Genomic DNA, 288,358 nt, shown 5'->3' on the forward strand with positions numbered 1-288,358 from the left:
TACTGTTAAATGGACATTTGGGTTGTGAAATTAAAATATCTCCTGTCATATTAATAAACAAGAAATGTCACAGCCATCAGCAATTTCTGGCCTCCAGATGTGAATGATGGCTCCCAAAACTGTGATCCAGCAGATGCTGCCACCCCCAACGGTGATTGCTGAGGGGCTGCAAGAATGCAAGAAGCAAAGTGAACAAGAAAACAGGGTTGGTCCCAGATGGCTAAGGTGCATATGAAAGGAATGAATTCTGTGAGACCAGAGGCTTGCATCTTCCCATACATAGAATGCTAAATTCCTTAGCTTGATATCTGATTTTTGATGTTCTGACTGCCTACTTCCTTTGTTGCAAACTTACATATAGCCTGACTTCCCCTCCTGTGTCCTTGGAGCAGTTTTCTCACAGCTACTGAGATGCTGTCTCCCAGGCTCCGAGTCCTGAATGTTCCCACCAAATAAAATAACTCTACTTTTAAGTTGTGACTATATTTTTAGTTGACAGTGTTTTCTCCAGGTTGTGATATTATATAAGATGCTGCTATATACATCCTTGTACATGTCTCTGGTAGAGGTGAGCAAAAATTCTTTACAGAAAGTTATCTAAGATTGAATGTCCGAGATGCAAGTAGGAATAATTAGCATGTGTATGTGTGTGCTCAGTCACGTCCAAATCTTTGTGACTGCATGAGCATAGAAGTCGATAATTATATAACTAAAAAATTTTAACTACATAAAACAATATATATCACTTCTCGGCCTTTTGGCTAAGATCAGGTATAAAACAATATAATTGTGTCTTATCAGTTATAAAAAAATGATAAATATGCCAAAACCATAAAAATTGTCTGGCAAGGATTGATTGAAGGCAAAATATTCTGATGTCCTTGTAAAGCTCAGTATCTCACCTGCTCAGTTGTGTCCAGCACTTCACAGCCCCATGGACTGTAGCCCGCCAGGCTTCTCTGCCCATGGAAGTTTCCAAGCAAGAATACTGGAGTGGGTGGCCATTTCCAACTCCAAGGGATCTTCCTGACCCAGGAAAATACTGGAGCGGGTGCCCACTTCCAATTCCAGGGGATCTTCCTGACCCAGGAATTGAACCCGCATATCCTGTGGCTCCTGCATTGCGGGCAGATTCTTTACTGCTGAGCCACCGGGGAAGCCCTTGGGAGGGTAATAAAATATTGTTTAAATTTTTGTTGTTTTGACAAGTTAACCATGCATGATACATTTCCAGGGTAACTACTAAAAGAAGAGAAATTAAGTGAAGGTGAAATACATGAGGGAAAAAATATCCAGTTCAAAATCAGCAAGAAGAAAAAGAAAAGAAAGAAAAGGTAAGACACATTTGTTTTCATTCGGTTGCTCAGTCATGTCCAACTCTTTGCAACCGCATGAACTGCAGCACGCCAGGCTTCTCTGTCTTTCACCATCTCCTGGAGTTTGCACCAACTCATGTCCATTGAGTCAGTGATGCCAACCAAACGTCTTGTCCTCTGCTATTCCCTTCTCCTCCTGCCTTCAATCTTTCCCGGCATCTGGTCTTTTCCAATGAATCAGCTCTTCACACCAGGTAGCCAAAGTGTTGGAGGTTCAGCTTCAGCATCAGTCCTTCCTATGAATACTCAGGATTGAATTCTTTTAGGATTGACTGATTTGATCTCCTTGCAGTCCAAGGGACTCTCAAGAGTTTTCTCCAACACCACAGTTCAAAAGCATCAATTCTTCAGTGCTCAGTCTTCTTTATAGTCCAAATCTCACATCCATACATGACTTCTGGAAAAACCATAGATTTAACTACACAGGCTTTGTTGGCAAAGTAATGTCTCTGCTTTTCAATATGCTGTCTAGGTTGGTCATAGCTTTTTTTCCAAGGATCAAGCGTCTTTGAATTTCATGGCTATAGTCACCATCTGCAGTGATTTTGGAGCCCAAGTAAATAAACTCTTTCATTGTTTCCATTGTTTCCCCATCTATTTGCCATGAAGTGATGGGACCAGATACCATGATCTTAGTTTTCTGAATGTTGTATTTTAAGCCAGCTTTTTCACTCTCTTTCACTTTCCTCAAGAGGCTTTTTAGTTCCTTTTCACTTTCTGCCATAACGGTGGTGTCATCTACACATCTAATGTTACTGACAATTCTCCCAGCAATCTTGATTCCAGTTTGTGCTTCATCCAGCCCAACATTTTACATAATGTACTCTGCATATAAGTTAACTAAGAAGAGTGACAATATACAGCCTTGACATACTCCTTTCCCAATTTAGAACCAGTTTGTCGTTCCATGTCCTGTTCTATCTATTGCTTCTTGACCGCCATACAGGTTTCTCAGGAAACAGGTAAGGTGGTCTGGTATTCCCATCTCTTTCAGAATTTTCAACAGTTTGTTGTGATCTACACAGTTAATGAAGAAGAAGTAGATGTTTTTCTCTGGAATTCTCTTGCTATTTCTATGATCCAACAGATGTTGGCAATTTGATCTCTGGTTCCTCTGCTTTTTCCAGATCTAGCTTGAACATCTGGAAGTTCTCAGTTTATGTACTGTTGAAGCCTAGCTTGACAAATTTTGAGCATTACTTTGCTAGCGTGTGAGATGAGTGCAATTGTGTGGTAGTTTGAACATTCTTTGGCATTGCCTTTCTTTGGGATTGAAATGAAAACTGACCTTTTCCAGTCCTGTGGCCACTGCTGAGTTTTCCAAATTTGCTGGCATATTGACTGCAGCACTTTAATAGCATCATCTTTTAGGATTTGAAATAGATCAGCTGGAATTTTATCACCTGCACTAGCTTTGTTTATAGTAACGCTTCCTAAGGCCTACTTGACCTCGAACTCCAGGATGTCTGGCTCTAAGTGAATGATCACACCATTGTGGTTATCTAGGTCATTAACATCTTTTTCTGTATAGTTCTTCTTTGTATTCTTGTCACCTTTTCTTGATATCTTCTGCTTCTGTTAGGTCCATACCGTTTCTGTTCTTTATTGTGCCCTCTTTGCATGAAATTTTCCTTTGGTATCTCTAATTTTCTTGAAGAGATCTCTAGTCCTTCCCATTCTGTTGTTTTCCTTTTTTTTTTTTTTTTTTTGTTTGGTACTGATCACTTAGGAAGGCTTTCTTATCTCTGCAAGCTATTCTTTGGACTCTGCATTCAGATGGGTATATCTTTCCTTTTCTCCTTTGCCTTTCACTTCTCTTCTTTTCACAGCTGTTTGTAAGGCCTTCTCAGGCAACCATTTTGCCTTTTTGAATTTCTTCTTCTTGGGAATGGTTTTGATCACCGCCTCATGTACAATGCTACAATCCTCCATCCATAATTCTTCAGGAACTCTGTCTAACTCAGATCTAATCCCTTGAATCTATTTGTCACTTCCACTATATAATCATAAGGGATTTGATTTAGTTCATACCGGAAAAATTAAGTCTGAATTTGGCAATAAAGAGTTCATGATCTGAGCCACAGTCAGCTCCTGGTCTTGTTTCTGCTGACTGTAGAGAGCTTCTCCATCTTCAGCTGCAAAGAATATAATCAACCTGATTTTGGTATTGACCATCTGCTAATGTACATGTGTAGAGTCTTCTCTTGTGTTGTTGGAAGAGGGTGTTTGCTATGTCAAGTGTGTTCGCTTGGCAAAACTCTGTTAGCCATTGCCCTGCTTCATTTTGTACTCCAAGGCCAAACTTACCTGTTACTCCAGGTATCTCTTGACTTCCTACTTTTGCATTCCAGTCCCCTATGACGAAAAGGGCATCTTGTTTTGGTGTTAGTTCTAGAAGGTCTTATAGGTCTTCATAGAACCATTCAGCTTCAGCTTCTTCAGCATTAGTGGTTGGGGCATAGACTTGGATTACTGTGATATTGAATGGTTTCCCTTGGAAACAAACAGAGATCACTCTGTCATTTTTGACACATAAGAGACACAAAATAAGGTGGTAGAAACAAATAATTACAATAAACATAACTTTTTAAAGACAAGAACTGTTTAAAGACAAACATTGTCAGACTGATTTTTAAAAATTAAACAGCAGTCTCTGACCAGGAGGTATGTCCAAGAGTAGAATGGGTCCACACACAGGGCTTTCCAGATCTGAGGTGTGACCCCACATGGGACATTTACCCTCAGGCTGTGGGTTCAAGGCTTCCAGGACAAAATTTGTCCTCAAGCTATACTAATTTCTTCAAATAAGTGGAAAGACTTCCATGTGTGTCTGAGCACTGGAATGGCTTTAGCACTATTGTCTCGTGTTTTTCTTTAAATGTTAGCTCTGACTCAGCTCTCAAACCATCTAATTTAGATGAAATTTTAAAAGTTTTCTCATGGTTGTAGTAAAGGAAAAACATGCCCAAAAGAACTAATACAGATATTTACGTGGAAGTTGGAGATAAGCTGATATGGTATTGAACTCAATATCGGTTGTAAGAGAAATGCAGGATCAGGTACCCATCAAAGCCTTTTAGCATGAGCACCTGAGGAGCACAGGAAAATACCCTCGTGGATACAGTAAAGCATCCAGGCCACCTGATATAGAGATTTCTGTCTCCTGAAGTGCATTTACATAAAAATATTTAGTGGAATATTGTTCAGAATACTGTAAAAACATTGTGAGGATCCAAAAGATTATCCCTCTTTAAGAAGATTCAATTTGGTTAATTATACCAAAAACCCATGGTGATTTGCATACAGATCATGCATACAGATAGTCAACAATTTGGCCCTAGGGAATCCGAGGAGAAACTGGTCCAAGGATACAGTGTTGGGTAACACCCCAGAGGCATCATTTAACTCTGCTACAGTATGCCCCTGGGAAGTGTGCAGTGCAGTTGCCCTGGCTTGATTCTACAGGGAAGAGTTGTGGAGAGAAAGGAGAGGGAACCTCTACAAGAGGTACCTATAATGAAAAGCTTCCTTGAACTTTATGGCTTCCTTGAACTTTTGTCAAACGTGAACTGCCATGGACTGAAACTTGCCATGGAATGAAGTCTGGGGTCAGCTTAAAAACCAATCTAATCCATCAACAATGTAGACAAATTGCTTTCTATTTCCTGAAAAACTACCAATCTCAGCTACACGGGCAAAACTTTGATTCCCGTGGAGCTAAAGAGTGAAAACTGTTTTGGGGGGATCATTTTGGAGGACGCTCTGAGTGCAGGAGAGAACTGTGGCTATGCTTTGCAGATTCTGCAAAGCTCAGTTCTCAGACTGATGGGTCTTGTAAGATCCTGAGGCTTTGTTCACCATTCTGTGCACAGCGGCATGATGTGCCTGGGCTTGTGCCATATCCACACTGATGGAATTATTGTCATTAGTGTTATTAACATGCATGCATTCTCCTTATTGATCTCTGAATCTGCTTGGAATTTTTAAAGGAGCAGACTACTGCTAAGGCCTCAAATTGATGACTATGTCCATTTGTTTTTAAAACAAAAGCATTTTATTAGTAACAATGCTTGGGACCAAATAAGAGGGGGGGAAAAGACATATTAAAATGATGTGGTTTAGAACAAAAGGAATTTGGGTTTTGTGTGTGCAATTTGGGTTTGTGATATTCTTTATCTCATTTGTTACAGTCTCCTCATTTTAGTATTGTGATAAAGCTGATTATAATGACATGTCTGAACAATGAAGACTTAAACAAAAGAAACAAGATGTCATGTGAGTTGTTGTTCAAAAGATGACCTATTTTAAACCATGGCAAACCATCTTATTTTCACAGTAAGTTCTTCTTTACCAACTGCTATTAAAGAAATTTCCATGAGAGTCTTTGGGGAAAAACAGAAACAAAATCTAAGACACCAAGAATTCCAATTGGCTATGAGTAGAGAAAAGGACTTTATCACAGCTGAGGAAGAAATACAGGCCGCCAGAGTATGGAGATGCTGGAAACATTACACTGTAAGTGCCTTAAAGATAGTTGAGAGACCTTGGCCATTTGATTACAGATTAAAAAATAGGCATCAGTGCCTCGAATGAAGGCTAAGAACATGTAGAAAAAGCGGTGAAGTCTTATAATTGTGGCTTACTGAACATTTAATAGGTTATTTTAATATGTAATAGGCAAAGATTTAATCAAAATACCCATTCCAAAAGGATAACTGAGTATTCTGAATGGGCACCTGGAAAGGGAAAAGTATTGCAGTATTGATAGAATAATAACTGCTAATGAAATATCTATACCTTTGAAGACAAAATTGTTGACATACCGAGTAGAGTATCATTGTTTCACAAGCATTGACTACTAGTTAATTAGGATATTTTATCATAAGGAATTCAGATTCAAATGAATGCAAAAATGTAAAAATTGTAGATTACCCTGTATTTCTCGATGAATAACAGATGTTACAGTTTCTGTATCAATTTGAATTTAGTAATGCAGGTATTTAGAGTAATTCTTACTTTCAAACATCATTTTTTCTCCAGGAAATGAAAACTATAAGAAAAACTGCCACAGTATATAAGCTGTTCATATAATCATATACATTTTGGCTTCCACGACAGCCATTCAGAGGGTTAGACTGAGGTTGTAGGACTGTTCTTAAAATGCTGTAACAACAGGGGAAGGGGAGGATGGAACAAATTGAGGAAGTAGCATTGATATATGTACACTACCATGTATAAAATAGATAGCTAGTGGGGAGCTGCTGTATAATGCAGGGAGCTCAGCCTGGTGCGCCATGATGACCTAGATGGGTGGGATGGAGAGGTGGGAGGGAGGCTCAAGAGGGAGGGGATATATGTACACTGATAGCTAGTTCACATTTTTGTACAGCAGAAACTAACACAACATTGTAAAGCAATTATACTCCAATTAAATTTTTTTTAATTTTCAAAAATGCTGTGACAGAGTGACTGACGTATGACATAGATAGAGCCTGAACAATCAGGTTACTAGTCAATCATGAAACCTTACTTGAAAAATTATATGAGGTAGTTGGGAAAGTAGGTTGGATGTTACAAGTGGGACCTCTGGAATATATGGAGAAAAACATACCTTTTTTTCTGAGACTTTTCCACTCCATGTTGAACAGGATTCAAACTGACCATTTGCTGTGTGAGCTGGGATATCCCACTGCTCAGTAATCTTAGATAAAACTGTGAAAGTGTACTCATGCCAATAGGATATGCACATTGAGATAGCTTATAATCAAATGTGGGATTTTATAGAGTCTAAAATCACAACCAAGGTATATGCGAGAAATACTGGCCTTTTTCTGGTCCCTGGTTCCACTCATTTAACAGAAGCTCTTACTTGTCCTTCTTTAATTCACTCCCTGTTAAACTTAGTGTTCATTTCTCATAGATGAGGGACATCACCAGGATGTCTCTGTTTAATTCAATTAATTAAATACATTGTCACCCTGCTTATTTAATTTATATGCAGAGTACATCATGAGAAACGCTGGGCTGGAAGAAGCACAAGCTGGAATCAAGATTGCCAGGAGAAATATCAATAACCTCAGATATGCAGATGACACCACCCTTATGGCAGAAAGCGAAGAACTAAAGAGCCTCTTGATGAAAGTGAAAGAGGAGAGTGAAAAAGTTGGCTTAAAGCTCAACATTCAGAAAACGAAGATCATGGCATCCGGTCCCATCACTTCATGGGAAATAGATGGGAAAACAGTGGAAACAGTGACGGACTCTATTTTGGAGGGCTCCAAAATCACTGCAGATGGTGACTGCAGCCGTGAAATTAAAAGACACTTGCTCCTTGGAAGAAAAGTTATGACCAACCTAGAAAGCATATTAAAAAGCAGAGACATTACTTTGCCAACAAAGGTCCATCTAGTCAAAGCTATGGTTATTCCAGTAGTCATGTATGGATGTAAGAGTTGGACTATAAAGAAAGCTGAGTGCCAAAGAATTGATGGTTTTGAACTGTGGTGTTGGAGAAGACTCTTGAGAATCCCTTGGACTGCAAGGAAACCCAACCAGTCCATCCTAAAGGAGATCAGTCCTGGGTGTTCATTGGAAGGCCTGATATTGAAGCTGAAACTCTGATACTTTGGCCACCTGATGCAAAGAGCTGACTCATTTGAAAAGACCCTGATGCTGGGAAACATTGAAGGCAGGAGGAGAAGGGGATGACAGAGGATGAGATGGTTGGATGGCATCACTGACTCAATGGATATGAGTTTTGTAAACTCCAGGAGTTAGTGATGGACAGGGAGGCCTGGTGTGTTGAAGTCCATGGGGTTACAAAGAGTCGGACTTGACTGAGCAACTGAACTGAACTGGACTGATGTCACAATATTGACCTGTAAATTTCTGATGGACTCCTATGAAGTCCAGTGCAATTCCAAGCCATCTGGGAAAGTTTCTGTTCTGATGTGTCCCTGACATTCAAATCTTGGTTAATGTGCAAAATGGGTCTTTGAGATCACACCATGTCATCCATCTACTGAATTCCATCTCTGACCAAATATGAGCACAAGGGTGACATGTTTCTTCAACTTATAACTTAGAATGCAGCTCAAGAGCTTACCTAAAGAATGTGGAAGGCCTCTACTACTTCCCAAGGAACATTTGGAGTTTATGAATCCACAGCTGTCTTTGTCTATTTCAGGGCTTCCTGAATGACCGTTATCCACCTTCCTTCTTTAGTATGCTCCCTGTGAATGACTGTGGTATCTGTCACTGAAGGTGGATCTAACTCTGAACATTCTCTCTAAAATAAGTGTGTCCCAGATTAAAGGTTGGACAAGAGCTTCCCTTTATTCCAATGGGGCCTTAGGAAAAAAAAATTTCCTCTTTTCTATGTCCTATCTAATCTGGGTGTAGTCCTCATTAACAAGGAATGGTCAATATTCCTTTCTATGGCACTTACACTGCATGCTAAGTTGCTTCGGTCATGTCTAACTCTTTGCTATCCTAAAGACTGTCCCACCAGGCTTATCTGTCCATGGAATTCTCCAGGCAAGAATACTGGAGTGGGTTGTCATGCCCTTCTCCAGGGGAATCTTCCCAACCCAGAGATCAAACTCCTGCACTGGTAGACAGGTTCTTTACCACTAGCACCAGCTGAGAAGTCCATAGTATATTCAAATCCCCTATCACTGATTTAAAAAAAAGAAAGAAAAGCAACATCTCACTCTTCTACTCTGAATTGGAAAAAACATTCCAAAGAGATGATCTAGGTTCATTATGTGGATCTTCTTCTGGTGCTGAGATATCCAAACTACCTCATAAAACATCTTACTTTCATGTGAGCCCTGATAATACTTCTTTGATGAACAGTTGATAAGATGCTGCTTTAGCATTTGGCTCAGTGTGATATATGATAAAACTGTGATGTTCCCTCTTCTAATCTCAATAGTATAAATATTCCTGGAAATGCTTGTATATAGCCTTGAAAATATCAGAGTGGGCCTTGAAGAACATCAGATGATGTTTCATCAAAGAACAGAGGTCCCAATATCTCTTTTATCTCTTCGTTTGTTGGTATTAGAGTATCTCATCTCTTCACACATTATGTACAGACATGTGACTCAAAAGAGCATATCTTATATTCACCATGATACTATAGGTTGGTTAGACTCCGCCGTTTTTATAGACTGATAACTTTAGAACCTACACAACAAATTTCTCTGCTGTTGGTGCCATTCTAGAAAGATCTTTATCTTAACCTATTTTATTCCCTTCTCCAAAAATAAAAAAAATCTGCCTCTGAGGATAAAATTAACTCTTGGGTGGATTCTCACTTTTTCTCCACATCTAAGAAGCATTTTGAGACCTTATCCTCATACTCTGGTGAACACCTCCGATTTACTGGAAATCATGTTAGAACTTGAACAAGTATGTGTTCAGACCTAATGGACTTTGTTCCTGAGTCCCTGCAGATACTTCTAGACTGAGAAAATCATGAGTCTCTTGGAACATTTCATTTAGCAAAGGATTTCTTGCCTGGAGAATCCCAGGGACGGGGGGCCCTGGTGGGTTACCGTCTATGGGGTCGCACAGAGTCGGACACGACTGAAGTGACTTAGCAGCAGCAGCAGCATCTACTTCTAAATTTCAGATCAATTTTACTATGGTAACTGAAAGAAAAAAAAAATTGTTATAATAATAGAAATAGATTAAAGTTTAAGGGAAAAAAGAAAGAAGAAAAAATGTATCTTACAAATACCATACTAAAGGAATAATATTTTTTCAATGAAATACAAAATAAACATGAAATTAAGGGAATACATAAAATCAAAAATTAGTTATTTGAACATGCTAATAAAGTTTATAAACTTCTGCAAACTTGATTGATATAAAAAATAAAAGCTCAGATATACTAGAAGCAAGGAATAGGATATAATTTGAATTTGGTAAAATTTGAATGATAATAAGATTTTATGAAATTTTTATGCCAATAAATAATTGAAATATGAATTAGAAAACTCTTAAAAAATGCAATTTACCAAACTTGACTCTAGAAAAATTTTTTAAGATGAATGATCCAATAATTTTTAAACAAAGTGAATGATGATTCGAAAACAACCTCACAAATGTCTGATTGATTAGTTTTACTGACTAGTCAAAATATTTTTAAAAATTTCAGAAAGAAATTTATATAACTTTCGTTGATATAACATGACCTCGATTTCAAAATGTTATGTGGAGGGACCTCCTGAGCAGTCCAGTTGTTAAGATTTTGCCTTCCAGTGCAGGGGTTTGTGTTCAATCCCTGGTCAGGGAGCTAAAATCCCACATGCCTCATGGCCAAAAAACTGAAACATAAAACAAAAGCAACATTGTAACCAATTCAATAAAGACTTTGTAAATGGTCCACGTCAAAAAAAAAAAAAAAACCTAAGGAAAAAAAAATAACCTTATATGGATAAAACAAGAAAGAAATTTGGTGGGAAAGAGACTACACAAAGTCTATTTGAATTCAAAGAACACAAAGATTTAATAATACACTCATTCCACCCAACTTATTCATTATTGTTGACAGATATTTTAACTGTAGTGTTCATAATCCACAAAAGTTTCTTACTATCATTTTATACAATGTTCGGTAAGATGTACCCACATATTTGCCAGTTTCTTTACCTTTTATCCTTCATCCCTCAGACCTTCCTTCTAGGATCACATTTCTTCTGCTTAAAACACATTCTTTAGAATTTCCTTTAGTGACAGCTGTTTGATGACAAATTCTCATAGATATTGTTTATCTAAAAGTGTTATTCTGCCTTTATTCTTTTTTTCTGCTAGCTCTCCTTTTATTCTTGAAAAATATTTTCAGGTAGCTATTTTCTTGTAGTGCACAGAAGGCAGAATAATGCCTCTTCTCCAAAGAGGCTGACATCCTAATGCCTAGAAACTGTGACTAGTTTGCATCACATGGCAAAAGGGAGTCTGAAGATTCAATTAAGGTTATTGATCCTAAAAATGGGGAGAAGTGTGTGTGTGTGGAGGTGGGGAGGATCCAGTGGTATCCAGGTGAGGTCAGTCTAATCACATGAGCCTTTAAAAGCAGAAGACTTACTGGCTAGAAGTCAGAGATATGCAAGAGAAGAAGGAAAAGAGATGTGTCAAAGAAGACAAGAGATACTAAGCTTTAGAAGAATTTGAAACTGTTGCTGGCTCTGAGATAGAGGAAGGCATACACAAGGACCAGAGAGAGCCTCTAGGATCTGAGAGCAGCCCCCAGCTAACAGCCAGCAAGGAAAACAGGAACTTTGTTTACAGGTGCCGGGAACTAGCTTATATAATCAACAACCTCAACCTCCCAGTAAGAGGCCAGCTTGCTGACAGGATGATTTCAGCCTTATAGAACTCAGAGTAGAGAAACTGGCATAGTCAACTTGAACTATGGACCACAGAACCGTGAGATGATACATTTGTGTTTTTTTAAGCTGCTATATTTGTGGTCATTTGTTATGACAGCTGTAGGAATCTAATACTCAGTACACTGACAATATCATTTCACATGTGGCTTTCACTTTCGCTGTTGAAAAACCATCTGTTGTTCTAACTACCATTCTTTTTAAAGTATTTTTTCTTTGCCTACCTGTAAGATCTTTGTCTTGATTGGATTTTTATATACCTGCATGTGGACTTTATTTTTCCTGCCAGGAAGTTATGATGAAATGGGGTTGGAAAATTTTGTGCCCTGACATCTTCAAATATTTACTCTCCTCCTCTTCTGGAATTCCAGTCTGATATATATTGAACCAATTGACTCGGTATTTAGTTTTTTTTAACTTCACTTCCATATTGTCCATCAAAGACCTCCAAAGTACACTTTTTTTCACATATATCTTTCAGTTTATCCATTCACGCTTTAATGGATTCTACTCTGCTTTTTTTTTTCTTTCAGTTTTCTCGAGATACAATGGATTGAAAGCACTGTGTAAGTTTAAGGTATACAGCAAAATGATTGGATTTACATACATTATGAAGCTATCAGTGAACATCCATCATCTCATATAGATCAAAAATTAAAGAAAGAGAAAAAAATTTTCTTATGATGAGAACTCTTAGGATTTACTCGTTTACTGACTTTTACAGCACACAGCAGTGTTAATTATATTTATCATGTTATACATTACATCCTAGTATTTATTTATCTTATAACTGGAATTTTGTATCTTTTGACTGCCTTCACCCAATAACCCCTCCCCACCACCACCATGGTAACAAATCTGATCTTTTTCAATTGAGAAATTCAATTCTTAGGCAGGTTGATAAGTCCGGGGTCCCTGAGGAGAAAAGGGTCTGGGGCTCTCGAGGAGATAGGGGTCTGGAATTCTCAAGGAGGAGGAAAGGAAAAACGTTTTTTCCTACATTCCTTAGTAAGGATTATATAACAATAATGTATCCTGTTTGAGGATAGGTTTCTCCTTCCTGAAAACCTGCTGACTAATCCTGTTAATCTTAAAATGTATATTATGGGAGTGGGTCTAGTAAGATCTTTAAAACCTTGAGACACTTGTAATAACCAATTTAAAAGTGTATAATTCCCTTGCTAAGACTAGGGATTGGGGCACTCTCTGTCCCCCTTCTGATGTCTATGTCAGAAGCTTTCTTTTTACCTTTTTCACTTTAATAAAACTCTGCTACACAAAAGCTTTGGAGTGATCAAGTCTGGTCCCTGGTCCCAGAGCTAAATCTTCTTCTTTGGAGGTCAAGAATCTAACACTGTTCACCGTAAGCTATCTCTATGAATTTGTTTGTTTGTTTGTTTGTTGACACATAATTGCCCTATAACACTGTTAATTTCTGTTACAAAACATAGCAATTTGGGATTTCTATACATTTCAAAGTGTTAGTCTCTCAGTCATGTCTGACTCTTTGTGACTCCATTGACTGTAGCCCATCAGCCTCCTCTGTCCATGGAATTCTCCAGGCAAGAATACTGGAGTGGGTAACCATTCCCTTCTCTAGGGGATCTTCTTGGCCCAGGGATTAGACCCAGGTCTCCTGCATTGCAGGCTGATTCTTTACTGTCTAAGCCAGCAGGAAAGACTTTTGAAAGTCCCTTGAACTACAAGAAGATCAAACCAGTCAATACTAAGGGAAATAAACCCAAAATATTCATTGGAAGGAATGATGCTAAAACTGAAGCTCTAATACTTTGGCCACCTGATGTAAAGAATTGACTCACTGGAAAAGACCCTGATGCTGGGAAAGACTGAGGTTCGGAGGAGAAGGGGATGATAGAGGATTAGATGGTTTGATGGCATCATCAACTCAATGGACATGAGTTTGAGCCAACTCCAGGAGCAAACTCAGGGAAGCCAGGAGTGCTGCAGTTCTTGAGGTTGCAAAGAGTTGGACAAAACTTAGCAACTAAACAATAACAACAACACATCATACATTTCAAAATGATCACTTTTTGAAAGCCACCTATTGAATTCTTATTTCAATTTCATTTTTTATTTTTAGAAGCTTTATTGTATCTGTTTTAAGCCCATTTCATCATTTGTCTTGCTCTTTTCAAAAATTGTGAACCCTCTTTTTATTTCTCTAAAAATTAAATATTCTCATTTATAATCTATATTTGATGATTCAAATATCTGCATTCAGGGTAGGTCTGTTTCTTCTATTGTTTTCTTCTGGCCCTTTTAGAGTGCTTAATTTCCTTTTGTTTTGTTGGGCTTATGGATTTTTTTTTTAAAACTATGTTTATATATCTTGGAACCTTGTCTATGGAGAGGCTTTGAGGTCTTTGAAATTGTTTCATTCAGAGAAAACTGTATTTTCATCTCATTAAAGGAGCACTTTAAATCCTCGGATTGGATTTTTTTTTTCTTTTTGACTCATCCAAATAACATAAGTTCAGGCGGCAAATTCATGTGAGAACCACGTGTGGCATAAACTTCCATAGTTATTGGTGCCAAGAATCAAAATAGGCAATTTCATTTCAGTCTTGTAGGTCAGAAGTTTAGGCTTATTTCTAGCTCACACTTATATTGAAGATGCAATACTTGAGAGCCCCAACTTTTCATTGGCAGCTTCTCTCTGGTCTCTGTACTTGAGGCAGTCTCTGGACATGGTTTTAATTCAGCAGTACCAGGCAAGGCTCTGAAAACCATAGCTCGTTTTCATCTGGTTTGGCAAATACCTTCCTGGTAAAAGCCTGCCAGTTGGGTTTCTAATTTCACTTAGTTCATAGCTTCTTATTCCCCCGCCAGCTCATTAGAGCCATTAATAAGGTGTTGTCTATAGTGTATTTACTGTTTTCAGTGAGTAGCCTGTGTCTGGCACATTGCTATTAATAGAAATGGAAGTTCCGGGTGCTCTTACTCTTCTGCAAGGTGAATTTTCCAAGGGGAGCGCAAACTGCCACCTGTCTCTTTCCTCTCTCCTGTACCTTCTGAGGCTCTAGGACCCAGTAGGATGGGAACCGCATCCTACCCTCCAGTAATCAGGATAGGTTTGTTCGATTCAGTCCCACTGTTCCTGCCGTATCTGATGCTCTTGCCATGCCTGATCTGGAGCTCTGGATCTTCCTTACCTTCTCCTTTCTGCTGACCCAAATCAGTCCAGCCTGATACCCACACCAGGCACAGAAGTGGGTTACACCTGAGTGCACTCCATCTCTAGTTGTTTGTTTCTTTTCTGGGAGGTCTACCCTGTTTTCCATCTCTCCCAGTATTCACTGGAACAAACACTGCGGAACCCTCCATATCCTAACTTGTACTAGAACCAAGTGCTGACAGCTGTAGGTTACAGAATGCAGCATGCTATAAGAAAGAATAAGCAGGGTGACAATATACAGTCTTGACGTACTCCTTTTCCTATTTGGAACCAGTCTGTTGTTTCATGTCCAGTTCTAACTGTTGCTATCTGGCCTGCATATAGGTTTCTCAAGAGGCAGGTCAGGTGGTCTGGTATTCCCATCTCTCTCAGAATTTTCCACAGTTTATTGTGATCCTCACAGTCAAAGGCTTTGGCATAGTCAATAAAGAAGAAATAGATGTTTTTCTGGAACTCTGTTGCTTTTTCGATGATCCAGCAGATGTTGACAATTTGATCTCTGGTTCCTCTGCCTTTTGTAAAACAAGCTTGACGTCTGGAAGTTCACGGTTCATGTACTGCTGAAGCCTGGTTTGGAGAATTTTGAGCATTACTTTACTAGCATGTGAGATGAGTGCAATTGCGCGGTAGTTTGAGCATTCTTTGGCATTGCCTTTCTTTGGGATTTTGAAAACTGACCTTTTCCAGTCCTGCAGCCACTGCTGAGTTTTCCAAATTTGCTGACATATTGAGTACAGCCCTTTCACAGCATCATCTTTCAGGATTTGAAAGAGCTCAACTGGAATTCCATCACCTCCACTAGCTTTGTTCACAGTGATGCTTTCTAAGGCCCACTTGACTTCACATTCCAGGATGTCTGGTTCTAGGTGACTGATCACACCATCATGATTATCTTGGTCGTGAAGATCTTTGTTGTACAGTTTTCTGTGTATTCCTGCCACCTCTTCTAAATATCTTCTGCTTCTATTAGGTCCATACCATTTCTGTCCTTTATTGAGCCCATCTTTGCATGAAATATTCCCTTGGTATCTCTAATTTTCTTGAAGAGATCTCTAGTCTTTCCCATTCTGTTCTTTTCCTCTATTTCTTTGCATTGATCACTGAGGAAGGCTTTCTTATCTCTTCTGGCTCTTCTTTGGAACTCTGCATTCAGAGGCTTATATCTTCCCTTTTCTCTTTTTCTTTTCACTTCTCTTCTTTTCAGAACTGTTTGTAAGGCCTCCCCAGAGAGCCACTTGGCTTTTTTGCATTTCTTTTCCAAAGGGATGGTCTTGATCCCTGTCTCCTGTACAATGTCATGAACCTCTGTCCATAGTTCATCGGCACTCTATCTATCAGATCTAGTCCCTTAAATCTATTTCTCACTTCCACTGTATAACCATAAGGGATTTGATTTAGGTCATACCTGAATGGTCTAGCCATTTTCCTTACTTTCCTCAATTTGAGTCTGAATTTGGCAATAAGGAGTTCATGCTCTGAGCCACAGTCAGCTCCTGGTCTTGTTTTTGTTGACTCTATAGAGCTTCTCCATCTTTGGCTGCAAAGAATATAATCAATCTTATTTCAGTGTTGACCATCTGGTGATGTCCATGTGTAGAGTCTTCTCCTGTGTTGTTGGAAGAAGGTGTTTGCTATGACCTGTGCATTTTCTTGGCAAAACTCTATTAGTCTTTGCCCTGCTTCATTCCGTATTCCAAGGCAAAATTTTCCTGTTACTCCAGGTGTTTCTTGACTTCCTACTTTTGCATTCCAGTCCCCTATAATGAAAAGGACATCTTTTTCGGATGTTAGTTCTAAAAGGTCTTGTAGGTCTTCATAGAACCATTCAACTTCAGCTTCTTCAGCATTAGTGGTTGGGGCATAGACTTGGATCACTGTGATATTGAATGGTTTGCCTTGGAAACGAACAGAGATCATTCTGTCATTTCTGAGATTGCACCCAAGTATATTTATTTAACTTATATGCAGAGTACATCATGAGAAATGCTGGGCTGAAAGAAGCACAAGCTGGAATCAAGATTGCTGGGAGAAATATCAATAACCTCAGATATGCAGATGACACCACCCTTATGGCAGAAAGTGAAGAGGAACTAAAAAGCCTCTTGATGAAAGTGAAAGAGGAGAGTGAAAAAGTTGGCTTAAAGCTCAACATTCAGAAAATGAAGATCATGGCATCTGGTCCCATCACTTCATGGGAAATAGATGGGGAAACAGTGGAAACAGTGTCAGACTTTATTTTTGGGGGCTCCAGAATCACTGCAGATGGTGATTGCAGCCATGAAATTAAAAGACGCTTACTCCTTGGAAGAAAAGTTATGACCAACCTAGACAGCATATTCAAAAGCAGAGACATTTCTTTGCCAACAAAGGTCTGTCTAGTCAAGGCTATGGTTTTTCCTATGGTCATGTATGGATGTGAGAGTTGGACTGTGAAGAAAGCTGAGCGCTGAAGAATTGATGCTTTTGAACTGTGGTGTTGGAGAAGACTCTTGAGAGTCCCATGGACTGCAAGGAGATCCAACCAGTCCATTCTGAACGAGATTAGCCCTGGGATTTCTTTGGAAGGAATGATGCTAAAGCTGAAACTCCAGTACTTTGGCTACCTCATGCAAAGAGTTGCCTCACTGGAAAAGACTCTGATGCTGGGAGGGATTGGGGGCAGGAGGAGAAGGGGATGACAGAGGATGAGATGGCTGGATGGCATCACTGACTGGATGGACGTGAGTCGGAGTAAACTCCGGGAGTTGGTGATGGACAGGGAGGCCTGGTGTGCTGCAATTCATGGGGTCACAAAGAGTCAGACACGACTGAGCAACTCAAATGAACTGATAAGAAAGAAAGAAGCACAATCTTCATGGATCAAAAATATCAACATTTACAACTCAGATCTTTCTCTTGTAGGTGAACTGCCACTTAAACTCTTAAACTTCAGTTTCCTCATTTGTAAATAAACTTCGTCAGATCACTGCAAATATATACAGTATCTAATGTAAAACAGGCATTTAGTTAGGTACCAAATGGCAGGTGACTACAAAAGATATAAAGTTTATGGGGTTTCTTTGCTTGAGTCTGTGTTGCTGTGTATTGTGAAGATTTGACTTTGAGTAATTACAGAAAGAACAAGAAGTCTGCTGTTAGACTTCAGTTCTGGTATCAGTCAGTTCAGTCACTCAGTCGTGTCCGACTCTTTGTGACCCCATGAATCACAGCACACCAGGCCTCCCTGTCCATCACCAACTCCTGGAGTTTACTCCGACTCACGTCCATCCAGTCAGTGATGCCATCCAGCCATCTCATCCTCTGTCGTCCCCTTCTCCTCCTGCCCCCAATCCCTCCCAGCATCAGAGTCTTTTCCAATGAGTTAACTCTTTGCATGAGGTAGCCAAAGTACTGGAGTTTCAGCTTTAGCATTATTCCTTCCAAAGAAATCCCAGGGTTGATCTCCTTCAGAATGGACTGGTTGGATCTCCTTGCAGTTCAAGGGACTCTCAAGAGTCTTCTTCAACACCACAGTTCAAAAGCATCAATTCTTTGGCACTCAGCATTCTTCACAGTCCAACTCTCACATCCATACATGACCAAATAGGAAAAACCATAGCCTTGACTAGACAGACCTTAGTCAGCAAAGAAATGTCTCTGCTTTTGAATATGCTGTCTAGGTTGGTCATAACTTTTCTTCCAAGGAGTAAGCGTCTTTTAATTTCATGGCTGCAGTCACCATCTGCAGTGATTCTAGAGCCCCCAAAAATAAAGTCTGACACTGTTTCCACTGTTTCCCCATCTATTTCCCATGAAGTGATGGGACCAGATGCCATGATCTTCATTTTCTGAATGTTGAGCTTTAAGCCAACTTTTTCACTCTCCACTTTCACTTTCATCAAGAGGCTTTTTAGTTCCTCTTCACTTTCTGCCATAAGGGTGGTGTCATCTGCATATCTGAGGTTATTGATATTTCTCCCAGCAATCTTGATTCCAGCTTGTGTTTCTTCCAGTCCAGCGTTTCTCATGATGTTACTCTGCATAGAAGTTAAATAAGCAGGGTGACAATATATAGCCTTGATGTACGCCTTTTCCTATTTGGAACCAGTCTGTTGTTCCATGTCCAGTTCTAACTGTTGCTTCCTGACCTGCATACAGATTTCTCAAGAGGCAGGTAAGGTGGTCTGGTATTCCCATCTCTTTCAGAATTTTCCACAGTTTATTGTGATCCACACAGTCAAAGGCTTTGGCACAGTCAATAAAACAGAAATAGATGTTTTTCTGGAGCTCTCTTGCTTTTATGATGATCCAAAGGATGTTGGCAATTTGATCTCTGGTTCCTCTGCCTACGACGGTAAAGTGTCTGCCTACAATGCGGGAGACCCGGGTTCAATCCCTGGGTTGGGAAGATCTCCTGGAGAAGGAAATAGCAACCCACTCCAGTATCCTTGCCTGGAAAATCCAATGGACAGAGAAGCCTGGTAGGCTACAGTCCATGGGGTCGCAAAGAGTTGGACACGACCGAGTGACTTCACTTTCACTTTCCTCGGCCTTTTCTAAAACCAGCTTGAACATCAGGAAGTTCACGGTTCATGTATTGCTGGAGCCTGGCTTGGAGAATTTTGAGCATTACTTTACTAGCGTGTGAGATGAGTGCAATTGTGTGGTAGTTTGAGCATTCTTTGGCATTGCCTTTCTTTGGGATTGGAATGAAAACTGACCTTTTCCAGTCCTGTGGCCACTGCTGAGTTTTCCAAATTTGCTGGCATATTGAGTGCAGCACTTTCACAGTTCTGGTATAGGAAAGTAGAGTCGACTATCTGAGGCAAAGTGGAAGTTGGCCTAGTGTGGGGGTGTAGAAAGACAGAATGAAAAAATGAAAATGTGAGAATGTGGCAGAATGAAAACAGATCAACAGGAGAAGCAAATATTGTCCTTTAGGATCAAATGGTAAAATCCTTGTCATTTCTTGCACTACTCTTGCCACCCTCATCACTGGCAGGCATTACTAATTAATGATGATGAAAATAGTAATAATAGCTAAATATGTTACTTTTCTAAAGCTCTCTACCAAATTCATTCATTTACTCCTAACAATAATCCCATGATAAAAGTGTTGTTTAGCATTTTACAGCTAATGACACTAAAACATGAAGAGAAAACTTGTCCAAGATTAATCAAGCAACAGAACAGCCTGGCTCCAGAAGCAAGACTTCAGCTACTCTGAGATGTTGCCTCTACGAGAAGAGTATACCATCCTGCCCTTCTCAGAATTCCCACCAATACAGCCATACAGGAAGCTACGATCAATTATCTCCTAAACAGAAAAGGTCTGAGAACTGACTTTTATCCAACAATAGGAAAAATATGGCTGAAGTCTGCTTAGAAATCTCATTTCAACTCAAGTAATACAACTCTTCTTTACACTGAGAGAATACGAGGTAAAAGAGGTAAACTTTTAGTTATTTATGGCATGATCAATTCCTTTTCAGAGGAAAAAGAAACAATTTCATGATTAGCTACAGAAGTAGCTTTCAACATTTATACCACAGTGGAATTCTCCTCATTCATTTGTAAAAATAACCTCACTTTTAGATAAAATTATCCTATCAAAGTGCAATTATTAAGTAATAAGTCACTTTCTTGTCTTTATTAATAACAAAGTCTAATGACTATTAGTGCTTTCAATCTGTATCCAGCAAGCCCCAAATAAAGGAACTTTGTGTCAGTTCTCTGAACTGCCTCTCCTTGGGTTCATGATCTCTATTTACATCTTTACTGATTCACCAACTGACCCATAGAACTCGACTGAATCAGTATCTGATACTGGAGAGCTGTTCAGAAAGTGATCTAGAGCCCAGTGGACCAGTATCTGACACGTTTTCCTTTCCTGCTACACAAGGACAAAGCAATTGCTGAGTTGGGCCCAGACAACAAGGACTTTGTATCATATGCTTACCACATGGCCCCTTCCTCTCTCTTTGGAATTTGACAAGCAAATTGGCATTTGTGTTGCTGAGGCTGCCACGGAATAGTGATTGTTAATTATACCCTAGATGTCCTGCCTTATTCTGCCATGGATGTGTTATGTTAAATGTGGGCAGTGAGCAAAAGTTCTTAAATTTGATTTCAAGTTGCATATCTCAGCTTGCTGCCAGACCCGCCCCAGGCCAGACAGCACCTGAAGCATACTGTTGGGAGTTCTGCTTCAGAATTCTAGTTCTAACTTAGTCTGGGACGTATTCAAAGGGTTCAGCAGATGTCAATATGAATTCTTGAGTCTGTCCAGGCCGAGTATTAACACATCAAATTACATCAGCTACTGCCCTGGAGAGCTCTCTCTAGGATGGGTATTGTATGACTATTAGCATCAGCAATGATATTTTCCAGAAGGACCTGCTCCTTTAATTGGCGACATTCTGATCTTACATCTTGACTCCAGAGCAAGACGAATAATGCATTTTCAATTATAAAAAACTTCAAAAGATGAACCGGTGAATAAGGTGGCTATTTCTAAAAATAAATAATAGTCTGAGCCAGCTATTGGCTTTCTTCTGGATGGAAGCCCATTTGGATGGATCCTCAGCGTCTTTAGTCACCAGCAACCTCTCCCTTTATCACCAAAGATGGGGCAGGGCTTTGGGTTTATCACAGCTTTAAAATCAGTAACCAGACAACAGGCCATGCTTGTCCTAGGTGTGCTGATACACTCCTCTTAACATCTTATTGATTCGTTTTGGACTGTTCTACACATTAAGAAAAGTACAGAGAACAATGTCATCTGAACAGTAAATAACAACAAGTACATGAGTCTTGGGGCTTCCCAGGTGGCGCTAGTGGTGAAGAACCTGCCTGTGAATGCAGGAGACATGAGAGACGTGGGTTCGATCCCTGGGTCAGGAGGATCCCCTGGAGGAGGAAATGCAACCCACTCTAGAATTCTTGCCTGGAGAACCCCATGGACAGAGGAACCTGGGCAGGCTACAGTCCATAGGGTCTCCCAGAGTCAGGCATGACTGAAGCAACTTAGCACACACATATGCGAGTATTGGGCTTGCACTACATGAGCTCCCTGGTTCCCGTCTTTGCAAAGATTATGTAGATCATCAATTGTATTTTGTGATTCTGCAATTTTATGATTTCAGGGTTTAGCAGGTTCCATTGCTAAGGAAGTTACAGGCAGTAGAAGGAGAGCCATTTCAACTATTAAGGAATATCACTAAACAACAAAGATGGCAAGGGAAGATATTTTAATTGATGAATAAGTATAAAAATTCAAGTTGGCCTGAGAGAGCCCTATGGGATGTGCCTGTAGGAGGAAGGCAGAGGCTGGAGATGAGGTATGTGCCCCACTCCCTGACTCTCCTGGACAGGTCTTTGGGGCAGGAAATTGACACCACTGTCCTTTGGTCAGAAGTCACAGTGAGTAGCCAACCCTACAAAAGTGAGTTAAGTAGTAACTTGTAAACTACAGAAAGGCTCCCAGATATTCTTGCAAGTGAACAGCCTAGAATATCGTCAGCTCCGTGGTCTCCTTTGTCCATGGCTTATGCCATGGCTGATATGAGATTCAGCAAAGTGAAGGAAATCTTGATCTTAAAGGCAAAAGATATAGTGGAGCTGAAGCGAGCTCATCTGGCCAACTGCAGGGAGGAGAAGAAAGCCCGCCAGTACATGCAAGTGCTCCACAAGGCCATCAAACTCAGGTGCCATGAGATAAAACAAATGGCTAACATCGGCAAGTTCTTAGAGAAACTGAAAACGTCCACTGGTCATTTGACTCAGAGCTGCCAGCATAGATGGAGTGATGGGAGCCTTCCTGAGGTGGAATGGCAGAGAGATTGATTGCCTTTACCAAAGGTCACTTTCTTCCTTTTTGGTGGTGTGACATCTGGTATACAAATGTGCCTTCTGCTTTTGCAGTCCTCTGTGTTTATTACTCTCTGAAGAACAGCTGTGGAAGAGATCCAAATACTAGGCTCTTGAGGAAAATGCTGGAAAATCAGAATTTTCTTTCTGGAGGTGGAAAGTGAAGTTGGATGTGAATTTTAAAGAAAGACTTCTACTTTCCTCGTCTGCTATGTGGGCCTTTGAAATGTCTTATTCAAAATTTGGAAACTGTTCTACAAGGACATCCATAAGGAAAGTGTCAACCTGGTATGAGACAGTGAATTTCCTCAGAAGGGTCAGTTCAATTCAGTTCAGTCACTCAGTCGTGTCCGACTCTTTGCGACCCCATGAATTGCAGCATGCCAGGCCTCCTTATCCATCACCAACTCCCGGAGTTCACTCAAACTCACGTCCATCAAGTCGGTGATGCCATCCAGCCATCCGATGGGTCACATGGTGCTTTTCTCAAGACGAACCATCGAAATGGAACTTCCCAAATGAACTTTTAACTTGAGAAGCACTGTAGAAGTATAGGGAAGCTCATTATTAAATTTTAATATGTTTGAAATGTAAAGAATAACTTTTTCAAAGACCTCAAAACTTAGCATGCCCCTCCCCCACCTTGAACTTCAAGGCACCTGCGGGTCCAGGGGACTGACTGCACCGCATGCCTGGAGCAGTGGCAGAAACCTGACCTGAAAAATGGAGCTGAGAGCTCCTAACCCGGAGAGCTTCTCTTTCTCTTTCCTAACCTTCCCTGAGGGCAGAAACCCAGGGAGCCTCACTCGGAGTGTTACCCGCCTATCCTGAATGTCATTCAAGGTCATCACAGCCCCCACCAAAGTGAGAAATGACTCCGTTTCAAAGGTTTATACACCTGCAGTGCAACCAGTTTAGTCCCAGGATGGAAAGAGACCATGGACTTTAAAGAAAATACCATGTAAATGATGTGAGTAAATTGACAATCTCATTTTTATGTGTTGTTGAAAGTGAAAATATGCAAATAGCCATTCATGGATTTCTATCTGGACTCCTTGGCTTTCTTCAAGGCCTCAGGTAGGAGACTCATGAATACACACATGTAAATAACCTCTAACTTCTGTTTTTATCAGTCATGGGTAGCCCCAAACAGTATAAAGAATCACAGATAAAAATCACAGTGAAGGAGACAGGGAATGTGGACATAAACAGAATCTCTATAAAGGGACCATCAGAAATCTCTAACAAAAAGGAATTTTAAAACAATTGTTCCCAAAAGCTGTCACTGCTTTAAAATTGGAAATGAAAACATACAGCACCTGCTTTGACTTATCTTTGATGCTTTACTCTGAAACTAGGCTAAGGAGAAGCTATTTTAGAGATTTTCCTGGTATTGATCAGAAATGGCACAGAATTTCTGCTTTGATTAAGTTATATTTCATTGTCTCATTCCTATTCACTCGCTCTCTGAAATAATCTTCACATCTATTATTATAATTTTAACAAATGAATAACTAAAGTTTATCAGAGATTAAAATTATGTAATTAAAAATGCAAACTAACAAGGTCTTACTGTATAGCACAGGGAACTATTGATATATTCAATATCATGGGATAAAACATAATAGCATACAATATGAAAAATAATATATATATGTATAACTGAGTCACTTTGCTGTATAGCAGAAATTAAACACATTGTAAATCAACCATACTTCAATTAAATTTTTTAAATGCAAAATATTAATATATATTTTTCAAATAAAATGAAAGTTCAGAATTTGCCAAAGTGTTATACTTCTGTTTTTAAGATAGAGCATGATGTTTGGGTTTATGCATAAAACATCTGTGCACTAAAGAGGAACAATCATGGGGTTAGTGTCAGACAGTCTTTGCTCAGTCCTATCTCCCATTACCAGTTGTGTGATATTGGGCAGGACACAGAGTCTCTCTGTATATCAGTTTCCTTATTTGTGAGAAGAAGTTAATAATAATTACTAAGAGTCATTTTAGAAATTTAATGAAGTTGTGAATGTTACAGTGCCTAGCACAGAGCAGGTGCTCAAAATAGGCAGCTGTGGTGATAGCTGTTATAATTTGCTGGGACTTTCCCAGCTCTTCTATTAATTTGCTGTGTCGTTTTAGGCAAGTGTCTTTACTCCTAAGTGAAGGATGTAGAGATGGGACTAGATGGTCCCTACGTCCTTTGCAGGATAAATTCTGTTTCTAACAAGTCCCATATCTGAGACACTGTAAAACAGCTCAGAGAACTGGCATAAATGCAAACATGGGATTTAGTTGACTTTAACTGTAGCCACATTTACTGTGCACTTGTCATTAGGCACTAATCTAAGCCTTTTCCAAGTATGACCACATTTAATTCTCACAGCAGCTCTAGGATTAAGGCAAGATCATTACCTCATCTTACAGGTGAGAAACCAGAGGCACAGAGAGGATATGAGCCCTACCTAACAGTTAGCAAGTGGCAGAGCCAGGATTCAAACCAAGGTGGGCTGCTGAGCTCATACTTTTTTTTTTAACCAGTATACTTTACAGGTTTTCAAGTGACTGGTTTACTGACAACTAACCAACCACCTTCCAGTTCAAATTCACAGGTGATACCAACATTTACTCATTTCTACTTTCCTTCCCTGGGCCCAGAACAGACCCTCACAGTATGTTTGCTAGAGGATGATGGGTCAGCACAGGTCCAGATCCATATTTACCTTATAGTAAGGACCTGGTGCTAACTTCCTGCTTTCTTCCCAGTTAGCCTCTGAAATCAGAGAGATGTGATTTCAGTTCCCACATTAGTAATAACTATTTAATTTTGGCAATATACCTAACCTCTTCAAGCCTCAGTTTCCCCATCTATAATGGAGGATATAAATGGAATCATTTTTAAAATTTTTTATTCCTTTTTATTCTATATTAATTTATTTTATTAAAATAGTATTATTTACAATAGTATTGATTTACAATTACAGCTATCACCACAGCTGCATTGTAAATCATTGTGTCAGCTTCAGCTATACATCAAAGTGATTCAGTAATACCCATTTACATTCTTTTCCAGATTCTCTGCCTTTATAGGTGATTACAGAATACTGAGTTTAATTTTCTGTGCTGTACAGTCGTAGGTCCTTGTTGATTGTCTGTTTTATATATAGTAGTGGTAAGATCCCCTGGAGAAGGAAATGCAACCCACTCCAGTATTATTCCTAGGAAATCCCATGGACAGAGGAGCCTGGCAGGCTGTAGTCCATGAAGTTGCAGAGCCAGACACAACTTAGCGACTAAACAACAGCAAAGTGTATGTGTGTATAATTAATATATCCCAAATTTAGATAAACCCCAAATCCTAATTTATCCCTCCTCCTCCCTTTCCTCTTTGGTAACCGTAACTTTGTTTCTGAAGTCTATGAGTCTCTTTCTGTTTTATAAATTAGTTCAATTTTTTTTAGATGCCACATATAAGCAACTCCATATGGTATATGTCTTGCTCTTTTGACATAATACTGCAAATGGCATTAGCTCATTACTTTTTATGGAGAAGTAATATTCCATTGTACATATATACCAGATCTTTATCGGTTCATCTGCCAATAGACATTTAGGTTGCTTCCATGCCTTGGCTATTGTGAATAGTGTTGAAATGTACATCAGGGTGCACGTATCTTTTCAAATTAGAGTTTCATCTGGATATGCCCAGGAGTGGGACTGCTGGATCATTTAGTAACTCGAATTTTAGTTTTTTAAGGACTGGCCATACTGCTCTCCACAGTGGCTGCACCAGTTTACACTCCGACCAACAATGTAAGAAGGTTCCCTTTTCTCCACACCCTCTCCAGCATTCATATATTTGTAGACTTTTTGATGATGGCCATTTTACCCAGTGTGAGATGATACTTCATTGGAGTTTTGATTTGCATTTCTCTAATAATTAGCAATGTTGAGCACCTTTTCATGTGCCAACTGACCGTCTATATGTCTTCTTTGAAGAAATATCTATTTAGATCTTCTACCTATTTTTTGGTTGGGTTGGTTGTATTTTTTGATATTGAGCTTTATGAGTTGTTTGTATATTTTAGAAATTAATCTCTTGTTGATCATATTGTTTGCAAATATTTTCTCCCATTCTGTAGATTGTCTTTTCATCTTGCTTATGGTTTCATTAGCTTTACAAATGCTTTTAAATTTAATTAGGTCTCATTTGTTTAGTTTTGTTTTAATTTCCATTACTCTAGGAGACAGATCCAAAAAAGTATCGCTTCAATTTACATCAAAGAGTTTTCTGCCTGTATTTTCCTCTAGGAATTTTATAGTATTCAGTCTTACATTTAGGTCTTTAATCCATTTGGGGTTTATTTTTGTGTTTTATTTTATTTCTGTGTTGTTTATATGGTATTCGGGAATGTTCTAATTTTATTCTTTTACATGTGGCTATCCAGTTTTTCCCAGCACCACTTATTAAAGAAACTGTCTTTGCTCCACTGTATATTTTTGCCTCCTTTGTCAAAGATTGACTGTAGGTATGTGAGTTTATTTCTGGGCTCTCTCTTCTGTTCCACTGATCTGCCCATATGTCTGTGTTGGTGTCAATGAGTTAAGTTTTGATTACTTAATACCTCATCTGAGGATACTATTTACCATGAGGTTAAAAAAAGCAAGCCAAAGGAAACTGAGTTCCTGGGGCTTTGGAAATCTTTTGCTTTCTCACTAAATCACTCAGAACTTAACCCATTTACACAACTATGAAGACAATATAAGCTTCTATGCAGTTTTAGTAGTTGAGAAAGTTTTTGTGGCATGAAACTTTGGGGAGCAAGAACTTAGTCTAAGACATAATACAATCAGAAAATTCAAGAAACATTTTATATGATTACATTTATTAAGAATAAAACTAGAATTTCCTTCCAGTATAGTCTGTGCAACTATGAAATTCATTTACAATATTTTAGAAAGAACAAATCTAACTTTTAAAAAAACTGCTGGGAAGCTAAAATACTCTGGTTCTCAAAAATTTTTTTAAAGGATGCAAGATTACATACTGAGAGTAGAGAAAGCAAGAGGAAGTGAAATCACCCATGACAATCTGTCATATTAGCCATTATGCATTTCAACATCTGCAACTAAAAGGTCACAGAAGTCAAAAAATTAAAAAAAAAAAAAGACTCCCAAAGACCACAGACTGCCTGATGATGTTGCCAGAACATTTAGCCCTCTGTTCATTTCACATAAAAAATAAATTAAGTATAAATAAGGAGCTGAAGGGCTGGCATATAATCAGGTACGTTCACAAGAATGTACTCAGATAGGGTTTCGAGAATGATGCCGGATGTCTTTTGTCTCCCACACTTGCTACACAAAACTCTCCTCCATATTGCTGCACAGTAAGAAAGAGTCCACAAGCCGGGGCTGGACCAGCTGCTGGAAGTCAGAGTCCTGGAGGCCTTCAGGACAGACACCGGCCAGTCTACGCAGAGCAGCCTAGTGAGAAAACAGAAGAGGTCACACTGGGTCTGCTCAGGTTCATGTAGGCCTGCAACTTCCCTGAGAGATGCATTTCAGTATGTGGCTCATTTATCAGCCAATTTGAGCTCATCATCACCTTGATACCTTAGTGGGCTGGTCCTTCTGGTCACTTAGTCACCATAGCAACCTTATGACACAGTCACCTTGCTTCACTGGTACCTTGATCTCTAGGGTGGATGTCTTCTGAAAGTTTTCATGGTCTTAATGATCTTGCCATCTTGGTTTTTCAATCATCTTAGGAAACTGATTGTTTTGAAGATTTGTCATTTTAAGGATTTGGTCAATTTAGCGACATATTTAAGTTCAAGATTTGTTTCTCTTAGAGACTAGAACTGCCAGAAGCATTCGTGGAATTATATTCTCACTTCCAGGTCCCTAGAGGGACATTAGAACAACAAGGACTAATCATTCATCCGTGAATTCAGCAAGATTCTAAAGTATTAGGAAGGGAGAGGAGGGAAGAGAGAGAAGAAACAATGTCATAAAGTTGAAGGAGATGGAAATTCTGCCACCAAGATGGGGATGAACAGGAAAAAGAGGTGCAAGCAGAGTGAAATCAGGTCCCCATATACTGAGTGTCACGCTCTTCCCTGAGTATACCATCCTATTCTATGTCCATGTGCCCTTACTCCGATTTTCCTCTTGACACAAAACCCCTACCCACTCTTTTCTGCCCAGCCGGTGTCCTCATCCTGCAAGGCCTGGCCCACTGTTGCCTTCCCTGATTCCTGGAAGCAGAGAAAATCCCTCTCTCCTGTCTACCTCGACCTTCTCACACTCGACTGCAATTGTTATTTAGGTGTTTATCTCCCACACCAAGACTCCAAGCTCCTCAAAAACAGAGACTGTTGTACTTTTTGCTCCATCTACAGCAGGTAGAACAAGGCTTGCCACAGGACTCAAATAAATAATAAATGCTTGCTGGGGAAAAAAAGAAAAAAGAACAAATATTAAACTGAGTTTTACTGCTAGAGCAACCTTTAAACTATAAATGTATGCTGTGTACCTACCCAGACCTCTTTGCTGGTTAGCTGAAGCCATGCACACTAAGTGTTCAGAGAATATTAATTCTTTCCCTCTTCTCAAACCTAAATACAGCAGGGAACAAGATGGGAGTTTAAGGATGCCCTTCCCTTGGAAAGCAGAGAGGAGACTATCTGGAATGGCAGAGAAGCAAAGGAGGAGGAATGCAAACTCTTACTGAGTATCTACATAGTATTGCATTTAATCCCCATAGGATACAGCAAGGTAAGGATCATGATCTCTAATTTAGAAATGAGACTGAGACTCAGAGAGGGAAACTGGCCTTCCCAAGACCACACAGCAGTCCAATTCCAGGGCCCTCAGCCCTAAACACAGGCAGGATGCTGCAAGACCAAAACACTAGCTTATACTGAGTACAGAGCAAACATGTAGCTCATTATCTAGACGTAAGAGGTAACCTAGTGCTGAGAAATTGCCAAGTTGCTGTAAAGAGAGGATGGCTTGTCTATTGGACTAACAGGCATTGCCATATTCAAGCTGGATCAAGGATAAGGGCCATGCATCTCTGCTCATGAGCAGAGTCTTAGCCACTGGTGCCAGGAGGGAGATCCCAGGATACTGTCTCTAACTAGTGTGTCCTGCCTCTCCTGGGTATGATGTCCCCAAGGGCTAAAGGCTGAACTCCATTACCCTTTCTGATTCCTCTTGGCTCTAACTGGGAGAAATAACCCCACTGCCTTCAAGGTGTCACTGTAAAAAATGGAATCAGGGATCTTCCACAGATGCAAGAATATGAGGCCATCAATGTATTTTACATTATCAAGGGTAAAAATAAAGCAAAAGGAAGACAAAGAAATAGAAAATAGACCTACGAAAAGAAAAAATGAGGTAGAAGGAGGAAATTACACACAGAGAAAAAGAACATCAGAAAAACAGAACAAGAAGGAACTATAAAAAGAGGGACATAGATGAACTTGGATAGAAAAGAGAGTAAGCATGAAAGGGAGACGGAGAGAGGAAGAGATGGTGTCAGAGAAAAAAGAGCACACCCGGGGAACAGGAGGATAATAGGTGGGAGGAGGTGAGGAGGGAGTCAAGACAGGGGAGAGCACTCGGGGTAATAAGAATGGGGGGAGCAGAGAAAGAGAGAGCAACATCCCTAAGGGAGGAGGCAACCTTTAGGAGAGAAAAGCAAAAACAAAATACAAGAGAGAATTAGAAACAGACCCAAAAAACCACAAGGGCAAATAGACATCCTCCAGTTCCAGGGTCCTCAGAAGGACATGAACCCAAATGAGCCCAGAGCATCCCCTCCTCAGGGTCCAGGAGGTCAAAGGACCCCTCCCCATCTGAAGCCTTTTCCTTGGCCTCTCCTTTCCTCAGAGGGTTGTTAATAGCCAATATTCCCAGGACCTCATTCCCAGACAGTCTGAAAACAGCCAAGTCTTAAACAAGCCCTGCAGCCCTCTGACAGCCGCTTCATTAAGGAAAAATCAATTCTGTTTGCAAGACGCAGTCTGTGTGGCTGCTTTTCCAGACGTGGGAGATAAGTGAGGTGTCCTTCCTTCACCTGAAGAGCGCTGGAAGAAGGCTTAGGGAGGGCCAAGAGAGGTACCCCCAACTCCACCCATCAGGCCAGGCTCCAAGTGGGCCCCAGCTCACAAGCCAGGCAGCATAGAGCCCTGTCTGGGGGTCAAATCATGAACACCCTCCAACACTGGGGATGGGGGGTGGGCAGAGAAATCCATTGGTTCCTCAGCCAGGCAAGAAACAGTCACCAAACCTAAGGTCCTATGGAAACACAAGAGCTGGGAAAGAACCCCAGCCCTGAGAAGCTTCTAGGGTAGAGGGTGAGAAGTACAACCCCTTCCCATGAGCCAAGGTAGCATGACTGGGCCATTAGGCATAAGGGGAGAAAGCGTGGCTGAAAACAAGAAGGTCTGGGCAAAAAGTCAAGACCTTCAGCATCAGGCAGGCCTTTGGAATTCCAAGGGCCTCCCCTCATAACACGAAGAACACAGGATAACACAGCCTGCTTTCTACGGGGGAAAACAAAATCCAAGCAGGAAGGCCCAGGTATACACTGTGTACTCCCTGTATTTGAGCCTCATGAAGGCTTTGATCCGAGCCTTGAAGGGACTATAGGCAGAGCTGTAGAGAGGGCATCTGCCTGAGACAAGCAACAAAGCTCAGTGTCAGGCTGGTTCAGGGCACTCAGACCTGAGCTGGAAAGGGCCTGTAGGCAGTGGGAGGTCTTCAGAGGTCAGAGCCAGGCTACAAAGGGGTGAGCACATAGACAGTAGGCCACAGGGAAGGGGGCCCCAGGGAAGGGCTGCTCGTGGAAAGGTCCTGATTGTAAACTGTCATGAGGAAAATCAGGCCAGCAGCCACATTAAGGATGGATTCTGGAGGAAGGGCCTCTATTCAGCATCCAAAAACCTGTCCACAAGGGAGAAATTTAATCCCTTTTCCACCGGAAAGTCCTTCAAGTGATGGAAAATAGAGGCCAAGCCCGTCTGTGTGCTCTTTTTCAACCTAATGATAAAGATGGAAAATGAGTCATAATAAGCCCCCATGTCTGAATGAAGCTTTATAACTGCTCAACATTTCTTTAGGGCTTATTCAGTGTCGGGCGGCTACTGGCCACCCAAGTTGTGAAGATGCAGTCGTTGCGACCAGTGACTATGTATTTGCAGGTATTAACTCTCTCCATGTACTCAGCAGACCAGACAGAATTACGGTCTGTGGGGGAAAAAAGCAATGAAAAATATTATATCTTTACATTCACTGCCCTCCAATTGAATGAAATAGCCTTTCCTTCAGCTGTGAATGCAATGACAAATCAAGAGGTCTCACCAATAACTGTTACTTGTTCACCAACAGGAATCATAGGGACTTTTGTAACTGAGCAGGACCCTGGGTTGGGAAGATCCAGAAGCAGAAGGAATGGCAACCCACTCCAGTATGCCTGAAGAATTCCACGGACAGAGGAGCCTGGCGGGCCAGAGTCCATGAGATCGCAGAGTCGGACATGACTGAGCAACTAACACTTTCACTTTCAGGACCCTATGGAGCCTTTGCGGAACAGCACACCCCTCCCCGCGTATCCTCTACCTGCCTCTTGTCTGTAGAAAAACTTCAGTCTCCTAGACTTCCCTGAGTTCCAAAGAGTACATTTAATCAGAGAAGAGAAATGCAGACAGAAAAGGAAAATAGTCAAGCAAGACAAAATGATGATAGTTAAGCCATTAAACAAAGTCAGAGGCCTTTAGTTTCTCCTCAGTGGATGTGTGTAATATTCTGAGCCATGTCCTTCGAATTGTTTTACAGATACTGAAACCCCCACCAGGTGGAAGAAGTTAACTCTATGTTGCCCACGTAGACTCTCGAACAGTTGAAATAAGAAGGGTGATGATGCCAACTCCAGATCACCTAACCACCAACCAATCAGGAGAATGTCCATGAGTTGATCACACACCCTACAAACCCTCCTCCCTTATTCTGTCTTGAAAAAACTTTCCCTGAAAGCCTTTAGGGAGTTTGGGCCTTTTAAGCACTGGTTACCTGACCTCCTTACTTGGTACCTGCAAAAACACTGCACTTTCTCCACAACCCAGTGTCAGTGAATGGCTTTACTGCCCATGGGCATATGGACCCAAGTTTGGTTCAGTAACAATTTCACATCCCATTACAGTTTTTGGAAGTACTTTCAATATTATTTATGCTCATTGGTAGTCAAGATTCCATGAGTCCAACTCCAACATCCATGATTTGGTTGGATGGTATCACCAACTTGATGGACATGAGTTTGAGCAAGTTCCAGGAGTTGGTGATGGACAGGGAAGCCTGGCATGCTGCAGTCTATGGGGACGCAAAGAGTTGTACACGACTGAGTGACTGAACTGAACTGCTATTACTATGTCACCTGTTTAAATAGCCTAATAATTATTTTAATATGATTGCCTTCCTTTTAATTCTATATATTTTACTTTACGCCTGATTAAAACTAATACTGAGAAGGGTTTCATAAGCTTCACCAGCTTGCCCAAGGCACAGAAGAGATGAAGGTTGTTCTGCATGTACCAAATAAAAGCCCCATCAGAGCTGAGATTTTTTCTTTTTTTCCCCACATCTGTCATCCCCAAAGCCTAGAAGAGTACATGGCCCATATAATCACTCAGCAAATATTTATTGAATAAAGTTTACAGCACTTAGTGGCCTACCCAGTGTTACACAGCTCACTAATGGCAAAACCAAGACAGGTGTGTCTGACTAAAATGCCTGCTATTCCTACCACCACACTCTGCCTGTTAGGAGCTCCCAGAAATGGGATAGGATCAGTTTGAAAGAAAAGGATAGAGTGAGGACAGGCTTTATTGTGAAACAGCCTGAAGAACCTCGAGGTCCGTCCCTTCTCCTACACAGTCTTTGAAGGCCAATCAAAGATCTTGCACCCTCTTCTAGAAGTTAAAGGGTTTTCACAATGGGCTTCCCTGCTCCTGGATGCTTCTAGCTGCTCTGCTTTAGGATTTGATGCAGCCTAACAGGGAGGATTATAGAGACAAGGCACCTATTCCCCATCTGGTGCTGTTGGTACTTTCATGGTGGACCCAAGCATCAAGAAGTTGGGTAGGGACTGCTCAGGATGTGCTAGCTTGGTTGGGTGAAGATCCTGGGGACAGGCCAAATAATACTTTGTCCTACCCTGTCCTGCTCCACAAATAAGAAGGGAGCTACAAGCTGGAAGAGCACCAGTAGAGGGGCTCTACCTGAGGAGGAAAGGAGGCTTTCTTACAGTGTCCTCTTTGGAACAGGCAGAAGACATCAGACCCTAGCAACCAACACCACCCAGCACCCTGCCAGCCAGCCCCTCTGGTCTTGACCTGCTATTAGATCCCCCAGAACCTCAAAGGTTCGTAGCTACTAAACATGTGTAATGGAGGTTCTCCAGGCCTCTTCCTTTTACCTATACGACCTTGCATAATTTTCATCACAATCTTATGAACTTAGTGAAACAAGTATTCTTGCTACGATTTTAAAGAGAAAAGTGGAAACCCAGAATAAGTTGCCTGTACCCAAGTCAACCGTGGCATAGCCTGATCCCCTGGCCCCTGGTCTGCAACCCCAAAGCCCAGGAAGGAAGAGGTGGGGAAACTGGGAACTCACCAGGCAGGCCACCAGCACGGCGTCGCTGCTGTTCCTCTCTGAGGGCGAGCGGCAGAGTTCAATGAGGCGGGACATACCTGCAAGAGACATGGGGAGACCCTCACACCTGGGTCAGGATGGGTGTGGCCAGGCCTGACCCAAAGGTGTTCCAGTGTCTTACCACAGCCCTCTGCATGGAGCCGGGTAGAGGCAGGTGGCCGCCAATTGATAGGGAAGGGGGATAAACCCCTCTGAGGAGTCTGTGGGGGAGATTTTCTGCTCCCTTAGGTGTAAATGAACCTTGGTCAGGCCCAGAATTAGCTGCAGCATCAAAACCTTTTCCCTGAGCATCAGAACACTGGCCAGGATGGAGCTCACCCACAGTGGAGAGGGACGAGCCACAGGAGTTACTGCAGGTCCTTCTAAGAAAGAACTTCCCATGCAGGTACTTTATCAGAGCTAAACTCAATGTTTACATCTTAGTAATTTTTCTTCCCCAATTGCCCATTTGAGTCAGAAAATATATTGTGGCTAAAATTAAAGAAGACTACAGATTGAGTAGGCTAATATTTCCTAAGCCTTTACAGAGAAAAGTAAAATAAATGACCTTGTTTTTCAATACAAAATGACTTCTCTCAAACTCTAAAAACAACGGGGAAAAACTCATAAGATAGTAATAAAAAGTGCGCAGACAGATTCTTGACGTTTATTCTCCATAAAGTCACTATGGAGCCAGGACTCTATGCTGCCCCAGGGCCACCTCTTGCTGTCCTCCAGGGCCTGGATGGTCAGGAACACTGCCATCTCCTGCCTCTACCTGGGGCACTCCTTCTTAGCCTTCACACCAGAATAACTCTTCAAACTACAGCTAAGGATTCATTTCTGTGTTAAAACATTATTTGCCCCACCCAGGTAAATGCAGACCACTTCCTCTGTGTGCCAATCATGCCATCAACATCCTTTGAGCCTTACTTGATGCTATTCAAGTGCAAACTTTTCTTTCTGTATCTGTTACCTGCATTAGACTGTAAACCATCGTCATCAGGTTGTGGTTATAACCAGTGTTTTATGCCCAGCACTCAGAACAGAGCCTAGCATAGTGGGTGCTATGGAAACATTTGTTGGGTAAATAAATGACGGACTGACTGAATGAAGGAATGAGTGAGGGATTTAATGAGTGAGTTATGAATGAAATAGTGGTGGATAAATGAAGTAATGAATGAATGACCAAAAGGATGAATTCATGAGTAAATGAATGAGTGGCTAAGTAAATAAGAGTAGGTGAATAACTGAGTGAATAAATGAGGAGATGAATGAGAGTATGAAAGAATGAGGTCCTCATTAACAGGAAGCCCCTAAGTCAGTCACTCTCTGGCCAGCTTAAACCTCTCTAGACTCTCCTCTCTCTAGCTTCAGCCCCAGGGGAAAGGAAGGTCACCTGGGGCACATCCTGGGGCCCCACACCAGCGTTTCCCAGCACAGCCAGCCCTGCTCTGAGTCATCCATCGCCACCACCACTGTGAAATCAGGACTGCTCCCAGCCCGGACCACCCCTCCACCAGCCCTGCCCCGGCCAGCACCACTCACAGCTCAGCCGCACGGCCTCCCGTGCCACAGCTGGGTCTCGGCTAAGACGGGCCAGGGTCACTGCAGCCTTCTGCTGAACTCTCTCGCAGGCCGCCACCTCGGCAGGCGTCCCAGACCTTGGCTTCTCAGACAGCATCCCCATGATAAGTTGGACCCCTGAGTGGAAAGCGAGGAACAGTTGGTAGCTGCCTGAGCAGGGCCAGCTGGATGGAGTTGCAGGCTCAAGCCAAGGCTGTTGGGGTGACTCAGGGGTCTCAACCACAACCACAGGAGGAACCTGGACAAGGCCATTCCAGCTCCATCTGCCCTGAGGGTGTCTCTGCTTCCACATACCAAGACACTATACCTGGGAGGGACCTTTGGAGGACATCCTTTTAAATTTTTTTTAATGCTATCACTGAGCTTTTACTACATCCCTGATGCTGTTAAATACACAGTAAATGCATGATCCCTAAAATCTCCTAACAGCCTCAGAGAGTAAGTACTATTTATTATAATTCCCTTCAAGGCCCAAAGAGAGGCGAAGTATGTTGCCCAGGGTCACGCAGTAAGTAGCTAGGGATGAAAACTCAGGTAACTGGTTACCCTCCATCACTGCTTCACTTCTGATGCTGGTTGCATCTGAGACAGGTCCAGGGGTAATGGGTCTCCCTGGTGGGAGGTGACCTACCCCTAGGCTGGATAATCACTAGATCAGATGTCTTAGAGGGGTTTCATGACTAGAAGAGGATAGAATATTTGGACTGAGATGTTTAGGCTTCAGTTTGGTCAGCTGAGAACCTCTCCACTTTCCCCTGAAACCAGAGCTGTGGTCTGATTGTCCTGGGTATATACTGTGACCTGCGGTGACATAAACAGGGGGCACCAAGATGACAACTTCAGGAAGGGCCACACAATTAAGAAATTTTACAGACACCTCATGGTCATGGTTCCCATAAAGAAGTCATTTTCCAAACCCTAACCCTAACCCAGTTTTGCACCTGGAACCTGACAAAAAAAAAAAAAACCAGTTTCTCTTATACTAGTGGGTGAGCACTGTGGGGACAAGGATGTTTGTCCATTTCCTGAATGGGTGTCTCCTAAGTGTCAGAATAGTGCTCAGCTCAAAGGTTTGTGAATGAATATCAAATGAATGAATGTGGATATATTCATGTGAGAAGTCTTACAATTGTACAAAACACAAAGTCTCCTTTAAATATATGTAAATCTTATCTAGAGAAAGATAAGATGCAATGAAATTGGGGCTACCAACAAAAATCCAGAATGTATTTTCTAAGTTCTAGCCAGGCTCAGGGCCACAGAGTCACCCAAGAGTTGAGAGGTTTTTACAGCTTAGAGAGCAGGTCCCAAAGCCATGTTCCCTCCCCAGTATTCTCTCCAGTTCAGCCCCGGCCCCTGAGGAAGAAGCAAAACTAACTGGACTGATAAAAATGAGCTTGGACTGCCCTGGCCCACCTCCCAGTGTAAGGGTGACCAGTGATCACAGTTTCTGACCTTCCAGCAGGGCCCATGCATCCACCAACATTCACACACAATTCAGGGCAGGACAGGGACAAAATCACCAGGCTTCAGGGCAAGGCATGTCAGAGTCTCAAGTGGAGGATTGCCTTTCACAGCACAAAGCTTGCTCTCTCCAGACCAAGGAGTTTTACAGTCTTCCAGTGGCCCCTGGCTGAATTACCACCACTGCTGAACCCTCAAATTCTGCCCCACTTTTGTAAATAGTTGTTCATCAAACTCTCTTCACTTAAACCCTATGAGACGACCACTGTTTCCTGAAAGAGCAGATACACATAGCACAGAGCTTATTCTGTGCGTGACCCTCTTCTAACAAGCTTTATATTAATCCTCACATCATCCCAGTGAGGTGGATATTATTGTTTCATTTTGCAGATGGAAGAATGGAGATCACAAAACTAGTAAGTAACAGAGCCATGAAGTGCGGCCAAAAAAAGTTCCTCACTATTAGCCCAATCCATAAAATTAACACAAAAAGATATTTTTTCAATAGAGTAAGGGGGATGGGGGATGTATACATGTATTAAAACAGCAAGGCAACCTGGGAGAAGCGGGCTTAATAGGAGCAGAGGCAGCTGTCCAGGCTCCCAGCTCACTCCTCAGTAGCATCTCTTGGTTTCCAACCGGTTGCTAATTGCTCCTTTATTTCTCAGTCACAGGAAGCCCTCTCCCCTCCTTTCCCAGCTGCAAGGCCGCCAGCTGATCTGCTTTCCAGTAGAGACCACTTAGATCAGCTCCTGGGCACCTCACCTGGACACGGTGACACTCTTAGCACAAGGTGGGAGCAAAGGAACAAGAGGAAACAGATGCCCTCAGGTGAGGCATCCAGGGATCCATCTGCCGTGACCCCCACCCCCCACCTGTCAGCTTTCTCCTGTGGCCAAACCCAGTATGATGAGAATAATTTAAAGTTGGAATGCATCCTTTATGGGCATAAGTTTTTACTTTGGGATCCTAATGAAGTCTCTGTCTTCTCCTCACCACACTAATTAAAATAGCAGCTGCCATGCTTCTACCTTGGATTTACCTTATCTTCTTCCCGGCTTTGCTTTCTGCACCTGACATTCCCTATCTTTTGTTCCGTGTCTGCCTCCCACTAGATCAAAGTGCTATGGAAGCAAGCAAACATTTACCTATTGGCCCATTGCCCACATAAGCACACATTCATGTGCCCTTGCAAATGTGGAGACCCACGTGTACACATTTACATACCTACACAGAGGCCTTCACACAAACACAAAGGCGCAAGGTCCCACAGAGCCACATAACCCATACAGCGCGCACGCCGCTGAAAAGACATACCGTTCTCCTGAATAATGTCAGAGGCACACTGCTCTAGGACAGACATGTTTGCCAAGATGGTCACAATCTGGAAAAGAGAATTGAGAAGCTAAGAAAATGGGAACTCCTGAGCCAAAGGTACTCTGTACAGGTAGGTGAGTCAGGGGCTACAAAGCTTTCCTTTAGCCCATGACTCCTTTCAGTCTACCTGGCCCAGCCTTCCATGGTATTTTCTTCCATCTTCACAGGCTTCTGGCACTCAGATATATTTCCCTAGTGACTGATGCCCATTCATCAGCATGTGGCCCTGGGACGGCCCTCAGGGGCCCCAGGACACCAATGAACAAAATCACCTGGATGAAGATGGAGCCTCAATCACCTTTCAGCAGGGTCCCTTTGAACCCAGCCCCTGGAATACAGACAGAATTGGCAGGTTCCTGGCCAGCCCCTGTCTTGGATTGGGTTCCCTCCACCCCAGCTTCTTGCCCTGATACTAAGCCCCACCTATTTTCAACCTGAAATGAATGGAGACCAAGGTTAAGATAGAGATCATGACAAGGAAACTAAAGGCAGCATTGCACCATAAACTTGAGGTATCGTATGGAATCTGATGAGGATTCATGCTCCACTACACTTTACAAGCCTGCGGACTGCAGAGCCTTGCTTGTCAGTCATGGCTGAAGGACTCTGCCTGTAGGAAAGGAATGCTGATGCCAGGTAAACACTGAGCCTTGGTTACAACTTCTGGGCTGAGCAGCCAACAGCCCACCCCAGCCCTACCCCCTGGCATAGTCAAGGTTGCACAGAGAACTCAAAACTGGATTAAGGGACAGGCCAGGAAGGGACTTCCTACAGACCCCAAACTGTAGAGGGTGCCAAACACGACTGGAATATGTTGGAAACGGGGCACCTGTTAACCCAGATGCCACTCATGACACTGAGCCTAACATTAAATTTAGCAAAATGAAAATCCACCCACTTCCATGGAAGTGGACAGCACTCTCAAGTAGTAATTAAATCATAAAATAACACTTTTCCTTGGTGGAGGCCTATTTCTCTGCAAAGCCTGTCACACGGGATAACTGGAGGCCGTGCCCCACATCGGAGGCAGCAGCTGACAGTCTCCTGACACAGTTCCAGCAGCTTAAGTTCTGAAACGGGATGATGCATAGTAACAAGGTGTTGACTAACAAAGAATATTATCTAGATTTTAACTGGTTCAATATTGGCATATTACTCTGGATAATAAATTCAGATAACAAACCTCTTAAACAGGAAGGGAAAAGTATGCCACATTGATAGAGTATCTATCTTCTCCATTCCCCACTAAACACATTTTAGAAAGGGACATGTCTTCTTAGGCTGTCGTATCAGCCATCCCAGCTTGGACCTGGCCAGGGGCCTGGATGTAAGCATGATGGGGAGGGTAGCCAGGGGAGGGACAGGACAGGCGCCATAACCTGTCCTGAAAGTCACTCTGCACCACAAGGTACTTCATGAGGGGAGTGACAAACTCCTACTTGCATTTTCGAAAGATAATAGGACTAAAGAAGTGTTTGTCTTTGGACGTTCTTTTTCCTCACCCTTTCAGGATTATGAGTGTTTGTGGGCTAAGGGAAAGAGGTAGAAGAAAAATATAGGTAGAAGACACAGCCAAAAGCAGAAGGCTCCCAAGAGGCCTAAAGCACACCATCTGTGAGGAAGGAGACACAAGGCCAAGCCCGTGCCAGACTGCAGTTCCCCTGGCCTTCTCTAGGATGTGAGTAGGAGTAGGGTGCACGGCCTCGGTTCCTACAGCACAGGGACAGCGATCCTCCAACCATGACCAGCCTAGCGGCTGAATACAGGTGGTTGCTTGACATACAGAACCAAAAAAGAAGGGAGGAAGGAAGCCAGGAAGGACGGGAAGAAGGGAAAGAAAGGCAAAATAAAAAAGGAAACCTCTGTCTGCAGCATCAGGTTCATTACACAGCAATTATTAGCTGTGTCACAGCACAGGCAGGTCTTTGTGTCAGACTAATTTAGATCCTGTTAATGAAAATTACTTCCTCTTTACAGAACCTGTACCCCATGTGGTTTTCTGAGGTGCAGATGAAGTATTCAATTAAGCACAATTTGAATAAATGCCAATTAGGCCCTGCCTTGAGCCCCCACCTTTGAAACATCCTTGTCTGTACGTCCTGTAATAGAGAGGAGAAGGCAGATCAAGGAAGAACAATGTTCCTCCTTACAGTCAAGTCCAGAGTTGGGATTTTAGGGACAACTGGTTTACCTTGTTAGCTATACGGTAGCAATGCTATCAGGGGACAGAAGACAAGAGCCAGATGACAGTTTTCCCCCTGGCCCAAGCCAATTCGTTCCTGTCTGATGATTTTTTAATTAAGTCTTATTCCTCCTAAGTGAGAGGGTACTGATCCCTCTACAGTTATTTGTGAATACAGAGGGTATCTCCCTGAAGAGAGGCCCTAGGTAAGAGACAGTATAGTGTAATGGCTAAATGCATGGACCAACCTATTCCAAATCTTGGTTCTATCATCATTTTCCATCTGATCTTGACCATGTTATTCAACCTTTCTCTGCCTTGGTGAGTAAGGTGTATTCGTTTTCTATTGCTGCTAAAACAAGTAACCACACACCAACATAATTTTATCTTGCAATTCTGGGGGTCAGAAGCCTTTAGTGTGTCTGACGGAGCTAAAGTCAAGGTGTTGACAGAGCTTCATTCCTCCTTCATGGAGGCTCTCGGGGAGAATCCATGTCCTGTTCTTTTCCAGTTTCTAAAAGCTGCTCAGACTCCTTAGCCCCTGCTGGCCCATCACTCTGACCTCTGCTTCCTCAGTCACATCTCAGCCTCTGACTCTTCCCTTCTGCCTCCTTCTTACAAGAATCCCTGTGGTACATTGGGCCCACATAGATAATCCAGAATATTATTACTATACCAAGATCCTTAACTTAGTCATATCTGAAGATATCCCTTTTGCCATGTAAGGGAGCCTACCCAGGTTTTGGGGATTAGGATGTAGACATTCTTGGAGGGGGCAATTTTTGGCCTACTGCAGAAGAGAAAAAAAAGAGAACTCATAAGACTGTGATGAGTATTTAGTGAATTAATGTTTTGTCGAGCACTCAGAGCAGCTGTTGGGACTTCCCAATGGCTCAGCAGGTAAAGAATCTGCCTGCCAATGCAGGAGATGCAAGTTCTATCCATTGGCAGATAGGTTCTTTACATTAGCGCCCCCTGGGAAGCCCAGGTCACTGAGTTTAGTTAACTGTGAAGACACAGCCGTTGAAACTATCCAAAATAAAACACAGGGGGGGAAAGAAAGAAGAAAGAGCATTAGTGACTTGTAGAACAACCTCAAGAGGCCTTTGATACATAAGATTCTTATCCTTGAAGCAAAAGACAAAATGGAAGGGAGTTGGAATTTATCCAATTTTGATGAAAACTCTAAATACACAGATATAACAAGTGTTCAGTTCAGTTCAGTTCAGTTGCTCAGTCGTGTCCGACTCTTTGTGACCCCATGAATTGCAGCACACCAGGCCTCCCTGTCCATCACCAACTCCCAGAGTTTACCCAAACTCATGTGCGTCAAGTCAGTGATGCCATACAGCCATCTCATCCTCAGTCGTCCGTTTTTCTTCCTGCCCCCAATTCCCCCCAGCATCAGGGTCTTTTCCAATGAGTCAACTCTTTGCATGAGGTGGCCAAAGTATTGGAGTTTCAGCTTCAGCATCAGTCCTTCCAAAGAACACCCAGGTCTGATGTCCTTTAGAATGCACTGGTTGGATTTCCTTGCAGTCCAAGGGACTCTCAAGAGTCTTCTCCAACACCACAGTTCAAAAGCATCAGTTCTTCGGCACTCAGCATTCTTCACAGTCCAACTCTCACATCCATACATGACCACTGGAAAAACCATAGCCTTGACTAGACCTTTGTTGGCAAAGTAATGTCTCTGCTTTTGAATATGCTATCTAGGTTGGTCATAACTTTCCTTCCAAGGAGTAAGCATCTTTTAATTTCATGGCTGCAGTCACCATCTGCAGTGATTTTGGAGCCCCCCCAAAATAAAGTCTGACACTGTTTCCACTGTTTCCCCATCTATTTGCCATGAAGTGGTGGGACCATATGCCATGATCTTCATTTTCGGAATGTCAAGCTTTAAGCCAACTTTTTCACTCTCCTTTTTCACGTTCATCAAGAGGCTTTTTAGTTCCTCTTCACTTTCTGCCATAAGGGTGGTGTCATCTGCATATCTGAGGTTATTGATATTTCTCCCAGCTATCTTGATTCCAGCTTGTGCTTCTTCCAGCCCAGCGTTTCTCATGATGTACTCTGCACATAAGTTTAAAAAGCAGGGTGACAATATACAGCTTTGACGTACTCCTTTTCCTATTTGGAACCAGTCTGTTGTTCCATGTCCAGTTCTAACTGTTGCTTCCTGACCTGCATATATGTTTCTCAAGAGGCAGGTCAGGTGGTCTGGTATTCCCATCTCTTCCAGAATTTTCCACAGTTTATTGTGATCCACACAGTCAAAGGCATAATGACACAAGGAGGGAGGAAATATTAGTATCCCTATTTCACAGAGGGAATTGTGGCTCAGAGAAGCTAAGCAATTTGTCTAAGGTCATACAGCTAGGAAATGGAATCAGGATTTGAATTTAGGTCTGCCTGAACCCAAAACCTGTTACTATTTCTACCATGTCATATATGTATGTGATAGGGCTGTATAAACTACAGAGAGCTTCTGCAATGTAAGTCAAAATTGTAATCCTCAGTAACTGGCATTTCTGATAAATGGACTCCTGATAATTATATTGAAGGAAGAAGTGGCAGCCCACTCCAGTATTCTTGCCTGGAAAATCCCATGGAGAGACGAGCCTGGTGGGCTACAGTCCACAGGGTCACAACGCAACTGAGAGAGTCAGACACAACTGAGCAACTGAGCATGCAGGCATCATAATGATACTCACAGCGAGGGCTCAGAAATGCTACAAAATCCGGCCATTCTAAAATGTCAAACAGATAGTGTATCTTCATGGAAAGTAGATATACCAGCACCCTTTACCTCGGTGAAAGCAATTCATCTCTAAAGGTTGCAAAGTCATGTTCAGTGAAAATCTGTGCTGTGAGTTAGACAAGATAACCACATCCCTTTCACCCTAGATTGTCACATCTTGACAGGCAGGCAGAGGTGAGCCAGCCCTGTACCCACCCTATTGTCATGCCTGTAGCTGGATGCCCTGGGCAGCGTGACCCCTAGAAAATACTTCCAGGAATGAAAACACAGTCCACACAGATGGCTTGTTAGACAGGGAGTGCTTCTGAATGTTAACTGCATCCAACTCCCTTCCATTAGCAGGGGTTGTGGGGGTGCGGATGGTGGTAGTGGAAGAGCCCAGGCCCCAGGTGGCCCTCAGCCCCATCCACACTCCAAGAGTGGGTAGAGGACAGGCAAACTGAGGCTATCATGGCTTCTGTGGGGCAAGTTAAGTAGACTCAGTTTGCTGGGATGATGGAGGGGTTCTCGCTGAGGTGTTCAGAGGAAGATGGACAAATACAGTTGCAAGACCCAGAGGCTCTGCACAGCACTGGCGTCACTGGCAGACGCGTTACCGGAAGCCTCACGGGCATTTAATCTCCTAAGTGTTTCAGGAGGCGGTGAGCACTTCAGAGTCTAATTCATCTTCTTTGTCTTCATTACTGGGAGCCCTCAGATCACCTTAATCCTCCCTCTGCCACAGGAAAAAGCCATTTGTTTCTTTAATGGGTCCACTCTCACTAGCTAAGTGGCTGCTCTGAGTCAGGGCAGAAGGTGAGGCCGTCCTGAGGACAATGGAGAAGAGCCTGGCTCAGCTGTGGGGAGTTTAGAAGGGGTTGGGGGTAGGGGATGGGGGAGACAGGGGATGGGGAAACACAGCCAGGAAACGTCAGAGTCCAGATTCAGAAAGAAATGTCATCATCATAGAACTTGACCACATTCTCCATTCTCACCCCACTTGGAGCAGTGAAGTTCCAAGAAATCAGTGAGGTTCCAAGGAAGAGACTGTCCCTCCTCATGATGAAAAAGGGTCTGTGCACATAGAGCCACAGGATGTCTATGCTGGAAGAGACCATCCCCCTTTACAGATAAGGATGCTCCCCTCTGAAGGTGCCCCATTCAGGGCTGAGTACCACACACTCAAAGGCCAGTCATAACAATCACATAGACAGAGGCTTTCATTTATGTGATACTTCCTATGTGCCAGGAATGATATTAAAAGTTTGTGTTAGTTTATTCATTTCTTATTTTATCTCTAGGAAATATGTATTATTCAACCTCATCCACAGATGAGAAAAATTAGGCTCCAAGTGAATTGCCCAGTTACATGATTATACAGCAGAGAAGCTTTGAAGCCATGTCATCTGAACCCCCCACTCCTGTTCTTTCTGCCTTACTATTGGATCTTGCACGAGATGGCTAGAGTTGGCTACAGAAGAGGCACTTGAAAGTGTTAGGTAGGTAGAACAGGGAAAAGGAGTCCAAAATGGCGGTGGCTACAAGGCAAGGAAGGCAAAAGCCCGCGAAAATGAAACAAAAGAAGGTCCGAGGACCGGAGTGAGGACCTCAGGTAAAACAAACAACACTCCTGGCTGGCCCAATTTACATAGGACAGGCCCAGGGAGAGAGAAACATATAAATAGAATAGCCAAAGCTACCTAGCTCTCTCTCTCCCGCGCGCTGGGGCACTCTCCTCCTCGTGTCTTTAGATAGACATGCCCTCACGCCTCGAAGATAGATTTTCCTGCTATCTTCTAAATAAAATAGAGCTGTCACACTGAGCTGTAACACTGATTTGTCTAAGAGCTATAACACGGTCCTTTCGAGACCTGAGAGCTATAACACGGTCTATCCAAGACCTGAGAGCTGTGACTCGCCGAGGGGGCTTTAATGTCCGTCCCTCCAGATCTTTGCTGTGACGAGACAAAGAACCGAGGAACAGACACTCGCGTGACAGAAGGAAAGGGGCCTAAAACCATGTCAGGAAGATGAGAGGCCCAGCGACTGGAGGCATCCAGCTGAAGAAGAAAAGAGGGGGAACAAGGCAGATGACACAGAGTTAGCCCTCCAGTTGCCTCCGCCCCCCACATAGCCAAGCACAGTGACTGCAAATGGCCAGCCCTGACTCATCAGCCAAACAGCCAAAAGCCGGCCCAATGAGCCATCACTCGATCTATTTACACTGTCTTACCTGGTCTCTATGGGGCTTGTCCAACTAAGAAGTGAGAGATTAAACCAGAAAGGAAGTCGAGAACTACATCATGCAAGGTTCGGAAGGACAAAGTGAGGATTTTGGACAACTCGCTGTCTATGCTCTTCCTTATAACATCAAGTTTGAAAAATAACGATACTCATCACTTGTTAAGGACTTAGTGAGGACAAAGCATCATATCAGGTCCTTTACATGTATTTTATCTCACAATGATTGTGCAAGGTAGGCCAATACCCAAGAGGCTGTGACTTACCCAAAGTCACCCAGTTAATAAATGGTCCCAGACAAGATCAACATTCAGTCTGACCCCACAGTCCCACTATTTCCTCTTCATTTTCAGAGACAGCAGCAGATAAGAGTCAAAGACCAAGGTCTATGTCAGGCCAGGATTTAGTGCTGGCTATTGTCAGCCCTATGATATGGGATATACTCTCTCAAGCCTCAATACTCTTATCTGTAAAATGGGGCAGATACTGCCAGCCTCACGGCATTAGTAGAACCCTCATATGCAAATGCTTATATACTAGAGTTCTCTCTGAATGGGGATTTCTGTGGCTGCCCTTCCACAGGGGATTCTCAAGACAAGAAAGAATTGATGAAGTACCATCCTGCTTCTTCCCTTTCATGTCCTAGACAAGCATTTACAGAATGCATCAAGGGTGCCCACTCTGGGCTAGGAGCCTGAGAAATCCTGGGGAAGTACAGAACATGGACCATGCCCTCAGGGGGATAAACTGACATGAACTAACTAGAAAAGAATAAATATCACTGAAACAGTCAACACTACATTGTGAGGTGTGGCCTTCAAGGAAAGGAGGATCCCAGACAGCCAGGGCTGTCTGGGAAGGCTTTCCCAGAGTTGCTGGGGTGGGAGCTGGCATGTGAAGTTGTGGCAGCTTTGACCAGGCAGCAAGACTGGAAGAAATAGGTAGGACTGGGGATCTGGGACACAGACAAGGATGAGGTTAGAGGATCATCTGACACAGAGCTCAGACACCTGGTGGGATTTACAGAGAACAAAAACGCAGCAGATCCACCACCTCCACCTCTGATAGGGAAATCAGAGGCTGAATACAGCAGAGGTTGGACAAGATAGACTCCCATAACCTCAGAGCGCAAAGGCCCTTGAAAACCCCCTTATTCAATATTTTCAAACATATATAGTAGTAAGATCATTTTTCCCCAAACAAAACTTTTTATGGAACTCAAATATAGAAAAAAAAAAAAAAAAAGAGAGAGAGAGAGAGACTGATACAGGGGCTGAGGTCCAGAATCTAGGGTCTGCTCCAAGACCCTGTTTCATGGAGGCCAAGAAAGGAAGAAACTCACAGCAGGTATAAGATCAGACAGGCAGGAGCCCACAAATCTGGACACAGACCTTTGGCGGAGGTCCAGGGACCTTCCCATGGTGCCTCTCTGCCTCCTAGGATGGACAGATGGAGACGATGGAAGGCCCTCTAGAGGTTGGGATGGGAAAGAGGGTGAGCAGTGGACTTGTGGAGATGCTCCAAGGGCACGAGGCATGTGGAGAACACATTCCTTCACCTTCCCCAGGAACACCACTAACAGCGCTGACTCTGTGCTGCAGGCCATGCTGACTCCAGAACCTAAGCCCTGGCCTCCTGCCCTCTGCCTTCACACTTACAGGTTCCGGGCATGGCTCCCCCTGAGCAGCTCACCTGGTCCCGGGTGTAAGGCGTGTCTACTCTCTGCTTGTCGCTGCAGGCCTCCAGGAGGATGCGGATGGCATTCAGCTGCAGGAGCATCTCACAGGCCATCGTGTCAAAGAAGGTGATGTTGGCAAGGGCCGCCGAGGCCAGCAGGAAGACTTCCCCAGACGAGGCCTCTTGGCACAGTTCTAGATGGTGAAGAGGAAGAAAACAGCTTCACTGCCAAGTGCTTTCATATCAGTTACCTCATCTGGTTCCCACAATAGCTTTGGGAGAAATTTTGGAAAGCTGTTTTAATTTCCATTTTACAGATGAAAAAAAAGTAGTTACTGGAGAGGGAAATGTATCTTTCTATATTAGTTGCAGAGCTAATATGTGCATTTTAATTATTCGTTCATCCAACAAGTATCTACTGAGTGGACACTGGGTACTGGGCACTCTAGTGTCTTCATATGGACTGGTGAACACAGCAGATCAGATATTTGCCCCTGTTACGCTTACATCCTAAAAGAATTGATGATTTCAAACTGTGGTGCTGGAGAAGACTTAAGAGTCCCTTGGACAGCAGGGAGATCAAACCAGTCAATCCTAAAGGAAATCAACCCTGAATATTCATTGGAAAGACTGATGCTAAAGCTGAAGTTCCAATACTTTGGCCACCTGATGCAAAAAGCTGACTCACTGGAAAAGAGCCTGATACTGGGAAAGATTGAGGGCAGGAGGAGAAGTGAGTGACAGAGAATAAGGTGGTTGGATGGCATGACTGACTCAATGGACATGAGTTTGAGCAAACTCCAGGAGATAGTGAAGGACAGGGGAGCCTGGTATGCTGCAGTTCACAGGGTTGCAAAGAGTTAGATACAACTTAGTGACTAAAAAACTGGGCAAGAGAAAACAAACTTTTAAAAAGTTGATATATATATAACTGCAAAGTCTAATAAAAATGAGGGAGGAAATAAAACAAGTGCTAAGATGATAGAGGCCCATTGGGTGAGTAAGAAAGGTCTCCCTAAGAAAGTGACTTTCCTACTGAGACCTTGGGGGAAAATGAATGAGTCATGAGAATATGTGGGGGGAAAGAGCATGTTCCAAGCCAAAGGAACAGCATGTGCAAAGGCCCTGGGGCAGAAAAGAGCTCTAGTGCATGTGTGTCTCTAGTAACGTGCACTTGACTGCTGCTAAGTTAGCCTTGAGGGAGAAGCTGAAGTTAAAATGTAAAAACACTGCTTTTCCAACTGTCATCAGCACAGTTTTGGGATTTCCTCTGGGTCCCAGCATAAGGATCACCTGGCTGCATAAGAGTCCTACATCATGTCCCTGACTGTCAGGCTCTTTTTCACTGATTCTAGGAGCCATAACCCAGTCCTAATCATATCCCCCCAACTACCATCTGTAATTGTACTAAAGGTTCTTTGGGGCTTCCCTGATGGCTCAGTTGGTAAAGAATCCGCCTGCAGTGCAGGAGACCCCGGTTCGATTCCTGTGTCAGGAGGATCCGTGGAGAAGGGATAGGCTACCTCTCCAGTATTCTTGGGTTTCCCTTGTAGCTCAGCTGGTAAAGAATCTACCTGCAATGTGGGAGACCTGGGTTCAATCCCTGGGTTGGGAAGATCCCCTGGAGAAGGGAAAAGCTACCCACTTGAGTATTCTGGCAGGTTCTTTGCCACCCCAACCTGCACCCCTCCACTACCTAACACATTCCCCCATGGGCTCCTGCCTTGGAGAAGGCATAAAGGGGTCCACGGTGCTGCCCACCCCCTGAATGGATCTGACTTCCGACCCTCAGATACAACATGACCACTAATCAAGGGGCTTCCTGGGTCCACATCCCCTCCTACTGATAGTGCCTCTATGAAAGTACAGGAAAAGAGGCCATACCGGGAAGAGTTGAGCTGCTCTCTAGTTCTTGCTTCCAAAAGAATCTACTTTTAGGTTCTGATATTAGAACTGGCACCTCGTGGCACCTTCTAGTGAAAGCAATTTCTGGCCCCTGCCTATAAAGGGACAGAAAATAGCATTAGTTGAACCCCCTGCAGTGTGGTTTACACAATGCCATTAATTTCTGAGCACCTTTAGGGCAGAGAGTAGTTGCCTGCATTTACAATGTAGAAGCTGAGACTCAGAGAAGCTAGTAGCAATAGCCACCTCGGATCAAGTGTTTATTCTGTGCCAGGCCCTGCTGTGCACTCTTTATCTCACTAATTCATTCCATCCTCACAACAACCCAACTTTTTGTGACAATTTTATAGATGAAGGAGCAGATGAAGGAAATCAAATGTTCAATGATTTTCCCAAAACTGTGGAATTGAGGGTTGATGGTAATTTGGGGGTTCGAGAGTTGGACTGTGAAGAAAGCTGAGCACTGAAGAATTGATGGTTTTGAACTGTGGTGTTGGAGAAGACTCTTGAGAGTCCCTTGGACTGCAAGGAGATCTAACCAGCCCATCCTAAAGGAGATCAGTCCTGGGTGTTCATTGGTGCTGAAGCTGAAACTCCAGTACTTTGGCCACCTCATGCAAAGAGCTAACTCATTGGAAAAGACTCTGATGCTGGGAGGGATTGGGGGCAGGAGGAGAAGGGGACGACAGAGGATGAGATGGCTGGATGGCATCACCGACTCGATGGACGTGAGTTTGGGTAAACTCTGGGAGTTGGTGATGGACAGGGAGGCCTGGCGTGCTGCAATTCATGGGGTCGCAGAGTCGGACACAACTGAGTGACTGAACTGAAATGAACCGAGAATCAAATCCAAGTCTGCCTGACCCCAAACTTCCCACTCTTTCTATATTCTAGGCTGCCTCTTGTGTCCAGGCTTCTTTGCTTCATTTCCAGTGATGCTCCTGCAGATCTTATTTCCTCTTTATCGAGAAGGCAATGCCTACCCTCCGGGCAGCACTGCTCCCCACAGCCCAGGTGTGACCACAACAAGACCTAGCATCTTGATCTAACCTCCCTGGGCTGCACATTAGCCAAGGAATTAAGAACTCTGTCTTTGGAGGGACTGATGCTGAAGCTGAAGCTCCAATACTTTGGCCACCTGATGCGAAGAGCTAACTCATTGGAAAAGACTCTGATGCTAAGAAAGATTGAAGGAAGGAGGAGAAGGGGATGACAGAGGATGAGATGGTTGGATGGCATCACCGATTCAATAGACATGAGTTTGAGCAAACTCCAGAAGATGGTAAAGGACAGAGAAGCCTGGTGAACTGCAGTCCATGGGGTCACAAAGAGTTGGACATGACTGAGCGACTGAACAACAGCAACAAATAAGAACTCTATGACCACCCCTTTACAACGATGGCTTTATCTTCTGATTTGAGGGGAACCACTAGGGTCAGCCCTTCCAGGCCACCTGCCTATGTCCAGGGTTTCAGGTGCGATCACACAACCCATAGCCCACTTTGCTACAATTTCTTCTAGTTCAAATACCTACCCTCATTCTTAATACCATCACCATTGCTGCAGACATAGCAATTATTAACACAACTGTCTAAGTGCCTTTTAATTTTGATGCACATTTATTTGAGCTACAGGCTGAGTCACCTGGGATGTGTTAGAAAGATTAAATTGAGGATCCCAGTGACTCATTTATAAATGTTTCCAGGGAATGGCAAGAAACTGGAGGACTATTTTCCACCAAAGAACAGAGCTCTGGCTACCTGCCCAGAAGATACATCCCATATGCTGACTCTCAGAGCCGAGTCCACAGTGTATCTTCATCAGGGCAAAATAAATAAGGAAACTCTTCTCTGGGGAGAAATCCAGACCAGGCAAAGAAGCTGGCATAGACATATGGCAATAGTGAAAGGTCACTTGGCATATACATTTTTTGATTTATTATTTGCTATCATTTATAGACTGGGAGATTTTCTATAAAACTTAGAATTTTTGTCTTTTTAAAAATTGTTCTTTCCTATATGGCAACAATCAACCGGAGTTTATCAGTGATTGCCCCTCTTTATTCACTGCAGATGCTTTTAAATTCAGTACAGGACTCACATCTCCTTATTTTCTCCTTCCATCTGGCCTCTTCACCTCATTTATGTTTCCTGCCAAGCTCTGGTGCATGATTGAGCATGACACCCCTGGCAGAAGTGAATCCGGAGATCAAACCAGTCAATCCTAAAGGAAATCAACCCTGAATATTCATTGGAAGGAAGGACTGATGCTGAAGCTGAAGCTCTAATACTTTGACTACCTGATGGGAGCAGCCAATTCATTGGAAAAGACCCTGATGCTGGGAAAGATTGAGGGCAGGAGGAGAAGGGCTTGACAGAGGATAAGATGGTTGGATGACATCACTGATTCAGTGGACATGAATTTGAGCAAACTCCGGCAGATAGTGAAGGACAGGGAAGCCTGGTGTGCTGCAGTCCATGGGGTCGAAAAGAATCAGACCCGACTGAGAGAATGAACAACAACATCCTTTTAAACTCAGTACAGGACTCACATCTCCTTATTTCCTTCTTCCACCTGGCCTCTTCCCCTCATTTATGTTTCCTGCCAAGCTCTGGTGCATGCCTGAATATAACACCCCTGGCAGAAGGGAATTCTAACCCTGCTACGTGACCTTGGGAAAGTTTCCCACCCGCTTTGAGCCTAGGTTTCTTCCCTTATAGGGTGGGCGTGATCTCTTGAGTTCCCTCCAGCCAAGGCTTTTCAACAGTTGGCTTCTGTATTTTCTCAGCTTTGAATCAATGCGAATATTTAACAAGTTGATTTCTCCCACCCTGGCCTGGAGCTGCTGTGACCAGAGAAACTAGAATCAGCCATTAAGTCAACTCTAACTAAGACCTCCTGAGTGCAAAGTACTTAGAGCTCTGAAAATTCTAAAGCTAGGAGAACCCTTGGGAGAAACGGGTCCTTACCCCTCGTTTCCTACAGTAGGAACACCATAAAGGGAGCTTTGCAATGCAATACGGCAAGTGAGGGGCGGAATCCCACACAGGCTGCCCAGGGCTACCGATCAAGAGCTCTTTGTCAGATGGATGAATCAAAGACAAAAACCCAAGCCCAAGTGCCCTGACACCAACCCTACATTATCTGACGAAATCAATTTTCATTGTTTCAATAAGATACAGATATAGAGACAGTGACAGAGAGAGGGATTGAAATAGAAATACACAACAGCACCAGCACCTAAAGGGTGTGGTTTGCAAAACAAACTTTCTGAGGACTGCTCTCCAGGTGAGTTCTTCCAGTTTCCGCAGTTTTGCAGAAAGAGTATATTCTGGATATCAGGCTCTGATTCTCCTGCCAGGAACACACACATCTGAATAGAGGACTCTAGAAGAGTCAAAGCTCTCAGGGCCCCAGGGAGCGAGGCCATGCTGGGGTTGCAGGCAGCAGGTGGGGGGAATGGCTGCTCTCTGAGAAGCCACTAGTCCCCAGACAATGCTGCCACATCCCCTGGGTACCACAGATGGGAGATTTCGGGAACAAAGCCCATCAGAGTCTCTCTGGCCAAGGATCTGAACCTCAAAGTTGGAGTCCCCATGCTTCCCTGGAGCGTGTCTGGGTCTCCACTCAGAAAGGCCAATTAATCCTAGCCTGAACTCAAGTCAATGCTTGTAGTTTCTCAGAGGGCTGCAAGCATTCTAACAAAAGACTTGACAACAAAGCTCTTTCAATTCTGACTCTGATCCTTAACCGCTGGGATTTGGCACATGTCACCTCTGTGGGAGTGTGTGGGGTGTAGCGAGGGGGCCCAGGGAGCCTTTTCTGAAGACAACCATGACAAGGCCCCCCTCACCCAACAGCACCCCCTCGCCCCGATGACTCACTAACGAGAGCTGTCACGATCTCCTCCATGCTCTCCAGAAAGCTGCTGAGGTGCTGGGTGAAGGGCAGGTGTGGGGAGGTGACCTGGGCCACCACGGCCGCAGCCTCGGCCCGCGTGGCTTCTGAGTGGCTGTCATCGGTCAAAATGTCAGCCAAGCACAGAACGCCATCCACCTGCAAGTAGAAAGACAGCAGATGCTCACGACAATAATGAGACAGACTCACATCCCAGACTGGGTCCCCAGGGGCTCTGGGGGCTTATCCTTTGGCTCCAGAGAGATCAGTGACTGCCCATGGGCTTCTTAGATAGCAGACATCAGCAGGTGTCCAGGGGCTAGACCAGGGCGCCCACCACAGCGAACTCTAGTAGAAAGAACAGTCCCTTAGGAATCTCACACCCCTAAGCGCCCCTCCTCGCTCCCTCCTGCTCGGTCACTCAGCCTCTCTGACAATCTGTTTCCTCATCCAGCAACAAGGTGTGAGGAGTTAAAGAGATGAAGCAGGAGATGCTGGAGCCAGAAAAGATGCTTGACAAATGTTGGCTCCCTCCTCCCCTCCTTAGGTCAGCAGCAGGCTGAGCTCAGCATTCTTTTTCCCCATCTTGTCCTTCACCACCTTCACCTACAGATGCCTTCTTCTCTCTGCCCCACCAGAGAGAAGCAAACCTGGGCACAGGGGACCTGAATGCCAGAGAAAGACGTCAACCCCCCGAGTTCTGCTCCAGACAGACCTGCTCTTGGCACTGTAACTTCTTGAGAGCTTAATATATGCCCACTACCACTGTGCAAGTGTTATTACACCATTAATCCTCATAACCGCCTTCCGAGGTCAGCGCTATGATACACAGTGCATGTGTTATTATATCATTCATCCTTTTAATAACCTTCTGAGGTCAGTGTTATCATTATCTTCGATTTAAAGATGAAGAAACTGAGACACACAAAGGTTCGTTGACTTACCCCAGATCACAGACTTTAAAACCAGTTGCTTTGGGATTTGAACCAAAATGGCTTGGTCTCAAAGCCCACGGTTTTGAAGAGGCGTCATGCTGTGCTGCCTTCTGAGAAGTGACCCCTGAGCTCAGCCTCCAGCAAGGGTGAGCAAGTGAGACTTGTTCAGAGAAAAAGAGGCAGTAACTTGCCAAGGTCAGCTCAGCAGTACTCCTCAGATGACCCAGGACACCCACCTGCCTGGGGACCCTGCCATCAAGGGCCAGGGAGACCTCCCCTTGTTCAGGCTCAGGGTGGGGAGGGGCAAGGCAGGGACAGAGGCAGGGTGAGGTGAGATGAGGTGAGGTGAGGTGAGGTGAGGTGAGGTGAGGAGAAGCCCGTGCAGCTGCCCTGGGCCTGGGCTCCTGTCCCCACACCATTACTTCCTGCCACTCAGCTTCAGCCACACTCCAGGGGCTGCATTTAGTCTGACTAATTACCCAATCATGTTCTAGGCCTCCCTTAAATGCTCTTGGGAGCCCTAAGGGCCATTAGCAGTGAAAGCCTTTGGCAATCTCAGACTCAAAAGAGACAAATGTGGAAACAGGAGCCTGGGGAACAGTCCACAATAAAACTCACCTGGATGCGCTCAATAAAAGAGAGCAAACAGCAGCCAGCAGTCCCCGCAGGACTGGGCTCCTGCCAGGTGTTTGGCTAACAGGCCCTCAGGAAGGGACCTCACCAGGGCCCAGGGAAGAAACAGGGGCCGCTCTGGGCCTAGAAACGGGAAGCCACCCTCTTCCTGCAACCTAAGACACCTCTTCAGCTTATCTGGTTCGTTGCCTCCCCTCTTCCAGCACCATCCAAGGCTCGAGAGCAACAGGGTCTCTAGTGGGGGACTCTCTCAGCCAGTCCAACTCCCAAATCTCATCTTGGAAGCACATGGAGTTGCATCCCAGCCCCAGCTGGGAATGTGGACAGGCCCAAACTAGATTCAGACCTAATCCCCAGTAGGTTCAGGGAGATGGGCCAATCTGAATACACTAGAGAGGTCAGGGAACGGACAGTCCCCAAGGGCCCACTCACCAGCCCAGACTCCCACTTGGCAAACCCACTAAACACAGCCTCCCTGAGCGCATGCTGAGTGTCAGGCTGTGTACTGGAACAGAGGGGCAGAGGCAAGTGACTCACCCACAAATGACCATTGTACAACCTGACTTCCGGGAAGGCCTCCCGGAAGCCGCTCTGACTTAAGGCCCGCACCCCAGATCCCCCAGAGCGGGGAGGGAGACCCTCTTCAGAGCTCACATCTAGGTACATCTACTGTCATGACAGCATGTATAACTGGATCCCACAGATTCCTGACCCCTGGACAGTGACCCTGAATTGTTGACTGGGTCAATTTCCCGGGCTTCTGGCTCTGATGCCAGTGACTGGCCACGTGGCCTCCTGCTAGCAAGCAGCCACCAAACGAAATTGATATCCATATCCATCACCATCTCAGCAACTTCAGTCCAGCCCAGCTCACCATCAGGAGGCCCTGAAGGGCCCCCACCACTGGGCTGTGGGCTTCTCAGTGTCTGAACCAATTCCTATAGTCTCAGAAAATGCACAGCCTCTGGAGTCATACCTAGCTGTTCTGAATCCTGCCTCCATATTTACTAGCTGGACGATTTTGGTACCTACTTTGAGCCTTTAATTTGTGTCTGTGTGTGTGTATATATACACACACATATATATGAAAATGAAAGTCTCTCAGTCATGCCCGACTCTTTGTGACTCCGTGGACTGCATCCCACTAGGCTCCTCTGTCCATGGAATTCTCCAGGCGAGAATACTGGAGTGGGTAGCCATTTCCTTCTCCAAGAGGATCGAACCCAGGCCTCCTGCATTGCAGGCAGATTCTTTACCATCTGAGCCACCAGGGAAGTGCTCTCCCTCTCTCTCTCTCTCTCTCTCTATATATATAATGGATAAACCCCAAAGGGTGCTGAACTCTGGGATTAACTAAGAGCTGCATATGCAGTGCCCGCCACACGGTGGCACCGTCATTCCACCTTAGCCCCTTCTAGCAGGTACAGTCATCTCTCCTAGACTTGGGGCCCTGAGTCCTTTCACTTTCCCTACCCTGGCTTAGGTCTCCCACCTGGACTTCTCTCCAGGGCTCCTTTCTGCAGGCTTCTCTGAGGTTGTGACCCTGTGGGGAAGCTCAGCTCTCTGGATTGGGGCCTGCAAGTTTTCTCATTGGCTTGACAACCTTGAATCATGCAGGCCAGAACTAAAATTTTGCGAAGGTCAGTGCTTCCTGTATTAACGCCCAACCAGGAACAGTAAGATGAACGATTACATTTCTCAGAAGGGAACTGAGAGAAAAAGTACTGCCCGTGCATCTCTAATGTTCAGCAAACAGCAACTGAGCTGCTGCGTCGTGACCGATGCTGAACTAGGCAGACGGACACAGAGATCAATCGGAACAAAGAAAGAGACGGAGAAACAGAGAGATACAGAAACCAAAGAGAAACGGGTGGGAGAGGGAGAAGCGAAAGAGAGAGGTCATACGTGTAAAAGGATTTGGGAACTTCACTGGCGCAAAGCCCAGCCTCTCCATTCCTCTCTTTTTTGGCCTTTTTAATTACCTCCCCTTGCTGAGAACTCTCTCCATCTGGGCCTCTCCTCTTCCTGGGCCTCCACGATACCCACTGTGGGGCCCATCTCCTCCTAGCTAACTGCTTCTTAACCCCAGATTTTGCCGTCAGCCCACTCTGGACCACGTCAGCAACACCTCTCAAACCCAAGTGACCTTAATGACCCACTATAGGGACCGTCAAACCTAGCCCTCCTGCTTGGACCTGATCTTGGGAAAGGTCCCCGTGATCCACGTACACATTTCCAACCTGCTACTGGGTCTCTTTGTGTTCAATTCCAAACCTGATTTTCCCAGATATTTCATAGACAGTTCAAACCCAATTCACTTAGAGCTGAAGTGTTCCTCTTCCCTGCCTTCCCTCCTCACTCCCTCTCAGACCCAGGTAAGAAATCACCTCCTCCGTGAGCATGCACCTTCCTCCCCCCGTCAGAAGATCTCTGTCCTCCACACACTCTGATCTGCCCACAACTAGAGTGCTTACCGTGTTGGCTCGTGTGTGCTAAGTTGCTTCAGTCATGTCTAACTCTTTGCGACCCTATGGAGTATAGCCCGCCAAGCTCCTCTGTCCATGGGATGCTCCAAGCAAGAATACTGGAGTGGGTTGCCATTTCCTTCTCCAACGGATCTTTTTGACCCAGAGATCAAACCTGCATCTCCCGTGCCTCCTGCATTGGCAGGTGGATTCTTTACCACTGAGCCACCTGGGAAGTCCCACCGTGTTGGTACATGCCTAGTTTACATGCCCATCCCTGCACTCGGAGCAGCTCCTGGTGTCTAGTAGGCAGCTGAGGCCTGACAGACAACCTCAGCTGCGTGAAGTGTGGGCTGAATGATCAGGAAACAGAGACCCAGGGAAGGGAAGACTGCTCAGACCACGAAGCAAGGTGATGCCACGGCCGAGACTCCCATCCTGGTTCCCCCTCTCCTGGCCCTGTGGCCCATCTGTGGGGCCTTTGACATGGGCAGCAGAGGAAGAGGCTGGCAAGAGGGCCAGGTCAGCAGGGGCTGCTCAGCTCAGCTCCTATGGTGGGCCCAGGAGTAGCCCAGCCTGAGACCAGCTCCTCCAACACTGGTCCCATTTCTGGAGAGCCTCCATCCCCAAAGACCCACTTCCCATCCTCAGTCATGAATTAAATGATGCCAAGAGAACAATCTAATCAAAGCACTTTCACATCCCTAAAGAGATTGCTGCTGGAAGCACTGAGAGGTAATTAGCTTTTACGTAGAGTGGGATGGGCTGGGCCTGGTGACAAGCTTTCCTCATGGGATGGCATTCAGGTGATGCTGAGGATGGTCTGGCCTGGTCACTACTTGGGTTGTAGGACTGATGCACCCTGAACCTGGACAAAGAGGGAACAGGCAGACTGTGAAAGTCTCCCTGGGAGGTGGGAGAAGGAGTGTGGAAACCATGCCCTTGAGGAATCCCAAGTGTGCTGTACACCTCACATCCGATTTATGAGCAATGTCCTCCCACTGACCTTCAGAAAAGCAGCAGCGGTGGCTTCTCGGTGAACCTCTAAGGGACACGGGCCAGTATACAAAGGCCCGTCATGTGTCACCGGCGCTCGTCTGCTACTTTCTAATTCCTCTTTGCATGTTTCATTTTTAGGGAAAGCCAGGAGTTGCTTATTGTAACAGATCAACAGAATCACGTGAAAGCAGCTATAACAGCTGTGGGTTGGAAGGGGAGCATGACCTAAAGAACCCCCAAATTTCCTCCCTCACCTTTCTGTCCACTTGGATGCAAGAAGCCTGCAGAAAAAACACAAAAGACAAGTGGGAACCACAAAAAACTTGGAATCCTGCTTATTGGTGGATCTGCATATCCAAGGTACAGCTAAAGGGAAAATCCAGTCACAGTCAGAGAGGGAAGCAGGGTCACATCCGAAGAAGCAAGGTCAAGTGCAGGCCAAGGGACAGGGCAAAGTGTTTGGTGGAATAATTGAGCCCATGGGCCAGAAGCAATATCTGAATGTGGGATATAAACCAAATGAGGGCAAAGTTCAGGACAAAGTCTATGAACAAAGTAAGGGGTTAAAGGCTTACTTTATAAAATAACATGTTTAAGTAGTGGTGGGAGAGCTGGGAGCCCAATAGAAAGTTACAGAAAGTAAAACACATCTTCAGGAGGATAATATAATCTTCCTCCCAAATGAACATACCCAGACCCCACTCAACCTCTTTTACTCTTTCAAACAAGAATCTTCGATTACAAGTCAAGTGCCAAATCAGACAAAAACAAATATGAGTATGAAATAGGGAATGGAACAGTGGATGAGAAGGATTAAATAACCAGTTTGGCAGCCAAGTCAGTGATGAAGAAAGAGGTGAATTATTGAGGTGGAAAGAAATCAAGAATTAAATCACTTAAGAATATAAATAGAAAATAATTTCCCCATAAGCAAGTGATTTTCCTTAAAGCAGATTGTTGAAAAGATGCTCTGGAGGCATTTGGTGGTGGAAGGAGTAGAGTTTATGAGAAAGTTTCAAAGGTCACTAAGAAAAAGTGCATTTCCCTTTGGGTGAAGGTTGCTAGGCATGTGCTGATATGAAAACACCAAGTTTTCCACAAAGCACTCCTGGCACAGCTGGAATCTGAACTGTACCAAAGTACTTCTAGATCAGTGGTTATCTGTCTGGTTCTCAGATGATTAGAATCATATGTGGAATTGTTATAACAGTAATGCCTCCACTTCACCACCAGAAATTCTGATTTAGCTGGTCTGGGATGGAGTCTTGTCCTCAATATATTCAAGCTTCCCCAAGTGACTCTAGCAGAGATCCCGGGTTCAGCCCACTCTTCTAGAGGCAGCGATGGTACAGTGGGAGCTGCAGAAACCTAGGAGCAGGAAAAGCCTGGGTTCCCAGCTCAACTGTGTTAACTGCTGACCTGGTGAGATGAGGAAGCTATTCATCTTCTCTAAGCCTCAGTAGTCTAGTCCTTAAAGTGATAATGCCACACTTACGGAAAAAGTGAGTGAATATCAAAAGCATTCCCCCTGAAATCTTATCAAGACACAGATAGCTATTATCACCACTGCTACTTAATACTTTACAGTGGCCCTAGGTAATACAAGAGCAAGAAATAAAAAGGTATAATGACTCCAAACGAGGAAGGGAAACTGTCATAATTTACAGATGACATGATTGTACCCCTGTGGCACAGTTGGTAAAGACTCTGCCTGCCAGTGCAAGAGATGCAAGAGACACGGGTTCAATCCCTGGAGAAGGGAATGGCAACCCACCCCAATATTCTTGCCAGGGAAATTCCATGGACAGAGGAGCCTGGCAGGCTACAGTCCATGGGATCACAAAAGAGTCAGACATGACTGAGCACTCACTTCTTCAATGTACATAATCCAAATCTGTATAAAATCCCAAAGCATCTACATACCACTAAAATTAATAAGTGAATTCAGCAAGATCATTAGATACAATATTCAAAATTGTATTTTCTATATATCATCAATAATTAGAAAATAAAAATTCAAATAACACACATTAGCATGAAAACATATCTAGAAATAAATCTAAAAAATGTGTAAGATGTCAATACTGAAAACTCAAAACATTGCTGAGAGGGAGTAGGAAGGTGTACATTTATTGACTGGAATACCCTATACTGTCTAAGATGTCAACTTTCCCTGAATTTATTTACAAATTTAAAGAAATTTCAATCAAAGTCTCTGCAGGTGTCTTTCTTTGGCGAAAGTAACAAGCTAATTCTAAATTATATATAGAAAAGCATAAAACTTAGAATTACCAAGAAAGTCTTAAATAACAATATTAGAGGATCTATACTACCAAATATGAAAAATCATTTAGATTTTAGGGACTCAGCCAAGGCCATATTGGTACAAGGATGGACAAAAAGACTAACTGAACAGAAAAATAGTCCAAAAACAGACATACTCGTGTCATTACTTTACCTACAACAAAGATAACATTTTATCTTTTTGATAAATGGCGCTGGCTCCATTGGATATCATATGGAAAAACACTGAATCTTGAACATCACAAAAATATAATTTAAAATAGACCATTGAACTAAATGTGAAAGGGTAAATAATAAAGCTCCTAGAAGAAAATATAGGAGACTCTTTTCAAGATTTGGGGGAACATAAACCTTTTTTAAATGAAGACAAGAAACACTAACTATAAAAGAAAAGATCAATAAATTGGGCTTTATCAAAATTAATTTCTATCCATCTGAAGACACCATTAAGAAAATGAAAAGGCAAACCATGGACTGAGAATATGTATTCTCAAAACACATATCTGACAAAGGAGTTTACGTAGAATACATATTTTTAAGCTTATAAATCAATAAGAAAAAGGCAATTCATTTTTTTTAAAGGGCAAAAGTATCAAACAGACATTTCACAGAATATAACCAAATGGTCAGTGAGCGTTCAGTTAGTTCAGTCATGTCCAACAATCTGCAACCCCATGAACCATAGCCTGCCAAGCTCCTCTGTCCATGGAATTCTGCAGGTGAGAGTACTGGAGCGGGTTGCCATTTCCTTCTCCAAGGGATCCTCCCAACCCAGGGATCGAACCCGCGTCTCCTGCAGCTCCCGCACTGCAGGTGGATTCTTTAGCATTACGCCACCATGGAAGCCCTTGGTTTTGCATGTGTGTATATATATGTGCATATATATATATGTTATTATATATATTAATGTGTATAACATATAATAGACACAAGTTACAATTTTTTGCAGTAATCACAAATACTGAAACCCATGGTTTGTTCTGCTTATATAGTGCTCTACTTCCATTGAAACAAAACTGTTAATCACACTTCAAAGGAAAATTTAACCCACAGAGGTGCATGTCATGGCACAAACCAATTAAATGAAGCATTTATTCATATTCCTTCCCATCCAAAGGGCAGGAAACAACTTAAGATAATTTAGTAAAAACCAAAAGTTGGGGGATTCCCTGGCCGTCCAGTGGTTAGGACTCCAGGCTTTTACCACCTGGAGAGAGGGTTCAAACCCTTGTCAGGGAACTAAGATGCCACAAAATCACAAACCACACGAAGCAGCCAAAGAAACAACAACAAAAATCTCCTGCTCCCTCAGCCCCTAAAATAATTCTGTTTTTCCAATGAAAGGTCAATGACCTAAATAATAATGGTATAGAATGGAGTAATGAAAATGATCTCCTCTTAGTATGCTAGATATGCAAAGTAGCAAATATAATTGGCCCAACAAAAGTTCGAAGCTTGCATTAAAAATGGACAGAAGAAAAAAAAAATGGACAGAAGGCACTGTCAACGAATTTTATGAACATGTAAGTTGAAACATAGGACCGGTGGGCCTTTTAAGAGTTGCCATCTGAAGACACTACCCTTTTGGGGTTGAAAAGCTACATTAAATGCTTGAAATGATATGGAAAAATAGCTCAAAAGTATTAGTTGTCAGTGAGATGAAAATTAAAATCACCATGAGAGATCACTGTATGCCCAAGCAGGCCAGGAGCAGGGCCCCGCATGTCCAGTTACCACAAGGCTTCAGGTTAATTATTTGTTTTTTTGTGTGTTTCTTTGTTTGTTTGTTTTTGTTTTGGCTGCACCACACAGTACATGGGATCTTAGTACCCAGCCAGGATCAAGCCTACACCCCCTGCAGTGGAAGTGCAGAATCTTAACCACTGGAATTCCCAAACTAATGATTTGTACTTTTAAAGTACCCCAAGGGAGAATGAAACACTCCTTTGGAAACTGTGTGTTCACTATCTGTGTGGGTCCTCCCATTGCCCCTTCCTCTCTTATCCTGTGTCTCCTCCTCTTTCTCATTACTCCTCCCTCTCCTTGTCTCTGTCTCTGAGTGTGACCAGAGTACCTACCACCTGCCACCAGGTGGATCCTGGTTCCCCTCCACCTCTGTGCTGTTGGTGCCAGGCTGTTCCCAGGAAATGGATCCTCCCATGTCAAATTCTGTCCCCAAACCTCCACACTCTATCTTCCCTGTCTCCTCACTGTCCCTGCTGCAGCAGCTTCCTTCCCCTGCTGGCCTCTGAACTGGCACTGGCCCCGCTCCAGAAGCCCAGGGGAAGCCGTGATGGTACAGGCCCCACCTCTGCACCCCATCCAGGGTCCTAAGCAGCCCTCGCTTCCATGTGGCACAGCTTCCCTTCTCCCCGACACAAGCATCATGTTTACATCTGAATTCTTACAGACAGATTCCCTGCTCTCACTAGACCACTTGGGAGTACAGCCAGGAAATGCACTTTACTGATGTTTTACCCTGCCGAGCTTACTGCCCCTCACCCACCATACACACACACGCACATGCACACACACACACACACACACACACACACACACACACGGTTCCCAAGCACAGGCCTCCGTCTATGAACTCACAGGGAGAGGTGCCCAGTTCTCTTCTGACAACACACACTGACCGCAGGGAAGAGGTCCCAGAACCCCAGCCCAGCCAGCTCAACACCTTCTAAGTTGTGTTCACACATTCATCTTCCAAGATCACTTCATCAGACACAGGATACCAGCAGAACAGATTCTTCACTCAGCAAATGAGAACCCCAAGGCTTACAGAGATGAGGAAAGTTCCCTGTGGTTCCCCAGCAAACCAGTAGCTAAGGAGGAGCTGGCCCCAGGCTCTCTGCACTCTTGCCAGTCTGGAGACAAGGTCTGTTTGCGGACTCCAGAGCTTGGGCACAGAGTGACAGGAGGGAGAGAAAGGGAGGGGAGAGGAAGCTGGAACCAACTACTCGGGCCAGATGGTACAAAAAGGGGCTCAGGGCAAATCCCATAGAAAGATTTTCAGCCAGTGCATCCTTGCCGAGGGATCTACAACGTCTTCACTCCCACACCCCACTCCACGCAGGGGCCCGGAACTGCTCACAGGCTGTATCTGCAAGTGGTCAGCAGCCAGCCTGCTGGGCGCCGTCCTGCTGCTAACAGTGCGAGCCTGGGATGCAGGAACTTTGCCTCTCTGAGTCTCTATCTTGCCATTAGCAATGGAAGGATGCACCAGAACTCTTCCAACTGTATTTATTCATCCATGCAGCAAAAATTATTCATCTGTGTGTGCAAGCCACTTCCCTGATGGGCCAAGGAGTGGGCAAGACAGCATCTGCTTGTGGGGAAGCTTAGACAGTGCTCTGAGGTCAGGGGTATAGGTCATGCTCTCAGGGATGCACCAAGTACAATGTGAGCTCCAAGAGAGGGCCACCAGGAAGGCCGTTCAAAGATGGGCATCGATCGACATCAGCAAGTACCGCTGAGCCACTCCACTGGGACAGCCTTGCCTAGGCAGGTGCTGCAGGCAAGCAAGCCCTGAGAATGGTCAGTGGAAGAATTTGATAAGAAGGGGAAAACAGCTTGCACTTATGGTACGTTGACTCACTGGGCTCTCACTGTCTGCAAGGCAGGGATTATCTCTGCGCTTTATGCATGGTGGCACAGGGCTGGAGCGGGGCAAAGTCAACTCATAGTGAGTGGGCGGAAAGCCAGACGTCAACCCGGGTCTGTGTGTCGGAGGGGCAGTGTGCTGCAAGTGGCTTGCTCAGAGGGTAGCTTTAGTGCTGGGCTTGGGGTGGGGTGGCGGGGGCAGGGGTGGATTTTGTGCAGTGAGAACTACAGGGTTTAGGAATGCTTCTGCTCCAGGAAGGCATAGGACAAGCACTGTGGGAGACTGCAGGTTGGAGACATGGTAGATCACAATAGGGCATCCCTGGTGGTTCAGACTGTAAAGAATCTGCCCGCAATTCAGAAGACCTGGGTTTCATCCCTGGACCAGGAAGATCTCCTGGAGAAGGGAATGGCTTCCCACTCTAGTATTGTTGCCTGGAGAATACCATGGACAGAGGAGCCTAGCAGTCCACAGCGTTGCAAAGAGTCAGATACAACTGAGCAACTAACACTAGATTACAAGATGTATCTCCAAACTCCCCCGGGAGGAAGCTGCTTTAGTAAAAAGAAAACTCTGTTGCCTTGAATTTGCAAATCAGGCCACATTCAGGACACATTGTGGCCCTGACCACTGGCTCAGAGCAGTTTTGCCAAGTAGAGAAGACAGCACAAGGCCGCATGTCAGAGGCGTCCACCAGGTGGCGCTGTTGCACAGCGCATGGGAACCAGCCGAGGCCCGGCTGAGCTGAGCCTTTCCCCGCTGCCACATGCAGGACTGAGGCTGCCTTCTTCAAACTCAGGTTTGGAGTGCGGTGCAGACCCGGGGCCAGCAGGGCCTTCTTCTGTCTGTACAGTACTGGCCCCTACATAATCTCTGAGTGAATCTCAAAGACAGGGGGAGCAGGGCAGAGTGCCTAATTCTATCCCATCTCCACATCCTGGGGGCTTCCCTGATGGCTGCCTGCAGTGCAGGAGACTCTGGTTCAGTCTCTGGGTTGGGAAAATTCCCTGGAGAAAGAAATGGCAACCCACTCCAGTATTCTTGCCTGTAAAATTCCATGGACAGAGGAGCCTGCAGGCTACAGTCCATGGGGTTGCAAAGAGTCAGACATGACACTGCCTCTGCCAGTGTCTTTATGCCTTGTAGCCTCAACTTTCCCTTCTGTAAAATGGGCATAACCATCTCTGTGTGCCTTCCCTGTAAAATGACTGTGTGGATCAAATGAGCAAAAGGATGAGAAAAACTGGTTGATTTTTTTTGCAGATGTGACTTATTTCTGACTATCTGCAGCCCTACAAGAAGCAGGCAGTGGAAAGAAACTCCTGTAAGACAGCAGCTGGAGAGACAGAGCCTCCCCACCCAGTTCCCTCCTGCCCAGGGTTTCTGGGTCCAGGCCTCCCTGTTTCCAGCCTGGCCCTTCAGATGTCAGGGCAACTCAATCCCAAGAAGCTGCCCCAGGAAACAGGGTAAGGAAGCTGCGTGGAGACAGGCAGCCATGTCCCCATCCTTCATCACTGATGGTTCTCTTCTTAGACTTGAAGTTGAGCCCTCCTTCCCTCCCCGCTGTTCATCTTTAATTTCTCCATCGATTTTCATTAAACTCTCTTCTTGGCTCCAACACAGGATGAACTCCTTATTTGAAAAAAAATGAAATAAGAGGGAGGGGGGAATAAAAGACAATCTTTCGAAAGTAAGATTGTCTCTGGTATCACGGCTGGAAGAGGCAATTCCCAGAACTCTCTTGGAGGTTGTCTCAGGCCATTTGAGCACTAGGCTTGGAGAGACCCCTATGGCTCTGGGCTCCAGGTTCCTGCCCCACAGCCCCAACCCCTCACCTGGACCCCAGGCCCCAGTCTGGCTCTAGTCCCCAGCCACCTACAGCCCCACCCTGGCCCCTAGCCCTGTCCGACCCCGGCCTCTGCACCAGCAGTGCCCCGGCCATCTCATGAGCCAATCAGAACACTGGAAGTCTGCCAGGGTCACTGTCAACCCCAGGACTCAGGATTTCTGGGGGTGTTGCAGGGTTTCCCCAGACTAACCCAAAAAGGTGAAGACAAACAGGCCAGGAAAGAAGGAAGGGACACAGACAAAGGCGAGTTCTGCCTCCACGCAGGCCCCACCCACACTGCTACATCACCTCACCATGGCAACCCCGTAAAGAGGAAAGGGAGGTTCAGAGAGGAACCACTTGCTCTCTAGCCCCTTGCAGCCTCCCCACAGACTGGCAGTCCTCCCTGCAGACTGGCAGTCCTCCCCTCGGTGATGCCAGTCCACCGTCCCAGCTCTAGTCCTCCCCAGGGCTGCCCTGACCAGTCCAGGTGGGTTTGGTCACCTGATGACCAGACGGAGTTGGGTCCATCTGTTCTCACCAGGCTGTGTGGCTCTGGCCTCCTCACTCTCTCTTTGGCCCTCATTTTCTTCACCTCATCTTCTCCAAAGTGAGTCCAGAGAACCCTGCCTTCTCTTCTGGGCTTCCCCAATTCACTGAGCTCCTAAAAGACTCAGAGCCCCACTGACTTAGCTGCGGACTCCCTATGCTGAGGCCACTTTCCCCTGGCCTGCCTGGGGGCTCCGCCTCGGTCCTCTGGCCAGCTCTACTGCCTTCTGCCGCTGCTATCACCAGCTCTCCAGGCACAGGTGAGGCCACTGGCCTGCGGCTTCCAATGCCCATGGGGCCACCCCGTGGCCACCCCAGGTGGGAGGCAGGGAACACAGTTACTTGTCTCTTCCTCCCAGAGCCCAGCACAGGGACTGGGGAGTGAGGGGTGACTGTCTGCTGAGGGCACACGGAGGGGAGGAGAGACTTCCTGAAACCCACTGCCCCAGGGAGAACAGGAGGGACCGGACCTCTGGAAAGAAAGAATGGAGGCTTGGAAGACCCTTCAGACACCTCTGGAGAGGCCTTTGCTCTGTCTTGACATCTTGCAGCTCCACAACTGCTCAGGAGTTTCCATGTCTGCCCCCTTTTCCAGACCAATACCCAGAGCCTGGTTCCCTGAGAGCCACTGCCCTGAGGTACCAACCTCCAAAGGGCCAGCTCTTCCTGGGGTCACAGAGTGTAAAGAACTGGGCTTTGGAAACCAGCCAGGCTTTGAATCCAAACTCCACCTTCACAAGTTGAGTCTCAGTTTCCTCCCCTGTAAAGTGGAAAGGTTGTGGGGACTCGTGTTCCACACTTTTGCTCACTGTGCACGGGCAGCATCTTTGGCCATGCTAGCCCTTCCTGCTGACAGGCCAGCCTTCCCTTCTCCACCAGACAATCATTTCCCTGAGGCCACTGATGTCCAAAACCCCCGCAACTGGAATTACCTGCACTATAATCGTAACAGCCACCATTTATTCAGTGCCTAGTGGGAGCCAGGAACCACACTGCTGTGCATCTATTCATCTCTGACAGCCCTGGGAGGTAGATTTCATCGTGCTCATTGATGGATGAAGAAACTGCACCTCTGAGAAGTTAAGTAACTTGCCCAGGGAAATGTGTCCAAGTTCGTAGGTAGACAAGCCTGGATTCGCATCCAGAAGAGCCTGACTCTCAGAGGCCACAGTTTCCTCAGCACGCTGGACAGTTCACAACAAACGCGTGATGACAGAATGAATTAGTAGCAGGATGAGATGGTGATGGACTGAGTGGGCGAGCAAGGAAGCAAGCAACTTGAAAGTAAGTGAACGGCTGGATGACAGAGAAAGAAGCAGCAGGTGACTAAGTGAATCCATGGCCATGTAAATGCCTCAAGCCCGACAGAGCTCTAGCATCACATAGCAGGGCTGAGGATGGATGGGGCGTCTGGTGACCTGATAGACTCACACTCTGCCGGGGTCTGTGCGTGACTTAATGAACCGCTCCAAGGTTGGCGGGAAGCGGAGGGGGTGGGTAGCTGCAGACAAAGATGGATTTCACCAAATTTAGCGCCTTTCTTGTGGCAATTAATTACAGGAGCCTCGGGGAGGAGGCAAGGCCAGTAAATCAGGGGAGACTGAGGCTGTGACATTGTCTAAGAAAGGCATGAGCTGTGTCTGGTGAGTGGGCAGTGGGCAAGAACCCCGGGCACCTGCTCTCCACTTATGCCTCCACCCAGCCTGTCATGCTGTGGCTTCTGTGATCCGGCCCATCCCCAGACTTCTTCACCTTCCACCCTAAACACAGACAGTGGCGACCTCACCGGAGTGTCTGAGGCCAGCACTCGGCACTCAGATCACAGAGTGTGAGCGGGACCTGGGGGAGGGGCAGGTGACCCAGGACCCCCTGGGCGTCTCTAGAACTTCTCACAACTTTGGAAACAGTGTGATGTGGAGGAAAAGAGCATGGACTTTGACCTCACACACTGGAGCAGAATCCTGGGTGGGCATGATGGTTTGCAACCCAGGCTGGCTCCAGCTCATCAGAGCATGTTCAGTCGCTCAGTAATGTCTGACTCTTTGTGATCCTGGATCAAATGACCACCAGGCCATCTATTAGCTGTGTGCCCTTGAGCAAGTTGCTTCACTTCTCTGAGTCTTCCTTCCTTCTATCGATGACATGGATGATATCAGCACTGATGGGTTAATGATTAAGTGACACTATGAAAGGAGCGGTCTAGCCAAGTGCACAAACCAAGTACTCAATAAATGTTAATTGTTGTCTTTTTCTGGAGAAGGAAATGGCACCCCACTCCAGTAGCCTTGCCTGGAAAATCCCATGGACGAAGGAGCCTGGTAGGCTGCAGTCCATGGGGTCGCAAAGAGCTGGACATGACTGAGCAAATTCATTTTCACTTTCATTGTATTTTTAGCCATGGCCATGATGTCCTTATTACCTGATAGATTAGGGGTGGATAAACATTTTCTGTAGAGGGCCAGCTGGTAAATATTTTTGACTGCATGTTCTCTTGCAATTATCCAATTATACTGTTGTAGAGAAACCAGACATTTAAAACACCTAAACGAAGGAGCCTGGCAGTGTTCCATTAAAACTTTGTGGATCAAAAATTTGAACTTCACATAATTTTCATGTGACATAAAATGTTATTCCTCTCATATTTTTATAATCATTTAAAAAATGACTTAACTCATGGGCTGTACATGCCAAAAACAACAGGCTGACTTCGGCCCACAGGTTGTAACCTGCCACCCCATGAACTAGAATGTAAGCTCTGAGAGGACCAGGGTGGTCGTCTGTTTCATTCACTGCCATAGCTATACTCCCAACATATAAAACAGTGCCTGGCAAACAGCAGACAGTTGATCAATGTTTGCTGAATGAATGAATTATGAGCTGTGTGAGTCTGTGCAGATGTCACTTCATATCTCTGGGCCTCGGTTTCTTTATCTGTGTAATGGGTATGCTTGCACGTTCAAGGTAAGCATCAAATGACATTAAGCTGTCCATGGAGACACTTGGCAAGCTCCGTGACTGCACAGCTGTAGTTGCTGTTTCTGACCACAAGGGGGCTCCTTTCTGACAAGTCTCCGTCCCGCCCACTACCTGGCACAGCATTGTTTCACGAGTATCTGTGTATGGAAACGAATCTGACCTGGAGGAGGAGAGAGCCCAGAGAGGGTGACTTTCTCCTGTGCCAGTTAGGGGAGGGGGAAGATTAGGACACTGGCCGGAAACAGCAAGGCGGTCTGGGTTTAGCTAAAGGAATTTTTTTGGGGGGGGAAGGGGGGTGTGCTGAGAGTATCTATTAAACCAGTGAGTCAATGATATTGACTGAGCATTAGGCAAGTAGACAGGATCCAAATCCTAGCTCCAAAACTTACTACGTGATTTTAGGTGAGTCACTTACACTGGCTGAGACAGCTCCTTTGTTTAAGATGAAGATAGGAAGAGCGCTCACCTTGGGAGGTCCTGGAGCCTTAATGAAGGGCTGCATGTAAGGGGCTAGGTCAGCACTGGCTGCTTAGTAATCCCTCAGGCACTGGGCACTCCCCTCATCCTTTTGCTCGGTGGGTTGGGGTCTGACTCCCAGGCCAGTGGCCCATCTGGCCTGGGAAAGACACATTTTCGCCTTCTGGCTTGGGAACCGCATAGGAAGGTGGAAGGAAAAACTGCCCCCAGCCTTCCTGGCTGCACACATTTTCACTCTAAACCAAAAAAGTTCTGCTGTTTTTCTTTCCTGGATTGAAGTTTTCCTGCTGCTCTGCAAACTCATAAGCCAAGAAATCCACTGCTTTTGGAGGACTGCTGAGTCCAGTCCCTTCTGCTTTCTTCCCTTCTTTCTGCCAACCAGCAGGAAAGAAGACAAGAAACAAACCCATTTGGCCATTTTCCACTCTCTAAGAAGGAAGATTTTATGGGAGAAGAGAGGATTATTCCGCGCATGAAGCTGGACGTGCTCAAGGCGTTTACTTCATGGAGTCTGCCTGTCTAGCCACTGCCTTCTTTTTGCCACCTAAGCAAGCGCACACACAAAGGCTTCTGAACCCGTGGGAAGGAAACACTCTGTCCAGAGGGCTGGCCTTCGCTCCTTCACCACTTTGCTGTGTGACCCCAGGCAAATGACTTGCCCATTCTGAGTCACAGCCTTCTCATCTGTAAAATGAGTAGATTGCCCATGAACACTCCATCTTCAGCTAAAAGCACCTCAGAGCCCATGACCCTGTGACTCTGTCCCATAACCTGAGCAGATTTGGAAAGAGGCAGGGTAGAATGCAAAACAGCTATCCATCTAAGAGTCCGCACTAAAGTGAAAAGGCTGAGGGGAGGGTGGAGTTTTCCTGGGTAGCCGGGACCAGACTGTGGGACAGGGATGCAGCGGAAAGGAAGCAGTTTGCTTGCTCCCTCCCCATTTAGACCAAACTATGAGAACAGACTCAAGGTACCTACCCCCAATCCTGCAGACATGGCAACTGTCACCAAGATATACCATGACTTTCTCCCTCTCTTCCATAAAAATAATTTCAGCATCTTTTCTTGAAACATGATTGAAAAATCCCCAAGTGTCAGCCGTAGCCTCCAACCCTCCTGCTGGAATCCCTGAGGAGCCATCTGCAGGCTTGGGCCCACTCAGGCCAAGTGGGAGAAGCAGGCTCAGTCTTCCCACCTGGGGGGCATGGGGGTGGGGAGGGGGGCTGGAACCCGCCATGCCGCCCTAAGTTGGCCTGGAGCCAGGTACCTGGGACTGCCAGGTCACCCCACCCCTCCAACCCCAGACACCCCAGCGGTGGTGACCCACCATGCCCCTGGACTCAAGCGCCCCTTTCCCTTACCCCAAGCCCTCTTGGAGGGAAGCCCACCCGCCTACCCAGGCATCCACGCACACCCTGCTCCTGCCTCTCCTGTCCCCCGAGAAACTGGATCCTCTTCTCTACATGCTAGGGACCTGCCACGAGAGAAGAACCAACTGCCCTCAACCTCGACGCCCCCTCCCCATCCGATTCGTCTGCCTCCTGCCGTGGTCCAGCCCTGGGCTCTCCACCCGGGAAGTGCTGAGTGTCCCTCTGGGCCCTGCCTTCTCCAGCCAAGCTCCTCAGTCTCTGCCCCCTTCACGTCTTCATCAGCCACAGTCAAGGTCACAGCAGCCCCACCTGAATGACACTGGGGAAAGGAGGGACTCAGGGGACTTGCTCCAGGAAGAGGTTCAGATGTCCACCAAGAGGTCACTTTCCCCAGCCACCCACCCCCTCCAGGACCTCAGTCCCCATGCAGCCGGCCAGCTGCACTCTTACCTTCTCCAGCTGGTGGACACCCTCCTCCACACAGCAGATGGAGGCCAGCGTGCGGAGCGCCTGCGGGTAGAGGCACCGGAAAGTGTCCTGCCGGCAGACCTTGAACAGCGCGACGACCCCACCCTCCTGGCAAGGAGAAGAGAATGTCACATGACCTCACCATGTCACCTCTCTTGGGGCTGACTCGAGAATAACTGATACCCTCTCACTCGGCTGGTGCATTCTGGGGTCTGCAGGGCTGCAGAATAGCCATCCCCAAATATGCCACTTTAGTCTAAGCACTGTCTTGAGCTGAAGGCAATTAAGAAGAAGCAGATACAAAAAAAAAAAAAAAAAAAAAAGATATCCGTTCTCCCCCTATTTGACTAAAAGCAGGACATAAATTTAAAAAGATCATTGTCCCTTTCCTCTCTACTAAGAAGGACAAGAGTTAATCACTGGAGACAACTTTAGACCCTTATCAGCCTGGATTCAGCACCAGAAGAAACTCATATAGCAAACTTCAGTCTTTAGCAACTATTAGTTTGCCATATACGTGTCTTCCCACAGTGTGCCACCCCTAAAGACTCAAGGGGGCTTCCTCTGTGGCTCAGATGGTAAAGAATCTGCCTGTAGTACAGGAGACCTGGGTTTGATCCCTGAGTCGGGAAGATCCCCTGGAGAAGGAAATGGCATCCCACTCCAGTATTCTTGCCTGGAGAATTTCATGGACAGAGGAGCCTGGTGGGCTACAGTCCTTAGGGTCTCAAAGAGTCAGACAGGACTGAGCAACTAACACTTTCGCTTTCAGAGACTCAAGGTTCTCTTCCTTTGTCTTATGACATCTCTAAAAATGTATTGTTCCTTTGCTAAGATGCTACAGAAGCCCAAGTTGTAACCAACCCTTTGAGCTACTCATCTGACAGTTCCCATGGGTAAGTGCAGTGCACATGCTAATAAACTTTTTTTTATAATGTCACCCTTGGTAATCTAAACTGGAGGTGAGGGACCAGGGGAGGCACCTGTGCTGGGACCAGGCTCAACCCCAGTTAACACTGCTCCAGACGCCTGGCAACCCCCTCCCAGTAGCCGCCTGGGAACAAGCCTGGAGCTGTCAGAAATAAGTTCTAGAAACAAGCTCAAGGCAGATGGAGAGAGCTGAAACCGAGATGCCTCGTGCTGGTTCTCAGTACGCCAGCGACCACCTGTTAATTCTCAGATCCTCCCCACCACCTTGGCAGGAACACAAAAAGGGGCTTTATTTACACCAATACTGTAATTTCTTTCCATTTTGGGGATGGGAAAAATGGAAGTCCAGATGGGTGAAATAGTCACACCTCCCCCCCTAATCCACATTGGTCCTGTTTCCACTCCTTCACTCCAGTTTGTAAAAGGGAAAAAAATAAAACCCTGTAGAACTGCTCAGCCCAGCTCTTGAGTGTGAACCTATATTTTCCTCTTTGTGAGAGGAGTTCATGGAAACTCCCTTACCTTGTGGCGACTTCCCAGGAGTCTGGGAGGATTTCTGAGACTTCTGAGAAGAGGCTGGGAGTGAGGCGTTCATCCTAACTGGACAGATTAATTCTACAGAAATCACTGAAGCCACCTTGGCAACAGATCACAACGGTGACTCACCACGTGCCCAGCAAACTGATGGCAACCCCACCCTGGACGTCCACGTCCACAGCAGAGGAAGCTGGCCGCCCCACATCTGGCTTTACCCTGCTTCCCCCTCTTCCTTTCCCTGAAGGCTGCAGAGGGGCCAGTAGCAGGAAAGAATACGTGAACAAGTGGTCTGCACCTGGTCCTGAGGGGCACTTGCCTTTACCTGCACCACTCCTGGCTCTAACTGAGCCCATCACCCTGTTTCCTAAACTGAGAAAGACGTTACAGGAAGAAGGAGCTGGGTTCAGCAAAACTGCCATCCCATCAGATTTTTGAGAATTCTCTCAACAAAAACTAGACTATGCACCAAGCACTGTCGAGGGTCCCAGGAATGCAGTAGGGGGTAACTGAAAGCACAGTGTGTGAGCACCCAGAAGCAGCAACGACCGCTGCAGCCCAGCACAGCCTCATTGAAATCAGTCACCCCAGACCTCTCCTTCCCAGTACCCCACAAAGATAAGCTCCGAGCCCTTTGCAGTCTAAGAGTTTGGCAGCTTATCACATCAGGGACCAAGACCAAAGTGTCCAATTCTGGAGGAGTTCAGGATTTCTGACATTTTATAATTAGCTAAGAGTGATCTTCAACTTCTATATTCCTACTTCCTTTTAGGATAGTTTATTTGGCGGGAAAAGATCGTATCTTAGGACGGGTAACTTTGTTCATGCTGCACAAAAATATCAATGGTTTATTATATGCCAGACCCTGTGCTGGGCACTGCCTCAGTCTCCATCCAAAACGAGCTCTTGGTCTGGCAGACAATGTTAAAACCAGGAAGAAATCTGGGTAGGGGTATGCTGAAATGAGGATAGGTTAAAAAAGCATGGAGCAGGAACTCCTGACACAATCTGGGGCGGGGTGGCTGTAGAAGGGTCAAAGAAAAGCACTCTGATTTTACAGCCACATCATCATTTCACTAAATGTATGCTCTAGTATGGGACAAGACACTCACCCCTCTGATTTCTTGCTCCACAATCCTTTATCCCAGCCTTCCTTCCTACCTTCCCACAGCTCCTGGGACATCTAATAAAGGTTCCACACAAAGACCTTACTCGGAGAGTCACTGACATAAAATCAAATTACTCTTTAAAGTGAAAAGAAAAAACAAGAATCCTAAGGTCTCCCCAGCCTGCCTTGCTAGCTATTAATGACCTTCCACCAGATGTAAATATCTGTATACATATGTTTACATGAGTATGCATATTTGTATATGTATATATTTATATTTAATCATAGGTAGTATGAATATTATTTATATATGTACAAAGATAGATAAAGTGATAGATATTTACTTCTGGAACAGACCATGAAGAAATGATGCCAAAGCATGAGAGGCTGAGAGCCAGGATCAACGTGGCAGCCTTCCTTTGGCTTGGGAGATGCCAGATCCAGCATAACTATATTTAAGCCTCTGCACCAATTTGCCTTGGATTCTCATTACATCCTTTCCCAAGCCTGTGAAAAATGGTCTTCTTAGCATTTTTTGCTACTAGGAGAGGAAGAGGGAAATCCCGAACCCAGATTGAAGGGATTCTGGTTCAAATCCTACTTCTGCTGCCAGGTATCTTTGGTTTAAAATGGGGTGGGGACAGCCGCATGACTCAGCTGTCAGAGGTGAAGCAGGGTGAGGTTGCAAAAGCTGAGCACACAGTGAGGGTGGGCCTGGACCGCCACGTGGGGGTCGGGCCGCGGAAAGCACCCTGGTTGGAAGCGTGACTGACATCCTCATGAAAGGTGTCCCAAAGGCTGGCCTGCGTGGCAGGGAGAAGAGGTAGGAAGTGAGATGGAGTCGTTGCGGGGAGCACTGTGGAGCCCCCACCCACGAAGGACTGAAAAGCAGCATTCGGCTTCGAGTGGGACTTGGAGTCGCCTGAGCTTGCAGAATTGCACTGTTGGCTGGAGCTTGTTTAATTTTATAGAAAGCTCTGGGCTCAGAGCCCAGCTGTATAATGGCATGCATTATTCAGACAGGCTCAGGATAAGCTGTCATAAAGCTGGAGGAGGCCACTTGTAGGGTGTGTAGACTAGTGGAGGGGGAATAATAGAGGAGTTGGGCTGGGCGGGGGTAGTAATTTGACAACACACAGGGGAGTCTTCTGGGCTTTGCATTCAGGAAGGGATAGGACTTGCCACCAGCTTCATAAGGAGGACTTGGTTTATTTCCTGGTTGTCAGAGGAACCCTAAGGGATGAGAGGATAGACCCCAGAGAGGTTGCCCAAACCATCTCATGGGCACAGCTCAGAGGGATGAAGGACCTGAATGAAGACAGACACCCTGGCTCCCCAAGGAGGTGAGTGAGGAAGGCCACTTGAGGGAGCTGCCCCACATCTGTCACCAGATTGGGCACATTTCTTGAGCATCGAAGGTGAGGATGCTCTGCAGGGCATACCAGGGACTCCCAGCCCCCATGTCACTGTCAGGACTGGAAACCTAAGGGTGATTCTGCCGGAGGTGGAAGATGAGACTCACCACTGAGTCTTCTCTCTGCTTCAAACCTCTGTCTACTCACCACCACCGCCCCCCACCCCCAACCAAGGACTGGAGACAGAGGAAGGCTGAGATTAAGTCTCTGGAGTCAGCAGATCTAGTTAAAATCTCATCTGCATTCAGGGCACATAGCCCTCTCTCTGAGTCTCTGTCCCCTTATCTTAAAAATGGGAATTATGATTATAACACATCATTAGATTATCAGGAGGGTCAGATGAGACGATGAAGGGAAAGCTAGCACTGTGTTTGACATATGGTAAGGATGCAGGAGATAATGAAGGTTGTAGAGAGGGGAGGAGGGCATGGGAGGACAGGGTTGAGAAGGAGGAGGCAGGCAGGAGAAAAAAGAGAGAGCCTGGCTACTGAGAGCAAGTTCAGAACAGCAAACAAGAGCATAGCGTCACTGCCAAACAGCCAGGTTCAAATTCAGCTTGGTCACTTACTAGTGGAAGTTTTTAAAGCTTCCTAGTGATGCTAATATGCATACGGGGTTGAGAACTTCTGAGTCACACTTTGGCCCAAGAAGCTGAAGGGCCGAAGACTGAACCAGAAGTCACCACTGTGGGCTTTAGGATCATGAATTCCAAGTTAGAGAGACTTGGGTTTTAATTCTGACTCCACTGTTTATCAGTTGTATGACCCTGAGTAAGCCTCTCAAGTCATTTCCTCAACCATAGATGAGGGAAAACAAGGCAACTACTTATTAGGATGGTCTTATAAGTTAAAAGAAATAATGTTTGCAAGGCATTAAGCTCAGTGGAGAGCACACTCAAACGTTTGCTATTGAGGTACCATACAACCCACTTCTCCCCTGAGCAAAGTTGACATGTACCCTGATCTTCCAGATTTCTTTAAAGGCTTAGAGCAGTGATTTCTGAGAGTAGCCATGCCTCAGAAACACCTGAAGAGCTTTTAAATTGTTTATTAATTTATTTAATTGGAGGATAATTACTTTACAATATTGTGATGGTTTTTGCCATATATCAGCATGAATCAGCCATGGGTATACATGTGTCCCACCCATCCTGAGCCTCCCTCCCACTTCTCTCCCGACCCTAGCCTTCTGGGTTGTCCTAGAGAGATTCCTTAAAAACTGGGGATAGAATTGTAGAGTTTTTTAAAATGTGGATTCCCAGGTCTTACCCCAGGACCTTGATAAACCTTGGGTGGGGCAAACTGGCTGTTTTCCAAAAACTCCCTGAGGGGTTGTGATGCCTAGTGAGGACTGAGAACCACCAAACTCGAGCATCTTCTTGTGACTGGCATCTGAAGTTTATCAGAGGACATAACTCTGCTTCCAGTTGGATCACCATTCTATCCCCAGGGGTGATACCATTTCTCAAGGGAAAGAACGAAAGAATGGAGGGAGAGAGGAAAAGAGGGAGGGAGAAAAAAGGAAAGAAGGAAGGGGGAGGGAACAAGGAGGTGGAGAAGGAAGGAAAGAAGGAGGGTCGAAAGGAGGAAAGGAAGAAAGAAAAGGCAAAGATAAAACAAAGACCTTAGTGAGGTCCTAGGAATACTGATTGCCTACCATTGCTCTAAGCATTTGGGCCTCAAATTCAGGGGCAAATTGACCGTGGGTCTAATGAATTGCAGTGCCCATGGTAACTGAAAAAAAAAAAACACAGTCTTTCTCAACTTTGTCTTTTCCTCAAGCAGTATTTCAGTGACAGTGGGCATTTTTAAGATCCAGCCAAGAACCTAAGTTGGAAGATACGATTGGTTTGGAATTGTTAAGATATGTGAAGATGGGGGAGAAGAGTCGATACTTAGAGCGGAAAAAAGCTGTCCCCACCAAACTAGCTTCCTCACACTCTCCCGAGGCCTGTCACCTTGGCCCCCAACCATGAAACTCACCTTAGCTATGATGCGGCACAAGGGAGCCCCCTCCTGGGTCAGGCTGAACAGATTCCCCGTGGTGGACTCTGTGGTGTAGATATTGTCCGAGGCATCGATCTTTCTCACCAGTGCCTACAAAAAGAGAGCGAAGTCTGATGGTTGCTCTGCGCATTGTCCTTAATGGAATACCGGTAGGTCCACACTCCTAAGAGCCCCCTGAAATTTGTAATCCCGCCCCCCATCTCTACTACCCCATGGCAGGGGTGATGAGGTTCTAACTTTTGAAAAGACATGAATAAGGATGAGGTCTGAGCTATGTTTGAGAAACAGCCCCATTGGGGCAGAGACAACCAATGCACCCTTCCTCAGTCGATGAGGAAATCAGCTTTCACCACTGACAGTCTCAGCAAGTACCTTTTTGCTATTCTACTGGCTTCTAATGAGAACAGAAACCATTGGTTAAATAAACCATCAAGTTGCAAATCAATGGGTTGCTACACAGATGACCAAAGAAGCTGCTCAGTTTGGATGCTGGATGTCCGTAAGCTCATGCAAAGTCCAGCTGGATGATGGGTTCAGGGGATGAGTCCAAAGAAGCATTCTTCTCTGCAGTAGCTTCCTGCTACTTCCTGCTACAAGGGGACACTTGCCTTAGGTGGACAGTCAGGCCAACATAGCAACCTGGGGTCCTGTCAAAGAGTCGGTCACTCAGTGAGGACTGCAGGCTGAAAGGTCTAGGGCTGGTGGTGAGAGGGCTGGGAAGGATCAAGCATAGGACCCCAGGAGACTCAGGAAGAGGAGCAAATGGAAAATTCATCAACAAATGAGATATGGAGATTATTCCTAGCAGAGTTTAGCTTATTTCTGGGAAAAAGCTTTTCATGTAACCTGAAACCACTTCATAATCAGTCAATTGTTTTGAAGCATGTGGTTCATCAATTATAAATGACTCCTACCTGCTAATTAATGTTCATTGCTTGAGTTTCTCCTGGGAGGTGTGGAGGCAGAGACTGGGGAGACTTGCCTTTGGGGTCCTCATGCGAGAAAGTAGGACTTCTGGGAAGCCACTTGTACAGTTTCAGTTGCTGTGTTAATTTTAAAATATTAAAATAGACTTGTTTCTAATTAACCCTGGTGTTACGGAAAAGACTCATAGGAAATCAGGAGATCTAATTTCCAGTGCCAGCTTGCCTCTTTTAAGCACACTATGCTGATGAGGAAGTATGTAAAGTATGTATAGGGTTAAAAGCATGGACTCTGGAGCCAAACTGCCTGGGTTCAAATCCTGGCTTTGCCACTTCTAAGTGCCCTACAGATAATTCAACCCTTTCATACCACAGCTTCCTCATGTGTAAGATGATAGAAATAACAGTGTCTATCTCTTCTGGTGGTTCTACCCATCTCTTAAAGTTGCTCATATATATAAAGAACTTATAAAGCTATCTGGCATACAGAAGCAAAATAAAATTCTTAGCAGTTATTATCTTGTGATATTGGGCAGTTGAGACAAACTACCTAGGCCTCAATTTCCCTATTTGTAAAATTATTTAAATTAAAGGGGTTTGAAGCTCAAGGTAAATAGCTCTTCCCTTTTTCTTCTTTATTCAAACTCAGAATTCTTCACACATAGCAATATGCTAATCTTCTACATACATCAGTCTAAGAGTAAGTGTGTAATTAATCTACCGATATATTAAACATAAAAATTATTTCCTAAGATTGGATAGATGCCTCTTGTAAGATATCTAACAAAAGGTAAAATTAATAACCAGGATTTGCACTGCAAATCTCTGTAGCAAATGTACTTCTTAGACTCATTCCCCGTCGTTACCACAAGCAGTTATGTAAGTGCTATTGGTGCTAACATGAAAATGCAGATTTCATATATTGGGGTCCTGTACCTAAATCAGAATTACCTAATGTTCCTGATTAGTGTTTGCACTCGAAGTAGATAGCATTATGTTAAATTATTCAAAACCAATGTCTTTTGCAATCATCTGCTGCTGTTAGACCATTTATGTCTGAGGATAATTTCTTATCAACATCTATAGTCACATATACCGTAATTACACCTCAGCTCTGTCTCAGTGAGTCAGCTCTCTGACAATGAAAAGTTGTAAGCATCCTTTTCACAAGGATAAATTTGGAAAGATAGGAGATCAAAGGCTCCACTGAATCATCAGGGCTCTGAGTATCGAATGTGTCAGAGCTGGAAGGCGTCAGAGCCAGAAGGGCTCTTGAAAGTTTAGTGCAAGATTTCCTTCCGCACTGAGAAAAACTGAGACACAGAAATCTGACCAAGGTTAATTACACATGTGGTACATGATAGAGGTAGACCTTGCCCCCTGTGAATGTGATGTCTTACTTGCCAAAGTCAGTGAATCCATGTCCCCAGTCCCAGCAGGATCTCCCGGGGACTAGAGGAGATGGAGGTCTCAAGATAAGGAGAAAATCCAGCCTCATGAGCAGCTCTCACCAAACTGCAGCACTATTCTCCACCCTGGCTTCCGTTAGCACCTACAATGCTCTACCCTGTGACGGCCAGAGCTTCTCCGTGCAGCGGGCAGAGCTGACTGAAAGCCCCACCAGCGGCCCTGTTAGACCCACCACTGTGTTCCTGCAGGGGGCACACAGCTCGATGAGCTACTCCCAGCTGTGACTCAGCACAGCAGGGGCTCCACTGCAGACCCAAGACTGCCAGCAGGGAACTCACTAACAGGTGACTTTAGCTTGAAAATTCCAGCTCTTCCTACTCAATTCATCCATCTCCATTTTCTTTCTCAGCTGTCAGACTTGCAGTTTTCCCACTGCCTCCTCCTGCTCCCTTCCCTTTATCTCTCATAGACGTTTCTTATCAAATCCTATCTTGGTGTCAGTTTCAAACCAACACAGTCTATAAAATCAAGTTTTTCAAGTAATGGAGGAGGAAAGAGAAGTTTCAAAAATATGCTTTACCCTCTCATGAGAAGAGTGGTGAAACAATGAAAACAAGATAAAGGCAGATAGACAGATTAAACTGAATGATAGAATTTTTTAAGACAGATTAGGCAGATATGAAACAAAAAGGAAGATCTTGAAGAACAAGAGAGAGATTTTTTTAAAAGGGTTTATAAGATGCATACAATATAACTACCCTAAATAAAAAATGTAAAAAGAGGGGTATGTTTTTAATTGTTTGTCCATCAGAAAGAGTGACTGCAGTCCAGTGAAATTTATTAGGAGGAGTAAACTATCAAAAATCAGCCTGGAATAAGTTTCTCAGATGAAGAAAGGAAATATCGTGAAGCTTCTTTCAAAGGTTCAGAGAGAGACCCCATAGGTATAGTCAGGGCAGCCAAGCCATGTAAAGGGATGGCATAAACACAAGTAGATTAAAGATGGCCACAAATTCTTTTCTACTCCTCCTAGCAAGAGGTGGGTTCTAATGTCCCTGCCTCTGGAATCTGGGCTGGTCTTGGTAACTTGCTTGGCCAGCAGAAGGCAGCACTCGGCAGAAGTAACATTTCAGGATTTCCAATGCTAGGTCATCAGAAACGCTGATGCTGCCCCTCAGGCTTCTGGGAACATTCTTTTCAGAGTCCTAAGCTACCAGGTAAGAAGTTTAACGGGGCTTCCCAGGGGGCACAGTGGTAAAGAATCTGCCTGCCAATGCGGGAGACGTGGTTCTGATCCCTGGCTACAGTCCATGGCGTCGCAAAGAGTCAGACTTGACTGAGCAACTGAGCACACAAGTTTGATAACTCTGAGACTGTTGTGCTAGAGATGCTGTGTGCCGTGTATTCGATCCCTGATCAATACTTTCAACTGAGACCAGCTTTTCAACCATCTCCTCCAAAGCACCATATGCATGAGGAACCTAAGATTCGCTAAACCATTAGCCAGCTGAATATTCCCAAGTGACCTCTATCTATGGCATAAGGAGCAGAAAAATTACTCAGCCAAGCTCAAAATTCTTGACCCTTAAAATTGTGAGATGTAAAGAAAATTGTTGTTGGGGTTGTTTGTTATGTGTCAATAGAGTTCTGGAACACAAGAGAAAAGTACAGACATCAGCACAAAATAGTCAAAGGATTATGAGATAAATTACAAGGGAAAACGTTTTAAAATAAATAAATAGTACTACTGCCTGTGCCCAAGAGAACACTTTGGAGAAATGCATGAATTAGGGCTTGAAGAAAGACACAGAAAGACTGGACATGTTAAACAGGAGACAGGCAAAATAATAACTGAATTCAGGCTTGGATTAGCTAGTGGTCTATTGGGAAGATATCTCCTGGGTGTAAATATCCAGTTTAGAAAGACAAAAATGTATAAGATCACTTAAAACCAGAGGTCTGGGGCAGATCCAGACCTTAACTGATTTTATTTTTCACAATAAGGGAACTCCTAAAATCTAAAAGAGTATCTTTAGAAACAAAAGAATGTGCCAGAACGGAAAGAGAAGTGAAAGCGGAAACACTGCTCAGATCCAACAAATAGTGTTCATTTTATGAATTAAGTAAGGAAAGAGACCCACATGAGAAGCAGGGCAAATGGTAAGAAAATCACTGAGTCTTCCTGAAATGAGTGGGGGATTAACAGAGGAGAGAGAAAACTGCAGACATAATTCATTATTGGGGAAAAAATAAAATAGAAATGTAGAAAAACGTTATTTAAGACTAAACTATTCAAAAGTTTTGGGAAGACAATGTTCTGAGAAGCACATGGCAGAAGGAAGGTTCTTACTAGGCCCATAGGCACCAGGCTTCAGGAGCATCACAAGAAAACCCCAAGATGACAGGGTCTTAAGGCTGAAGCGATTCTTAGCAAGAGGCAGAGACAATGGCCATCATATTATAGAACTATAATCCTATAGTATATCCTATGTCAATTTTTTTTTTCTCATTTAGCCCTAAAATAATTTTTAAAAATATATGTCCCCCTATAAAGTTTTAATTTGACAGGTAAGTTTTTCATCATAACTTTAAAGAACAGATTTGGAAATGATGTGATTTCCAGCAGACTATAAATAGTGACATAAAATACAATGACTGCATTACTCTTTTAGACGTATTCCATGAAATCTACATACCAAAACTTGATACCATCATCACGCTTAAAAATATACAAGTAATCTCTTTAACATGTGACCATTTTGCATCTTTTCATTTTAAATTTACATCCCCATTCCATTTCTCCCTCAGAATTTTATCTTAATGTAATACATTTAAGTTTCAAAGAATTTTACTAATCACCCTTATCAGGCTTATCATTGAAATTTGAAATCTTCTTTTATTTCTTTGACTATAAGGCTCTAAGTGTTTAAAAATAATCTCTTTTTAGTTGAATTAGTGTTACAGTTATCATCAGTACAATTGGTCAATACAACATAGATGATAAATTTTGATAAATAATTATAAATAAAAAAAAATTAAAGTAGTATCATAACTATATCTCCTAATGAGATAAATAAGGCTTTGCAAACTTTTTAGGCTTTCTAACTTATTTATCTATGACTAAATATTGACTTAATGATATAAATCCTGAAAAATCTTGTTTCTATAAATCAAATGAAAAGAAGAATGGGAAGAGTTTGTATAGACAAGTTGTTCACGCTTTGAGCACATTCCGAGCTATGTAGTCACTCAAACACGATTTTTAATGATCTGCCAGCTGATAATGCCTACAAATTTGTAGAAGCAAAAATTGGAAACCATTTGACTTGCAAAAGTATTTCTTACCCCATCATTAGATTCATTCATTCACTTATCTCAATTTCTGGGAAGAAATCCAGAAGTACTTTACCAAGACATATGAGATAACTCTTAATTATACCCACTACTCCTTCACTAAGAGCACCTTGGATTATCCAAATTACTCAGAGAGGATTAAGAAAATCAAAATATTATTAATTTCACCACCAATACCATTTTAATCAAATATTCTTGTGTGTTTCAAATATGTTTTATAAAAAGCTTGAATCTGCAGCTTTTGTTTATTTAATTTATGGAAAATACCCACCCTATGACTTAATTGGCAAAGACTGTTCTTAAGCCAACCCAATCAGCCAAGTCAACTTAGCTTTTTCTCAATATAGACCTGACTTCATTTTTAATTAAAAAATTTTAATATGTGTTCCAAGAAATGCTAAAAATGCTGACAAATAATTATGGAAATCATTTTATAAGGGAAAATGCTAAAAACTGTCAGTATTAAAATAATATAGACTTAAAATAAAATTTGATTTAGTTGTATACGTTCTAAAGCCAAGATGAAACAATCTATTAAACTTTTAAAAATGCAAAGTAATACATAGCTTACACTGTAAATTAATTATAACTTTGGAAATGTAAAAGGCACTGTATTCCTTCAGTAAATAGATGTGTTTATGTATTGAACTTTTTGTGTTTATTTCAAGGAATAATTAAATAAGATCTGAGAATAAAAATATCTGAAATCATTTGACTGTTTTTAGTAGCTCTTAAGAGCAATTTTCCCTATGTGTTTAAAGAAGAAGAAAAGTATTTATACTTAAATCTAATTAGTCCAGCTGCCAGAAATTAATTATATCTCTTGCTAACAGGAAGTAGAAATTAGTGTAAATATCTCACAAAGTGTTTAGACAAACTCGTCTAACTGCTGCCTTAAATAATATGCATCAAATCTGAATAGAAAAACCATGCAAAACTTGTATCTGTGAATTTTATCCAGTATATCTCGAAAAATGTGGTCTTTCTCAAAAATATTTCAATTACATTTAAAAGAATCATTATTATTAACCTTTAAAGTCTTTGGTTCTTTAAAGATACTTTTCTTTCCAGCTAATAACATCTCTCAGAGCTGAGCATAAGACAGAGCTGAAAAGAATTGCTTGCATTTGAAAAGTACCCCTAAAGCCATTTTCAGTGTTTGATTTGCCCTACCTGTGCTGTCTTTGCTTTGTCTAAGGAGAATATCCCTCAAGAGCTCTGCACAATTTGAGAATAAATGGAAACAGGATAAGATGGGCTTCCCTGGTGGCTCAGACTGTAAAGAATCTGCCTGCAATGCAGGAGACCAGGGTTCGATCCCTGGATCAGGAAGATCCAGGAAGATTCCCTGGAGAAGGAAATAGCAACCAACTCCAGTGTTCACGCCTGGAGAACTCTATGGACAGAGAAGCCTAGCGGGCTACAGTTTGTGGAGATGCAACAAGTCGGACATGACTCAGTGACTCACACACACACACACACACACACACACACACACACACACACAGAGTACCATTCTACCACATTTCTAGATTCAGAAAATTCCCACACCGGGAAAAAGACACAATTTATAATGCTTTTCTCAACAGAAATATTTAAAACATGGAAATGCATGGAAGCCTGAAGATCTATGGTTCATGAATACAGATTTCTTCTTCATTTGTTCTCCTCACTCCCACTCCAAGGTTTTTGCTAAAAATTGAGGGGGTGGCGGGGGCAATGCACTATAGTTTTGGGATGAGTGAGGAGTATGCCTTCCTTTCAGAAAATAACAGAAGGGCTACTAAAAACTACATATTATTGGGTTGTTTTTAAGAAAGAAAACAAATGAAAATTGAAGATCTAGAAATTGATGTCCTTAAAAATATGTGTGCTCGCACTTCTCCTAGGAAATCTTTGGGAACGCAGAGGATACAATGCATCTGAAGTGGTAGATCCCAGGCTCAATCACTTCAAGCAGCCCAGATCAGTGCAGCCTGGAGCGGCAGAAACACAATGCTTACAGGAGAGTCTGAAATTAACAAATGTTGAAAACACTGGATGGGGAAGAATACAAATTGAGCAAGTCCTTGAGGAGGAATTCCAAATACCTGGCTTTGCACGAAGAAGAAATATATCACATACCCTTCCATGAAAAAGGAGACATTTTTCTCCCAAATATGGTAACCATCATATCACGATTAACCTGCGGTTAATCATTTCCTCCAGTGAATGTATGTTCAGGAATCCTTGTGGACTGTGGACGACTGAAATAGCCGTCCTGTTGCATATGCAACCAAGACAGTACCTGTCATCCACCCTCTTTCTCTCAGCCACAGATGAATGCCTATTAAGGTCTCCAGCAACCCTAAGGACAGTCTTGGGACTACATGTTGACTGGAATTCCCACCCTAAGGATTGAGGATTGGCCTGTGTTAACTTTCTGTGAGTACAGCAGCAATGCTATGATAATACAGTGTATGCAAGGTACCAACTCTTTGGGTCCTTTCAAGTATCATGGGGAAAGACCAGTACCAATCAAAAAGCCCTGCAGAAATCCTTCTTATTTCTGGGGAAACAGCCTGGGCTGTAGTTACCCAGGGAAACATGATTTCACACATACACACACACACTGGGATGAGACCTTCCTGACTAGGATGAGCTGAATAAGAAAATTAAGGAGAATCCTATTAATCTAAGAACTGGGGGCTCTGAATTATTGCTAAGAGTAAAAGGATTCAGCTTTCAGGTTTGTTTGTTTTTTTTTTTTTTTCTTTCACTTTATTCTTTCCCAGGGAACTTTAAAATGAGATAGAAGACCACTTAAAAATTTTGAACATCCTGCGAGTTCTCCTGGCAATTATGTTTGGATTACTTTTACCTTGCTGTTGAATTGCACTGAATCCTTTGATTACCTGTATTAGGTACCATAGCTGAGCAAAATCTGAGAGTGGGAAAAAGAACAAGAAAGCAAATTATGACCTTTAGTTACAAAATCTCCTTAGAGTCAATTTAAGGAATGTAGTATTTTGAGTCATTTCCAAGTTTAAATTGCCCACTGGGATTCCAGAAGGATCTACAAAGGAGTAGAGTTTGTTATCTGGGGGGGATAGCTTCCTGAAGGTGGGAAAAGATGGCTTAATAGGGAGCTGACCTCTTCTTCCAAAGGGACCAGCCATACCCTTGCCTGACCACAGGTGGATGAACGAGTTCAATAAGGTTACAGGACAAGAACTGTGAACACTCAGGAGTGATGCTTGGTCACCAGTCCTCCTGCTCTGCTAGGGAGGGATTTCAGCAACACCACCTCTGCTGGCCTCACTCCCCACACCTCTATGTCACTTGTCAAGAGGGTAGGGATACGTTCGTGAGTTTGGAAGAAGGAACCGGGTATACTCAGCTTAGCGCCTGCCTCTCTTCTCTTAGGAAGCATCCCTCTGACCTGATCTTTGCCACAAGATAGGTACTTGTGCCTCAGGTGAGGTCTGAAGTTGCCCAGGTCTGCCTGGCACTGGGAGGGGAAACTTAGGGGTGAGATGAAGTTTTAAGTTCACGCAGCCACAGAGTCAGAGATAAACTCATGAACCAGTTCTATTAGAAGAAAGGTGATATTTTAAACTAAAATAAATATTGATTGATGGGATGAATATAAAACATCTATCCACATGAAGCTGAGTCAAGAAATTTAAAGGTGCAGGTGAGAGGTGATTTATTCCATAGAGGCCCCTAGAAGTCGTCTCCAAGTAAATCAACTTCTGTTAAGTCTCTTCCTCTTACCTCCCACACAGCTAATCCTTTAAGCCAAGAAAGTCTAATCCTTAATACTCACTAATTTTCCATTGGTGACTCCTAACAGGTAAGCCTTAAATTTCTATGCCCACCAAGTAGTTAAATTATCTCAATAAATAATTAGTAATTAGGTGATTAGGAGGCTCTTTTTAGCAAAGCCTGTTGTTAGCTTCTCTCAAGGTAGCTAGGTGTCTAATGAGTAAAGCTACTAACACAATCAGAAGCGTGCCACCAATTGGTCCTGTGTTGTCTTATTTAATGCTGACAACAACCCACTGTCGAGATGAGGAACTGAGCAAAGTAAGTAACTGGCTCCAAGTTTGCAGATCCAGTAAGCAGCACAGTCAGGATTTGAACCCTGATGCCTCCAAATGCCATGCTCAATTCACCACTCCACAAGGCTCACATTCATAGATGTATACATTATCAAGATTGGAAGAAACCTTGCAAGTCATTAAATCCAACCTCCATCTACTGCCAATGCCCTTCCTGGCATGACTCAGGGATGGGAAGTTTCTAAGGCAGACCTTTTACTATGGGGCAGCTCTATTGCTTTGCCAACTCCTTTCTTTCATGGAATGTCCTATAAATTCGTTTCCTCTCTTTGGAGGTAACACAGTGTCCATTCTTAGACTAAGCATCCCAGCGCCTCCACCTAATCCCCACATATCTTAATCTTTGCCCATACTCATCCTTCTAGGGACCTCCCTGAGCACAATCATTGGCAATAACACATCTAGGATCTGGAGCTTGACATAACATTCCAGGATGGAGCAGACCAGTGCAAAGTAGTGCTGGGTTATCACTGCCCTCTTTACAAGCACCATTCTACCATGTACTGTGATTTGTGGTGGAAAGAGCACTGTTTCTCTGCTTAAGAGCCTACGTGGCTCCCTTGTACACAAAAGGAATTTTCCCAAATCGCATTTCCTAAAACACCAGTATCCCAGAATAAGTGAATGGGTGTTTTAAGAATAAAAAAAGATCTGTAACTATGTAAGTTTGGAACACACTGCTTAACATTCATGCATTAATAAATCTTTATTGGATGCCTACTGTGATATATATTAGTGAACAAAACAAACCAAAATCCCTGTTTATGGAAACTGCAGGTCAGACAAGAAATACTATGAATATGTGAGGACCTTTAAGAAGACTCACAATAGCATGTCATAAGAGAAATCCTAATACAAAGAAATAAACTTAATTTTAATTATGTCAAGATGATAAAGAATAAAGAATCTGCCTGCAGTGCCAGAGACATGAGTGTGATCCCTGGTTGGTAAGATCCCCTGAAGGAGAAAGTGGCAACCCATTCCAGTATTCTTTCTTGGGAAATCCCATGGATGGAGGAGCCTGGCAGGGGCCCTCTGGGGGCCCATGGGGTGGCAAGAGTCAGACATAACTTAGTGACTAATAACAACAACTGCAAACATAGGATCCTGGTATAATTACTAACTTCTAGAGAACAGTATTTTAGTCACCTGTTTAGGAAACACATGCTCACAACACTGAACACAGATTACCCTGCCTTCAGGTGGTGTATCTCTGTCACCACTGTCCCGTTTGGAAACTTTCTAATGTAAAAAGAAGCTAAAGATCAGCCAAGAAATATTATGAGCACAGCAAGCTCAGCCCATAGGAGGGATTAGAGGACACCATGGGACATGTGGGAAGGAAGGGAGGAGGTGTCATGAAACTAACAAATACACAGAGGAATGGAGGACAGACACTGCCCCCTCCACCAGGGGAGGCGGATCAGTGAGGGACTCAGTTCTAATACAGGAGCAGTTGATACCACAGCTCTCAGGCTGAGCATCAGTGATGCAGGTGGGCAGATCTGAGGATGGGGCAGGATTCAGGCAGGGAAGCAGAAGGGTTACCAGGTCCAAACTAGCAGCACAATCCGTCTATGAATCTGAGACAAGGTGCTGGGATCAGGAAGGGACTTTATTGGGGAGCCGGCTGACTGAGAAGATGGTAGGGTAGCGCTGAAAAGGGGCCCGGTTGTCAGGTTCTTTTATGAACCAGAGATGGGAAGGGCTGGAGGAAACAAAGTAAAAAGACTATTCGACCCTAGCAAAAGTTCTCTAGAATGGGCAAGCCTCAGGCAGGGGAATGTGTTAGTTTCAATTCCTTACAGTCAGGCAGCTCAGGTTATCTCCCTGAGGCAGGTCATTATGTATGCTTACAATAACAAGAGCGGCAGGATGAGGGTTAAAGTCACAGAAGCAGATCCAACATAAATTCAAAAGTAGGCTTTCCCGGTTACCGAAGCACCAGATCAGGAATTCCACCCTGAACAAGGTCAGGTTGAGGAAAAACAGAATGGATCCAGGTGCCCCAGGAAATCAGATACATAGTCCGCAATGCCCAGGTAGGTTCCCGACAGCCTAAGGAGCTTTTCCGCAGGATTCTATGATCTAGAGCATCAAAAAGACATCCTACCCTTTGCCTGCGAGTAGAGACAGCTAAGGACTGACTGCTTGCAAACCCTGCTGGCTTCTGTTCACAATCCAACAGAACTCTTCCACTTCAGCCCTTTTTCGTGAGCCTGGTACTGCCAGGCAAAAGAGCATTGAAATGGCATTAAAAGCATCAACAGGCACCTGTGCTCCTGCTCAGGCATCCCTCCAGGCTCCCCTCATCCCTACCACCGACTTCAACACCCCTGCTCGTCACTTCTCCAACTTCTTCACCCACTTTAGCTCCCATGTTCCAGTGGGTCCCTCCGGACTTGATGGTTCTTGATGGTTTCATTTGGGACACTTGCCCCAGCTTGAACTACTACCTGACCATACATGTGACTATCAGCATCTGCTCATCAGCTTTAAGCACCAGAGCCCCGGTCCTTCCTTCCCCCGGTCCCAGGCTCTGGGGACCGGGAGAGTGAACTTCACAGACCCTTCTGGGTTGCACAGGGCCAGCTACCCTGACCAGCAAGTGAGCCAGATCAGAAGGGCCTGTGCTGTGTACAAAATGAGCCAGACACACAGGAAAAAGAAAAAGGAAATGCTGGGTTAGGTAAAAAGGCTGAGTTTGGATAGAAGCCGATACGGGAAGGGATTTGTTATTTGTGGAAAGCTTTTACTTGACGGTGGGAAAGAATGGCAAATATGTAACACAATATTTCTGTAACTATAAATAACACGTAAATACCTTTCCTAATGAAAACCGTATGGAATCAGCTTTTCTGGGAGGCTTTTAAAATAGGAAAAGGCAAGAGAAGGAAATAACACATATTTAAACTATACTATGTGCTAAGTGCTTTTCTGATGTTGTTTACGTAGTCCTCTCACTTTACTTCTGGGGAAGATTTTCACTTTATAGATGAGGAAAGGGAGGCTACGAGATTAAGGAACTTGACCAAGGTCTCAGATGAACCACAGTGTGAAAGGAGATGTCAGGTTCCAAAGCCTCCGTTCTTTCTGGAATCAAGCATCAGACTGTCTGAATGCAGAAGCTAGACTATCTGACCTTTCTAGATTCTTCTCTATTGCCAGGATATCCAGAATTGACTTGCTCCCTGCAGGTGCCTTAAGTCTTTGGGGACAATGAAGATTCATTGTGTGCGCTGTGAACAATAACTCAACAGAGAAGATTTAAGGTGGTGGGAGCAATACTGAAAGTACAATTAGGAGATGGTGTGCTCTGCCACCGCCTTGCTGTGTGACCTTAGATCAGTTTAGGCCCTCTCTGGGCTCCAATTTTCACATCTGGAAAATGCAGAGCTGGGCTAGATGGTCAGCAAGCCTCTGCTCAGCTCTGACAGTCCTGTCTCTAAGGTGTTGGAGTTCACTTTGGCAGTCTGAGAAGAAAGGCCACTCCAGAGCTTCCCCCAGCCTAGCAGAACCATTCAGCCCTCCTCCACTGCCCAGCCGGCACTGACCTGCACCTCCCGGGTCAGGGCCAGCTCCAGCAGCTGGCCAAAGTGCTCGCCCAGAGTGCTCAGGGTCTCGCTCACACAGGCCTTCATCGACTTCAGGACGTGCTCATTCTCCACCTGGAGGCACCTAGGGAAAGAAACCCTCGATGGGCCACCAGAAGGAGCAGGCAGTCAGCCCAGAGCCACTTCTGGGGCCAAATCTGGGCCTGTCATAGGCCTGGTGGTGGTGCAAGTGGCCTGGGAAGAGGATATTGGCTCCAGGGGAGTCAGAAATGGAAATATTCCAAGACCGGCTCATCCTCTGGCTTCCTAGCGTTCTGAGAAGAGCTGGCCTAAAATGGAAGCTAACAGTGCAAGTCACCAGGAAGAAAGGCCACCCAAAAGTGGCTAAATCCATACCTTTGGGCTTCTCCCTGGGAGAAGCAACCATCAGTGTCTAGGGATGGGGGATGAGAGCTGCAGAGAGATGCTGGTGTGCTGTGCTCACTCTGAAGGTGTATCGCAATGCCCGTGCCCCTTTAAGAAATGGCTGCCTGCAGCGGTGCAGACAGGAGCCTGAGGATTTTCTCCTCACCCAGGAAGATCAAGATTAAATCCACCCTTCAGGCCTGAGAATGTTTCACGCTGGAAGTCTGAAGAGCCCACACAGCCCTAGGAATGTCAAGTTCCAGGTTTTTCTTCCAGAGCCTGGGGGCTGTAAAGTGTGAGGGAGAGTGTCAACACACTCTTGGGTGTGCAAACAGACCAGGTTGAGTGTGTGTATGTATCTGAGTGTCGCTGTGGGTTTATGTATGTGGGATATGGAGAAGGTGTGAATGTACTGTGATTGTGTGAGTGGTCAGTGTGGATGTGAGGATAAGGTGTGTGTGTGTCTCCCCCATGGAGATCAGGGGGCTTCTCAAAGCTGTGAGAAAACTTTGCTTCCTACCAACCCTCATGAATCCTCTTTCTTCCTATGGCCGGGCCTCTCCTCTGCCTTCTACATTCTCCCATGCCTGAAAACAGAGCAGAAAATCCCCAGGGAGTCTCTTAAGGTTGCTGATAAAAGTCAACAAAAGGAAGCTCCCAGGCCACCACCAGCCCTGCCCAGCCCCGCTGTTCCCATGGAAGGAGACAGACGCCAGCACCTTCCTCTGCCTAAGGATGGCAGACGCAGTCCAGATTCACCCAGGGGCCAGATTTACCTCTCTGTGACCGCTGACAGCTCTGAACACTTCTCCATTAGCAGCTTCTCAATCTGCAGAAAAATAGATCAGTTTTATTCAATTCAATAAGCATTGGTCGAAGACCAACTGCTGAGCTGGGCGCTCTGGGGCATAAAGATGAAGAATCAAATCATCCGATTTGGAAAACAGGCACATAAACTACAACCGTGTGAAATGGATGGCAACAGAGTTCATCATCAGCTGCTCTGGGAGCTCAAGGAAAGAAAACTGAACAATTAACTATGCTGGGGGATCAGGGAAGTCTCAGAGAGGAAGGGGCATTTGAGCTGGGTTTCAAAGAGTGAAGAGAAGTATACTATGCAAAGGGGAGCAAGGAAAAGGGTAGAGAACTAAGGTGCAAAATGATGCCAGAGGAAACAGATATAAACGGGGATTTTCAGTGGTTCACTCTGGACCTAAAGAAGATTCAGAATCATGGGCTTTGAAATTAGAAAGCTGTAGGTTGAATCCCATTTATACCATTCACTGCATAACTTTGGGCAAGTTACTTAGACTCTCTATTTCCACATATATAAAATGAGGATACTAGCTAATATTTTTAATTAATTTAATTAGAACTCAGTCATCACAACAGAGCTATGAAATAAATTCTATTATTATACTCATTAGGATGATGGAACTGGGGCACAGAGAAATTAAGTAACTTGCTGAGGTCACACAGCAGACAGAACTGAAATTTGAACCCAGAGAGTCTGGCATTAAAGTGGGTGTATTTAGCCATTTCAGTGTCTTGCACTGTGGCCTCACAAGTTATGTTGGCCTCACAGGTTGTGTAAGTTAAATGAGGTGTGTATAAGAATATCTAGCACAATTCCTAGCACAAAGCAGATACTCAGTAAAGGTCCTCACTGTCTTCCCTGCTTCATTGGAAGGGGAGGAAGGTCCCTGGGGCAGGAAGACTTCAGACTCTAAGCAATTCAGACCTACTCTTTTAAAAGACACTCCCAGTTCTGAGTGCCCACCCATGCCCAGGCCAGGCAACTGACCTGGCTCATCTCCTGCGAGGAGTTCCTGCTGACAGCGCTGTACTCGCTGACCATGGAGCGGGCATGGCAGGTCAGACGCACGCTCATGCTGTGGACACGCGCCCAGCGGTCCTGGGCCAGCTTCTGCCCAATCCTGCGCAACTCAGTGCTGATGACCCAGCCCCGCTTGAGCAGCAGCTGCAGGGGGTCTCCAGGGCCAGGGCCACCTGCCAGGATGAGGTCACCCTGTGCATCCTCCTCCAGGCTGATGGGCTTCGCCTGCAGGACACACATGCACTCACACTCCGTCATGAGCTTCAGGTCCTCCATCCAGCGCTGGACTGAGTCCACTTGCATTAGGTGCAGCCTGCAGCCAGGGAACAGCATCATGAAGGCTATTAGCACTCCTCAAGTTCCAACAGTTTCAATCCCAAGCCATCTGATGTTTCCTAAACACCTATTCTATGCTCATCACTGTTGCATTCACTTACCTTAAACTTCTTGCTCCTCATTATGCCCATCTTATAGATAATAAGATGTTTCGAGGACAGATGACCAGACAAACCAGGCCATGAAGTCTGACAGAGTAACACACAATTTTTACAGTAAGAAGAAAACAGAAAAGCCTTAAGTATCAAGTACTGGTTATGTCAAATAAGCTATAGTACAGTGACATAGTTATATAATGTGAACCTATTTAAAATAATGCTTTCCAAAAGTTTATAGCATTAATAAACACAAAGTATGCAATCAGTATGCAGAAATGTAAACACAACTATTATAACTATGTTAAAAAGCTATGTCTAGAAAAATATTTAAAAGGAATATTAAAATGCTAGTGGTTCTTTATGGGCGGTGAAATGAAAAAAATTTTTCAATTGTTTTCAACTTTTCTCTAACTTCTAAATTTTCTATCATAAGCATATATATGACTTTTTTTTAAAGCTAGATATTTTTCTTTTTGTTTTTTCGTACTTTATGGCTTCACCATGAAGCATGTGGGATCTTAGTTTCCCAGCCAGGGATCAAACCCACTCCCTTTACTTTGAAAGCATGGAGTCTTAACCACCCAGTTGCCAGGAAGACCCATACTACATTTTTAATGGAAAAAAAATTAACTCTATTTAATACAACAGCATAAGAATATCAATTAGATCCTAAGATCTTTGTCAAATAAAGTTCACTCTAAAATCACTTAGTCAAACAATAGTAAGTAACATCAGATCATTAATGAAGCTTTGAGCATTGGTTGAGTGAATTACATTTAATAGCATGTAACCGCCAGGCACTGTGGGAAAAGTGGAGATCAACATGCCAAGCCTCCCCTCTCCTGGAGTTTCTGATCTGCCTACAGAAACAAGACACATTAACGAGAAGTTAAAAAATAATAGACTTCAACATCATTTGAAAGTTACGACAGAAAAAGATATGCACAGCTAAACTTTAAGGCAGGGTTTGAGTCCCTTAGCCCTTGGCTTGTGACAGGCTTCCAACTAGTCTTTCGTCATGCATCTTACCTGCCTCCAGCCATTCTCCATCTACCACGAGTCATTCATTCATCCCACAAATAAGTACTCAGAGTCTACTACAGGCCAAGTACTGTTCCAAGCCCTGGGCTATAACAACAGGTAGCAAAAAGCCATTTCCTTTGTGAAAGTTACGTTCAAGTGAGAGGACAGTCAACTTTCAAAGCAATTTCCAAGATACATAAGCAATGTATACTAGAGTAGTAAGTGCCATGAAGGAAAAGAACAGGAAAAAAGGCTGGAGAGTTGTGGAGGTGGAAGAGTAGTTATTGCATTGTAAAAATAAGTGAGTCAGAGAAGGCTCACTGAGACAGGGGCTTGTAAGCCAAGATTTGAAGGACAGGAGGGAGTGAGCCGTGTGGATATCTGGGGGCAAATTGTTTCAGGGAGAGAAAACAGCAAGAGCAAAGGCCCTGGGGCACACAATGTCTTTGAGATGTGTGAGAAATAGCAAGGAGGCCAGAGTTAGCCTGACAGGGAGACAGACGGAGGACTTGAGGTGAGAGCAGTGGAGGCTGGAGGTGGGCAGACCCTAAGGAGTTGTGTAGGACAAGATGAGGACTTGGCTTTTAATCCAAGTTATCACAGCACCCAGAAAGCAAGGAGGAGAGTAGATAGGTGGGCCCAAGGTACCAAGGAGGACTGAAATGATGAAGGCATGCTCCAATTATCATGGCTAAAATCATATCTTCATTTTTAATGAGAAGGAGTACTTTCTCAGTGATGCAGCTGTCTATAAGGCTTTTAAATGTAATTTTTAACTACAAGACTTATACTTCTGCAAATTATACATGTGGTTCCTTACAGCTTTTTAAACTGTTAAAAATAAGAGCTTACCAATGACCTTTCTTTCTCCCTCTCCCTTCATGAAAAATAGCTATTATATTTTGTGAAGAATTTGAATAGAAGATAGATGGATGAAAAATCGCTTTATGGATATACCACAATTTATTAAACATTTTCCCACTGTTGGGCACTCATTTGTTTCCAGTTCTTGACCACTACAGACACCATTATACATGTGCCATTACATATTGGTATCTTCATTCTATGCCATAGACCCCAGGAGTAGGAGCGAAGTTCAATAAGTTGCCACATTAGTTCCCCAAAGAAGCAATGCATTCCCCAACAATGCAGGAGAACCTTCTATACATATATGTTGTTATTCCCCTATGTGAGTCCCCCCTACCAACCACCTCCTTCCATAAGTTAAAATTCCCAAGGCTCAGATGGGGAGCTTCCTAGATCTGGCCCCAGCCTCCCTTTCTACATACCGCCCTTTTCCATCTTCCCTCCAATCTTAGCACTATCACCATAAACACACTACACTCAGGGCACACTCAACCTCCCTGTTTCCCAAACACGGCAGTCTTTTACAACCCATCCCCCTGCCTTGCACAGATAGTTCCTTAGATCGGAATCTTTTTTCTTTCTTCTCGACCTAGCAAGCTCCTATTCACCCTGTGATAGTGGACTCTGATGTTACTTTCTCTGAAAAGCTTCAGTCAGAGTTCATCAGCTGCCCCCCAGCATCTCCCACCTCCCCATGCTTCCTCCATTGGAGCCTAATAACATTCTATTGTGATTTGTGTATCTGTCTGCACTCTGCACATCCTATGAGGGACAGTCCCTCATATCTGGTTTATCACCAGTGCCTGACAGATCCCAGCTCCACCTAGAATGAGTGGCAGGCATCTACTGCCCTACCTCTGCAGGGGGGACTAAACACGACTCCGCCACTCCACCTCCCAGGGAAGGGCCCCAAGAACAAGGTCAACTGACAAAAACATGCACAACCTGAAAACTGAGAATTATGTTTTATTTGACAGACAAAACTGAGCACTTCAAGTCTGGGAGGTAGCCCTTCAGAATAGCTCCAAGGGACTGCTCCAAAGAGGTAAGGAAGGAGTCAGGATATATAGGGGGTTTTGCAACAAAGGCCAAGTAGTCAAAAGATCAAAACATTACTGTTAAATAAAGAAAACCAGACATCTCAAGTTCATGAATATAGCACTTTTTATGTATAGGAAGATGCAGGACTCAGGACTTCCTGAAATCTTTCTTTTGATATGCATCTCAGCTATCTAGCTATCTAGGGCTGGTACCTTGTTCTTTTCCATCCTGAGTTCCCCCAGGGCAGCCCACTGGCTGCAGAATGAGGCTGCAAAGGCTGAGGGCTTGGCAGCAGGTGGCCCGTTTGTCTCCATTCTGAGTTCCCTCAGGGCTCACCTTCAGGGGCGGCTATAGTGGCTTGATGACTGCAGTATCCTTTGTTTACTGATACACTGGCAACATTTTTCATTCATGACAACAGGATAAGAAAGGGGATATAGGAGATGGAAAAATATATGCCCATCATGTTCTAGAGATACAGACCTGGAGGCAAACTGACCTAGGGCTTTTAAGGGGCAACAAATAAACCAGTCAGTCACTCACTGACTCATTCTCTCCATAAATGCTTAGGAGGGGACATCTGTTGTTTTTGTCTTCCCAGCACCCTCCCTCCTTCCATCAACGGCAAAGGCAAGCTACACTAGCTGCCTGGCTTCTTGGTGGGGCAATGTAGGCTTCAGCATTTCCCTCCTCTTTGGGCGGGCCCCTGCTCCCAAACATAAAGTGGTCCCCCAGAAGCCCTGTCTGCATTGTGTGAAGATGCTCTTCATCACAGCTGGTGGTTAATCCATGGGTGGGCCCCTGAACCAAGCTGCACTAATCCAATTCCCTCTCCCTAAACTATGAGACTTAGAACCAAGAGTTAACAGACTGGAGGTACCGGACGTGAGTTACTTTCATGACGGCAACTTCAGCTGTTCCATGAGGAACTCCAGCATCAACTGGAGACTGGGGAACAATGCCCAGAGTTAATCTTTATTGCTTGCAACCAAAAGAATCTTTTCTGAAGCACAAGTTCACAGATAATTAAGCAGAGTTCAGTCAGTGCCATCCCTTAGAAAAACGGTTTTCTGGGAGCCGTTCGTTCCAGTTGGAGATCAGGGTCGGTTCATGCAGAAGGTGGCTTTAGAGCTGGGTAGGGCTGGGACACAACTTAGCAACAGAGTTGGAACGCCTAAAGACAGTGGGAGCATCTTCCAGGGTGCAACAGACAACAGGACAATGAGTGGGCCAGTGGGGTTAGAGTTAAACATTCTGGAAGAGAGGGAGCAAAGAGAGGGGAAAGCTTGGAGAAGGGGGATAGCCCTGAGCTTGAGAAGCTTTGAAGCCAGAGTAGGGGTTGGGCATTTATGCTGAAAGCCCCGAAAAGCTATTCAAGGGCAGCAGGCTAGGAAACAATGGGCAGAGACCAGTGGAGTTGAAAGATTCCTACCTAAATCACAGCAGCTGGGACCAGCACCCAGCACAAAGGAAACCCACAGTGCTAAGGTGGGCTCTTGGCTCATCTCCCCATGGAAGAGCTCTGGGGTCCTCAGGGGGAGATACTGACACTCCTTACTTCTGGTCTGGGTGGGAAAGGGCCGCAGAAGAACCAGGTAGAGAGAAAAAGAGAGACAAAGCCACCACTTGCCAATGACTTGGGCCCATTCCACAAGGGAACCTCCTTTCTGATAAGCCATGTTGATAGCATGTACTCCTGATATGATGAAGACATTTCACCTCTGTCACTTTTTCCCTGAAACCCATCTCAGTCTGATGAGATCCCCAAACCAAGATTTTCATCACTCCCCACTTCCTCCCCAACTTGCATGGAGGTTATTACTCAGTTCTTGCTCTTTAAGGTCTTTAAAAATTAGAAGGAAAGTGGGATTTCAGAAGCTTTGCTGATTAAAATCCTAGTTGATTTATCACTCTGCTGGTAAGAGAAATGGAATAACAAAACTATTGATTTCCCCGGTGTTTGTATATTTGTGTCTGTGTGTGTCCCTGTTGGCAGATATGAACTCATCTTGGCATCTGTCTATATCATCTGTGTGCTGGTGTCTGGGTGAGAGTCTGTGTATCCCTACCTGAGTCAATACTCAGTAGAGTTTGTGTGTTTACTGGTCTTGTGTCAGAGAAACTTGAAGATTAAAAACGGATGGGGGTGGTGTCGGACTTGAGTGTGGGCTGAGACTGATGACTCAGTTCCAAAGAAAAGAGAACAGAAAGTGGAGAAAAAAAGTAACTTTGCAATGGAGAAACCTGGCAAATACCACCTTAACCAAGAGATCAACCTCACTGCTGATAAGCCACATTGATAGCAGGTAGTCTTGACATGCCCTGGAGGAGTGTATGGCAATCCACTCCAGTATTCTTGCCTGGAGAATCTCCATGGACAGTGGAGCCTGGCGGGCTAGAGTTTATGAGATGGCAAAGAGTCAACTGGGTGACTAAACACAGCACAGCTCAGCACAGTTCTGATAGGATGTGAAAAAGACACTTCAAACTCTGTGAATTTTCCCCTGAAACCCGTAACTCGGTCTCATCATGGGAAAAACAACAGGAAACCAAACTAAGCGTTTGCACACAAACTAAACACACAGCACACATGTACAAAAGACCTGACCGACACTCCTCAAAACAGTCAGGGTCACCAAAAGCAAGGGGAGACCGAGAAATTGTCATAGACAAGAGGAGACTAAGGCGATGCAGTGATGACTAAATGTAACAGGATACCCTGGATAGAATCCTGAAACCAAAAAAAATACATTCATGGAAAAACTAGTGAAATCCAAATAAAGTCTGGAATTTAGTTAATGGTAAAGGACCAGTGCTGCTTCCTTGTCGTGACAAATGGACCAAGTGGGTATTAGACAGTAGTCAGAGGAACTGGGTATATGGGATATAGAAAAACTGTGTACTATCTTTGCAACTTTCTGCAAATCCAAAACTATCAAGCAAAAAAATTTTTAAGTTTCTTTTTAAAAGATGAGGTTTGGCAGGGAGGTGGAATTCAGATGACAAGCCATAGGATTTTCCACCCCATCCCTCTAGAAAGAATTTCACTTCCTGTGCTTCTTCCCCAACCGGAAACACAGGCGGAGACAGTACGTCTCTCTGACTTTGTGTCCCAAGCTTCACAGCAGGAAGCCTTAGTGCATCCAAGCTCCAGAGGGCCAGAAGACGGAACCTGGCTACAAAGCTGAAGCCGAAGGAGAGAGGGTGTATGGCTCATTGTCCTCTCGGTGGGGAGAAACAGGGCAAGCCTAGTTGGCTCTGTCTTCAGTCGACCCCATCACCCGCCCTAGAGCCCGGCAATGGCTGGATCCCAGGCCAGACTCTTAGACCTGAGCCTTCTGCACTTAACGATCCCAGGGAGGCCTCACTCTGGCAGCCAGGCCCTCAGACTGGCTCAGGAAGATCCTGATCCCTCCTTAATGGCCTGAACAGAGCCTGAAGCAGAGTTTCCTCAGACAGAACAGCCTATTGTGTAAAGGCCTTGAGCATAAGAGGAGCTTCTGTAGGCCCAGGCCAACAAGGCTTACACGCCTGCACACGGTGGTAGAAAGAGCTGGCCCTGCTGCTCATAATCTGTGTGAGGGACTGAAGCCAGGCTGGCCTTGCTGCTGCTTTCTTCCCCCTTTTCTGATATTTTTATTGAAGTAACATACATATTTGTTGTTGTTGTTCAGTCGCTCAGTCGTGTCCAACTCTGCCACCCTATGGACTACGGCACACCAGGCGTCCCTGTTCTTCACTGTCTCCCAGAGTTTGCTTAAACTCATGTCCATTCAGTTGGTGATGCCATCCAATCAGCTAATCCTCTGTTGCCTCCTTCTCCTCCCTTCCTCAGTCTTTCCCAACATATATATTTAGAAGCAAACAAATAATATCAAGCTGAAGTTTGATGACTTTTCATAAAATCAATGTACCCTGGTATCCTAAAACAGACAAATAGAGCACTAGCAGCGTTCCAGAAGTCACCCTTGCACCCCTTCCTGCTCACTCCTCAACCACAACAACCAGTGTCTTGACCCTCACAACATACATTGGCCTTCTTAGTCAGTTTCTTAACCTCTCTGAGCTTCAATTTCTTCATCTGTAAAACTGAGATAATAATAGAACCTGCCACACTGAGTTGATGGACAGATTAAATGGTGAACACGAAAGGCCTAGGACATTGCATAACACAAAGGAGATGCTCAAAAATGCTCATTCTCTTGGCTGCCCTTCCCCACATGCAACACTTTAGCACCTCTAATAACTATAATAATGGCAAGAATTTAGTGAGCACAGAGCTGTGCTGAGTATTTTACATGAATTATTTGGCTTACTCCTCAGGACAACTGTCTGAGTTGGGTCTTATCATCATCCCCATTTTACAGATGAGGAAACTGAGATGCAGAGAAGTAAAGTCACCCAGGTCAAAAGCAGTAAACCCTAGTCTCTCTGGTTCCAGAGTCTGTTCTTCACTGCTATGCTTCACTGCTTCACATTCTGCCCACCCCTTCAAAAAATGTGAAGAGCAGACAGCAGGATGAGATGCCTCAACCCAGGAAGACAAGCGGGGCTATTTTCTCCAGGAAGAACTTCAGAGACTGCTTATTGGCAACAGGAAGATGAAGGGAAACTGTGAGCCACTGGCTCTGCCTAAAGCTCTGGGTAGTGGGAAGATCAGGATCACGGGCCCCAGAGAGGGAATTGCTGCTTTCAGGCCAAACCCACTCCTGGCCGCGCAGTTCCAGGAGCTGCCTTCCCGGGTGACAGCCTCAGAGATGAGGACAGACAAGGGGCGCCTGTGGGGCAAGAAGAGTCTGGTTTTCTTTAAGAATGAGCTTAAAATAACTTCCGTTTCTAGAGATTGTTTAAACAGATACCTCCTCTTTCTCTCCCGCAGCAACCAAACACACAGAGAAGAATAAACGAGCAGATAGTAAGCCCATGGATCCTTGCCTCCTGCCTCCTCCTAACCCCATTCCGTGGCTCATTCCCAGGCCCCAACAAGCAGGCACATCCCACTCAGGTCCAAGGCCAACTCTGACCAGGGAAGGGAGGACATTAGAGGCTCTGGCCCACCAGCAGGTAGAGGCCAAAATGGGTTGATGATAAAGGCATGTATATACCTACAAAGCCTGACTTTGCTCAGCTTGCTTTGCTTCCAAGTTACTCAAGTTACAACTAACCCATTGGGATAATATATAATCACATTAAATAAATAAGTTAAATAGATAACTGGGTGAAAAGCAGCTCTGAAGTCAAGGGGAAAGACAAAGTAGACAAAATCCACCAGTTATGACTAACATTTATTGGACCCTTACTGTGCCCCATAGCTGTACAATTATCATGTAGTATTTTATTTTCACAGTTAAGTGAATGTTCTTATTGCCTTTACTTTACAGATGAACATAGAGGTACAGAACACTTACAAGACTTAAGAGAGCCAGAACTCCATGCAGGCTGCCTGATTTCATAGGCTATGTGCACATTGGCCATCCTAAAGAGTTTCTCCACCTGTCTCTCTTGTTCACTAGACTTTGAGACTCCCCTCAAGAGTAGGCACTTTCTGATTTATCTCAGCATCACCAGTACCCAGCACACAGCAGGTATTAATAAATACTTATTTGAATCAGGTAAACCAAAGCGTTCCTGGAAAACAGATTATGAGCCTTGCTATGCCAGCCAGAAATATTTCCAGAAATTGCAGAATGTCATGCAAGATAGGCATGGGTGCCCTGACTGGGAACATAGACCGGAATCTATGACATCACTCCATCTCTGTTCTGGGGCTATACTTCAGACAACGTGTACTCTGTCTTTGGCTTAGATGTCAGAAAAAGTGTAGATCAACCTATGGCTAAAATTTGAGTTTGACCAAGTAACTGGATACTACAAAAGACATTATAAAAAAAGTTTTGTGTTTTAAATAGAAATACTTAAAGCAGATGTCAGCAGAATCAGAGAGACCTTTGTAAAAGGCATTGTGCAAACAGTCCTATATTCCATGAAGCAATGCTCTGATTGGGTGGAGCTTGAACCCTTACGAAGCATTATCCGGATTCTCAGAACTTACAGGCAAATGGCTTTCCAGTGAGGGATGGGGATATATATCTAAGCCTTGGCGAAGTGGCTGAAGGGAGCTCTGAGCTCCCATAGGAAGTGCCTGTCCCCACATGATACCTGTAACAAACATAAAATAGCCTCAACCAGTTTCATAAGATTTAAAACAATCCCTGGTCAATTCAATGAAACGCTACAGATGTTGATCATATACCAGGCTTTGTGCTGGCAACCCTTGCCCTTACACTGCCCAAGAGAAAAACAGACATAAACAAATACAGCCCAACCTCATTCTCATTCCAACATGATGTACCATAGTGTCAAGTATTTCCAGGCAGCCCTAGAGTTCAACTCTTATATATTTCCTCCCTACCCACTAAAAAAAGTCAGGTTCAGTCAACCACATGGCAGCATTGGGTCATGCTGTCATCTTTCCTTCCTTCAGCAGACTTCCACGGGGTGTTATTCTAACTGCCAGGCCCTGCCAGGTCCATCCAGCACGGCTGCCTTTCCTTCTGGGCGATGTCATGCTCTCCGATCTCTATTAGACGTCTCGGACTATCACAGTCCCTGCTTCTTCTCTTACTGCTGCGTCTTCTAGGTGCCACTGTGCCAGCATCAGAGCCTGGCATGACCGTGGGCGTTCCAGGCATCAGGTGGCTTCTGTTGGGTACCACTACGCCCCTCTGAGTATGAACCCTGGAGCTAGACTGCCTGGATTAAATACTAGTCGGCCACTTGCTAACGACAACTTTGGGAAAGTCTCTTTATGTTTGAGTTTCCTCTTCCTCACTGGCAAGATGGAGTGATGATAGTACCTAACTCCTAGGCATTTTTTGATTAATAAGTGAAAAAAAAATGTATGAATATGCATATTCACCCACATACATATGTATACAACTATATGTAAATATTTGCTTAGAATAATTTCTGATAGGCAATACTGTGTGTGCTCATTATTTCTGGAGTGATTTGAATTAAAGCAGCTGTATTATCAGAACTTAGTTGCTTAAAAGTCAGAGAAATAAGGAAGAATTCTGAAAAGATGACAGTCGTGGCCGCGTAGTTTTTCAGTCACTCCAGTTCCCCATATGAAAACTGGCAGACCAACCAGATAACAGAGCCAAAACCCCGTGGATAATATTTACAACAAAACTAGACGGTAAAGGATTCCTGCAAAACTCAAACTGCAAGCAGGTGGGGACGAACCACCTGCAGTAAGCAGCAACAAGGAGGCATCTGGAGAGGATAAGAGCTTGGATGAGCCACTGCGTATTTACTGGAAAGGACAGTGTGACGATTTAGGAGTAGTAAGTGGAATCAGAAGGGATTTGCCTCTCTGAGGTGAGTGCAAGGCGACTACTCTAGACTCTTGAAACGGAACCAACAGGAATTCTTCTACAACAAAGAGCCACAGTAAGAAGAAACTTTGGGCAGTAAGATCAAAACTGAGCAAGACAGAGGCAACAGAGACAGAAGGGGAGATGTTCAGTCCAACGTGAAGGGCAGAACAGAGCTAGGAACCTTAGAAGGCAGATCACTATATTTTTGAACCCTATACAAAAACAAAAGAAGATGGAGCTCTATGAAGTTAGAACAGCTTTCCTAAGCGCACCCCCCCCAAATGTTCATAAAAACTAATTTCACATAGAAATGAGCAACAAAAATTTATTGAAGTATCATCCCATGTATAATTATTTTAGAAATAGAATAAAGAGCAGAATAATAACAATGAGAAAATGCCAGTAGAATGTACTCACAAAACAGAAGGAAATTATAACTTACTATTTCAGTAACCATTACAAAAATGAGTTTAAATTTTTAAGAAAATTATAGATACAGAGTATACTACATAAATGAAAACAAGCATACAAAGCATATTCTAGTAAGATTGGACTTTTATTTAAAAGGAAAGAAAATCCTTTGTGCATCTAGAAATAAGTGCATATTAACTTACGCTTGTGTACATGTTAAATTGCTTCAGTCATGTCCAACTCTTTGCGACCCTATCGACTGTAGCACACCAGGCCCCTCTGTCCATGGGGATTCTCCAAGCCAGAACACTGGAGTAGGTTGCCATGCCCTCCTCCAGGGGATCTTCCCACCCCAGGGAGTGAACCCATGTCTCCTGTGACTCCTGCAGAGTCATTATTATTATTCTGCTCTTTATTCTGCAGATTCTTTACTGCTGAGCCACTGGGTAAGTCCATGTTACTTATAAAGGACAGAAATTAGGCTATAATAATATTTTTACAGCAATCCTTTTTACTAGGAAAAAAAAAAGTAAAGTAACATATACAAAATACTAAGGGAAACCAAGGATTTTATATTTAGCCAAAAGGACGTTCAAGTATAAGGAGGAGCCCTGATTCCTGTGGCAGCAGTGGTGTTGCAAGACAATCACTCAAGAACAATTAAGATAAAATCAATAGGACTTCGATACCAATTCATACAGATGATGAATGATGGGAACTAGTCAAAGAGGTGACCCAGATTTTTGACTTGAGCAGATGAATGGACAGGCAAAACCAGGTCAGAAGACAGGAAGGTGGGTTCAGTTTGAGACTAGTTGAATCCGATGGACCTACTGTCTCTTCTTTTGAAGAAGGCCCATCCTTCTCACTGGACTCCCTCCCATCGAACTTCAGTCCCCAAAATTCTGGGCACTTCCAGCCTCCATGCAGAGTGTGTGGCCTCCATACCTTCACATGTTCAACTTTGAATATTTATTCAATAAATATTTCCTTAGTGCCTACAATGCGCTGGGAATTCTTCTAGCCACTTGGGATACAGAGTGAAAAAGCCAAAAAACATCCCTGTCCCATGGAAGGCACTTTCTAGCAGGGAAAAGAGACAATAGCAATAAACTGTAATAAATTTAAAAGTGCAGAGCCATTGCAGGAGGTGCAGCTCCGATTCCTAGGTCTGGAAGATCCCCTGGGGGAGGAAACGGCAACCCACTCCAGTAGTCTTGCCTGGAAAATCCCATGGACAGAGGAACCTGGCAGGCTACAGTCCACGGAGTCACAAAGGGTCAAACACAACTAAGGACACACGCAGTGCATTAAAAGCAGATAATTTCTTTTCAAAAGATGCAAGAGTAAGTGGGGATGAGATTGTTCATGTGGGAAGCAGAAAGGTAATGCCACTTAAAATAAAGGATCAGGGTAGGACCCATTGAGAAGGTAGGATTTGAGTAAGTGCGTCAGAGAAAACCAACCATGGTTAAATACAGGTACTGGGCATTCCAGGCAGAGGGAACAGATGGTACAAAGACCCTCCACTGGAGTAGGCCTGGGTGTTTGAGAAACAGTACAGAAATAAATATGGCTAGAATGGAGTGAACAAGGGAAAGATCAGTAAGAGGTGAGAAGGGACTCAGGCTAGATCCTGGAGGCCCCTGGACGCCACTGCAGGCACTCTGGGATTTCACTCTGAGTAAACATGAGAATTCCTCCTGAGACATCCGAGGAATCTTGTCATCAGATATCAGCTGGGTCCACCCGGCCCCCACGCCATTCTACAACCCAGCTCGGAAGAGTTTCTCACAAAGGGTTTTATAGAAACAACACATAGATTAATTTAGAATGACAACCTCTGCTATGCAGTAAACTAAAAATTGTTTACTAAACAGTTAATTTAAGCATAATTATTTATGTAACAAACTATAAATAATTTACAGTATGGTTAGGAGATTCACTTCCAGTACCTCTTTAGTAGGGCACTGGTGAACCAGTGAAGCCCAGCCAGCTGAGACCAAGGAAATGCTGCTCCCTGATCTTGTTCAAATCTTCCAGCATCTTCATCGCCCTGCTTCTGACCGACGCAGAGCTGCAGCAGCACAGGCCTTTCTGTGCATTGAGGCTTTTGTGAAAGGGGCAGACAATTCTCTACCTCTCCATCCCTGACCGCTCCTAGTTCACATTTTAAGGGTAGCGATGTCCTCATTTTCATTATTCATCCTACCCATTTTGACATATGTGTTCCGTAAGGCTTTCTGTTAATTGAACTGTCCAGTATAACAGTGTTAGAGAGTTGATCCTACTTTTCAGATATTCACAGGAGTAATGGCCCACCAATATACCTTGAAGCTAATACCAGGGAGTAATTTGTGAAGGGGACATGGATAATGGCATGACAGTCACTTTGTCCCATCTGTTTCTCCAGGTTGTGGCTTCCACTGATCTACAGAAGGACTTAAAGGTAGGAAAGAGATTTGGATACATTAAGTCAATTTTTAAAAAATCTGGCCTTGTTCCAAGAATGCTATAAAGGAAATATTTTTTGAGTACCTCTGCAGTCCAGGCACATATCAAGTGCTGGCATGTACAGTATCTGTCTTGCAGTTGTTGTCCTTGTTTAGTCTCAGTAGTGTCCGATTCTTTTGCAACCCCATGGACTATAGCTGGCCAGTTCCTCTGTCCATGGGATTTCCCAGGCAAGAATATTGCCGTGAGTTGCCATTTCTTTCTCTGGGGGGACTTCCTGCCCCAGAGATCAAACCCATGTCTCCTGCATTAGCAGGCAGATTTTTCACTGCTGTGCCACCAGGGAAGCCTGTCTTATAGTTTTAGGATGCTATTTTATCATCCCCACTTTTGCAGGGGAGGAAAACTGAGGCTCACCCCTCTAGTCTGTCCAGCACCTATGAGTGCACTGCTGTTTTCTCTTTCGGAAAGCCAAAGAGCAGGAATTTGGCTCCAGGTGACTATTTCCAGTCCAGGGAGCCAAGTTCATGTGTACATTTCACAGCTGCCTCCTCTCTGATGATTGCAAGCCCATCTTGTTAACTTTATGAAACCCTGGCATTTTAGATGCCCTCAGAGAATGAAACTATTGTTAGTCCTGCAGTCATATCTGACTCTTTGTGACCCCATGAACTGTAGGCTGCCAGGCTCCTCTGACCATAGTATTCTCCAGGCAAGAATACTGGAGTGGGTTGCCATTTCCTACTCCAGGGGATCTTCCCAACCCAGGGATCGAACCTGGGGTCTCCTAGGCTGCATGCAGATTCTTGACTATCTGAGCCACCAGGGAAGCCCCCAGAGAAAGATGCTACTAATAATCCCTGGTCTTTCTTTAACTCAGGAACAACTAATTTTTGAACCTCTTAAAAGGATACATGTATGTGTGCACATTGTCAGTACACATGTAAGAACTGGCATGATGCTACTCACAGCAAGAATACGTGATGAGGCCCCATCACGTGTCCTCATCCCACTCCACCGCTTAACAGCTGTGTGGCCTTGCATGTGACCCTTGCCCTCTCTGAGCCTCAGTTCCCTGACCTGCTCTCTCCCTCATTCCCCAACCATTGTCTCAGCCTCACCAAGTTCTTTCAGTGCCTCTCCTGAGACTTCCAGCCTCCCAGCCTTTGCAGCTGTTGATCCCTCTCCCCCTGTCTCCTCTGCACCTTGCTGGTGCCCACACATCCTTGAAATCTTGTCCCAAATATCTCTCTTGGGGCAAGTGTCTCTGACTCCTAGGTGAGCTTACCTCCCGTGGGTCCTGTGTGTCTGGAGCACCCTGTCTTTCCCCCATCATGACACAGGTCTCAATTATTCAACTATCTTGTTTATCCACTAGCCCAGAGGTCTCTAATCTTTCTGGTACCAGGGACCAGTTTCATGGAAGATAATTTTTACATGGACTGGGGGTGAGGGGTGGATGGTTTCAGGATGACTCAAGCACAGTAGGGTTCCCGCTCCAACGAGAGTCTGATGCCTCCACTGATCTGACAGGAGAAGGAGCTCAGGTGGTAATGCAAGTGATAGGGAGCAATTGTAAATAGAGATGAAGCTTCACTTGCTCACCTGTAGCTCACATCCTGCTGTGAAACCCATGTGACAGGCCTCTGACTGGCATTTGTCTATTGCCCAGGGGTAGGAGACCCCTGCACTAGTCCATAGCAGGGCAGGACTTCCGTTTGTCATGCCTGCCCTTCACCCTTCCCCTCGCACTGGACCTGATATAGTGAAAATGTTCAGTGCATATATTTATGGAACTGAATTAAGTTTAAAAATCTATCAAATGGGGATAACAATGACCTGCACTGCTGTACCGTCTCATGGGGTTATTGTGATAAGCTCCATAACCATTACTGCTAACATTTATTGAGACTGGGCCCTGGGCCAAACTACCATGGGGATGGCTTTGTGCAGATCTCACTGTGACCCTGAGGGCAGGGCACCATAATTATCTTATTTTTACAAATGAGGAAACTGAAGCTTGGAGAGGTTACATGAACTATCAGATATCACTCAGATTGTAAGTGGCAAAGTTTGGCTCAGAAACCAGCCCATCAGACTCTAGACCCTGTCTGTTCTTAAATGCCACTCTAACCTGCATTGTGAAGGCCATGCTCTGTGCAGGTGGCATGTTCAGGCCTGTCAGGTAAAGATATAAACGCCTTCTCACATCCCCAGGCGGAGTCCTTGCTTGGCCTCAAGTTTCATGGCTGTTAACACAGGACCTGAAGTATAGACTAAAGACTGTTTTAGCTTTATCTTTCCCACTGTATTCTCCTCTTCACTTTAAGGAGAGTATTTTCATTTGCCAAAGTGAAACATTTAGGAGAATTCACAGATCCTGCATCACAGCTGCCATCCTGGTACCTCCATGGGGTTCCGGGAAAGGGAGGTGAGAGTCCAGAAGTCACCACTAGAGGGCTTCCAAGAGCAGATCTATACCATCACTTGTGGACTCCAGCCCCCAGCACCTTGACCCCCTTCTTCCACCACACTCTCACATCAGCTCCAGCCTTAGGCTGTGACCAAGAGTCCTCTGTCCCTGGTTTTGGGCAGACTCCAGGCATCCTTAGGCTTTAGCTTCAAAAGGACCCCAGGTGCAGAGGTCAGGAGAGGCTGCCTGTCCCACCAGGTCCTGCAGCACGTGCTGGGGCCAGGCTGGGAACCCTAGTGCCCTGGTGTCATCTGTGTGCATTCTCATCACCAGCCTGTTATAGAAGCTGAGGACACAGCTGAAAAGAAGAAAATCCCAGTGCTCACACAGCTCAGGCAAGATCCCAAACAGGGAAGAAGGCACTAAGAATCCAATCTGGTCATAATTATAACAGTAGCTCATGTATTGAGTTCCAGCAATGAGCCAGGCAGTGTTCTAAGCTCTCTCAATATATTGTCTCCTTAATCCTCCCCACAGCCCTGGGAGAGAAGACTGTTATTAATCTCATTTACAGACAAAGAGACTTCTGCTGGGAGAGGTCACATGGCAGTAAGCAGTGAAGCCAAGACTCAGACCCATGCTCTAGAGCACAGGCCTTTTCCTCATATCAACTAAACACCACACTGCGAGTAAGAAGCTGTGAGCAGGAGAGTCTGGGATCACAGGAGACAGAGGGCCTGACTTCGCCTGGGAATATGTACACAAAGGAAATGACATTTGCCCTGGTTCTTAGAGGAGAGGAGTTGGCCAGGATGACAAGGGCCAAAGGGCTTCCACATAAATGCAAAAGTGCCTGGGGACACAGAAATAGTAATACAACTAGAAGTTTCACTAGACTCAAGTCAGGGGCTGATGAAGGGGCCTAAGGATGGAGGACCAGTTGATTAAAGACCTTGAATACCATGATTAGGGATTTGGATTTGGATTTAATCCTGAGGGCAATTTGGAGCCACTCAAAACATATCAGAGCAGGGCAGTGACATAACTGTGCAGAGACTCAGTAGAGAAGGGACTGGAGTGGACTGAATGTTGTACAGGAGGTGACCTGCCAGCAGGTGACCTGCCAGGAGGCGAAGGTTGTACAGCAGAGAGAGGACAGCAGGCTGCACAAAGACGTGGCACGCGACAGGAAGAAGTGGGTGGTTGGGCGAGGCGAGAGGATGCGAGGGTGAAGGAGGGGAAGGAGCAAGGCTGGCTCCTGGGGCCTGGTCTAGGTGCCCGGTGCAGCCCTGGCTGAGACGGGAAACCCATCCAGAGGAGGAGTCAGTTTTCATCTTGCTTGGTTTCAGGGTGAGGTATGATGATGAGTAGGATACACAAGGTCACAGCAGAAGTGGGTGCGAGGCCTTACAGAGGGGTCTGTCGAAGAGGCCCCACGCCTTCCCAGGGAGGAGAGCAGGCCTGGAGAACCCGGAACGGCCCCGCCACAAGCTGGTCCACTCCCAGCCGCGGTCACTGTGCCGCCACATAATGAGATGTTCTTCTCAATTTTGGAGTCCGGGGACTGTGGCTCCTTAGGGTTTGGACTCAGCATCCCATAATTGCAGAGCTCGTCAGATTCTGTGTCATTAGCTCTCCGGTTCCCAGGGCGCCACCTTTCCTACTGTATTTGCCGATTGACTCCCCAAGATAAAAAGTCTGGTTGAACAGGGCAGCTCTTGCTGTGCAGTGGGGACTGTCTGCTGTCCCCACACCCCACAACTCCCAGTGGTTGAACCATCCTCAGCTGTGAACCTGGACATGAAATCTTCCCATTCCTAGTACAGATGATCTGGCTTCTCATACAAAGGGAGGAAATGAAAACCAAGGTCAAAGCAGATGGACTGGCAATGAGTCACATACCCTTCATGGTGGAAACCGCCACAGCCAGGAGCTGGAGGGGCCAGGGGCCAAGACTGAGGTTGGAGTTCCTCTGTCTCCGTGGTGAGCTGGAATCTGATGCTGGGAAGATGCCCCTGTGCCCGGGGAGCAGGCGGGCATCCCAACAGTGAGCCAGGCTCACAGGAGCCCTGTGCAGTTCCCAGCAGAGTCCCCAAGAGCTGCCTACTCCCCCAGTCGCCCTGCTCCTTGCTCCTGGATGGTGGCCTTCCTGGACATCTGGAAGGAGGTGACTGAGCCCCCAAATCTGGGTTTTCTGGAGTCTGGCAGATTCCAAAACCCAAAGCCAGATGTAACCACAGTTATCTCCACATACCAGGCTACTGGTCAGATAGATTTTTTTTTAAGTTGGAATTTATCCAGGGTGGAGTTGGAGTAGGGGAAGGAAGTAGCATAGTCATGTACCAAAGAATTACAGAATGAAACAATGGGCTTCCTAAGATGCATCTAAAATCAGAAGTAATTAACTACCCACACAGTAAGCAGGAAGAATTACCAACAATAGGACACCTTCTGGGAACCAACAACTCTCTCCTTCAGCCCACACAGGGGTTTAATGGTTGGTGATTACCCACCCATTATACAGAGGTAAAAACTGAGGCTTAGAAGCATTACTTAACTTGCCTAAGACCTCACTGTTAATAATCATAATGAAGTTAGGATTGAGGACACACTCTGGACACTGTGCTAAATGCTTGGTCCAATCTTAATGATTTACTTTACCCTCAAAATAGACATACACAGACTACTATGTATAAAATAGATAATTAATGAGAACCTATAGAGCAGAGGGAATTCTACTCAATGTTCTGTGGTGATCTAAATGGGAAGGATATCACAAAAAAAGAGGGGATATATCTATATATACAGCTGATTCAATTTGCTGTACAGTAGAAACTAACACACCATTATAAAGCATCTACACTTGGGTAAAAATTAAAACAAACAAACAAAACCAATCCCATGAAGGTCACATAACAGATTTAGGAGTTGAAGTAACTTGGCCAAGATCTCAAGGTGGATAAGTGGAAACAAGAATTTATGTAGAGCTTTGCTCTTACCTAAATAGTATGTTTATTTTTTTAACAGTCTTCAGCAATTTAACTGATATTCACACCCTCAAATCCATAGCTGGGGCTCTTTCTCCCACGCTAAACTCTTCTTATATGACTATCAATGCCTTTTTTTCATAAATATATGTATGGGCTTCCCAGGTGGCAATAGTGTTTAAGAATCTGCCTGCAATGCAGGAGACCTGGGTTTGATCCCTGGGTTGGGAAGATCCCCTGGAGAAGGGAACAGCAACATATTCCAGTATTCTTGCCTGGAGAATCCCATGGACAGAGTAGCCTGGCAGACTACAGTCCATGTGGTGGCAAAGAGTCAGACATAACTGAGAGACCACCACTTCCACTCCCTTGCATGTGTACACATATCCTCTCCCTCTAGAGTCTCCCTCCAACCCCCACCCCCATTCCATCCTTCTAGATCATCACTGAGCTGAGCTCCACGTGTTATACAGAAGCTTCCCACTGTTCTACACATGGTACTATATGCATGTAAACTGTATTCTCTCAAGTCGTCCCCTCCTCCCTTTCCCCTCTGTGTCCACAAGTCTTTTCTCCATGTCTGTGCCTCTCTTCCTGCCCTGCAAAGAGGCTCATCGCTACCATATATAAGTCTTTTTAAAGCTTGTGATCATTTAAAGACTACAGTATGCCCAGTCATTTCTCAAACTCCTGCCTTATTTCCTTCTGAGAGAGAATGGGGTGTGTGTTGTTTAAATTCAGGACTGGCCCACTGGCCGCATCATCACAGATGTCTGACAAGTTTGCCCCAGAAGAACTGCCAGGGTGGGAAGCCAGGGAGACGGGGCAAAGTAGGAGTGCCCTTCTGAGGACTCTTTCCCATCCTCGTTCTGCCTCTGCTCCTGCCCCTCGGGCATCCTGCCTCACTCTTCAAAGCCCATCACTGGGGGAAGGGAACTGTGCCAGACCATTCAGATGCCAAAGGGAACAGCTTTCCGCAGTCCAGCAGACCCATGCCCTGGCCCCTAGCTTCTGATATCAATGTCTCATTGCCAGATAATCCTGTAGGTCTGGCATCCAGGATCCCCCAAAACACTGGGGGTCAATAGTTTATGAAAATCTCTGTCTACGTTCTTATTGGCTCCTTTTAAATTCTTTTCACTCAGAATGAAACTTCAATTATTTCTTCTAAGTCTGGAATTTCGATCTCTCTGCCTTATTCTATTCTACTTGCTAATGTGAAGCGGAGAGTTTTCTGTAAAAGAATACTTTTCCATGCCAAGAACACTGGTAATGACCCCCAAATTTTACTGAGCATCCCAGTGGGCCAAGCTAGGTGTTGGGATTATATAGGAGAGATAGTGAGGATGTGATCTCCAACAGGGCAGGAACTTCCATTAGAGTGTGACATAATCCTCAGACTTAGCACAGCACCTGGCATGTCATAAGCACTCGACAAACATTTGCTGAATGAATAAATGAATGATTTTAAATAAGCAATTATAGTTCAGTATGTTCCATGTGGCATTTTTAAGTAACCAGAAGGAATTTGGGGCGCACAGAGAAGTTCAGCTCAAGCTAGAGGATCTGAGAAAGTGTCCCAGGCCAACGCTAGGAGGATGCCTTCAAGTGTGCTAGAAACAGCAGAGTTGGAAAGCGACAGGATTTCAAACAGCATGTGCAAAGCAGTGGAGACATGGAGCCGCATGTTGGGAAGATGACAAGTTGCTAAGAGTAGTCAGAGGAGTGGAATGAACTCAGTCAAAAATAAGAACTTCAAATCAAGAAGTGTGTTGGAATGCTGGGATTCATGGATTTATCTGTATTTTATTCCAGCAAAGCCGGGTGCTCTATCCCCACCCCTCATAAAGCACTTCTCCAGGCTATACCACAGGGCTTCCATAAAACCTGAACAAGGCACACCCTCAGATGCTGGAAGGGGCTCCCAAACTAAAATGTCTTACAATTTCCTTCCCAGCTACAAGGCCAACACAAAACTTTTTCATGCTTCTCACTGAAAGGAGTAAGACCTTGTTTGTTTTGGTCAATGAGATTCTTTCACAGCCCTGAGGCCCTCAAGTGGGATCCTTTTTGTCCAGAAAAGGGAAAAGACTATCCAAAACTCACTCACCAACTCCTAGAACATTAGCACTGAAAGAGTCCCTGGGAAACGTTTGCCTACCTCCTCATCCTCAGATGAAGAAAACAAAGCTCAGAGAGGGAAATGATTGTCTGAGGACACAGAGCAGGTTAGTGCAGAACCAGGGCTGGGAAGGAAGGAAGGGAGGAAGGAAAACAGGATGCGAGGACGGCCAGCCTCTGGCCCCTGGTCACTGCTCCCCATTGCACCGTGCTCCCCCGCAAGACATTAAATGATGAAATCACAGACATTTTTTCCAACGAACATAAAACCAAGAGATTAAAAATATTTCTGAATTGCTATCCTTTAGGAGGAAAAAAAAGTCTCTCCAACTGTCTGACTCCTTCAACCAATTAAATCTTTGGCTGCCACTCAGAAACAGTATTTAAATTAATCAAGGTAAAACTCTAGCTTATCCTTTCCCTCCATGTGGCAGTTTTCTACCATAAAGAATGAAAACAGCTTGCTTGGAGAAAGGAACAAACTTCAAGCTAAGGAATTAAATTTCTCACAGTCACCTGAGACGCCTCAGTGGTTAGTCACTCGTCATTTATTAAACATTTATTCATTCAACAACCAGTTTTTTAGCTTCTTTTGTGTGCATTTTAACCACAGAAGCACAAATATGAATCAGAAATGACTGACCCTCAGGATATTTATTGAGTCAGAAGGATGATATTTACATAACTCATTATAGTTCTACTCACGGCCTGGCCCAAAGTAAGTTCTTAGCCTAAAGTAAATTTCATTCAAATGAACGAGTGAATGAATGAAACTGAAATCTATTACAGATCACTGCTAACAAGAGGATTCCACTGGAGCTAGGACACAGGGCTGCTAGAAATCACTGGAGGCTAGCTGGGATAATAAACTTAAGAAACACAGCTCTGGGAAGGCAGGACTCCACAGAGAGTGGAAGGGGGCCTGAGAGTATTATAGCAGCTCCATTCCCCTCTCTGGGTTTCAATTTCCCCATCTCATAATAAAACTTCCAGCAACAACATTCGATGCCTCTATGATCCCAGTTCCCGGCACTATAAGGGAATTTAAATCCAACCTCCCCTCTTAAAAATGGAATCATTATTCCTATGTCTTTACAAGGTCACACCCTATGTTTCTGTGGATTTCTCTTGGGAGATGGGAGACGGAAGGGAATTTGATTCTAGCCTTCCTTTAGGTTTAAACAACAGGAAAATATCCAATTATCCCATTGACAATTACAGTCTGCACATTTCACCGCGGGCACAGAAAGCAGCCGGCAGCAGAAAACCAGCCTCAGAGCAAGGGCGTACACATGCAAGCCATTATCTACTTGGAGACAGGCTGGCCCGCGACAGCCTCACTGGCTCAGGGAAGCTGGGCGGGCCCTTGCCAGCAGCCTAGGGGTGACCCAGGAGGCTGCCGGCCTGCCACAAGCTTCAGCTGACTCATCGGAAACCTAGAGAGACATCTCTTCCTCCCAGTGAGACATCCCAAATAAAAGCCCCAGGTTGTATACTTGCTACAAATCCAAGCCTGATCACTTGAGATAAATTAACAAGTCCCACAAGGGAAGGCACCACACCCAATTCAGTCACCATCATGTCCTTAAGCACACAGCCCCATACAGAGACATGATCTGCACTTAATACGTACTTGTAGAGAAATTTTGTGGAAGACTGAATGAATACTAATGAATAAACGGGGCTTCACTGGTGACTTGGCAGCAAAGAATCCACTTGCCAATGCAGGGGACATGGGAGACACAGGTTCAATCTCTGGGTTGGAAGATCCCCTGGAGAAGAAAATGGTGACCTACTCCAGTATTCTTGCCTGGAAAATCACATGGACAGAGGAGCCTTGTGGGCATCAGTCCATGGGGTCACAAAGAGTCAGACACAACTCAGCAACTAAACAAAAACAACAATGAATAAACGACAGCCTGAATGAATGAATGAATGACTTCTTCATGTGATGCCCTCAAGAACATCATGGAAAAGACAGCTGGAATAGAGTACTGGCTGGCACTCAGGTTCAAGCACCATCTGAGGACATGTATCCTGGCTCTGTTCTTTGTCAGTCTGTCCTGGACAAGTTAGCAACTTCAGCTCCTCAAGCCTCAGTTTTCTCACGCGACGGACATGAGGTTAATTTATCTCAAGTGATCAGGCTTGGATTTGTATGTGGCGTCTGGGTTCCTCCTCAAAGGAAAGACTTGCTGTCCCCAGCTGGCAGGACTTTCAGAGCTACCTTACGTGAGGTCGTGCTCTGCCCAAAGTCGCCCACTCTGACAGAATGAAGGTGGGATATGAAGGTCCTGGCCTGTCTGGCCAATGAACAACTCTGATCCCAAAGGTCCCTGTGAGGTCAGCTGAATCGTCATCAAGCCAGCGTCACAGTTCTGCACGCTGCCCCCAACCCACTCCCACCCCGCCGGCCATGCCTGCTTCCTTCCTCTCCTGCCACAGGTGTCAATCCCAAAGGCACTCCCTAACGACCATCCTGAACTCTCACCCCCATCTCAGTGACTGCTTCCCAGGGAACCCAACCTATGGCCCCCTCATTAGCAAAACAGAGATAGTAGTAAGTATACACAAGGGCTGTGATGAGGACTGAGTGAATTGCTATGTGTAAAAGCGACCAGCTCATAGCAAGTGCTGAATGAGAGTCAGCCAATTTTGTTACAGGGGTTAGTGACGTCCTTTCATCAGTATTCTCACCCTCACGCGCAGGAAACCAGAGAGAAAATGTCAGTGTCTCAGCTTGATCTGTGGGTAAGAGAAGTAATGAAAGGAAGGAGAGAAGGGAGGGAGGGAGGGAGGGAGGAAAAGAGGGAGGGGGAGTGGCAGACATGTCTGGTTGTGGCCCTGTGTGCATCCCTCAGACTGGCCTCCAGTCCACCCTGCAGGAACCTCTCCATAGAGACTGTTAAATCAAAGGCCTGGGCCTCCTGCAGAAGAGGGGGCACGATGATAGTGGGCACAACCCTGGGAGCAGGCAGACAGGTGGCAGCACCCTGACCACCATGTCTGAATCCCCAAACCACTACCACCCTGCCCAGAGCCAACAGCAAGAACTGATGTGCCAATCGCAGAGATGGGAGCCCAGAGACCCAAGAAGAAAGCAAAGATCAGCTAGAGACACAGCAGCCACAGTCTCTTGCTACCCAGAGAGTTGATCCCCTGTCCCCTTCACTCCCACCAAAAAATTCATGAACTTCTGGGGAAGTATTTGAACCTGAGCTTGCAAGGGTTTTCACTGCTGAGGGAGGGAGATTAGGGGTGGGGGGTGGCTTACTGTTACCAGGATGGCCTTGTAAAATGTAGGTTGGCACACAGAGGCCTAGAGAGACCTTCCTTCTTAGACCTCAGCACTTAGACGACCTTTTAAAGCAATGACCACGGTCACCCTGTTATAGAAGATAAAACTGGTGCTCAGACAGGTTAGGCAGCAGCCAAAGTCACAGAGCTGGTAGGAAGCGGAGCTGGGCTTTGAGCCCAAGTCTGATCCTGAGGCTTATATACTTTCAAACCTCTTCAGGTTCCTACATTAAAGTTTTCAAGAATAGGGTTCTGTTCTTCAGCTTGTTTATTTTATTTTATTGCTTTTCTAAAATTTATTTTTAATTGGAGGATAATTGCTTTACAATACAGTGTTGGTTTCTGCCATATAACAACATGAATCAGCAGTAGGATTTTTTGTTATTATTATTATTTAAAATATGAAAACCTCCCAGGAGATTCAGACATGGTCATAGTTGATAGCCATCACACCCCCTCCTATCACCCAATTCAATTCACAATCCCAACCTCTGGCCTCAGACACCTCTGCTCTCTGTCTTCTGTTCTCTTCCAGGAGCCAATACCTAGAAAAGCTCTTCTGATGCTATTTACTCAGAAGGGTCTCAAATACCAAAGGTCTAACCTAGACAGCTCACCCGGGCTGTGGGATGATCCCATGCAACTTGTACAACAATGTGAACAATGGCACTCCAGAGTGAAATTCAGTCTCAGTGGAACACAACAGAAAGAAGTCAATTATCCAGCATTAATTATTTATCTGGAGACAATAACCATGGTGTTATTCCTCATGAGAGAGGCCTCTGCAGCTTGGAACAAGAGGAAAGAAGAGGCGGCTGCTATTGTCTGCTCATAATGAAGCATCAGATTGGACAAATGAACCCCTCTGACATCCTGTAAATACACATGAGCCCCCGCTGTGAACGTGGCCCAGGCACACACTCCAGAACACAGACAATGAACAGGGTGGTAGACGATTAATAGGATTATATTCCCCCACTGTTCCAGGTAGGCCTGGCCGGCAACGTGAGACTGTGATGACAGTAAAGGAGGTGCCACCTTCTCTCTGCAGCCTGCCTCCCCGATCAGAATCAGAAGATTGAAGACATTCTAAACAAACAATTTTGCAGGTCGCAGTGTTTGTGGAATCATGTTAGTCTGGTATTTTCCTCCCAAGGTATCAATATTTGCTGTACAATGTCAGTTAGAAAGCCTGTCCTGACTCCAAAAGCATAATGATCTGATTCCTAAATCATTTTTATGTAATTTAATTTTCTTTTATTTTAAAAACTTCTGAGGAGGTTGGAAGAGAGAGCTCAGTGGCTCCCAGGGGCTGACGGAGTTCCAGAATGTGATCCACCTTGGCTCGTATTCTCTATTCCAGGGTCTTATTCTTTGTCTAAAGGAGGTGGTAATATTGATTGAGCAGTTCCTATGTTTCAGACAGGCACTTTGTATATATTATCTCTTTTTTTACTCTTCGGATTTATTTTCAAACATTTTCTTCTACACAAAAATAAAGCATAAAAGCTATTTGCATACAGCAACAATTTGTTGTTCAGTTTATATGTGAATAGTAACAACATATACATATTAAAGGCTCGTCACAACCCGATGATGTAAGCATAAATATCTCTATTTCATTGATCAATAAACTGAAGCCCAAGGTTATAGCTAATAAGCAGCAGAATCAAGAATCAATTTTTTTTTGGGGGGGGGGTGGTCAAGATTCCTAACCACTGTCCTAAACTGCCCTGTGATGTCAGTTTCCCAAACTGCAGCACAGGCTCTGGTCTGACAATTCCAACCCCTGTGAGATCTGTAGAGGGGTCCCAAAGCCCTGTTGCCACAGATGTTGCTACTCATCTGAGTATACGGTTTTCAACCTGGGCAGGATGGGCGGTGGAAAGACTGGGATTCCTCTGCATCTAGAACACTTCTACTCTTTTCTGACTATAAAATATTAGGCTGCTGGGAGTGTCTGCCCATGACTTCTTATTCTCAAAGAGGTGACTTGCCAATAGTAAGGGGTCAAGCGAAGTATTTCTAGAAGAACCCCCTAAGATCACCTACATGAAGAGCCACAGAGGGCCTCCAACATGTAGCAGGCACCCAATAAACAAGGGCCCTTCTTATATAGCTCTCACTGGATGGCAGACGTTTTGCATGTATTATTAGCTCATTTAATCCACACATCAACCTTATGTCTAGATACTATTATTATCCCTGTTTTATACATGAGGGAGCCAAGAAACCATGGGGTTGAAGAGTTCAAATAAAACCACACAATTAGTTGAAGCCAGTCAGTCATGTGTTCAGAGGTGATAACATCTGCTCAAATCATGAGATCCCATCTCTGAGACTATGCATGTATCCTTACAGGTTTGCATCACACCATCTCTGAGCTCTACCTTAGAGTCCACGGGGAAAAATATTTGGGTCTCCATATTACACCTTACTCCCAGTGTCAGGCCACACAGGAAATTCTTAACTACATTTCTAACAGTGTTCTCAGCCCTCAGGCATGTTCATCTTCTTAAACCTGTTTATGATAATGGCTTTGGGGGAGCAGACCGATACTGTCATAGAGATTAATCCAACTCCAGTAGACTCTTAGCAAATATTTAATAAATCCTTCTGATTTTAAAAGCAAGACATACACCCAAAATACTCAAAAACAGAAAGAAAAATATAGCAATGCATGCTGTACATAGTTGAAGCCCCTATAATTCAGGCGGGGGTTAAAAAGAGAGATCAGATGGTAGTGGTATCAGAATAAGGTGTAGGCCAAAACGTTTGTTTGGGTCTTTCCATAACATCGGATGGAATAATCTGAATGAACTTTTTGGCCAACCCAATATATAAAGCAATAAAAACAATGATTTAACAACCTTGGAAGGGCTTGGATTCTGCTGCCTCAAAACAGTCCCATCAAAACGTCTAAGCAAGAACTGAAAGGATAAGAGGAAGCTCTGAGCCTCAAACTGCAAAGTTCCTCCACAGACCAAACCTAAGTTAGAGTGACCCACCATCTCAGTTTGCCCAGGACCGAGGAGTTTCCAGGGACATGGGATTGTCAGTGCCAAAATCAGCACAGTACCAGGCAAACTGGGATAGCTGTCATCAGAGATTTGCTGCCCTGGTGCCTCCACCTCTGCTTCTGCCTAGGGCCACCAGGACCAGCCAGTCAGATCTCCACCTGCCTCCCCGTCCCCTTCACCTGTGTGAAGGTAGCTCTGGAACCCTAGGTCTTCCTTCGCCCATCATCCAGGCCTCACCCCGTGCTTGGTGTATTCTTTCCTCCCCCTCACCACACTGCCCAACTCATGGCAACAAGTGTTTCCCAAGGATCAGCTCTGTGCCCACTCCTCCCATTGGTGCTTCGAGAGAAAGACACCTAATGGTAGGCTGATGTCTTCCAGGAGGCTCAGAGAGGCCAAGCCCCCTCAGTGGCTCCAACCTCCTGGTGCTATCAGAATCCAGAGCTTCCTCTGGGGTCCCTTCTGTGAGCAGCACACCCCACTTGATCTTTTGCTTCATTGTCTGCTTGGATCTTAAAATAGCCCCTTAGGGCAGGATGTGGCTGACTCCTCTGTGTCTCAGAGCCCAGTTCCATTTGTATTTGCTGAGTGACTGCAGTATCCCAGATACCTTGTCCTAAGCCTCCTCCCAGCACAGTGCACTGAGAGATGGGGCCACCTGAAAACCCTAGGATGCTGGGGCTGGGCCTCTGCCAGAGTCCAGATGGGGCAGGCCAGGCCCTGAGACACAGCGGTGGGACTTACCGCTGACCCGGCAGAGGAATGGAGTCCAGGTGGTGGCCTCCAGGCAGTGCCATCATGTTGACGCCAATCCGCAGCAAAGCCTGCCGACAGCAATCAGGGCCCTAGAAAGAGAAGGCAGGATGGGGTCAACCAGGGCCCCCAAGTAAGGAGGCCCAGTCATTTTCTCTCCCAAATCCTGGCCACAGGGGGTCATCTCATGTGTGGAGAGAAGCCCCCCCAGCCCTCCTCTGCTGTTTGAATCAGTTTATATTACACTGACCTCACACTCAATGCAAGACTCAGATCTGATCTTGATTCTAAGTCCCTGATGCACCATGAACCCCTAGAATTTTTCTTAGGTTTCATTGCCAAACACATACTTAACCCATTTTGCTTTGTACCCAATATTGGGACACACAGACCAGCAAATATTGCACAGGAAATATTTACACTTTAAAAGTTTGTAGTTTACCTGAAATTCACATTTTACCGGGCACCTTGTTTTCTTAGCTAAATCTGGCAACTCTGCATACTAATTCCTTAACCATATACTGTCAAAGTACTGGGTTCTTCACTATGCTTATGTCTGGGAAATGTGACCCTGTAATGGCACAGTGGTTGCTTCCCCAAATCTGTTCCACTTTAGATGATGTCATTTCACCCAAACTTCCAGGAACTGGTTCAGTGATAGGCATGTGACCCAGTTCAAGCCAATGAGCCATGAAAGAACTGTTTCTAGGAAAAATTTACTTTCTCCTTAACTGCAAGCCAGTCACAAGGTGAGATAGTATCTCTCCCACTGAACCTGAACAAGGAAGCACATCACTCCATAGCTGTCAGAGACTCCCTGGCCATCAAGAAGGAACCCAGCTAGAGAAGAAAGTGGACACACACAGGGAAAAACCTGCATCCTTGATCATGGAGCCACTGAATCAACCAGTGCTGGGTCTGGCCCACCTCTGGGCTTCCCAGTATGTAATACAGTAAAGTTATTGTCTCAGTGAGGATTCTGGTTCAATAAATAGTCTAATAAATAAAAGTGATCCAGGTTCTGCGCCTCCAGTCCCAGCACTAAGCACCCACTTGGTTTGCCTGTGCCTCACAGGTTAGACCAAGTCAAATAGTGTCCTTCTTCCTCCATAAAATCAGCTGCCCACCTGTTTGTCTCCTGCCTCGCCAGTCCTTTCCCACTCCTCTCTCTGTCATCTCCTTCTCCAAGCCAATGAAGAAGCCCTCCTTGGTGAAAATAAAGATTCTGTCCCCTTCATCTGAGTAAAGCAATAGTCAAGAGAGGGTTGACTGTCACCTATCATGCTCTGAGCTTGAGGACAACAGATCAAGACCCTCAGAGAAAACACAGGCATGAACTTGTGGGAGGATACAGCTGAGGAGGGCAGCAACTCAGGTCTAGAAAAATTAAACTCTTATGGTTACAAGTGACCCTTATGAGAAAAGAGTGGAGGAGGATTTTAATTAATAGTGATGTGGCTGGACATGAAGTACCCCTTGTGATGCGTGCTCAGTCATGTCCAACTCTTTGCAACCCTGTGGACTATAGCCCGCCAGGCTCCTCTGTCCATGGAATTTTCCAGGCAAGAATACTGGAGTGGGTTGCCAATTCCTACTCCAGGGGATCTTCCCAACCCAGGGATCAAACCCACATCTCCAGCCTCCTGCATTGGCAGGCAGATTTTTTTTACCACTGTGCCACCTGGGAAGCCACCTTGTGATGCTTGGAACAAAAGACAAAGAGTGAATCTGAAAATATAGGGAAGGAGGAGCCCAGAACAAATTAGGGCTTTAGATAATTCCAGAGATTCACTGCCACTGCCTACTCCCTGCCCTGTGGGCCCCACTAGACTGAGACCGTGGAGGGCAGGAACCACTTGGTTCTAAGGGCTGGGCGCTTAGCAAACACTCGATATGACTATAGTAATACTGAGTGGAATGAATTTTTAATATATTTATGTTGAGCCCTAATTCTTCATCTGCAACAGAGAATAATAGTATCTGTTTTACAGGGCTATTATAACAATGACATAAGGTAAGGAATGCAGAAGTGTCAGGCCAGGCTGAGAGCTAAATCTATAGATATTATTATGTCCTGAGAGTGTGCAGTGTGTTCAGCCCCGTGGTCAGCTCTGCCAGGGGAGATGCTATTAAACACAGCATCTAAAGAACCCAGAACAATAACAGTGCTCCATAAGGGCTCCTTATCATCGGGAGCATCATGATTTTTATTACTTTCATTATTTTCATTATCGAGAAGGTATATTTTTGGAACCCAGTGAGTCAGCAACCTGAAAAGAAAGGCACAAAAGAAAAAAAGCTAGAAACAACAAAATGAGGTATTTGTTCCCTTTGCGATATCTCTGATGAAAGAAGCAAAAAGGGAAATACCCGCATCTCAGAGTGAATGCTCTGACGTGATCAGAGCACAGTGAGCAAGCAGATCTTATTTTAGTTCCATCTTCATCATGGAGAAGAATTGGGCAAAGTAAAAGTTGAAGAGGAAATCAGCTTAAGGCAGGTGACAGTAAGGGAAATTTAAGGTCACACGAAGCTCCAAGGCCCTTAAAAGTGTGAACAAGTTAGGATTCTGTGAGCACACCCGTGAACATTATTAGAGACCCTTCTAGATCTGATCAAGTTGAATCTGAGGGACCCTGAGAAAGGGTCCCTGAAGGCAGGAGAATGTTCTGACTTTCCAAGAGATTCCAGAAACCCTTGGTGACCACAGAATTCTAGAACAGATTCCCAATCACTGGTCTGTGAGCCCTTTAGGCAGAAGCCAACTAGAGCCCAGATGGAACAAATCAGGCTCAGACAATCTCTTCCTTTTCATTAGGAACCACTGGGCTCTCAGCTGAAGGAGATGCAATAACCCTAATGTATCTTGATGTTGTTGAAAGACCCAGTTGAGAGATCCTCATTGCCCTATTTCATCCACAGCCTTTCAGGAGTTAGGCCAGTGGAGGCTGTCTGCTGACAAGACCTTGGTTCACATGACTCTGCATGTTCCCAGAGGCTGGAGAGCCCACGTAGGGACATCTAGGCCGGACATGTATCACTGCGTCTGCATAGACTTTTATTCATGCCTCTTTTCCTCAGTGGGACAAACTCCTGGATGTCTGAAGTCCCATCTTGCTCAGTGAGAAGCTGGGCACCTACGTGGTGAAGCTGAGATGGTGAGTCAGATAAGCTCTCAGAGGAGCCACAGCTCATAATCACTGGGGATGGGGAACAGGTAAGGGCATATCAATAAGATGCATGCGTGCTAAGTCCTTTCAGTTGTATCAGACTCTTTGTGACCCTAAGGGCTGTAGAAGGCCAGGCTCCTCTGTCCATGGGAATCTCCAGGCAAGAATATTGGAGTGGGTTGCCCTGCTCTCCTCCAGGAGAGCTTCCCGATTCAGGGATCAAGCCCACGTCTCTAACATTTCCTGTACTGGCAGGCAGGCTCTTTACCACTAGAGCCACCTGGGAAGATCTGAAAGATGAAATGGGGACTATCAAGAATAAACCTAGTTGATGTTTATGAAGTGCAAATAATAATAATAATTGCTTGTATCCTTTTGAGTGTGTACTATATGCCAGGCACCTAAATGCTTCATATAGTATTAGCACCTTTAATATTATCAGCATCCCTCTGTGATGACAAGACCTCTGAAATTCAGTGGAAGCACGTGCACTGCCCCAGATCACACAGCTAGTAGGTGACAGAGGACCGGTCTCTGGGTTTTATGATTAGACAGAAGGTGAGGTGCTGCAGCAGGTGAAGATGATGACAGCAACAACGGTGACACAGTCCAGCATCTGCTAACAGGAAGTCTGACTCCATTCCCTGGGGGCCACACTCAGCCCTCACCCTTCACACACAGCAGAGCCCTCTTCCTCTCACCAGCACCTCCTGCTGCTCCTACCTCCCAACCCATGAGATCAGCAGCTTCACTAAGTATCAGACCTCAGTGACACAGTCAGAGGACAGAAGAGTCCTTGGAAGAAGGAAGCCCCCAAACACTGCACCAAATGGTAGAAGGAAGTGGGACACCAATGGGAGTACGGGGAGGATATCTCCTGTTCCTCATTGGTTAGTTCCTTTAGTGAGTCATTAGGACAAAGTTGTGGGTCTAAAGGGCTTCCCAGGTGCCACTAGAGGTAAAGAACCTGCCTGCCGATGCAGGAGATATAAGAGATGTGGGTTCAATCCCTGGGTCAGGAAGATCCCCTGGACAAGGGCATGGCACTGTTCTTGCCTGGAGAATCCCATGGACAGAGGAGCCAGGATACAGTCCATAGGGTCACACAGAGTCAGACAACTGAAGTGACTTAGCACATGCACACGGGTCCCAAAGGGGTCAGGGGATGGGAAACGACAGTCCCAGCTAAAGTCTGTGTCACCAGATTTGTAGAGACCCGTTTCAATTACGCAGCCCTCGGGGAGGTCTCCACAGACTGCTGGATGGTTTCCCCCTCTGACCTAAGCTGAACTCATCCTATTGAGCAGAGAGTTAGAATAGAACCCCTCCGAAGCTGCTGAGCATGTCAGGAAACCAAGAATGGATTCAAAGTAACCCCTTGACTGTACGCCATCTGTCTTCACTGGTATTGCAGAACGAATTTAAAGTTTGAGTCTAATAGATTTGGATTCAAATCCTGATTCTGTGTCTGATAAATATGTTACCTTTGGAAAAGCATCAGTCTTCATGAATACAATTTCCTCAATCATACCTGCCTCCCAGAAGCCTCATGAGGGTTAAATGAGATCACTCATAAAATTCTCTGATAGATAATATAATTCAAAATAATAGATCTTGTGCTTGGCACATGCTAGCCTCAGAGTAGGAGCACTCTTCCTCATAGAAGAAAGAGCTGAGAAATACTGGGATGGCCAATAAGTTCATTTGGGTTTTTCCATAAGGTGTAATGGAAAAACCTGAACGCACTTTTTGGCCAACCCAATATATCTCAGGGAGAGATGCTATCTTCCTCATGAGAGAATGGAAAAGGACACATGTAGGGGTGATCAGGAAACAACAAACTCCATTACCTCCACTCTCTGCCCAGGGGCCTTCCTAATTCATGGGAAATCCTACCCTGGAGCTTGCAGCCTGGGTTCTGCAGGGCTCTTGGTGGTGTCTCCCCACCAGAGCGGTTCGTTTACAAGAAGAACTTGAAGTCTTAAGTGTCTCTGATTTAATTCAATGCCTTCTGCAACGACTGCTCATTTGGACAGCTCATTTCTGCTCTTGCATCCCATTAGAGGCAGCCCTTGCTCACCTCCATTTGGCTAAGGAGCCAGCTTAGGCTCTAGAGGAAACGGAAGCTATTTACAGTAAATTATTCAATTAGTACCAGGAGCAAGGCAGGGATTGGGGGGGGGGGGGTGCTTCTGCTGTTGTTTAATGGGCCAATCCAAGTACAGCTCAAGGCTGGGCTGGGACTGTTTAATCTGAAGAATCCATTAGGGCTGTCAACAGGAGCTGGACAGTAAATACTGTGGGAAGCAGTTAAGCTCCAGCAGCAGCACCAATAGAGAGAGGAATAGGAGCTGGGCATGGCAGTGGGTAGGAGAGGCACTGACCCAGGGATTCAGTCAAGTCCCTTCTTACACCATCCCCTATCCCCTCCATGGAATTTATCACAATTGTAATTAAACAATTAACTGTGAAATTAATGCCTAAAGTCTTTCTCCCTTGAGGATCCTACCAGGGCTTCGGACTAGGTCTGCCCCGCTGACTGCTCTTATCTCCTCGCCACTCCTCACCATACCATCTCCCTCCTGACACAGTGCCTGGTACACAGATCAATTAACACTTGCTGATTGACTAGGTGAGTTCTTATTGAAGGAACTTCAGCTTCCTCACTGGGAAACCAGAGATGAAGGTACCTGTTTTCACCACATGGTTATCAGAATTCAGTGAGACAGTTAGGAGGGCCTTTTGCAATCATACACACTGCATGGAAAGGGTTCTGCCTCCTAAATCCATGAGAAAGAGCCACCTGCCCCTCTCTAGTTCTTGCAGTCCCCACTGCCTGGTGGTACCTTCCCTCCCTCCCACCAGCTCTATGCTCATCAGGTTCTCCAGATACACAGATGGATGAGTAGACAATCCCCAAACTGCACAAAAGCTACAATAACAAGAGCGTCCCTGATGGCTCAGTGGGCAAAGAATCCACCTGCAATGCAGGAGACGCAGGAGACTCAGGTTCAGTACCTGGGTTGGGAAGATCCCCTGGAGGAGGAAATAACCCGCTCCAGTATTCTTGCCTGAGAAATCCCATGGACAGAGGACCTGGCAGGCTACAGTCCAAAGGGTCACAAAGAGTCAGACATGGCTGAGCAACTAAACACACACACACAAGGGGTGCTAAAGGGAGTCCAGAGGACCTCCAAGCAGGAGTCAGTGAGAATGGAAGGTAAGGGGAGGGGGTCATGGGAAGTTTCTCAGGACATGACCCCAAAGCTGAGAGAAGAATGTGGGAATAGGGAAGAAGGGGCAGAAAGGAAGAGTGTGCAGGCAGAGGGAAGGGCATGTGAAAGCACAGAATCCTGAGCATGATACGGTTAGGGAACTACCAGGGTTTCTAGAAAGGGGGACCTCTGGGCTGGTAGTGGAGTCAGGAGTAAGCTATCCCAGTGGCAAGGAAATACAGAAAAAGGAGTGGTCACTTTCAGCTGAAGAACAGGCCAGACTTCTTAGAGGAGGAGACATCTGACCTGAGTCTTAAATGCAGAGTGGGATCTTGCCAGGTGAAGATGGGACAGGACATTCAGTACCAGGAGTGCCCTGGCAAGACCAGAAAATGCAGCAGGTATTAGAGACCCAGGTCTCCTGTTGTGGGGAGGGGAGGCGGTGGGCAGAGGGCGAGGGAGGGTTCTTCTATAGTCCTGCATACAAAAGGAGCTGATTCTATCCTGTGGGCTCCGCTGAAGGTGTGTGAGCAGGAGAGTAAAAGAAGCAGAGTGGAATTTCCACTCCCATCGTGACCAATGGGTTGGATGGGCCTCAGGGAGCAAGACCAGTAGCAGAAGTTCCTGTAAGAGACAAACACAAGCTCCTAGCAGAACCCCGAAAGCCCCAGGGCTGGAGAAGTACAGACCCACGGTGGAAAGGAGGGATTCAGTGAGCTTTGTGAAGTAAGGATAATGGGTCCCCCGCCCCACTCCGGGCCTCTATGTGACTTGTCTCCCACAGGCGGCAGTAGTATCAGAGATCCTTGTGCATTGCTAGCTGCAGTGGCCAGGCTCCTGCAGCAATCAGATACTGTAAAAACCCTTATTCCCAGGGGAGATGCAAGAACTCAAGGAAGCTGCCACCAGCCCTGCTGAACGGACCAAGTCTCATGAAATATAGAGAGCGCTAGCTCCCTGGAGGAGGCTCTGAGGGCCCTTCACAGCTGTCAGGCGACAGAGCCCAGCAAGTAGGCAGAACAAACTCATATTGTTCATATTGCTGGCCTTGTCCCCTCTGGCCCTGGAAAGCCTGTCTGGACCACCCAGGTGGCCTGTGCATCACGTAGAGGGGGTCCACCCAGACTTCAGCTCTGGTCTTCAATTCTGGGGCCAGAACAGTTTCAGCAAGACACAGACAAGGTCCGAAGCCTCCACCTGATTAACTGGACATGTCTATTGACACTTTCTAGCCCTAACCTGGAAAGTAACAGGAATCCCATAATCCTGGAAAGTAATAGGACATTGAAATTCATGGACATACTTATGCACAAGTATGTTCGTGAACTTTACAGGGGTAAAACTAGCAAACAGGAGTTCATTTTAAGAGACACTTACAAGCTCCCAGGGGGACCCCATAAACCCCAGGGTCAGTCAAAATCTAGGCAGGCTTCTTAGAGGAGTTTACTTCATAGAGTATAAGAACCAATGGAAAGCATAAGAGAAGACCCCCTTATAATAATGATGATGATAATGAAAATGAGGAGTAGAGGGAGAAACACTTATTAGGTGCTTTTTATCAGGCACTCTTAAATGCTTTACAGTTAATCCTCAAAATAACTCTATGAAGTAAGTTACTATTATTGTCCCCCATTTTCAGATGAGGAAACTGAAGCACAAAGAGGTCAGCGTGAACAGATGGAGAGACCCAGAGAGAGGAAGAAATCTGCCTGATGTCACACAGTAAGCTGAGCTGTTCCTGGGGCTGGCACCCAGGTCTTTGCACTCCCATAAACTCCCCTGGTAAATCCAAAGAAGGCTTTTGCTAGTGAGAGCTCAGAGAGCCCCATCCAGGCGCAAAGTAATTCATCCTAGGAAATCGATGGCAGCACAGTTCCCGATCTGTAAAACAGGGATAGTTACAGCTGCTTCTCTCCTTTGCTGTGATTACAAAGCACAGAGGAATGGACAGTGGACAGGGAGGTTCCAGGGATTCCTGGTCTAATTTGGCTCAGCCTTGGAATGAGACCGGCAGGTTGACTTAGAAGTGCCCATGAGTCCCCTAAAGTTGGAGGAAAACAAGCCCAGAGTCAAACTTTCCTGGCTGAGGCCATGTGCCCCAATTCCTGATTAACATGACCACCCATCCCCCAAATGGCTCAACTTGTCAGAGTCAAGCCCCAGCAGCCTCCCCTGAAGGAGCATGTGAAGCAGTCCCGCAGGGGACACAGGCTCCTGGAGCCGGGAAAGCCATGGCGTCCCATCCTGTGACTCAGGGTAGGTTCCTTCCAGCTCTGGGGCCCCAAATCCCAGCTGCCCATGAGAGGAGCCCCAAGCTTTAACCACACAAGGAAACTGCAGCTACTGGCATCTGGGAGCTGTCCCTGAGCTGGTGATTTTCTAAGGGTCATAAGTAAGCAAATGGTGCACCAGACCTCCAAGACCTTAAGTGGCATGCAGTCCTCAAGGGAGGCTTGGCTGGGGCTTTGGGCCACCACCATACAGAATTCTGTTGGTTAAGAATGCAGATTGTCCAGGTTCAAATCCCAGTTCCATCAGTTATTAGCTGTGTGACCTCGGGTACCACGTGCCCTTGTCTATAAATTGGGGTTTGTATATTGTAAAGATAAAATGTAAGGGGTGGTCCCGTCCTCATAACACTGCTGTTCAGATTGATGAGATCACATATGTGAAGTACCTGGCACCCAAGGGTGCCTGATATAAAGACTGGTTCCATTTTTCTCTTCTGATGAGGACAGTACCCAGCAGTAGGGAGGCCAACAAATGGAAGCCATTCTGTCGCCTCCTGAACTATGTCAAGCTAGTCAACTGCTTCTTACTCTTCACCTTTTTAATTCTCTTTTCTTACTTTCTAACTTCTGCTGATATAACTGTTAGCCAACTGCTCGAACGTTCTTCAGCTTTGATTCGCGAAAGCGAGAGTCCTCTCTCACTGGGCCCAGGTCCCAGGATGCTAAAATTAACAATCAGTATACTTTAAGCTAATGACTTACTGGTTGTGGCTGCCACGAATAGACATAACTCTCAGATAAAGGCCATTAGAGAAAATTGAATAGCTCCAATGTGGTGAAAATTTGGATATATCCTGTTTCATAAATCACTCTCGGAGGTCACACTGGGCAAGCTATTTCCCTCTCTGAGTCATGATGAGGGCCCACATTGAGGGGGCTCTATATACCCTTGGGAAAGAGGACAGAAGAGAGACTACAATCTTTTGTAGTTTCACAAATACCATTTTCTCTTACTTCTAAAGCCAGGAGTAGACAATAGTACTATATCCTCAACCATACTAATCCAACCCCCCCCCCCCCCCATATTTTATTTCCTTCTTAAATTCTCCAAGCTGTGGGATGCTCAATAACATCTGAAAAGTAGCATGATAAGGTTATGGAAATCCAAAAGTTCAGGATTGGGATTCCAACCCCAATTTTGTCTCTTACTAGGCCTCTCTGACCTTTAGCCTCTTCATCTATAAAATAGGAATTTAATCTATTCTCAGTACTGTTATAAGAATCACAGAAGATCATGTATCCTGCATGATACTTATAAAAGCAAGTGAAATAACAATACCATAAGCTACTTTGACCCAGGGAGTTAAGTTAACAGTGTCACACAGGAAGTCTCATGTGAATATCTATCATTGTACCCAGTGAAAGATCCACTTCCCACCCAAAACTCAGGCCCAAAGAGCTGCTTCAAACAGAAAAGGATTAAAAAGCAGAATATATTGTATATATTGGGAAGAAGAAAAGTCTTCCCTGGAGATTTGACAAAGATCTCATATACAAAGATCATGCTTTGAATAAGTCCAAATAACAACATTAAGACATTTTCCATAATCAGTAACATTAGCCATGAAGAAACAATTAACATCCCAGTTCACACCCTGTGTGACTTAAATAGTGTGGGACATTCAAAAGAGAGTCCAGACTGAACCAGAACCTTGACTCAGCAACAGTGGCACAGGATTCTCAGCAGCTCGCTAACCAAAGGAACCAAAGACACAGAACGAGAACCCATTCCAGGGCCACTGAATATAAATAGAATAACCCAGAGTGAGAGTTCAACACACAATTCTCTACAAATCCTACTGTTATTATCATAACATCCTCAGATAAAGATCCTTTATGTGGGAGTACAGTGTCAGGTACTTGGACCACATGTTCCAAATATGATTATTTGAATTAATCCAGCCACAGAATGGATCAAACATGAAAAAGAGCCCATTCCCAGAATGCTGTCTTACGGAGGCTCAATGATGTTTATCACAGTAGCTTATGAACAGTGTCTAGCACAGCATAGGAGCTCAATAAATGTTGGTTGTTTTCCAAGAAAGCGTTGCATGGTTCTCCAAAAACATCTTGCTCTTCCATATTTCTGTGCATTGGTCATGCCACTCCAGCACATCCAGATGGAAATCTTAACACTCTTTATCTATCTCCAGGTAATATCAATATTTCAGGACGTAGCTTTAATTCTACTTCATTTGGGAGGCCTTTTCCAACCACCCTAACCTACAGTAAATTCTCCCTCCAACAGGTTTCCTAAGAATAAATCAAACTCTGACATCCTGAAATGTTTTAAATTATATTATAATAAAACATACACTTTCTTCATGGTCCCTCTCTCTTCCCATTTCTGCCTCCTCAGTGATAACAGAGCAACTAGAAAGCCACAGTAAGGCAAAGCCAAAAGATGAAATAAGGTGAGTTGTGGATCACAGTTTAAAGTAGAACCACCCTACTCATATCAGTCAGTGTACAAGCAAGAATTAAACAAAATGTGCTAAGCCACTAATATTTAGGGGTTGTTTGTTATGCCAATTAATCTTAACCTAATTGTGAGAATGAAACTAAATGTGATATTTAAGGTACTCATAAGTGTCCTAGGCACAGAGGTCTCTCAATAAATATGTTTTTCCCCTTCCTCCTCAGTCTTGGAGAAGATGGTGGAATTGTGTTTGTTTACTGACAATTAGCCTTCTGGACACTGACTCTAATTCATGCGTGGAACAGCCAGAGTCCAGAAGTAGATAAGGTAATGGCCGAATGAAATAAATACCTACAAATATATAAATACCTGGGTCCTACCAATTCTGAAACTGAAGTTCCATTTCTCACTCACTGTTGTCTTTGCTCATATGTATCCATTCATAATAGCCAAAATTTAGTACTGTCAGATGGTTCTAAGATGTATTATTTTGTATTTTAATATATGAAACTAGGATGCAATTTCAGTCGATGGCATCTTTGTATTGTGTCACAGTTTAATTGAAAACATGTTTTCTTAGACTTCCCTGGTGGTCCAGTGGTTGAGAATCCACCTGCCAATGCAGGGGACACAGGTTCAATCCCTGGTCCGGGAGGATCCCACATGCCACAGGTCAGCTCAGCCTATGCTCTACGTCTACGGAGCCCACAAGCTCTAGGGCCTGCAAGCTGCAACTGCTGAGCCCGAACTCTGCAATTCCTGAAATCCGCGTGCCCAGAGTCCCTGCTCCACAGCAAAAGAAGCCTGCCCACTGCCACTAAGCCTGCCTCCTGCTTGCTACAATTAGAGAAAGACTGCAAGCAGCAATAAAGACCCAGGGCAGCCAAAAATTAAGGAATGACTTTAAAAAGAAAGCATGTTTGCTTTTCCACAAAATCACAGGGCATTGTACAATCTGTGGCATCTTAACTGTAATGAAATGGTATTGAGCACTTAACTGTATGTCAAGTACACTTCTAGGTTCTTTTTAAAACTAAATTTATTTCACAAAAAAGCATCAGAATAATTAGTACTACTATTATCCTCATTTTGAAGACATGGAGATGAAGATCCAGAGATCCAATAATTTGCTATGGTACATATCTAGTAAGTGGAGCTAGGGTAATGGTTGCATCCTCTCTTTAAGAAAATCTATACTATGCCCCTATCTTTTAGCATGTGATTATGATTTGATAACTGATTATACTTCTTATAGAGAAAGTTCACATAATAATTCTATGTACAGCAATATAGTACAACATATATTCTGAAACACTTCTTCATAAGAAGAATTTTAAAGGATTGATAAAGATGTTCTCATGTTTTTTAAAATATATCTCTTAACTGGCAAAAATGTAAGAAATCTGGAGAAACCAAAAGGAAAGCAAAAGCAGAAAACAGGAATAACAAGCAAGGATTGAAGGGAGTTTTTGCCCTGAGAACATCAGCTGAATGTTGCATTCCCCAAGATTCTGTTCCATGCATGTATGGGGAAGAGCAGACAAGGGACAAAGCCTAAGCGGTTATAGAAACAATAAAACAGTGGTCCAGAGGCCAAAAACCCAATGCGGGGGTGAATGAGAAATAAATCTCCTATATAAGCAATGTAAGAAAAGTTGTCTGTCCCAACTTTGGTGCTGGGTTAAAGGGAAGTAAAATCTTTTCTAAGAATTAATGACCACAATATGAAAAGGGTTTGCAGCCTAAATTCACATTATCTATGAGGAGAAAAAACTCAATTAGAGAATTTAGCTTCAAGAAATAAATAAGAGTCTTGGAAACATTTTCAAGGAACAGAGGCTATAAAATATGACCACGCAGATTTTGGAAAGAACCAGATAGAACTCACATAAATTAAAAATACAATAATTAAAGTGAAAAACTCACTGGACAGATTAATCACAGCTTAAGACTGGATTGGTGTATTAAAAGGTAGGACAAACGAAATAATCTAAAATGTAGCCCAGAGAGAGAAAGAGACAAAACACAAGAGAATTAGAGCTAAGGAAAAGAAAGTAAAATAGACTCACAAGTATTTAGTCAGGTTTCTAAAAGGAGATAGAGATAATAGGAGAGAAAAAGTGATATCCAAAACAAGAGTGGCTGAAAAATTTCTCGGAATTTTTGAAAGACAAAACAGCTTTCAAATCCAGAAATACCAATGAATCCCAAGCAGGAAGAACGCAAAAGATCTACACACCCTAGCTAATTCATAAAGAACACGAAAGACAGAGAAGCTGTGAAAGCATCCAAAGGTGAAAAAAGGAGACAGAGAAAGAGAAATGAGACTTACAGGTGACCACTTGATAACAATGATAAAAGTCAGCAGAGAGTGGAAAAATTTCTGATTACTGAAAATAATTATCCTTAAACTCTATCCTCAGGAAAACCCTTCCAAGAATAAGAAGGAAATAAATACATTTTCAAACCAGTAAGAATCTCACACCAAAGGAAATTCTAAAAGATTGATTTCAGGCAGAAAGAATGTAATGCCAGAAGGAGGGTTTGAAATATAAGAAAGGATGATGAGCAAACTTACTTTCACTATGTGAGTAAATCCAAACACTGACTGTAAGAAACAATCATAATACTTCATTTGTGGGATACAGAAAGAAAGATAAATCTCAACTTTATACATAAATTCAGAAGGGGATGACTAAAGTAAGTTAAAGCATTCTAATAATCTTATATTTGGAAGGAGGAAAATGGAAAGGTAAATTAACTTTAGCATTATTAGGTTATTATTAATGTTGTAGTATTTAGTGTAACCAACCGAAAGAATAATACACAGAGGTAGAAACAGACATTACCATTCAAATATGTTCAGTTCAGTTCAGTCACTCAGACATGTCTAACCGTTTGTGACCCCATGGACTGCAGCACACCAGGCTTCCCTGTCCTTCACCAACTCCCGGAGCTTGCTCAAACTTATGTTCATTGAGTCGGTGATGACATCCAACCATCTCATCCTCTGTCATCTCCTTTTCCTCCTGCCTTAAATCTTTCCCAGCACCAGGGTCTTCTCCAAGGAATCAGTTTTTCACATCAGGTGGCCAAAGTATTGCAGCTTCAGCTTCAGCATCCATCCTTCCAATGAATATTCAGAACTGATTTCCTTTAGGATGGACTGGTTGGATCTCCTTGCAGTCCAAGGGACTCTCAAGAGTCTTCTCCACACTATAGTTCTTTGGCACTCAGCTTTCTTTATAGTCCAGCTCTCACATCCATACATGACTACTGGAAAAACCATAGCTTTGACTAGATGGACCTTGTTGGCAAAGTAATATCTCTGCTTTTGAATATGCTGTCTAGGTTAGTCATAGCTTTCCTTCCAAGAAGTAAGTGTCTTTTAATTTCATGGATGCAGTCACCATCTTCAGTGAATTTGGAGCCCCTCAAAATAAAGTCTGTCACTATTTCCATCGTTTTCCATCTATTTGGCATGAAGTGATGGGACCGGATGCTATGATCTTTGTTTTCTGAATGCTGAGTTTTAAGCCAACTTTTCCACTCTCCTCTTTCACTTTAATCAAGAGGCTCTTTAGTTCTTCTTCACTTTCTGCCATAAGGGTGGTGTTATCTGTATACATGAGGTTATCGATATTTCTTCTGGCAATCTGAATTCCAGCTTGTGCTTCACCCAGCCTGGCATTTCACATGATGTACTCTGCATATAAGTTAATTAAGCAGGGTGACGATATACATACGGCCTTGATGTACATCTTTCCCAAGTCTGTTGTTCCATGTCCGGTTTTAACTGTTCCTTCTTGACCTGCATACAGATTTCTCAGGAGGCAGGTAAGGTCGTCTGGTATATCCATCTCTTGAAGAACTTTCCAGTTTGTTGTGATCCACAGTTCAAAGGCTTTGGCATAATCAATAAAGCAGAAGTAAATGTTTTTCTGAACTCTCTTGCTTTTTCAATGATCCAATGGATATTGGCAATTTGATCTCTGGTTCCTCTACCTTTTCTAAAACCAGCTTGAATATCTGGAAGTTCATGGTTCATGTACAGTTGAAGACTGGCTTGGAGAATTTTGAGCATTACTTTGCTAGCTGTGAGATGAGCACAGTTGTGCGGTAGTTTGAGCATTTTTTGGCATTGCTTTTCCTTTGGATTAGAATGAAAACTGACCTTTTCCAGTCCTGTGGCCACTGCTGAGTTTTCCAATTTGCTGGCATATAGAGTGCAGCACTTAAACAGCATCATCTTTTAGGATTTGAAATAGCTCACTGGAATTCCATCACCTCCACTAGCTTTGTTCATAGTGATGCTTCCTAAGGCCGACTTGACTTCACATTCCAGGATGTCTGGCTCTAGGTGGGTGATCACACCATCATGGTTATCTGGGTCATGAAGATCTCTTTTGTATAGTTCTTCTGTGTATTCTTGCCACCTCTTCTTAATATCTTCTGCTTCTGTTAGGTCCATACCATTTGTATCCTTTATTGTACCCACCCTTGCATGAACTATTCCTTTGGTATCTCTAATTCAACATGTAGATGGGAAAAAATTCAAAACGGGACAAAAGTTTGGAGGGGGTATCAATGAATAATAGCCACCAGTGTAAGGAGAGATACGGGGCAGGAAATGGCAACCCATTCCAGTATTCTTGCCTGGAAAATCCCATGGACGGAGGAGCCTGGTAGGCTACAGTCCATGGGGTCATGAAGAGTCAGACATGACTAAGCGACTTCACTTTCACTTTTTCACTTTCACTTTCATGCATTGGAGAAGGCAATGGCAACCCACTTCAGTATTCTTGCCTGGAGAATCCCAGGGACAGAGGAGTCTGGTGGGCTGCCATCTATGGGATCGCACAGATTGATTATATTCTTTGTAGCCAAAGATGGAGAAGCTCTATACAGTCAACAAAAACAAGACCAGGAGCTGACTGTGGCTCAGATCATGAACTTCTTATTACCAAATTCAGACTTAAATTGAAGAAAGTAAGGAAAACCGCTAGACCATTCAAGTATGACCTAAATCAAATCCCTTATGATTATACAGTGGAAGTGAGAAATAGATTTAAGGGCCCAGATCTGATAGACAGAGTGCCTGATGAACTATGGAATGAGGTTCGTGACATTGTACAGGAGACAGGGATCAAGACCATCCCCATGGAAAACAAATGCAAAAAAGCCAAATGGCTGTCTGGGGAGGCCTTACTAATAGCTGTGAAGAGAAGAGAGGCAAAAAGCAAAGGAGAAAACGAAAGATACAAGCATCTGAATGCAGAGTTCCAAAGAATAGCAAGAAGAGAAAAGAAAGCCTTCCTCAGTGATCAATGCAAAGAAACAGAGGAAAAGAACAGAATGGGAAAGACTAGAGATCTCTTCAAGAAAATTAGAGATACCAAGGGAACATTTCATGCAAAGATGGGCTCGATAAAGGACAGAAATGGTCTGGACCTAACAGAAGCAGAAGATATTAAGAAGAGGTGGTAAGAATACACAGAAGAACTGTACAATAAAGATCTTCACGACCCAGATAATCACGATGGTGTGATCACTCATCTAGAGCCAGACATCCTGGAATGTGAAGTCAAGTGGGCCTTAGAAAGCATCACTATGACCAAAGCTAGTGGAGGTGATGGAATTCCAGTTGAGCTGTTTCAAATCCTGAAAGATGATGCTGTGAAAGTGCTGCACTCAATATGCCAGCAAATTTGGAAAACTCAGCAGTGGCCATAGGACTGGAAAAGGTCAGTTTTCATTCCAATCCCAAAGAAAGGCAATGCCAAAGACTGCTCAAACTACCACACAGTTGCACTCATCTCACACGCTAGTAAAGTAATGCTCAAAAGTCTCCAAGCCAGGCTTCAGCAATACATGAACCGTGAACTCCGTGATGTTCAAGCTGGTTTTAGAAAAGGCAGAGGAACCAGAGATCAAATTGCCAACATCTGCTGGATCATGGAAAAAGCAAGAGAGTTCCAGAAAAACATCTATTTCTGCTTTCTTTACTATGCCAAAGCCTTTGACTGTGTGGAACACAAGAAACTGTGGAAAACTCTGAGAGAGATGGGATTACCAGACCACCTGACCTGCCTCTTAAGAAATCTGTATGCAGGTCAGGAAGCAACAGTTAGAACTGGACATGGAACAACAGACTGGTTCCAAATAGGAAAAGGAGTATGTCAAGGCTGTATATTGTCACCCTGCTTATTTAACTTATATGCAGAGTACATCAAGAGAAACGCTGGGCTGGAAGAAACACAAGCTGGAATCAAGATTGCCGGGAGAAATATCAATAACCTCTGATAAGCAGATGACACCACCCTTATGGCAGAAAGTGAAGAGGAACTAAAAAGCCTCTTGATGAAAGTGAAAGTGGAGAGTGAAAAAGTTGGCTTAAAGCTCAACATTCAGAAAACGAAGATCATGGCATCTGGTCCCATCCCTTCATGGGAAATAGATGGGGAAACAATGGAAATAGTGTCAGACTTTATTTTTGGGGGCTCCAAAATCACTGCAGATGGTGATTGCAGCCATGAAATTGAAAGACACTTACTCCTTGGAAGAAAAGTTATGACCAACCTAGATAGCATATTCAAAAGCAGAGGCATTTCTTTGCCAACTAAGGTCCGTCTAGTCAAGGCTATGGTTTTTCCAGTGGTCCTGTATGGATGTGAGAGTTGGACTGTGAAGAAGGCTGAGTGCTGAAGAATTGATGCTTTTGAACTGTGGTGTTGGAGAAGACTCTTGAGGGTCCCTTGGACTGCAAGGAGATCCAACCAGTCCATTCTGAAGGAGATGAGCCCTGGGATTTCTTTGGAAGGAATGATGCTAAAGCTGAAACTCCAGTACTTTGGCCACCTCATGCGAAGAGTTGACTCATTGGAAAAAACCCTGATGCTGGGAGGGATTGGGGGCAGGAGGAGAAGGGGACGACAGAGGATGAGGTGGCTGGATGGCATCACTGACTCAATGGACGTGAGTCTGAGTGAACTCCGGGAGTTGGGAGGCCTGGCGTGCTGCGATTCATGGGTCACAAAGAGTTTTACACGACTGATAAGTGAACTGAACTGAAGCTACTTAGCAGCAGCAGCAGCAAGGAGAGATAAACTAAACCAGCCACTTGTAAGCAAATATTATAAAGCATGCATTATAGGCAGAGACAGAGAGAAAGAGAAAAGGAAAGAGAAAGCAAAAGAGGACGAGAGAGGGGGAGAGAAAAGAAAAGAAAGTGTGCTATGTGCTGGGTATAAGAAATATTTCTAAAACAAAAACACCCAAACAGCTTGACGTTAAAGGCTACAAATAGGACAGGACATAGGAATATTTACTGAAGAATTCTGGTGTTCATATATTCATATAATACAAAACAAACTTTAAGACAATATGCACTACAGAGAAGAGTTTCACTGCACAAAAATAAACAGTTTAGCCCATCAAGAAGATTGAAATCAATATTTAAGAAGTGTATGTTACACTTGGATAAAGAAGAGCATAAAAAGGGGACTTGTGGGGAAATGTCAGATTAGCACCTAAAAATATTTTGGAGAGACAACAAACAAGAAGAAAATATAATAATGAGGATGTACTGAAAAATAATAAGACAGATATACAAAGTAAAAACTGATAAAATTTTAAGAAGAAATGAACAAATCAAGAATCACAGATGGAGATTCCGATGTAATTCTGTCATTGATTGACAGCTCAATCAATCAAAAAAATCAGTAAAGATAAAGAAGATATAAATGGCATAATTAAAAGTTAGAGTTAATGTTTATGAATAGAACACTGCATTCAACTTATCAGGTATACACATTCTTTTTGAGGATTTGTGATTCACTATTTTTTTTCTCATGAGTAGTGACTGGATCTTAAAGCAAATCTCAGCAAATTTCCAATGACGGTTATCCTATAGACTATAATCTGTACCCCAATATAAAGATCCCCAATTATTTAAACACACAAATCAGAGGTCAAAGAGGAAATTAAAACAGAAATTAGAAAATAAACATGAATGATTATGAAAACATGTATATAAAAATCATATGGTATGCTGATTATCAGGATTAAGAGCAAAGGTTGCAGTCTTAAATTAGAAAATATGAAAATTAGAATAATTCTAACTTCTAACAACATAAGAAATTTTAAAAAAGAAAAGAATAATTTCAAAGAAAGTAGCAAAAGAAAAATAGTTAAGGAATTCCTTGGTGGCCCACTGGTTAAGAATCCATCTGCCAATGCAGGGAACATGGGTTCAATCTCTATACTGGGAAGATCTCCCAGGCTGCGGGGCAACTAAGCCTGTGGGCCACAAATAGTAAGCCCACAACCCATAACTACTTACTCCAAGCATGGCCACTATTGAAGCCTGTATGCCCTAAACCCCATGCTCTATAAGAAAAGTCGCTGGAATGAATAGCCTGTCCACTGCAACCAGAGAGCAGTCTCCAGTCACTGCAGCTAGAGAAAGCCCACGCACAGTAACCACGGCCCGGCACTACCAAAAATAAATGGAAGAAAAACCTTTAAGTTAAAAAAAAGAAAGATAGTTAAGGTAGAAGCAAACATTACGCAAAACACAACAAAAACACAAAACAAAACATAAGCGTAAATGAAATGATCAACAGAGTTAAAATTAGTTTTTGAAAACAAATAAAATAGATGAACTACTGGTAAGATCAGAAAAAAGGAAACAATATGTATGGCAGAAATCAACACACCACTGTAAAGAAATTATCCTCCAATTAAAAATGAAAAAAGAAAGGAGATGCAAATAATCAATATTCATAATAAAAGCAAGTTTTTAGTACAAATGCAGCAGAAATAAGAGAATATGATGGATAATATTATACGGACAAGTATTCTGCAATATTACTGAAATCATAAACTAGACAAATTGCTAGGAAAATACAATTTACCAAAGTTGACTGAGGAAGAAATAGATCTGTAACTACTGAATAAATTAACCAATAGTTTAAACTTTTCCCTTAAGAAAACCACCAGGCACAGAGAAGTTCACAGAGCAGTTTCCATCATTCAAGGGAAAGATAACTCTTCCTTTGTCAAGCTTTTTCCAGAGAATAAGAATAATAGAAAACAGGAGATAGGCACAACATTGTAAATCAAATATAACTTCAATTAAAAAATAGACTATGAAAAATTAAAAGAAAATATACTTCAATTTATTTTGTAAGATTGACATAATTTTGATACCAAAACTAAAATACACAAGAAAGGAAACATATAGGACAACCTCATGTATAGACAATAGACAAAAATATAACAAAATATTAAAAATAGAATCCAGCTATACATAGATATAGATATGTATAAAGAATAATAAATAATGGCCAAGTTGGGTTTAGCTTAAAAATACATGGCTGCCTAAACATTAGAAAATAAATTAATGAAACTCACTACATTAATAAGTTAAAGAAGAAAAATCCTATGATCACCTCAATAGATAAATGAAAATAATTTCATAAAATTCAACAACCGTTCGTAACAAAACTTTTTAGAAAACTAGGATAGAGTGCATCTATCAAGAAAAAATATACACGAACAACATACGTAATGAAGACATGCTGAAAGCATTTCCTGTGAGATCAGAAACAAAATTAAAATGCCAGCTCCCACCAACTTCTATTCATCATTGTGTTACAAATCTTAGCTTGCATAGAAAGAAAGAAAATGTGTAAGAACAGAAACAAAACTGTCATTATTCACAGTTGGTATGGTTTTCCATAGGGCTTCCCCAGGAGCACACAGCCAATCGGGTGAATGGAGGCTACAGCTGGTCTCTTCTGTGTCTACCCAGCAGTATACCCTACGCAGGGCTGAGTCCACCACACACAAACCTGAAGTCCACTTGACAAACTAAACCGCCATGGGTCTGTGTCTTCCCAGAAAAGGTATCTTTCCCTAATTTCTATTAAAATGTGCCATGAACTAGCAAGTTACTCTCCTTGTCAACGTAGAAAGCCCCGAAGTATGTACAAAGAGATTATTTTAATTTATGAAAGGGCTTAGAAAGGTGGCTAAAAATAGATATAAGAAAGTCAAGTAGAGTCTTAGATGGGCTTCCCAGGTGGCTCAGTGGTAAAGAATCCACCTGCCAATTCAGGAGACACAGGCTTGATCCCTGGGTCAGGAAGATGCCCTGGAGAAGGAAATGGCAACTCACTCTAGTATTCTTGCCTGGGAAATCCCATGGACAGAGGAGCCTGGTGGGCTACAGTCCATGGGGTTGCAAAAAGAGTCAGACATGACTTAGCAACTAAACAATAACATATTCCTAGACACCAGCACAAAAATAAAGTGAAATTTAGAAGAGAGGGTATGTACAAGAGCAACAAAAATATATAAGGTATATAAAAATGAGAAAACATATAAGTTCTTTATTGAGAAAATTACAAAATATTATTAAAAGATACTAAAGAAGACCAAAATAAATGAAGAAGTTTTTCATGTATATAAGACAGGAAAATGTCAGTTCACCATAAAATGACCTAGAGGTCCTGTGCAGTCCCAATCAAATCCCCACAAAATTTTTTCCTAGGACTTGATGAGTTAACCCAAGATTATCCCTGAAAAAAGTAAAAGAAATCAGGGCACTTTTCTTGCCAGAGAATAAAGACTTATTTTCAAATAATAAATACAATGTGATACTGACCCTAGAATAAACTTGGAGAATTGAATTAGAGAGCCCCAAAATAGACTAAAGCAAGTATAGCAACTTGATTAATGACAGAGGAGGGGGAAACAGGACAGACAGAGAGCACTCATGACCATCCCAAAGCATAAGCAGAAAGTGAGTTGGGGAGGGTTGGAGGGTGATTCCCACCATTGCTGCTGCCTGGTATGTTAGGGGAGAGCTCCTTCTTGCCCACACTTATTGCCCCAGAGCAAAGACTGAGCTGGTTTCTGCTAGAGAGAAACAGCTAAAAGGGTTGCTCTCAGACAGCCCTTCTGCAGACAGAAAAGCCTAGCCCGTCTCCAGGACAAGCATACGAGAAAGCTTCTGAAAATGAGAAATGGAAGGTTAATTCAGAAGACCTGGTATACGATCCTTTTAATATGCTGCTAAATTCAGTCTCAATGATCAAGTGGGATTTATCTTGAGATGCAAGGAGGGTTCAACATACACAAATCAATAAATATAATATACATATTAATAGAATGAAGGATAAGAACCATATGATCCTCTCAATAGATGCAGAAGAGGCATTTAACAAAATATGTTGCCCTCTCATGAGAAAAGCTCTCAATAAATGGAATATAGAAGGTGTATACCTCAACATAATAGGCCAGATATGACAAATTCACAGTTAACATCATATTCAATGGTGAAATAGCAAAAGCTTTTCTTCTAAGGTCAAGAACAAGACAAAGGTACTCACTGTTACCACTCCTATTCAACATGATACTAAAAGTCCTCGCCAGAACAATTAAGCAACAACAACAACAACAAAGTCATTCAAATCAGAAAGCAGAAGTGAAATTGTCTGTTTGCAAGATGATATAATTTTACGTATGCTGCTGCTGCTAAGTCGCTTCAGTCGTGTCCATCTCTGTGCGACCCCGTAGACAGCAGCCCACCAGGCTCCCCCGTCCCTGGGATTCTCCAGGCAAGAACACTGGAGTGGGTTGCCGTTTCCTTCTCCAATACATGAAAGTGAAAAGTGAAAGTGAAGTCGCTCAGTCGTGTCCGACTCCTAGCGACCCCATGGACTGCAGCCTACCAGGCTCCTCCGTCCATGGGATTTTCCAGGCAAGAGTACTGGAGTGGGGGTGCCATTGCCAAACCCCACCAAAAAACTATTGGAACTACGATAATGAATGAGTTTGGTAAATTTTTTTTTCAGAATACAAAATCAACTTGCAAAAAATCAGCTACTAACTACAAACCATTTGAATCATTTGAAAAATAAAGAAAACTATCCCATTTACAATAGCATCAAAAACAATAAAATATTTAGGAATACATTTAACCAAGGAGGTGAAAGATCTGTCTGCTGACAAATATAAGACATGGGTGAAAGAACATGAAGAAGACACAAAGAAATGGATGGTCCATGTTCATGGAGGAAAATAATTAACATTGTTAATATGTTCATACTATACAAAGCTATCTACAGACAATGTAATCTCTACTAAAAGCCTAATGGAATTTTAAGGGAAATTTTAAAAAAAAAATCCTAATACTCATATTACACTACAAAAGACCCCAAATAGCTAAAGCAATCTTGAGAAAGAACAAGGCTAGAAGCACCACACTTTCTGATTTCCAGCTATGTTACAAAACTATAGTATCCAAGGGCTTCCTTGGTGGCTCAGTGGTAAAGAATCCTCCTGCCAGTGCAGGAGATGCAGGTTCAATCTCTAGGTCAGAAAGATCATCTGGAGAAGGAAATGGCAACCCACTCCAATATTCTTGCCTGGGAAATCCCATGGACAGAGGAGCCCGGCAGGCTACAGACCACAGGGTCATGAAAAGAATCGGACACAACTAGCAACTAAACAACGACAAATGGTATCCAAACCATATGGGAATAGCATAAAAATAGACACAAAGACCAATGGAAAAGAATCCTGAGCCCGAAATAAAATGCGTTTAACATCAATCATCAGAAAATGCAAATCCGAACCACAATGAGATATCTCCTCACACCTGTTAGAATGGTTATCATCAAAAAGACAAGACAGAAGCACTGGTGATGATGTGGAGAAAAGAGAACTAGTGGGAACTACTGGTGGAAATGAAAATTGGCGCAGCCACTGTGGAAAACGGTATGGCGGTTTCTCAAAAGAATTCAGAATAGAACTACCATGTGATCCGGCAATTCTACTTCTAGGTATATGTCTGAAGGAAATGAAATCACTGTCTCTAAGAGATATCTACACCCCCATATTCCTTCCAGCATTATTCACCACAGCTAAGACATGGAAGCAAGCTAAGGGTCCTTCAATGAATGGATAAAGAAAAAAAGAAAAATAATATATACACACACACACATGCATGTGTATGTGTGTGTGTATCTATATCTATATCACAATGGAATATTATTTAGCTGTAAAAAGGAAATCCTGCCATTTGTGACAATATAGATGGACCCTGAGAGCACTATGCAAAGTGAAATAAGTCATACAGAGAAAGACAAATGACCTCATTTATATGTAGAACCTAGAAGAGCTGAACTATAGAAACAGAGAGTAGATTGTTGGTTGCCAGGGGCTGGGGGTTGGGAGAAATGGGTAGATATTGACCAAAGGGTACAAATTTTCAGTTATAAGGGGAATAAGTCCTGGAGATTTAATGTATGCATGGTGACTATAGTTTACAATACAGTATTATATATTTGAAAGTTGCCAAGAAAGCAGATCTTCAAAATTTTCACCACATAAATAAAAAGGTAACCATGTGTGGAGACAAATGTGTCACTAACCCTACTGTGGCAATCATTTCACAATAAACATGTCTATCAACTCATCACATTATGTCAATTATAGCTCAATAAATCTGGAGGGGGCAGGGGGATGGATAGAAAGAAAGACCTGAGCTTGGCCAGTTACCCACCGCCCTGCTAAAATAGTCTGGCAGACAAGAGCACAGGATCATCAGTGCAAAACCTGCTGCAGGGGACCTGCTTCTTGCCCTGACCTGCCTCTGCATAACCAGGCACAGAGGCCAGCACAGCCCCTCACTACTGTGCCTGGGTTGGGTGGGGCTGCCCCAGGCTGAGAACACTTTAGCTTATGTGGTCCAGGTATGTGGGGGTGGATACTGTCATCTCGATAACTTATGCCATCTGATAAACACAACCCGCATCCCATGCAGTCCTTAGAACTCCCTTTCCAAACCCAAATGGTAGAACCAAAGAACATAAGCCAACAGCCAAGAAACCTGGAGCTTCATCTAAGCTAACTTCGTGAACTTCGTCAAAACCACTTAACTTCTCTGGGTCTCTTTCTTCATGTGCATACTGGAAATAATAATGTATCTTTGATTACCCAGCACAGTTGCTATAAAGGCTGAAATACAAGGAGATTACACAGCTTCATATCCTTATACAAGGTCATAAAAATAATAAGGATTTTGTTAGTCAATATGGATATGAGTCTCTTAAAAGAACCAAAGGCATGAATTTATAAAGGTAGAATTTCAGGCAAAGTAAGAGACGTGGGCCAGGATAGAAATCTCGAAGTTAAGATGTCAATCAAAATTCCTTAGCATTATGTAAACAATAAACTGGGAAGGTTATAGGACAGGTCCTCAGGTCCTTCCAACCCTGTGGTTCATGACAAAGGAAACTGAGGTTGAGAGAGGGCAAAAGATTTGCCCAAGTCACAGGGGAAAGTTGTGGCTGAACCCAGATTAGAATTCAAGTTCCTTCTTCCCTTCCTCCCAGGTTCTGTCCAAAACCTGGTCTTAGTTCATGATGCTACTACCTTCAAGAGTGTGATGACCCCACAGCTGAAGAAAACCCCACTGCCTCTCCCAGGACATTCACTGAGGGACGCCAGACTCAGGGCACTTATTCTCCTTTGTCTACAGGTTCAGTTTGCTGATGTGTATTACTCATCTCCATGTGGAAATCCCTCTGTCAACACCGTAGTACAAGACAAACAGATTGTGTTGACCAAGAGCTTAAGAAGCAATGACTCATCCAGAGCTGATGCAGACCCCAGGGTCTGGACTGGCAAGAGCTACAGCACAAATCCCTCTGACTTTTCAGGAAACTGTCCTCAGCTCATCCCTTCCCACTAAGATCCTGAGTGGGAGGACGGAGGCATATCAGAGGACAGTTCCATCTGAAATCCTGCTGTTAAGTCAGACCTCTGCATGCTGTGGGCAAAGAACAGTACCTCTTCTTAAAAGTGTGGCCTTCAGCTCCTTGGGACAGGAGGGGAACAGATAAGTGTGTTTGGTGAACTTTTGGGAGCCCAGCCTCAGGCCAGACCAAGCACAGCACTTACATATAAACATGCATCCCAGGTGCCCACCTAGAGGCTGTGAAATCCCCTGAAGGCTGTTCTCTCAAGCTGGGCAGGACCTCTCTCTCTCTCTTGCAATGGCCTCAAACAGAAAACACTCAGCCCCTCACACCTGTCACCTCTCCCTCTCAGCAGACACTCTTGTGAGAGCAGCCCCTTACTCCCTCACATCCATGGCCCCTTGACTAAGAGCTGTGAGGCTAACTGAGGTAGAAATGGCCAGGCCATGAAGTACATGAGGGATCCAGAGCCAAGCTCTCCCCCGACTCACAGGCGGCTCTTTCTGCTCCCACATCTGAGACCAGTCTCACATCAGCCTTGGTCCGTGTCAAGAGAGCATCTGCTCTGTATCAGGCTGCAGCTAGATGATGGAGAAGTAGATGCATAAAACAATTTCCTTTTTCTTAGAATCTCCTCTTCCATTAAAAGATATATATATATAAATGTAAAATTAAATAAGGCATAGTAATTCCTCCAAGATGAGTTCAAATAAGATGCTTGACCTTTCTCTGCCACACGTGCTCCTGTACGGCCTTGGATAATTTATGCTCCTTTTCTGGACTTCCAATTTCCAATCTCCGAAGCTCTGCTCTTAACATAATGTTCCTACAATCCAAGGACCCCCTCCCCAGAAGCTTCATGGCCAGAGATCAGACCCAAAGTCTTTTCTGCAACTTGCTCTGCCCAGAACCCTGGCTTCTCTGTGGTCTTTGCTCAAAGATAACTTCAAGTTCCAGGACACCCAGTGAAACCTACTTCATCACCTGTTTCTTCTGTTGGCCATTAGAGCCCCACATCCCTGCATCCCTACCTGCTGTGCATCTAGGGGCCACCCCAATATTCCTCCCAATCTCAGGGTCCTGGTGGGCAATAAGACCATGTAGGCTCACACAAGGCAATTGTCCTCTTGCTGGTTGCACAGCCCCCAGGCTATTCTAATGTTAGTTTCAGCCTCTTAAAACACTGCTCTCATTGTATCATCTCCTTGAAAATCTGCAGTGGCTCCCCAGTGTCTCTCATCTCAGATCTGAGCTCCTGAGCCTGGTGCTTATCACTCTCCGGGTCCTGTTTCCACCCCACCCACCTCTTTGGGTCTTACCAAACCCTCTCCTTATGTTCACGCTTCAAGGCAAGTTTCCTGCTATTCTTCAGGACTGACTCGCTGTCCCCACACGTCAAGATGCAGCTTAAATGCGGTCTCCTCCTAGAAACTTACTCAGACCCCCCCACCCCAACCCAGACCACAGGGTACCCAGAACACTGAAGTGCTGACTGCTCCTCCCCCTCAATATTCACATAGCTAGCCCTTTTCCTGCCTTGTGGCCTCTGTTTAAATAGCCACATGTCAGAGAGAGCCTCTTGACCTAGCATAAATGTGTGGTCCCCTCCCACCCTTGGAACTCCCTTTGTATCTTTCACATTTCTCACAGCACTCAGCACCCTTTTGCATAGATCAGCCAGTTTACTGTCCGTCTTTCCACCACAGAAAGCAAATTCTCTGTGAGCAGGTGTTTTGCTTGCTGTTATATTTCCAGTGCCTAGAACAATGCATGGCACAGAGTAGGTGCAAAGTATTGATAGATCATCGTTGAATGAATGAGGGAGGGAGGGAATGAGTGAAGGAGTCTGTAGCTTAGATCCTGGACACCTTCAGGCATGTTTCCAAGATGCTCTTATCTGATGTGGCTGCCACTGTCCCATGTCTGCTCAGCCCCAGCCCTGTCTGATGTTGCGGCAGATGGACAGCGCACATTCTGGGGGTCTCTTTGTAAATGACAAGCCCCAGAGAACTGAAAGAGAAGCTTCTAGAGGGGCAGGGCCGGGATCAGTCCACTGCCTGCTTTGTAAAAGCCACATTTTAAACCCTGCTGTCCCGTCCTCCCCAGCCCCAGCCTCTCCGCAAATTCCATAGGGTTAAAAGGGCAATCCTGGTGGAAATGAAGAAGAAAACAAAAGCGTCCTCTTTTCCATGATGGGGCTCATGGGGAGCTGTGTCTCTCTTTCCCCTTTAAGCCTGAGCCCAGAGTACTTCTGCGGAAACCATCTGCCACCACCTATCTATCTGATTAAGGAGCTTAATTCCTAAGCTGTCATCACCATCGACAGAGGGAACGGGACACTAGAAAAGCACGAAGTGAAATAAGAGGAACAGGCAGTGTGGCAACATCTCCCTCTCTTGCTGTTAACACCCTGCAAGCACACCGGGCCCTCCACTAGCACAGTGATGCACCCCCACCCTGATGTCGCCTCACCTGGGCACCTGGACTTGGAGGACCATATGGAAGAGGCAGGTGAGGGTCACTCACCAGCCCTGAGCACTGCTGCAGACCCAACATAAACTCTCGTTTGCAGATGGTTAGGTGGGTGGGTGAGCAAGTGACTGTGAAGGCGAAACGTATATAGAATGAGTGAGTGAGGAATGCAGCGGCGGGTGGGCCGGAGTGACTGAATGCCTTCTCCATCCTGGTGCCATTGGCATCTTTGCAAGGACACCTCACTGGGCTTGGCAAGACCCTATCTCTGAATTCTCTTTTCAGCCTGTCTCTAGTGCAGTCTCAGGGATGGCGAGGAGGTTGGCAACTCCTGACTGATGTGAATCAGACAAGTGATTCTCAGTCTCCAAGAAGCCTTCATAAATGTTTGTTAAATCCTTTGTAGCAGGCAAGGAGACAGATAAAACCACATGAAGGCCTCTCAGATCTCCTGTATCCTCTACAAACCCAGAAAGTAAGCTACAGCTTAGGGAGGCCATGTGACTTAGCTATTTTATCCAGGAACTTCTTAAAATCATCCAGGAATTAGACACCATCTATCACCAGTCCTCTCAAAGCTCCTGAACGGCAGTCTAGTTTGCTTGCCCAAAGACAGTAAGATGTTTGGGAGGCAGCCATGGGTTGACAGGTACTTCAAATGTAACGTGTCCTAAAGTGGATTATAATCATCCTCCCCAAATCTACTTCTTCTTTAGAATTTTTATTCTACTGAATGGCACCACCATCTATCTGATTGCTTGGCTGATAAAATTTTACTCATTCATTTATCCCATAAATATTTGTGGCAGGCGTCAGTAACATGCTAACTGCTAGAACAAAGCAATGAACAAAACTCATCATCAAATAAAAAAGTAAGCATTAATTACCATGAAATAATTGTAAATAAATGTAAAATCGCAACTACGATACATTTGAAGGAAGCACATGTACTGTGAAGCTTTGTAGAATGGGATTTGACCTAATCATGGAGGCCATGGAAGTGATAGCTGAACTGAAAGCTCAGACATAAAAGGAATTCAGTAGGTGAAGACATGAAGGAAGAGTGTTCTAAGCGGAAAAACAGCCAATTTAAAGGCCTGTGGCAGGAGGCTTGACGAGCCCAAGGGTCTGAGACAAGGCCAGGAGAGAGGGAAACGAGAACTGGGAAGGACGCAGGAGTGGAGGCAGGGCTTAGCCACACACGGCTTTGCAGGACTTACAGAAAAGGTTGGTCTTTAGCTTAAGATCAATAGGAAACAACTGAAGTACTTTCAAGGAGGGAAATGACATGAGCTGTGTTTTGAAGTGCACTTGGCTGTTGTGTGAGAACAAATTGGAGGAAGCCAGCATGGGTATTGGTAGACCAGTTAGGAAGCTCTCACAGTACTCTGGAAAGATGAAAGTGGTGCCTTTAACTAGGTCATATTGGTGGGGATGGAGACAAAAGTGACAGATTGGAGAAGGATTTTCAAGAGAACACCAACAGACTTGGTGGTGGATTGGATATGAGCCTTAAAAGAGAAAAGTATTGAAGATGATGGCCAGCTCTCTCACACGTGTAGATATATAGATGGAGCCATTCATAAGATCTGAAATACCTGAAGTGAAGTGAAGTCGCTCAGTCCTGAAGAGGACCACATATGAACAGGACAGTGTCAAGCAAGAATGCACAATTTCCACTTTGCACACGCTCAGTTTGAGATATCTTGGAAATGTCAACCTCCCTCCTTCACCCCCCTTACCTTCTGCATTCAACCAGTTACCTGATTCTACCTTCCCTCTACCCTGACTTATTTCAGGTCCTAATGATTATTGCCTGGATAAATAAAACAATCTCCAAGCTCTCTCTCCTTCCAATCCATCCATTCCACACTGTAGGTCTTTCTAAATACTACCTTCTTGCTCAAAGAGTCCCTCCCTGCCTACCCTCCTAAAGCAATACTACCCTCTCATTCTCTATCTCAGTCACTCGCATTTTTTTCTTTCTAAAAATATATAATAATTTTTTTTTTTATTTTTTATTAGGGCTTCTCCTATGGCTCAGTGGATAGGGAGTCTGCCTACAATTCAGGAGACACAAGAGATGCAGGTTCAGTCCCCTGGGTTGGGAAAGCCATCTAAAGCACCCCTACCTTCTCATTCACTCTCTCTCAGTCACTTGGGTTTTTTCTTTCTAAAAATACATAATAATTTGATTTATTTTTTATTATAACTGTACACCCTAGCTCTGTTTCCTAAGAGGGCATAAAAGCAATAACACATGAGTAACAGGGAGCATATGCAGCCCCAGGTTTTGGTTCTAAATACCATTCGCCACTAAAAGGACCTGGAACTCCCTGGAGACATGACTAATTTCAGGGCTGGAGCAAGGAAAGAACAAGATGAGCCTGGAACATCCTGCCAGAGCAACAGTAAGCAAGTGCTCAGAGAATGATGGGGGAAATTTGAAAGAAACAGGAGCCAATTTGCAGAGTCTCCCACTGATTAAATCTGGGACAGTTTGAACATCAAAATAAAATATACAATTTATTCACCCACTGAATAAATTAAGAATCTATGAGTTCATAGTAATGAAAGAAAGATGGAAGGAAGGAAGGAAGGAAGGGGAGAGAAAGAGAGAAAGAAAGGGAGAAGGGAAAGATTTTTCCTATAGTAAAATGCCAACAAGTATGGAAGAAATGACGGATTCAAAAGTATCAATGATGATGAAATTAGTGACTAAACATTTTATGTGGAACAGGATAGTTACATAACCTCAAAGTATCTCTCCATAAGTTACTTATCAATTACAAAGGGGAAAGCAGTAATTGCACAGTGAAGAAACTGGTGAACATCACCTCAAGCAAGTGACGAAAGCTCCCATCATCAGTACTGGGACAGTCCCCACAGCCTGTGCTGGCTGGTATGCTAACCTTACCTTAGTGGTACTCCTGCTCAACATGCATAGCTTGAATCCAGTCATGCAAAACCATTAGATAAGTCCAAACGGAGGGATACTCAACATAATGACTGGCCTGTGCCATTCAAAAACGCAAATATCAAGAAAGATGAAGCAGAGGAATTGCTCCAAATTAAAGGAGAATAAGGAAACATGACAGCTAAATGCAGTCTATAGGTTGGACCCTGTACAGGGCAAGGAAGACAGGAGAGCTATAGAGACATTATTAGAACATAACTGTATTGTGGTCAGACAATATCCTTTTTTAAATGAAATACACACTTAAGTATTTATGGGCAAAGAGGCACCATGTCTTCAATTTACTCAAATTGATCAGAAATATGAATATGTTACATGTATTCATATACACATGATAAAACCATAAATATACAGCATTATAATAAATGAACAATAAAGTATAAATTATACAGATAATTTAAATATGCATGCTCAGTTTCTCAGTCATGTCTGACTCCTTTGTGACCCCATGGACTGTGGCGCACCAGGCTCCTCTGTCCACAGTATTTCTTAGGCAAGAATACTGAAGCAAGTTGCCATTTCCTCCTCCAGGGGATCTTCCCTACTCAAGGATGGAACCCTTTGTCTCCTGTATTTCCTGCATTGGCAGACATTTTCTTTATCACTGAGCCACCTGGAAAATTCCCAATTGAAATATACATAAATAGTAAAATAACATATTTTATATTATTAGACAGAGAAGGAAGGAAAAAAAATGAAGTAAATGCAGTGTGTTGTAATTGATTAAAGGATGCAGATAAAGGATCTTTTTTTTTTACCAGTCTTGCAAATTTTCACTACTTTGAATATCAAAATTAAAGGTGATATAAAATTATTTTTATATTTGCTGAATGAACGAGTGAGCCCATGTCCAACCATGACCCTCCCCGTGCTTAAAGTACCTCATAACTGTCATGATAAAAATCCGAACACTTCAGTACAGTCAGCGAGCCCTGACACACTCTCTCTCTCTCTTTCTCGTCACACTAGCCAGTACCCTCACTGCCTAAAATCCCCCGAGCTTTACCACACAAGCCAAGGCTTCTGTGCCTTAGCCTGTGCTGGTCTCTTGGCCCTCCTCTTAGCTTCCTGGAATCTTTCCATTATCTTTCCAGATCCAGACCAGGAATTCTCACCTCATGGAAGGCCTCCCTGATTGCTGCAGTTGGGAGTGACAGACACTTCCGCTTCTGATACACCAGTGCCTGCCATGATCCTGTCCCACAGAGCAGCCTGTCACCGTTTGTTCACAAGCCTGTCTTAGCACTTGAGGACCAGGAAACTCCTGACACCTGCATGCTCGGTGCTCTGCATGGGTCCAAGCACGTCACAGGATCTCAGTTAATACTGCAGCATAGATATAAGAACAAGAGTGACAAATTTTTCTGCATCCTCCAAGAGAGCCCCTGACTTCAGTCTCTTTCACAATCCTCAGAAAAATACAGAAGAATATGCGAAATAAGTTCTTTTTAGTTTTTCACACATGAGGAAAGTGAGGCCTGGAGAGGGTAAGATACAACAGCGTACCCAGATGCTGAGCTAGAGCTGATATCTGGATCTCTTGCCATCAGCCTAGTGTTCTTTTCCAGAAGGAAATTGAGACAAGAAGGAAGAATATGCCATTTATAGTTCACCTGTTCTATGCCAGACACCATGCTTTAATAAACTTTCCAGTTCTAGCATCACCATTGCGTTATAAGGAACCCCTTCTTACAGACTCAAAAATGGGCTCCAAGTCAGATCTGACAGCAAAGCCCATGCTCTTTTTCTCTGCACATTGCTGGCATATGCAGCCCACCTCTGACCCTCCATCAGAGCCAACAAGCAGCACCGAGCCAAGTGCCTATCCCTTGATCATGTCTTTTAAACCAGCACCACACACAGACCCACAATGCAGCCCACACCTCCAGACAACATGCATTTCACATGGTTTCCAAACCCAGGATATTTGGTTTGTAAGACAAAACCTCCATTTCTCCAGCAGAAAGTGAACACTATATACAATTACCCAGCCAAACTGCTGACGCCTACAGACGCTGCCTCACGCCGAATGAGGTCTGGTGTACCCAGAGACGTCCTCAGAGGATTCAGGACTCCCCCAGAGCTTGGCACTGAGGGCACCATGCAGCTGGAAGAGAGGAGACTGGGCTGGCTGGATCACAGTATCTGGGTGCAAGCTCAGTTCCCAAGACAGAAATTGCTCCAGGGAAGAAGTGAAGCCTCTGGAGACCACCCCAAGGGAGTGGTTGGCAGGGAGGTGGTGGGTTGGCAGGGGGTTCCCCACCCTCCTGGGAGGCCTTCCCCACCCTACCCCTGCTTCCCACAGAGCAGCAGTCCCCATCTGAGGCTGGGAAGGTTAATGACACCAATGATATTCAGGTCCTAGAGCCAGAGAAGGCAAGCCTTCAGCTCTCCCCCAGTAGGTCCAAGGGCCCGGACTTGCTTGCTTCCAGGGTCTTTGAGCTGGGGAATGGTCAAAGGATCACAGACCACAGACTTTTCACCACAGGCTCTGGCATCAGACAGACCGGGATGGAACTTCTGCCGTTTCTACCTTCGGGCTAATCATTTAACCTTGCTGGGCTCCACAAAAGATGCAAAGAACCTAACAAGAGAGTTGACTTTTAGTAGATAACTAAAGAATGTGAGTAACTGAGCAAACCTCCTCCCACAGAAGTCCTGCCTGCCTCACCTGAGGCTCTCTTATTGGATTTTAAACCTGTTTTAGCTTAAATTCCCAGTCGTGATGTAACCAAGTCTTACCTTTTTGAGGCGGCACTTACCCGGGAAGGAATAAACCCCTCACCCACCTCAACCCACCTGCACACCATCCAGCACCGGACACTTCCTAAAGCCCCAGGCCAGCAACTATTCCTCCGACACAAAGGGGAGTGCCTCTGGGAGACTTCAGCTTGAACGTGGGAAACAGATGCCAGCGTCAGCTGATTTAATGCATACTGAGAAGTGAGAGCTCAACACAAGCCTTGAAGCCCACCATGGGAGTTCTATCGAGTAATCTCTGTTGCTGTTGTTGTTCTGACTCTTTGCGGCCCCATGAACTGCAGCACACGCAGGCTTCTCTGTCCATCACTGTCTCCCTGAGTTTGCTCAGACTCGTGTCATGGAGTCAGTGATGCCATCCAACCATCTCATCTTCTGTCGCACCCTTCTCCGTAATCTCTAGTGCTAAGCCTTGACTCCCACTCCCTCCCTTTCCAAATGCCGATAGTCTCAGGTCGGCTAAAAGAAGCAGTCTTACAATAAATAAGTTAGGAGTTTTGCCAACTTTACACTGTGACTGGAGCCCTGCCCTGCTTTCAGATGACTCTGGTGACACACTTCTCTTGCAGATAAGAGGTGACAAATGACTTTCTGACCACGTGGCAGACAGGAGAGACCCTCATGGGGAAAAAGAAAAATAAGTGAGCACTAGCCTATGGTCTCCCAGACCTAGGGAAGGGGGCAGAGAGGCCCTTTGTGTGTTCCACACTCCAAAGCCCACATTCCTCATACTGAGCTCTGGCTCCAGAAATGCCATCGCTGATCAGAGACCATGTGATCCACACCGAGGGAGGCAGAGCTCAGGTCCAAGAGACACAGACCTCCCAGCAGGGCCTGGGGCTTAGGCGGGATCACATAAGGAGCGGGGTGGCCATGGGGCCAGGGCTGGGCAGAGGGCAGAGGTCAAACTCCTTTGGGCACCCAAACACTCCTGCTTTTGAGACAGGGAGAAGCTGGCAGCTGAAGCAGTCAAAGGAGGGGAACTTTATCAATGGCCCAATTCATTCACAACAATCCCCATTGTCTGAGCCAGCACAGAGATGGGCATTTTCTCCCAGAGCCACTAGGAAGAAAAGCCCCAAGACATGGTCACAAATCAGAAGCCAAAAATATAGAAGCCAAAATTGAAACATATGGTTTGAAAGCCAGATGAAATATTTGAAATTGGAGATGTCCCCCAAAACTCTGTGCAGCATGGTTCTCATCCTCAGAGACCAATAAAATGCTTAATTGTTGATTGTTCATTTATTTATTCTGATCTCTCTCTACAAAGGATGTAGGAGTTTACAGTTAAAGATGGGTATAGTATAAAGTTATTAAAGCAGAAATTAAAAGTCAAAGCCAGGGTTCCAATGAATACACTTACTAGGATGAAGCAAATATGATGAGCTAAGAGCTTCCTGGCAGCCAGTGTAAGAAGGGAAACATACACGTTATGTCATGAGCTCAAGAGTCACACAGACCTGTAGAAATCTCTTGAGCACTCTAAGCCTTGATTTCCTTGTTAGAGAAAACAAGGGGGGAGGGGACTATTAAGCTAATACAGTTGTTGTGAAAAGTAAATGAAATGAAGCATGTATTATAGATTCAACTAATAGCAGTTGTTACTGTTACCATTTTTGTAGTTGTCTGAATTCTCTTCTTTAAGTTGGAACTATGTTAACTTAATAGGGCTGCCTTTGATGCCCTGTGAGTCCTAATTGTTGCTCTAAAATTCTGATTGTTAGTTGTATGTATCTGATGAATTAAAAACTGGGGAACCAGCCTAGGACTCATGGTGGGTACTTCAGTTTTCCAGAGTCTTTTCCTGAGTTTTAAGGTGGCTGGGGACCCCCACAAACAAGAAGGCTAGGAAGGCACACAGACCTCCTTCCCCATCAGCTTCACTCTGCAAGAGGCTGCCCAACTGACCACAGCCTGCCCGTATTAAACCATCCTCAAGGGTCAGGTGGAGGACCAGGCCAGGGAAAGCTAGGTTCCAGCACATCCTCAGGAAATGGCTGCAGCCCATCTGCTCCCCTGCATAAGAAGAAGCTGGTGGGATGAGAACTCAGGCACTCCTTAGACCAAACCATAAACACTAAGGAAGAGAAAGTATCATCTGCCCTCACCCCCCACCAAAGCCCCTGACTTGAGATATTTCCTACCCAGTTTCTTAGACTTGTCCAAGGTGCCACATGGAGGCTAGAGGGACTGTAGAGGCTGAGACTGGGGTGACCCAGTTTGCACACATGTGTTTTACACATGGAGATACCTGTTGGATATGTGTCACTATTGCTAGGTGTACATGCTGAAAGCACATGAGTGTTCGCACGGCTGTCCTGAGATGCAGCACATGTGAGAGTGATGTGAATGGTAGGAAGATGTGCGCACATGAGCAGCTGTGAGCATGCGGCTGCCTTGTGAGTGTCTGTAGGTGAGTGGTCTGCTCATGCCCTGGTCCTCCTGTCTCCTTCCGACATGACCATGGAGCTGTCCCCACAGCTGGCTTTGAACCTCATTCTCTCTGGTGCTGGTGCTGAGCTCCTGCCCTGCTCAGAGTCCTAAGAAACCAAAGCAGCGTGACCCACGGAGGAGACACCCCAGCTGGGGACAAGTCGGGTCACCCTAGAAAGTCTGAGTTCAGATAACACTCCTTATCCTCCGCCCCTGCCTGCATCTGCTCACTCACAGGCATCCAGCCATCCACACATTCGCTCAACCCCGTGGAACCTGGCTGCCACACGCACTTGAGCCTGCACTTCCAAGAGTACTGACCCAGTCCACACAGGACAGCGTGTGCCACCTGCGGACACACTCCAGGTCCACGCACACATAAGGCCACAAGCACAGAGAGGCACACCCTGTCACCCACGTTCACACCCTAAGACGCATGCTAGAAACTTCCATATGCTCACATGCCGGCCCAGACACATTCCCTCCCTTTGGAGCTCGCTTGCGCTCACGAGCACTCACACTCACACCGACACATACTATCCAAATAATCACAAGAAGGCTCTGCCCCTACCAGGCTGGGCACAGAATCCAGCGCGGGGAGCGCCGTCTACTTACTGACTCCGAGCGAGTGAGAGCGCCTGTGAGCAGCGGCCAGGCCGGCGGCGGAGGCGCAGCTGGGGATCCGCAGGCTGCGAGCGAGTGACCCGCCCGGTGGCCCAGCCCGAGGGCCGGCCGCGGCCCCGCGCCCCCGCCCCGCTCTGCCCCCGCCCGCGCTCCGGGCCGCCGCCGCAGGACCTCCGGCAAAGGCACGCTCGCTGCCAAGCCCCTGTCCCGCGTAGTCTCGGCCGGCCCAAGGCTATTTTGGGCCCCTGGCAGCGCAAACCTCGCGCTCTGGACTGTGGGGCGCGCTGGAATGGGGACGTGGTCAGGTCTAATTAGAGACCTGGCTAACCCGGGGCTGGGGCCGAGTCAGAGCTGGTAAGCACCCGGGAGCCTCGGTGCCGTCCCGGCGGGGGTGCCCACATGTGCCCCACATACCAACATCTGGAGAGGGAAAGGAATGCATTGGAGCTGAAACAAAACGAGGAGGGGTTTGGGTGCGGTTCACATGCTCTGCAGAGCGAGCTCTGAACTTTGAGCAGCCCCCCAGACGCCTGGAAGGCCACTTGGTTTATTTACTGCAGGTGCTTCCCTTTGGAACCTAAGTCACTCCCCTAAGTTTGCCGCCCTGCCAAAAAGGACAGAAGATGGTTGCACAGGCTCCTTTTAACTTGGGGACACATCAGATTTCCCCTCCAGACCTAGTGTCAGATGGCTAAGTCTAGAAAGAAGGCTGATTCCTACCCAAAAGCTCAGGAATGTCACATTCTTGAACTGAAAGGAAGCTGCAAAGTCATTCCATCCAACTCTCTCCATCCTGTCATGAATCCCCCAGGGGCTGGGAAGGGGCGGTAGGCCAACTCTACCCACTTTGGAGAGGAGTGGGGGTCACCAAGGAACAGCAGACCCTAGCCTCCCCAGGGCACTGTTCCCAATTTTGAACCCACTTATTGGCAGGAAGTTCTCCTTGGCATCTAACCTAAATCCCTCATGTGCAACTGTGTCAATATGCTCACACCTTTGTGTTCAAGGACAGGAAAACCAGCTCTGTCTCTATGACACAATGACCATACCGAGGTCCCATCTCAGTCTCTCTTCCTTGATACTAATATCCCTGTTCCCTTTTTCAGGCCCTGGATAAAAATGACAGTTGCTCCCTGGCCATTGACACATTGCAGCTCCCGACATTAGCTCCACCCCCTCAGCTCTCTGGGGACCCCAGGCTCTGCAGGTGCTCTGTCATCCTCCTCAGACAAGCAAGCGTTGACCACAGCTTCCGTCCATTGGAGACAGCCTGATTCTACTCCCTAGACGCTTGAGAGGCGCTTCAATTCCTATCTCAGCAAAGGCTGTCTCAGGGCCTGAGGACAGGACTTGGAGCCCCAGCCATTGGCCTGGCTATGCATTAGCACTGGAGCCACAGACTTCCTCAAATGGGCGGTTTCCTGGATCGTTGTGTCCATTTCTGGTAGATCGCGCGTGCATGCGTGCTAAGTCGCTTCAGTTGTGTCCAACTCTGTGCAACCCTGTGGGCTGTAGCCCCTATGGACTAGCCCGCCAGGCTCCTCTGTCCACGGGATTCTCCAGGCAAGAATATTGGAGTGAGTTGTCACGCCCTCCTCCAGAGGATCTTCCCAACCCAGGGATCGAACCCCACATCTCTTATTTCTCTTATGTTCTTTACCACTGGTGCCACCTGGGAAGCCCCTTTTGGTAGATCAAGTGGTATTAAAAAAATAAAATAGCTTGGATTTTATCCTCAAAGAAGCCTGACTTCACATCCTGCCTTGACTACTTTCTAATTGTGTGTCCTTGGACAAGTCACTTAATCTCTCTGAGGCTCAGTTTTCCCATATTTACAATGGGGATCGTAATAATCTCTGCCTAGCTCATACGGTATTCAAACTACAAGATGAGATCAGGAATTTATGTAAAAGTACCTGGAAAGCTAAGATATTTTTTAGTATGCTAGAAATAGAATGAAGCTTAGATCATGAACAGGATAAATATTAGCAAAAAGCCTTAGAAATCTTTTATTCCCAGGTCCAAACTCTGGGTCTGCGTTTCAGGACGAGAGAGGAACAGATTTCGTTTGCTAGATGTTCTCTGTGTTCCCTTGGTATGTATGTCCCCCACCCTGCACTCACACACACATCCGCGTTCCCAGATACATACAGCACAGCACAGCCTCCTGGGCTCGTGTCGACCCCATAGGCTCCAGCTGCCTGGACCCTCGCTGACTGTCTCTCCATTCCCAGGGGGTCTCCTCATGGCTCCAGTCTTGGCAACAGCTCCAGGTCTTCCTACAGAGTCTCCAGCAGGCAGCTCCTCTCTCCTTGCACATCCTTCTGGGCCATGGCCCCTGCAAAGCTTACAAATCCAGGCAAAGTTGGCAGAGGCTTTCTCCAAGGCAGCTCAGAACTGAGGCCGCGGGGGGAGCTCAGAGTTGGAGCATCATCCCCCTCGCCCCCTCCCCTCCACCTCCCTGGCTTCTCAGTGCTGTCCTGCTTAATTCTTAATGGAAATTCCATCCCCGGCGCCGGCCCTGGCTGGCTCAGGGAGTCCAGGCTTAGGCCAACAGCAAACTCCACCCAGAGACAGGAGGCCTCCCTGGCCATATAAAAACAGATCCACACAGATTCACATACATGCTCACAGTCTCAGCAGGCGGACATGCCCGGAATCATTCACAAACTCAAAGAGTCTCACCCAAACACATACCCAAAAGAATAATAAGCATTATAATCACCAGCATTTACTGCATGGTGGTAAGTTTTTATAAGTATGAACTTCCCTAATTCTCACAATGACACTGGGTTCGTGGGCAACTTAGCTATTATCCCTAATTTACACATGGGGAAACTGAGGCACGTGGAGCAACAATGTACATTAGGCATCTAGTGATAATAGCCTAGGAAGTAATAAAGGCCTTAGGAAGCATCACTACAAACAAAGCTAGAGGAGGTGATGGAATTCCATCTGAGCTATTTCAAATTCTAAAAGATGATGCTGTTAAAGTGCTGCACTCAATATGCCAGTAAATTTGGAAAACTCAGCAGTGGCCACAGGACTACAAAAGGTCAATTTTCATTCCAATCTCAAAGAAAAGGCAATGCCTAAGAATGTTCAAACGATCGCACAGTTGCACTCATCTCACACGCTAGCAAAGCAATGCTCAAAATTCTCCAAGCAAGGCTTCAACAGTATATGAATGGAGAACTTCCAGATGTTCAAACTGGATTTAGAAAGGGCAGAGAAACCAGCGATCAAATTGCCAACATCCATTGCATCATAGAAAAAGCAAGAGAGTTCCAAAAAAAATCTACTTCTGCTTTATTGATTACGCCAAAGCCTTTGACTATATGGATCACAACAAACTGTGGAGAATTCTTAAAAAGATGGGAATACCAGACCACATTACCTGTCCCCTCGAAACCTGTATGCAGGTCAGGAAGCAACAGGTAGAACTGGACATGGAACAACAGACTGGTTCCAAATTGGGAAAGGAGTACATCAAGGCTGTATATTGTCACCCTGCTTATTTAACTTATAGGCAGAGTACATCGTGAGAAATGCCAGACTGAATGAAGCACAAGCTGGAATCAAGATTCTGGGAGAAATATCAATAACTACAGATATGCAGATGATAAAAGACGCTTACTCCTTGGAAAGAAAGTTATGACCAACCTAGATAGTATATTCAAAAGCAGAGACATTACTTTGCCGACTAAGGTCCGTCTAGTCAAGGCTATGGTTTTTCCTGTGGTCATGTATGGATGTGAGAGTTGGACTGTGAAGAAGGCTGAGTGCCGAAGAATTGATGCTTTTGAACTGTGGTGTTGGAGAAGACTCTTGAGAGTCCCTTGGACTGCAAGGAGATCCAACCAGTCCATTCTGACGGAGATCAACCCTGGGATTTCTTTGGAAGGAATGATGCTAAAGCTGAAGTTCCAGTACTTTTGCCACCTTATGCGAAGAGTTGACTCATTGGAAAAGACTCTGATGCTGGGAGGGATTGGGGGCAGGAGGAGAAGGGGACGACAGAGGATGAGATGGCTGGATGGCATCACTGACTCGATGGACATGAGTTTGAGTAAACTCCGGGAGTTGGTGATGGACAGGGAGGCCTGGCGTGCTGCGATTCATGGGGTCGCAAAGAGTCGGACACGACTGAGCTACTGAACTGAACTGAACTGAGCTACTCTTATGGCAGAAAGTGAAGAGGAACTAAACAACCTCTTGATGAAAGAGGAGAGTGAAAAAGCTGGCTTTAAACTAAACATTCAGAAAATGAAGATCACGACATCCAGTCTCATCACTTCATGGCAAATAGATGCAGAAACAATGGAAACAGAGACAGGCTATATTTTCTTGGGCTCCAAAATCACGGCAGATGGTAACTCCAACCATGAAATTAAAAGACACTTGCTTCTTGGAAGAAAAGCTATGACCAACCTAGACAGCATTTTAAAAAGCAGATATATTACTTTGCCAACAACAGTCCGTCTTGTCAAAGCTATGATTTTGCCAGTAGTCATGTATGGATGTGAGAGTTGGACCATAACAAGAGCTGAGCACTGAAGAATTGATGCCTTTGAGCTGTGGTGTTGGAGAAAACTCTTGAGAGTCCCTTGGACTGCAAGGAGATCAAACCAGGCAATCCTAAAGGAAACTAGTTCTGAATATTCATTGGAAGGACTGATGCTGAAGCTGAAGCTGCAATACTTTGGACACCTGATGTGAAGAACTGACTCATTGGAAAAGACCCTGATGTGGGGAAAGATTGAAAGCAGGAGGAAAAGGGGACAATAAAAGATAAGATGGCTGGATGGCCTGGAGAAGGAAATGGCAACCCACTCCAGTATTCTTGCCTGTAGAATCCCATGGATGGAGGAGCCTGGTGGGCTACAGTCCACGGGATCGCAGAGTCAGACACGACTGAGCGACTTAACTAACTAAATTTTCTGGGACTTGCTAACTGTCAATTTTTCTAATTCCCAAAATAGGGCCTGGGGCTCTTGTATCACAGTACAGAGGATGCCTTACAACTCTAATACAAATTATTCTATGGTTTTAGTATAAAAACTGCTTTCTAAAAATGATATTCTTCCTTCAGAGATGAAATAGTCTTTGATATTGATTAAATGTTTTAAACCTTTAGATGGGTGATTAATTAAAGAGGCTGTGCATCTTTTCATGTGTTTGTTAGCCATCTGTATGTCTTCTTTGGAGAAATGTCTATTTAGTTCTTTGGCCCATTTTTTGATTGGGTCATTTATTTTTCTGAACTGATGCTGAAACAAGCAGAAGTTGCTTGTGTATTTTTGAGATTAGTTGTTTGTCAGTTGCTTCATTTGCTATTATTTTCTCCCATTCCGAAGGCTGTCATATATAAGGAATTTAGAAAGATGGTAATGATAACCCTGTATGCGAGACAGCAAAAGAGATACAGATGTAGGGATGATTTGGGAGAATGGCATTGAAACATGTATACTATCATGTAAGAAACGAATCGCTAGTCTAGGTTTGATACAGGATACAGGATGCTTGGGGCTGGTGCACGGGGATGACCCAGAGAGATGATATGGGGAAGGTGGTGGGAGGAGGGTTCAGGGTTGGGAACTCATGTACACCTGTGGTGGATTCATGTCAATGTATGACAAAACCAATACAGTATTGTAAAGTAAAAAAATAAAATTAAAAAAATAAAGAGGCTGTGAAATAAGTTAGTAGGGAATTGATGAGCCTGGCTGCCATGAGGCCTCCCAAAAGTTGGGTCCATGAGCAAAGGAAAAAAAAAAAAAGATGGCTGGATGGCATCACCAACTCAATGGACATGAGTTTAAGCAAATTCCAAAATTTGGTGATGGACAGGGAAGCCTGGGGTGCTGCAGTCCATGGGATCACAAACAGTCAGACACAACTGAGTGATTGAACTGAACTGAATAATAGCCTAACACATTAGCACCAGGAACCATGATATGTGGTTTCATTTTGCCACCATAGTAACTTTTTTGTGGAAGTTATTGTTATTCCCATTATACAGACAGGGAAAATCGAGGTCAGATGGTTTAAATCACCTGCCTTTGGCCTCACAGATTGTAAGATGAAGGGAGATTCTATACAAATATGTGTAGGAGCCCTCATGGGTGAACAAAGGTAAACACAAGTAAACAAATACATGAACACTCTCAGGGGGCACAACCACAGATAGAATCTTCTACCAATAGAGAAGCCACAGAAATGGTCCAGAGCTGCATCAGGCAATGATCCCCTCTAGCCTGACACCATGTTCTTCTTCCCTTCCAAATGGTCCATCCCATCAACTTCACAAGTCACTTCAGCAAGGCCAAGTTAAACCTAAATGGAGAGCAGATTTCAGGTTTACAATTCAGGCAGTAAGCCTGAACTACTGTCAACCCCCAGCCTCAGCTCCAAATCCAAATCCAGTTTGCCCAGCACACCTCTGCGGTCCCTGGAAGAAGTCTTGGGTGCTCTCTTCTGAAGGGATCATGAACAAACTTCATGCAGGGAGCTCCTCAGAGACTCTGGGCCTTGTCAGGGGCTGGCCAAGGAGGGCTCCGGTTTCCAGGCCCAGATAAGGCTGCACGGGACTCATAGGACAAGGCAGGGCACCAGAGCCTGGCCTCGGACAGAACAGAGCACGGGCTGACCAAGGGAACAGATGCCATACTGCAGAGAGATGGCAAGGCTTTGGGGGAAGGGAGGTGGGCACAGGAAGGGCAGAGCTACATATAGGACAAGTAATGAAGTCCACAGCCCTGGGAGCTGGGAGAACAGGACTGCAAAACAAGAGAACAGAAGAAGTTAGCAATCCAGGAACTTGTCCATTGCTGGAATTTTCCATGCTAAGCTAAACATTTCGAAGCAGAGCAGTGATGGCCTGGGCCTCCTCCCCAGTAGAGTGCTCTGGAAGGCCTACAGTAGCCAGGGCCATCTCTATTGTCTCTCTTCATTTCCCATCTCGTCCCCATCCCACAATTCCTTGTGCTTCCTGCTGTCAAGAGTCTATCCACTCTGTGGTCTGACGACAGCTTAGCGTGGCAGCCCTGTAGGGCATCTGTATTGGAAAGGGATTTTTCCAGAGGAATGCACAATTGAACCTGGAATCATGTAGCCAGGCAATGGCTCTAAGAGGAGGGGATATTTGGAGCCCAACAGTTGGCATTTCTAAGAGGTTCCCAGGGGATGTGAATGGTACTTGTCTGGGTGAGGGGGTCACACTCTGAGAACCACTGCTTTACAGAACAAGAGAAAGTCAGATGTTCCAACTTAAAACTAAAAGTGCAGCCTAACTTCAGATTGCAACTGATTTCTGAAAGGCCCCTAGAGAAAGACTGCCCCTTCCTGTAAGCAGTTTATACTTTCCTTTATCTGCCTCTATCTTCCCAGCTTCTGCGCTGGCCCGGCTGTCTGTTTGTTGGTCTCTCCTGGGCTCTGTGATGGTCCTGTCTGCCTCAGTCCATCTCAAGTAAGACATGGCATCCTCCACACTGCCCTCCACCCACTCAGAGAAGGTTATCAAGATGAGGGACCTGCACAAAAATAGCTGATGACCAGACAGGCTCTCATTTCTGGGGACAGAGATATCAGATCAGAAGGTCATGACGATCACAGCTGAAATGCCAGGCCACCCAGAGATATGAGCAATGGGCAAGGATCCCAGTACCCACAGCTGTGACCTCACGTCCTGCAGTCCCCTCCTGCAGCCTGAAGGCATGCCCATGGGGGTGCCGTCCTGCCTCCAGAAGTGATGGTGGGACAGAGCACTCAAGGAGGACGGGGAGAGGGGAGTCTGGCCACAGGCTGGTGAGGATGTGCCATGGGCTCACTTGGGCCATGGATCTCTCCACGTCTCCCTCTGCGATGCTCTCAAAAGGGAAAATTCCCCCCAACTTCCAGAACCAGTGTGAGAACATGTAATGTGACTAGGATGAAGGATGTAAGAACCAGAAAGCCCTCAGAGATCTCTGGGAGCAGGGTTCTGAAATGTTGTTACCCACCAGAATCACTTCGGGAGGGCGGGGGTTGAAATACGGGTTATCAGGCTCCCTCAGAGGTTCGGATTCAGTGGGTAGGGGGAGAGCCAGAGCCCGGGTGCCCCTCCCTTCCCAGTTCTGTGTTCAGTGACTTCATGCTGGTAGCTTGAAACTGACCATGATGAGAGTATTTATTTACACCATAGACATTGAGCAAGTACTACAAATCAGGGCATTATGTTTTGTTTTACTTTGCTTTGGAAAGTCTCTTGCGGACGACTTCCCACCATGGGCCATGTTGGTCTCTATTTTCAAGGATCCTAAGCAATTACAGTGCAGGGCTTTTTGAGAAGAAACACTGATCCAGTAATTAGGTTCTAACTCAAACCCCTCATTTGACAGATAGGGAAACTAGGGCCCGATGAGGAAAGGAATCTTGGCTGAGGTCACTGTAGTAGGCCCCTTGTGGGATCGTGGCTGCTCAGTTCGGGACAGTGGGGGTTGACAAGCAGCCCTACCTTCCTCTTGGCCCTCTCCTGCATCCTCTCCACTACAGGGTGGCTGTGGCTCATTGCCTAAGAGAAGAATGGCAGGGAGGTCCTGCTCCTTGTGAGCCAATCAGATTACCTTTCATCAGCGTTTGGAATTTGAATAGGTTGGACTAGAGCTTATTAGTGGCCAGATCACCTGGAACAGCAGGCATGTGAACTCCAGCTGTTGAGGGCTTTAGGGCTACCATGCCTTCCCCAAGCCTTAACTGTTCAACTCTCGTTAAATTCAGAAAGATTCCTGAGTATCTTCCTAAAAAGTTCCCTGTTACTTAAAGTAACAAGGTATTTCCCATTGCTTACAACCAAACCCACCTTGGGAAACATAGTCACAGAGCAAGTTAGTGAAGATGAGAACCCGAGATTCCTGCCCCTTTGTCTTTCTATCTCCCACCCTCAAATAGGATGCAAAAGGAGACTATACAAATACACAGTTCTCCGGGGCAGTGTTCTCCAAGAGTGGTCCTAGACCAGCAGCATCGGCATATCCTGGCATCGTACAGGAAGTGCAAATTCTCAGGCCTCCTCCTGCAACTACTGAGTCAGAAGCTCTGGGGCTAGGGCCCAGCCTGCTGTGTTTTAACAAGCCTTCCAGGTGATTCTGACCTGTTACACACTGAGGACCACCATTCTAGCAGGAGGGGCTGTAGCTTCTGCCTCCCTAACAATGACTCAAAACCCAGGGAGGAAAAGCTATCAGCTGTCAGGGTGCCAGTTGCGTGGCCAATCACATTTCTTCCTGGCTAGCATCCTTGACCCCATACTCCTGAGGAACCTTGGGCAACCGAGGTATGACCTTGCATCCTGAGTTAAGACCTTCTTACCAAAGTCCAAGGGGCAACCCCTTTCTAAAAACATCTGGACAACCTCCCCAGAAACATGGCAGAGAAATGCTACTTCTGTCAGTGTCTTCATGTCTAATTAAGGGGATGACAGTGGAAATTCCTGGCCCTTTGGATTCTGAGGGGGTCCTGGGGATAGACAGCTTCAGGTGTCCTTCTGGAAGGAGGCCTACCAAGGGCCTGGCTCTGGAAGCCACTTTGGCCTCTCCAGCATGAATCTACTGTTTCCTCTTCTGTGTTCCCGAGGTTCAGGAAGAAAAATAAGCTTAAAGAGTAATGGAAGAAGTGAGGTCTTGAGAAGAGGAACAAAATAATAATAATAACTATTACTATTACATTACTAGGCACTGACTTCTTCCTGTACACAGCCCTGCTGCATGTACTAAGCACTTCCCATGTATTTACCTTGCTTGTGTCTCGCCACAATGCAATGATGCAGTTATTACTATCCCCTCTTTAGAGGTGAGGAACCAAGGGCAAGAGAGATTAAGTAGCTCTCCCGAGATCATGCAGCCAGTGATTGGAAGATCGAAGACTCAAACCCAGGTCTATCTGACTGTAGGTCCACAAGTTTCCCAGGGGGGAAGTCCAAGAACACAGGTGCAGAGGCGCACCTGCTGCTGAGAGGGGAGCCCAGGTGCGAGCTGAGACAGGCTGGGGAAGGCAGGTGCTAGCCAGATGGGCTGGGGGAAGGGTGGGGCAGGGCTCATTTCATCAGCGGGGGACCAGGCAACTCGAAGCAAATGTTGCTGCTGCTGAGTCGCTTCAGTCATGTCCGACTCTGTGCGACCCCATAGAGGGCAGCATACCAGGCTCCCCCGTCCCTGGGATTCTCCAGGCAAGAACACTGGAGTGGGTCGCCGTTTCCTTCTCCAATGCATGAAAGTGAAAAGTGAACGTGAAGTCGCTCAGTCGTGTCTGACTCTTAGTGACCCCATGGACTGCAGCCCACCAGGCTCCTCCATCCATGGGATTTTCCAGGCAAGAGTACTGGAGTGGGGTGCCATTGCCTTCTCTCCAGAAATGGGAGTAGGGTCTTGAGGAGCCAAGGAAGGACCTGCCCAGATGCCCTGGGAAGTAGGGGAATGAGCAGATTAGGAATGATGACCAGAGTTGAAAACATTCATCAGAAATGGAGCCCATGAGAGCAGCCGCACAAGCCAGACTTAGTGGCTCAGATCTGAGTCTAGGGACAAGCACTGAGCCCACGTTTGAGAGGTGTTCCAAGCAGGGACTGCAGGGAGCTCACCCTCTATTGTGAGGGGAGAAACAGCTAGGACCCCTCCTCACACTGCCTGGTGCTCCCCTGAAGAACTTCCTTCTCAGCTCTGGTAGAACATGGCCCAGATTCCCGAACACAGCAGGGCCAGTGGACAGAGGTGGTCAGGATGGGCACTGGGATTCATGGCAGAACCTGCAAGCCTGGTATAGAAAGAACTTTCCTCAGCTGGAGAGTTGGGAGGCTCTGGAGCTGGCTCTGGGTTGAAATCAAGACAAGTCATTAACTGGCACCGCCTCTTCTCAGCTAATCAAAACAAAGACCTGAGTCATTTCTCCTTCCTCTTATCTCACTGTCCCCTTCCTGCAATAGCCAACTGGTCTGTCTGACCTCTCTGCTCTACCTCCATGTTGAATCCCTGACCACCTAAACCCCCTTAACCACAAATTCACCAGAGTCATCCTTTAACAATGTAACAAAGGAGTGGCCAAGAGCATCCAGGAACCAGAGGCTAAGAAGGTAAAGGAAGCCAGACAGAAAATCCAGCACCTGAAAGGAAGAGGACTCGAATTTCCAAGAATTTTCCATAAGAAGGGTACTAGCACCCCTGGTTCCTGAGACCCAAAAGCTTCCCTGTCCTGAGATTCCTTAAGATGTTGTCATTGAATTTACTTTCTTGCTTCATCACAAAAGAATTCAGAGCTGAAGTGACAGGTAAAAAATGGATTTATTTAGAGAGAAACACACTCCACAAACACAGCTTAGAAGGCAAGAGTGTCCTTGAAATATGGCTTGATTAGTTTTTATGGGCTGGGTCATTTCATCAGATAATAATTGCAAGGATTGTTCCAGTTATTTAGGGGAAGAGTTTGAGATTTCCAGGAATCGGCCATCACCCACTTCTTGGTCTTTTACGGTTGGCCTCAGAACTGTCATGATGCTGCTGGGTGTATCATTTAGCGTGCTAATATATTACAATGAGCACATAATGAGGCTCAAAGCCCACTGGAAGTCAAATCTTGGACCCGGTGGGTTCTAACCAGTCCTTGTCATGTCCTGTGGCCATGTCATTCTTTTAAAAGTTGTGTCCGGCCCCCTTCCCTCTTGCTTCAAAGACACCCCTACACTCTAACAATGCTTTTCTTATTTCTCTCAAAATGGCTTGAATTTTTTTGCTTTTGCCTACCATGTTAAAGGTCCTGATGTAACCCCTATGCCCGTGTCTCCTTGGTGAACACAGCACCGAAAGGAAGCTCAGCAGTGAGCAGGAAGCACAGCACAGCGCGGGAGGATCAGAGGCTCTTACCTCTGTGACCCTAAGTAAGTGTCTTTCCTTGTCTGAGTCACAGACACTCATCTGAGATCTAGTCCAAGGGTCCTTTCAGGTGAATCTGACAAGGACTCTGAGCTCATAAAGTAAAGGAAGGAGCCATCTTCCAGGCAGAAAGCATATTCTGTATATTTTTATATCCTAGTCAGGTCCCAACAGGAAAAGAAGTTCATATAGGTGGGACTTAGAGATTGGAAAGGTTATCTATGGTCAGGGTTAAGATAATAACAACTGGTATGAGGCACCGCGGTGGCTTCCCTGGTGGCTCAGATGGTAAAGAATCTGCCTGCAACGCGAGAGACTGGGTTTGATCCCTGAATCGGGAAGATCCCCTAGAGAAGAAAATGGCAACCCACTCCAGTATTCTTGCCTGGAGAATTCCATGGACAGAGGAACCTGGCGGGCTACAGTCCATAGAATCGCAAAGAGTTGGACAGAACTGAAGCAACTTACTTTGAGGCACTGAGGTGCTGATGACTGTGGGAAGATGCTGCCACCTCCAAGTCTAGGGGTGAGGGGGCAAACAGTTCACTGGTGCTCCGGTGGAACCATGGACGAGGTCATCTCAGAACCATGGCACCCACGTGGAAAAGAAGTCCCCTAACCTCTCTCCGCTCCTCCCTCTGACCTCCAGCCAGTGCCTCCATTGGCAAAGCCCAACCAGGTAGCCCAGGTGACATGATCTGAGGACCAGCTCCTCCCGACACAGAGCAGAGAAGGATGGAGGAGCTATGGGGGAGGGTATACTGTTCAAATGGATAATAACTAGAACCAGGGAAAAACCAAGACCTGCAATCTCTAAATCCTCACAGCCTCCCTTTCATTTAAATCTCCATAAGAGTGCTCAACTCTCCAGAAAATAGCTGAATTGTTATAATGGTCTTGATAGACCATTACAAATAAATCCAAACCTAGATTTATAGCCCTTGGCTAAGGGCCTGCCAGAGACAAAGGCAAAAGCTAAAGCTTTGCCACAGAGCACATGAATTTGCTTCCAGAGCACATGAGAGCTTCCAGAAAAGTTTCACCAGGAAATAAAGATTCTGACAATCTGAATAACTGAGGAGGCTTAATACTAACCCCCACATACATTATTGAGGATTGGTAGGTAACCACCCAGAAAGGATTCTTCTAATAGAAACAATGCCCAATCAGGAGTTTGTAGCAAAGAAAAAATTGATCAATTTTAAATTCCTTGCAATTGACACCCACCTATGGTTTAAAAGATCTGGCCTCAGACATACGCATTCCTGGAGGGAAATTTTCCAAAATCCATCCACACCTAGGCCACATTAGAAAGCCTGGGGAGAGTGGGAAGGACAGGTTTTAATCCAGAAAACTAAGACCCTTCTAAGAGTAAGAGCATTCCCAAAGAAAGAATGTGCTATTCATCATTGTGGAAGGAAGTTTAGTTCAGCAAGAAAAAGAATAAAGTCCAGTCTTCTGCACATCACTCAGAATACAAGTGATCAAGTCAATCTCTGACCTTGGGAGGCTCACAGTCTAATAATGCACAAGGAGATATAGATACACCATCTCATATTAGGAGATAATTATCAGAGAGGTGAAAAATATCCCACCATAATTGTGCATTTCAGCTTTATATACTTTGAAGTTATTATGAGGTGCATATACACTTAGAATTATTATATCTGTTGGAAATTTTTAAATTTTGCTGTTATAAGATGCTCTTCATTATCTTTATGATGCTTTGTGCCTTAAAGTCAGCTTTATTCAAAATCAATATCATTATACGACCATTATTTTGGCTGCTGTTTGCAGGGGAAATTGATCATTCATTGGCTTTTGCCCTTTTTGTATTCTTATGTTTTAGATACCTCTTGAATGTTTTAGACACCTATAGTTAGAAGGAGAAGAATGCTTCGCTTCAGTCGACCGACTCTTGATGACCCTATGGACTGTAACCCACCAGTCTCCTCTGTCCATGGGATTCTCCAGGCAAGGACACTGAAGTGGGTTGACATTTCCTACTCCAGGGGATCTTCTTGACCCAGGGATTGAACCCACATCTCTCCTGTCTCTTGCACTGGCAGACGGATTCTTTACCACTAGCGCCACCATGTAATTAGAGGTAAAAGAGTTCTGTGTTATGCAAATAGTTTTCTGTGAAAAGAGCTTTCCAAGGAAAGGAAACAGTCAAAGCAAAGCTAAGGCAAGAGTGCCTGGTATCTTAGAGCAAGAGTAAGGAGACTAGGGAAGCAGAGCAGTTTGAACAAGGGAGTGGGGGAACAGGAGAAGATGAAGGAGGGGATACATAGAGATTATTGGAGCAGTGCCCTGAGTAGTGGAAAGGGGATGGGACCTGGCATACAAGTGGAAGAAATGGCTCTACCTTGGAGCATGGAAATTTCATCTATGAATACTAGTGGGAGACAAGTACCTGGGAACAGATACCAGTAGTGTACACGTGTTCTGGTGGAGTCTGTGGAGGCTCTCTTCCAATTGATGTCATTTTATCAGTTAAGTAGGAAGCAGAGCCTGGGCTTCTCCAGTGGCTCAGTGATAAAGAATTCGCCTGCAATGCAGGAGATGTGGGTTCAGTCCCTCGGTTGGGAAGACCCCTTAGAGGAGGGCTTGACAACTCACTCCAGTATTCTTGCTGGGAAAATCCTATGGACAGAGGAGCCTGCAGGCTACAGTTCATGGGGTCGCAAAGAGTCAGACATGATGAGTGACTGAGCATGCACGCACAAAAGCAGGGTCAGGGAATAAGGATGGTGGAGGAAGTGTTGGGGTTTTGAGGAGAAGGTTTGAATAAAGATCTAGAAGTAAATGGAAGACTGAATGGACTAAGGACATACAATTTCTTGTCAGCAACAAAGGCTTAATTAATGCTCATGGATTTAAAATGAGGCACTCAACCAATAAAATAAAATAAAATAAAATGAGGCACTCAATCAATACAGTTGTGTGAATTTTCTCAGGCGTCAAAAATCCTTGATCCAGAAGCCAAGTTGCTGAAGTCTCCTGTACTACATGGATCCCCAGGTGGTACAGCAGTAACGAATCTGCCTGCTAGTACAGGAGATGCAGGGGGTGGTGAATTCAATCCCTGGGTGAGGAAGATCTGGAGTAGGAAATGGCAACCCACTCCAGTATTCTTGCCTGAAAGATTCATGGAAAGAGGAGCCTGGAGGAGTACAGTCCATGGGGTAGCAAAGAGTTGAACATGACTGAGCATGCATACAAATGCACGCACATCTATACCACACTCTACGGAATGGCCATCTGGACTGCCTTTGAACGCTTCCAATGACAGGGAGCCCATCAAATCCCAAGAAGCCCCTGCTATCATTAGGCAGCTTCCACCATCAAAAAGTATCTCCCCTTGTTGAGCTGGCATTTCTCTTCCCATTGGTTTCCCCTATGTTTGATCCTCTGGGTCTGTTTCTGTTTTCTGTTGTTTATGTTGGTCTGTGTCTCCCTGTGACTGGTCATCTAGATAGCTGATGACATATCCAGTTGGTGAGGCTGGGAGAAATAAGAATCTTACACATGGCTGGTGGGAATGCAAAATGGTAGATTGCCTATACTTAGCAAAATTATGCACTTACTCTGACTCTACAATCCCAGTGCAAGAAAGAATAAAAAATGGTATCACATTAGATTAAAATTAAATTATTGTGATCCTAGACTGTGCCCATGTACAGTTCCCCTAAGGAAATAAATAAGGATATTTTTACAAAATTTAGCTCCAAATATGATTACTACAACATTTTTGCAAGAATAAAAATCTAGAAATAATTTACATGTATATAGGGACTGATTAAATAAACTCTGGCAGGCACATTTATTCACTAGAATGTGAAATGGACATGAAAAATTATATAGCAGAAGGACATGGAGTGGCATGGAAACACACTGAAAAAGGCAAGTTTCAAAGTAAGTTTGGTGTGACGCAGTTTTATAAATATGCACATAAGATATATAAGAGCACACCAAACTACTAATGGTGGATTTTTCTGGATGATGAGGTAATTAGGAAACATACTATTTCCTATTCTCACCCCTCCCCTCCACACACACAGCTTATTTTTTGTCTTTCCTGTAGTTTCTAAATCTTCCGTATTGAGTATTTTAATTCCCCAATTAGGAAAAAAGAAGTTACTTTTCAATTAAAAAACAAACCCTATCGGCCTTTCTACTTTGAGTTCAAGAATAACCCCTCCATAAAAACCCCCCTTATTTTGTCTGCACACTTCCCTGGTGGCCCAGATGGTAAAGAATTTGCCTGCAGTGCCAGAGACCATGGGTTCGATTCCCAGGTTGGGATGATCCCCTGGAGAAGGGAATGGCTACACACTCCAGTATTCTTGCCTAGAGAATTCCATGGACAGAGGAGCCTGGTGGGCTAGAGCTCACGGTGTCGCAAAGAGTAGGACGTGACTGAACGACTAACAGTTTCACTTTCACCTCCCGACAGGAGCAGTACTGTGTCAAAACATGCAGACCGCCTCTTCATGTCTCGAATGCCCCTACTCCTGCCATTCCTCTCTCTCTGCCCCAGCCCTTTTCCTTTGAGGGGAATCAAGAAGGCAACAAAGCGGGTCTTACTATGGCTGCTTTTTTCTCAGGTCCCTCAGCCAAGAGGAAACATCCAGCCTCCCTCCTCCCTGAGCACTACCATCTGCCCCTGGCATCCCAACTGCCATTGGTAGCACACTGTCTCACCCCTGTGAGGGAGGTGTCGTTATTCCAAATACTTGAGCTATATAAAACCCAGGCTCAGAAAGCAGGGAGAGGTAAATCTGGGAGACCAGCTTGGGGCCCGACTGGGAAGAGGGGATCCTGGCAAAGCTAGCTTAAGCGCCTGCTTGGTGCACCCTCTGGTGGAGAAGGGGCTGCTTCACTCCCAGGGAGGGACTGGGTCAGAGACCGGATATTTTAAGACGCTGCCAGCCCCTTGACTTTTATTTTTGACATCTTCACCCCCATTAAGTTAAAAGCACCTGCATCTCACATTAAACAGTATTTGTATATAACTATGTAAGAGTTGAGTTGGAATGGATCCATAGACTTGTAGATATTTAAGTAATAACACAAGTAAGCAATTTTGTAAGACCCATGCAACCTGATTTCCATGCTTACTTTAACACCACAGTGTGTCTAAGTATATCAAGACAGTGTGGTATTCAAGGGGGAAAAGAGGGAGGGATAAATTGTGAGACTGATGTTTATATACACACTACTATATGTAAGATAGATAACTAATAAGGGCCTACTATACCTACTGTATAGCACAGTGAACTCTACTCAATACTCTGAAGTGGCCTATGTGGGAACAGAATCTAAGAAAGAGTGATATATGTATATGTAAAACTGATTCACTTTGCTATATAGCATAAACCAACACAACATTGTACATCAATTATTCTCCAATAAAGATTAATTTTTTAAAAAAAGACAGTGTGGTATTGGCAGAAGAATAACTACATTGATAGATGAGACAGAATTAGGAGTCCAGAAATACATCTGCACAAATGTGATCAATTGATTTTTTACTAAGATGCAAAGGCAATTAAATTAACAGTCTCTTCAACAATTTGAACAATTGGGCATCTACATGCAAATAAATTAGTCTCAATCTACACCTCTCACCTTATACAAAAATTAACTCAAAGTGGGTCCTAGACCTAAATGTAAAACATAAAACCAAAAATCTTTTAGGAAAACGTATGTAATAAAGCCACTGCTACCTTGGGATCTGAGGTTGGACAAAGAGTTCTTAGACATGACACCAAAGCACAATCCATTTTAAAAATGATAAATTAGACTTCAGCAAAATTAAAAACTTTTGCTAAGAAAATGAAAATGCAATCCACAGACTGGAAAAATTTTCAGTATAACATAGCTGGTAATAATCTTACATCCACAATATATAAAGAACTCTCAAAATTCAGCAGTAATAAAGCAAGCAATCCATTATGAAATGAGCAAAACATTTGAAGAGACATTTCAGCAAAAGGCATAAATATATGGAAAATAAGCACAGGAAAAGATACTCAGCGTCATTAGTCATTAGGGAAACATAAACTAAAACCACAATGATATACTACTATATACACATTAGTAGAGTTACTAGAACACTCATAAGCCTGGTGGAAATTTGAAATGGTATAGCCACTTCAGAAAATGGTTTGGAATTTTCTTATAAAGTTAAATATATACTAGCCGTAATGAATATAGTAGATATGAATCCAACTATATTGATAACCACTTTGGTGTCAAGTCTGAAGACACCAGTTACAAAACACGGATTGTCAGAATGGATCAAGAACAAAAGCCAACTGTATGTTGTTGATAAGCAACCCACTTTAACTATAAAGTTGCATAAAAATTAAAAGTAAACAAATGGATGTATGTGTAGCATGGTAAATATAATTAATAGTATGTATTGAAAGTTAAGAGAGTAGATCTTAAATTTCTCATTACAAGAAAAAATTCTGTAACAATGGTGACAGAAGTTATCTAGAAATAATCATTTCCTAATATATATAAATATCGAATCATTATGTTGTATACCAGAAACTAATAATTTCGTATGCCAAGCATACCACAATAAAAAAGGAAATGCTAACATTAATCAAAAGAAAAGCGGGGCTAGATATATTAATTTCAGACAGAAAAGACTTCAAAGCTTGGAAAATTAACAAAGATAAAGCAGGGTATTACATAATGATAAAGGTGTTCCTTCTCCAAGAACACATAATTTGCCTTGACTTATATGCCTAACAGTAGAGCATCAAACTACATAAGGCAAAGATTAATAGCACTTTAAGGAGAAATAGACTAATCTGCTATTAAAATTGGGGACTTCAACACCCCTTATCAGAGATGAACAGATCCAGCAGGCAGAAAATCAATAAGGATATAGTTGAATTCAATAGTACCGTCAATCAACTGGATATAATGAACATTGATATGCTACTGCTTCATCCAGCAATAGAAGAATCACATTCTTTTCAAACTCACAAGGAACATTCACCAAGAGAGACCATATTCTGGGCCACACAACACACCTTAATAAATTTAAAAGAATAAAATCCTACAGTGTCTGCTGTCACACCATTAAACTAGGAATCAAATAACAGAAAGATTATTGGAAAATCTCAAACTATGTGGAGATTAAACAGCACACTTCTAAATAATTCACTAGTCAAAAATAAATTGCAATGGAAATTTTAAAAATATTGTGAACTAAAGGAAAATGAAAATTTATCAGGATTCATGGACTGCAGTGAAAGCAGTACTTACAGGGAAATTTATAGCACTAAATGCAAATATCAGTAAAGAAGAAACATCTGAAATCAATCATCTAAATTTTTCTTGCTACTGCTGCTAAGTCGCTTCAGTTGTGTCTGACTCTGTGCGACCCCATAGATGGCAGCCCACCAGGCTCCCCTGTACCTGGGATTCTCCAGGCAAGAATACTGGAGTGGGATGCCACTTCCTCCTCCAATGCATGAAAGTGAAAAGTGAAAGTGAAGTTGCTCAGTCGTGTCTGACTCTTAGCCACCCCATGGACTGCAGCCCACCAGGCTCCTCCATCCATGGGATTTTCCAGGCAAGAGTACTGGAGTGGGGTGCCATTGCCTTCTCTGAAATTTTTCTTAGGAAACTATACAAAGAAAAATTAAATCCAAAGTAAAGAGAAGAAAAGGAATAATAATAACTGGACTATCAGTCAATAAATTGAAAATAGGCAATCAATAGAGAAAATAAGTAAAATCAAAAGCTGCTGTTTCAAAAAGATCAACAAAGTCAATAAGCCTCCAGCCAGGCCAGCTAAGAAGAAAAAATGAGGACACAAATTGCTAATATCAGAAGTGAAATAAGTACATCACTACAGATCCTATGGACGTTAAAAGGGTAATAACAAAATACTAAGAGCAATTCTATTTTCACAAATTTGATAACCTAAATGAAATGCACCCATTTCTCGAAACACCAAAATGCACACAACAAATCTGAATAGACCTATTTCCATGAAAGACATTGAGTAAATAACTACTAACATTTCAAAATAGAAACTACCTGCCCAGATGAGTTCACTGGTGAATTCTACCCAACACTTCAGGAAGGAATTACACTAATTCTCTGCAATCTCTTTCAGAAAATAAAAGATGAAATTCCTAACTCATTCTGAGACCAGTATTACGCTAATACCAAAACCAGATGAACACACTGCAAGAAAAGAAAACTACAGACCATACCTCACATGAACATAGATGCAAAAATCTTCAGTAAGTTAATAGTACACAGGAACAAAAAGTATGAAAAGGATTATACATCATGATGAAGTAGGATTTATTCCAGCCATGCAAGGTGGGTTCAGTATTAGAAAATCAATTAACATAATGCATCACATCAACAGAGTAAGAAAGAAAAATCACATGATTATTTCAACAAACACAGAAAAAGCACTTGACAAAATCCAACATCCATTCATGATTAAAAAAAAAACAAAAAACAACAAACTTCCAGTAAACTATAAGGAAATAGAAGGGGAAATTCTCAGTAAAATAGAAGGGAACTCTCTCAATTAGATAAACTATCTACAAAATCCTATAGCTAACAGCATTCTTGAAACTATCGCACAAAGGAACTCAAAACTGTCCCATTAAGATCAGGTAAAAGTGAAGAATGTTCCCTCTCACCATCCTTTTTGAACATTCAGTACTTGTTAATGCAATAAGAAAAGTAAATAAAAGGTATACCTATTGGGGAGGAAGACATAAAACTCTTTTCTTTGTTGTTGTTGCAGATAACATGAATGTCTCTGTAGAAAATCTAAAAGAATTGATTAGAAAAAACTGGAACTAATAAGTAATTATAGCAAGGTTGCAGAATACAAGGTTAATATACTGTCAGTTGTTTTCCTATATACCAACAATGAGAAAGTGGAATTTGAAATTAAACATACTTTTCCAACAATGATCCATCTAGTCATCTAGTTTTTCCAGTAGTCATGTATGGATGTGAGAGCTGGACTATAAAGAAAACTGAGGGCCGAAGAATTGATACTTTTAAATTGTGGTGTTGGAGAAGACTCTTGAGAGTCCCTTGGACTGCAAGGAGATCAAACCAGGTAATCCTAAAGGAAATCAGTCCTGAATATTCATTGGAAGGACTGATGCTGAAGCTGAAACTCCAATACTTTGGCCACCTGATGTGAAGAACTGACTCATTTGAAAGGACCCTGATGCTGGGAAAGATTGAAGGTGGGAGGAGAAGGGGACAACAGAGGATCAGGACATCCACATGTTATAAAAGTATTCTAGACAGAAAACTTTCACAACAATTAGCTCAAAATAGATCATAGGCCAAAATGTAAAATGCAAAACTATAAAACTCCCAAAAGATTACATAGGAGAAAACCTAGATGACCTTGGGTATGGTGATGTTTTAGATACAACACCAAAGACATGATCCATGAAAGAAGTAACTGACAGACTGGTCTTTACCAAATTTAAAGCTTTGCAAAAGATGGTATCAAGAAAATGAGAAGACAAGCCGCAGACTAGAAGATGACATTTGGAAAATGCACAACTGGTAAAAGCTTATTCTACAAAATATACACAGAACTCTTAAAATTTTAAAAAGGCGCCAAAGACCTTAACATAAACCCCACCAAAGAAGATATACAGATGACAAATAAGCATATGAAAAGGCAATCCAAGTCATATGTCATCAGGGAAATGCAAATTAAAACAAGACACCACTACATACATATGAGAATGAACAAAATCCAGAACACTGACAATACCAAATATTGGTGAGAATAGGAAGTAACAGGAACTCTCATCACTGCTGATGGCACTGCAAATGCTACCAACCACTATGGAAAACTGTCTAGTAGTTTCTTACAAAACTAAACATACCCTTACCATATGATCCAGCAGTCACACTTCTTGATATTTACCCAAACAAGTTGAAAACATATGTCCACACAAAAACCTACATGCAGATATTTGTAGCAGCTTTATTTATAATTGCCAGAAATTAGAAGCAAATGAGATATCCTTCAGAAGATGAATTGATAAACTGCAGTACATTGAGACAATGGAATATTCTTCAGCACTAAAAAGAGATGAGCTATCAAGCCATGACAAGACTTGGAGGAATTGTAAATGCATATTACTAAGGGAAATAAACCAAGCTGAAAAGGCTACATATTGCATGATTCCAACTATGTGACACTCTGGAAAAGGCAAAACCAGTATTTTCCAGGGAATGGTGGGGAGGAATGCGCAAGCAAAACACAAAAGAATTTTTAGAGCAGTGAAATACTGTATATGCTATTATAATGATGGATATACATACAACTCTATTAGCCTTTGCCTGCTTCATTCTGTACTCCAAGGTCATATTTGCCTGTTACTCCAGGTGTTTCTTGACTTCCTACCTTTGCATTTCAGTCCCCTATAATGAAAGTGCAAGTGAAAGTGAAGTCGCTCAGTTGTGTCCGACTCTTTGCGACCCTGTGGACTCTAGCTCACCGGGCTCCTTCGTCCATGGGATTCTCCAGGCAAGGATACTGGAGTGGGTTGCCATTTCCTTCTCCAGGGGTCTTCCTGACCCAGGGATCCAGGTATTGAACCCAGGCCTCCCGCATTGCAGGCAGATGCTTTAACCTCTGAGCCACCTGGGAAGCCCTCTTTTTTGGGTGTTAGTTCTAAAAGGACAAATAGCTGTGAAAAAAAGAGAAGCAAAAAACAAAGGAGAAAAGGAAAGATATACCCATCTGAATGCAGAGTTCCAAAGAATAGCAAGGAGAGGTAAGAAAGCCTTCCTCAGTGATCAATGCAAAGAAATAGAGGAAAACAATAGAATGGGAAAGAGATCTCTTCAAGAAAATTAGAGATACCAAGGGAACATTTGATGCCAAGATGGGCTCAATAAAGGACAGAAATGGTATGGACCTAATAGAAGTAGAAGATATTAAGAAGAGGTGGCAAGAATACACAGAAGAACTGTACAAAAAAGATCTTCACGACCCAGATAATCATGACAGTGTGATCACTCACCTAGAGCCAGACATCTTGGAATGTGAAGTCAAGTGGGCCTTAGAAAGCATCACTACGAACAAAGCTAGCGGAGGTGATGGAATTCCAGTTGAACTATTTCAAATCCTGAAAGATGATGCTGTGAAAGTGCTGTACTCAATATGTCAACAAATTTGGAAAACTCAGCAGTGGCCACAGGACTGGAAAAGATCAGTTTTCATTCCAATTCCAAAGAAAGGCAATGCAAAAGAATGCTCAAACTACCGCACAATTGCACTCATCTCACATGCTAGTAAAGTAATGCTCAAAATTCTCCAAGCCAGGCTTCAACAATATGTGAACCATGAACTTCCTGATGTTCAAGCTGGTTTTAGAAAAGGCAGAGGAACCAGAGATCAAATTGCTAACATCCATTGGATCATGGAAAAAGCAAGAGAGTTCCAGAAAAACATCTACTTCTGTTTTATTGACTGCCAAACCCTTTGACTGTGTGGATCACAATAAACTGTGGAAAATTCTGAAAGAGATGGGAATACCAGACCACATGACCTACCTCTTGAGAAACCTGTATGCAGGTCAGGAAGCAACAGTTAGAACTGGACATGGAACAACAGACTGGTTCCAAATAGGAAAAGGAGTACGTCAAGACTGTATATTGTCACCCTGCTTATTTAACTTCTATGCAGAGTACATCATGAGAAATGCTGGGCTGGAAGAAGCACAAGCTGCTTTCAAGATGCCAGGAAAAAATATCAATAACCTCAGATATGCAGATGACACCACTCTTATGGCAGAAAGTGAAGAGGAACTCAAAAGCCTCTTGATGAAAGTGAAAGAGGAGAGTGAAAAAGTTGGCTTAAAGCTCAACGTTCAGAAAACGAAGATCATGGCATCTGGTCTCACTACTTCATGGCAAATAGATGGGGAAACAGTGAAAACAGTGACTGATTTTATTTTGGGGGGCTCCAAAATCACTGCAGATGGTGATTGCAGCCTTGAAATTAAAAAGACGCTTACTCCTTGGAAGGAAAGTTATGACCAACCTAGAAAGCATATTAAAAACCAGAGACATTACTTTGTCAACAAAGGTCCATCTAGAAAAGGCTATGGTTTTTCCAGTAGTCATGTATGGATGTGAGAGGTGGACTATAACAAAAGCTGAGTGTTGAAGATTTGACACCTTTAAACTGTTGTGTTGGAGAAGACTCTTGAGAGTCCCTTGGACTGCAAGGAGATCCAATTAGTCCATCCTAAAGAAAATCGGTCCTGGGTGTTCATTGAAAGGACTGATGTTGAAGCTGAAACTCCAATACTTTGGGCATCTGATGCGAAGAGCTGACTCATTTGAAAAGACCCTGATGCTGGGAAAGATTGAGGGCAGGAGGAGAAGGGGACGACAGAGGATGAGATGGTTGGATGGCATCACTGACTCATTGGACATGAGTTTGGGTAAACTCCGGGAGTTGGTGATGGACAGGGAGGCCTGGCATGCCGTGGGGTTGCTGAGTCAGACACAACTGAGCGACTGAACTAAACTGATACATACAACACCTAGAGTGAACTCTAAGGTATACTATGGACTTTGGGTGATTATGATGTGTCAGTGTAGGTTCATCCTCAGTTAAAAAACAGACGAACATTTTTCTGGTGAGTGATGTTGATAATGGAGGAAGCTATGGCTGTGTAGGGGCGAAGGGTATAGGAAAACCTCTGTCCCTTCCTGTTAATTGTTTACAAACCTAAAACTGCTCTAAAAATGTTTTTATTTAAAGATATATATAGTTTAGAATTAAGTGAAATATGCATACAAAAGGAAGACAATAAAAGCAAATCATGTGTGTGTGTTAGTCACTCAATCGTGACCAACTCTCTGCAACCACATGGACTGTAGCCCATCAGGCTCCTCTGTAAATGGAATTCTCCACATATTGATTTTTCAAAGTTTCTGTAATTAGTTTTCCTTACTTTACTTAATTAAGCAATACAATTATGTTTATTACATGGAATGCAGTGACAAGCATAATGTATAACACCACATGAAAACTATTTGGTAGAAATTATCAAGAATGCAAATACATATGGGCCAAGATTAGGATGCAGTTGTAAAAATAAAACACTTTTAAGGGAAAAAATACAGACACTTGTCAAATGACTCAGCAATCCTACCCCAAGGTATTTATCCAGAAGAAATGGAATGTATTGTATTAGTTTCCTAAAGATGCCATAATAAATTACCACAAACTCAGCGGCTTCAAATGACAGAAATCTATTCTCTCATTCCAAAATCTAGGTGACAGAAGGCTGTACTCCCTCCAGAAACGCTGGGGGAGAATCTATTCCATGTCTCTTCTAGCCTCCAAGAGCTGTTGGCTGACTTGGCTTCCTTGACTTATGACTCTCTACCTGTGTCTTCATTTCACTTTCTCTTCTTCTTTGTGTATCTTTTATAAGAACATCCTTGGATTTAAGACCCACCTGGATAATCCAGGATGAGCACATTTTAACATCTTAATTTAATTACATAGGCAAAGATCCTTTTTCAGATAAGGTAGCATTCACCGTTTTCAGGGATCAAGACATTGTCATGTCTTCTTGGGGGCTCCTGTTTGGCCCATTACGCTTATCTTCACACAAAAATCTATACACAAAAGTTTATATCCATAAATGCCAAAAGCTGGAAGCAATCCAGATGTTCTTCAATGAATAAATGGATTAACCAACTGTAGTAGATGTAATACTGCCCAACAAGAAAAAGAAACAAACTGTATATGTACAATAATATGAGTAAACCTCAAAAGCATTAAGTAAAAGAAAATTCAGACAAAGTTATGTACTGATTTCATTTATATGACATTCTGGAAAAGGCAGAAGAATTTGATTGGATGTTTTCTAAAAGAAGACATACGAATGGCCAACACGTACATGAAAAGGTATTCAACATTACGAATTATCAGGGAAATGCAAATCAAAACCACAGTGTCAATCACACATCACCTCACATCTGTCAGAGTAGTATTACCAAAAAGAAAATAACAAATGTCAGCATGGATGTAGAAAAACGGAAACACTATGAACTGTTGGTGGGAATGTAAATTAGTGCAGCCAATATGGAAAACAGTGTAGAGGTTCCTCAAAAGTATTTAAAATGAAACTAATATATGATCTAGTAATTCAATTCCTGGGTATTTATCTGAAAGAAATAAAACTACTACCTTGGAAAGATACCTGCACCCTGATGTTCATACCAGAACTATTTACAATAGCCGTGACAAAACAACGTAAGTGTCCATTGATGGATGACGAGATGAAGAGAATGTGATATGTAGGCAGATAGAGATACGGATATATAGATGCTGGTGTGTGTAGAGTATTTTATATCAGTTCAGTTCAGTCGCACGAGTCGCAGCACGCCAGGCCTCCCTGTCCATCACCAGCTCCCGGAGTTTACTCAGACTCACGTCCATCGAGTCAGTGATGCCATCCAGCCATCTCATCCTCTGTCGTCCCCTTCTCCTCCTGCCCCCAATCCCTCCCAGCATCAGAGTCTTTTCCAATGAGGCAACTCTTTGCATGAGGTGGCCAAAGTACTGGAGTTTCAGCTTTAGAATCATTCCTTCCAAAGAACACCCAGGACTGATCTCCTGTAGAATGGACTGGTTGGATCTCCTTGCAGTCCAAGGGACTCTCAAGAGTCTTCTCCAACACCACAGTTCAAAAGCATCAATTCTTCAGCACTCAGCTTTCTTAACAGTCCAACTCTCACATCCATATATGACTACTGGAAAAACTATAGCCTTGACTAGACGGACCTTTGTTGGCAAAGTAATGTCTCTGCTTTTGAATATGCTATCTAGGTTGGTCATAACTTTCCTTCTAAGGAGTAAGCGACTTTTAATTTCATGGCTGCAGTCACCATCTGCAGTGATTTTGGAGCCTAAAAAATAAAGTCCAATATTGTTTCCACTGTTTCCCCATCTATTTCCCATGAAGTGATGGGACCAGATAACATGATCTTCGTTTTCTGAATGTTGAGCTTTAAGCCAACTTTTTCACTCTCCTCTTTCACTATCATCAAGAGGCTTTTGAGTTCCTCTTCACTTTCTGCCATAAGGGTGGTGTCATCTGCCTATCTGAGGTTATTGATATTTCTCCCAGCAATCTTGATTCCAGCTTGTGCTTTATCCAGGCCAGCGTTTCTCATGATGTACTCTGCATAGAAGTTAAATAAGCAGGGTGACAATATACAGTCTTGACGTACTCCTTTTCCTATTTGGAACCAGTCTGTTGTTCCATGTCCAGTTCTAACTGTTGCTTCCTGACCTGCATACAGGTTTCTCAAGAGGCAGGTCATGTGGTCTGGTATTCCCATCTCTTTCAGAATTTTCCACAGTTTATTGTGATCCACACAGTCAAAGGCTTTGGCATAGTCAGTAAAGCAGAACTCTCTTGCTTTTTCAATGATCCAGCGGATGTTGGCAATTTGATCCCTGGTTCCTCTGCCTTTTCTAAAACCAGCTTGAACATCTGGAAGTTCACGGTTCACATATTGCTGAAGCCTGGCTTGGAGAATTTTGATCATTACTTTACTAGCATGTGAGATGAGTGCAATTGTGCGGTAGTTTGAGCATTCTTTTGCATTGCCTTTATTTGGGATTGGAATGAAAACTGACCTTTTTCCATCCTGTGGCCAATGCTGAGTTTTCCAAATTTGCTGGCATATTGAGGGCAGCACTTGCACAGCATCATCTTTCAGGATTTGAAATAGCTCAACTGGAATTCTATTACCTCCACTAGCTTTGTTTGTAGTGATGCTTCCAAAGGTCCACTTGACTTCACATTCCAGGATGTCTGGCTCTAGGTGAGTGATCACACCATCATGATTATCTTGGTCGTGAAGATCATTTTTGTATAAGTCTTCTGTGTATTCTTGCCACCTTTTCTTAATATCTTCTGCTTCTGTTAGGTCCATACCGTTTCTGTCCTTTATTGAGCCCATGTTTGCATGAAATGTTCCCTTGGTATCTATATAATGGAATATTTGTGGTTGTTGTTTAGTCATTGTTATTCACCATTTTTTTAAAAAGTGGAAATCCTGCCATGTTTTACAATATGAATGGACCCTGAGGGGTTTATACTAAGTGAAATAAGTCAGGCAAAGAAAGATAAATACTGTATGATATCACTTTTATATGAAATTTAAAAAAAACCTGAACTCATGAAACAGAGAACAGAATGTTGGCTGCCAGAGGTGGGGGGTACAGAGGTGCAAATGGGTGAAAACAGTTGAAAAGTATAAACTTCCAGGTATAAGATAAATAAGCCCTGGGAAGGTAATGTATTACATGGTGAGTATAGTTCATAATCTATTCCGTAAAGTTGCTGAGCTGGTAAATCTTAAAGTTTTCATCACAAGTGAAAACCTGTAACAATGTATACTGATGGACATTAACTGAACTTACTGTAGTGATCATTTCACAATACACACACATATCAAATCATTTTGTTGGACACCTAAAACTAATATAATGTCATATGTCAATTAGATCTCAATTTTAAAAGATAAATTAAAAAAAAAACTATAGAAAAAGAATATAGCAGTTGTTAGGGTTTGAGGATTGAGGAGACAATTGGCTGCAAAGGAGAAGTGGCAGACTTGAGCAGTGATGAAATTGCTTTGCCCCTTTATTGTGATGGTGATTACACGACCTAAATGTACTGTCAGAATCCATTGAACTATATGCTCAAAAATGACTTTTCTCTATAAAAATTTTAAATTACATGCTTAAAAAGACATACCAGGGCTGGAACTCTCTACCAATTACTTTTTTCTTTGTCAAATGGATTCCCATTAAGCTTTGCCAATTGGAGGCTCTCAAAGCAGACAAGAAAGCTTGAAGAAGAAACTTGCTCCTTCCTATCTGATTTTGATCTCTGTCAGTATCACCCAGTTTCTTTATTCTGCCAGGGAAGTTGGTTCCTATTTCCAGTTTTACTCTGTTTTTCCACACTCCTAGAACAGTCTTATTGTACCACTTCAGAGACACCAGCATCAGATGACCTCCCTTCTCAATGGTCTGAGAATTCTTCTTAAAGTTTCTAGATTCTAATTCCCTGTCAGTTCCCCTGTTCCTCCAGCCCTGTGGATAGTAACTGCTTCCTTTGGTTTTTAATCTTTGCACTATTTCTTGTTCTCTTTTGCCTCTTCAGTACTCTATTGCCTGTTTAATAATGTCTTGGAGTATTCTTTCTGTTAAAATTGCTGATGTGATTTCTGTCCTATGGACTAGAAATTGATTGACAGAAAGCCCAGGTCTGTCCCATGCCCTACAAAATCCTACCTGATCCATCCTGCCCATTACATCTCTGACCTCATCTTTTACTTTTCCTTCCCCTAACTCTGACTCACAAGAAATACAGTTGATAAAGAAGTATGTTAAGCTTCACCACAGGGGTGTAGTGTCATCAAAATTCAGAATATGGGAAACTCTATTGGAAAAATAACTTAGTCTCTACAACAAATAAATTGAAGAAGGGAAAAAAATGATAGAGGTGAAGCCTCTAGATGAAAAGTGCCTTAAAACATTAACCAGCAGCAAAGTGAAGACCTAATTTGATTTATATTTATATATATAATATGGGGCTTCCCTGGTGGCTCAGTGGTAAAGAATTCTCCTGCAATGTAGGAAACACAGGTTCAATCCCTGGGCAGGGAAGATCCCTGGAGGAGGGCATGGCAACCCACTCCAGTACTCTTACCTGGAGAATCCCCATGGACAGAGAAGCCTGGTGGGCTACAGTCTATAGGGTCGCCAAGAGTCAGACATGACTGAAGCGACTTAGCACACATACATGCACACAATATATTCACATAATATATATAATTTCATATATGATTAATATATATGACATCATATATATCTATAAGGTAATTGAGAGATTTGAACTATTTAGTTGTTAAATTGAATTTTGGTTTTATGTTTAAGAGTCAAACATTTGGAGATACAAGTGGAAATATTTATGGACATATTGGGATTGGGTGCTGGGAGAAGGTCTGGGGGAAGCAGATGGCTCCTAGATATAATAACATTGGCCACAAATTGATCACTGTTGAAGCCAAATGTCTTCATCATTTCAAGCTAGTGTAACAAAATACCACAAACTGGATGACTTATAAACAGTAAATACTTATTTCTTACAGTTCTGGAAGCTGAGAAATCCAAGACCAGGCCACTTGCAGATTCAATATCTGGTGGGGAGCCCACTTCCTCATTCACAGCAAATTTCTCACTGCAACCTCATATGTGGAAGCAGCAAGGGCATTCTCTCAGGCCTTATTTATAATGATACTAGTCCCATTCATGACGTAATCACCTCCCCAAGGCCCCACTTCCTAACAGCATCACTTTGGGGGTTAGGTTTCAAGATAAACATTTTGAGAAGGACACAAACATGCAGCCTATAGCACCAAGAAATAGAAGGGATTCATTTTATTATATAAAGACTAGATTGTTTATATGTTTTTAAATGTCTGTTTGTCTTCAAAAATCTGAGCGTCTATCCACTGTGTGAGGCAGTTAATGCAAAGAGTGACTCACAGGCCTCTGGAAAATGTCAGGAGCCATTGCTGAAAAGCATATACTGCAGTGGTTTCAACCATAAGCTCTGGAAATCAACACCTGTGTATGCCACAAGACAGTGGTCACCTGTGTGACCTTGGACTTCATGTCTTCATGCCTCTGTTTCCCACATGCAGAGTGGAAACGATAATGGGGTCTAGCCCCATGGAGTCTTCCTGAAGATTAAGTGAGTTAATAGCTATGAAGCACTATCTCAGAACATCATCTGGCCCATAGTAAGCAACCAAAATATGTCTATTATAATTATCATTATTACTATTATCATCAAATAGGAAGACATGTTAAAATGAACCAACAGGGAAACAAGTGTATCCAAAATATGTTTTTAATCTTAATGAAGTTCACAAATGGCATAATATTGACATTTCCTTAAACAAATTATACAATCATGTTCTTGGACAATAAAGCATAGCATCACCATTACCATGTGTCCCCACAGGCCACAGAGGCAGTGACTGAATGTCCCCCTAAGAGTTGGCAGAGATGCCATGGTCAACAGAACATCTCTCAAAGACCCAATTTGCTACCAGATAAGCTAATGAGAGATGCCATCACATTTACTGCATATAGAATCAAATATAAAAAAGATGCACAACAAATATGGAATTAGCTTATTTTTGCATTCAGTTTCATTCCTTCAAAGTGATAAAGGTGCTTTTTTTCAATATCTATTAGGATGCAAACATGTATATCTTCCATGGTGCCTCCTCACCAAGTGGTTGTCAACAGAAATTAACAGAAGTGGTGAGTTTAGCTTCATGGTAACCTGAGATGAAAAAAATAAATAAAATTAAAAAGAAGAAGAGGGGTAGGAAGAGGAAAATAAAAAGAAAGAGAAGTAAGAGAATAAGAAGGGAATAATCACAATTACTACTGAAAGAACACAAATTTATAGAAATGTTTCTTTAACTGAACTCTATTTACAAATCATGGATATGCGACATGAGAAAACTTTTATGGCAAAGGATGAGAAAACAATTCAGGGGCCACTATTAATACTAGCAGCAGTATTACAGTTATAGCTCTCTTGTCTGAATCTGTGAACATTGATCAATGTTGAAGGGTTTTCCAAAACTGGGTTAATTAATGATGTGTGACCCAGGCTAAGATTTGCAAGGCCTTCCCTTTCTGAATTCAGCAAGCTATTTTTCTCTTCTGAGAAAGATGACACTGCATCTCCACAGCCTGTCCTGTGTGCGTGAAAGAGTGTGTCAGTCCCTCAGTCATGTCCAACTCTTTGCGACCCCATGGACCACCAGGCTCCTCTGTCTATGGAATTTTCCAGGCAAGAATACTGGAGTGGGTGGCCATTTCCTTCTCCAGGGGATCTTCCCAACTGAACCTGGGTCTCCTGCATTGCAGGCAGATTCTTTACCACCTGAGCCACCAGGGAAGACCACAGCCTGTTCTAGTGCTCGGATTTTGAGCTAAGTTGTAGGAACTCACTAACTCAGGAGGAAAAATGTAATTGGAGAGAAGAGATCTGAACCCATGTCCAACGGGTTTCAAAATGCGAGTCCTAACCTCCAAATCCCTTCTCCTCCCTTCTGACAGTACAAGGCAATCACCTTCTTCCCAGAGTCATTTCTCTGCTCAGTCCTGAAGTTCCCTGCGGCGCCGGCCAAAGGCTTCCGAGCCCACGTTGGTGGGCACAAAGTTGCTCTTTACCACACCTCCAGATCTGCTGAGCAAGCCTGCCAGCCGATGGGTCACACAGGTGGCGGTGTTACAGGACCTCTTCTGGGCAGTGATGCTGGGTTGCAGGATGGAGAAAGGAGAGAAGGCCTGTCAGTGAGAGGCTGCAGCAGAAGCCTACCCCATCAGGCCTTCAGAAAGAGAATTGTAGCTCTTCGACATATCACTTAAATATAAGTATTTCTCCTAAATGCAATTACCAAGGCTGTTGGGGAAATGACCTAGCAGCCTTTGCCAGAAGCCCTGCCTAAAAGTTTTCACAAAAAATGCACTTCAAGGCCATGTGACAAGTGCTAAAACCCTACACTTACCATCGCTTACATTCTCCCCACCCCAACACTCAAGGAGCATATGAGGACACACCCCAGCCCAAAGCACCAACAAAACCACTTCCTATGGAAAATGAAAATTTTCTGAAGTCTTACCTGGAAGAGGCTCAGAGCACCGGGTTTGCAGCATCCTCCCCCAGCAGTGCTTACCTGCTCCGCAGCACACCTGTTCTCATTGCAGGAGCTGGTTCACAGGACTTTTACCACACCCTGTAACCCACTTACCCTAAGGTGAAGGCTACTTTTAAGCATAGGCCCTGGGCACTCTCAGGCCTTGGACAGGGACCAAAGTAATGACCACCAAAGTGTCAGTCCTTTTAGAAAATAGATTTATTCATCAATGATGAGGCGTGAGGGATGAAGCAGGAATTGGAGGGCTCTGCCATGATACCCTTGGGATCTCAGAAACTTCCCTCACTCTCTCTCATCTCTAACCTTATCTGTGAGTCCTGCTGTCTTTCCTTCCATTCTGAGGTTCCTGGCATTCTTTGTCATAAGCAAAGCTACCAATACGAGCTTGAAGAGCAATCAGAGTGAAATCCACATGCATTAATTTCATCCATGGGAACAAGAAAGGAAATCAGGAAGCAGTGGAAGGAGTTTAACTGGCATCCTGGGGCACCCCAAAATGGGAGGAGAGGTCCTTCTCCAAGCTGTTGGCTATGTCCCTTTTCTTGCCAGGTGTTTCAGGCCCGAAGCCCATGCCAGAGTATCTGTGATAGTTGTTCAAGTCCTTCCAGTACGCACTCAGCACACAGGTACTCAGATTACTGCACCGCTTAGCTCTGGAGCTGTCCAGGCTGCAGGGAAAAGACATGCCAGACAATACTATGCACCAGGGCTGCTCCTGGGGGCAGTCATGCAGAAGGTTAGACCAGGGAGGGGGCACTTGGAGCAGAGGTGGAAGGGACAGGCAGGAGGCACAGCTCACACACCCTCCACTAGGAGATCTCAGAGGTTCGCTGAGCCAGGGCAGAGTGGGGAAGGGCTGCGGTGGGGAAGGGGTGACCTTTGCTGGCATTCCACATGCTGCTCAGTCCTTCCTGCTCTGCAGACAGGTCCTCAGGGTGGATGCACGTGCAATACATGGCTCTGCTGGTGTGAACTCAAAGCTCAGGGTGCACAGGGAGGTGGGGATGGGGAAGGGTGTCTGGCCCAGTGAGAACGTGCATGTGTCCACAGATTCTACATGTCTAAAGGCCCCAGACCTACCTCAGACACTGCTCTACCTGACCCCACCCTCTGCAACTGGGCAATGAAGGTGCCTTGCAGGTGCGAAAGAACATACACAGGTTAAATTCCTTAGACATCCTGAGCTGCAACAGGCCCATCCCCTGGCTCCACACTTACCAGTCCTATCTCATCCAGTGCTGAGTGTTCTCCTCAGTAGGGCAAGACCAACTCCCAGAATAAGTGCTTCCACATCTCCCCATCTCATTTCCTAACAGCTTTCAGGAGTTGATCTTTTCAGTGTGTCTAACTAACCACAGTTCCTCCAGCTGCATCTGGACGGATTACAGTCTTCCATGGAGGCTGAGAATGACTGGGTGCCATCCTGGTGATCAGGGACAACCTGCAGGACTCTGGCCAGATGTTGTTTTTCCTGCTTCTCTGGGCTACACCCTCTTGAATAGGCCAGAGCTGGGAGGGGAGACTTACCTGGAGTCCTCTGTCTCCTCCTGCTCCTCCTCCTGCTCCAGCTCATTGGTCTTCCTCTGGACATAGGCCTTCACCAGTGCGGCCAGCAGGAGGCGCCCTTCCTTCTCACTGAGTGCCCCAGGATCGGGGAGGGTCTCCAAAGCTGACCTGGAGAGAGGAAGCAACCCCGGAAAGAGGCTCTGAGCCCCTGCCTGCCTCCTTCCCAGGATAAGCACCCAGGCTACCCAGTCCCTGTGGCTTTCCCAGAGGACATGGCTCTCCTGACTCCCAGCCCACAGGGCTCAAGGCCAGTGTCCACCTAAGGGTGTTGATTCACTGGGAGCCTCCCGCTGCTGTGACCTCAGAGGCAAAAAACTGCCTGATCCCAGGGTCAGTGGAAAGGGAATAAGTTCGTGGCTTCAGGCTGTCTCACCTGAGTGGTGTCGCCTGGAGACTGCCTGCCTGGCACAGGACCAAGATGCTGAAAGCCAGGAAGGGGGAGGATTTCCCAAAGCCCATGATGCCTCTCTGTAAAGGGAGAATGACGTTACCACTGCACCAAGACCAGGCACCGTCTGGAGCCCACAGACCCAGGTTCCAGTCCGGCCACAACTGCCTTGAGAATTCAGGCAGGTTACTTCACCTCCCCACGCCTCTTTTCAGTTCATTTGCCAGATAGGCTGCTTTGAATCTCAAAATATACGTTACACTGAATAGTTTGGTAAGTAGAAATAGGTGTGCTGGGGAGGGGTGGGGGAGGGTTCTGGTTTTGTTCTGTGAAAAGCCAGGGAGAAGCTATACACGCGCACATAAAGCCACACCTTTTGCCCCAGGCAGAAACCAAGCGAGGACCCACCCTTGCAGTAGACTGTGCCTATCTTCTTAGGGACTGAGAAATCTAGGACCACTTCACCTCCGCTGGACTTCGCTGCCAACGGGTGGGAGAGGAAGGCAGGAGGGGTAAATTGGAAAGGAGCGTTAACCTCTCAGTCTGTGGGTTTGGGTTTGGGAGTAATTTAACGTGCAGGATCATGCCTGGACTCTGCCAGCGCATCCCTTCTCTGCTAAAATGCGGTTTAGCAGCAGGAGCTGGGCGCCAGCTCCCCGCGATGAGCTCCATGTTCTGGCTGGCTGACTGCTCTGCCCCAAGTCCATGCCAATGCCCCAGGCACGCAAGCGAGCTGCAGACGCCTCAGAGGAAGCTTCAGGGCTTAACCGGCCGGAGAACCAAACACGATCTCTCCTTGGGACCTAGACTGCTCAGGGCACTCCCAGAACAAACTCCAACAGGATCCTGCATGGAAAGGATGGGCACCAAAGCAGGGGCCGAGGACCAGGTTAGGCTAGGAAGCTAGGGCTGGGCGCACGGCGCTTCCAGCGTCCAGGCGAAGCCCTGGGGATGCCTGCGGTTTCACTGGCGCTAGTTAGAAGAAAATGAGCTGTCAGCCACAACCTTCTGCCTTCTTCCCAGCGGGACAGGCAGCTAGGAGCACCTGGTTATAGGTGGGCCAGGATGGCCTTCAGGAGTAAAGGAGAAGCAAGCAGGCAAGCGGATGGAGCAAATTAGATGAACTATCCAGAGGCTGGTAATCAGAGTGAGCAGCATAGGAAGTTCTCACCTGGCAACTCGAGTTTCAGGAGAGGGCGAGCGGCGGGTCCCGGGGACAGACACAACGCCTGCTGTGGGCGTCTTCTCTGCGGAGCTCTCGGCTCTTATGCGGGTGATAGGGGGCGGGGAGGGCCCCAGGAGTCCGCACGGCCAATCCAAAGTGGCCAGGAGCGACCCAGCTCCGATTGCGTCATTGCCCGCTCTCCCACACCGGTCCACTAGGGAGGGGAACCGTCCGCTCTGGCTGTCATTCGCAATGAGGTCATTGCTTGGGGAACGGGAGGGCTGGGAGGGAGTGGAGGGCGTCCGACGTCCAGAAAGTGGGAGCAAACTGGGGGAGAGACTGGTGTAACTGACGGTGAAGGGTCAGAGTGCCTCTCACTTTCTCTGCGCCTGAACTCCGACCTCGCACCCCCTCCATCCACTCCAGTAGGGACCCCGGCCGGGTCACTCAGATTCTGAAGGGATCTCAGACGTAATAGACCACGTTGGAGGAAGGGGATGGTGAGAGGAAAGGATCTTTGAAAAATTAACCTCTTTGGACCATATGGGGTGATCCTGTATATTCTTCCTCCCTACTCTCCTTCAACCGCCCCTCGAAGTAGTTTTGCTTCCAGTCTGGTAACGTCGCCTCTTTTGCCTCCCTCCTCTGGGACAGAGGTGGGAGTGGACGAGAGGACTGGGGAGGGGGCTAAGCTGGCACTGCCTGCACAGAGAGCTGGACACCCCTGTTGTACTCCCGAATTCTCGACTGCTGGTTCAGTATCCCCCACTCTAACCGCGGATCTGCACCGCGGCGCTGGAGTTGGTTTACACAGCTGTCCCACTCCTCTGCCTTTTGTTTGCCAAGCTGCTGGGCCAGGACGCCTGTGTCCGGGTTTCTACCCGTCTCGCCCCACATCCCCTCCCCACTTTCCTGAAGCGCTAGCTTGCAGAGCTGAAGGGGGTCAGCGTCCACCCACGGGTGCTGCAAGCCCAAAGGGCAACCTTCGAACACATAGGTTCGAAGCCCCAGGCTGGCAGAGCGCGCACTCACGCCTCGCGCAAGGTGCACACCGCACTCACCTACCTGGACCCCAGACACACGTTCTCCTTTCGCACTCACAAACGGACACTCCGCAGACCGCCAGCACTCACTCCAACAGACGCGCCCTCACCCGCTGTTCGCTAAGGAGGGAGCGCGCATCCACCCAACCCTACCTGGACCAGATCTGCAAGTATCACCTCGAGTTTCTGCTTTCGGAAACAGGCACATTTTACGTACACAGGGGTGCGCGTTGTCCCCACCGCCCCCCGCCCCCAGCACGCATACAGACACACGCGCCAGGTGGACAGGTGCCGCTGGGAGCTGACTCTATCTGCCCTTTCCTTTTTCCTTAAGGAAAGCCGGGTCTGGAGTCCGCGAGGCGGGCGCCCGACACACGCGGGCGCAGCGAGAAGATCCTGGCTCTGGAAGGGTCGCATAGGGACTGTGGGGGAGGCAGTGGGGGAGGAGTGAAGGAGACACACACCTTCAGAGCCTCAGGCTAGCCCCGCACCACGTGGGCGCGGCGACACCAGGCGCGCCCGCCGGGCCCTCCTGAGCTCGCGCAGCCTCTCAGGAAACCTCGCCCAGAGGTGCGGGGCCGGGAGCGAAGCCAGAGGCCCGCCGAAGACCCGCAGCTGGTGACCACCGCTTCTGCGGGTCAGGGAGGAGCACAGGGGACGTCAGTCCAGACCCTCCGGGTTTTCTGTGACAGAGCGCTGCTTGCGGGCACAAGACCGGTTGCCCTCCAACACCTTGGCAATCGAAACTCCCAAAGAATCAGGTCGGCCAAACAGCGATTCTTGCCGGGCTTGCTATGCCGGCGGGAGGAGGCACAGGGCGCAGGACCCGGAGTCTCCCCTGCTCCCGGGAAGCCTGAGCGGCCCCGAGAAGGTGGCGGGGGGCTGATCCGGAGGGACTGTCTCTCTGCGCCCCAGTTCTTAGGCTCGCTTTCCTAACCGGTGACACCGAAGCGGCCTTTTACTTGGGGGCTCTTCTGCACGAGTCCTGCAAATGAGATGATGTACTTCTGCGTCCCTTTCCGGGATTCTGGCAGGGGAAGGGGGCTGCCAGGTGGACAGGTGTCGCTGGGAGCTGACTATACCTGCCCCTTTCCCCGCTTCATCCCGGACCACTGAGGTCTGACAGAGTGTAGCCCGCCCAGCAGTCCCGGGCACCCCTGCTCCCCAGAGAGGGCCAGCGCAGGGGACGAGAAAAGACCCGGAAGCCCCCTCACCTTGGAGCCCGGGCTCCCCAGGGTCCACCAAGCTCGAAGCCCGCAGAGAGCGCAGGAGGAATCGGGTTTGGGGTTCTGCCTCTCTAGAGGCCCCAAAATATGAATTTAGGAAAACTTTGAACTCTTAGGGTTAAGGGCTGAAAAGTTGGCATCCTCTCCAGAGACTGTGTCTCTTGGACTTTTCTGAAGTGTTAGGACCCACTGCCTTGCGGCTGCCCTGAGCACAATACAATACCTGGGGAGCCCTCCATTCCGCATAGGGTGGGTGGCCCAGAACCCAAGCAGAGCTCCTGCCTGGGTGAAGTCGGTGAAAGTTTCTGTAAAAGCCACAGAGGCTCGAATCCCTGCGCTCTGACAAGAAAGAGGAGTGCGCACCCTACCTGGAGGCCCATCTTGTCACAAGTAGTCCCGGTTCCTCACTTTCAGTATCTTGTTGGGTACCCAGAATTATTTGCCCTAATCTTCCTCCACTAGGGTCTTTGCACAGTGTTTGGAGCATAGCAGGTGCACAGCAAAAGTTTGGTGACAGGGGAGTGAGCGAGGGGATGAATGAATGAACAGTTCCAAGGGTTCATTACAGGAAGAGTCAGCAGGAAATTCGAAGCCAAGTTGAACGGCACCCAATTTAGATCCATTAGATGGAAAAGCAGATTGTTGATCCAAAGAAGTACCTCTTTTTATTTAATGAAAGGAATCCTGATGTCCTGGTGGAAACTTTCTGGAATATAACGTGAGAGGAATGGTTCCGAACTCCAGCTTGAAAAGCAAAATAAGGCATTTTTCCTCAACTCATCCTTTATTATATTTGTGAGTGAATGGAAGAAAAAAGTCAATAAAATGCCTTGCTTTCTAAATCGAGAAAATTACATTTTGATTTTCCTGGAACTGTTCTGAGCTTCAAGGCATCCCAATCAAACCAACTAGCATGAGGATTTACAGCGAATGGTTTCCCAGGAATAATCTTTTGCTCTTAAATTGTCTCAAATGTTTCCATGCTCGGTTTAACTTTTTAATGTAATTATTTTTTACATTTTGAAAATGAGCCATTAATTTTTAGAAAAAACAGATTCCATGTACTATAGCCTTTGAAGTTTATTTTTATTTACTTTAACTTACTCTCTGTTTTCTTTACAAATTTTCTTGGAGAAATATCCCTTAAGGGAAAGTTTTATTCATGCAACAAATACTGAGAACCCACTATGTGCCAGGCATTGTTACAGGCACTAGCAATTCACAGTGAACAAAACAAAACCCCTGCCCTCCTGATACTTATATTACAGTGATGTATATAACAGGAGTCCTTGTATATCACCTTCCACCCAAATGAAACACATACATATCCTCACCCAGGAACTGAACTGGGGTCTCCTGCATTGCTTGTGGATTCTTTACTTACTGAGCTGTGAGGGAAGCCCATATTCCACGCACATCCTCACAATATAGTAATATCATCTATCTGTCAAACAGATATTCAGGGTTTATATGATTAAGACAATGTACAGATTAGCTGAGCTCCATAGTGTACTTTGATTATATTTTCTTGTGTGTCTTACTTTTAGTTAGTAATTCCCTCTCTTTTCATTTGTCTCATTTTTTTTTTCTGCCATCACCTGTTTTTTCATTTTCCAGTGTCACATTTGTCCCTCATTCTTGGTTTGCTACCTCACTTTGGTGGAGCAAACTCACCATTATATGATAGATTTTCCAGAGATTTTGAAAGCAGTCTCTACTTGTCTCCTATACCCAGTGTGACTGTTGAGAAATCCATTTCCTTTTTTTTTTTTTTTTTTTTTTTAGGACCTCTCTCTCTCTTTCTCTCTCCCCCACTCTGTTCCAGTCTTCTAAAATACCATGATGTTGTGTCTTGGTGTGGGCTATTTTTATTTATTGTTCTAAGTACTGGAATAACACTTGCAATAAGAAAATTCATGTTCTTCAAGTTAGGGATATTTTCTTGCTTTATTTCTTTGATAATTTTATCTTTTTGTTGTTTTTGTTTAACTTTCTGGGAGACTTTTTTTAAAAAAATTACATTGTTTTTAAATTCTTTTGATCATAGTTTTAACTTGCAATAACTTTTTAAAAATCCTGTGTTACTTTTTACATCCTCCTGTTTTTATTTAATGGGTACAATATCATCTTCTAGCTCTCTGCAGCTGTTAAATATAGGTTACTTGTTTTGTTTTTCTCACTTTAGAGATTACCCTCATATTTCTAGTTCTCCCTAGCTGCTGATTTATATTTAAGAGGGATAATAATATGCTATTCAGAAGATGAGAATGGCAGAATTGTCCATCGATAGACCTGAATATAATAAAATGATTAGATAAGAAGCAACCTTGCCTTTCTATTGGGGGAGGGATGCTAAACTAAGAATAACTTGTAAGTCTTTCCTCTTGGCTCTTCATCACCTAAGAAGATCCTGCAAGGATTACCGGGATGGGGGCTTGGGGGATAGAGTATAAACTGATGAGTAATGAAGAAGGAGGCTGAGAGTTTTATCATTCATTATAATAATCCTCCAGTCTTTTCTGGGACCCAGTCATCTAACTACATAGGATACAAGGAAAATTTTGGGTCTAACTACTCCTTTTAAAGGCTTGAAATTACTCCAATTTTCAACCCAGTCTATAACACCACCAACAGAGGCAACCAATTCCTCCGAGCCTAGAGCTTGTCTGGAGTCCTTGCTTCTTGATGGCTTTCCCTGGCCTACTAGAGTAGTTTGCACTAGAAATGTATGTCATTACACAGCTTTCTTTTCTGCTAAACCAGTTAAGAAGACTGGTTGAAGGGTAGCAGATACGGTAATTGCAGAGCGCTCAAGTTATATTCAATCCACTGGGCACTTGACCTCAGAGTCCCACTCCCCATCACAGGCAACCTGCTTGGGAGGCTTCTTCCTCCAAATCCCAGAGAAATAGAGATGCAAACATCTAACTTGCAGAAGTCCTTTCTTAGAGATTATTTTTAGGGTTGTCTGTGTCTGCCAGAGAATGAGCAAGGCATGGTGGCCCAGACCCAAGCTGGTCACTCTGAGAGATAGACAGTGAATGACGTCAAGGAATTACTCAGGTTGGGTTCCTCTGAGATGATTAAGCTTCTTTCTTGGCTCAGACTCACTGAACCCAAACTGACTATATCCTACCTGTCTGAAAGCATTATTCCATACTGCAATGGAAGTAGAAATACAGGTATAGCTTTCTTGTTAAGCTCATTAGAGAAAAATTTCCTGCATTCAACACTCTCAGAAAAATGAGAGTTTTTGCTAAAGTAAATTCCCAGGTAACAGAAACATATTTTAAATGGAAAACAAGCATTTAAAAGTCATTTTAGATGGAATCTCTTTTAAAATGCATGGCATTCTCCTCTTAACCTTCTCTGAATGACTCACAGGCATCATCAAGAGAACATCCGTCACAGTGTTGCATCCTATGTGAGGGCTGGACTTAGTTGGACTGTTTGCCTCCACACCTTTTGAACCCAACTTCTGTGTTTTTGAGCTCTTGGTCCATTGTTTACAGTTAGCATGTTAGTTATTCATATTTTGCTGACTATGAGACCCACACAGTCAGTATCTCGGGATCACATTTTTGGTTCTTGATGGTTTCTGCTGGTCACTGTTCATATATCTGCCTCTAGCCTCAGGCCAGTTTACCAGAATTTTCCCCTGCTAATTCAATATCATCAGGAAAACAATAGAAGCATGCTTAATAGAACTGGCTAGAGCAAATCAGAAGTAAGGAAGGTTAAGAGAAAGATCTGAGTGTCTCTCTTGTGAGAAATGGCAGAGAGATCTAATGTATTTTCTGACCCTCAACTATATGTTCTATGTGTGCGTGCTAAGTCACTCCAGTTGTGTCTGACTTTCTGTGACCCTATGGACTGTAGCTCACCAGGCTCCTCTGTTCATGAGATTCTCCAAGCAAGAATACTGGAGTGGGTTGCCATTTCCTTCTCCAGGTGATCTTCCCCACCCAGGGATCAACCCCAGGTCTTTTACCATCTTCTCCACTGGCAGGAGGGTTCTTTACCACTAGCACCACCTGGGAAGCCTGTTTCTGGATAAGTGAGTGTTTCTCTAATGAGGAAGTTTGAGTTAGACCATAGGTTTTAAAATGGATCTTGCATAACAGTGTTGTCCAATAGAACTTTCTGCAAAAATGGGAATGTTCCAAATTTGTGCTGTCCAGAGCAATTGCAACAAGCCACATGTGACTCTTGTGCACATGAAATATAACTAGTGCAACCAAAGAGCTGAATTCTAATTTATTTTAATTAATTTAAAGGTAAATAGCCTCATTTAGCTAGTGATTAGAGTACTGTAGATGACAATCCACTGTATAGAGCAGTGGTTAGATGCATAGATTCTGGAGACAGACTGTTTTTTGTTCAAATTCTGCCTCTCATACTTATTTAGCTGTTTCATCATAGACAAATAGCTCAAACACTCTGTACTTCAGGATTCTCCTTTGTAAAATGAGGATAATATTACTTATTTAGTACGGTTTAATACAGCTACTATGAGGATTAAATGGGTAATAAACCTAAAGTGCTTAGAAGCATGTATGGTAACTAGTAAGTGCTATACACATGTTAACCATTGTCTTACATTGGGTTTCTCCAGAAGCAGAACTCAAGACAAACAATTTATTTGGGAGTTGTACCAGTAAGGGAACAGGGAAATGAGACAGGGGAGGGAAGATAACCATTACAGAGTATGCTAATAAGCAGGTTGCAGCTGTAGGCAACTTGATCCTGCTGGAGAGCCTCTGGAACACTTAAAGAGAAAGCCTCAGAATTATTCCACTCAAAGAAGGATTAAGTTATTTATCCACCAACTCCAGTCCATCACCAGTTTAGGACTGCTCCCACAGGTGCCAGCTCCCCAGCACATCTAGCCAGTCCTGCATGGCCAGGGTCCTTGGCCAGAGAAAATTCCCAGGTCACAGGTGCTTGCAGTAGAAAGCTATAGTTAAATACAATAGGAAAAACTGATGAGGCTCTATGACAATCTGCTATAGCCATGTTATTATTATAAAGAGTCTGCCACTGCTTAATGACTCTCCCTAAAAACAGACAGAAATACGTTTCTTGTCCGTACTGTGTCCTGAAAGATTAGTAAACAGGCTGTGATATGCTGATGTCACTTTGTTGACTATTCCCACTCACTTGATTCTTAAGGTCTTTGCTCAGAGTATTTAGAAAGCCTTTGGTGGTCCCTGGGTCTTAGGGTCCATCATCTTCAGTGCCCATTTCGTCAGTAAGCAAACACCAGAAAAATCAGTGCCCTCTAGTCTCTTGCAGCAATAACTCAAACACACACACAGAAACTTCCACTCAAAGGAAAATATAAGGGATACGCTGCCAAAGACTCATTAATGCTGGATGAGCTTGGGGCAGTAGGAGGAAAATAAATCCAATCCTGATTTATTAGTTTTCATGACTTGATTTGTTACTTCTTGTTGAACAGACCCTATTTTCTCAAACCTAGCAGCTTAGAAATTTCCTTGGCCAAGAAATTATTGGGGCATATCTTCTGTTTGTTGTGGAAGATAATCATATCAGGCTTTTTTCATGAATGGGTGTTTTCAGCTCTCCATCTTGATGGGTTAAAATTAATTTATCATACACATACCTGAAAGGATGGAGGATTATGGGAGGTGGCAGAATGACTGATAGCAATAATGCTAATTGTTAACGTTGGATACTATGTTCATTAGGGTGCTTAGTTGTATGTAACAGAATTCTCCAAGCTAATTTAAACAGGACAGTACTTGTTACGAGGTATAGAGTAGCTTACACAATTTTTTTAAAGAGCCAGAGGATCAGGTGTGGATGTCACACACCCAAGAGAAAAACCAGTCACACCGTGGAAATGTCATAGCAGGAAGTCCACTGCTGCTCGCCGATAGCAGCTTTGACTCCAGGGCATTTCCACGGTTGCCTCAGAATATCCATTCTCCTGTCATACAGCCATTATTTCAAAATGTTCATGTTTGCCCTCCGAGTCTTTAGAAATGCCTCTGATAGCTAGATCCCAAGCTTTGTGTGCATTCTAGCCCCAAAAGGACCTGAGAAGAAATGTCTTCAATTTTCTAACCTTTATAGAGAGGCTTGCAAGAAGGGGTTTGGTTGAGGATTGAGTAATTCACGTAAACCTTCACCTGGATGTCTAATAAGTCTATCTAACCATGTCAAAATAGAATTTTGTTGTTGTTTTTTTCTGTCCAAATTTGTCCTTCCCTCACTTTTACCCATCATAGTAAATGGTAGCACTAATAATCAGTAGATTCAGCTCAAAATGTAGGTATCATTCTTAACTCTTTTTCCTTCATCTACATCTAATCCGTTGATGAGATATATTAACTAATTACTCCACTCCTATTTACTCTCCCTGCCCCCCAAACATACCAAATCCATCCATTTACCCCTGTCTCCCTCAATATCTTAGTCCATTCAGACAGCTGTAACAGAATAACACAGACTATGTAGATTATAAACAACTGAAATTTATTTCCCACAACTCTAGGGGCTGGAAATCTGGGATTGTTGTGGCAATATAGTCGGGGGGTGGCCCTCTTCCAGGTTTCAGACTTCTCACAGTATCCTCACATGGCAGAAGCAGGCAAGGGAGCTCTCTGGGGTCTCTCTTACGGGGGCCTTAATCTCATTCATGAAGGCTCTGCCCTCATGACCTAATCACCTCCCCAAGACTCCAACTGCTGATACTAACTTACTGAGCATTAGAATTTCAACATACAAATTAGGGTGGGGGCAGGGATGCAAACATTCAGACCATGGCAACTTGGGACCATAGTCCAAGTCACCATCATTTCTTGCCTAAACAATTTCAGTAGTCTCCTAACTAATCTCCTGGATTTGACGGTTGCCTCTGTAATCCCTTTTCCACGTACCGCGCAGAGTGATCTTTTAAAAGCAGAGATCATATTGCGTTACTTCTCTTCTTACAGTGCTCCAGTATAGTTAGGATAAAAATTTAAATGCTTTTCCATAGCTTTAAGACAGACATGGTCTAGCTCCTATCCATCTCAGAAGTACCCTCTGATGACAGTCTCCTCTCATCCAGATACCCACACTGGACTTTTTGGAAGTCTTAGATCTAACACACCAAAACCTTTTCCACTACAGACTTTTTGTACTTGCTGGCTCCTCTGGCTAGAAATGTCTTTCTTATCTGTCAATCCTCCCCTTCTATGCCACCACACAATACACACACACACACACACACACACACCCCACCACCGCCACCACCACCACCACCATCACCATCACCACCACTTTTGATGCCTGGCTCCTTATCACTGTTCATTTCGCAACTTAAAAATCACCTACTTAAAAAAGACGTTCCACAACCATCTTATCTAAAGGAATCCCTCCAGTCTCGTTATGACATCAACCTGTTTTACTTCCTTTACAGAACTTACCACTCTCTGAAATTATCTCTGAAATCTACTTATTTGTGTGTTATTTGTCTTCTTTCGCTAGAATGTAGGCTCTTTGAGAGCAGTCACCTTGAATACCTTGTTCACCACTGTATCTCCAGTTCCTGGAACAGTACCCAGCACAAAAGTTGGATGTGATAAATATCTGAAGAATCGCTAAGTATGTGAATGCTTACTATACAACACTTAACAGTATGCTGAGAGCTCTACTTAGACCATTTTACATAATCCTTATATATTAATCTGGCTTCTCCAAAGAAACAGAATCAATAGGAAACTACATACATATTTACTATAAGAAATTGGCTCACATGATTAGGGAGTCTGAGAAGTCCAAGATCTGCAGTCAGCAAGCCAAGACCCAGGAGAACAGATGACAGTTTCAGTCTGAGTTTGAAGGCAGAAAACTTATGGCCCAGCTCAAAGATAGAAAGAAAGAAAGAAAGAAAGAATTCTTTCTTATTCAGCCTTTTATTCTTTCTAGGCTTCAATGGAATGGGTGAAGCCCACTAACATTGGGGAAAGAAATATATTTTACTCAGTCTATGAATTCAAATGTTGATCTTATCCAGAAAACACCTTCACAGACACACCCAGAAATAATATACAACAAATATCTGGAAACCCTGTATCCCAGTCAAGCTGCTACATAAAATTAACTATCACATCTAATAACAACATTATGAAGCAGATATTTGTATGCTTGCTATCCATCTGGGGAAAAAAATAAAGATGGAAAAGTTAAGTACTAGCTCAATGTCATATCCAGTCTTAAAAGCAGGATTTATGTATAGACAGTCTGACTCCAGAGCCCACACTTAAATATTTATGTTTATTTGTCTCTTTCATGTCAACTCTAGATATTGAAGGAGAAGAAGGAAGCTCTTGGCTTCCCAGGTGGCGTTGTGGTAAAGAATCCACCTGCCAATGCAGGAGATGCAGGAGTCACGGGTTTGATCCCTGGGTCAGGAAGACTCCCTGGAGGAGGAAATGACAACCCACTCTAATTTTCTTGCTTGAAAAATCTCATGGACAGAGGAGCCTGGTGGGCTACAGTCCACGGGGTCACGAAGAGTCAGACACAACTGACCCAACCAACACCAACCAACAGGAAGCACTTGATAAACGGTCTTATGAGCTCAATTGTATAGAAGGGGCCTGGAGAGCAGAATGAACTGCAGGCAGCCCCAGCCGTAATTGTTATAGAAGGCTCTTGGGGAACCAAATCAGCTCCCTTATAGACCATCACATTCCTATGATCATCACACATCCTTCCAATATATCTGAAGACCATGGCAACATCCCAGAACTTTTCAGAGAGGAAGCCTCCAGAACCAAGACCAGAGCCTAGTCTCTCCTTAGTTGACGACTTCTCCACAGTGGATGGACTGCATAGGTCAGACGTGGTATCTGTCTTCCATAATTAAAGGAATGAATGAACCATCAGGTGCATGAGTCAGAGTTAACCAAAGTCTTGACCTAGGGCAACAAATGTGATATTCCAACTGAAATCAGGTAGCAATCCTGACAATGCAAAGATGCTATGCAAATTCTACTGAGAGATAAACAATGCTCAGAACAATGCCTGGCTTATAGTAAACGCTTAGCATGTATTTGTTAAATGAATAGTAGAGGTATAACAACTTTTTTTTTTTTTTTTTGCTTTTTTGCTTGTTTTGTTTTTTCATCATCACTACCACCTTGTTAGATCGTTGATATGTTTGGACATCCAAGTTTGTGATCTGGAGTTAGGGGAAACAGCATTGTTTTGCATAGATGAATGAAAAATTGAAGTTCCCATAGAGCAGTCTGGAAGTGAAAGGAGAAAGAGGAAACAACAGAAGCCCCAGAACTCACAAGGGTAAACAGCAAGGGAGAAACTCTTCTTGGTGGTTAGGGGATGAGGTAAGGGACAGAAAACGGAAAATAACAAAAATGCCTAATATGAAAATTTAGTTTATTAACTTGTCAAGCTGTGTTGTGACTTCTTCCTTTACCCCATATCTTTAATAAAATTGATGATAATCTTTTCTATCTTGTTGGACTATTTTTGAGGAAATCAAAGAAGGCATTGAGTTTTTTATCTCAGAGTCCACATGACACAGAACCAAAGACAGCACATGTAAAAACTGGAACCAAGAGATGATAAAGCATGAAATAAGGGTTTGAACTGACTCTCTTGTAAGAGATTGGTAGACTTCAGCTCAGATCTGGGTTACACGAGCATGGAACAGCCACTCAGTGAAAGATTTCTCCAGATTACTACCTTCCACTTAGTAGAAATGTGAGTCCTCCTCTACCCTTCTCCTTTGTGAGGCCCCACTGGGAGTTGTTCACTGAAAAATCTTCATTCCATTGCCCAAACCCCATTGAACTCACGCCCCCAGATCATCAGTGACTCACAAGTAGCTGATTGCAAAAGAAATCTAGTAGAGGGCAAAGCTCTCACCTTCCCTTCCTTATTAAGAGCTTCTATGGTTTCATGTGTCATTTGGTAATTGAGGTTGTCAATTAGCCACCTCATCTCTGGTTCTCATTATCCTTTCTTCCAACTAAACTCAACCTTCAGCCCACACAATGGAAGTCAACACAATGAGGTAACAGCTTTCTATGTGAGTCACTGGGGGTGACTGTGTTCAGAGAGCACTATGGGGCGAGTAGCCAAAGTCCAGGCAAGTGTTTCAGCCATCCAAGAACTGGCGTGCAGCCCAAGAAACACTCTCACCTGATGACGGACTGGTGGGATGAGTCCTGGAGGAAATGGCTCCCAACAGCCAGAGAAAGAGTCTCTTGGCTCATGCACAGCAATGCTCTTCTCGATTAAAAATATTGTCATCATTCACACTGCAATGCAAAATCCTTTTTACATCGTGCTCACATTTCTAGAGACTTCCATCTACTCTGCATATTAAAGACAGGACCCTTCCATGAAAAGGTGACATCTCTAAGTTACTGTTCTGGCCAAAGAGCCCTATATAATGGGCAGAAAGTGGTTTGCTGTCCTTCAAAGGGTAAATGCAAGAAGGGAGATTTCCATGAGATATTTCTCTTTGCTGAGTACTCAGAGGAAAATTATAAGTGGTTGGAAGAAGGCTTTGTTTTCTAAAAAGACTTTTAGTCATTCCTGAGAAATCCCTCTGCTTTTTCCCGGAGAGAGGTCATCTCCTAGGTGCTGTCAGTCAGACAGGGATCAGCAGCCAAGGAGAGGTGCTCACAGAGATTTCCAACTAATGCAGCCAGAGGAAAACTGCCAAAGAAGCAGGGCTCCTTTAGGATAAATAAATTGAAGGATATTTGGGGGATAAAAATAAATCCTTTTTGAAAATGAAGGGCTGCTGTGTATACAAATTGCTCTGTACATCAAATTCTGAACAATGGTTGTCGCCAGGGCTGATCATGCAGACAAAGAATATAAACAAAGATCAGATAGTGCTTGCTGGCCTTTCTTCCAAATGTATCTACCCTGTTTCCATCTCATTCTCATAGGATTTTCCAGAGGAAACTCATAAAGATCTCACTTCAGTCATAATTCTGGTGGACCTGGGCTGGGACCTTGGAGTAGAAGACTTTTATACAGAGATTGGAGAAATACAACCTAAATACAGAGACTAGCTGAAGATGGCTATGTTGTCCAGCATGGTAGTGTCTGAGAAGACAGATTTTTAATCCTAAAAGCAATCAGCACTGAGTGTCAGATCTCTCATTGGTGAAACACAGTGATCAGGACTCCACAAGGGGAAGGATCACTCAGGAATCTGAGTCAGTCTTCAATCACAGGGTATGTATCTCACCCCAACATCCAACCAGAAAATTGGAGGAATTGGAAATGAAAATTCCCCCTCCCACTCTGAAGCTGTTGAAATGGAGTAGAGAGCTAGGCAGCTGATTTGTGGACACCAACACAGTTCACGACTAAGTGTCTGTCAGGTTATAAGACAAGTAGGGAGAGCACTAATTGGTACTGGATGAAACATAGATTTCTAGATACAACTATTAGCAAAAAAAAAAAAAAAGATGCTTTCCAGCAAGAGGATCTAAAAGGACCCTAATTGGAGCTAAACAGCTGTCAAGTGCTTTGAGGATTATGACAATTCCAGGCCCTCTAAGGCGGTAGGATGGTCACTATTAAGATGAATTCTTCCATGGTGAGACTATCCTACTGTGGAGGATTCATAATGAAAATAAGCAGCAGGCAAATACAAGACAGGGGCTGACAGTGGTTTTGTTGCAATTCTTAAAGAACTCTAGAAAACACAAGAGACCCAAAAGACTAAAGTTCATGGTTGAATTTTAAAGTGTTTAACAGGCAGTCAGGAGTTTTTTGTTAGGTGTTGTTAAGTCTTGCCCAGCCTTTCCTGTTTCATCCCCAATCTCATCCATTCTGTCTATCAATAATGTACCTTAGTCCCTGGGCTTGGCAACCTAATATATGTATGTTCAGAAAAGGTAATTCAAAGTAAAGCCAGTCGGACTCAGCTATTTCCCTGAGCATGCAGTACCTTTTGAAGTAGGGCTACTTCTAATAATAATAATAATAGCAGGAATGGAAAATAACATTATTTTGTAATATCATATATCTAAACTAAGTGCTAGCATTTGTTATCTATTGTAGTAATCTTTATAGCATGTGTTATATATTTTATTAATCTTCGCAACAATCTTGTGAGATATGGTCCATTTACCAGTTCCATTTTATAAACAAAAAAACTGAGACACAGAAAGATTAAGCAATTTCTCTAAGGTTAGATGGTTAGTAATTGGATGTGACATATAAAGAAAACAGGCTCATTCAACATACACAATTCGTCTTGTGTATAATATGCCATCACAGAGGCTGGAAAATTAGAAATAGCATTACCCAGGCATTGAAACTAGATTCCGTGTGCAGCCTAGATTCTCATGAGCAACACCCAGAGGCAGAAGTGACAAGGAGCAGCCTCCCTCTGTGGAGACTGTACATGGTATTTCCTCATGTGTTTCTTCCAGAGCAACTGAGGGGGAGCTTAGTTTCTGGTCCCCAATATCATAGGTGCAGTAGCACTAGAGGCAGGGGATCCCCAAAACAGACCTGTGGTATGCTTAAGTGTTTCCCTAAGCTGCTGTGTTCTTAGCTGTGCAGTAACCAGGTGTGGTTCCTTGGCCTCCCTGGTGTCTTCAACCTACCTAATCTCCCAGAACAAATACTTTTCTGCTTAGAGTTAGAGGGAATTTTGTGGTCTACAACTGAAAACTCTGAAAACTCACCATGAGAGCTAGGATTCAAACCCCAGCTCATCTGACTTGGAGTCCAGCAATTATCTTGGGGTTTGGGAGAGACAGGGACAATCTTAAATAAAGGGGGTTCTTTCAGACAACACAATCCAACTTTGAATAATCACTTGAGTTTCTGAGAACACTAAAACATTCCACATATAGCTAATCTCTACACATTCTTCCCTCGCATGTCACACACTGGTCCTCCTACACAGAAGCTTACCATGATGCGCCCCCCCCCCCCACCTCCCCGCACCTGTTATTCAACTCCAAGGCACTCTATAGTTCCCTTCAGTTCAGTTCAGTTCAGTTCAGTCGCTCCGTCGTGTCCGACTCTTTGCGACCCCATGAATCGCAGCACGCCAGGCCTCCCTGTCCATCACCAACTCCCAGAGTTCACTCAGACTCACGTCCATCAAGTCAGTGATGCCATCCAGCCAGCTCATCCTCTGTCATCCCCTTCTCCTCCTGCCCCTAATCCCTCCCAGCATCAGAGTCTATTCCAATGAGTCAACTCTTCGCATGAGGTGGCCAAAGTACTGGAGTTTCAGCTTCAGCATCATTCCCTCCAAAGAAATCCCAGGGCTGATGTCCTTCAGAATGGACTGGTTGGATCTCCTTGCAGTCCAAGGGACTCTCAAGAGTCTTCTCCAACACCACAGTTCAAAAGCATCAATTCTTCAGCGCTGAGCTTTCTTCACAGTACAACTCTCACATCCATACATGACCACTGGAAAAACCATAGCCTTGACTAGACAGACCTTTGTTGGCAAAATAATGTCTCTGTTTTTCAATATGCTATCTAGGTTGGTCATAACTTTTCTTCCAAGGAGTAAGCGTCTTTTAATTTCATGGCTGCAATTACCATCTGCAGTGATTTTGGAGCCCAAAAAAATAGTCTGACACTGTTTCCATTGTTTCCCCATCTATTTCCCATGAAGCGATGGGACCAGATGCCATGATCTTCATTTTCTGAATGTTGAGCTTTAAGCCAACTTTTTCACTCTCCTCTTTCACTTTCATCAAGAGGCTTTTGAGTTCCTCTTCACTTTCTGCCATAACGGTGGTGTCATTTGCATATTGGCCCAGCATTCACTACTGAAACTGCTTATTAAATTGTCCCTAGTGTCTATTAAAGTGTGGGGTCTGGGAGGCCAGGGCCCAGACACATCTTACTCATGTCTATATTCCTAGCACCTGTCATGAACCCCTGGCACAAAGTAAGCACAAAGTGAATATGTGTTGAATCTCACAACACATAAATAAATACATACATATGTGAGGTAATGGGTATATAAATTAACTAGATGGAGGAAATCCTTTCACAATTTATGTATATCAAGTCGCCATGATATATACTTTAAGTATCTCACAATCTTATTTGAGACTCAATAAAACTGAAAAATTATAACTCAATAAAATTGACAAATGTAAATAAGTGAACAAGTGTTGAATAGGGGAACTGTGGAAACAACTCCCTTAGTGGTAGCACACAGCAAAGGGCATTTCTCAGGCATGTGAAGGGAAGTATATCCCAAACCCCATCTCCTAAGTTTGTTTCTGACAAACTCTGCTTCAGGGATGGAACCTGAGGCAACTGCAGGCAGACAGGCTGAACATCCTCAGTAACGGGCTTTCAGTAAACAGGTTATCAGTAGTGCCAAGTACACAGTTTAGGAAGATTAGTCTGGGTGACAGAGCATGGGATGGAGATTCCTAACTTAGTTGGTAAAAACAAGAAGGGTTAGAAAGGATCTAAAATTCATACAGGTTTGGTTAAAGGCTTCTTCAGTTCCCTGACGGGAAGGTGTTGGTGGTTACTCCCAATACACTCTGCGCGTGCGTACTCAGTTGCTCAGTCACGTGCGGCTCTTTGCAACTCCATGGACTAAAGCCCATCGGATTCCTCTGTCCATGGAATTATCCAGGCAAGAACACTGGAGTGGGTTGCCATTTCTTATTCCAGGGGACCCTCCCAATCCAGGGATCAAACCCATGACTCCTGAATTGGCAGGCAAATTTTTTACCACCTGGGAAACCTTATTACATATGTTTGTTTATAATATATTCTGTATGTAGTTTATATTATAGATAAGATATACTGTGTATATTTCCAATGTTGTCTTATTGTACAGATTAGGCAATAGTGTCTAAAGGCTTCTGTGGGGTCACAAAGAGTCAGACACGACTAAGCATGCATGCATATGGGACATATGGATATATGTAATAAACATGGAAGCAAATTCCAAATAGCTTCCATTTTCATATGGTTCATCCTTGCCATCCCTGCCTTGGTGTCTTTAATAAGAAAAAAATATTTAAACCTTTCAAATTACTGTGAAAGAGTTACTGAAGTAGGACTAACTGAAGTCTTAGTTCCCTCACCAGTGGTCTGAGACCAGAGAGACATTCCCTTCCATAGCCATACATCTCCTCATCTCTGAAAGAATAGTGAAGATCTTTATTGAATATGAATTTTGGCAAATGATTGGCATTGTCTAACTAAACGATCCCAGTGACTGATAGTTTTTGTCATATTAATATATGAATTCTTGAAAGATATAACTTACTGGCATGGGGTGAATTTCACAAAGTGATAGTTCAAGCACATGAAATATTGATTGAGAAAACTAATTTACCAATGCTGATAAGAAATCTCAATATTTCAACTGGTTGTAACACAGGATTTCCTGGTTGTAAAAAACAAATAAATAAACAATCAAAAAAACAATCAATAAAACAATCAAAAAACAATCAATTCTCTCATTTCTAAATGCCAATCAATATATCTCTAGACTTCCTTGAATTTCCTCTTCTCTTCGGCCACCCTCCCATCCCCACTCTTTCCCGGAAACTAAACATAAAATACACCTACTAAACATATAGTCTAAGCTAATGGGTATTCCTTCTTGTTTTAATTTCTTTTTTTAAAATATAAATTTATTTATTTTAATTGGAGGCTAATTACTTTACAATATTAAACAGCTTTGAATTATAAAAAGACATAAGAATTCAAATGTTTCATCCTAACTGATAAAAATGGTTTAATGCCTGTGTGTTCAAAGAAAAAAAAAACAGTTGATTTGTTCAAGAAAGGATAAAAATCATTTCCAGTAGGTTGAGATTTAAGTTATAGAAATGACTCAGGTAATTAAATTAAATGTCAGAAATAGTGAGCTTTTTTTTTTCATTTTCCTGCTAATATGTACACTTTGTGAGAAGCTAATTACAGAGACAAATGCAATAATTTGTCTTCTGGGTCTATCAGACACTGGAGATGGCTTTGTAAGAACTGTAAGTCTTCTAAAGCCAAATTGCCCAGAGCCTTTTCTGTGGCAGGCACTTTGCTAGATCCCCTAAGGAAAGCAAGAAGTATAAATGTTTTACAAGAATTCATGCTGGAAATGTATTCTTGATTATGCCTGTGGAATTTTCCAGGCAGAGAAGGATCCTGTAGGGTATGAGTCTAGGGAAAATCACTATTTTCTGAACACACCCATGTTTTCTGAACAGACCCAGGTCATGCAAGACCCTGTTCTTATGGCCATACCCACTTTTCATTATTTGTGCTCCAACCAAGTAGCCTTAACACAATTCCCATGGTCACAGAGCAGGACCCTGCTCAGGATCCCCCATGCTGCCACAACACACACAGATCAAGAGCCCCCAGATAATACAGGGCTGATAGAAAAGGAGGGTCCTGCAGTCCTGCAGCTGCTCTGGGAACAGCAGCTACCTGGAGAAGTAAAGAACAAGTAATGCCACCTGGGATGGGCTTAAAGCCATGGGAGAAGATGGGAGAAAGCACACAAGTTTCTCTGCCTTTTCTCCTCTACCCTCCTTTGGCCCCACACCATGGACTGTTTCAAAGGTGCAGCATGGGCTTACTTGGCTCCTCTGAAGACATCGTGTGGGCCAGGCAATCCCCTGGGTTTGTTATCCATGAGGTAGTGACCAACTCAGTTGCACATCCCTGTGTGTTTGTCCCCTCTCCTTCCCTTGTCTCATTTATTGTTTCCCTTCATTTCTACTTTAAACACCTCTGTAAAATGCTAGGAATGTAAGTTTTTGCCTCAGATCTTGTTTTCTAGGAAACCCAGGCTAAGACAGTCCCAGCAGTGGCCCTGGGAAAACAAATCTCACAATGGGATTTGGAGTTAGATTGTTCACTGATCTAAAGGCAACAGGAACTGCATTGTAGTGATAAACAGAGTGGTGATGACCCTTGCAATGTAGGTCATCAAAATCACTGAGGTTGCCTTCCAGTTGTGGTTAACTAAGATGCAGAACAGCAGGAAATTGAATATTGAGATGATCAAGTATCTGCTTCACTTTATTGGTTTCATCTTATGGGACTGGCCTGTTTTACGGTCTAGAGAACACTCCATACACCCTACAAGGGATAGTTATTTGTCCTCATCACAACGGATACATACTGTGGATATGGGTTTCCCTTCCCTGCTCAGCACCTCTTCTCAAGGACTTAAGAAGGCCTCATCTATTTGATACTGTGTCTCACACAGTATTGGCTGAGACAATCCCCTATTCCCAGAAGTATCACACAATGGTGGAATGATCTGAGGAACTAAGGCAGCATCACAGGGACCTTCTGCCATGTTGGGAGCTGTCCTCCAGGATGCAACACATGTATTAAACCAACATTGTGCTGTATCCTCATTAGCTAGGAAATGCAGCAAAGAGGTGGAAATAGGACTGACACCTCCTGCCATTTCTCCCAGCAACCAACTTGTAGAAATTTTGCTTCCTGTCTCTGCAGCATATCTCAAAAAATCCTGAAGAATAAAAACTAGATAGTTGGACTGTCAGAAGGACAACTGGCTAAACAGCAAAATCTGAGGGGTACTGATTGATTGACATCAAGCTGGAGAGAAATTTGTGGTAAAGCTGTTTTTGCCATAAAGGTGTTACGAGCATTTCGATCTATGCTTTTGGCATATCTATTGAACAACTTATTCGACAGAAATATTTAAGTATTCAGAAGAGTCTAGTTATCAAATGGGTGAACATTTATCACCAGATTAATAGATGATGTTGGAACCAGAATGAACTTTAGCTTGACATTTTTAAGAGAGAATGGTGAACAACCTGAGAACCAGTGCTTCAATCACCATGCTTATAATTTAAAGAAATTTTGGGGACCCCAACTTCTGTCTGGAAAATGTATTCTTAAGTTCTGCCTTTTTGTACTTTAAAAGATCATTATTTCATTATTTGAGGAATTATTCTTTTGTAGAGTTATTTTATGTCAATAAACATATACTATATGCCACTGACATCTCTACTTAGAGAAAATTTATGGATGTTATACCGATAAATTCCTAGGATGTCTGAAAGATGATCTCTGGCAAGAGTTATAAGGGAAAAGAACATAAATCTAATAATAACAAAGAACAGGGAACTTGTTTAAAAACAAGAGGAAAGTTTGAAAAGTGTTACTAGTATATAGCCACTAATGCAATATTCATAAAGACAGCTGCTCAAAAGACAAAGGTCTGTTTCAAGTTAGAGGATTATATAAATGCATGCCATTCAGTGGAACTTGTATCCTGAAGAGTTATAAAAGTGAACCTACAAGAAGATTCTGTTAAAGAAAAGAAAAAATTTTTAAGTGCCAGCAAAGAGCCTAAATAAGAATGTCTATATTAAATGGGTTAGTAGCCAAAAAGCTACCAGGATGTCTAATTTGCAATATGAATGAATCAAATACCTTTTACTTAACTTGCCTCAAAGTTTTTAGCCAGAATCTTCTCCCAGGACACAGTTTATAAGTTCAAGTGTTACTAGGCTTGGAGAGACAGGTCCTGTTTGGCTCACTGCGTAACTATAGTATGTATAAACTTCCACTCAAAGAAGAAATACATGACTCTCCAAACTTTTTTAGAAGTTTTTTCTTTTTTTTTCTAAAGCTTCTCAAAACCTTCACTGGTTCTTGGTATAAACAGTGTCCCATTAGAACTGGGCTGTTGTGCAGACTCTTTGGAAAAGTGAGATGTAGCATATGAAGAAATTAACTACAGATCCTGACAATACAATTCTATTTTGTGCCCTGTAGAATTCTGGCACAGTTACATGTGTCTTCTGCCAAATATTCTATTCATGGGGCAGAGCTGTTCTGTGGGCTTGGCAGTGGGAGGTATCTCTGTGTTTATGAAGATGACACAACAGCTGGCAGGTGGCAAATGACATGCCCATTCAGACTTGTCAAGTTAAAAGATATAGGAGATATGGAGACACTGGCCAGAAATTTAAGGAAGGTTTCACTGTGGTCAGTGTACCTGTATACTATATAGTGTATAGATGTACAGGTGTGTATGTGCTAAGTCACTTCAATCGTGTCCGACTCTTTGTGACCCTATGGACCATAGCCCACCAGGCTCCTCTGTCCACAGGACTTTCCAGGCAAGAATAGTGGAGTAGGTTGCCATGCCCTTCTCCTGGGGATATTCCCAACCCAGGGATTGAACCCACATCTGTTACATTTGCATTGGCAGGCAGGTTCTTTATATTACCGCCACCTGGGAAGTCTTTATATACACACTCTAATTGTAATCTTTAAAGTGTTGAAACTCAAATATTTTTTCAAAATACTCAGAATTGACTTGGGGAACTAACCCAGAACCCTCATGAATTAATTCATCAAAGACTTACAATGTAACTTACAATGAAATACATGACTTCCTCTTCCCAAGGACTAGAATTTTGTCACTCTCTGAAGCTCACTCTTCCTCATTAAGATACCTGAGAAACTAAATAATTTATCAGAATCTTTCTTAGAACACAGAAAAAACTGAGGTGCAAGAAATCTGATGCCTAACAGGGATATTTAAATTCATCACTGGCAAAGCCCCGTAAGATCCTGCTCTACAAAAATGGTTACTCCATTGGTCAGAATTCTTTGCCAGATACAGCTGGTGCTCCTTGGGTAATGCTGAACTGATGCTGACACTGATTCTAATCAGATTCTGATCAGATCAGAATCAGATGCTGAACTGATTCTGATCTTCCAGTTCTCCTTTTTAAAGACTTCATGTGGAATAAGGCTATAAAACAGAACTTCAAACAGACTGCAAAGTTTATGTTTATTTATGCAAATTTTTACTTATTGCAAATATCACATTTGCTTCCCCCCCCCACCCCGCCAAAACAAGGTAGTATTGTTAGTCAAAATCACAATACTTGGTGATAAGTGATGGTTGTGTAATAGGGTAAATTCTAAAATAATCCTCCAGGACTTCCCTGATGCTACAGTGGATAAGAATCCACCTACCAATGCAGTGGACATGGGTTCAATCCTGGGTCTGAGAAGATCCCATGCCTTGGATAACTAAGCCCATGTACCACAACCACTGAGCCCACACTCTAGAGCCTGTGGGCTACAACTACTGAGCCCTCGAGCCTACAGACTTCCACAACAAGAGACACCACCACAATGAGAAGCCCGGGCACTGTAACAAAAAGTAGCCCCCACTCACTGCAATGAGAGAAAGCCTGTGAATAGCAATAAAGACTCAATGCAACCAAATATAAAACTAAAATAAAAATAATCCTCCAGGTATGAGGTAGAATAGGTTTTTAAATTACTTAAATAGGTAGGGGAGAAGGTAAAGATAACTTCATGAGACAGTCAATTACTTTTGTGGTGAAGTGTCAAGATTCGAGAGATCATGTGCCTTTTGGATTTGTGGCCATATTTTCTCTCACGTTTTGACACTCAAAATCCTGTTAATACTGAATGTTTGTATCCTCCCAAAATTCATATGTTGAAGCTCTAACCCCCCAGTGTGTTCCTATGGGAGATAAGGCCTTTGGAAGTGAATTAGGTTTAGATGAGGTCATGAGGATGGGGTCTCCATGAAAGGAATAGTGTCCTTATAAGATGAGATTAGTGCTTTCTCTCTCCACACATTAAGAGGTCATGTGAGCACACAGCAAGATGGCTGCTGCCTAAAAGCCAAGAGGAAAGGCATTAGAATGAAATCTTTGTTGCCAACAACTTGATCTTGGACTTCCAATCACCGAGTACATGAGAAATAAATTTTTGTTGTTTAAGCTACCCAGTTTATTTTTTTTTGTTATGGCAGCCCAAAAAGACTAAGTCAAATGCCACCTGCAATAAGATCACACACATTGTTATATGCATATTTCCTGTGCAGTTTTTACAGTATTTTTTGCTGGTCCCTCTGGAACAAGCAGATCAATTCTTAACCACTATTCCTTGGCATGGTGAGTGGGGGGAGGGTAATGCTTAAATCCACCAATAACTAACAGCAAATCTCTTTAATGGCATCTTGGGAATCTTCCAAGAAGAAGCATAAATGCCCTGGGTTCATTTATAGGTCATAATTTGTAATTTGTCTCTGGGGTTTTTAAAAAGAAGTATGTATTTATATTCAGATTGATGGTCCAGCATCTTTAACCCTGACTAAATAGGTTTGGGACAATCTACTAAAATTCCTGTGGTGGACATATTTCCTGCAAGCCACTTTGAGATCACCACTCCTAGAGGCTTTACATGGTAAATCATTGGCTCTATGGAAATTTCATCAAAAAGACCAGGTCACAGACAGATCTGTGTTACAGCTGAAATGTGAGATATTTTTCCTATGATCCCATGGCAGGTGTTTATTTCCTAAAACATGCCAGGCATCTTGAAAGATTATTCACCTCCTTTAATATCTAATAATGTCTAAAGCAAGCCTTTGCAGTAGGTAGTATTATATCTACTTTATAGGTTGAAATAGCCAAGCTGAAACACATTAACTTTTCAAAGATATACATCTAGTACAAGCTAAAGCCAAGATAGGAACTCTTAATCTTTGCATTCCATTTCCATTCTCTTTTCACCAATTCCATCTGTTTCATAAATCAACCAAAGGTTTAAAACATAGAAGTAGCCAAATGATTATGTACTTAAAAAGTATCCATTAAATCCAAGAGTTACCCCAGCACTACTAATTAACAGAAAAACCTTCCCAGAAATAAGCTTTCTTCTCACCTACTTACCTGGATCTGCTCAGAAAGACCCCTGTAGGGACTTTCCTGGTGGTCCAGTGGTTAAGAATTTGCCTGCCAATGCAGGGGACACAGATTTGATCCCTGGTTTAGGAAGATCCCACATGTTGCAGGGCAACTGAGCCCATGCACTACAACCACTGAAGCCCATGCTCTGCAGCAAAAGAAGCCAGCACATTGCAACTAGAGAGCAGCCTCTGCTCACAGCAACTAGAGAAAGCCCACATGCAACAATGAAGACCCAGTGCAGTCAAAAATAAATAAATATATGACATATTTTCAAAGATTCCTATAAAAAAAGGGTGGAGAACATTTTGGTAGGGAAGTGGGTCTAATTCAGTGCCCAAGAAAACCCAACACACAGTACTCAAAAGAGTTGTCTGATCTTTTTCTAAAACCTGAATATGTAATTGATCCTAGAAAGGGATTGCAATAACTCTCTACATCTTTCTCAAAAGACTGCTCTTTCCATTTTTAAAAATTCCTAACCATAAAGGCTGAGCACTGAAGAACTGGTGCTTCCAAATTGTGATGGTGGAGAAGACTCTGGAGAGTCCCTGGGACAGCTAGGAGTTCAAACCAGTCAATCCTGAAGGAAATAACTCTGAATATTAATTGGAAGGACTGATGCTGAAGCTGAAGCTCCAATACTTTGGCCACCTGGAAAAGACCCTGATACTGGGAAAAACTGAGGGCAGGAAGAGAAGTGGGTGACAGAGGATGAGATGGTTGGATAGAATTATCAACTCAATGGACATGAGTTTGAGCAAATTCTGGGAGATGGTGAAGGACAGGGAAGCCTGACGTACTGCAGTCCATGCGGTTACAAAGAGTCAGACATGACTGAGCAACTGAACAACAACAACAACTTTTTCTCAGATATTACAAGCCTATAGCATGGACTAGCATCTGGTATAGCACGTCCTGTTAAAGTTCTTTTTGGAGATCAAATTGTGGCTGCTGGCTTTCTGCATGTTCTTCAATGGTTCAGATCTCCAAGGTTCCCTTCATTTCATGTTCATGTTAACAGCAGTAGCACATGATGCTTTTGGGGGGCCCCTTTTTCAAATGTCTGGAAATTTCTCGGCCTATGGACAGTTTATGGGGAAACCATTATCCCCTGAGAAAAGGAGCACTACTTTCCCAGGGGTTCCAGGCAAGCTCCCAGGCATGGCTCTCATTGTGCTGACTTAAGTCACATCTCCATCTCTGGAGCAACCACTGTTTTAACAGGGTTGGAGACTCCTATTGGCCAGGCCTGAGTTATATGCCTCCTCCAGAATGAGGTGTGAGGTCAGTTGAAAAAGACTAATATTTTAAAAGCTTTTATTGCTGTATAATGTTCATTCATAAATATTCATGAATCTGACATTAAATTGGATCTAAATACACATCATTTCTCTGTTCCTCTTCTCTTCAGCTCCTTCGATACTCTCTCTTTCTTTCTTTTCCCCAAAACTTGCTTCTGCATCATAAGAAATTAGTTTCCACTTTCCCAAACAGCAGTGTATATAGTATAAAAGAAACTTCATAAGATAGACTAATATTCAAAATAAGGCTTTTCATAAAAAGTCAGTTCCCTTGTAAGCCATGCTATACAATGCCTGGCCTTGAATTCCCACTTTGATTTTCATTAGGATTTCACCCATGTTTCATCCATGCTTCACAGACTCTTTACCTGCTAATGGACAATCTCTTCTGCTTCCAGCAATGTCCGCCCTGAGCATGGTACTGCTGGGACGCTGGGATGGAGTTTCTCCATGTGAGTTTCATGAATGAGAGTTTCTCATGAATGCTCACAAATAAGATGTATTAGTTACCACAGGGCATCATCACCACTCCCCGATGTCACCCATCTAGTTATGTCTACTGCTATAGCCAATGCCCACAGATGAACCTCATTCAACGGGAACCATCACCTTCTGTTTGACTAGCAGCTCTTTGGGAAACCATCTCTGCTCCATTTTCATTCCACAGGTAATCTGGAGAACTGACTTCATCTCGGTTGAGGAAGAGGCCAACAACTCAGGCCTGACCAACAGCAGTCCGATTCCTGTTAAAACAGCGATTGATTGAGAGATGGACATGTGACTTAAGCCAGTGCAATGAGAGCTGTGCCTAGGAATTTGTCTGAGAATCCACTGGCAATGCAGGAGACACAGATTCAATCTCTGGGTCAGGAAGATCCCCTGGAGAAGGAAATGGCAACCCACTCCAGTATTCTCACCTGGGAAATCCTATGGCCAGAGGAGCCTGGCGGGCTACAGTTCATGGAGTCACAAGAGTCAGACATGATTTAGTGACTAAACCACCACCACCACCACCACCACCACCACCACCACTGGGAAAGACGCTTCCCTGGTGCACTAGTGGTAAAGAACCCACCTGCCAATGCAGGAGATGTAAAAGAGGCAGGTTCAATCCTTAGGTCAGGAAGATCCCCTCGAGGAGGGCATGGCAACCCACTTCCCCATATTCTTGCCTGGAGAATCCCATGGACAGAGGAGCCTGGCAGGCTACAGTCCACAGGGTCACAAAGAGGAGGACACGACTGAAGCGACTTAGCACACACCACTGGGAAAGCAGAGCTCATTTTCTTTAGAGTCATTAGCTAAAAGGAAATCGTATGCCTGAGAATGCTGGCATACATTTTTTGCCACCACATTGGGAAAAAATATCCTGAGAAATGAGCTAACATAGAGAGAAACACAGGAGAGAAATGGAGTCAATTCAATAACATTGCTTCAATACTAAAGGCAGGGATGCCAGCCATAACCGAAGGCACGGATGCCTTCAACTTCTTAGTGAGTCAATAAATCTTTTCCTTTAAACTACTGTCACTTATAAACAAAAAGACTCCTCACTAATGCACTTAAATGGTTGTACTACTTGTGGCTTATAAAGCCTGAAATCTATTAATAATACAAAACATGAACCTTCCTAATACTAATAGCTCTATTAGAAATGAAATTTATTATTTCTTGAAATCAAAGTGACATCCTAAAATATCTCTCTCACCCATGAAACCTCCCTCTATTTGAGATCTGCCCTAGATCAAAAATGATTGCTCCTTTCAGGCCTGACTACACTCTGACTTGCTAAATTTCTTTGAGATAAAAATCTCAGGACACTATAACAACAACAAAAGGGCAGAGAGTTTCACATGTTCCTTTTACTCCATATTAAATATAATATTCAATAATCCTTTTGTATCACATTCTTAGCATTCAGCACACTGCCTGGAGGCAGAAAATGTCAATTATACAGGAAGCCTAAACCCCAAGCCTGTTTGCTCATTTATGCTGGGGACAAATAACATTGGTTGGAGTGTCAGAAGCCTACAGCTGAGCTTCTACAGGAAATTTCTGAGTCATTTCTACAGCATTACGAAAGAGGTGCTCTGACCTTTTACTACATTCCCTGAGATTGGGAACAGAAGATAAATTCTACCTATAAACTCTCCCAAATTTAATCCCATTGAAGCTTGGTTTGGTTGAAGTTCTCATTAGGGGAATCCAATTTGATCTTACACAAAGGGACTCAGGTCTACTAAATACATTAAGGGAAACATTCCCAATCCTCCTCAGAATCACCTAGGGCATGTTGTTGTTGTTTTTAATACTTTCAAACATGAATTTTTCAAATTGACAACTCTTTATTCGGGGAAGTGTGGATTCTTTTGGCTCTTCGTTCATTTGGATTTTTTTTCAAACTTATCTATTTTTAATTGAAGAAACATTGCTTTACAATATTGTGTTAACCTCTGTGGACTTTTTTTTTTTATCTTTTTCTTTTGATAATTTCAGACTTACCAGAAGTTGCAAAAACAGTACAGAGAATTCCCTTGTACTCTTCAGTAGCTTCCCCCAATGATCTAACCAGGACATTAATATCAGTGCAATACTATTAACTAAACTACAGGCCTTATTCAATTTTCACCAGTTGTTACATGCACTCATTTCACCCAGTGTATTTTCTAAAAACGCAGATGTCTGCTACCATCCCAGATTCTGATTCAATTGGCCTGAGGCATGAATATTTTATAAAAATTTCCCAGGTGACTCTGCAGCCAGGGTTAGGAACCACAGGATAAGAGAGAGATACACATTGAATAAAGGAAGCTAGCAAAATTACTAAACAAAGGAAAGGAATTAGGATATGTTATTCATTTTCTCTCAGAGCAATCAGACAGATATGTTATTTTGACATCTGTCCTATGTTTCTAAGCCTTCAATAATCCAAGAATAATGATAATAAATTAACAACCTACTTCCCCTTGAAAAAAAAATATCATTATATGGCAGTGCACTATGATATTCAAACACCCAAGGTGAAGACTTTTTCAGAGATTCCCCTGTGGACATTATTATGTGATATTGCCAAGGTCAGAAAGAATTAGACCAGAAATCAACAGTACACTGGATTTTCTTCTGAGGATCTGAATAGTGAGAAAGGTGACCATTTTTTTAAAAGAGAAAAGAAAAGCTTAGAAGCTATGGTGTAGTCATTTTAGCCATATGGACTGGATATTAGGAGCAGGCACATGGAGACAAGTTGCCTGGGTTTTGATCCATTTTCCAGTTTCTGGTTCAGGCCTTCCTGGGCCCCAGCTGCACTTTTGCCCTTGGGTTCCTTTTGTCACTGTACATCTATTTAAGAAAATCACCTTTGTTTAAGCCTGATCAAGTTGCTTTCTAATGCTTCAGCCAAAGAGCACTGACCAATATAAAGATTTCCCAAATGTTGAATTAATCACCATCTCTCAGCTACACCATTCACTTCACTCTTCTATATCTTTCCCCAAGTTCTTTCTTTGGACCTGGAAGTCAGCTTTTCAAGGGGGAGGAGCTGTGTTCATTCAACTCTGACTTCCAAGAGCCCAGAGCAGTGTCAGAAACAAAGCGGGTGCCCACATATTGTGGTCGACAGAATAATAATCTCTCAAAAATGTCCCAAGAATCTGTGAATATGCTACCTTACATGGCAAAAGGAACTTCACAGATGGGATTAAATTAAGGATATTGAGGTGGGGCAATTATCCCAGGTAATCTGGGTGGGTCCAGGGTAATCACAAAGGTCTTTATAAGTGGGAGGCAAGATACCAAGGGAAAAGGAGATGTGACTACAGAAAGAGATGTTAAAGTGATGTGTTCTGAAGACAGAGGAAGAGGCACAAGCCAAGGAATGCAGTTTACCTCTAGAAAGAAGTCAGAAATGGTAAGAAAACAGATTCTTCCCGAAAGCCTCTGGAAGAAACACAGCCCTCCAAAACCTTGATTTTAGACTTGTTACCACCAAAATTATAAAATAATAAATTTGTGTCGTTCTAAGCCATTACGTTTGTGGTCATCTGTCACAAAAGCAATAGGGAACTAGTACGCCTACTATTCGGGAGAAGGTAATGGCAACCCACTCCAGTACTCTTGCTTGGAGAATCCCATGGACAGAGGAGCCTGGTGGGCTGCCGTCTATGGGGTTGCAGAGAGTCAGGCACGACAGAAGTAACTCAGCAGCAGTAGCAGCAGCATGCCTACTATTCACTGGTTGATTGAATGGTTAAATGAAAGCATGCATATCCAATGCTTTCTATATAGCATGTTCCTGCTTTTACTGCTGATATAAACTGAGCTACCTGTTGGCTTCCTGCCTGACCTTTGGACAACTGCAAAAGCCAATGGGCTTCCTTTGGGGCAGGACATTGGGCCACCTGCTCCCCTCACCTTGGAAAGGGCTCTTTAACTGCATCCAGACCAGTATCAAGTGGTCTTTGGCAGGCTGAAAAATAAATATCACCTCTTTCTTTTAAGACATAGGATAAACTGATGTCAGATGGTGGTTATCTCTGAGAGGTGGGATTTTCACTTTTACATTATGCTTCTCTGTTTTTATAATTTTTTACACTAAATGCATATTTTTGTAATGAGAAAAATAAAACAATTTTCATTCTGGAAAAAAAAAATCCTCTCTTACTTAGGCTTTCAAAATACAATTCTACATTCAATGATGGTTTTATTTCTGGAAAACAAACCAACAATTTACAAGAACCATATTTTCAAAGGAAATACATATTAAGATAAGAATGGAATGTTATATGGGATTAGGCTAAATGTTTTTCTCTGACTGTCTCCTCTGATTGCAGTCAGCATCCACTGTTGCATGACAGTGCTGCACATTGTGAAAAGATGGGCAAACAGATCCTGACCAAGCAATGCAGGACCCTGGTCTTACCAAGAATGCCTGCCCCATTATCTTTGTATTAGTTTATTTAAGGGGTCAGCAGACTTTTTCTGCAAAGGACAGATAGTAAATTATTTTAGACTTTGCAGGCTATACAATCTCTGTCATAGCTACTCAGCTCTGTTACTAGAGTGTGAAGGTAGCCATCCACAAGATGTAACAGTGTGACTGTGTTCCAATAAAACTTTATTTATACATATAGTAAACTTCTTTTTTAAAAAATTTAGTTTTAATTGGAGGATAATTGCTTTACAATATTGTGTTGTTGCTGCCATATATTAATGTGAATCAGCCATAAGCTGATGTCCCCTCCCTCTTGAAGCTACCTTCCACTTCCTACCCCATCCCACACCTCTAGATTGTCACAGAGCACTAGTTTTGACCTCCCTGCAAATTCCCACTGGTTATCTATTTTACATATGGCATGTATTATACGTAATTTTCATGTTTCACAAAATACCATTCATCTTTTGCCAATCTCTAGTTTATGTCATTTTATAGAGTTCAAAGAGTAGGTTTTTATTCTCAATTAAACACATAACATGGAGTTTTCATTATACAAATATAGTTCTATTATTTTTAGAAACACACATTAAAGCCACTGCTTTAGGTTTTTATTGTACATAATCTATGATAATGCCTAAATATTTAAAATCTTTACATTAAAGTCATTAATTGCCACTTCCAGTTTCTGGTTCAGCATAAAATGAGTGTGGAAGTTGTCACTCCAAACTAACAAATAAAAGTCTGAACAGACTGAAAAATCAATAGCTTTTCTAGTATCCATAAGATAGTTGAGGACAAGGGCCAACAGCTGCCTCCAAAACTGGAGAGACAGACAGGCAGGCAAGGAGTCATGGCTTACTGAAACAGAGACTAAGAAGAGATAACCTCTTTGGGAATCAGGGCTGGGGTGGGAAAACCTAACCGTAATTGATCAGTTGCTGGAGGATTCATGTGGACAACTCCAAAAAATCCAGGGGGTCTCATGCATGTGGGAGGGGGCATGGAACTCAATTTTGTGAGATTTACTTCCAGAAGTTTGACTGTAAATACTAAAGAAAAAATTCCTGTGCTTTCAGCAGGGGAAAGTGAAAAGGAATCATTTTTAAATACAATAGCTCATTCAGCAAGAATACTAGTTGGGTTGTCATTTCCTTCTCCAGGGATCTTCCAGACTCAGGGATCAAACATGTATCTCCAGCATTGGCAGGCAGGTTCTTTACCACTGAGCCACCAGGGAAGCCTGTTTAGCTAGCAATATGTTTAGCTAGCAATAAAAAATTTCAAGGCATACTAAGAGTTGAAAGACACAATATGGCTATCCAGAGCAGGCATCAGAAGCAGACATGACAGGGATATTGGAATTTAAAACACCTGTGGTTAATATGCTAAGGGCTCTAATGGTTAGACCTTTGCCCTTGGGTGTGGGGTATCTCCTCATAGCTGTTCCAATGCCACGCAGCCACTCCAGCACCTACCTTCTTGCTGGGGTTTCTCTGACTTTGGACGTGGGGTATCTCCTTACGGCCACTCCAGCGAAGCACAGCCACCACTCTGTGTGGTCCTACATGCTGCTATGAGCCATGCTGTGTAGGGCCACCCAAGATGGACTGGTCATGGTGGAGAGTTCTGACAAAATGTGGTCCACTGGAGAAGGGAATGGCAAACCACTTCAGTATTCTTGCCTTGAGAACCCCATGAACAGTATGAAAAGGCAAAAAGAGGGAGAAATAGCCAAGATGGTGGAGGAATAGGACAGGGAGAACACTTTCTCCCCCACAAATTCATCAAAAGAACATTTCAACGCTGAGTAAATTCTACAAAACAACTTCTGAATGCTGGCAGAGGACATCAGGCACCCAGAAAAGCAGATCATTGTCTTCAAAAACAGGTAGGAAAAATATAAAAGACAAAAAAAGAGACAAAGGAGGTAGGGAGGGAGCTCCATCCCAGGAAGGGAGTCCTGTCCTGGGAAGGGAGTCTTAAAAAGAGAGAAGTTTCCAAACGCCAGGAAACACTCTCACTGCCGAGTCTGTGGCGAGCCTTAGAAGCACAGAGGGCAACATAACAGGGAAGAAAAATAAATAAATAATTAAAACCAACAGATTATGAGCCCAACGGTAACTCCCCCAGCGGAGAAGCAGCGCAGACGCCTGCATCCGCCACTAGCAAGTGGGGACTGGGCAGGGAGGTGCAGGCTGCAGTGCTTTTTAAGAATCAGGCCAGAATGCCCTGAATGTAACCAGAGTGAACTAACTAGGGCTAGCATACCAGACTGCGGGATAGCTACCACGCGAAAAGCTCTAACATAAGACACTGCCAGGACCGCACACAGAACAAAGGATGGAACAGAAATAGCCAGCTGCAGACCATCCCCTGCTGGTGACAGGCAGCCAGAGCCACAAGGGCTGGAAGGGGGCAATTGCAGCCCCAAAGAGACTTTACCTACCAAACTGCAAGCAAGCTTCTTTGCTAACTAAGACTTCTTGGGGTTCTGGACAGTCACCATCTGCCTGACAAGGGGCGCCAGCAGTACACCCAGAAAACTGAGCAGCAGGGAAAGGCGATAAGTTGCAGGGAAAGGTGATAAGTCGCAGCGACCATGCTTACCAAACACCTGAGCTACTCGGTCCTGGGAAGGGCACAAAACACAGGCCCAATCGAATCTGCGCCTCTAAAGGCTACCTGAGAGCCGAGCCTGAGTGGCTTAGACCGGGGAGGTGCAAGCAGCCTAGGGCCGGCCTCAGACGGTTCACAGCAGAGCAACATAGAGCCTGAGTGGTGTGTGCCATGTGCAGGGGCATACCAGCATGACTGAGACACTGCGAGCACATGCCAGTGTTATTTGTTTGCAGCATCCCTCCCTCCCCACAGCAAGACTGAACAAGTGAGCCAAAAAAAAAAAAAAAGTGTCCACCACCACCCCCCTTGTGTCAGGGCAGAAATCAGACACTGAAGAGACCAGCAAACAGAAGAAGCTAAACAGAAGGAACTGCCTTGGAAGTGACCCCACATTGCCCACAACACCAGAGAAAGTCCCAGAAATATCTTTACTATTTTTACGACCATTCTCGTGTTTTTTTGTTGTTGTTGATTGTTTTTTCTTCTCTTTTTCTTCTCCTTTTTTTTAAACTTTAAAAAAATTTTAAGTACTCTATTTCTCCTTTAATTTTAATTTTTATAACCTACTATCACTTTTCCAAAAAAAGACCCTATTTTTATTTATTTTTATTTTTTTATTATTTTTTTAAGACCCTATTTTTAAAGCAAACGCCGTATATATATATTTTTGTGGTTGTTGTTGTTGTTGTTTTAATAATTCTCATGATTTTTTTCTTCTTGTTCTTCTTCTTTTCTTTAATGTTGTATTTTTGAAAATCCAACCTCTACTATAGGTTTTTAATCTTTGCTTTTTGGTATTTGTTGTCAATTTTGTACATTTAAAAACCCAATCTTCAGTACCCAATTTTACCTGAGAGCGAGATTACTGGCTTGACCACTCTCTCCTCCTTTGGACTCTCCTTTTTTTCCACCAGGTTATCTCTGTCTCCTCCTTCCCCCTTCTCTTCTCTACCCAACTCTGTGAATCTCTGTGTGTTCTAGACGATGGAGAACACTTAGGGAACTGGTTACTGGCTGGATCTGTCTCTCTCCTTTTCATTTCCCTCTTTTATCCTCCTGGCCACCTCTGTCTACTTCCTCCCTCTCCTCTTCCCTGTATAACTCCATAGACATCTCTGAGCAGTCCAGACTGAGGAGCACACATAAGGAAGTGATTACTGGCTAGCTTGTTCTCTGCTCTTTTGATCCCACTTCATCTCATTCCAGTCACCTCTAACTACCTCCTCCCTCTTCTCTTCTCCATGTAACTCTGTGAATCTCTCTGGGTGTCCCTCAGTGTGGAGAAACTTTTCATCTTTAACCTAGATGTTTTATCATCAGTGTTGTATAGATGGAGAAGTCTTGAGGCTACTGTAAAAATAAGACTGAAAACCAGAAGCAGGAGGCTTAAGTCCAAATCCTGAGAACATCAGAGAACTCCTGAATCCAGGGAACATTAATCGATAGGAGCTCATCAAATGCCTCCATACCTACACTGAAACCAAGCTCCACCCAAGGGCCAACAAGTTCCAGAGCAAGACATACCACACAAATTCTCCAGCAACACAGGAACACACCCCTGAGCTTCAATATACAGGCAGCTCAAAGTTACTCCAAAACCATAGACGTCTCATAACTCATTACTGGACACTTCATTGCACTCGGGAGAGAAGAAATCCAGCTCTACCCACCAGAACTCCGATACAAGCTTCCCTAACCAAGAAACCTTGACAAGCCACTGATACAACCCCACCCACAGTGAGGAAACTCCACAATAAAGAGAACTCCACAAATTCCCAGAATACAGAAAGGCCACCCCCAAACACAGCAATATAACCAAGATGAAGAGACAGAGGAATATCCAGCAGGTAAAGGAACAGGAGAAATGCCCACCAAACCAAACAAAGAGGAAGAGATAGGGAATCGACCTGAGAAAGAATTCCGAATAATGATAGTGAAAATGATCCAAAATCTTGAAATCAAAATGGAATCACAGATAAACAGCCTGGAGACAAGGATTGAGAAGATGCAAAAAAGGTTTAACAAGGACCTAGAAGAAATAAAAAAGAGTCAATATATAATGAATAATGCAATAAATGAGATCAAAAACACTCTGGAGGCAACAAATAGTAGAATATCGGAGGCAGAAGATAGGATTAGTGAAATAGAAGATAAAATGGTAGAAATAAATGAATCAGAGAGGAAAAAAGAAAAACGAATTAAAAGAAATGAGGACAATCTCAGAGACCTCCAGGACAATATGAAATGCTCCAACATTCAAATTATAGGAGTCCCAGAAGAAGAAGACAAAAAGAGAGACCATGAGAAAATCCTTGAGGAGATAATAGTTGAAAACTTCCCTAAAATGGGGAAGAAAATAATCACCCAAGTCCAAGAAACCCAGAGAGTTCCAAACAGGATAAACCCAAGGCGAAATGACCCAAGACACATATTAATCAAATTAACAAAGATCAAACACAAAGAACAAATATTAAAAGCAGCCAGGGGAAAACAACAAATAACACACAAGGGGATTCCCATAAGGATAAGTGTAGATCTTTCAATAGAAATGCTTCAGGCCAGGAAGGAAAGGCAAGACATACTTAAAGTGATGAAAGAAAATAACCTATAGCCCAGATTACTGTACCCAGCAAGGATCTCATTCAAATATGAAGGAGAAATCAAAAGCTTTACAGACGAGCAAAAGCTGAGAGAATTCAGCACCACCAAACCAGCTCTCCAACAAATGCTAAAGGATATTCTCTAGACAGGAAACACAAAAAAGGCATATAAACCCGAACCCTAAAGAATAAAGTAAATGGCAACGGGATCATACTTATCAATAATTACCTTAAACATAAATGGGTTGAATGCCCCAACCAAAAGGCAATAACTGGCTGAATGGATACAAAAGCAAGACCCCTATATATGCTGCCTACAAGAGACCCACCTCAAAACAAGGGACACATACAGACTGAAAGTGAAGGGCTGGAAAAAGATTTCCATGCAAATAGAGACCAAAAGAAAGCAGGGGTAGCAATACTCATATCAGATAAAATAGACTTTAAAACAAAGGCTGTGAAAAGAGACAAAGAAGGCCATAATGATTAAAGGATCAATCCAAGAAGATATAACAATGATAAATATATATGCACCCAACATAGGAGCACTGCAATATGTAAGACAAATGCTAACAAGTATGAAAGGGGAAATTAACAATAACACAATAATAGTGGGAGACTTTAATACCCAACTCACACCTATGGATAGATCAACTAAACAGAAAATTAGCAAAGAAACACAAACTTTACATGATATAATAGACCAGTTGGATCTAATTGATATCTATAGGACATTTCACCCCAAAACAATGAATTTCACCTTTTTCTCAAGTGCTCACGGAACCTTCTCCAGGATAGATCACATCCTGGGCCATAAATCTAGCCTTGGTAAATTCAAAAAAATTGAAATCATTCCAAGCATCTTTTCTGACCACAATGCAGTAAGATTAGATCTCAGTTACAGGAGAAAAACTATTAAAAATTACAACATATGGAGGCTGAACAACACGCTGCTAAATAACCAACAAATCACAGAAGAAATCAAAAAAGAAATCAAAATATCCACAGAAATGAATGAAAATGAAAACACAACAACCCAAAAGCTGTGGGACACTATAAAAGCATTGCTAAGAGGAAAGTTCATAGCAATATAGGCATACCTCAAGAAACAAGAAAAAAGTCAAATAAATAACCTAACTCTACACCTAAAGCAACTTGAAAAGGAAGAAATGGAGAACCCCAGGGTTAGTAGAAGGAAAGAAATCTTTAAAATTAGGGCAGAAATAAATGCAAAAGAAACAAAAGAGACCATAGCAAAAATCAACAAAGCCAAAAGCTGGTTCTTTGAAAGGATAAATAAAATTGACAAACCGTTAGCCAGACTCATCAAGAAACAAAGGGAGAAAAATCAAATCAATAAAATTAGAAGTGAAAATGGAGAGATCACAACAGACAACACAGAAATACAAAGGATCATAAGAGACTACTATCAGCAATTATACGCCAATAAAATGGACAACATGGGAGAAATGGACAAATTCTTAGAAAAGTACAACTTTCCAAAACTGAACCAGGAAGAAATAGAAAATCGTAATAGACCCATCACAAGCATGGAAATTGAAACTGTAATCAGAAATCTTCCAGCAAACAAAAGCCCAGGTCCAGACGGCTTCACAGCTGAATTCTACCAAAATTTTAGAGAAGAGCTAACACCCATCCTACTCAAACTCTTCCAGAAAATTGCAGAGGAAGGTAAACTTCCAAACTCATTCTATGAGGCCACCATCACCCTAATACCAAAACCTGACAAAGATGCCACAAGGAAAGAGAACTACAGGCCAATATCACTGATGAACAGAGATGCAAAAATCCTTAACAAAATTCTAGCAATCAGAATCCGACAACACATTAAAAAGATACACCATGACCAAGTGGGCTTTATCCCAGGGATGCAAGGATTCTTCAATATCCGCAAATCAATCAATGTAATTCACCACATTAACAAATTGAAAAATAAAAGCCATATGATTATCTCAATAGATGCAGAGAAGGCCTTTGACAAAATTCAACATCCATTTATGATAAAAACTCTCCAGAAAGCAGGAATAGAAGGAACATACCTCAACATAATAAAAGCTATATATGACAAACCCACAGCAAACATTTTTCCCAATGGTGAAAAATTGAAAGCATTTCCCCTAAAGTCAGGAACAAGACAAGGGTGCCCACTTTCACCACCACTATTCAACATAGTTCTGGAAGTTTTGGCCACACCAATCAGAGCAGAAAAAGAAATAAAAGAAATCCAAATTGGAAAAGAAGAAGTAAAACCCTCACTGTTTGCAGATGACATGATCCTCTACATAGAAAACCCTAAAGACTCCACCAGAAAATTACTAGAGCTAATCAATGAATATAGTAAAGTTGCAGGATATAAAATCAACACACAGAAATCCCTTGCATTCCTATACACTAATAATGAGAAGATAAAAAGAGAAATTAAGGAAACAATCCCATTCACCATTGCAATGAAAAGAATAAAATACTTAGGAATATACCTACCTAAAGAAAATAAAGACCTATATATACAAAACTATAAAACACTGATGAAAGAAATCAAAGAGGACACTAATCGATAGAGAAATATACCATGTTCATGGATCAGAAGAATCAATATAGTGAAAATGAGTATACTACCCAAAGCAATCTACAGATTCAATGCAATCCCTATCAAGCTACCAGCGGTATTTTTCACAGAGCTAGAACAAATAATTTCACAATTTGTATGGAAATATAAAAAAACCTCGAATAGCCAAAGCAATCTTGAGAAAGAAGAATGGAACTGGAGGAATCAACCTGCCTGACTTCAGGCTCTACTACAAAGCCACAGTCATCAAGACAGTATAGTACTGGCACAAAGACAGAAATATAGATCAATGGAACAAAATAGAAAGCCCAGAGATAAATCCACACACCTATGGACACCTTATCTTCAACAAAGAAGGCAAGAATAATCAATGGATTAAAGACAATCTCTTTAACAAGTGGTGCTGGGAAAACTGGTCAACCACTTGTAAAAGAATGAAACTAGATCACTTTCTAACACCATACATAAAAATAAACTCAAAATGGATTAAAGATCTAAACATAAGACCAGAAACTATAAAACTCCTAAAGGAGAACATAGGCAAAACACTCTCCGACATAAATCACAGCAGGATCCTCTGTGATCCACCTCCCAGAATACTGGAAATAAAAGCAAAAATAAACAAATGGGATTTAATTAAAATTAAAAGCTTCTGCACGACAAAGGAAACTATAAGCAAGGTGAAAAGACAGCCTTCGGAATGGGAGAAAATAATAGCAAATGAAGCAACTGACAAACAACTAATCTCAAAAATATACAAGTAACTTCTGCAGCTCAAGTCCAGAAAAATAAACGACCCAATCAAAAAATGGGCCAAAGAACTAAATAGACATTTCTCCAAAGAAGACATATGGATGGCTAACAAACACATGAAAAGATGCTCAACATCACTCATTATCAGAGAAATGCAAATCAAAACCACAATGAGGTACCATTTCACACCAGTCAGAATGGCTGCGATCCAAAAGTCTGCAAGCAATAAATGCTGGTGAGGGTGTGGAGAAAAGGGAACCCTCTTACACTGTTGGTGGGAATGCAAACTAGTACAGCCACTATGGAGATTCCTTAAAAAACTACAAATAGAACTGCCTTATGACCCAGCAATCCCACTACTGGGCATACACACCAAGGAAACCAGAATCGAAAGAGACGTCTACTCCAGTGTTCATCGCAGCAGTTTATAATAGCCAGGACATGGAAGCAACCTAGATGTCCATCAGCAGATGAATGGATAAGAAAGCTGTGGTACATATATACAATGCAGTATTACTCAGCCATTAAAAAGAATACATTTGAATCAGTTCTAATGAGGTGGATGAAACTGGAGCCTATTATACAGAGTGAAGTAAGCCAGAAAGAAAAACACCAATACAGTATACTAACACATATATATGGAATTTAGAAAGATGGTAATGATAACCCTGTATGTGAGACAGTAAAAGAGACACAGATGTATAGAATGGACTTTTAGACTCTGTGGGAGAGGGAGAGGGTGGGATGATTTGGGAGAATGGCATTGAAACATGTATACTATCAGGTAAGAAATGAATCACCAGCCTATGTTTGATACAGGATACAGGATGCTTTGGGGCTGGTGCATGGGGATGATCCAGAGAGATGATATGGGGTGGGAGGTGGGAGGGGGGTTCAGGATTGGGAACTCATGTACACCCGTGGCTGATTTATGTCAATGTATGGCAAAACCAATACAGTATTGTAAAGCAAAATAAAGTAAAAATAAAAATTTTTTAAAAAAAGAAAAGGCAAAAAGATATAACACTGAAGGATGAACTCCCTGGCTCTCCCAATATGCTACTGGAGATCAGTGGAGAAATAACTCCAGGAAGAATGAAGACAGAGACAAAGCAAAAACACCCAGTTGTGGATGTGACTGGTGATAGAAGCAAGGTCCGATGCTGTAAAGAGCAATATTGCATATGAAACTGGAATGTTAGGTCCATGAATCAAGGCAAATTGGAAGTGGTCAATCAGGAGATGGCAAGAGTGAAATCACCATTTTAGGAATCAGCAAACTGAAATGGACGGGAATGGGTGAATTTAACTCAGATGACCATTATATCTACTACTGTGGGCAAGAGTCCCTTAGAAGAAATGGAGTACCATCATAGTCTACAAAAGAGTCCGACATGCAGTACTTGGATGCAATCTCAAAAACAACAGAATGGTCTCTGTTCATTTCCAAGGCAAACCATTCAATATCACAGTAATCCAACTCTATGCCCCTACCAGTAATGCTGAAGAAGCTGAAGTTGAACGGTTCTATGAAGATCTACAAGACCTTTTAGAACTAACACCCCAAAAAAGATGTCCTTTTCATTATAGGGGACTGGAATGCAAAAGCAGGAAGTCAAGAAACACCTGGAGTAACAGGCAAGTTAGGCCTTGGAGTACAGAATGAACCAGGGCAAAGGCTAATAGAGTTTTGCCAAGAGAACACACTGCTCATAGCAAACACCCTCTTCCAATAACACAAAAGAATAGTCTACACATGGACATCACCAGATGGTCAATACCGAAATCAGACTGATTATATTCTTTGCAGCCAAAGATGGAGAAGCTCTATACAGTCAACAAAAACAAGACCAGGAGCTGACTGTGGCTCAGATCATGAACTCCTTATTGCCAAATTCAGACTTAAAATGAAGAAAGCAGGGAAAACCACTAGACCATTCAGATATGACCTAAATCAAATCCCTTATGATTATACAGTGGAAGTGAGAAATCGATTCAAGGGATTAGATCTGATAGACAGAGTGCCTGATGAACTATGGACAGAGGTTCATGACATTATACAGGAGGCAGGGATCAAGACCATCCCCAAGAAAAAGAAATGCAAAAAAGCAAAATGGCTGTCTGGGGAGGCCTTACAAATAGCTGGAAAAGAAGAGAAGTGAAAAGCAAAGGAGAAAAGGAAAGATATACGCATTTGAAAGTAGAGTTCCAAAGAAAAGCAAGGAGAGATAAGAAAGCCTTCTTCAGTGATCAGTGCACAGAAATAGAGAAAAATAATAGAATGGAAAAGACTAGAGATCTCTTCAAGAAAATTAGAGATACCAAGGGAACATTTCATGCAAAGATGGGCTCAATAAAGGACAGAAATGGTAGGGACCTAACAGAAGCAGAAGATATTAAGAAGAGGAGGCAAGAATACACAGAAGAACTATACAGAAAAGATCTTCATCACCCAGATAATCACGATGGTGTGATCACTCACCTAGAGCCAGACATCCTGGAATGTGAAGTCAAGTGGGCCTTAGGAAGCATCACTACAAACAAAGCTAGTGGAGGTGATGGAATTCCAGTTGAGCTATTTCAAATCCTAAAAGATGATGCTGTGAAAGTGCTGCACTCAATATATCAGCAAATTTGGAAAACTCAGCAGTGGCTATAGGACTGGAAAAGGTCAGTTTTCATTCCAATCCCAAAGAAAGGCAATGCCAAAGAATGCTCAAACTACTGCACAATTGCACTCATCTCACATGCTAGTAACATAATGCTCAAAATTCTCCAAGCCAGGCTTCAACAGTACATGAACTGTGAACTTCTAGATGTTCAAGCTGGTTTTAGAAAAGGCAGAGGAACCAGAGATCAAATTACCAGCATCCGTTGGATTATAGAAAAAGCAGGAGAGTTCCAGAAAAAACATCTATTTCTGCTTTATTAACTATGCCAAACCCTTTGACTGTGTGGATCACCACAAACTGTGGAAAATTCTTGGTGTTTTTTTTGTTTTGTTTTGTTTTTTTTTCCAACTCACAAATCTTTAAAAAAAAAAAAAAACAGTTCAGGTTTAGTCACTTTCACAAGACATTTATAAACCATGAGGTGGAGAGGTCATACTCGGGGAAGCTCCACACTTTATGTGTTTCTCGGAGATTCGATAATCAGTCTTGGATCAATTAACTCTCTCCAAAAAACTGTTATCCTCTTCTGCTGCGTCACAGCATACTCCACTACCTCAGCTCCATTTTCGTTGTGATAAACCAAATCAAATTTCCCAGGTTCTTTCATAGCAGGTAAGGATGAAAGAATTTCTTTGTCTACTTGCTGGGTCTCTGGGTTATGGCTTAATATTCTTCCTTCTTTATAGTCAGAGACATCAGGAGAATAATTGGATGTTAGGTCCAAAAGCTTAAATGCAATCTTTTCTCCAACTTGAGGAGCAGCTGCTAACAGTGGTAAGAGACTGTAGTCCTTCTTGTGTGTCTCTATGGGATTCTGGATGATGGTAGATGAGTTTGTCACCATTTCATTCAACTGTTGTTGCTTCTGATAGTCGGCGTTTCTATTTAAAACATAGGGAACAGCATGCCCTCTTCCTCGACCTCTCCCCCGCAAACCCCGCCCCCTCGCTCCCTTCCAGGAAAGAAGGTCCTCTCCTCTGCCCCAACCTCTTCCCAGACTAGCGGGTAGAGTCACGTTGGGAGGAGGACAGAGGACTGTTTGGGTCCGACTGCTTCCATCCAGAGGCGTTTGGAGCCTGTGATGATGGCCCTGGACGATTTCTTCCTACAAAGAGGCCTACAGTCTTTAAGAACTCTGCAGTACACTCTGGGGTGCTTTTTAGCATCACGCATTGATCGTCTGACTCTGAACTAGAGTCTGAACAAGAAGATGATGTTCTGGAGGTCTTGCCCTTGACAGGGACAGAGGTAAAACCAGTTTTTGGAACCACTTTGTTTGTAGCTGTGGTTTTCACAGGGGATCCGTCCTTTGACACGTCAGTCGAGATTTTCTCTGAGGAATCTCTGACCTCTAAGATGACGTTGCTGAGACCATCACTGGTTGGTTCATGGTAAGACTCAGACTCCAAGGAGGAATCAGGACTGTGTTTTGTACGGACGACCAGGCCACCTTTCCTGTTGGCTTCCACAAGGCTGTTTCTAGCAGGAAGAGCTTTAGGGCTGCACTTCTGGAGGGTCCACTCTTTCACAGACTGTGCTTTAGAAGACTTGGGAGTCTTGGCATGTTTTTTATATTCACGTTTCTCCTTTTTCTTTGGCGACTTTTTTGCAGTCTCTCCATCATCAACCTCCACTGCATCACACGTGGCTTTGTTTTTCCTCGTTTTTTTTACTCACCCTCTGGTCTGTGGCGGCTTTCGGTTCTAAATCCAAGGTCTTCTCACTGTTATTGTTCTCTTGCCTCTTCCAATGCCTCTTTGAATTTCTGTAGTCTAGATCAGTTTCTTCACCTTCGTCCAACTTAAATGCCCACTTCTTTGCTTTTCTAGGTAATAAACGAGTACTATTCCCATTACTAACTGTTACAGGACTCTCAGCAATTCCTTTCTCTTCTAATTTAATGCAGGTGCACGCTCTCGGCGGGGGGCAATAGTGCCCCCTCCAAGTAGAGGCCCAGGAGGGCCCCGGAACTGAAGCCGAAGCGCTGGCGGATCAGACTGATGAGGTCTGTGATGACTTGGCATCCGTTCAGGTCGATGAGAAGCCGGAAAGACGTGCAGTACAGGGTGCCGGGCGGTGGGTAATAGAATTCAAGCCATAGCCTAACCGTCTTGGAGGCTGCCATCTTGCTCGATGCCTGGAAAATTCATAAAGAGATGGGAATGACCTCCCTCTTGAGAAATCTATATGCAGGTCAGGAAGCAACAGTTAGAACTGGACATGGAACAACAGACTGGTTTCAAATAGGGAAAGGAGTACGTCAAGACTGTATATTGTCACCCTGCTTATTTCACTTTTATGCAGAGTCCATTATGAGAAACACCAGGCTGGATGAAGCACAAGCTGAAATCAAGATTACCAGGAGAAATATCAATAACCTCAGATATGGTGGGCTGCTGTCTATGGGGTCGCATAGAGTCAGACACAACTGAAGTGACTTAGCAGCAGCAGCAGCAGCATGCAGATGACACCACCCTTATGGCAGAAAGTAAAGAAGAACAAAAGAGACTCTTGATGAAAGAGGAGAGTGAAAAAGTTGGCTTAAAACTCAACATTCAGAAAACAAAGATCATGGCATCTGGTCCCATCACTTCATGGCAAATAGATGGGGAAGAAGTGACAGACTTTATTTTCTGGGCTCCAAAATCACTGCAGATGGTGATTGCAGCCATGAAATTAAGACACTTACTCCTTGGAAGAAAACTTATGACCAACCTAGACAGCATATTAAAAAGCAGAACATTACTTTGCCAACAAAGGTCCGTCTAGTCAAGGCTATGGTTTTTCCAGTAGTCATGTATGGATATGAGAGTTGGACTATAAAGAAAGCTGAGTGCAGAATTGATGGTTTTAAACTGTGGTGTTGGAGAAGACTCTTGAGAGTCCCTTGGACTGCAAGGAGATCCAACCAGTCCATCCTGAAGGAAATCAGTCCTGAATACTGATTGGAAGGACTGATGTTGAAGCTGAAACTCCAATATTTTGGCCACCTGATGTGAAGAACTGACTCATTTGAAAAGACCCTGATGCTGGGAAAGATTGAAGGCAGGAGGAGAAGGGGATGACAGAGGATGAGATGGTTGGATGGCATCACCAACTCAGTGGACATGAGTTTGTGTAAACTCCGGGAGTTGTGAGGGACAGGGAGGCCTGGCATGCTGCAGTCCATGGGGTCACAAAGAGTCTGACATGACTGAGTGACTGAACTGAACTAACAGATAAGGTAGATAGCATGCAAGAATAGTGAGACATTTAAGTAGAGAGGTGAAAAGAATCAAAAAGAAATGTTGGAGATATAAAACATTGTAATAAAATGAAATATGCCTTTAATGATCTTAGTAAACTGGCTATGGCTGAGGAAAGAATCTTAGAATCATGGCTATGTCAACAGAAACCTCCAAAACAGAAAAGCAAAAAAAACAAAGTAAATATCCAAGGACTAGGGGACAGCTACAAAAGGTGTAACATATGTGTAATAAAAATATTAGAAGAAGAGAAAGAGAAAGGGAAAGAAGATATATTTGAAACAATAATGACTGAGACTTACTATGAATTAATGTTAGACAGCAAACCATAGATCCACAAAGCTAAGAGAATATCAAGCAGAATAAATGCAAAAAACAAAATCCAGGGAGCAGCCCAAGATGGCTGACTTCGAGGATCAGGTGTCGGATGAGGAGAAGGTATGCATAGCTGCTAAATTTATCACTCATGCACTGCCAGGGGAATTCAATGAAGTGTTCAACGATATCTGGCTACTACTTAATAATGATAATCTCCTCAGGGAAGTGGCAGCACATGCATTTGCCCAGTATAACATGGATCAGTTCACGCCTGTGAAGATAGAAGGATATGAAGATCAGGTCTTAATTACAGAACACGGTGACCTGGGTAATAGCAGATTTTTAGATCCAAGAAACAAAATTTCCTTTAAGTTTGATCACTTATGGAAAGAAGCAAGTGACCCCCAGCCAGAAGAAGTAGACGGAGGTCTGAAGTCTTGGAGAGAATCCTGTGACAACGCTTTAAGGGCCTATGTGAAAGATCATTATTCCAACAGCTTTTGTACTGTTTATGCTAAAACTATAGATGGGCAACAGACCATTATTGCATGTATTGAAAGCCACCAGTTTCAGCCTAAAAACTTCTGGAATGGTCACTGGAGATCAGAATGGAAGTTCACCATCACACCATCTACAGCCCAGGTGGTTGGAGTACTTCAGATTCAGGTTCACTATTATGAAGATGGCAATGTTCAGTTGGTTAGTCATAAAGATGTACAGGATTCAGTAACTGTTTAGAATGAAGCCCAGACTGCCAAGGAATTTATTAAAATCATAGAGCATGCAGAAAATGAGTATCAGACAGCAATTAGTGAAAACTATCAAACGATGTCAGACACCACATTCAAAGCCTTGCGCCGGCAACTTCCTGTTACCCACACCAAAGTCGACTGGAACAAGATACTCAGCTACAAGATTGGCAAAGAAATGCAGAATACTTAAAGGCTGAATGTAGGATTCTTCAGTACATGGAAAGAAAGGATTCAACGTGTGGTCATATGATAAATAAGTGATTTATAAACAAGAGTGATATTTTGCTAGGGCTTTCAAAAGTTAACAGGTTTTCTAGCCTAATAGAATACTGTTGAACCTAGAGCACTGTCTTGATTCTTTTGTGTTTTCTGCCTTGTAATTTTGTTTTCACTATACCTAGTTGTAAATTTTTCTTTTTTAATTCTGCCACATTTAATGATGGAGAGAGATATCTACCCTGGAGTCATTTTACTGTTTAGAACATTTTCCTAGCCATGAAGCCCTGTTACTGACATAGACAGGTAATATATTCAATACTTTTCCACCCCATCCTTCAAAGTACTTCTGCTGTTCAGTGGTTTTTACTGATTAACCAACAGCTAAAGAGGCTGTGCTGCAAACTGTAGCTGAATGGAAGATACATTCATCCTTCTCCCTCCAGTTGCTTTGATCATCATTTATAACATCTCTTAACTGTAGTTTCATATGTTTGGATTGGGCTTTTCAGGTTCATTTTGGAGGCCAAGGAAGTTTTCTGGAAATTCCATCATAGCCAACTTCTCTGGGGAAGTTGTTTTTAAATCCAAAGACTTGAACCACATTCCCTACATCAACATGTTTGCTTTTTCCCTTTCCCTCATTGTCTCCTTCCCACCTAGTACCATTATAGTTATAGACGTGCATTTTTAGAAGAGTGTTTTCTATTTTTATTACTGTTTTTGTTAATATTCGAAAACTGCTGACATACTAGGGGTATACTAGAGTATAAAACTTGAAGAAATGCAGATGTTGAAGGAATAATAGGTATCTTTTGCTTTAATACTTTGTGGCAGGATTGTATTATAAGTGAATGAATCGAATAACTATGTTAATCACAAAAAAAAACTAAAAATGAACCAAAGTGAAAAGGATAACTTTAAGGCAGTATCTTTCAATTGTAACCTGCTATATAAGGGAATACTAGTGATTTGTTCTAAATAGGATGTAATACTTATTCCAAATTACTCTTCCTCCGTCCTGCCTGCCAACTCAAATATAACTGTGATATAGCAACCCTTCCCAGGTTTATTGGCAGGTACAGGTATGATCTCAGAATATACAGGTGACATAGATATGATATGACAACTGGTAATGGTGGATTCATTTACATTGTTTACACTTCTATGACCAGGCCTTAAGGGAAGGTCAGTTTTTTAAAAACCGAGTAGTGTCTTCCTCCAAACACACGTCAAAAAAGAGCTGTTTGTGTTTTGGCTTTGTTTTTGCTGAGTAATACAGTCAAGCAAGAGTTTATTTTTAAGTGACCTGTTGATTTGTGTTAGCATTTTTGTTTATTTCAAATAAAATATATTTGTATTACTTGTAAAAAACAAAACAAAACAAAAAAACCAACCAACCAAATAATAACAACAAAGAAACCCCTATAAGTAGACACACAATTTTCAACTACAGAAAATCAAAGATAAAGAAGCCAGAGTTTAAAAAGCAACTTACCTATAGAGGAAAAAGATGAAAATTACACCTGACTTTTCCTCAGAACCCACGCAAGCAAGAAGAGAGGGAAATGAACTATTTAGTGTTAAGGGAAAAAGAAAAAAAAAAAATCCCATCAACCTAGAATTCTGTACCCTTTGAAATTATTCTCCAAAAGTGAAGGCAATATAAAGACTTTCTCAGACAAATTAAAATTTAAGGGGACTTCCCTAGTGATCCAGTGGCTAAGATACTATATTCCCAATGCCGGGGGCCTGGGTTCAATCCCTGGTCAGGGAACTAGATCCCACATGCTGCAACTAAGAGTTCACATACCATAACTAAAGATCTCACATGCCACAATGAGTACTGAAGATCCCATGTGCCACAACTAAGACCCATCACAGTCAAATAAATAAGTAAATATAAATATTTTTAATAAATAAAATTGAGGAAACTTGTTGCCAATAGACCTGCCTTACAAGAAATGTTAAAAGAAATTTCTTTAGAAGGAAAATAATACAGGTAAGCAACTCATATCTACATAAAAGAAAAAAGCATCAAAGAAAGAATAAGTAAAGATAAAATAAAAGTTACTTGATTGTCAAAAAAGATTTTCCTAATTATGAAAATATCATATTTTACCAAACAAGGTCCTGGGTGGAGAGCATATAAACAACTGTTACAAATAATATTTGCAATGTATGAATGATGTGTGTGATATAACATAAGTGAACCCAACTATTCAACTATTGTCCACATAAGAATGAACACGAAATGATAAAACAAGAATGCCCCCACGTGGCAGCAGTCATGGGAGATCGAATCTCAACCAGGAATCAACTCTTCCCACTAAGGCAGGCAGAACTGAATCCCTGTGTTGTCACTGTAACTGGCAGAATGCTGATCACCTAGATACACAAGACAGAGTGCTCAAATTAGAGAAAGGCAAGAAACCACAGGGCCTGGCCAGTGCAAAGATAGGTCATTCCTAGTGCAATTAGAAATTACACTTTACAAAGTATATCGAAAGTAACAATACTCCTTAGAAGTACAATTGACAAATATCAGACTCTAAATGAATTTTAAGCGTGATTAAGAATTGATGCAGATTAAGAATTGATCCCCTGATACAAGGGAAAAAAACCCAGGGAAATGATAACCATATTTAACATGTTCTGAGAGTTTTGAGAGTCCAAAACACCTGGATTCTGGAGCCAAGTTGCCCGGAATTGAACCCTAACTCTGCCACCAGCTAACTGGTGCACAGGGTGCACAGGGATAGTGAGTCTTAGCATCAGATATGAGCCCAAGTAATCAAACTATATATAATAAAACTTTCTCCCAGTGAGAAAGTATCTTTCAAGATAAAGTATGAGCTGAAAAGGAAAAGTTCACACCAACTTTTACTTCCCCCTCAACATCTCTATGGCCTTGCAAACGGGCTCAAAGCAAGCAAGCTTCCATAGTTTCCCCAAAACCTGCTCCTCTCATGGTCTTTCCATCCTAGTTAATGACAACTCCATCCTTCCAGTAGCTCAGCCCAAAATCCCTGGAGTCAGCCTGGAATTCTTTCTCTCATACACACTGTATATCCAATCCAGCAGTAAGTTCCAGTTGACTCTGCCTCCTAAATATGCCCTGAATCTGCCATGACCCATGTTCTCCATTGCTACCACTCACTCTCAGCACTTCCTGCCATGACTACTATCATAACCTCTAACTTCTCTCCTTGCATCCACCCTCACACCCTCCCCAGGGCCCCTCAACAACTTGTTTTCAATGTTGCAGCCAGAAAGTCCTCTTGCTCTGCCTCATTCTCTCTTATCACATCTGTATCACGTATCACATTTCATTCTCTAGTTTTATTTATTATATTTTGTTACTGTAGGCCTCCTCTACTAGAATAAAAGTTTCACAAGAGCAGGAACTTTGTCTGTTCTGTGCACTGTTAAAATATAGAGCACTCACGTCACTTCTCTGCTCAAAACCTTCCATAGGTGTCCTTTGCGCGCAACATGTCAAAGTTCTTATCAGCCCTGCTAGTTATCTCCACAAACTCCCACCTCCGCCCGGTGCATATTGTGGCCATTCCACCTGGCACCCCTCCCCCAGGTAGCCTCAGGACATGCTCTTTCTTTTCCTTTTAGTCCTTCACATTTCAGTGACATTGTGTCTGCCCAGTCAGTCCAAATTCAATTCCATCTCATTCACAAGACTTCCTAACTTTTTTCTTTCTTCATTTTTTTCTCAGGAGTCCACCCAAACCCATGTCCATTGATGCCATCCAACCATCTCATCCTCTGTTGTCCCCTTCTCCTCCTGCCCTCAATCTTTCCCAGCATCAGGGTCTTTTCCAATGAGTCAGCTCTTCACATCTGGCGGCCAAAGTATTGGAGTTTCAGCTTCAACATCAGTCCTTCCAATGAACACCTAGGACCCATCTCCTTTAGGATGGACTGGTTGTATCTCCTTGCAGTCCAAGGGACTCTCAAGAGTCTTCTCCAACACCACAGTTCAAAAGAATCAATTCTTTGGCACTCAGCTTTCTTTATAGTCCAACTCTCATGTCTATACATGACCACTGGAAAAACCATAGCCTTGACTAGATGGACTTTTGTTGGCAAAGTAATGTCTCTGCTTTTTAATATGCTGTCTAGGTTGGTCATAACTTTCCTTCCAAGGAGTAAGCATTTTTTAATTTCATGGCTGCAGTCACCATCTGCAGGGACAGGCATTTGGAACATTTACTATTTCCTGCTCATTAGGGCTAAATAATGTGATGTCATCAATATATCAAACCAACGTGATCTTCTGTACAATGTCCAGATGATCACACTCTTTGGATTCCTATATTGTGACAGAGGGCAGTCACAGATCATAGAATAAATTCATAAATATGGACTGATTATTTATCCCAAATGAATGAAAACTGTTTGTGATACTCCTTACTTAAGGGCATTGAAAATACTGCATTTGTTGAATCAATAACTATATAACAAGTATCAGAACTGTATCTCTTTATAGTTTGATTTGCATTTCTCAGGGAAGCCTGGCATGCTGCAATTCATGGGGTCGCAAAGAGTCAGACACAACTGAGCGACTGAACTGAACTGAATAATTAGTGATGCTGAGCATGTTTTCATGTGCTTTTTGGCCATCTGTATGTTTTCTTTGGAGAAATGTCTGTTGAGCTCCTCTGCTCATCCAAAAATGTATAAACTATAAATGCTGGAGAGGATGTGGAGCAAAGGGAACCCTCCAACACTGTCGGTGGAAATGTAAATGAGTACAGCCACTGTGTAGAACAGTATGGAGGCTCCTTAAAGAACTGAAAACAGAGCTACCATATGACCCAGTGATTCCACTCCATATATACCCAGAGAAAACCATAATTCTAAAAGATACATGCAGCCCAATGCTCACTGAAGCATGATTTACAATAGCCAAGACATGGAAGCAACCAAAGTGTCCACTGATAGAGGAATGGATAACGAAGACGTGGTGTATATAGATAGATAGATAGATACACACACATGCACAATTGAATATTACTCAGCCATAAAAGGGAACTAAATAATACCATCTGCAGCAACGTGGATGGACCTAGAGATTGTCCTACTGAGTGAAGTAAGTCAGAGAAAGACAGATATCATATGATATTGCTTATGTGTAGAATCTTTAAAAAGGGTAAAAATGAACTTATCTACAAAACAGAAATAGAGTTATAGATGTAGGAAACAAACTTATGGTCACCATAGGGTAAGCATAAATTGAAAGACAGGGATTGATACATACATAGTACTATATATAAGGTATATAGCTAATAACCTACTGTATAGCACAGGGAGCCCTACTCAGCACTCTGGAAGGGCATATATGGGTAAAGAATCTAACAGAGTGGATAAAAGAGCAGATATAGGTATATGTATAACTGACTCATTGTGTTATACACTCAAAACTGAAACAATATGTAATCAGCTATACTCCAATAAAAATTAATTAATTTTTCAAAACAGGAATTATATCTTTTAATCCTTGAGAGTCTTTAATATAAGCTATATTCTGAAGAAAAATTCCACAGCTTTAAAAATGTTAGATTAAGCTTGTTAATTGTATGATTAAGATCTTCTATGGATTTTTCTTAATTACAAAATCTGTCAAGAACTAAGATATGTTGAAGTCTCTTATTACTATTGTGTTATCAACTTCTGTCACTTTCTCAGAGATTCTAATTAAATAGATATGAGGTGGAACCTAGATTTATGTACTTTTAAATAGCTTCCTGTATAATTCTAATGATCATTCTTTACTACTGTGGCACACCATTATGGATGAAATTGATTCATTCATTCAACAAATATTTATGGAGTACCTACTATTCCCAGTACTCTAGACACATTGTTTGTCGGTAATACATGTGTTAACAATGTACATAAACAGTACAATTATCAAAAACAGGAAATTAACATTGGTATAATATTTGTCTAGAAGTTGATCTTTATCTTCCTTTTTTTCTTTTCTTAGTTTTTCTAGTAGCTTTTTCATTTCACACTATTGTACAATCTCCTGCTAGAAACCACAAGCACAAAATGGTTACAGTTGAAATTTTCTCTGTTCCCTACAGTAAATGTACCAAAATGCATTTTTGTCCTTTTGCATAAATGTCCCTTTAATCTTTTTTGCTATAAAATTTTTATTCACAAGCTGATATTTTCCTGAACATTTATCTCATAATATAAGTCTAATATTTGTTCCAGATTAATATGGATAGAATCTACTTGACTTTCCTCCCTATTTATTCATCAATATACTAATCTTTCAATTAGCACTTGAGCTAAATGGATGGATTTTACAGTAAATATTCCCTCTTCTATTACTTAGCTACCTATGGCAAGTAGGTGTGTGGGTGGGTAGAGGTCTGTGTCTATGTAAACTTAGAGTCTGGGAAAGAAAATTGCATTTTTTTTGAATTATTAAAAATCTTTCATTATTATCCATTTCATAGAATATTACCTATTCTATGGAGGGCACTCCTAAAATGTATATTTATTTTATTGCTTCTGATATAGAATCTATTTTCAACATTGACACTTCTCTTTAAAGGATTAGTGTACATTTAAATTTGTGAAAAAATGAAAGTATTAGTCTCTCATTCCTGTCTGACTCTTTGTGACCCCATGGACTATAGCCTGCTGGCTCCTCTGTCCATGGGATTTCCCAGGCAAGAATACTGGAGTGGATTGCCATTTCCTTCTCCAGGGGATCTTCCTGAACCAGGGTAAAGAGTCTGCGTTGCAGGCAGACTCTTTACCATCTGAGCCATCAGGGAAACCTGTTTTTCTGGTCTACCTTCAATGAAGGTTCATCTGTAGATTTCTACTGCTTAGGAAGTTGCTGCTAAGTCACTTCAGTCGTGTCCGACTCTGTGTGACCCCATAGACGGCTTAGGAAGTTAGGTCAGAAAAACAGAATGATACTATTTAGTCATATGGTTCTCTTCCAGCATCCCCTCCACTCAAAGAAGATGTTTGCTGTCCTTCCTGCAGCCCACTCATACCACAGGTATCTGCTCTTCTAGTGAGAAGTACCACAGGAGTTTTGCATCATCTCCACCCACTCCCTCAGCCCAGCCCACGATACTCTTGAGCAGGAGAATCATGTTCCTTTCTTGGCATCCTTTATCCAGACATTATATCAGGAAGATGAAGCCTGCTCTAGTTTCAGCACTAATGAAGTTTTCTTTTTCTTAGTTCGTTCTCCTGCTTCTTTTCAGTAAACATTAGGCATGGATAAATGAACACTTAGACCACCATCTTTCCCATTAATCCCATTACTTGTATAATCAGAAACAAACAAAAAGCTTTTTTCATTTTTGAAAATAAAATCCATTAAAAAATATATCTAACAGTAATTCCAATTCCAGGAAATGGGTTTTTCCACTGAACAATATGGCTTTCTTCTGAATGTGTAATTAATGGGCTATCATAATTTCTTATCACATTTAGATATAATAAGATACTCAAAGCATCTTGCTGGTATGAAGATTTTTCTGCCATTAACTTTCCTTTACATCATATACCAATCATTCAATAAAAAGAGCACCCCCAGGCTTCCTGGTTGATGCAACCCACTCTGTACTGGATTCCTCACCCTGTTTATTAAATGTTTAAAATTAAAAGCTATTTGTAAGTGTATCATTTGATCCAACACAGCTTGTCATAGCCAGAGTTCAGTTTATGGATAATCTGTTGTGATCAACACAGCTTAAGCCATATTTGCAACTGAATTTAAGCCTGAGAACAATCTTCAAAACATTTTCACTCATTGATCCTAATTCCTCTAATTAAACCACGTAGAGTATTAATAATAACAACAAAGTTTCTAAAGTTCATTCAAGATTAATGTTTAAAATCTGAGAATTTTTAAGTTGGCATTTACAAAGCAGAAATGCAATTCTCTTCAATGAAATGCATACTATATTGAATCATCTCTACATAGATAGATATCAGTTTGGGAATTAGATTTACCTAGATGCTGCTGCTGCTGCTAAGTCATTTCAAGTCATGTCTGACTCTGTGCGACCCCATAGACAGCAGCCCACCCGGCTCCCCCGTCCCTGGGATTCTCCAGGCAAGAACACTGGAGTGGGTTGCCGTTTCCTTCTCCAATGCATGAAAGTGAAAAGTCACTCAGTCGTGTCCGACTCTTAGCGACCCCATGGACTGCAGCCTACCAGGCTCTTCTGTCCATAGGAGTTTCCAGTCAAGAGTACTAGATGGGGTAGAAATAAAACCATATATCCAAACAGAAGGATCTTTTTCTAGTTTTTGCTTTGTTTTTAGTAAGAAACTAAAAATAAAGACTACTCTTCACTCTTTCAAGAATCTGATTTATCTCTAGTTCAAAGGACTACTTTGGAAAGGGGTGTAAGAGAATGCACCTGGGGTTAAAAACTAGCTGCTTATGCAGACTCTCATAAAGTAACAATACTGTTCAAGATTTTGGTTTCCTTTCCGGGTTTAATTTTATCTATGAATCCAAACTGGTGGACCTCAAATTCTTAAAGAATGATACATAATAGTAGAAAACCATGGCTATGAAGCACAGTAAGATCTTCTAAGTTCATAAAAATCTACTAATTTGCAATAGAGTGTATACCTTCACCATGAATAGTATATTGTGTATGCTTCTTGGCAGCTGGTTAATCAAGGGGCAAATTTAGAAATTAAAAATTACATGGCAAGCACAGGAACTGTATAAATCGGAGAGAGAGTTCATTCAAGTCATGGTAAAACCTAATTTAAAAAATGAAGCTAGATCACAATCATACATCAAAAACAAAGATTAACTCAAAATGGATTAAAGACTTGAATGTAAGACCTGAAGCTATAAACTCCTAGAAAAAAATACACATACCTTCTTTGACATGCGTCTTAGCCATATCTTCCTAGACATGTCTCTTCAGGCAAGGGAAACAAAAGTAAAAATAAACAAATGGGACTACATCAAATTAAAAAGCTTTTGCACAGTAAAAAGAAAGCCAAAAAGACAACCTACCAAATGGGAGAAGATATCTGCAAACAATTTCATAAGGTGTTTATATCCAAATTATATAAAGAACTAATACAACTCAACAACAATAAAAACAAATAATTGATTCAAAAATGGGCAGAGGATCTGAATAGAAATTTTTCCAAAGAAGACACACAGAGGATCAACAGGAACATGAAAAGATGTTTAATTATTAAGGAAATGTAAATCAAAACCACAGTTAGATATCATCTCTTGCCTGTTAAAATGGCTATAATCAAAAAGTCAAGAAATTGAAAGTGTTGGTGAGAGTGTGGAGAAAAGGGAGTCCTTATACACTGTTGGTGGACATGTAAATTAGTGCAGCCACTATAGAAAACAGTATAAACAGCCCTCAAAAAGTTAAGAATATAAGTGCTTTATGATTCAGCTATCCCACTTTTGGATATTTATCCAAAGAATCAAAAACACTAATTTGAAAAGATACATGTGCCCCATGTTCATCATGGCATCATTTACAACAGCCAAGGTATCAAAACAACCTAAGTGCCCATCAACGGATGAATGGATAAAGAAGATGTGGTATGTATATACAATGGAATACTACCCAACCAAAAAAAAATAAAAAAGATGAAATCTTGCCATTTGTGACAACATGGATAGATTTTGAGGGTATTATGCTAAGTGAAATAAGTCAAATGGAGAAAGACAAATACCACATGATTTAATTCATATGTGGGATATAAAAAACAAAACAAAATAAATGGACAAAACAAACATGTAAATACAGAGAACAGAATAGTGGTTAGCAGTGGGAAAGGGAGTGGCGGGTGGGCAAAGTAGGTAAAGGGGATCAATTGGTAGAGTGACCGATGGAAATGAAATTTTCGGTGGTAAGCACACTATACGGTATACAGAAGTAGAAATTTAATGTTGTTCACATGACACATATAATGTTTTAAACCAGAGTTACTCAATAGTATTCTGACCACCACATAGCACTAAGATAACCAGCACCATTCACTAGTTTTAACTACCCTCTTTCTAGGATGCAACCTGGTTAATGGGTCTCTATAATCTTACTCTCACATGCTAGCACTGTGTAAAGCAAGAGGCAAAGAATGGTGTTTGATGTTTTGTTTTCCCTCTGCTGATTCTAGATGTCCAAAGATTCCAGGGTCTCCTGAGATTATTAAGCAATTACAGATTTTCAAGGATTCCAGTTACAGGAGCTTTGAAATCCTCCTCTTTGTGGGCTGTTCTTGTGCTACTACCATGGAAACAGACATCTCATTATTTTTTAACACGTCAGCTTCAATGTAACTGCGATAAAAAAGAAGAAATTCTTTTTTCTGTGAACACAGCAAAATAATGTGACTTTCAGTCAAATAAAATTTTATTCACAACCAAAGGTCATGATAAAATTCTTAAAATTATCAAATTGTCCTGGATCACACAGCTTGCAGAGTATCATTTATATCCTAGAAACTAGTATATAGTGTGTGAAGCACCCCCACTTGCCAAAAAAAAGCCAACAGGATCATGGATTTGCCTTCTGTTCTTCTGATGAAAGCATACAGTACATAAAACTGAATATTACAAATACCTCCAAGCAGTGATTCCCAATCTTTCTAAATATTTTTTGTTCTGTGTTTCCCTCAGCTTTTAAATCAGTCCCTGGGACCTGACTGGTCATCAATATACACTGAATGGATGAATGCATAAATGAATGAAAATTTCAGTGGATTCTCACACAATAGCAGTGGCAGTATTACTGACTTCATCTTAAACAATTAATGAAGCACATCAGTTCATTTCAGTTCAGTTGCTCAGTCGTGTCCGACTCTTTGCGACCCCATGAATCGCAGCATGCTAGGCCTCCCTGTCCATCACCATCTCCCGGAGTTCACTCAGACTCACGTCCATTGAGTCAGTGATGCCATCCAGCCATCTCATCCTCTGTCGTCCCCTTCTCCTCCTGCCCCCAATCCCTCCCAGCATCAGAGGCTTTTCCAATGAGTCAACTCTTTGCATGAGGTGGCCAAAGTACTGGAGCTTCAGCTTCAGCATCATTCCCTCCAAAGAAATCCCAGGGTTGATCTCCTTCAGAATGGACTGGTTGGATCTCCTTGCAGTCCAAGGGACTCTCAAGAGTCTTCTCCAACACCACACTTCAAAAGCACCAGTTCTTCGGTGCTCAGCCTTCTTCACAGTCCAACTCTCACATCCATACATGACCACTGGAAAAACCATAGCCTTGACTAGATGGACCTTAGTTGGCAAAATAATCTCTCTGCTTTTGACAATACTATCTAGGTTGGTCATAACTTTTCTTCCAAGGAGTAAGCGTCTTTTAATTTCATGGCTGCAGTCACCATCTGCAGTGAGTTTGGAGCCCCCCAAAATAAAGTCTGACACTGTTTCCACTGTTTTCCCATCTATTTCCCTTGAAATGATGGGACCAGATGCCATAATCTTCGTTTTCTGAATGTTGAGCTTTAAGCCAACTTTTTCACTCTCCTCTTTCACTTTCATCAAGAGGCTTTTGAGTTCCTCTTCACTTTCTGCCATAAGGGTGGTGTCATCTGCATATCTGAGGTTATTGATATTTCTCCTGGCAATCTTGATTCCAGCTTGTGTTTCTTCCAGTCCAGTGTTTCTCATGATGTACTCTGCATAGAAGTTAAATAAACAGGGTGACAATATACAGCCTTGACGTACTCCTTTTCCTATTTGGAACCAGTCTGTTGTTCCATGTCCAGTTCTAACTGTTGCTTCCTGACCTGCATACAGATTTCTCAAGAGGCAGGTCAGGTGGTCTGGTATTCCCATCTCTTTCAGAATTTTCCACAGTTTATTGTGATATCCACACAGTCAAAGGCTTTGGCATAGTCAATAAAGCAGAAATAGATGTTTTTCTGGAACTCTCTTGCTTTTTCCATGATCCAGCAGATGTTGGCAATTTAATCTCTGGTTCCTCTGCCTTTTCTAAAACCAGCTTGAACATTACGGAGTTCATGGTTCACGTATTGCTGAAGCCTGGTTTGAAGAATTTTGAGCATTACTTTACTAGCATGTGAGATGAGTGCAATTGTGCAGTAGTTTGAGCATTCTTTGGCATTGCCTTTCTTTGGGATTGGAATGAAAACTGACCTTTTCCAGTCCTGTGGCCACTGCTGAGGGTTTTCCAAATTTGCTGGGATATTGAGTGCAGCACTTTCACAGCATCATCTTTCAGGATTTGAAACAGCTCAACTCGAATTCCATCACCTCCACTAGCTTTGGTCATAGTGATGCTTTCTAAGGCCCACTTGACTTCACATTCCAAGATGTCTGGCTCTAGATTAGTGATCACATCATCATGATTATCTGGGTCATGAAGATCTTTTTTGTACAGTTCTTCCGTGTATTCTTGCCACCTCTTCTTAATATCGTCTGCTTCTGTTAGGTCCATACCATTTGTCCTTTATTGAGTCCATCTTTGCATGAAATGTTCCCTTGGTATCTCTAATTTTCTTGAAGAGATCTCCAGTCTTTCCCATCCTGTTCTTTTCCTCTATTTCTTTGCATTGATCACTGAAGAAGGCTTTCTTATCTCTCCTTGCTATTCTTTGGAACTCTGCATTCAGATGCTTATATCTTTCCTTTTCTCCTTTGCTTTTCGCCTCTCTTCTTTTCACAGCTATTTGTAAGGCCTCCCCAGACAGCCATTTTGCTTTTTTGCCTTTCTTTTCCAAAGGGATGTTCTTGATCCCTGTCTCCTGCACAATGTCATGAACTTCATTCCATAGTTCATCAGGGACTCTATCTATCAGATCTAGTCCCTTAAATCTATTTCTCACTTCCACTGTATAATCATAAGGGATTTGATTTAGGTCATATCTGAATGGTCTAGCGGTTTTCCCTACTTTCTTCAATTTGAGTCTGAATTTGGTAATAAGGAGTTCATGATCTGAGCCACAGTCAGCTCCTGGTCTTGTTTTTGTTGACTGTATAGAGCTTCTCCATCTTTGGCTGCAAAGAATATAATCAGTCTGATTTCGGTGTTGACCATCTGGTGATGTCCATGTGTAGAGTCTTCTCCTGTGTTGTTGGAAGAGGGTGTTTGCTATGACCAGTGCATTTTCTTGCCAAAACTCTGTTAGTCTTTGCCCTGCTTCATTCCACATTCCAAGGCCAAATTTGCCTGTTACTCCAGGTGTTTCCTGACTTCCTACTTTTGCATTCCAGTCCCCTATAATGAAAAGGACATCTTTTTTGGGTGTTAGTTCTAAAAGGTCTTGTAGGTCTTCATAAAACCGTTCAGCTTCAGCTTCTTCAGCGTTACTGGTTGGGGCATAGACTTGGATAACTGTGATATTGAATGGTTTGCCTTGAAGACAAACAGAGATCATTCTGTCATTTTTGAGATTGCATCCAAGTACTGCATTTCGGACTCTTTTGTTGACCATGATGGCTACTTCATTTCCTCTGAGGGATTCCTGCCCGCAGTAGTAGATATAATGGTCATCTGAGTTAAATTCACCCATTCCAGTCCATATTAGTTCGCTGATTCCTCGAATGTCAATGTTCACCCTTGCCATCTCTTGTTTGACCACTTCCAATTTGCCTTGATTCATGGACCTGACATTCCAGGTTCCTATGCAATATTGCTCTTTACAGCATCAGATCTTACTTCTATCACCAGTCACATCCACAACTGGGTATTGTTTTTGCTTTGGCTCCATCCCTTCATTCTTTGTGCAGTTATTTCTCCACTGATCTCCAGTAGCATACTGGGCCTGTGCACCTAATGACCTGGGGAGTTCCTCTTTTGGTATCCTATCATTTTGTCTTTTCATACTGTTCATGGGGTTCTCAAGGCAAGAATACTGAAGTGGCTTGCCATTGCCTTCTCCAGTGGACCACATTCTGTCAGACCTCTCCACCATGACCTGCCCGTCTTGGGTTGCCCCACAGGCATGGCTTGGTTTCATTGAGTTAGACAAGGCTGTGGTCCTAGTGTGATTAGATTGACTAGTTTTCTGTGAGTATGGTTTCAGTGTGTCTGCCCCCTGATGCCCTCTTGCAACACCTACAATCTTACTTGGGTTTCTCTTACCTTGGGCATGGGGTATCTGTTCATGGCTGCTCCAGCAAAGCACAGCCGATGCTCCTTACCTTGGACGAGGGGTATCTCCTTAACACCGCCGTTCCTGACCTTCAACGTGGGATGGCTCCTCTAGGCCCTCCTGTGCCTGCGCAGCCACCGCTCCTCGGGTTGCTCCTCCCAGCCGCTGGCTCTGGCCTCGGGAGTGGGTGGCTCCTCTCAGCTGCCGCTCCTGCCCTTGGGCTCGGGGTGGCTCCTCAGGGTCACCGCCCCTGGCCTCGGACGCGAGGTGTCTCCTCCCGGCCGCCGCCCCTGACCTCGGACGCGGGGTAGCTCCTCCCGGCCAGCACTGACCTTGGACGCAGGGTAGCTCCTCTCGGCCACTGCCTCTGACCTCGGACGCGGGGTGTCTCCTCCCGGCCGCCCCTGACCTCGGACACAAGGTAGCTCCTCTCGGCCGTTCCTGCGCCGTTGCAGCCTGGCACTCTAGGCTGCTGCCCCTGACCTCTGACGTGGGGTAGCTCCTTTCCACCGCGCTTAGTGCGCCGGCTCGCCGCCACCTGGTTCCTAAACCATCTGAAATAATTCCTTGAAACCCTCATGGTCTGCAGTCCAAAGGCTGGAAACTACTGATATCAAGAGTGTTGTTATTCCCATATAATCTCAAAACCAGAAAGTTATCTTAATGTATCTAAATATTTACTCTCACTCAGATCTGGCCATTTTCAAACAACTCAAATCGTGTGTTTCCACAATTTCTTTCCATTGGGCCCAGCAAGAATTTTCTGATAAAATATTTCAAATGGGAGTTAAATTCTCAATGGGACTCTAGTTGCCCTGAGAGCACAGACATCACTCTCATTGCTAAAACACAAGTTTATAGTATAGTGGTTGGCACATAGTAGGTATACAATGACTATTTGTTAAATAATTGTTGAATTCCTGGATGTGTCAGAAATACACCAATGTCTTAGAGGCAGGAATCCTAGAGAGATTTAGGCATTGAAAGCATGTTGGACTTTGAATAATTTTTAAGGGCCTTTGAAATAGTATAAAACAAACCTAACAGCCATATTTCAGGCAATCATTGTCCCAGTGGAGTCTCCTCTAAATTAAATTTCCAGTTCCTTCAACCTTCTTTTATATGATGTGACCTTGAATCTCTTTATTATCCAGAATCAACATAACACTATAGTTTAGAATAAAATGTGTATATCACTTCTCTTATCCTAAATCCTCACAGTCCTAAATACTGTAAACTAAGATTTCATTCATTCCTTTGAAAACAGCATTTAATCTCAACTTTGGTTGCAAGTAGTAGAAAGTCAAGTGACGTGAACTCAAGCAAAAAGAAATTCACTGCAAAGGTAAGGGGTTTTGTGCAGAGGACAATAACTGGGATTAAAAATCTTATTGAACCACAGTGAAAAGTCAAACAGTCCCAAGAGACAACTAAGACAAAGACTAGCTCCTTACGGGACTCTTGCGACAGGAAACACGGGCATTGTCAGGTGCCATACGTGCATCTGTGTGTGTGCACTCAGTGTGTCCGATTCTTTGCCACCCTGTGGACTGCAGCCTGCCAGGCTCCTCTGTCCATGGAATTTTCCAGGCAAGCATACTAGAAAGGGTTGCCATTTCCTACTCCAGAGGATCTTCCCAACCCAGGGATCCAACATGCATCTCCTGCATTGGTAGGCAGATTCTTTACCACTGAGCCACCTGGGAAGCCCCATCAGGTGCTGTACTCCTATCTCAAAAACAAAAACCACTCTCTCTTCTCACAGTTCCCTGTGGCAGATCCCGGGAACAGACTTTGATCAGTCTTTGTCAGGTACCATCAGGGCCAGTTGGCTGTGGGTAATTCATTTCAACATGACCAACCTAGGTTTAACTATGTATTATTTCTGCTCCCAGAAAGTAGAGGTGACAGTCAGACTATCACCCTAGCTGATATTTACTACACTGTCACATTACCAACATATCTTAAAATCAAGAGTAACTAAAGCTACTAAACATTTTTCACAAACGCATCTATGGAGCTATGTCATTCTCAACCTTTCTACATATGCTCAGGTAGCTTTTGGAGACCAAATTGCAAAGTGTTACATTTATTTGTTTTATGTTTGATTTACTAGAGAGAATTTGTTTCTTGAGACTCTATTCACATTCATTTTTTCTAGCCTGATCAAGAAATGCCAGTTCTCCAAGCACTGGTTGAGAGAAAACATACCACATTAAAATAGAAGGAAACTGTTAGACTAATTAATATACAGAGAAAGACACTTTACAAAAGATTCAGTATGTAAAATACATAACTATATGATTGTACAGTATATGGTATTTTTCATGCTATGTTGTATGGTAGAAATAGAATTAATTGACTCAGTAGAGACAGCCAGGAGGAAGCCGCTGTACAGTGCAGGGGGCTCAGCTCAGAGCTCTGTGAAGACCCAGAGGCGTGGAAAGCAAGGCTGGGCGGGAGCTCGGGTAGGTGAGACATATGCACACTCACAGCTGGCTCACAGCACTGTACCATAGAAACTAACACAGTATTGTAAAGCAATTATATTCCAAGTAAACAAACCAGTAGATAAATGAGGGTCTTATTTGATGAGAATTTCTGGAGTATGGGGTCAACCTGTTGTTTCCTCTACTGACATGGTCATGAACAGCATGAATAAGACAAATATTTGTGAGTCCTCATTGGTTTTCTTATGCCACTACTCAGCTTTTGCGCAGGGGAAATGCCATGGATTTTATATGACAAAACATGCTTTCCAAATAGCTTTAGTGAAGAACTTCAATTCTCAGAAATAACAAAAGCCTGAAGGATCACTAACTCATCCTACTCCTTGCTGTCATTGTTGCAGATAGAGTCTAACTGGAAAAAGGTAGAATGGAGAAGACACAGAAGCTAAAAACATAACACTACTTCAGGCTCTAATTCTTTTTAAAATTGTTCAATCTTATTTTGCTGTGGGTAGAATTTTTAGCATATCTGTTTATGCTAAAAATTATATTGAACATGATGTTTTTGCTTATTTAAAGTTAAATGTTTTTGATTTTCTTAAACTGACAACTCCCTGCAAGGTATTTTAAAGAGACAAATAATTGGAAACAAAGAAATCACTTATACCTGGTAGAAAGCACAATGCCATGTATTTTAGTGGCTCGGAATTTTAATTGACTGTAGCAACAGATTTAAGACACATCAGCTGTTGGGTTCATAGTTATTGACACAGTCTACAATGCATGATATCCAACAATGGAAGTGATCTGTGTGTGTGTGTGTGTGTGTGTGTGTGTGTGTGTGTGTGGTCAGTCACTCAGCGATGTCTGACTCTTTGTGACCCCATGGACTGTAGCCCGCCAGGCTCCTCTTCCATGGAATTTTCCAGGCAAGAATACCAGAGTAGGTTAGCCATTACTACTCCAGAGGATCTTCCTGACTCAGGGATTGAACCCACATCTCCTACATTGGTTGACAGATTCTTTACCACTGAGCCACCTGGGAAGCATCTATGGAAGTGATCTATACCTGTGCTATTCTGTACAGTAGCTATTAGCCACAAGTGGCTACTGAGTACTTCAAAGAGGGCTGGTGAAGTGGAGATCTACAATTTTTCAAATTTAAAAAGAAAAAGAAGCTAGTGAAAAAGATAGCTTGCTGGGTTGACACCAGCAAGGAGGGTACTTTTGCTTAAATTTCCACTAGAGGGCACTACCTACTTCAGCAGAAATGGAAACCGTACATTTAACCATTTTCCATCAGGTAGTGGAAAACAAATGAACAGATACATATTTCCAATTGTCTAGAGATGAGATGGCTGGATGGCATCACTGACACGATGGTCGTGAGTCTGAGTGAACTCCGGGAGTTGGTGATGGACAGGGAGGCCTGGCGTGCTGCGATTCATGGGGTCGCAAAGAGTCGGACACGACTGAGCGACTGAACTGAACTGAACTGAAGAGATATTTTAGCCTCCTTATACACTGATATTTGAATCAACCATCCAGATGGTGTATCTCTTCACCTATGACTCTTTCTCCAGACTCATTTCATGTTCTACTAAGGTGAATGACAATTGTTTTACTTTTTTCCAGCTTTATTACAGTATAATTGATAAATAAAATTGCAATGTATTTAGAGTGTACAAGATGATTTGGTATACATATACACTGTAAAACTGATTGTCACAATCAAGTTAATTAACACATTTATCAACCCACATAGTTACTTTTTTATGAGAATGGTTAAGATCTACTCATAACAAATTTCAGATGTACAATACAGTATTATTAACTAGAGTCACCATGATGTACATTAGAGCCTTACTGCTGCTGCTGCTGCTAAGTCGCCTCAGTTGTGTTCGACTCTGTGCGACCCCACAGACGGCAGCCCACCAGGCTCCCCCGTCCCTGGGATTCTCCAGGCAAGAACACTGGAGTGGGTTGCCATTTCCTTCTCCAATGCATGAAAGTGAAAAGTGAAAGTGAAGTCGCTCAGTCGTGTCCGACTCCTAGCGACCCCATGGACTGCAGCCTACCAGGCTCCTCCATCCATGGAATTTTCCAGGCAAGAGTACTGGAGTGGGGTGTCACTGCCTTCTCCGACATTAGAGTCTTAGAATTTATTAATCTTAAAACTGAAATTTTATACCATTTGACCAGCATCAACACATTTCACCCATCCCTCCAGCTCCTGGAAACCATAATTCTATTCTATGTTTCCATGAATTTTGCATTGTTGTTGTTGTTGTTTTCCAAAAGATTCTACGTCTAAATATTGTCTTTCACTGTCTGGATAATTTCACTTAGCATAATGACTTCCAGTTTTGCTAGTATTGTCGCCAATTACAGGATTTCCTCCTTAATATCTCACTATATATTCACATCTTCATCCCTTCATCCATGGATGGATACTTAGGTTGTTTCCATGTCTTGGTTACTATGAATAATGTTGCAGTAAACATGGAAGTGCAAGTGTCTCTTCAAGGTAGTGATTTCACTTCCTTTGGAAATCAGAGTGGGATTTCTGGATCATTTGATAGTTCCATTTTTAACTTTTTTAGAAACCTCCATACTGTTATCCATAATCGCTGTACAAATTTACATTCCCTTCACTGCATCCTCACCAGCATTTATTTCATCTTTTTGATAATAGACATCCTAAAACGTGTACTGATAACTTATTGTGGTTTTGATTTGCATTTGCTTGATGATTAGTAATATTGAGCTTTTTTTTTTTTACATTCTTGTTAACTATTTATATGTTTTTTTGGGGGGTAAAATGTCTGTTCAGTTTCTCTGCCCATTTTTTAGTCAGAATATTTGAGTTTTTTGCTATTGAGTTGTAAGAATTCCTTATATAGCTTGTGTATTAACCCCTTATTCAGTGTATGCTTAGCAAATATTTTCTTCTAGCCATAATTGGCTTGTTCATTTTGTTGATTATCTCCTTTGCTATATAGAAACTTTTTGGTTTGATGCAGTTCCACTTGTTTATTTCTGTTTTCATTGGCTGAGCTTTCGATGTAAAATCCAAAAAGTTATTGCCAAGTTAATGCCAAAAAGTTATTGTTAGGGAGTTTTCTTGTAGGGGTCTTATGGTTTCAGGCCTTACATTTAAGTCTTTAATCCATTTTGAGTCAATTTTTGCGCTTGGTGTAAGATAATGGTTCAGTTTCTTTCTTTCTTTCTTTTTTTTTTTTGCATGTGAATATCCTGTTTTTCCAGCATCATTCATTGAAAAGACTATCTTTTCCCCATTCTGTATTCTTGGCACCTTTGTCAAAAATTAGTTGACAATATATGTATGGGGTTATTTATGAATTTCTATTGTTTTATTGATTTATGTGTCTATTTTTATGCCAGTACCATGCTATTTTGATTACTATAGCTTTGTAATACAGTTCGAAACCAAGAAGCATAATGTTTCCAGCTTTGTTCCTCTTGCTCAAGATTGCTTTAGCTATTCAGAGTCTTATTTTGGTTCCATATTAATTTTTTTTCTATTTCTATTAAAAATGCCATTAGAATCTTTGATAGAGATTGCATTGCATCTGTAGAGCAACATGGACATTCTAGCAATATTGTCTTCTGATCCAGGAACAAAGGATATCTTTCATTTAATTTGTGATTGCTTTAAATTCTTTCATCAGTATTATACAGCTTTCAATATATAGATCTTTCACCTCTTCTGTTAAATGGATTCCTAAGTATTTTATTCGTTTTGATGCTATTTCAAATGGGATTGTTTTTTTTCTCTAATTGTTCATAGTCAGTGTATAGAAACACAGTTGATTTTTGTAGTCTGGAACTTTATCAAATTTGTCCTAACAGTTGTTTTTTGTCTTTTTTTTTTTTTTTTTGTAAATTCTTTAGGGTTTGTATATATAACATCATGTCATCTGAAAACAGAGACAATTTTACTTACATATTTGCAATTTTGATGCCTTTTTTTTTTCTTCCCTGTTTGCTCTGGCTAGACTTCTAGCACTTTATTGAATAGGAATGACCAAAGTGCATTTTTAAAGTGTTCAGCTTTCACCAATGAGTGTGATGTTAGCTGTGGGTTTGTCCTGTTGGCCTTTATTATGGTCAGATACATTCCTTCTATTCTTAGTTTGTTGAGAATTCTAGTCATGAAAGGATGTTAAAGGATGTTGCATTTTATCAAATGTCTTTTCTGTATCTACTGATACAATCACATGATTTTTATCTTTCATTTTGTTAATGTGATACATTACTTTTATTGATTTACAAATCTTGGACCATCCTTGCGTCCAGGGATAAATCCTACTTGATTGTGGTGTATGATCCTTTAAATGCACTTTTGAGGATGATTTGTTAGTATTTTGCATTGAGGATTTTTGCATCTATGTTTATCAGGGATACTGACCTGCAATTTTTTTTTTCTTGAAGTGTACTTATCTGGCTGTGATTTTAGGGTAATGCTAGTCTCATAAAATAAGTTTGAAGGTGTTCCCTCTTTAATGTTTTTTTGGAATAATATGAGAAAGGTTGATTCTAATTCTTCTTTAAATGTTTGGTAGAAATATCAGTGAAGCCATCTGGTCTTGGACTTTATTAGGAGGTTTTTGATTAGTGATTCACTTTCTTTATTTATTATCCAGTTTGTTCAAACTTTTAATTTCTTCATGATTTAAGCTTGGTAAGTTGTATGTTTCTAGGAATTTACCCACTTCTCCCAGGTGATCCAATTTGCTGGCATATTACTGTTCACAGGAGTACTGTGTAGTCTCATTAGCTTTTTACCTAAAAACTTTAAGAATTTAGTAGATTTATATTTAATGTACTGGCTGTTTCATTAATCCTTTGTTCTTTTTTCCCTCTCTTGCTGTCTTCTTCTGAGGTATGATAATTTTCTGCTTTGATTCCTTTCTCTTTATCTTTTGTGTACCTACTACAAGTTTTTGAATTATAGTTTCCAAGACACTCACATAGAACATCTTACAATGTATTTTGAGCTGATAACAATGTAATTTGATGTCATATTAAAGCTATATACTTTTAATCTCCCTCCATATTTTATGTTTTTGATGTTATATTTTCATCTTTTCCTTTTGCATATTATTAACAAATTATTGTGTGCTGTGTGTTTAGTCGCTCAGTTATGTCTGACTCTTTGTGACCCCTTAGACTATAGCCCGCCAGGCTTCTCTGTCCATGGGATTCTCCAAGCAAGAATACTGGAGTGGGTTGTCATGCCCTCGTCCAGGGCATGATCTTCCCAACCCAGGGATTGAACCCAAGTCTCCCGCATTGCAGGTGGATTCTTTACCATTTGAGCCACCAGGGAAGCCCAACAAATTATTGTAGCTATATTTATTTTTAATAATTTTTTCTTTTAATCTTTATCCTAGAGTTAATAAGTAATTTATACACCATCATTACAGTATGAAAGTATTCTGAATGTAACTATATATTTACCTTTACCCGTGAATTTTATACTTCATATGTCTTCATGTTACTAATGAGTGTCCTTTCATTTCAGCTGGAAGAACTGCCTTTAGCATTTCTTACAAAGCCAATCTAGTGGTGGGGAATTTCTTCAGCTTTGTTTGTCTGGGAATATCTTTATCTCTTCTTCAATTCTGAAGGACAGCTTTGCCAGGAAAACTATTCTTCACTGGCAAGGTTTTTTCTCTCAGCACTTTAAACATCATTCTATTCCTTTCTGGCCTGTAATGTTTTGGTTGAAAAATCTACCTATAGTCTTTTGGGTGTTCCCTTATATAGATGGAGATCAGTCCCCAGGGCATCCCAGAAGAGAAAACCAGCTAACGGGCAGTCCTGCACAGGACAAATTGAGAGAAAGGTGGGAGATGGGTCTTTGAGGACAGGATATGGGCCCTGGAGGTGAACAGGGGAGCTGGGGGCCAGAACAAGATCTCAAAGCTAAGAAGGTACTGGCCTAGGGAGACCCCAGGCCTGAGTGTTACATATCACTCTTTGCTTGCTGCTTTCAAGATTCTCCCTTTCAACTTTTTACAGTTTGAATATAATGTGTCTCAGTGTGGCTGGGGAAGTGCCCACAAGCTCCTTCAGGCTTCAGCAAGGACCCCAGTCAGCTCCCACATGCAGGCTAATTAGAAGCTTAACTTTCAGGCAGTAGGTAGGAAAGTATGTAGTCTAATCCCTTGCAGAGAGAAACTGAGAGCTCTGGAGTTTTTGCCTGCTTCCTCTGTGATGAACCTCATGGGAAAGCCTTTGAAAGTGCTCACACACTTAGTTAAAAACCAACTGTTTGTTGACTGTGGTCCCGATGGACTGGCAAATGCTGAGTCTCACTGGCTAGCAGATGTAAAAATCAGGGCAGTAGATATATGATCCAAAATCTTCACTCCTTAGAGAGAAGCTGGGATTTATTTGGTGGTTCCTTCCCAATTGTAAAGTGCTATGCCAGGGTACTTGATGAACTTGTAGTTTCCTGGACCTTATCCATCAAAGATTCTCCCTTTGGTTGGCCTAGAAATCTGCATTGTTTTTCAGATGCACCTGCAGATTATTCTGAAGCAGGACAATGCTTAGAAAAACTATTGCTTTCTCCTTTCTAATCGCACTGTCACTACTTTAAATGGAACCCTTATCATTTTTTGCCTGACTTATATACAAGTCTCTAAATTAAATGTGCCACCCCTTTCTATTTCCAAACTCTGATCACACATAGTCAGAGGTGATCACTGTGTAGCCTAAAACACTCCATTGCTCCCCTATTGCACTGGATAAAGTCCAAACTCTTCACATGGCACTAAGGCTCTCAAACACCTAATCCCTGTTTTCTTCCACCTGAAGACCTTTTCACTGCCCCTCACCCCTGCTTCCCCACTTCTCACTACTACCTTAGTCTGTAGTGTGCTTCTCATCCTTCAAGGGTAGCATTGCTGGACTGTGTTGAGAGGCTCTCTCTTCCATCATCTCACTCCTCCTATAATTAGCCTCATCAGAGAATCTGCTACAGCATACTGTGATACTTTCCTAGTTCATCAAGTCTTTCCATAAGAATAGTGCTTTGGATCAAAGACCCTGACTTAAGGGAAAGGTTCCCTCTCACAGCAGGCTGCTCACAAAGCCTAGAATGGATTTCCTAGGGTATATGTAAACTGGCCAGTATCTATGTAAGCCTGACCCAAGATAGTGACTGCCATTCCTGCCTGGAAATGACAAGAGGTGAGGGTGGGGGCTCAGTAGCCATTCTCTGAGCCTGGGGTCCAACTCTAGAATCCAGCTCTGAGTCTGACCTAAAGTTCAATCTGAAACATGGGTCTTAGTGAGTCATGCTGTGCCCTGGCACAGGGCTTTTAAGGCCTCTGTCCCAAAAGGACCATTTCTAGAATCTAGAAACCAATCTCGTGGTCTTCTCTGGGTGTGACCTTCTGAGGAAGTAGTTTGTAGAATACAAACTAAGAACACTCTTTTCAATGCAAGATTATATTTGGGGACAAACTTATCTGAGGTGGGATTTGATTCCTGCCTCAGAAATATTGATACCTTACCTCAGACAAATTAATATCAGATAGACTTTGTTTCCTTATCTGATAAATGGAGATAAATTTTAAAAAATAAAGTCCACACAGACTTTTTCATAGGATTAAATTAAATAATGACTAAAACAGGTTTAACACACAGGAACCAGAGATCAAATTGCCAACATCTGCTGGATCAACGAAAAAGCAAGAGAATTCCAGAAAACATCTCTTTCTGCTTTATTGACTATGCCAAAGCCTTTGACTGTGTGGATCACAATAAACTGTGGAAAATTCTGAAAGAGATGGGAATACCAGACCACATGACCTGCCTCTTGAGAAACCTATATGCAGGTCAGGAACCAACAGTTAGAACTGGACATGGAACAACAGACTGGTTCCAAATAGGAAAAGGAGTACGTCAAGGCTGTATATTGTCACCCTGCTTATTCAACTTATATGCAGAGTACATCATGAGAAACGCTGGGCTGGAAGAAGCACAAGCTGGAATCAAGATTGCCAGGAGAAATATCAATAACCTCAGATACGCAGATGACACCACCCTTTTGGCAGAAAGTGAAGAGGAACTCAAAAGCCTCTTGATGATAGTGAAAGAGGAGAGTGAAAAAGTTGGCTTAAAGCTCAACATTCAGAAAACGAAGATCATGGCATCTGGTCCCATCACTTCATGGGAAATAGATGGGGAAACAGTGGAAACAATATCGGACTTTATTTTTGGGGGCTCCAAAATCATTGCAGATGGTGACTGCAGCCATGAAATTAAAAGATGCTTACTCCTTGGAAGAAAAGTTATGACCAACCTAGATAGCATATTCAAAAGCAGAGACTTTACTTTGCCACCAGAGGTCCATCTAGTCAAGGCTATGGTTTTTCCAGTGGTCATGTATGGATGTGAGAGTTGGATTGTGAAGAAAGCTGAGTGCCGAAGAACTGGTGCTTTTGAACTGTGGTGTTGGAGAAGACTCTTGAGAGTCCCTTGGACTGCAAGGAGATCCAACCAGTCCATTCTGAAGGAGATCAACCCTGGGATTTCTTTGGAGGGAATGATGCTGAAGCTGAAGCTCCAGAACTTTGGCCACCTCATGCAAAGAGTTGACTCATTGGAAAAGACTCTGATGCTGGGAGGGATTAGGGGCAGGAGGAGAAGGGTCGACAGAGGATGAGATGGCTGGATGGCATCACTGACTCAATGGACGTGAGTCTGAGTGAACTCTGGGTGTTGGTGATGGACAGGGAGGCCTGGAGTGCTGAGATTCATGGGGTCGCAAAGAGTCAGACACGACTGAGCGACTGAACTGAACCTAACTGAACCAGACATATAGCAAGTGCTCCATACACAGAGGGCTTCCCTGGTGGCTCAGAGGCTAAAGCGTCTGCCTGGAATGCGGGAGACCCAGGTTTGATCCCTGGGTCGGGAAGATCTCCTGCAGAAGGAAATGGCAACCCACTCCAGTACTCATGCCCATATGCAGAAGAGGGGGAAAGTTGCTTGATCTCCAGTTCTGTTCCTGACACTAACTTTGGCACTTAAATAAGTCCCTTTGTCTAAGGATTTTACCTGGACCCTCTACCCCTGACCCAGGGTTGCCAGTACAAGGTGCTGCCTCCACATTCCTCTCACTGGAACTGGAGCTAGCTTCCCACCATTTTTCTTAGCCAAGTTTCAATTTAGTTTCTTCACTTGAAAAATGAGAAGGGCCAGAATTAACATTCATTGAGAGCTTATTTCATGCTAAAACCTTTACGTTTATTATCTTATTTAACAGAAGTACCCTGTGAATTTGGTAATATTATGCCTACTTTTTCAGATTAGAAAATTTAAACTAAGTGAGATTATTACCAGTCCACATAGCTTGGTACAGTAATTTTAAATGATTTGCTCACTACCTTCTTTTAGACAATATCTAAAATGTTTCTCATAAGTTTGAAGAGTAGTAAAATAATGTACTTCCCAGGACATTGCAAATATCGACATTCTAAGCTATTATATTGTTCTTTTAAAGATATTCATTGGAATCTAAATGCTATAGCATTATATAACAACCTCATCAATCCAAAAAATAAAAGAACAGGCTCTTCTTTAACTGTCAGAAATGTTACATTGCTCTTCTTCCCTTGAATTTTGTCATAATGCATTACATTTTATGTCTGAGTCTTTTATTTGTCCCATTGCATTCTGCTATGAAAAAAGAGATGAATATATTTTTTATTTCTAGTTATCTATAATACTCCACGTATAAAATTATGGTTATAAATATTATTGATAATATAATCAATTATACATTATAAATTCATTATCTATTTTGTTAAATATTATTAAATATATAAAGTAAAATTTTATTGGAAATTCATCTCTTAACAAGATGGATATGATATTTTTAAATCAATTCCAGTACCTGTGGACAATCCTACTTATTTGGAAAAAATGCTCGGATACAATTCTATTCCTATTTTTATAGTTCCTATTTAATAGATGTAAGAACTATGATACCTCATTCACGCAAATAGTGAGAATGGGCGTGGAAGAAACTTTTTCATAACAATATCATAATTTGTTGAACTACTTCTGAGTTAAAAGCCAGAAAGCACCTAGCACTCTAAGCTTCAAAAATAACTTTTAATAATCTGTAAGCAAGTATCTTGAGGAGGTCCTTTGTTAGATTTGTTGAAAACAAATAATTAGAAACCATTTGACTTCCCAAAGATTTTTAATTTAATCTTCAGAGATTTACTTTCTCAATCCCAGCACCAAAAATTCCAGATAATGTTTTTATCATACCAGAAGTTTTTACACTCTAAGAGAAATGAACCACAGCAAGTAAAAGATATTCTTTGTTTCTAAAATGATTCTATTTTTCCTCCGATATGCTGGGATTTTTTTCTATGAGTCAATTTGAGTAGATGGTATTTTGAGACTCTTTATCCCAATTTGGAGTCAACTAATCACTTTTCTGTCTGATTGAATCTTGCATTTATTTTTTAAATTCTTTTCAGTTGACTTTATATATATCTCTAAATACATTTTAATATCTCTTCCTCAAGCATGTAAATTCCTCTCATTCTTTATCTGGCCACACTTTTAAGTTGTGGTAATGACAATAAGCACAAAATAAGTCAGTCTATAGCCACATATAGAAGTTCTATAGCCACACATATAGTTTGTGTGTTTGTGTGTGTATATATGTGTGCATGAAAAAGACAAATACAATAATTTGCAGAATTTCGTGAGTTTACATTTACACTCTTTATCTAAGTGGCATTGAGGTGATCATTTAGCACTTGATAGGAGCTTTAGTAAAAAGGGTCCAAGTATTCATGAAATCAATATCTTTCTAATGACCTTGAAGACATTTAGTGATGCCCTAAGCAATCTATCTCATCTGTGTAGTTTGTAAAGCAGGTATTTTTTCTTTAAGATTATTTGAAAGTTTTACTGTAATTATTTTTTATTCCCCAGGTAATAAAATATTTACAAGTTTGAAACTCCTAATCTTTAAAAAAAACAGACCGAAAAAAAAAAAAAAAAAGCTTGATGGTACTAACAGACTTAAAAGGGAAGGGGAGAAATTACTTCAAAACTGTAGGAAGCTTTTTTTTTTTTCAAATTGTGGTCAAAATTGCACATTCCAATAAATGCTATAAGGGGAAAGACCAGAGATCTGGGAGAAAAAAACAGTGGAGTCCTAGTTCAGATTTGGGAATAAGAGAAGACCTCCCTAAGTAATAACACTAAGTCAAGAACAGAGGGATAAATAGGCTTCAGAAATGTGATGGAAGAAAATATCTAAATTTCAAACAGTGGCAGGGAAAAAAATCAGTTCCCAGATAAAGTGAGAAAAACACCAAGGAGAATTTACTAAAAACAACAACAACAAACAAACAATCCAGAAAGCAAGCAAGAGCTGTCAAAGAATGTAGTCTGAAAAATAACATAGCATGAGATGCAGAAACAAATTACCTACAAGTGCTGAGCTTTATAGAACTACTTAGTAAACATGAATTCAGTGAAATGAGAGCTTAAAGACTAAATGGAAAATGAAGCATCAGAAAGGAAAGAAAAACAGAAATTTTAAAGCTAAGAAAATAAAATGAGATCCAAACATTATCTATAAACTAGAACTTGCATGGATAGGACAAATATAGCTAAAACTCAAATGAAGGCAGAAGAAAAAATACAATGATGGTGAATGAATAGAAAAAAAAAAACAGAGAGTAAAACAAATGATGTAAAAAAATAGAGACAGAAATCAGAGAAAGACAATCTCACATTGGAATATTAAGTTATTTAGATATCTCTAAAATAGTGAACCCAACAAAAATTAAAAAATAAACCTACAATTAAAAAAATATATCTGCAAATCAAAATCTGTGGATTAAAATGGTATATACCACATACCTTCCCCCCAGAATTAACAGATCTTGATTATTGAACTCTAAGGATGAAAACAGAAGTCTTCAGACATATGAACAAAAAATAAAAAAAAATACAATGATTTAAAAGTGAGCTGGATATCTCACAGTAACATTCAGTGGCAGAAGACACTGGAAAAATGTCTATAAATTATAAGGGAAAATGGGTATGACTCACAAATATTAAACCCACACAAGTTGTTTTTCAAGTAAAAAATGTTAAGTGATGTTTTCTGAAACTCTCTAGACACATAGCACCCATAAGCCTGTCAACAAAAAGCACTTCAGACTGATAAAATGAGCTAAGCAAAAGCTGATTCAAAGTTAAGAACCCAAAGAGGTAAAATGACAAGTAATGACCACCATATGAACAGAGAATCAAAACAAAGCCACTTGGAAAAAAAAAATTTCAACAAAAATACTATGGTTTGTGCTTATAACTGTGAGGGAGCAAATGGGTTGGGGCTCACTCTTCAGTCATAAACAATTAGAAAACTGACCAACTATACATACATATATATACATATATATATATATATACATTATATATATATATATATATATATAATGATTCTGGACATTGGACAACAACCACTGAAGGGCTATGATCCCTGAAAGATAAGAAATAAATGATATAGGTCATACAATAGCTCCAGTTTTCAGAAAGAAGACAATTTCAGGCCCAGGGGTACAGATAGGAGGTCTCAAAGTCTTAATAGTCTTCTCTGTGTTGAGGAGTCAGATTTTAAGAGTTTAGGGCAGCTCAGGCCATTAGAATTTGCAGAGTAGAATATTACAGAGAAAGGGGTTATACAGAAGAAGTCTAAGATATCTGAATGTGGATCTCTGTCAGCCTTTGATTGAATACTAATCTGTCCATGCACAACATAAAATTCAACAAGACTGCATGAAGGACAACGTGTGGAGAAAAAACCAATGACCACAGAGTGAAAACCAAACATCCACCGTATATACAGGGCCAGGACTATTAACATTTCTTCCCATCAGAGCAGAAAGACTTTGTTAAATATACATAACATTTACTAGTGACTCTAGAAGAGTCTCACCTCAGGCTAAACTGGTGTTATAGGAAAACATCTAGTCACATCCTTAGAAACCTTTAAAATAAGTCTAGAAAATATCAAAATGAATCATGAGTAATTTAACTGCTTACCAGAACCAAATCCACACCCTTTAAAGAAATGCAATAAATCCAGCACGTAACAGTGAAGTATTTATAATGTCCAGTATCTAACTAAAAATGGCTAGATGTGCAAAGATAGAGGAAAATGTGACCAAAAGAAAAAAAGACTTTATAGAGATAGATGCATAAACTATAAAACTAATGGAGTTAGCAATATGAATGCTAAAACAACTTTTATAAGTATATTCACTATGCTTAAGAACTTAAATAAAAGCATGAACATAATGAGGTAGGAATAGAAGAATTTAAAAATAAAAACAAATTGAACTCTTAGGGAAGAAAAATAAAATAAATGAGGTAAAAATTATTCTGAATGAAATTATCCACAAGTTAGATATAACATATAAAGAAGGTTAGTGAACTAGGAGACAAAGCAATAGAAAATATCCAAAATGAAGCACTTAGGGGAAAAAAATAAAAATAAATAGGAGAGCCTAACTAATCTGTGAAGCAGTATCAAGCAGCCTAGCATAAATGTGATTTGGATCTCAGAAAGAGAGGAAAAAAGAAGAGAAAAAATTGTAAAAGGGATAACAGTAGAGGTTTACATACACAAAACTAAAACTTAATTATATTCAAACAAAAAAATGGATAAGTATAAAATTATAGTTGTAGGTCCCAAAACTCTTCTCTCAGTACTTAATATTAAAAAGTACAGAAATAAGTAGGAATATAGAAGACCTGAATGACACTATCAAAGAACTTGAACTAATGAACATTTCTAGAAGACTACAATAACCTCAGATATGCAGATGACACCACCCTTATGGCAGAAGGTGAAGAGGAACTAAAAAGCCTCTTGATGAAAGTGAAAGAAGAGAGTGAAAAAGTTGGCTTAAAGCTCAACATTCAGAAAACAAAGATCATGGCATCTGGTCCCATCACTTCATGGGAAATAGATGGGGAAACAGTGGAAACAGTGTCAGACTTTATTTTGGGGGGCTCCAAAATCGCTGCAGAGGGTGATTGCAGCCGTGAAATTAAAAGACGCTTACTCCTTGGAAGGAAAGTTATGACCAACCTAGACAGCATATTGAAAAGCCAGAGACATTACTCTTACTCTGCCAACAAAGGTCCATCTAGTCAAGGCTATGGTTTTTCCAGTGGTCATGTATGGATGTGAGAGTTGGACTATAAAGAAAGCTGAGCACCGAAGAATTGATGCTTTTGAACTGTGGTGTTGGAGAAGACTCTTGAGAGTCCCTTGGACTGCAAGGAGATCCAACCAGTCCATCCTAAAGGAGATCAGTCCTGGGTGTTCATTGGAAGGACTGATGTTGAAGCTGAAACTCCAATACTTTGGCCACCTGATGTGAAGAGTTGACTCATTGGAAAAGACTCTGATGCTGGGCGGGATTGGGGGCAGGAGGAGAAAGGGACGACAGAGGATGAGATGGCTGGATGGCATCACCGACTCGATGGACGTGAGTTTGAGTGAACTCCAGGAGCTGGTGATGGACAGGGAGGCCTGGTGTGCTGCAATTCATGGGGTCACAAAGAGTCAGACACGACTGAGCGACTGAACTGAACTGAATCCTTCAGCCACAGACTAAACAACCTTTCAAGTATACATGGACCATTTATCAAGATAGAACAGATGCTAGGTCATTAACTAAGTCTCAATACATTAAAAGATTGAAAGCAAAAGGGAATTAAATTAGAAATTACTAACTAAAAATAATTTTAAAATACTCAAATATTGGGAGATTAAATTTCATAATTCATATGAACTCATAGCTCAAAATCATAGGGAAAATAAAATATTCTGAAGTAAATCATGATTAAAATGTAGCCCATAAAAGTTAAAGGGTTCATGTAAAGCATTCAGAGAGATAAACAATTTGTTTCCATATTCAAATAATTAACAACTGGGAATAACATCAACAAATGTAAAACAATCCAGACAAGCTTACAGTGAAAACTATAAAACACTCCTGACAGGACTAAAGAAATCCCAAGTAAATAGATATATTCAATTTCATGGATTGGAATAGTCAGTATTGCTAAGATTCAATTCTCCCCAAGTTGACTTATAAATGCAATGCAATGCCAATCAAACTGCCCATAGAATTTTTTTTTTTCAAAATTGACAATTTAAATGTAAAGGAGCTAGAATAGCCAAAGCCATTTTGAAGAAGACTCAGTTGGGAAGACTTACCATACCCAATTTCAAGACTTAATACGAAGCTATAGGAATCATAACAGTGTGATAATCGAGTGAAGATAAACATGTAAATCAAAACAATAAAACAGATAATCCAGAAATAGATATACATATGTGGTCAACTGATTTTTAATACAAGTTCTGGGCAATTCAATGGGAAAGTGATAATCTTTTCAACAAATGGTGCTGAACAACTGGCCAACCATACGGTAAAAAAGAAATCTTAATCTTATAGATACCTAAATATTAACTTGAAGTGGATCATAGACCTAAATATAAAAATTAAAACTATAAAGTTTAAAGAAAACATAGGAGAAAATCTTGCGAGCTTGGAATAATTGATAATTTATTTAGATAAGTTACAAAAAGCATGAAACACTGGACTTTATAAAAACTAAAATTTCCTGCTTCTTGAAAGGCAGCATTTTTAAAAAGCCATAGGCTGGAAGAAAATATTCATGATACCTATATTTAACACAGGACTAGTATCCAACGTATCAGTTCAGTTAGTAATTCAGTTGTGTCCAACTCTTTGAGATCACATGAACCGCAACAGCCAGGCCTCCCTGTCCATCACCAACTCCCAGAGTTCACCCAAACTCATGTCCATTGAGTCGGTGATACCATCCAACCATCTTAACCTCTGTCATCCTCTTCTCCTCCTGCCCTCAATCTTTCCCAGCATCAAGGTCTTTTCCAGTGAGTCAGCTCTTTACAACAGGTGGCCAAAGTATTGGAGTTTCAGCTTCAACATCAGTCCTTCCAAAGAACATCCAGGACTGATCTCCTTTAGGATGGACTGGTTGGATCTCCTTGCAGTCCAAGGGACTCTCAAGAGTCTTCTCCAATACCATAGTTCAAAAGCATCAATTCTTCGGTGCTCAGCTTTCTTTATAGTCCACCTCTCACATCCATACATGACTACTGGAAAAACCATAGCTTTGACTAGACAGGAATGTTTACAGGAATTCTTTTTTAATAATAGACCAAAATGCAAACAGCCAATTATCAATAAGTAAATTCCAGTTGAGCTATTTCAAATCCTGAAAGATGATGCTGTGAAAGTGCTGCACTCAATATCCCAGCAAATTTGGAAAACCCTCAGCAGTGGCCACAGTACTGGAAAAGGTCAGTTTTCATTCCAATCCCAAAGAAAGGCAATGCCAAAGAATGCTCAAACTACTGCACAGTTGCACTCATCTCACACACTAGTAAAGTAATGCTCAAAATTCTCCAAGCCAGGCTTCAACAATACATGAACCGTGAACTTCCAGATGTTCAAGCTGGTTTTAGAAAAGGCAGAAGAACCAGAAGTCAAATTGCCAACATCCGCTGGATCATCGAAAAAGCAAGAGAGTTCCAGAAAACCATCTATTTCTGCTTTATTGATTATGCCAAAGCCTTTGACTGTGTGGATCACAATAAACTGTGGAAAATTCTGAAAGAAGTGGGAATACCTGACCGCCTAACTTGTCTCTTGAGAAATCTGTATGCAGATTAGGAAGCAACAGTTAGAATTGGACATGGAAGAACAGACCGGTTCCAAATAGGAAAAGGAGTACGTCAAGTCTGTATATTGTCACCCTGCTTATTTAACTTATATGCAGAGTACATTGTGAGAAATGGTGGGCTGGATGAAGCACAAGCTGGAATCAAGATTGCTGGGAGAAATATCGATAACCTCAGATACGCAGATGACATCACCCTTATGGCAGAAAGTGAAGAAGAACTAAAGAGCCTCTTGATGAAAGTGAAAGAGGAGAGTGAAAAAGTTGGCTTAAAGCTCAACATTCAGAAAAGTAAGATCATAGCATTGGGTCCCATTACTTCATGGCAAATAGATGGGGAAACAGTGGCTGACTTTATTTTGGGGGGGCTCCAAAATCACTGCAAATGGTGACTGTAGTCATGAAATTAAAAGATGCTTACTCTTTGAAAGGAAAGTTATGACCAACCTAGATAGCAGATTATAAAGCAGAGACATTATTTTGCCAGCAAAGGTCTATTTGGTCAAGGCTATGGTTTTTCCAGTATTCATGTATGCATATGAGAGTTGGACTATAAAGAAAGCTGAGCGCCGAAGAACTGATGCTTTTGAACTGTGGTGTTAGAGAAGACTCTTGAGAGTCCCTTGGACAGCAAGGAGATCCAACCGGTCCATCCTAAAGGAGATCAGTGTTGAATATTCATTGGAAGGACTGATGCTGAAGCTGAAACTCCAATACTTTGGCCACCTGATGCAAAGAGCTGACTCATTTGAAAAGACCCTGATGCTGGGAAAGATTGAAAGTGGGAGGAAAAGGGGACAACAGAGGATAAGATGATTGGATGGCATCACTTACTCAATGGACATGAGTTTGTGTAAACTCCTGGAGTTGGTGATGGACAGGGAGGCCTGGCTTGCTGCAGTCCATGGGGTCACAAAGAGTTGGACACAACTGAGCGACTGAACTGAAATGGATAAAGGCAATGTGGTATATTTATACATTGAACTACACTTAGCAATAAAAAGGAATAAACTACTGATACAGAGAAACATGGATAAGTACCCAAAAGAAGCCAGATAAAATAGTATATACTGTATGGTTAGATTTATTTGAGACTCTAGAAAACTAACCCAATCTATGATAGGTAGCAGATCACTGGTTTAGGGGGTAGTAAAGAGGGATTAGCTGGGAAAGGAGAGAAAGAGGACTTTGAGGGTGATGGAAATGTTTTATATTTTTAATATGGTGGTGATGACATGGGTGTATACATTTGTCCAAACTCATCAAATTATAAATTATTTTTTAAATGAGTGCATTTAATTACATGCAAATTAGACCTTAATAAAATTGCCAGGAAAATGGCAAAGGGATATATAACATCTTATTCTCAATATAATTTCTCCTAAAATAATGTGGCATATTTTATCCAAGGCTTTGCTTTAAATACATGTATTTCAAACTTTTTGTTAATTAAATCCTGCTTTCCTACTAGAAAGGAACATGCACCAAAAAAAAAAAAAAAAAAAGGAGAGGTTTTGTTTCAAACTTTTAGGATGGTGAAAATATTCTGTATAATATAGTGGCAGATATGTGTGATTGTATTTTTACCCAAACCCATAGAATATATAACACCAAAGGTGAACCCCCAAGGTAATATGAACCTTGGGTAATTATGATATATCAATGTAGGTTCATTCTTGATATAAAAAAAATTATCTTTCTGGTGAGCGACGTTAATAACGGGGAAGGGTAGAATTTGTGAGGGCAGAAGGCATATGAGAGATCTTTGTACCTTCCTCTCAACTTTATCTGCACTTCAGTGATTTCTTCAACTTACTTTTCTATTAAATTCAAATATGATAAATATAGGCATTCCTTGGTAGCTTAGCTGCTAAAGAATCCACCTGCAATGCAGGAGACCCTGATTTGATTCCTAGGTCAGGAAGATCCCCTGGAGAAGAGATAGGCTACCCATTCCAGTATTCATGGGCTTCCCTGGTGGCTCAGACAGTAAAGAATCTGCCTGCAATTGGGAGACCTGGTTTCAGTCCCTGAGTTGGGAAGACACCATGGAGGAGGGCATGGCAACCCACTCCAGTATTCTTGATGGAGAATCCCCATGGACAGAGAAGCTTAGTGGGCTAGTCCATGGGATCACAAAGAGTCAGACACAACTGAGTGACAAAGTACAGAACAGCAAATGATAAATATAATACATGTAAAAGACATGTGCAGTCTATTTTGTAAAATTGTTTGTACGTATCTACTTGCTTACCACCTACACATCCAGTTTTGTCTGATTATGTGTATAAAGCTGTGTTTGGAATTATTCTTGCCAAATGGCCATTTTCAGTAAATTGTTACTTGCTTTGTATTCAATGTTACCTACACATTTTTCTTAATATACAAACAGCTCATACAGCTCAACATCAAAAAAAAAAAAAAATCCAAAAGTGGGGAGATCTAAATAGACGTTTCTCCAAAGAAGACATACACATGGCCAATGGGAACATGAAAAGATACTTAACATGGCTAATTATTATATAAATGCAAATCAAAACCACACATCAGCCAGAATGACCATTGTCCAAAAAATCTATGAATAATAAATGATGAAGAGGGTATGGTAAAAAGGGAACCCTGCTATGCAGCTGGGAATACAAATTGGCACAGCCGCTATAGAGAACAGTATGGAGGTTCCTTAAATTAAAAATAGAGTAACCATATGAGCTAGCAATCCCACACCTGGGCATATATCTGGAAAAGACAAAAACTGAACTTGGAAAGACAAATGCATGTCAGTGTTCATAGCAGCTCTATTTACAATAGCTAAGACATGGAAGCAACCTAGGCTTCCTAAGCAACCTAAGCTTCATTTAACAAATGAAGGGGAAAAGAAAATATGGTGTATATATATACACAACATATACATACACAATGAAATATTACTGACCCATAAAAAAACAGTGAAATAATGCCATTTGCAGGACCATGGATGGACCTAGAGATTATTATACTAAGTGAAGTCAGGCAGAGAAAGGCAAATATAAGATATTACTTATATGTAGAATCTTAAAAAATGACATAAAAGCACTTATTCCAGAAACAGAAAGAGACCCACAGACATAGAAAACAAATTTATGGTTACCAAAGGGGAGAGGTGGAGGGGAGGAATAAATTAGGAATTTGGGATTAACATATACAGACTGCTGCTGCTGCTGCTAGTCACTTCAGTCATGTCCAACTCTGTGTGACCCCATAGACGGCAGCCCACCAGGCTCCCCCATTCCTGGACTACTATATATAAAATAAACAAGAACCTACCATATAGCACAGGAAACTATATTCAATATCTTCTAGTAGCCTTTAATGGAAAAGAATCTGAAAAGGAACATGCACATGCACACACACACACACACACACACGAATCACGTGGCTGTATACCTGAAACTAACACAACATTGTAAATCAAATATATGTCAATTTAAGAAAAAAAAAGAATGACCTAAAAAAATAAAAATTAAAGAAAACAATGCATAGCTCAGCTGACTCCTAAAATGCATGGGGATGATCTTGTCTATCCCTCCTCCCCTCAAATACAGGGGATTACTTGTTTAGTGTAGAAAAGCTACAGGTGGGTCTTTAGACTCTCTTTCAATAATTACCCAGGGGACTGGGTCTTAAAGAACTACCCAGGCTTCAGGAAAACAGATCATCAGTATTCAATTTACCCTGTTCTCAGTTAAGTAACAATCCTGAATTCTAGCCAGCTGCCCTACAAAGACAGTATCCTCTGCGGAAGATGAAAATTAAGGCTTAATGTAATGATGGGCTCGGTTGCTCAGAGCCCCTTAAAAAAAACTTCCAAACACCCCACCCTCCCTTTTCCAATCCTTTTAAGGAACAGAAGCACAGATTAAAAAGAAGAAAGAAAAGAAAAATAAATAAAGTTAAAGGTACGTTAAAACTAGAACTTGCTGTCACATAGAATGGGAGCTTAAGCCATTTTTTTTTTTAAATGTTAAATAAAAGAATGACCCCAAGAGGCCTGAGGACTTTCAGACACTTGGGTTACATTAAAAAAAAAAAAAAAAAAAAAAAACACCTTTATTTGAAAAAAAAAAAATAACAGATGGAGAAGGAAATGGTAACGCACACCAATATTCTTGCCTGGGAAATCCCATGGACAGAGGAGCCTGGCAGTGAATCCATAGGGTTGCAAGAGTTAGACACAACTGAGCAACTAAACCACCACCCCCACCCCCACCACCATGGACACTGGGTCAGTGTCTAGTGCCACGGTTTCATCGTGGGAGTTCCCACTTTGAAGATGTTTCCAAGAGCTCCTTGTTTTATGCACTTCCATCCTCTAAAACTAAGTAGAATTTAATTAATATTGGAGGTGTAAACACTAAATAGTCAATAAACCACTCTGTTGCTTTTTTTTATACAAAACCCCCATCTTTTAATAGTTGATACCTCAGAGAGTTTTGAAAACAAAACTGTTATATTTGTTTTCATTATATTTAAAATATTCAGAGGTAAACTAAATTATCTGAAAAAAATAACAGAAATTGTGATTGACCAGAAAGGTAAAGATATATGACCATATTTAAATAATCCTACCTAATAGCATTTACAATGTTTGATGGTTCTGGAGGGCAAATTGTCATGCCAGGAATATCATTATATCTCCCTCCAAAGTACAGATATTAGAAAACAGATGAAGTCTCTATCGTTCTCTTGATTTTTTTTCTTATTTTTATAAATGATACCTCACCAGTAAGTTAATCTTCATAAGAAATGTCTCTAAATCTTTCCTGCCTGGGCTTCTCAATATTTTTCTTTAATGGACAGGAAATTAAATACCTTAGTCTCAGTCACATCAGGACATGGAAGTTCCCTTTCACAGCACAGAGATATTGCCTGACCTCTGTTTACTTTAAGGCTTAAATAGTCAGAAACTTCTGATACACCTGATTTGGTGTCAGCGAAAGAAAAGAAGAGTAGGAAAAATATTCCAATATAGGCACCAATGATATCCATTATCAGAACAGATGATTTATTTATCCTGAGTTCCTATGATCCCCTGGTGCAAATATATGTACACATCATATCCCATCACTGTGCCCAGCACACAGTTATACTCACTAAATCTCACTTCACTAAGTGAATTAATACATTTCTCCCATTAAATATAGAAATTCTTCAGTTGTCATTCCTGTAATTTACCCACTTTCATTTCGGACATATGTTATATCCCCACGGGCTTCCCAGGTGGCTCAGTGGTAAAGAATCTGCTAGTCAATTCAGGAGACTCGGGTTTGTTACCTGGGCTGGGAAGATCCCCTGGAGAAGAAATGGCAACCCACTCCAGTATTCTTGCCTGGCAAATCCCACAGACAGAGGGAGCTGGCAGGCTACAGTCCATGGGGTCATAAAAGAGTCAGACACAATTTAGCAGCTTATATCCCCACAGTGCTAAAACATTCAAGTGAAAAAAAACAAAAATCAGCAAAAACTTTGACTATTTTAGTTGAGCAACAAAAAGCTCTAGAATCTGTACTGTCTAAAACAGTATCCACTAGCTATGTAGCAATATATACTTAAATTCAATAATATTTAAAAATCAGTTGTTCAGTTGGCCTAGTCAATGTCAAGTGTTCAATAACTACATGTGGCTAGTGGCTACGGCATCAGACAGTACAAGCACAGAATATTTGCATCATTACAGGAAATTCAAAGTTTTGTTGAATGGAAAGTTCTAGGTGATTGTCTAAACTTTTTCCATTTCAGCTTGATGCTCTATGTTTTCATAAATATATCAGGAGCTCAAGATCTTTTCTAAGCATATGTTAGAGTGCCTTAAGAGAAGCAATTTAGGGAGTAAATTCTTGGATGTGAAAATTACTCCAAGACTGAAGAGAACTTGTTAATACACACTGAGGTAGATCTCAGTTCAGTTCAGTCGTTCAGTCATGCCTGACTCTTTGTGACCCCATGGACTTCAGCACGCCAGGCTTCCCTGTCCATCACCAACTCCCAGAGCTTGCTCAAACTCATGTCCATCAAGTAGGTGATGCCGTCTAATCATCTCATCCTCTGTCGTCCCCTTCTCCTCCTGCCTTCAGTCTTTCATAGCATCAGTGTCTTTTCCAATAAGTCACCTCTTCTCATCAGGTGCCCAAAGTATTGGAGTTTCAGCCTCAGCATCAGTCCTTCCAATGAACATTCAGAACTGACCTCCCCTAGGATTGACTGGTCCGATCTCCCTGGAGTCCAAGGGACTTCCAAGAGTCTTCTCCAACATCACAGTTCAAAAGTGTCAACACTTCAGTGCTCAGCTTTCTTAATGGTCCAACTTTCACATCCATACATACCTACTGGAAAAACCATAGTTTTGACTAGATGGACCCTTGTTGGCAAAGTGATGTCTCTGCTTTTTCATATTCTGTCTAAGTTGGTCATAACTTTTCTTCCAAGGAGCAAACGTCTCCTAATTTCATGACCGCAGTCACCATCTGCAGTGATTTTGGAGCCCAAGAAAATAAAGTCTGTCACTGTTTCCAATCTTTACCCACCTATTTGCCATGAAGTGATGGGACCAGATGCCATGATCCCAGTTTTTTGAATGTTGAGTTTTAAGCCAGTCCTTTCACTTTCCTCTTTCACTTTTATCAAGAGGCTCTTCAGTTCCTCCTCACTCTCTGTCATAAGGGTAGATCTAGTATTCCCTGAAAGCAGAATCCTTTGTTTCTTCATTTTTCTATTTCTAGAAGCTAAGAAACTGCAGTTAGTAAAGGCTGAATAATAATAAATATGCATGTGTTCTAATAAATTACACATTCTCATTCAAACACTTCACATACCTCTCATATTTGACACATTTATTTCAGATATCAGAGGTGTAGTAGATTCTGTTGCCTAGGGAATAAAGAAAGGGTTTGCACATCAGAAGCTTTACCTTTTTATGGGATCTGTCTTCCTTTTCAGCTTTTTTTTCACCTCCAGTGCAGCCTATTTCTCCTGTCTTCTATAGTACTGCGTGCATGCTCAGTTGCTCAGTCATGTCCAACTCTTTGTAACCCATGGACTGTAGCCCACCAGGCTTCTCTGTCTATGGGATTTTCCAGGCAAGAACACTGGAGTGGGTTTCCATTTCCTCCTCCAGGGGATCTTCCCTAGCCAGGGCTTGAACCTGCATCTCCTGCCTCTCGTGCATTGGCAGGCAGATTCTTTACCACTAGCGCCACCTGGGAAGCCTCTATAGTACTGCTGCTGCTGCTGCTGCTAAGTCGCTTCAGTCGTGTCCGACTCTGTGCAACCCCTAGGCCTCATCTAATAATGATACTAACAGGAGTTTACACTGATCGGCCACATATCCTAGACTGATGACATATGTATGTAAGATTTTATTGTGATTATAGTCTGAAATGTTTGTGTCCTTATGATGAAATTTTAATATGAATGTGATGATATTATTAGGGGAGTGAGGCCTTTGGGAGATACTTAAGTCATGAGAGTAGAGCCTTGGTAAATGGAATTTGTGTCTTATAATGAAGCTCCAGAGAGATCCCTAGCTTTCTACATACACCATGTGAGGATACAGCAACAAGACAACCATGTATTACCTAGGAAGCAAACCCCCCACTTGATCAAGCTGGCACCTTGATCTTGGACTTCCAGAATCCAGGAATGTGAGAAATCAGTTTCTTTTGATTATAAGCTACCCAGTCTATGATATTTTGCTATAGCCACCCAAATGGACAAAAATGCTGTCCATACTGGTATCCTTCTGAGTGAAAGGGGGTGGTATTAGTAGCTCGCTGGGACATTAGGCATGAGCCAAGGTCATCCAACTGGTTTTGTTCATATATTCCAGTAGTTCTATGCTACTGTAAACTGAATGTGTTTCCCCCAAATTCATATGTTGAGTCCCAATTCCCAATGTGTTAGTACTTGGAGGTGGAGCCTTTGGAAGGTGATTAGCTCATGAGGGTAGAGCTCTCATGAATGGGATTAGTGCCCTTACAAAAGACTTTAGAAAGCTCCTTTGCCCCTCTACCATGTGAAAAGACAGCCATCTATGTATGAACCAGCAAGTGGACTCTCTCACCAGACACCAAATTTGCCAGTACCTTGATCTTGAATATCCCAGCCTCCAGAATCATAAAAAAATAAAAATTTTGTTGTTTAAAGGCCCCCTAGTCCGCCGTAGTCTGTCACAAAAACCTGAACAGACAAAGACATATGTATAACTTTATCTCTAATTTTTTGACCACTAGATGTCAACTTTCCCTAGATTTCTACATCATGGTTTCAGTAAGATTCAGGCAGCCTCAGAAACACATTCCTACATGTACAGCCAGATTTATAAACATTCATCATGCTCATTGAGCTCGTTTTATTTATGGACTTTGATTAATATAATCTATGTTTCACAATTGTTTTCAGTTCAGTTCAGTTCAGTTCAGTCGCTCAGTCGTGTCCGACTCTTTGCGACCCCATGAATCACAGCACGCCAGGCCTCCCTGTCCATCACCAACTCCAGGATTTCACTCAAACTCACGTCCATCGAGTCAGTGATGCCATCCAGCCATCTCATCCTCTGTCGTGCCCTTTTCCTCCTGCCCCTAATCCCTCCCAGCGTCAAAGTCTTTTCCAATGAGTCAACTCTTCACATGAGGTGGCCAAAGTCCTGGAGTTTCAGCTTTAGCATCATTCTTTCCAAAGAACACCCAGGGCTGATCTGTAGAATGGACTGGTTAGATCTCCTTGCAGTCCAAGGGACTCTCAAGAGTCTTCTCCAACACCACAGTTCAAAAGCATCAATTTTTCAGCGCTCAGCTTTCTTCACAGTCCAACTCTCACACCCATACATGACCACTGGAAAAACCATAGCCTTGACTAGACGGACCTTTGTTGGCAAAGTAATGTCTCTGCTTTTGAATACGCTATCTAGGTTGGTTGTAACTTTCCTTCCAAGGAGTTTGGCAACAATTAATTATGAAGGTTTAAATAATAAAGGTCTATATAATAGTACAAAATGCAGATTTCTCCACTGACCCTCAAGCTACCCGATATTCCAAGATATATTTTTTGCTCAGGACTTTGTCAAAACGACAAATAACAGCCTAGGGTCAGGCCATTAGAAAGTGCCTATGAGAACATCATTAAGACTGGACCTTAGGTGAAGAAGCAGGCAGCAGGAGAAGGGAGATGATCCAAAAAGGATAATCCTGAGGTCATCCTTGCTTGAAATCTATGTCAGTAAACTTTAACCATAAAATCAAAAACCATAAAATAAACCATAACCATAAAATCAAAAACCATACAATAAAAAAACAAAAACCAGTAAAAGTCTAACCATAAAATCCATCAGGAGAAGATACTTGGCCTGATCATTTTTTAACTTCAAAACAAGATGGATTTCCATTCTGTAAATACCTCCTGTTCATTTAAATTAAGCAGCATTCATCCTTTGGCATTCTTCCCCTGGTTACATTAGGAAAGGAGAACTTGATCCATGATTCAACCAGTCTAACAGCACTGTTGAGATGCCTCCTCCCCGAGAAAAAGGGGTAGTAAGGGGGATGGTCTCAATAACCACTAAAAATCTCTCAAAACATAAAGCTTTCCTTGTAACAAGTTCTCTCAGAGTTCAGAAAAGAGAAACAGTCCCTGCATTTTCTCTTAGTGTTATAGAAAACAATCGGTAATGTTCATCTATGGATTTGATCACAACAAGAATGTTTGGTGAAAGAGGAAGTGAGAGATTTCACTGTTTTATGGCAAGGATCCTATCTTCAGTATGCGAGGTAGAATGAGTGCCTGGAGAAATGTGAATACTCTGTCCAGGGCTCTGACATTTGTGTGTGCAGAATGGTAACACTTTAATAGAGAAGAGTGCAGCACTGCTCAAATGAGAGCCTCTTTCTTGCCCTTTGAAAACTGCCCCTCCAAGATTTTTCCTGAGGAGCAGCATAAGGAGAGAGTGTCTCCTAAGGTCCTTGCCAGTTCTTGTATAGCTGTGGCTTGGCCCGGGACTAGGTGCTTGCCCCACAGAGCTCCTGCAGTGCACGGCGATACAACCAGCACAGGCATGCCTCCTCTGCACACACATTATGTGCACTCAGGGTTGTGTTTCACCAGAATGGAAGAAAGTAAGAGCCTGACATGGGACAATCTAGTTGATAATCTCAATCACAAAATTACATATGAGAATATAACACATTTCTGGGTAGTGATAAAAGGAAGAGTTGTTCCATTTATTTATTGTTCTCTATTGGATATGCATAACCATATAGTATCAGATGACCAGAGGTAAAATTGGTAAATGATCATTTATGTCTTAAGATATGAAAAGGCTTCCCAGCACTAAGAGAAAAAATACTTTCTCTCACTGATAGATGAAGTTCCTCGTTATTAAAGATCCATTCCTTTGGTTTAAGCCTTAACCATGACAGGCTGAGAATATTCATAGCACTTGGCTATTACAGTGAAAATGGTTTAACCGCACTAAGGTTTCTTTCAACTCTCCCAGTCAGCTAGAAAACAAAAATACCACCCATAGTTGTTTTGCATTGCCCTTGTTCCTTTGTCAAAGAAGAGTTGACATTATGAGGGATCTATTTCCAGGCTCCCTATTCTGTTCTATTGATGTATTTGTCTATTCTTTCACCAATACCACAGTCTTGATTACTGTAGCTTTATAGTAAGTGTTGAAGTCAATTAGCACCAATCTTCAAAATTTTGTACTTCTTCAAGATCGTGACTATTCTTGGTCTTTTGCTTCTCCTTATAAACTGTAGAAACAGGGACTTCCTTAGCAGTGCAATGGGTTAAGACTCCATGCCTCCACTACAAGGGGCACAGGTTTGATCTCTGGTCAGGAAACTCAGATCCTGCATGCTGCACAGCGTGACCAAATAAATAAAATAAGAAAATGAAATAAACTGTAGAATCAGTTTGTCAATTTTCATAAAATAACTTGCTGGAATTTGGGGGGACTGCATTGAATCTATAGATCAATTAAATTTAGAGGAGCTGACATCTTGACAATATTGAGTCTTTCCTCTCAATGAACATAGAATATTTCTTGATATATGTAGCTATTCTTTGATTTCATTCATTAGTTTTTTAGTTCTCATATAGATCTTGTACAAATATTGTTAGCTTCATACCTATTTCATTCTGCATGGTGCTAATGTAACCAGCATTTTGCTTTTAATTTCAAATACCGCTTGTCCATTATTGGTATATAGGAAAATAATTTAGTTCTGTATGTTAACTTTGTATTTTGCAACCTACTATAATCGCTTTTTAGCTCCGGGGCAGGAGCTGGGGTGGGGGGATATGTGTTTCTCTGGGTTTTTTTTCTTTTTTTCCAAACTGTATACCTTTTATCTCCTTTTCTCACCTTACTGTACAAGCAAGGACTGCCAGTATGACACTGAAAAGAAGTAGTGAAAGGAGACATTGTCGTACCTGATCTTAGTGGGAAGATCTGAATTTCTCACCATTAAGTATAATGCTACTGCAGGGTTTTTATAGTATTTTTCAAGTTGAGGAAGTTTCTCTGTATTGCTAGCTTTCTGAATTTTTCATAAATTTCATAATTTATCATAAATCAGTGTCAGATTTTTGTCAAATGCCTTTTCACCATCTATTAATACCATCATGTGGTTTTTCTTTTTTAGTGTGTTAATGTGATGGATTACATTGATTTTTCCTACACTTTCTTAAAGGTAGTGTCTGAATGCAAATTTTTTCCAATTAGATATCTCATGTGAGAATTGAATGGCAGAGTCAGACAGTTCTGTTTCCCTGCTCTTCTGTTTTCTACTGGTGAGCAGCCAAGAAACCAGGGGTTTGACATCAGCATTCCAGGGTCAAACATTTCATGGCTGTTGAAAGGTAGCTGTGGCAGCACCAGGGGCAGTGTCCCAATCCCTGGATCACAGGCTCCATGGGATTTTCTTCATGTCTGCACTTCAAGTGTGTGGACTTCCAAATCCCCATCTCTTGGTTACAGTAACTCCAGCATCTTCCAGAACTAGACATTATTTTTTACTATCTTGTTCCCTGTATGAAATGCCTTTCTGCTTAAAATACCTAGAGTTGATTCTGTTTCTAAAACTGACCAGGGACTATCACAGATGTGAATAAGCATGCTTGTTGGAGAAAATGGGTGAAGCAATGGGAGGGAATAACATTTCTCATAAGGACATGAGTTCTAAAATAAAGAGAGAAAACAAGGAGCCAGTCCCATTTCATATTTGACTTCCTTGAAGACAGCTTACTTCAGAAGTATTTACAAGATAACTCAGGCTGGCCTTGTTCACAAAATTAAAATACAAAAATCATTGGGACTTCCCTGGCAGTCCAGTGGTTAAGACTCCACACTTCCAATGCAGGGGGCACTGGTTTGATCCCTGGTGGGGGAACTAAGATCCTGTATTCCGCACAGTGCAACCAAAAATAACAATAATAATTTTAAATTTTTTTAATATATATATTTTAAAAATACAATAATTATCAATGTCTCTCAACTAACCTCCAACTAAATCTCATTGCTATCACACAATGTCCTTCATTTGTTCTTTGTTCTTCTATACCTACCTCCTTCACTCCTTCCACCCCATTTAAATAAAATAAAAGAATAAGATTGGAAGGTGCCTCATAGCTATTTTAGTTAAATGGTACTACTTTATAGGCTTATAAAGAGGCCAAATCAGCAGAATGACTTTCCTAACATTAGCTATGCATGATCTAATGGCCACATGTAACCCAACATTACCCCACACATAGCTGGACTGCCGAGAAGTAAACAAATATCAGAGGGTCACTCTAGACATTTAATGCTCAATATATATGACAGAAGTAGGAATGAATTTTCTCAAAACTCCAAGTATCATGCCTCATCCCCTGCAGGACTTGACATCTTTGTCTTCCTACAGACAGAACAGCAAGGATTTCATAGCAGTATTGCAGCCAGTGAAAATTCCTGAGTCTCTAAGCCAAAGGGAACACTACATCCCTGACTGACCACAAGGCAAAGCAGGAAAAGGAGAAACCAACCTTTCTGTAACCCATGGTCTTTGCTCAGCCCTTGGGCTCTTTGGGGAGCCCATTCTTTACATTCTCACTTTAACTGGAAGTTTGCTGTTGTTACTGACCAGGGTTCTTAGCCTTCTTAATCAATAGAAATCGATCAGAGGCCAGACAAGAAATTCAGGCAAGGCTTTATTGGGCTGCCTGCTGCAGCAGGGGGGTGTGAGAATAAACAACAGATCCCTTTTCTTGCTCACTCCCTGAGGGCAAGCTTGTTCTATATGGGATAAGGGTGGTGGTGTGTCCAGAGGTCAGGCCAGAGGGGTGGCTTAGGTGGTTTGCCCACCCCTTAGGTGGTGGTGTGTGCAGGGGACATGAGCATACCCTACTTTTGCTTCCAGCCCCCTGGCTCTTCAAAAGTGGCAGTTGGGTTTTTTGGTTTCCTTGTATCTTTTGTCCAGAATTTGCCCCAACCGCACATGAATACAGTTATTTTTAGTCCCATACAGTTTCTTTGTATTTTGTGTTTGAAAAGAGGTGTGTCCTGTTGCAAGCATTGCAGCACTGCAGGAAAGGGTCCCAGGTCTCAGCCTGTCTCATTGTGATGGCAATTATTAATGCTAAAGAGAAGACAGGCATTGATTGCTTAAGCCTGTTTGACTACTGGTTGAAGGTGTGCTGAGGACAACTGACCCTGGGCTGAGGGGTTCCTAAAGGACTTTTAAGATCCCACAGATTTTTTATGCCAATAGGAGACTTTGATCTGGACGTGTGAAAGCTGACTGATTTTGCATCAGCTCCAAGAACCAATTACATATTTGCCTGGAAATGAAATTTCTGCTCATGTCTTCAGAGCCCATTATCCAGGGACACACTTCTCATAAGATTGCAGCCTGGATCACTGAGCCCTTCCCACATCACAGACTCTGTCTTGTCTTC

At 42.9% G+C, this 288,358-nt stretch overlaps 3 protein-coding genes and 1 pseudogene across 3 annotated transcripts; 1 reads left to right on the plus strand and 3 right to left on the minus strand.

Annotated features, from left to right (window-relative positions):
• Positions 1-28,111: 28,111 nt before the first annotated feature.
• Positions 28,112-161,368, minus strand: INSC (INSC spindle orientation adaptor protein). The gene is made up of 13 exons (XM_052653151.1): positions 161,273-161,368; positions 121,978-122,078; positions 93,751-94,096; positions 92,723-92,775; positions 91,542-91,665; positions 78,174-78,287; positions 72,187-72,312; positions 53,578-53,749; positions 47,804-47,982; positions 38,889-38,955; positions 36,069-36,224; positions 34,503-34,579; positions 28,112-28,307 (listed from the first exon to the last, which is right to left on the minus strand). The coding sequence occupies exons 1-13, from the start codon at positions 161,366-161,368 to the stop codon at positions 28,179-28,181; spliced, it is 1,740 nt and encodes a 579-aa protein (XP_052509111.1). The 3' UTR covers positions 28,112-28,178.
• Positions 161,369-190,376: 29,008 nt separating this feature from the next.
• On the minus strand, positions 190,377-193,881 carry CALCB (calcitonin related polypeptide beta). Its single transcript, XM_052653182.1, has 4 exons — positions 193,796-193,881; positions 193,384-193,530; positions 191,269-191,453; positions 190,377-190,466 (listed from the first exon to the last, which is right to left on the minus strand). Exons 1-3 carry the CDS (start codon positions 193,879-193,881, stop codon positions 191,294-191,296), a joined length of 393 nt encoding a protein of 130 aa, XP_052509142.1. The 3' UTR covers positions 190,377-190,466; positions 191,269-191,293.
• Positions 193,882-236,912: 43,031 nt separating this feature from the next.
• Positions 236,913-238,583, minus strand: LOC128061002 (coilin-like). Its single transcript, XM_052653364.1, is given in 4 exon segments — positions 236,913-237,479; positions 237,481-238,120; positions 238,122-238,370; positions 238,372-238,583. Coding segments are annotated over 4 exon segments (1,668 nt in total).
• A 1,519-nt stretch (positions 238,584-240,102) lies between these two features.
• Positions 240,103-240,963, plus strand: LOC128059815 (F-actin-capping protein subunit alpha-1-like; annotated as a pseudogene).
• Positions 240,964-288,358: the final 47,395 nt, after the last annotated feature.

This window comes from Budorcas taxicolor, chromosome 15 (genome assembly GCF_023091745.1).
Source record: "Budorcas taxicolor isolate Tak-1 chromosome 15, Takin1.1, whole genome shotgun sequence".
Lineage (NCBI taxonomy): Eukaryota > Metazoa > Chordata > Mammalia > Artiodactyla > Bovidae > Budorcas > Budorcas taxicolor.

Excerpts from the sequence above, each read along its gene's own strand:
- CALCB (XM_052653182.1), bottom strand. The coding sequence starts at position 193,881 with ATGGGCTTTGGGAAATCCTCCCCCTTCCTGGCTTTCAGCATCTTGGTC. Across the intron at positions 193,531-193,795 it reads CTCCAGGCGACACCACTCAG|GTCAGCTTTGGAGACCCTCC; the intron begins GTGAGACAGCCT and ends TCCTCTCTCCAG. Across the intron at positions 191,454-193,383 it reads GAGGAGACAGAGGACTCCAG|CATCACTGCCCAGAAGAGGT; the intron begins GTAAGTCTCCCC and ends CCTGCAACCCAG.
- INSC (XM_052653151.1), bottom strand. The coding sequence starts at position 161,368 with ATGAGGAGACCCCCTGGGAATGGAGAGACAGTCAGCGAGGGTCCAGGC. Across the intron at positions 94,097-121,977 it reads ATTCCTCTGCCGGGTCAGCG|GCTGCACCTAATGCAAGTGG; the intron begins GTAAGTCCCACC and ends CCCTGGCTGCAG. Across the intron at positions 36,225-38,888 it reads TGACATTATTCAGGAGAACG|GGGTCCAACTTATCATGGGG; the intron begins GTATGTCTTTTC and ends CTTTCCACTCAG.